Source organism: Podarcis pityusensis (assembly GCF_964106645.2).
Source record: "Podarcis pityusensis genome assembly, chromosome: 12".
Lineage (NCBI taxonomy): Eukaryota > Metazoa > Chordata > Lepidosauria > Squamata > Lacertidae > Podarcis > Podarcis pityusensis.
In genome coordinates this window covers 22,900,172-23,181,826 of record NC_138037.1, presented here as the reverse complement: position 1 = coordinate 23,181,826, position 281,655 = coordinate 22,900,172, and the positions used below count along the sequence as shown (strand labels likewise).

At 41.9% G+C, this 281,655-nt stretch overlaps 3 protein-coding genes and 3 long non-coding RNA genes across 15 annotated transcripts; 2 read left to right on the top strand and 4 right to left on the bottom strand.

Annotated features, from left to right (window-relative positions):
• The first annotated feature begins 9,891 nt into the window (after nucleotides 1-9,891).
• On the top strand, nucleotides 9,892-15,720 carry LOC308459316. The gene is made up of 2 exons (XR_013977995.1): nucleotides 9,892-11,151; nucleotides 11,706-15,720. It is a non-coding gene; the product is annotated as an uncharacterized lncRNA (long non-coding RNA).
• A 167-nt stretch (nucleotides 15,721-15,887) lies between these two features.
• On the bottom strand, nucleotides 15,888-18,787 carry SKIDA1 (SKI/DACH domain containing 1). The gene has a single exon (XM_080974409.1). The coding sequence runs from the start codon at nucleotides 18,783-18,785 to the stop codon at nucleotides 16,089-16,091; it is 2,697 nt and encodes an 898-aa protein (XP_080830535.1). The 5' UTR covers nucleotides 18,786-18,787; the 3' UTR covers nucleotides 15,888-16,088.
• A 4,204-nt stretch (nucleotides 18,788-22,991) lies between these two features.
• On the bottom strand, nucleotides 22,992-28,697 carry LOC308459310. Of its 2 annotated transcripts, none has more exons than XR_013977987.1 (2): nucleotides 28,658-28,697; nucleotides 22,992-24,356 (listed from the first exon to the last, which is right to left on the bottom strand). It is a non-coding gene; the product is annotated as an uncharacterized lncRNA (long non-coding RNA). The 2 variants fall into 2 exon arrangements; XR_013977988.1 differs by having other exon boundaries at nucleotides 28,557-28,661.
• Nucleotides 28,698-41,571: 12,874 nt separating this feature from the next.
• Nucleotides 41,572-151,204, top strand: MLLT10 (MLLT10 histone lysine methyltransferase DOT1L cofactor). 6 transcript variants are annotated; one of them, XM_080974391.1, is made up of 21 exons: nucleotides 42,185-42,322; nucleotides 43,009-43,144; nucleotides 50,000-50,079; nucleotides 51,464-51,518; nucleotides 62,788-62,897; nucleotides 69,722-69,825; nucleotides 70,669-70,762; nucleotides 77,279-77,374; nucleotides 92,840-92,935; nucleotides 101,017-101,272; nucleotides 105,412-105,981; nucleotides 116,448-116,626; nucleotides 131,027-131,144; nucleotides 132,441-132,513; nucleotides 142,346-142,500; nucleotides 144,281-144,469; nucleotides 144,892-144,980; nucleotides 145,096-145,451; nucleotides 146,925-147,027; nucleotides 148,793-148,990; nucleotides 149,670-151,204. In XM_080974391.1, the coding sequence occupies exons 2-21, from the start codon at nucleotides 43,123-43,125 to the stop codon at nucleotides 149,712-149,714; spliced, it is 2,988 nt and encodes a 995-aa protein (XP_080830517.1). In that variant the 5' UTR covers nucleotides 42,185-42,322; nucleotides 43,009-43,122; the 3' UTR covers nucleotides 149,715-151,204. The 6 variants fall into 6 exon arrangements, with proteins under 6 accessions (XP_080830514.1, XP_080830513.1, XP_080830516.1 ...); XM_080974388.1 differs by lacking the exon at nucleotides 43,009-43,144 and having other exon boundaries at nucleotides 41,572-42,322; nucleotides 148,799-148,990; XM_080974387.1 differs by lacking the exon at nucleotides 43,009-43,144 and having other exon boundaries at nucleotides 41,576-42,322.
• Nucleotides 151,205-151,667: 463 nt separating this feature from the next.
• DNAJC1 (DnaJ heat shock protein family (Hsp40) member C1) lies at nucleotides 151,668-225,369 on the bottom strand. Its single transcript, XM_080974457.1, has 12 exons — nucleotides 225,115-225,369; nucleotides 206,187-206,288; nucleotides 205,378-205,424; nucleotides 199,450-199,615; nucleotides 198,491-198,585; nucleotides 197,387-197,480; nucleotides 184,099-184,189; nucleotides 180,356-180,522; nucleotides 160,776-160,895; nucleotides 154,467-154,515; nucleotides 152,985-153,475; nucleotides 151,668-151,883 (listed from the first exon to the last, which is right to left on the bottom strand). The coding sequence occupies exons 1-12, from the start codon at nucleotides 225,283-225,285 to the stop codon at nucleotides 151,815-151,817; spliced, it is 1,662 nt and encodes a 553-aa protein (XP_080830583.1). The 5' UTR covers nucleotides 225,286-225,369; the 3' UTR covers nucleotides 151,668-151,814.
• A 12,392-nt stretch (nucleotides 225,370-237,761) lies between these two features.
• Nucleotides 237,762-276,734, bottom strand: LOC308459305. Of its 4 annotated transcripts, none has more exons than XR_013977971.1 (6): nucleotides 276,533-276,734; nucleotides 273,772-273,824; nucleotides 270,462-270,563; nucleotides 264,218-264,308; nucleotides 259,211-259,302; nucleotides 237,762-238,528 (listed from the first exon to the last, which is right to left on the bottom strand). It is a non-coding gene; the product is annotated as an uncharacterized lncRNA (long non-coding RNA). The 4 variants fall into 4 exon arrangements; XR_013977972.1 differs by lacking the exon at nucleotides 237,762-238,528 and adding an exon at nucleotides 238,661-238,826; XR_013977973.1 differs by lacking the exon at nucleotides 237,762-238,528 and adding an exon at nucleotides 255,345-256,919.
• Nucleotides 276,735-281,655: the final 4,921 nt, after the last annotated feature.

Genomic DNA, 281,655 nt, shown 5'->3' with positions numbered 1-281,655 from the left:
CTTCTTCATCGGTGACCCCTTTGGCTTCTAGGAGGAAGGTGAAACGGGAGGCGTACGCTTCCCAGTCTCCAGATGCTGGGTTGAACGGCGAGAAGCTGCTGTCGATTGCCATTCTGAGTTCCTTGTGTCCCGGAGCTGAAGCCTGAATACACGGTGCGAGGCAGCGGTGTGGCAGCGGTGTGGCAGGTGGCGGTGCTGCGGTGCTGTGTGTGGCAGTCAGCTCAGCGGGATCCCACCTTCGTCGCCAGTGAAATATACTCAGAGTCGCAAAGTGATTTCATGCTCTTTATTCAGCTCATAGTGGTGAGGAGGAATGAATGAATGTCCCCTCAAAGTATCTGCTTTATATACATTATTTACACAATGGGCTGCACATGATTGGTTAATTATGGAATTCTACTGTAAGCCAATCAGGCTGTGGATTCACTTATATCTGGAGCATGATTGGGTGGTTCCTGCCAACCAATCATACTGCTGCATTGTTCTTGGACCAATCAGACTGCTGCATTCTGAATCCTATTGTTCTAGGACCAATCAGACTGCTGCAGCTTGGATCCTATTCAGCTCAGTACATAACACCGTATCTTTGTAAGGAAGAAGGATGGGGAGAAACCAGAAATTGGCTATGCCCTCATGACCTTTCGTTGGCCAAACCCCCATGACCTCTTAGAAGCTCCACCAATTCTAGTGAGTGTCTGCTGCAACTGAAATCGGGCATGGGGAACCTGTGGCCGTCTAGCTGTTTCTGGACTTCAGCTCCAGTCAGCGCAGAGAAAGGTCAGGGATGATGAGAGTTGTAGTCACAACATCTGGAAGACCAAAGCTTTCCCAAACACAACATTGTCCAGCATCCTTTCCTCCCCATCCCTCGGGTCAAGCAGGGCTCTTAGGTTCTGTTCGCCGCCTCCTCTTCCATCATCATCGCCACCTATTGTTATCACCATCATCATTATTAATTTCTACCCCACTTTTCAAATTAAAACACAAAATGCTGTGGACAATTTAAAACACACCATCAATATTAAAATGAACACTCAGTTTAAAACAATCATGACAGCAACTGTTATTATTAAAATTTATTCAATCTCCATAGGCATGGAATACCGATCTGCAGCTGCACTCAACAACTCATTTCAAAGCACTGGGGTTTGGGGGTGGGGGGTGGGGGACACAGGAACAACTTATAGGATGATGCAGACCATTTTTTTGGAGAGGCCAAAGACAACCAATGTAGAGCAGTCATTCTCTGTTCCAGGTCAGAAACTCCAAGTTGGAAGGCGGCTGAGAGAGAGGGAAGTGTGGAAAGTATCCCAGTATAAAACCAGGCTTCAGGTTGTTTCCCAATACACATTCTTTAGTCCTCAGCCAGGAGGACCAGCAGAAGTGCCCTTCAGGTACATGCAGAGTCCCACCCAGATCTCAAGGCAGACCAGTCCTTTTCCTCAGGAATAGGAAGGTGTTAGCATTTCTCTCCAAACTGAATAATTTTTCTAAAACGATGCTGGTGCTAAAGTCTGCGGGGACCTCACACCCTCGGCCCTGGAAGTCCTTTGCAATTCCCACATGTATGGGAGATGAAGAGTGGTGGCAGTGGCTGTTCTGCCTTTATCTCTGGCATCCTTAACGTAATTTATTGGAGTGAGAGAAGGGCTCTCCAGGAGCTCGCTTCAAGCTATCTTAGCCAATAAAACCGCTCCCCATCTCCACTTCCATGGTACACTTTTAAAGGACATCCCCCCCCCCAAAGAAACCTGGGAACTGTAGTTTGCCCTCACACACCTACGGTTCCCAGCACACCTGGGGAAACTTTGGGGGAAATGTATAGTGTGTGTACACTTATTGAGAAATCTGTTTCCCTGAACCCATGTATTTAGGCTGATGCAGTCAACCCAGGGCAGAAAACAAGAAGGGGAAGATTGCGGAGCAGGGGAGCTGGAACCCAGGAAGTTTCTTAGACAGAATCAGACCTCTGTGGTCCATCCAGCTCGGTGTGGTTTGTTTGCACTGCCAGGCAGCCGCTCTGCAGAATTTCAGCTCAGGCTGAAGGTGCCGAGAACCGAACCGGGACCCCCTTGCACGCCAGAGTTTGCGTCACAGCGAAGCTACGGCTCCTCCCCTTGTAAGAGTTTTGCGGAGAGGACTTGGGTTGAGGAGGAAAAGAACGATTAGCTATTCAGGAAGGAAGATGATGTCAGGCTGCTGGGGAGGGAGGGAGGGAAAACCCTGGAAAAGGGAAAGGGGTCATCGATCCCTACCAAGAACTCCCATCATGCCCTTCTTCCTGTCTAAACCCGGGAGGTGGCTTTCCTGAAATCCATCTCTTTGGGCTGGACAATGGGGTCCCCTAATCCCAGACGTGCGCTGCTTGGATAGCTGCCACTCCTTACGGGCGAGGAGGAGGAGGATGGTTTTTCCTGGCTGGCTGCATCCCCGCCGTTCCTCCACGTCAAAATCCCCTCTCCCATTGTACCTTCACAACAACCCTGCCAGGAGGCCGCCTGGGCTGGGCGGTCCCCACCCCAGCGATCGCAGCACTAGGGTGGGAAGCGGAGTCTCTTTATTGCAGCCCCACTCCCACAGCACGCCGGCTCTCTCCCCACATGTGCTGGGGCTTGTTTTCATTATTTTTTATGACTTCGCGCGATCCCAGAGGCTGGGACCTGCCATTCAAACGAGACCCGAGGCTGCGCTTTATATTTCCCCAAAGCAAGGTCGGAAATAGAGGTAGTAAGCAAACGGCTGGAGGAAACGCTGGAGAAGCGGGCAGGACACACACACACACACACACAGGCTTGGCGGCGGCAGCGGTGGCTCTTGAGATTTCCTCCTCGGCGTGGAGGAGGGTCCCAGGCATGTGCGCGCGCCCCCCAGCTCCACGACCCCCTCCTGCCCCGCCAGGGATCCGAGCCACGCGCTCTTGCACCCAGGCGCACCCTGGGGGAGGTGCCCGGCCGGAGACAAAAGCATTTGTTGGGCCCCAGCCGGAACAAAAAAGAGGGAGCCCTGGGGAGGGGGGAAGCTGACCCCCTCCCTCCACCCCTCTCCCTCTCTCCTTCTGGGATTTGGGGAGAAGGCAGCTCCCAGCGCGCTCCTCCTTAATCCGCCTTCCGAAGCACAAAGCCTTCTCGGCTTTTTCACCCCCGAGATGCAGCAGCCTGGAGAGGCCACTCACCTCTGGGTTGCAGCCCAGACTGGGAGCGCGCAGGCTTCAAAGATGGACTAGCGCAGCGCTCTCTCTCGCTCTCCCCCCGTCCTCCACCTTCCCCACCCCCCTTCCAGCCCCACAGCGGAGAATCGCGGGGTTTCCCAGCCCACAAAGCCGCCTTTCCTCCCCACTCCAACGAAAGAGAGAGAAATGGGGATCCCCTCTTTGGCTCAGGATACAGACCTCGATCGTGGCAATATTTAATGCCTTCCAGCCCCAGGGAGGGTTCCCTGCCTTCCTCGCCTCTTTGATTCCCAGCGCGCCTTTCCCGGGTTGAGAAATCGGATCTCCCGATTTAATTTCTGCCCCCACCTCACCTCACCCTCTCCTGCCCCCCCCCCCAAGACCCACTGAACACGAGGTGGTCTGCAGAGGCCGCAGGGGTTAGGGGGCCAAACGCCCTTGCAACCCCGGAAGCGAGTGCTCTCCCGCCCCCGACCGCTGCTTCCAAGTAAAAAGAAGCATAAAGTTTCGGGCGACGGAGTTCCTCAGGACCCCAGCTCAGATCCCGGGCGCCTTCTCCTGGCGAGCAAATCCCCTCGACCTCCAGCGCGCTGAGCGAGTTTCCTCCAAGGCAAGGCCCGTGGAAATCGAGGGGATCGACCCCCGAGTAAATGCCCCTTCACGCTTTGCAAAGGGAAGGGAGTCCAGTTGTGTGCGTATCCCGAATTTCCCTTTTGTGCGCTATCCTGACCTGTCTCATAACCTTGTAATCCACTGGAATATTTTCGGGACGACCTCTTTCTTTTTGGATTGCCCTACCGCCAACATGGGTTTGTTTTTTTAGCCCTAGATACAGCACATTTAGAATTTTTTTTTAAAAAAGAATATTTTATATTATTACTGCAGCACTAAGAGCCACAATGTGGCTGCAACATAGGCAAGGCTCCTTGATCAGGTCAAGAGATGGTCAGAAAGTCCTGGTTTGTTTTCTGCAAATTTGCAGGGAAATGGACGGTTCTATTTTTTCCATAGATCGCGCGCGGGGAAGTTACTGAAAACCCTTCCGTTTGTTTCACGCTGATTCACAACCAAGTGGCCTGTTTTTCACTCACATTTTTAAAGTGTGCAGATCTTCATCGAAAACCCGTCGGTTGTGTCTGGTTTTCCCAGACGAATACCCGCTGTCTGGTTGTCTCTGGTAGTAGTTATATATATATATACGTACACACGTACAACTTGTCTTGCATTTCCCTCTAAATGAATGGAAATTTCTTCCAACAGGCGCCGAGGAGGCCTGCCTTCAACAAGGAAAACCAGGCCAGGTGCCGCGCCTGAGAGGGCTTCCCTCATTCCAGAGCAGCCACGTCGTAGGAAATGAACTAAAGGAAACGGACTGTGAATTTGGGATTTCCATTGGCCTCCCGGACTTTTCTGTTTCCCCGGGTCGTAAAGGCGCCCATGCAGCCTTACTGACTTCAGTGCCTCTTAGCTGAGATTTTCATCCCAGAGGGCATCGCATTTTTCTCCTATTAAGCATTCCAGCTGTAAATATAATAAGCCGCCCGGGATCTGGACTTATCACAGACGTAGTCTGTGAATTAAAAATTACCGTCACCGTTACTGTTACTACTAGTATCACTACTACCACCTAAAAATAACGATGGTGCCAACAATAGTAATGTAGTGGTATTTGGTGGGGGGTGGGAGTGTCAGACTCTGTACCCAAAAGCAAGCCCCAGCCCGAAGATTGCGATCTCCCAAGAAAGAATGCATCTCTGTTCAGACATTTACTTGCAACGATGTCGCTGAATCCTGCTAAATGTGGCAAGGAGCGGGAGGTCGCAGATGATACGGATGGGGGGGGGGAGGTTAAGGCGTTTCAAAAGGAAAAGCAGAGCTAAAGCTCTCCCATCTCTGTGATATTGAGAGAGACAGAGCGAGAGGGATCCCTGGCTGCTGCTGCCCTCCCCGAAATGGATGGATTCGCCCGTGCTGAGCAGGAGCCGACGACCACCTAAGGCCGCTGAGCAGGTCCGGATTCTTTTGCGAGGGGGCGCGCAGTGGAGCCTGCTTTCTTCTCTCCCCCCACCCCCGCCCATGTCCACCTCCCCCGCTCCTTTCTCTGCCGACTAACGCTGGGGATCCTTCAGCGTTTCAATCCCTCACTGACATGTCCGTGCAGAGGCATTAACATTATTGATTGCTAATGGGGGAAATCCAAAGTTTCTTTGTGAGCGCCCAACCCGAGCACATGTTGGGCGCCGCAGCGTGCAGACCCGGGAGCTGAAAGGCAGAGCGGCGCTTGGGCGCATCTCGTCCTCAAAGCGCCAGGATCGCCTCGGCCCAGCGGCGCCCGCTTGCCAGATCAATACCTGTCCCCCGGGCGGAGAGAGACCGCGAGTTTTCTGCAAAACTCACCTACCTCCTTAAAAAAAAGCAAGCCACATAATCGACCCCGCGGTATTGTATCCTCCTGCCCAGGACCTTCCATGGGGGAAGTTGGTGATTCAGTTGCCTTGCATAGCTACTCCTGTGTGTAGGCGAGATGATAGATAAGATATAGAATGGGGGTGGGGAGATAATCAGATGCGGGTACAAATAATTCAGATAATCTGAATGTTATCTAATATTATCTGCTATCTTACACTCCGGCTATACTGCAAGAGAGACCAACAACTTCTGAAAGATATCAAGCGTGGAAAGGAACTCCCAAGCGCTTGGCTTCCATTGAAAGTCGCCTCACTTCCAAGATCCTGGGCTCCTCTTTTTCCCCACCCATGCCAAAGAGTTTATGATCGGGTTGTTGGCTTAGAACACCGCTGGAAGCAACATGCAAAGCGAACTACTAGCTACAGTCCAGCTAGATGAGTCAAAAGGACATTTCAGACAGCTTTAGAACTTGATCAAAACTAAATGCTTGGATTTTCAGGTCTAGTCCTGGACTGGGCTGCAATGCAGTAGTGTGTTTTATTTGTGGGTTGCTGGGAATGGCATTACCTGTATTTACAGGTCAGCAGTTTACACAGTTAATAGCAGGCTTAATGTGAGGTGGAAGAGATCTGAGATTGCTTTGGTAGTTCAATCATATAAGTACAAGGTGGGCGTTTTGGTGTCTAGGAAGAAAAAAAGTCCAAAAGGCCAGTAGTGTTTTAGAGGTGAATTTATTTTTTTGCATGGATCTATTGATGTTTTTATTCTAATTCCTTCATCGGAAAGCTCTGCTCCTAACACATGAAAGCTCATGTCGGTTACTTAGTGAAGAGCCACGTCGTTTTTGTTGTTGTTGCTAAAGTATGGAGGCATCTTCCTTCTGTGAAACTGCAGTATGCAGATCTTCCTGGGTTCAAGGGAACTTCTTTTCAAAACAGGCTCAATCAATCAATGCTTGTTTTAAGGGGAGAATAAAGGCCCTTCTTTATATTGTATACTCACATCTCTTATCTGATGCAAACAGCCTATCAGCCCCAGTGACCTAGGGAGTCAAATATAGTGGGCTGCTTTTCCACTTTGCTCCAAGATTTTTGCGGCACCAACACGTGCTCCGTTCTGGGTACACAAAGCAAGTTTAGAATTTCCCCCTCCCCTCTTAGCAGTCAATAATGTTAATGTCCCACTGTCTCCATTGGAGACAACTTAAAAGCATTTCTCATAAAGAAATGGTCAGTTTCAAGTTGTCCAAGACAAACCTGGTGAGGTTTGTAAAATACTCTGTAACGTTAAACTGCATATTCCCATAATTTGTAATGGTTAAAGCTGTCTAAGAAACAGGGGTGATTTATTTTTGATTTTTGTACATTTACCCGAAAGAGAACTAGACTTGGCCTCATGAATACAGGGCTGGTTTGAGTACCACTGACCACTTAATGAGATCTTAATAACATGAAGCCAATTTGTTCAAATACTATCTATGCTCTATAGATTATCATTTAACAAAGCATCCTACAGAAGAATCTTGTACAATACGAAAGGGTGCTACTCTTCTATAGTAGGGTAGGAAAAAACCTACATGGAAAGTTATGTTGGGTCCTATCTGTCTTTCTGATCCTCTGATCTTACATTTACTTGGAAACAAGGCTCATCAGGGTTGCTTACCTCCAAACAGAGGACAAGCGGATTACAGCACAGAAGGAGAAGTCCTTATGAGATTCCTGAAACTGGGATTTCCCCCTCCCCCCATCTCCCTCTCTCATTGTGATTTAGCCCAGCTAGGTAGTAAGCTTGTTTATAAGACTAAATGAATGAGGATCTGGCTGAGCGATGCTGACCCTGAGTAAATAAACAGCATTCACATTTATGGTGGGTTTTTTTGTTGTTTTTTTTGTTAAGTTGCAAATATTTCTAGCAAAACTGGAATATCATAAGGGGCCCTTACCAGTCTGTGACACAGAAAACCCTTGAGACTCTCTCTTTTACACACGCACACACACACACACACACAATTTACAACGATGCTGAGTGGCCTGGATAGAATTCGCCGCAGAGGTAGCAGCGGTGACGGTGCTGTTCCCCCACCGGTTTTGCTGGGGGGGGGGGAGGGAGAGAGAGAGAGAGAGAGAGAGAGAGAGAGAGAGAGAGAGAGAAGGAAAACGAAAGGGACGGCTGTTTGAAATGCAAAGGGAGGGGGGGGATGTGAACTGACCCGAGCGACAGTTTAAATGGGATGGTTTATCTCTCCAGTATTTCTGAGCAGCGCTTTCCCAACTGGCTTGTGGGGGCAGATCTTTCGCCCTGAGCTGGGGAAGAGCAGTTGCAGTGGAAACGAAATGCAGCTTGATGGAAGTATCCTGTTTAGAGGGAAATGGGCTGCGCTGCCTCACAACTCTCCTTGGGGCGTGTTGATAAAGAAAGAAAAGAAAAAGAGGGGACGGGGGAAGCGGTTTTGTGCGTGTTGCGATCTTTCCACGGCCTGCCTCTCCCATTCTCAGCAGTTGGGAACGGCCGCCGAAGTAAATAACGTGCAGCGCCGGCGTCTTAACTTCTTTCCTGCCGCTTTTATCTCAGATCTTGCGGGGGACGGGGGCAGGCCGAAGATGAGATCTTAACGCTCAGTCTGGGGGGGGGGTGAGGCGAGCAAGTGCCGGTTGCTGCTGCTGCCGGAGTCCGGAAGACAACGATCGAGTTTGGGCGTTTTGAGGCTCAAGAGGAAAAGCCCCATAAAAGTAGAGGGAGGCACGTACATTTCATCGCAGTGTGTATTTTGTAATATACAGACACACGTGCGCCGGGAGAGCGGCTGGAATGGCGCGCGGAGTTGGTGGATCAGCTGCTGCTGCTGCTCCTTCTTTCGAGTCTGCGGGCTTCTCATTTTCCTTTGAAAGCCAGAAATAGTGAAAAGCTCTCACTGGCCGGCAGCTCTTTGGGACAGGAGAGCTTGCTGGAGTTTTCACGGTACAACCCTCCCCGCCCCCCCCCAAAAATAAATCCTACCCATCTGAGTTTCTTTCTCTAAAAACAAAGCCACTTAAATCTTTTTTAAAACAATAACACACGCACACACACAAAGTAGAAAATATAAAAATTAGTTGGCTGAAAGAGCTGAATGCTGGACGGAGATAGCCACGTTTTCCTCAACGTTTGGCAATTTATTTTCCGCCGTCCTTTTTTTTTTTTTTTAAAGTGGCTTGTATTTTGCGATCTCCTAGAGGCGTTCGCCAAGAACCACGCACGTTTACTTGATGGGCGTTTGTTGTTAGCTTTTAACAAAGGAGAGAAATCAAAGACCCTCGTGCATGTTCCCCGCTGTCATTTAAATATTTCTCCGGTTTTCTCTCTCCCTGAAATGTGAGGTCTCTTTCCTTTAGGGACCCCTGCAATCTCTGACTCGGAACTTGGAAAAGACGGCCGAGGCCTCGTGGTTATTATTTGTTCTAGTTTTCTTATATGTGTGACCTAAGAAACATTTTCAGGCCCGAGAGATTCAGAGCTGTTGCTCTTGCAAAACGCAGCCTCCTTTTCCCACCACCGACATTGGTCCCGAATTGCGCTGCGGGTCCGATTTTATACCTCAGTCTTAAACACACTGAAGCGGAAGCGGCCTTCCTTGACTACAAGGCAACTTACTCCAGAGTAAATAGTGTGTGCGCGCGTGCGAGGGCTCACACAGGAAATGTGTGGGACTTACTTCCGAGTAAATGTGGCTTAGCTTGGTGTTAAGTCGCTGCATCAAAATGTCTCCTTCAGCAAAGGACTAAAATAGTTGTAACTGAATCTTTTCCAGGAAGCTGCATCAAAGAGCATCTATGGAGTTGCAGAATTGCAAATCTGCCCTTAAAATGTGTGTGTCTGGTCCTGCATGGAATCAAGTTCCACGTATTGCATTCCGGGCCTTGCTAAACAAACAGCACCTTTGGAGCGGGAGGGGAAAAGAAAACTGGGCCCAACCATTTCCTTCCTTGCTTTCGGCTCGGCCATGGCCGATCCCAGCCTTGGCTCTTTAAAACGAGGCGGCCATTTACTGCCCCCTTATTTCACCACTGACCAGGTTAGCTCATAAAGCTATTCACACGGCACAATGGGGATTTTCTCAACAATTAACAAGAAACAACATAATAAAGCCATTGACAAAGGCCCGGCTATTTACTAGAAATTAGGCACTCTTTAAGAGACCAGTGCGTAATTTCACACACTTTACAACCTCCCAGTGCATTTTCAAACACCAGAGTAAACAACCTTGAGTGCACTTTTCGGCTGAAGCTGTCGCCACAACTGGCCAATTGTCTCAAAACTCCCACCTCACCTCTCTCTCTCTCTCTCTCTCTCTCACACACTCACACACACACACACACACACACACACACCACCCAGCTCTGTTTTCCTTGGAACAGTTTTAAATTGCAGAGTGGATGGACTCGGAGAGCCGATCCGCTCCAAACACTGCAACCTCCACCCTTCCCTCTACCCCATATTCCTTGCGAGCAGCGCTGCATTTCTTCCCCATCCAAAGGTGCTGGCGCTCAAGCGGGCCGGGGAGTCGCCTCTTGTGACCCGGAAGCCCAGCTCCCAACTCTGCAGCGGCGAGCTCCGGCCCGGGCCCGTCCCCGGGGAGGGAGAAGGGAGATGGTGCGTGGAAGGCGGCCTTGCGCCGCCAAGCCACCCCGGGCCTGAGATTCGGAAGCCCTGCCGAATTCCTCGCGGAGCTTTGCAAGGCGGCAAATCCCTGCGCCCTGTGGATGTCCCCTATTTATTTGTGCGGCAAGCAGCGCCCTTTCTGTTGGTGCACGAAGAGCCGGCCCGAGGGTCCCCATTGGGGAGCCCTCTTCTGAATCCCCTTCGCGGGAAGGTGGGCGCGACCGAGGGGACCTTCTGTTTCAGGGCGGGCGACCCGGAAAAGGCCGGTGTGGGAGCGAGGCCTAGTCGGGAAGGGGAGCCGCTTTGGAGCAGCTGGAGAGGCGAGAAGGCGGGAGACGAGAGGAGACAAAAGGGAAAAGGAGAGCGGCCGGTGGAGAGCCCAGGCCCGAGTGGGCGAAGGCCCTCGACTCGGCTTTCCCTCGCCTCCTTCCTGCAAACAGAAAGGCCACCTTGAAGTGGGGCTCCGGGCCTGCCCTTCCGCCTCGCCTAAATGAGTCGGTCCTATGTCGGGGGGAGAGGCAGAGAAAGGCCAGGCGACACCGGAGAGGCCGGCCGGGGCGAAGCACCACAAGGAGTTTGTTTTCGAGCGCGCAAGATGGCGACCAGGAGAGGCCTCCGGCTACCGCTCCTGGCCCACGGAGCTGAGGGGAAACGGCACTCGCCGGCCACCGCCGAGTCCGCCGGTTCAGCTGCAACCTGCGATGCTCCCGCAGGAAAGCAGGAGAGTCGCTTTCCCGAGGAAGGAAGGGTGAAACTGGGAAGCCAGAGACCCCCGGACTTGGCGCATATGCGCTGCGCAGGCACTCTCGTCAAAGAGGAAAAGAAGAGCAGGGAAGCGTCGCCGGCTTCCCACCCAAATTCCCAGCCCTGTTTACAAACACAGCTGTTGTCGTAGATTTGCAAAGCACCCTAAAAGCCACCAGCCGCGAGAGAAGGTGCAGGCAAAGGAAGGGGGGGAGAGAGAGAGCAGGGGGACGGAGAGAGGGAGGGAGGGAGGGAGGGAGGTGGTCTCGGCATCTGGAAAGGACAGAGCGCCTTGTTTTTGAAACTGTCAATTCTCTCAACCCCTATTGTGAGAGCTTCATGCAAAACATCTCGGGCCTTTTAACGCTGGGGCTTGTGAGGCCGCCTCAGATTGAAAAGGAGAGGGAGAGAAGAGAAGGGAGGGGGAAGCCAGGGCAACGCAAATAATTATATTGGAATAGACACACGCACAAACTAACTGCAACATACTGTGTGTGTGTGTGTGTGTGTGTGTGTGTGTCTATGTAGATATCTGTGTGCGTCCATATATATGTATATGCACACACACACACACATATACACATATGACAGATATTTGGGAATTGCCCTTCGTTTAGCAAAAATGCGGAGGGGGGGAGGTAAAATCCTTGCCTTAGTCAGGGCTAAGAAAAGCCCATGATCCCCCCGCCCAGTTCCCCCCCTCAATCGTATTTTTATTAAACACGCTTGTTGTTGGAATCCCTAGGAGGAGATTTTGCCAGTGCCTGATGTTTGCAAGGGCGATTTAACAAGGTAGATTCCCGCTCTTTGTCCTGCTTCTATTGGAAAGGAAAATTGTTCTATAAGCTTCTACTCTTTAGGAAAGTTTCTGCTACCCCAACGGATTTGCAGTTAAATCATGAACTTTTTTTTCTACAACGCAAAGCATCTTAACCGTAAAAAAACCACAGCGAGCAGCACTTCCTGTGTTGTATCTATTTTTTTCCTCCAAAAGGCCACTTTTTAGCACAACTCCTCTAAGCACACTCACACGTGTAAAGTGAAACCAAAACATCGCATTTCTCTTCTTTCTGCAGAAACTTAAATTTATTGGCAACTAAATCTGATAGAGCATCATCCCCTTTTGTAAATTGCCACGGGAATGATTGAACAACAGTCTTCATACAACAGACAGCAGGACTTTCCTTTATTACTGCATAGTGGTGTTTAGAATAAACAACCAGCAGTGAGATTTCCCCCCCCCCCCCATTTTTATTTTGTGTTGCCACTGTAGTTAAGTATGGGTGGACTTATAGAGACAATCCCTTTTCAGAGTAAAGGGTTGTAAACTCTGTGTTACATCATTTAAGGCAATAGACCTGGTTTTGCTGAAAGACATTTACACATGTTCTCTTTTGAATGCTAGATATATAGTCCATCGTTTCCTTTGTCTCCAAGAGCAGGGGGAGAACACTTCTCAACACATTTCTCAATAACATAGGAGCAACTCTGTTATATGCTTCATAGATGAATAATATTTGTCGGGGTTTTGTTTTTTTTATTGCCAGATTTTTGTTGTTGTGGTTTGGTTTAGTTTAGCCCTAAGAACTGGAAAGTCTGTAGAGCCATATCAAATGGGAAATAGAATTTCTCTTTCATTTCAGGTTAAATTGAAAAATTATATATGTCCACTGCTGCTTACCAAGAGGTATTTTACAGAGAGGACAAAAGAGACATTCCTAAACCCAACAATTTGTGCTGAACACCACAAGCCATGTGCTCCAAGGCATTCCAGCTAAAGGCAATGGGATTGCTGTGAAGCAATTTAACTGGGTTGTGTATGTGGAGTTCGACCATCAGTCATACTCTAATAAGAATCCACTGGACCAGTTGGAATTGTTAATTTGTACAAAGGAAAACACCTAGCAGAATTGCAGGCCTCCCCCTTTATCCTTGCATCTCCCTCCCTCCCCTCAAAAAGCAAAAACAGCTTTCACTGCCAACCATGAAGCAATAGGTATTCCTGTCAGTCTTGAAGTGAGATGGACATGTATTATATTTAGGATTTTGGAGTATTATTTGGTGGATTGGTTTCTCTCCTGCCCCCTGCCTCCAATGCAATTCTTTGGACAAAACTAGGCTAAAAAGCTACGCCTTACGAAGCCTTTGGCTCAACACTGTTCATTCTGCAGCCTCTGGAAAGTGCAGCTAGCGAGTAACTCTCTGAAAGCTACAGGGGCTAAGGTGCCAACAAAGCACAATTAAAAATAAAAATAGTGTCTCAAACGTCTGAAAGTACCACAGAGTCAACAATGTGGTGCTTCAGTCCCCATCAGGGTTGAAAAACTTCCCCTGTTCTCTCTCTACCATTTTCTGTGGAAGGGCCAAAGTGGTGATGAGCCTGCAGGCCCCATGGAGTGGAGAAGAGGCCACTTTGGGATGGGCAGAGGCATGTTTGACACAGGGGGTGGGGGTGGAGAGCTCTGGAACTTGGCCTCTAATGGCAGGATGGTTTTGCCATGAATAATAGTGGAGTGGGGGGGGAGCATTGGCAAATCACCCCGCAGCTTGCTAAAGAAGCCAGAGTGGGTGCCTGAGGCTGGGAGACTTACGCAAACTAAGTATGGCCTTTTGGAGTGACATAAGGCTGTAATTTGTGCAGCTCCAGACACAGACTAGCCTATAGCAACATATCTCCCTCCCCCATTTTGAGACCATCAGATTTTAACAGAGCAAGTTAAATAAGTAATATACCACCATGACTGATGATTGCAACTGCCCGACCTGACGTGAAAAACGTATGGGTATATCTGTTACGTGTGTATATACATAACACACACACATATATCCTGCAGGTATTTCTTACAAGGAGTGGAAAACCCTTACTCATTTATTTCTCTCTCCATGTGTTTTAAAAGAAGATCAAATTAGCTAATGTCTGCTTGGAAGATTTAAAGGGGGGGCGTTATCACCAGGGGCAGGAATTTAAAGACCTTAAGGAAGAACAACAAAACAAGCCAAGGATTTCCATCTTAAAAACATTGGCTCTGAGGCCCAGCGCGAAACATTTCAAATGCTGATTTCTTTTGTGATTTAGTAGAAATCATTATGTTGAGATTCTTCTATAGGTGAAATCCTTGAGAATTTGAATTTAGAAAGAGAATCTGTTGGCATATAAATGCTAAATTGGTGAGAAAGAAATTGCCCTGGAGCTGGCAGTCAATCCCAAAGTGCTGATTCCCCAACTCTGTGTCAATACTTTCTCAGCCTTTAAACTTTCCGCTAAAATCTATTTAGCTTCCCTTCCCTGCTGTCTTCCACCAACATGCAACAGCAGTGACAACTGCCTCACACTTGTTTGTTTTTATATCACAGTTTTATAAAGAAACAGCAACCAGCCTCTGGAAGCAGAAGTCCTTCCAATCAAATCCCTACACTTTTCTCTCACACAGACACAGACATTCTCTCTCACAAAAGAGTCAGAAACGAATGAGGAACCCTACAATAAGTATAAAATCATCATCACTTTTTTTTAAAACAGTGTTTTAATTGAAAATAAAGCTAAAGCATGCTTTTTCCAACAGTGCAAATTTCCATCATTTTGATTTACTGCTTCCATCATCACAACATATTACACCAGCATGTCTTACCAAAGGCTCGACTCTAGAAGTCTGCCTGCTTCAACTCTGTCGAGGTTTAAGTGCAAATATAGACAATTGCCTCTGATTGTCACGTGCAGTAGAAAATGATCCTGCTACAAAGATAGGGTGGTTGGGAAAAGTCCTCTTTTTTTCCAGAGATGTAAAGAAAACAGTGACAAGTCCTGGTTTAAAAAGCCTGAGTTTTGGTGCCAAAGTAGCCACCAAGAGTATGGGGTTCTTCATTGATAATATCCCTTCCACTGGGGCCTCTGTTGCACTTAGCATGCTGAATGTGACTGCATTTCCTTCCGATTCCCTCCAATGGGAGTGTGAGAACCTAACATTTTTTCCTGACTTTGCAAATCTGGGAGGACCAGATTTTGAGAACATCCCCCCCACACACACACCTGCAAACCTTCCAATAGAAACAGAGCTCCAACCCAGTCCCACAACAAAACCTAATGATTGGAAGGCCCCCTCCTTGAGAGTAAAATTTACTTGGAGGCAAATCCCATTGAACGTGGGGTAGAGCAGCTTCCGAGCAAATGTACACTGGTTTGGCTGGGTTGAATACTGTAGCCGAGATAGGCAATCGTGGCCAACCTGAAGGGTTCAAGGTGAAACAAGAAGGCAAAGAGTGGCATGTCCTTTTTTAGTCTCTCTTTTTTTCGTCCTAAAAAAATGCCTGACCATCTAATTCCAACTCTCCCACTGGTGACCCGGAGACACACGCACACTCCCAACTGCAGAGTGCAACTGCTTTTGTGGAAAGGACAGGTGGGGAATTAAAACATAACAATGAACCCTCTGCAATAAAGTAGAAGGCATTCCCAGCAGAAGGATAGTGAATTCTCCCTGTGCAACCTCTCGCTGAAAACAAAACGAAACAAAAAAACCTTGTACAGAACTGAACATTTAGACTTCCTGAATTCGAAATCTAGTGCATTTACACGTTAATGGCTCATTCGAATTGTTATCATTCAACTTAAAAAAAACAACCCATAAACCAAACATTTATTTGTAGCAGTTGGAATTGAGGTACCAGGTGCATTACTAGCATTTTGAGACAGTAAAGTGTTCCAGCTTTAGCAGATTCCACTGAGGTGGTTTTTTTGTTTGTTGTGTGGTGTGTGTGTGTTTTAATAAACTTGGAAAACTTTCGCCTGAAGTAGTCTGTGGAATGTTAGACCTCTTTCGTCCTCCTCGTCGTCGTCCCCCCTCCCTTCCCCCCACGATGGGTTTTCATGGCAAAGAAAATAGTAATCCGGTTTTATTTTCGTCGTTCTCCAAAAATAGAATAAACCAGGATTCCCCCACACCATAAAAAAAAAAAATCAAAATCAAATCGGATGTGATGTGATGAGGGGCGGGACCAGCATCCAGCGTAAGATTCTCGAAGGTCAGGAAAAGAAGTAGTTGGGGTCCCCCCCCAAAAAGGAAAAAAGACCAACAACACAACAGCAACAACAACAACGACCATGAAGTAGGGTTCCCATTCAATCTCTCTCTCATGAATGAAATTTCCTGAATTTGTGGCTGGGTGGAAGAGGTATTGCTGAGCCGCCCAGCTGCCATTTCCAGACAGGATGGGCCTTGGGAGGCGGCTGCGCATCCCTGGCGGTGTTTAAGGTGTAGGCTGGCAGCAGATCCCCGTCGAGGCCCACCACCAAGGAGGGCGGGCAGGGAAAGTTGCCCATGAAGCTGAAGGGCCTCTTGACGGCCGAGGCGACGTGGCCGGCCGCCCTTTTGCGCCGGCTGAGAACTGTCAAGTCGTCCAGGGCGCCCTCGGGGGCGTCCAGGAGCTTCCCGGCGGGCAGGCGGGGGCTCCGGACGGATTTCAGATTTGGTTTGAGCGGCGCCGGGCTGGGCAGCAGGGCTCGCTTGCCCAACACCAAAGTCCGGTAGTTCTTCCTCACCCGGGCTCCAAATTTGTACTCCCCATCCTCGGGTTTGGCGGCGGCGGCGGCGGCGGCGGCGCCTAAAGTGCAGGAGGCGAGGGCCTGGCTCGACGGGGCGGGCTGGCCCGGGGGGCTCAGCGGAGGGCTGGGGGGCTCGTCAGTGCAGCAGGCGGGGTCTTCCTTGGCTGGCAGCAGAAGTTCCTGAGGCTGGTGGGTCGGGCTGGGTGGCGGAGACGGCGAGGGCCCGGGTTCGCCGTCCGCCTCCAGCTTGTGCTCGTCATCGCTGCCTTCACATTTGAGCGGGGGCTGGCTCTGTCCCTGAACGGGGAGGGCGCCATACTCGGCGTTGGCACTGCTGTCCTCGACTTTAATCTGGGCAATGGGCACAAGGGGCAGCGGCTCGGGGTATTCAGCAGCAGCAGCAGCAGCAGCAGCAGCAAGCACCTCGGGCTGGCTTTGGGAGGAGGAACAGCCCAGGCAGGGGGTCAATGGGCGATGGGGCTGGGGGGCTTCTGGGGGCACCCCAAGAGCAGCAGTAGGACTCTCTGCAGGAGCTGGAGAAGGAGGAGGAGGAGAGCGGGTGGGCCAGCCTCTCGCCGCGTCTCGAAGGAACCTTGGCTGTGGCAAAGCGTGGGGCGTCTTTGGGCTGAGTGAAGGGCACCCCCTGGCCAGGCAGGGGGCGGCTTTCAAGTCGGGAGCCTTCACGTCGGGCGAGGGAGAGGGACACCCGCCGCCCCTTCGGACCTGGCTCAGCTCCCCAAAGCAGTGGCAATCCACACCGGGCTCGGTTTTGGGGACCCAGCCGGCGGGGGTGATGCCCCAGTCCTCCTCGGGCGCCTCGGCTTTGATGCTCCGCGCGGGTCCAGGGAGGCTCTCGTCCCGTCCAGCCGAGGCGGGCGTTGGAGGCAAAAGACTGGCCGGAACCCCCGCCAGACCGGGCGGCTTGCAGAAGCTGGTGCGCCTGAAGCGGATGCTCTGCACGGATGCTTGGCTGGAGCCGGAGCTGGAGTCCGATTCGGAGCTGCTCTCTTCTTCTTCCTCCTCTTCCTCCTCCTCTTCCTCCTCCTCGTCTTCCTCCTCGTCGGAGCTCAGCTCGCTGGAATCCGAGGCGTAGCTGCCCTCCTCGTCCTCCGAAGACCCCGAATTGCTGCTGCTGGTCAAACTGGAGCAGAAATCGGAGTCGTTGGCCGCGTGGTCCGAATAGGAGCTGGAGTCGGAGTCACTGCTGTAGGAGGGCTCCGGGAAAGGCTGCTGGGGCGGCGCCGGCGCCAGGAAGCCGTTCAAGCCCGGCAGCCTCTCCAACGAGGCGGCTTTGGGGGGCTTGCCGGCGCGGGGCACCAGCAGCGGGAAGCGCCCCTCGGCGGCTTTCTTCCTCTTGGAGCGGCAACCCAGAGCCAGCGGGCCGCTCTCCGACGTGGCGGCGGCTGCGGCGGCAGCTGCTGCTGCGGCTGCGGCTGCTGCGGCGGCGGCGACGAGCTTGGGTTGGCTGGCAATGGCGGCCGAGGAGTGGTAGTAGTAGTGCGGGTGCTTGGAGCAGAGCAGGCTCCGAAAGCAAGGCGCCTCCGACGCCAGCGAGACGTAGCGCGGCGCCAGCGGCGCAGTTTCATAGTTTGGCGACCCTTTGCAAGGGGATCGCGCCAGTCCCGGCGCGCTGGGCGCAGGCGATTTGCTCCAAAAGTGAGGTAGATCGGAAGCCGGTAGGAAAGCGCCCGATGCCGCCGCCGCCGCCGCCGCCGCGCGCCACGCTTTCCGTCGGCGGCCGCTGCTGCCTCCGCCGCCGCCGCTGCTGGCCAGAGGCGCGGCGGCTCCATTCAAACCCAGCCAAAGTTTACCGCCTCCTTTCCAGAAGGCCGCGTAAGGGTCCGGCCCGGGGGCTTCTTGGAGGGCCGCGGCCCCCTTGCGCTTGGTCCTGAGCACCCTCTCGGTTTTGCACGACGTGTAGAGCGCCTCGACGTCCTCGCGGGAGATGAGGGTGCATTTGGCGGCGTGGAAGGCGATGGAGTTGATGGCTTTGAGCTTGCGCAGCTCCTGCAGGTCGCAGTGGTGCTTCTGCACGTTGAGGTGGTCCATGCGCTTGTGCACCGTCGTCCGAGGGATGTTCTTCAGCAGATCCGTGAAGACCTGCGACAGCGCGAACATCTGCTTGCCCCGGATCACCAGGTAACCCAGGCGCACGCCGTCCACCTCCTCGAAGCCCGACTTCAGGTGGTCTCCCATGGCGCGCGCCTCAGAGCAGTCCCGGCATCCGGGCAGCGGGAGGGAGCATAAAAAGGGGGCGCCGGAGGGGCCCCCCCAACCCCCACACATGCACGCCGCACCCCGGAGTTGGAACCAGCAGCCTTCGGCGGCGGGAGGAAAAGGTGTGCAGCCGGCGGGGGCGGATGGAGGGGGTGGGGTGGGTGGCAAGGAAGGAGAGGAGATCCACGCGAGAAAAGGCTATTTTTTATATATATATAAAAAAAATCCTCAGCCAGGTGCTGGAGCGGGGTCTCAAGGCATCCTGCTGGAGGGAAAAGAACAAAGCCTGTTATACCCGATCAAACTTTAGGCGGGGGGCGGGGGGGGAGATGTTGGAATCAGGAGAGAGAGAGAAAGAAAGAGAAAGAAAGAAAGAAAGAGGGACTGAGCGCTATAGGGAGGGGATTTTTAAAAAATCCAGGTCCTGGAAAGCTGCCTTAGGGGATTGGGCGGGAGCGATTGGCTCGCTTGCCCCCGGTGTTTCTCGACGGCACTGAGGCAGGCTGGCTACCTGTGCCCTTTGGCTGGCGGCTTCCCCGCACTGCCCAGCCAGGATAAAGGAATGTGAGCCAAAGGGGGCTGTGCGGAGACGAGCCGAGCCACGCAGCCGCTCTTCCCGCCGCTGCTTTCGCTCCAAATCAAATGACAGAGGGAAGTGAGCTGGTCCGGAGACACCTTCATCAATTAATTCCCCTCAAGCCAGCGCTGATTGGACACTCCTGACAGGTGATGCAATAAAAATTGATATTCCACCCCCTTCGCAGCTCCCCCCCTCCAAATCTCTGGCTAATTAGCATACTCTTAGGCTCCTACCTCCCCTCCCAAAGTAAATAATACTGTTAGTATATAAATCTTTCTATTAAACAATCCGGAGCTCCCAGCCAGCCCACAGCTCGCTCTCGGCGGCGCTGGCGACTGAAGGACCGGGTTTGGAAGCCCTCGGTGACACGGGTTTTGTTTTATTATTTGAAACAAATATAAGAAATAAATGGAATTTGGAAACCTTCTTGGGGTTATTTAGTGGGGATAAAGTGCGGGGGTGGGGAGGACAGAAAGCTGTTTCCCTCACGATACGAATTTTGTGGGTGTAAAGATTGGAAGGGGGAGCTTTTAAGTAACCATTTTAAAGGGGCGCTTATTCTGCAATGCGTGTCAAAAGGAGGGTTCCTCAACTGGTATTCCCCTTCCTTTGGCTTGCAAGCATAGTTAAACAAAACAAAAACAACAAAAAAACCCCTGGGGTTTGTCTGACGTTATTTTGTATATTTCTGTGAACGACTCGGAAAACGAGAATACTCACGTTCGCTAGCTTAAGTCCCTTCTTTTCCTCTTCCTCCTGGTCTTTCTCTCTCTCTCACTCTTTCCGATAGCTTAAGTTGGTGCTACTGGGGGTGGGTGGGAATTATTTAGGGCTGCGTGGTTATCCTGAGCTCCAGCCCCGCAATACTGTAACACTTTTCTCTGAAATTCTGCCTGTAATATTGGGGGTGGGGGAGGGGGAGAGGAGGGGGAGAGGAGGAGGTTGGAAGAGAGAGGGGGAAGAGAGAGAGAGATCGGGACGCGGGCTCACGTCAGACCCATAACAAAGCCGAGATAAGCCAGCAGCAAGGTCTCTACTTTTCCACAGTTCCCCCGTGCTAGCTCCCAAGGTGGAGGGAGTCCCCCCTCCGGTCCGCGCGTCCACGCCAGGATCGCCTGCGTGTTGATTGCTTCCAGCAGGGGGAAAAAGATGGCAACAGAGCCGAGAGGAAAGCTTGGAGGAGGAGGAGGAGGAGGAGGGAGGAGGAGGGGGAAGATTGCAATGGGTCACAGGGATGCTTCTGACTTCCAGGGTGCCGCCCTCGCTAGAACTTCCCTGGAGGCTGAGGGTTCTTCCCCCCTACCTGCGGTCCAGGCGATGAGACTGCCCCCCCTCCCCGCCGCTGGAATAGTAAATTCACTGAAGGTGTCTGGGTGTAAGGGGTTTCCTATTCACACGTTCCGTGTCTGAATGTGGGTGCGGGAAAGAGTCTTGCCCCTCCCCCCCGCACACTTCCATCGTTCTATAGAAAAGGCTCTCCCTCTCCCCCCCACCTAACAATTCCAACTTTCACCTTTCCCAAGTGGCGGCCGAATATTTTCGGCTCCGTGGACAAAAGAGGGATGGGAAATAAGGCCCAGCCCACGAAAAACTTATACTGTCTTATTTGGGGGGGGGGGTGTTTGAGTGTATTATTCCCCCCTCCAAGCCCTTCCGTCTTTCAGATCTATCCCAACCCAACGGCAAAATGACCAGCAGCCCGGCCCTATTCCCCGCATCTAAGCGGCTGAAGCCCCAGTCGAGCCGGAGTCGAATCGGCGTCGATCCAAATCCTGCTAGTCCGCGGGGTTGCGGTGGATCGCAGTCGCTAATCGATTCACGCCGAATTCCGGCCAGAAGCACAAAGTGGCTGTGTCTTTGCAGAGAGGAGCTCGCGGCCAGAGCCAAAATGAAATGCATCCCTGTGCTCCAGGAAAACCACTGGGATTCCTCGGACGAAGAAACAGGGTGTGTGTGTGGGTGTGGGTGTGTTGGGGGGGGGGCGGAAGGTAAGAAGAAGATGGCCTGTCTTCGAAGGCCATGTGCCCCACTGATATAGATTCCCATAGTCCTATGCCCCATAATATCAGCGGCTGCAGAATGATTACGCCGGAACTGGGAAAACAAATAAGCAAGTCTACCAACAGAGCTCAGCAGTCCCGTCCAGTCCCCACAAAAAAAACCTCATCCTGCCTCCCCCCCCAATCTCCTGCTCTTGCTTTTTTTTTGGTTGGTATTCATTTTCACGGTCGTTGTGCATGACTAGGTAAAATTCAGCAGGCGATTTCTCTCTCTTCCAACCGCCCCCCTCCCAGCTCCCAGTGTGAGGACCGAAGGGCCAAGGGGTGCTGGCGAGCGCCCGGAAATTAAGAAAGTCCGTGGCCTCGCCTCTCAACTCAGGCTGGGCTTGACCAAGCCGTGGAGCTCGGCTGCTGCTCGCCAGACAGAAGGCGACACAACATGCACGGAGTGACTTCTTCTCTCCGAGCTTCAAGGCCCGGTTCCCTCTTGAAGCAAGAAACTGTTGAGAGAGAGAGAGAGAGAGAGAGAGAGAGAGAAAGAAAGAAAGAAAGAATTTATACACACACCCTTGTCTCAAGGAATATCATTCCTATATATGTGTGGGTGTGATTATATATAATGTTCTATATTATAGCTCTCCCTTGAGACAAGAGCGAAAAGGAGAGCTTGGTCCAGGGTCTCGTGATAGTACAGCCCTTCCAACGCAATCGAAAGGCGGTGGCGAACAATGAATGGAAGGCTCCTCGCAGCCCAGTTGAGCTCCGCATCTGGCTGCCTTCGCCTGTGCGCGTTCCTCTTCCCCCTCGCGCAGGAGACATCGCCTCTCATTCTGGAGCTGCAAAGCAAAGTTTGGAGGGAAAACAGCTGCCTGGCTGTTTTATTTTGTGTGGGGTGTGGGGGTGTGGCTGTGGGTGTAGAATGAAGCGGCGAAGAGGGAAATAAAGCGGTATCAGCTTTTGCAGGGTTAAGCAATGGGGACCTTTCAGACCCTTCTGTTCTCGGTCTCCTATTCCCCAGGATGGCAGCCGTCGTCTCGTGCCCCCCACTCCCGGCACACACACACAGCCCCACACAACGCTGCTCCTCCCCCTCCTCCCCCTAATTTGATGCTGAAGGTGATGGCATCCCTGACAGGCCGATCCACAAAGTAAATGAAGCCCGAGGTATTGGCTTTAAAGTTCCGGCGGATGCCTCGCTGTTTGTCTATTTCGCAAAGTTGAGTTCTAAAGTCGTGGCTCGGTTACTTTTAGGTTCCAAATCGGCACAGGCTATACAACCAAGTCATCCGCCTTGCAAAGGGTGGCGTACTCCGGAGTAAAGAGGTTGTGGGGATCTCAGCCACACAACAAGCGCATCCAGGCTCAGAGACAGGGCCACATCCATTCTGCCTCGCAAACTCTCTCTCTCTTTCTCTCTCTCTCTCTCTCTCACACACACACACACACGACTACAGTCGTCTGCTTCTTTGGCTTCTTCAGGCTGGGTCCCCAGTTTTTGTTTGCTTTAAACATCGACGTTAAAAGCAACAAAATCGGGTGTGTGTGCGCTTTAAATAGCTGCTTTTCTTTAGCAAATCGACATTTCTACCAAGGTACAACGTTAACTCTCTATTTGAAAAAAAAATCGTGGTAACAACTGTGCGTGTGTGTAGGACTAGATCAGTTAATAAACAAATAAACACACACACCAAGACAGAGATCTTAAGGAAATATTCAATACACATGGGAAAGGCACATTGGAGTCGAGTTGAAACTCCCCCACCAGATTCCCTCCCGCAGCCTTTTGTTCCTTGAAACTTCTCCATCTTGAGTTTGCGGGGGGGGGGGAGGGGAGGAACCTGCCAGTTTTCTTGTGGTCATCAAAACACACCGCTGCATATCGGGGATCTTCCTTACGCACTTCGGGAGTCGATCCTCATTTCCACAACCCCTCGCGGACCGAGGACCCTCTCTGGAAGCAAAAGGAAGGCCGAGGAGGTTTTTCCAGTGGATTCGCAGGCAGGCATACCGAAGCTAGCAACAGTTTTGCAGCTTCAGATTATTAACGTGAGAACGCTCCCTCCAAAACACACAGCCACACACGCTGGGGGAGCGGATAGATATTGGGGTGTTGTCGGCGGTGTTCAAAATTAGGCGAGACTTTACTGATTTCCCTGAGTGAACAACAGACGCCGGCAGCGTTCATAGAGGAAAATCAAAGGCAGTACAATTTCTCGGCCCTGCCACTGAGTCCGCCTCTCCAGTCCAGCTACGGGGGATTCCTTGAATTCAAATGCAATTTTAAGCACGCTTTCGGGGCGGGATGGGGGGGGGGCCCTAATTAAACGGAGTAGAACTTCCTTCCAAGTAAACGTGCTTTGGCTTGGACTAGTAGGCTGCAACCCTAAAACGCTTAGTTGGAAGCAAGTTGCTCTGCAACCCGCGGGACTTATTTTTCCAAATGCCAGGAAGATCTCTGTATGTTTGCAGATCCTGCCGAAGGATTTAGGAATAAATCTCTGCACAGCGAAAAAGAGTGAGGTTCACTGCATTGTGAATCTGTTTTGTTTTGTTTTGTAGGGTGGGGAGGGTGTGTGTTTTACCTGAGGCTGAAATGTGGCCTTCTTTTTCTTTCTGGCGAAACAGATAAGGCTGCCGGTGGATCCATATACCAGTTAGACGAGGAAATACTTGGATTTTAGGTCGTCTTGCAGCCTGGAAAACCTTTAAGTGAAAGTCTTCGAATTTAAGCTGATTTAGTGACACTGATTTCAGGCATCAGTCCCGGTAGTTATGAATGGGACGCGGTGGAATTAATGGAATCAATAATTCGAAAATCAATTAGATTGAATCGGGTTCAGCCTTTGGACAACAATTCAACTGGGTTGTGGATAGCGAGAACGCTCATGAGGCATTTTCCTCTTCTCACCTCCGAGAGAGAGAGAGAGAGAGAGATTATCAATCAAATGTGCTCCTTTTCCCATGGAGTAGCCCCAGTCTGTAATGTATACCCTACCTTAGATAGGATTTCTTTACCTTAGATGATATTTCAGTCTGAAGCACTCTTGGCGAACGACAAACCTAATTAGAAAATAAGGAGGAAAAATAATATTCCTCACCCAATGCTGTAAACCTATTCCCATTGATCTCAGATTGCATAGTTGTTGTTTTTACTCTGTGGTATTAAAAATATATAGAAGCTCCCTTGTATCGCTGCTTTTTTGGGGAAAGGGGGGTTTACTGGGAGATGAGTGTGTCTGCGTTTGAGAGAGGGGGGTATATATTTGAAAACGCCCTCTGAGGTTGTGCTTTGATATATTTTCATTGTATTATCATGACTATGTTTAAACAGCCCTGCAATCCAGGCTGACCTCTTATTTCTGGGGCAAGTCACTCAGAGCACCATTTACAGCCCTTTAAATGTTTACTTGTGAAATGCAACAGCACTTTAAGCTTCTATTTTCACTAGGTCCTCGAATTCTCCGTATCCTGGTGCATTTTCACACTACAACAGCCACCTCCAGACTATCTTATTCTTGGTTATAACCCTTTTCCGATTGGCACAGCTTATTATTCGTGGGTTATTCTGCATATAATTATTATAATCATTATTATTTTATTTCAGAGGTAAAAATATATCATTTCCCAGCCTAAATTAGATTTTCAGAGTTGGTGCATTGCCTGTAGTCCCCCCTATAATATATCCAGGGCGGATTGGGGGAGGGGAAGAAACAGTTGGGGAATATGGCAAAGGGACCAAAACCTGTCAAAAGGGTCATTCAGCTCCCCATATCATTCAGCCAAACGTAAGTGCAGACTTTAAAAAAACCCTCCACATACACTTATTTTAAAAAGGACAAGCATAGACACCTTTTGACACATTACAGCAATACCCAGTATAGTTAAAGGCTTTGCGTGGTGTGGGGGACACTCCAAGACCCATAGCTAAGTTCCTGCAACACATCACACTGTGAGTTATTTCTCTGTAAACAGAGCAACAATTTATAGTGCTGTTGAGGACTGCTTTGTTTTCTCACATGGACATATCTTCTTGCTTTGCAAATATCAAGAAAAGAGGTTTTCTTCTCTTTCATCGTCAAATTTTCCCCTAGAAACTTCGCTCATCCTTGTTGTTTTTAAACCTCACTTTTAAAGAAGAGGTTTTTTGGGACACAAACTGCCTGCCATGTTGCCTACTGACCCATAATCAAAATGCAGTGACCTCCTACCCTTTTTTTGCCCCTTGACCCATCCCGAATTCAATGCAGCCTTTATAAATTTGCAAATCCTTGGACGTAAAGGGGGATTTGGGGAGGCTTTGTTCTGCGAGGATCCTAAAAGTGTGCATTTTTAATTAGACACAAAGGTGCAGTAAACAAAGACTCAGGGACACGCTGGTGTTTCTGACGTACAGGTGGGCAGAACCCCCCCCACACGCCTGGACTCGATTGCAAAAGATATATTGCCCACCCCAAACGCCCCCCTCCAAATTGCCGCCAAAAATAACGCACCAAAAATTGAAGCAAGCAGCAAAAGGCAATTACAAACGCACACGAGATCCAAAGGGTTAGGGATTGCACCAAATTAGCAATGTGGTACAAATCACTTTCAAGACGTAAGGAATGGCCAGGCCAGAGTCTTCCAGCGTTCCTCATCTCTAAGGACTGTGGGGATCCTGATGACCCGGGGAGGGGGAGAGAGCGAGAGGGAGGGAGAGGGACGGAGAGAGATTTGATCTGAAGCTACAGGCACATTCCCTTATCTCCCTAGCTATCAGCCAGTTTAAAGGACACCATAATTACGATTGCGATAAAAGCAAGACAATGCCTGCCTATTTGGGCTGAATAAATAAGGAATGTTTACAACTGTAGAATGTTTCAGTGGCAATTAAAGGCTGGCAAAGAAAACCTCTCCTTCTGCCCTCAACCTTATTTACTCGGTTTTGCTTTTATTGCAATCTTTTCATTCCTTTTCTATGCAGCAGATCACCTTTTTAGAAGGGTGGTAAAGAGGAAATGGGGAGCGTTACATGAGGGACAGAAAAGACACCAGAGACGCCTGCTCCATATTTGTTGTTATTTTTCTTCATTTCTCCAGTTGCACACACAGAGCGAAACTTTCAGGTCTAGCCATAAAAGAGCCGGGACATCCAGCGCGGTGTTACAATATGGCGCTGAGGGGGCTATGCTCATTTCCACCCAGAACCAAAACCCAAAGATGTTTGAGGGGCTCCAGAAGGTGTTGGTGGACAATCAGAGCCTTATTTCCTCTCATGCCCGGAAACCGAGGGAAGCCGAAAATCCATCTCATTTGCTAAGACACAAGGATCTATTCAACTATCCATTGTATCAGCAAACCTCATCATAATCAGATTAAATGCAGGTTTGGACACTAATACCTGCGAGGCTGAGCATTAAACATCGCCTGGAGTATGCAGAAATCAGTGAATGGGCTTCCTTTTGCTCGCTTGATCATCGCGTTACCAAAATAGTAACACCAACAGCATTTCCTCTTAAAAACAAAACAAAAAACTGTTCCTCCTCCTCCTCCGACACATTTTCTCCCAGCTACAACCATAACCTAAACTTTCCAACCTCGTTTTCTACCGCCGGCTCATTTGTTTTTATTTCGAGATTCAAAACTTTTGCCACATGGGGTGAGAACAAGAAGGGTAGTGGGTTTCAAATGCAGGCAGGGATCGGCTTTTAACACATTCGCTCTTAAGGAATTAATAAAGTGCAAACTTTTTCTTTCTTTCACGTTAAACTCTCACCGGGGAAGGTTTCCTTATTTAAAGCTAAGGGAGGGGGGCAAACATGTGCGTATGTGCGTGTAGTGGCGGCGGCGGGGGGCATCCTAGTGTATATTTGCAGCTCTCTGGCTAGTTCCAGGCCCCCTTTCCTTTTGAAAGTTTTAGACCTTCAATACCCTCGGATTCTACTGGCAGACTTAGGATGGCCTTGGAGGGTCCTAAACGTGACCATTCACTGAGGCGGGGGGCTACAGCTTGCAACAACGTGCTCGGCAACTTAATCTTGCCCCAAAATGGGAAGAGCGCGCAAAAGAACGGAATACAAACTCTCTCTACATCTCTAGTCCCTTTCTAAGGTGGATTGTGTATTTTGCAGCCGATGGGAACGTCTGGATTTCGCAGCAAAAAGGAGAGAAGGTAAGTGTTTTATCCTTGTAGCCGCCAGTTCGTGGAGAAACAATGCCAGAACAAAGGGGACCACTTCTCCCTATGAAGCGTTTTGCATTTTCTTCCTCCATTTCTCATCGAGGAGACACTGGGGAGGGGGAAGGGAGAGGCGACTCGCACAACTTTTTCGCTTTTAGGTAAGAAAGGCTGGAGCGAGCGGGGTGTTTGAGAAACTAGCCACCGGCGCGCGGATTTAAATACTACTCAAAAGAGAAAGGGAGAAGGATCCCAGCAGCAGCAGCCGCCACCTCCCTCGCACCGCCTGCAGCAAACGGGTCCGCCGCCAATTCAGCGGCGCTGAAACTGGAGAAACGGCTCGCGCCGTCTCGGCCGCGAAAAGAAAAAAAAACCCAAACACCACCTAAACCCTCCCTTCCGAAGGCGAGCCGGCGCCTCCAGCTCGGCGCGGAAAAAAACGGCTACGAGCCGCGCGAAGAAGAACGGGGCTGCGTTTTAAAACGCAAAATCTCGCCGCCGCCGCCGCCTTCGGAAAAGCGGCCCAGGAAGGAAACGTAGGGAATATATCAGGGTCTCCCCGCCCCCCGATCGCGGGGAGCAAAGGAGAAAAAGGGCCCGGCGAGGTTCGTGCGTGCGCGGGCTGAGGAAGGCCTTCACGAACAGCTCTCCTGTTTGGGGTTTTGTGGGGCAAGGGGGAAGCGGGAACTGGAGGCTGCAAGGTCCTTTGCAGCCGAGAAAGCGCTTCTTGCCTCGGCGGGAGCAGGGAGAACCCGGGGCCTGTTGTGGCCCAAGCTAGGAGGTGGAGGCGGCATTGCCTAAGTTGTCCCCGCGTAGCAGCAGCAGCAGCAGCAGCAGCAGCAGCGGATCCCCCCCCCCCCGTCCAATGTTTATAGCTCTCCCCTTCGGCTGCATTGTCCAGGAGCAGCGAGGGGAGGAGACTGGAGAGAAGGGGCCCAACGTCTCCTTACGCCAATGTAAGGCGTCGCTGCCTCCTTCCCCCCAGAGAAGAAGAGTGGCGGGCAGGCAGGAGGCAGGCAGGCAAGCGCAGTTTAGCATGAGGAACCCGCCGCCGCAGCAGCAGCTTCCCTTTCCCCCTCTCGCCTGGGCTCTTTCCATTCATTTACCCGGGCGCAGGGGGCGGGGCCTGCGGGCCGGTGACCTTTCACCTCCTGCCTTCTCCTCCTCCCCCTCGGCGTTTCCTTTTGCCGCTCGGCCATTTGCTTACCCAGAAGCCAGCGCGCCGGGCGCGCTCGTGCCGAGCTCGAGTCTCTCGTAATCGCCCCTCTCAACCCCGCCCACTCCGCTTCTCTCTCCTCTCCCCTCCCGGGCGCGCGGCTTCCAATCTCAGGCCGGCAGGCAGCTCCTGGCGGAGGCCGCTGCTGCAGCTCCACGTGTGGACGCTAGGGGCAGCCGCTTCCAAGGGAGGGTGCTATTAGCTGCCCGCGGGAGACTTTCTATGGATAATAATAATAATAATAATAATAATAATGGTTCGATAACGCCCTTTATAAAACAGTTCCAAACACTAATTTTACGGTCCCACTGACACTGGTGCAGATTACTTTCAAGTCACGTATTCAACATCCGGTATCACTGTCCACGTTATTATAGGTAATTATTAATTATAATTTCCGACAGCAGTAATTAATTGCATTTATTGAACACAGCTAACGCTTGTCATAAATCAGGATTATTTACAACGATGACGGTAATGCGGCTGAAGAGAAAAAAAGAAGAAGAAAAGTTCCTGAAAGTTTAGGCAGGGCGATTAAAAACTGGGAGAAAAGGAGGGGGAGATGGTAAAAGAATTCCCCTTCCATAAGGCAAAGAGCTAGACTTCAAAGCCCCCACATCCCGCCCCCAATATGGGGGAAATGTAGTTGAAGGGAATATTAGGGAACTATTTCGAGGATGAAGAGTCACTGCAGTTCCTACTCAGCATCTCCTGCCCCAAGTCATCATCTCCCCTCCCCCTTCCCCCAAAAGCAAAAGGGCTGGCTTTGAAGAAAAAGGTTTGTTTCTGCTTTTCTTCCTGACCATGTGAGTGAGGCGGGGTTGGGTCGGTGGGACTGGAAAGCAGCAAAACAGGTCACTGGGTGACTTGCTTCTTCATCCTTCAGCTTTTAGCGTCTCTCTCTCTCTGCCCTAAAAAAATGACACTCCTGGGTTTCCTTAAAAAGAATATTTTAAGAGGGAAAAGAGGGAGGGGGGACTCGAGATCGAGGACTGTTTTAATGGTCTCCGTCTAAAGCATGAGGGGACTACCATCAAATGGCACAGCGTTTCACTCTTAAGAATATCTGAATAGATCAAATCCCGCTCGCCCCTCCTTGGAAGGCTGGAAAGAAACAAGTACTTTTAACGAAGAGCTTTAGAACTTAAGCTAAAGCTGCAGCCGAGAGGGAAGTGTTTTTCTCGGCCTTGCTTGCGGATCTGCAGAGCTTGCAGCGTGGCCCAGAACCGGTAGCGTTCAGATGCACGTGCAGCAGACAGCCCCGGCCATCTGCAATATCTTCAGATCGCTGCCTGCTTTTTTTTGTTGTTGAAGCCTTCCCAACCTGCGAGATCACTGCGAGAACAAAGTGCAGGCTAGGAGCAGGCGTGGGCCGAGCTTCCGGAGGGCTCTGAGACGGAGGAGGGGGAGGGAAGAGGTGCTTCTGGGGACAGCCTCCCAAATCGCAGCTTTCCCCAAAAGCAGCAAGACGTAGAAAGTGGCGACCCAAACGGTGACCTACTGCATACGAGCGGAAGGTTGTAGGGAGGACAGGAATCCATCCGAACAGCGAGGCGGGATTGTACTGCATATTAAAGAAGAGATTTTACGAGGCTGGTTTTCGTTTGAAAGCATGGCCGTGTTAGGCAAATGAGTGTCAAGGCATTGCACACGGCTTTCTTGGGAGATTCTTGCTGGCGACATAATCGATACAAACAAATCATGTAGAAGGGAACAAAAAGATTCTCTCCCCGCGCCACCCTTAAATGGTAATAAGACTGACGCTCCATGAATTGTCAAATCCCGCTAAAGGTTTTGAGAGAGACGCTTGTCCACCGGGCGGAAGGGGGATTTGGAGCTGCTTGTTGCCTGTTGAATATGACGGACAAGTGTTTTCTATCCCAGGCAAAATGTGCCTATTCGCCAAATACTCGATTGGAACAGGTTTTGGCATCGGGCTGTTAAAAGGGTCTTGTCAGGTCTTGAGTAAAATAAATATTTTTAAAAATAAAATTCTGACACTGTTAACATGGTTGTCAAAATGTGGAAAAACAAGATACAATGGTATTTTAATTATTTAAGTGGATTTAAACCTCTTTCCCTCACTCTCTCTTTTACACACAGCATCCCAGTTAGGCACCTGATAATTTCGATCCAGATACCAATTAATGCCAAGTATTTTGATTAAATTGATTAATCCTCTTATGCTACATGCGTTATTTAGAAGTGAGTTCCATGACATGACTTGCATTTCTTAAGTTTACTATTTGAGATGTTAAATTGCCATCCATAATCAATTTATTCTGGATCAATCTCTTTGGATTATTCTGGAATAAACAGACTGTTGAGTGTGCTTCTGGGGTTGCAATCCTGACACTTGTTTAGAAGGCAAGCACAACAGAAGCAGTGACCTATTGCCAGTTAAATGTGTTTTAGAAACCAGTAGCTGATGTTGTGTGATCGGCTGCAATTGTATGCAGGTTTTCTTGAGAGTAAGTCCCACAAACTTAGTCGGCTTTACTTGCAAGTGAACATGAAAGAACCCAATTTTAACTGGGCTGTAAATTGAGTTGCCAGTTAAGTGCCTATAATTTCCCCTAATTAGCATATCTGGATTTCTGTATCCCATGGTTGGGCCATGCTTACAATGAGCAGTGGATTGGTTACAAATAGATTTTAGTTGTCGGAATATAAACCAGCTCATTTAAAAAGAAAATAAGGGAAACGTATTTTATTTGTAACAAAAACACACCAATCAGCAGCAGATTGAAAAGAGACACTTCCTCATAGTGCAATAATTAAAAAATACTCTTTTTTATTAAAAAAAGTGGGAAGTAGTTTTATGTCTATGTGAGACAATATCAAAGCAGGAAAAGGTTTTCTTTACAATAAAATAATTACAAAGCATCCTCCCGCACTCCAAAATATAGCAAATAAACTATAAGAAAGCCAAAATGTAACACAATTCCTCTCATGGTTAAATTATAGGTAAGGAAGTTGAAGGAAAGATGCATTTTGTTTATTTTAAAGGGCCTGTCTAGGTGGCTCTTAGTTGTATTAGTTTGATTTGTTAAAAACAAGAGGAATGCTTTTTGTTTTCTTTAGAGGTTAGCATCTTGTGAATCTGCTGTCTTGTGGTAAAACTATTGAGAATTGTAGAAAGATTCTCAGCGAACAAAGAAGGCAGCGTTAGCAGGGCAATAGGAGCGTGACAGTTTGAGCCAAGGTGGCAAAGAGTTCAAGTCATGAAGACGTTAAACCGAAGCTCTTGGATTGAAGCCAGTTTTGCAAAGAGAATCGGCTTAATTCCCTTTCATTGGGACTTCCTTCCGAGTAAGCGCATATATGAGAGTACAGTAGAGCTCCATTTATTGGTTGTGGATCCAAGCTTTCCTAAGAGTAGTTTTACCAGGGTTGGAAGAAATTGAGAAAGGTCTGTGGTCAGCAGCACTTGTCCTGTTTTGATTGATGATCTATCCCACCCCACCCCCTCTTTTTCTCCTGCAACCAACCGCTGCAAAGGCTGCTTAAAAGAAGAAGTTTGCCTTTTTGGTTAGGGCACAGAAGCCCTCCCCAGAAAAAGCAGCATGTGCTGCTGCATTGGAGGGGAGCGCAGAGCCCCCGCTTTTCCTCTAGGCAGCGCTGCAGCTGCGAAGAAGGACGAGTGAGCAGGACAGGGGCCAGCTGGCAAGGCAGTGGCAGCAAAAGGGTTTTTTGCACGGCGCCTTTGCAAGGTCGTCCTGATTGGAACCCGGGACCCTCGTGTAAGGGAAGAGGGGAGAGGAGCTTGGCGGGCAGCCAAACCCAATAACCCCCACCCTCTCCCCTTCCTCAAAGCCCTTTTTGCGTTGATGAAAGAGGTTGAGGGCGAGCAGGTGAAATAATGAATTTGTGGGTGTCGCTTACAAAACGAGAGTCAATTGAGAGGCCTGCTTGTGCAAGGACTAAGCCTGGCTGGCAGGAGGGCTCAGAGAAGGAGCTGCTCCTCCTGAGGGAAGCAGCAGCCCAGCCAGGCTCGCAGCCGGGCCTACTAACTACAGGCCGGCCGGCCTGCCTGCCTGCCTGTAGCCACAGGAGCAGAAGGGGCTGGGCCCCACGAAAGAAGCCGCGAGGGACGCCGAGAGAGCGCAGGGGGAGCTGGGAGGCCGCCTGACGAGATCTGGGGGGCGGAGGGGGGGGGGAAGGAAAGGGGCTGCCGGCGACGGGAGGGGAAGCTGGGAAAGGCGGTAGCAGCTGCCGCCGGGGAGCTGAGGCCTCATTCAGGCAGGAAGTGCAGTTGGAGGGAAGGTGCTCGGTTGCAGCAGGCGGGCCGGGGCAGCGGCGAGCGGGGTAGGCCGGCCTCCGTGAGGGGAGAGGAAGGGGAGCCGCAGCTCCTTTCCCCCCATTGCTCGTAGGGAAGCTGCCGCCGCCGCCGCCGCCGCTGCCCTTCTTCGCGCGAAGGCTCCCCTTGTTTTCTCGCCGCAGCTGTGAAGGAAAAAGGGACGAGCTTCTGCTTGAGCAGCTTTTTTGGGTTGAGCCTCCCCAAGCACTATTTTATTTTCTTGTTGGGGTGTGTGTGGAAGGAGTGCGGTTCGAGTTTGTAATGCTCTTTCCTCCCGGTTTCCAGCAGCAGTTTTATCTGGTCCATAAGTAGAGAGGACTTTTTTCTCTTATTCTTCCTTGTGCTGCTGTTTTATTCACTGGGCTTTATAGCTCACCGAAGGTAAAAGACCCCACCAGGGAGAAAAAGCTCGCTTGATACAAAGGGAAACATCTGTTCAGCGGTGAATTTTTAGAACAGGACTTTTCGAGAGGGAAGGGGAGGGGGGAAAGGGGCAGGAAACAACTCGAGGAGGAAAAACACTAAATGCTGAAATAATTAGATTTTACGAAGAGGGAGCTAAAGGGAGAGTGGGTTCGGAAAAGAGCGGGTTCTTTTTTAAAAAAAAAATTGTTGCCGAAGTTGGAAAAACCGTGTCTTGTTCCTTTCAGAGGCTGGCAAAAATAAAAGTTCTTAAAACGAAAGGCCTGTTCCTTCTGAAGTGTTTCTCTTTAAAAAGTAAAAACAAAAATAAAATGCATTTGTCCTTAAAAACAATTCAATTAATTTGAGTTGATTTTGGTCATTTTAATTACTTGAAGGAAAATAAACTGCTTAACCTTGTCTTTAAAAAAAAATCCAACAAGTGTCTATAATACATTGTTTTTAAATGTTGCGCCTGGGGTACTGTTTACTCGACCAGTCTTGTTAGATGGGGGGAGGTAAGCGTGTCTACATTCTTTGTATAGACTTGAAACTATTTTTCTGGTAAAATAGCTTCTTAGCAATACAGTAGCATTGTTTCATGCAACTTGAGGGAATTTTAAAAGGCGGATTAGAATAATTTCTAAATATTGTATTTCCATGTTCTCTGGGGGGAAATGGAATTTATTGAAGTTCTGAACTTCAGTAAAGCACTCAACAGGGCTGTATTTCTGGACACCATGGAGCAGAAAACTGTTGGTAGCTTTCCTGGAGACAGGGTTGAAATACGTTTGTGTTTATTCCTTTTCTTTGTAAAACTTGCTGTCTTTGGAGCCTTTAGATAGTAAATGCCAATGCAGAAGAATAAGGCAAATCTCACTTTGAAAATAATTTCAGAGTTTAAAATTCTCATATTTTGAGACATCACCATAGTTAAAAATATATTGGCGGTTGTAATCTTTAATGATCACGGATCCTTAGTAACAAATAATTAGAATAATATTGAAATATATATATATATGTGAGAAGGCCTTCAGATGCACACATAATTTATATAAGGCAATACGTATACAGGGATTTTAAAATCAAATCTGTATTACAGAAGAAAAAATACAGCTGAAGGAACAGGATAAATAGCATGTCTGGTTTTTCCTCAGTGTTCCATACTACTTTTCTTGTTTCCGAAATAGAAACATTTCTCCCATCTTCTTTCTTGCCAAATGGGTAATTTTTAAAAAAAAAAATGAGAGTAGCACGATGTAAAAAAATCACATTCCAACTCTGAAGTGCCACAGTGAGACTGACAAAAAGTGATCCGAGGCTTGTGCCCTTAATTCGCTCGGAATGTTAAGCTTCCCAAGATACTCCCCGCCTATGCGGTCATGTTAGCTTTTCTCTGTGTTTAGTAGGTGGTTTTTAATGGTTTAAAATTAGTACGTGGATCGTCTGTGCCCTTACGTTTGTAATATCAATATTAAAAAAAAAGTGTGTCCTGTAACAGGAAACGTCACACATTGTTAGATTTTTTTTTAATGGTTGCATTTGGCTACTCCATTCATAGACACAATACAATTAATTAGCATATTCTTGGGTGTGTTTTTGAGATTGGGAGGTAGTAGCCCCCATTTGAGGAGAAAACTCTTTAAATAAAAAAAGTAACATGATTCTGCCCAAACCAGACACATAATTGATATTGACTGGAGATCTGCTTCATGTATACCAAGTTGCTTTTATATTTAACAAAACTGCTTTCCTCCCTTTTCTATGGATAATTTCTACCTGGTGATAACAGTCATTCTGAAATAGCTTTATAGTTTAGATGCATGATAGGGAATTAAAGATGTTTTCTAATAGAAGAACAAGCATGAATAAAAAGGGGAAATGCAACCTAGGAGTATTGACAAAAATATGAACCAGTATAAACTTTTGATTTCTATTCAAATATAGGCTCATATTTCATGTTTTTTGTGCTTTTTGGTGTGTGTGTGGATGAGGGGAAAGACTACTTTCAAATATCCCTACTGCCAGAAACAAACAATTTACAGCAAAATTCCAAATCTTTATTGAGATACTGCAAATAAAATCAGTGCATACATTTAAATTACATTAAATTAAAGTTTACTATCTTTCCCCCTGATTAGTACAGCATTATTATATTAAATGTGAATTTTCAAAAAACCTTTAATAATAAATTATATTTGTATATAAGCTGAAAGTAGCACTTAACTATATTCCAATGAATAACTTTATAAATTAGCTCTTAAATGTAAACCTTGGGCCTCTCAAACTGAAGGTATGTTTACCCACCATGCTAAAAAAAATTCCTGTGCTGTAATATTTACTTAGAATATTTAATCTAGGGGTTTTATGTAAAAAACACTCTTTTGCATCATGTTTACAGTACATCTCAGGCTGAAATTAACAATTAAATGCTAGCATTATCATAATAGAAGCAGTACTTGGAAAACAACTATTTCATCCACTGGTGCTCCTAGTTAAGTGGCATTTGCCCAAAGCCTCCTGAGGTGATAGTGCAATTTAAAACAATATAATGGATGCTTTAAAAACAACTTACCAGTTAAATGAGTGGTTTTACTGGCTAGATTCTGAGAAAGATTCAAACAATGCCATCACAGTTTTAACTGTCAAAGTTATACTTACATTAATAGGTAGTTTGGTCAGCACACAACTGACTTAAAACTTGTATGTACAAATTGGAAAATGTGTAAATACATTTAAAAATGCAGATGAAAGGTGAACTGCATATAAGCTGGTATTTATATTGCTGCAAAGTATTCCTGTGGTTATGTGTACATGCACACACACAAAATAAAAATATATATGTTTTTACTGGTGTAGCTTTACTAGAAACTACAAGCACATTTTGTTTAAAGTAAGTTCTGTTTAAACCAATTGGAAAGTAGATTTTAGGACTGAAGTACTGAACACAACAGGATTAACATAGGGAGTAAAAAAACTTGGGACAAAATGTTATGCTCTTCATAACTGAGCAAGGGCAAATAATTTGCTGAATTCAGACCACTATAGCTTATAGTTTTAAATACTGTATAGCAGTAGTGTGTATGGGTCAAATCACAAGTGTCGCACTCCACACTGTGGACTGACCATTTGGCTTTCATTTCCTAGGATTAAACAAATAGCAGCATTAACATTTAAATTAATGCTATATTCAAGTTCAGCAAGCGAAGAAGGTAAAGAAAGAGTGCTTTTAAAAAAATAAACACAAATAAGAAGATACTTAATATCTATTAAGTTTTTTCTCAGAACTTTTAAAAGGCACATTATTTTATGAATATTATAGCTTCTTGTGCTTGGGTAAAGTATAAAATTTAAGTTTGGACAAAGATTCAGTTTTAAAATCTTAACATGTTGTTAATGGCTTTAGGCAAGCATCTATTCCTACCCTCACTCTTCAAAAACAAACAGCCCTGACACAACTCTTCTATTCCTCCTCCATTTATCCCTCCTTCCCTCCTAATTGTTTTCAACATAGGATGAAAAAGACATGTTTGGGTTTGAAGAGATTTTTTTGGTTTTGCTTTTATATATCTATTTTACCTCACATGCTCGTTCTTATTGAGTAATAAGAAAATTACACCTGATTTAATTGTGACAAAGAGGTGATTAAGTAATACAGGCTCTTTTGCTCAACAAGCCCAGGATGTGTTACTGAATCCATGTTTAGAATTATTAGCCACATGCAAAACATAAAGGGCATTTCAGGAAATTGGAATTTTAGGTTGATGCTACTTGTTTTAAAAATATTTTTAAATATTTAGGTGATACAGGACGTTAAAAGTGCTGAAAATGTTTTTGTACATTACTCCCCCCCCTAACATTTAAAAGTCTATTTCCTATTTAAAATAAAAGTAAATAACATGAAACCCTAGAAGTACATCCTATGGAGTTCAATGCCACCTACTCCCAGGTAAGTGTGTATAGGATTGCAGCTTAAAACAAATAAAGTTATAAAATAGTAGAAAATTACATGTACCTTTAAAATATGTGGATTGATTTGTTATCTATATTGTATCTTTTAAAAAACTACCAATTTGAAATACAGAGTAATTCAATCTTTGCCTGTTTTCCTTTTCTAATAGGCATATTTCTATCTCTGGGTCTGAAAAAGCTGTGAATTCAAAAACATTTCCCCCTATCATCAGCCTTTACATCTATTCCTGAAAACACACCCTAACACCCCAACTTAAAAACCGTAACTTGAAAGTAAATCTCATTGATTTCAAACTTGCCTCAAGTAGTGTGCTTAGGAATAGGATGCAAAAGGTTTCCACATTCATATCATATGGATGTTAATGGCTTACTATGTGTGTAGTACATTGTCGAAAAGCCTTTCTCTTCCTATTTTGCATTTCAATGGTTCTTTCCAAATGCATTGTTTTACAAAACCACCAAGAGGCTATCTACATTTTGTCATCAAGTTCCCTGCAATGTTTTAAAATAGGATCATAGTCCCTCTTTCAGTCTATATATTTCAATTCCTTAAATGAAACTAAAGTTAGTACAATCAATTTAAAATAAAGTTTAATGTATTATTATAGTGCAATACAATTTACCCTGGGGTTTTTTGTGCCAAAATCAAAGTTTTATGTTGATCATTCTGTTAAGATACAGCATATATACTTTTAAAAAAGAGAGATTTGTTTAAAATGCATCCAAAGGTTTTGCAAAATACATTTCTAACATATACATTTTAGTTTGGGCAGTTCTTTTAGCATGATTTTCAGTTGACATTGCTTTACATTCTAGGAAGGGCCAAATTTTAAATGATACTGAATGTGAAAAATGAACTGTAGAACTATATGCAGCTTAATAGTGTTCAAAAGAAAAAATACGTCCAAAGCCTTTACAAACTGGAAGGAAACATAGGCTGCAATTTTATTACAATGTACTTTTCCAGAGTACTGTATCCCTTAGGTTTCTTGTCCATTGTATGCTTTGCTAAACAGCAGAACCTTGGTGCTACTTAATTCTGAAAGTTCCAAGTCCTCAGCATCCCTGACATTCACCCTCCCTTTGCTACCTTAAAGTCCAACTCCATCTGTCAGTGCACCTATCTGTATTTATTCAGTCTCCCACAATAGTTCCTAGTAGATGCAGACTGACTTGTTGAATAATGCTGCTTCAGTCACTCTGGGTCTACTTTGTAGTGAAGTGGTTGGTATCTATTTAGTTCTTTTGGTCTCCATTAAAAAAGAATAAATATGAGGAATGATTTATGTTTAAATAAAACATTTTATTTGGTCTCCATTAAAAGGCATATAGTGTGTATGGAAAATTTCCAGTGAAAAGGGCAATGAAGAAACAAGAATTAAATTAGTCTGTGAGGTAGCAACAAACTGTCTACAAACTAGAGTTCAATTTAGGCCACAGTTCTAATGCTGGGGTTAACAATATCACTGGGAATACTTTTTAGAACTTAGATATCATTTTCCTGAAATAAGCAAAAATAGCTTTGAAATACTCTTCACTCAGATCCACAACTCATTTAAAGCTGCAACCCTATCTACACTTTCAAGGAAGACCCATTTAATACAGTGAGGCTTACTCATGAGTAAATATGCATAGGAACAGGCTAATTTTTGAATCATTTAGGTGTATATGGGTCAATAGAGTTGATAGTGCAATCCTATATTTTTTTTCTTACAATAAGTCCCACTGTGTTCAGTAGGGCTTACTTCCAAGTAAGCATGTATGGTTTTAAAGTCTGAATTAGTTAAAACAGTAGTTTGGTTTGATAGGAACACAGTTATTAAAGTGGAATCTAATCCTTTAAATAATTTTATTTAAATAATAATGTAGCTTTCAGAACATAAGGAAATTAATAAATTACACAATATACTTCTAATTTCCATATCTTTGAAGGACTGAAAGATAATACACATGATTGAAAGGCAATACATGTTTTTGTACTTAGGCTCTAGGATTTTAAATATCACTCTCCATTCTACATATTTTTTTCTTTGCTATAGCAGGCACATGGAAATACAGGCACTTTGTGAAGCATTTTTGTATGGTATGTCAAAAGTTATTGCCTCAAAATGCTAAAACTGGACTTTGGGGGGATATTGCCATGCAGCATACAGATGAATATTTGGCAGATCACAAACACTCCAATGACCCTGTTATGTTAATCGAAGTGCTCAGCTATGCCTTCTGTAGGAAATGACACTCACCACTCCCTCTCCCTGTCCTTCCTCCTCTATCTAGAAAATTTCACTTCAGACTTTAAAGGACAGCAAAAACCGACCCAAGATATCCCTCTCATAAACTGCAGGCTCTGATATCCCAAAGGAGAATAGTTCTGCACATCTCCTCTCTCTTTAAACAGCAGCTCTTCACAAGCCCACATTTCTGCAGATGTGTTAAACTGTTCTTTATTTCACAACTTCTAAAACACACACACACTTAGGACAATACAGATGGTTTAATACTGTACACTTGATTTAAATTGTCTTCATGTGAGGCAATAATGCAGTCTTGCAAAATCATACAATTTTACCAGTCTATGCATAAAGTCACTTTAGCATGATAATAGGGAAAAATCAATGGTATTTTACTTGTAAGGCTTTCCCTTCACCTTCTCCTTCACAAAAGTAGCAGCCCTGGGGCTAGTGGAGGAGGAGAATTTTGCAAAGCTGCATTTAATCTCCTTTCAGTCTTAACAGTAGCCACAATTAGTTCCTTCTGCTACAGTTCTACCTGCTTATAGTGGATAATTGAAAAGCTTGGGATTCTGATAACCTGAACCATCTCGTTTTTTACTCTGCTTTTTGAAATATATAAAAGCAAACCCAACAATCATTGATCAAACTCTGGAAAACATGTCCTTTTAAATTAATCTAGATAACAAAAACATCTAAGTTTAGGGGGATGTGCATATTTCTAAAGGGATAAGGCAGCCTGTCTTTTCCCTGGTTGTGTTGTCTGCTCAATTCTAGTTTTAACAACAGCCATGCAGAAAGACCTCTGCATGCCTGGTACTAAAAGATATGGCGAGGCCAGGATGAAGGTAAGGAGAACATGAGCATTTCTGCAGGATTTGTGCAGTGGTCTCTAGGTTAGCCAAACAGAAAAGGGAAATGTATCAGTTCTGCCCTTGCAGCTAAAGTGATGCAAGAGAAACCGAATTCCAAAGGGATATAGCTATATTACCCGTGTTTTATAGCAACTAGGGTAATAGAGTTTGACTAAGTAGTATGTATGTCCACACAGAGAGATTAAGACGCTGTTTCTATAAAAACAAAGAATTCCAGAGAGTACTTGGGAAAGTTTGTCACCATAAAATAGTATTTTTAGATGCCACGGTGCCCATTGTCGTTGATAGACACGATATATATTGGAAATGCAGCACATTCAAACAAGTTAAGAGGGGGAATTTTGGAAGGATTAGCTAGCAATCCGAAATTGAGGCTGGGGACCCTTAAAGCAGGAAGGAAGTGCCCCTGAAAGGAATCCCTGTTCCAGGAGTTTGGGATCACCAGGGTGGGAGAGGAATCCCGCCGCATCAGCCAAGAACAGAGAAACGGAATTCAACATCCCTTGAAATGCAAAAGAAGAAGAGCCTGTTGCAGAAGAAATGCAGGTCGCATGTGTGCGTGCACACACCCCCCCCGCCCGCCATCCCAAACTGATCAAATTTCTAGGGCCAGGCTAGGTGATCGCAATCGTTTTTGTTTCACTCAGGCTTTTGACTCTGCCCAGCTGTTTCAGCTGCCTGGCCTCGTAAACACACGAGAGGATGCGGTGCGTGTGACGGAGCGAGGAGCGGGAAAGTATAAATCCCGCTGCTCCTCAAGGTGTCACAGCGGCCTGAGGGAAATCAAGAGAGACTGACGAAAAACACGCGCGCGGGCGGCGCTGGGATCCCTCGGGAACAGAAGAGTGTGTGATGCCATCGTTGTATGAGAAGTTAACACGTGTAAGAGAGGAGGCGCACGGCTCGGGCCGGGCCTAGTTTGGCACTCGCACCACACACAAGAGCACGAGTCCCTCAAGGCAGGAGGAGCCCGGCAGCGGGAGTGTATATTTGTCACTTGGCCCTCCGCCCCAGGGGACCCCCCCCACCTCGACCGCCCCCGTCACGCGCACGCTCTGACTGGGCACCCGCTCAAAAAAACAACGGTTGAGAGCCAGCAGGGCAGCGCGCGACGCCGAACTTCGCCCAGCGAGCTCGTGTTCTGCTGTCGGCCCATGAGCCACCGCGGGGGAAAAGGAGGAGGAAAAGCGAGAGAGCGAAGGCTGCTGCTGCTGCCGCGTCGCGGGGCCTTCGCCGAGGAGGCGTTGCAGTGCGCCTGCGTGCAGCAGGCCCCTGCTTCTGTTGCCTTTTTCGCGTTGCTGTCTCTCTCTCCCTCGCCTTCTCTCTCTCTCCGCCCCCCCCTCCCCAGTCCGAGCGGCTCGCAGGACTGTTGCCGCTGCCAGCAAGCCCTGAATTCCTTGCTGGAGATCTCCCAAGACGGACTGGGTACCTGCCCGGCCGAGCCGGCGCCCAGCGAGGAACTTGGAAGGAGCCCCTTATCCGCCGCTCGGCTGTTGCTGTTGCTGCTGCTGCCGCCGCCGCCGCTGCCACCAGCGGCCATGGGTCCCACGTCCCTGCTATGGAGGCGGTACTGGCGGCGGCGGTGGCTGAGCGACTGAAGGCGGAGTGCTGCGGGGCAAGAACTGAGGCGGCGGCGGCGGCGGCGGCGGCGGCCGGGGTCTCTCCGGTGCCGGGGGGTGTCGTGCTGACGGTGTTTTTAACCCTTAGATGGTCTCTAGCGAGCCGCTGTTGCTGCCTGTGTCACTGGAGGGTGAGTTCTCCAATAGTATGAAGGAGATGATCGGCGGCTGCTGCGTTTGCTCCGACGAGAGGGGCTGGGCCGAGAATCCGCTGGTTTACTGCGACGGGCATGGCTGCAATGTCGCAGTGCATCAAGGTGAGTGAGACGGGCCTGCTTCGGCCAACCTCTCTTGGGTGGTGGTGGGGTGGGGGGTAAAGACACAGAGAGAGAGAGGGCCGAGGGGCTGCTTTCGGAGGCGTCTCTTTTTCCTCCCCCCGCCCCCCGTATGTCTCTTCTCTGTCTCTCACACACGCGTCACAAGTCACCACTTTATGGAGTGCGCCATCCACGTCTTTCCCCTCCTTGCTTGCAGGAGTGGGTCGCCTTCCCCCCTTCCCCCTGCCTCCTGTTAACTCTGTTGCTGGCTGTGTTCGTGGATGCTTAAAACTCAAGGAGGCGGGCCCGTTTTAGGAATAGGGAGATGGTGGACCCCCCTCCGAAGATGCTGAGGGCGGCCGGGCATGTGCTTTTGGAGGGGGGTGGCCAGCAAAGGTGTGCTATCCTTGTGAACGAGTAAGTTGCGTGTGTCGCCCTAGTCGTTACTTCCTCATCCTGTGTGAGTGCCTGCCCTTCCTTCCTCCGCCCTTAGTAGTGAAAGTAGGCAGGAAGGGAAAGGTAAAGAGAAGTATCAAAACACTTCGACGTGAGCTTAAAAGAGTATGGGCAACGTGCGCTTTTTTGCTTTTAGCAAAATTGCCCCTGCCTGCTAAGTCGGTATCCCTTTGCACTTTTTTGGCACGTCCTCGAAAAGTCTTGCTCCTCCTCCTGTCTCCTAAACTTAGGTAAGAAGCCAGAAAACGTGTTTGTCAAAGGGAGAGAGTTAGCTGTCATGTGACTGCCCCTTTCCTCCCGACTGCCTCTGCCGGAGCGTCCTTTGGCTGGATGGTGTCTGCTGGATGAGGAGACTTCCTGTTTGTGGTAGGAGAGTGTTGGGGGAGGGGAGGAAAGGGGCACTGTGGACTGACTTATCCTTTGATGGTAGATTTGTTTGGATTAGTGGAGGAAGAGCAGTTGGCTGGTGCCCAGCTGAGTGGCTGTGTTGCTGTTTTGCTTGCTATAATGAGCACAGTGTGTCTCTGCTTGTCTCTGATGATCTGTATGAGTTTCCTTTACGTCTGGAATATGTTACTGTTGCGGTCGTAACTTAGAGTATGCAAGTACATACATGATAGTACAAAAGATCCAGCTGATCCAGATTGTTTTTTAATCCTATTTGTGAGAGGTGGCTGCAGGGCTACATAGTTTGTGACTAGTCAGAAGGAGCATTGGAGAATGGAATAAACTGTCATTCCTTCATGTGAACTTGTCTATCATGAAAATCTTCAGGAATTCTCTCCCACCCGAAGGGTGACACCTTGGAACTAATCTTTTTATGTTTCCAGTGTGCATGCATGTACTTTTTCTAGAATTTCACGTCTGGGCTTACTATTATTTGTTACAGCAAATGCCAAATCTTTAGAATTGCAACTATGCACCTATGTGTTTGATTCAGTGCATTGAAAAAGGGGTCAAGGTGTCTAGGTGAATAGATGCATGTGCTAGAGAAAGAGGAGGGATGGGACATTGTCCAAGTCAAGGGGCAATGTGAAACTTCAGCTCCCCTCTCATTTCACAAAAGCTTATGCGTGTTTAGAGGTATGAGATTTCATGTGAGCAACCAGGAAATGGGCCGCAGATGGTGACCTATTACAAAGTGGTGCAGATGTGCCCCATCCCCTTTCAGCATGACTATTGGATTGCAGAAAAACCTTAGTTTACATGCACCCTACAGTATATTGTATGTGGAATCCTCTGTACTCTGTAAACTGAAATTGATATCTATATTTATAGTAAGTCTCAGTTTTTAATGAAAGTGAGAGACTGTGGCATCTGTGCTCTTATTCAGTTTCCCACACATGCAGCTAACCCAGCTTTTTCTTCTGTTGATGTGGTTATGAGTTTGCAAAATCTTTAAGACATAGTTTGAGAATGGGAAATAGGAAGTAAGTAAGAAATTGAAAGTGAATAGGGAGACTTATAGGAGGAGTTACAGTACAAAAGTACTCATGTGAGACTAATATTGATTAGTGTCTTTGTTTTGCTTTTAAATCACAGTTGCACTCTAGGTGTGTAATTTGATTCTGAAAAAGCACCAGAAAGCTTGATCCTGTGCATGTTTTCTCAGAGTAAATCCCATTTAGTTCAGTGGGGTTTACTCCCAAGTAAATGCACATATAATTTACATTAACTGAAAAATAGCTGCAAATGTCTGTTTTGTTATATCATTGTTTGGGTCTGCACTAGGGTCCTCAAAGTTATTTGCAATAAGGCTTGGCTCTCTCTATGGAAATTAAATTAAATACTATGACTATACTGTAGGGAAATCAAAGTACTATTTCCTTTGTATTTCAGGAAAGCTTTACTTGGGAAAACTTCACTCCCAAACTTCTATTATTAATTTCATGTGTACCAATAAACCTGTTGGAGGGAGCTAGGCACCCGTGGAGAAGAAACAGCTTAGGGCCCCCCCTCTTCCTGTAGTAGCTGCTATTTCCCCAGGGGACCTAGAAGCAAGGTGACTGTGCAGCAGGACAGTAGCGAGGAACAGCTGTCATTCCTTTAGTGCTCCAATCTTCAGTGACAGCATGTTAAGTAAAGGAATCTGAAATTGTAGAGCTGTAGAGCTGTAGAAATAATGTGAGATGACACCTTAAAAAGGGAAACCAGAGCAATCTTCACCTGAATAGTTATTCCATTTGAATTGGTTCTCCTTGTGGGGCATGTACTTACACATGCAAAGTATGTGAACAGTACAGAAATAAGTATCCCCTTCCTCTAAAGTAACTAACCCTCTTTGTTTATGTGATGGCAGCCTAGGACACGGAGACTAAGCATGGCATCTGATGGTGTCCTAACACTGAGGAGTAAATGGAGTAGGACACAAACATTTTCTTCTAGATAAGGAAAGGAGAGGAGTGCTAGCATGGAAATTTGCTTTAAGATAGCCAGTTACTTTTGCACAACTTATGTTTTAAGAGAGACCCTGTATTTTCTTTTTTGTTCTGGTTAGAGGCATCATGAGGTTTATTCCATCTTTTTGGACATGCTGACAACACCATTTCCCAAAATTTCTGAAATCACTTTGGCTAATTAGGTGATAGAAATATTTGGCTCTGTTTTGGAAAACATTCCGAATACACCCAAGATTTTTATTAATTCAGATGCAGGAGCCACTGCAGTTGTGGTTGGTTGGGAGCTTCAGCCTACACTGCAAAGTGTATCTTAAGGCCCCATCTCATGCATACATATCTGGAAATAAACCCAGTTTAATCCATGCAATCTAACTTCCAAGTAAATACACATAAGATCATACTGTGTGCTGTATAACTCAAGCTATCCAGAGATATAGTGCTGATCTGATGCACTAATGAATTCTCAAGTAGACTTCTATACGATCCGCTGTTCCAACTTAGTTTTGTTACATGCTCTCTGCTTGCGCACATATTCAGGGTATTTAGCTTTATGATGCAGTTGAATTCTGGACTATATAAAGCCCTGGGCTAGTTGATCTGTTTGCACAGTGGTCTCTGCAATATTAATTCCTAAGCTCAGTCATGCCTGTGACACATGGATTTAGAGAGACTTGCACATATGTAGCATTTCATCATAAATCATGTGAGGGCAAATTGTTGAGGCTTAAGAGCAAGCATAAAAGGTATAAGCAGCATTGGCAAATGTTGATGGAAGGCAGTTTTGAGTACGTATACCTGTTTTGAGATCCATAATTTCTTATTTTAATTGTGTAAAGCTCCATGTGCATTGATGGTGCTATATAAATAAATGTCAATAATAATAATAATAATAATAATAATAATATGTACTTGAGTATAGATTTGACTTCTTAAGTTTCATTAATCAGGATGGGACTGCACAGGTGTGCAGGGTCTTCACATTGCCTGAGTAGATAGACATGATAAGGACTGTAAAATGTTTTAATTTCCTTGTTCTCTGGAGCAGTACATGGGTGTTTTCTATTGTATTTCTCTCACTTGTCCCCTCCTGCTACTTCTGCAGTCTTTCTTGGAATCTGAAATAGCTCATCTGCCTCTTGGGCCATTTAAGACCAGAAGAGACTGTCCCTGGCACACTTCCCAAAATGGGGAAAATTACACTTTTGGCCTAAATGCCCATGGGAATGAGTACAGAGTGCTGCAGTTGGTGAGCACTTTGTTGTAGGGATGGGTGTTTTCATTGGGTTTACACCTGATAAGCTTGTTGCTGCAGAATTAGAGCTCTGGATGGATATGCAGAGTCTACAAACAGCAGGTTTTGAGGAGCCATGGAATGAGAGCCAGACAAGAGAGGGATCAGGAACCGTGAAAAAAGTCTAAGGCACAAAGCATAAAGAGGAACCAGACCTCAGGAGTCAGAAGAGAGACAGTGCAGTCAGTTTATACCATACATGCAAAAGAAGAACCAACATCACAACTGATAGTAGCCAAGGTCACAGCTGGGTAGATTATTCAGAAGGACTGGGAGCAGGAACTGTGGAAAGAGTAAAAGGCATAACAGGAGGCAGGTCACAAAGGATGGCAGGCTGAGAAGCACAAACAGGAGCTTAGGTATGCAAGGTCAAATGGATTATTTAACTTTAGACTTCAGATTTGGGTCTAATTGGGGGAGGCTTTATCTCCAGCAAAGTGTGAAACTAGAGAAGAGCAGGCACATAAGGGTGAACGCCTTCAAGTGCCAGTGATTCAGTGGCCACATTTAACATATAATTGTAAGCTAAAAACCTTGGCTTATACACCATACTGTGTAGGAGGTTTATGCTAGTGCATGGAGGCTGATTGCTGTCAGTTTCTTCTTTTGCATGAGCAAGGAAACAAACTAGGAAGGGTTAACTTAGCATTACTTCCAAATGTGGGATCGTGGGTTGTTTCTCCCTAACAAGCCTGGTCTGTAAACCTTGAACCAAACTTAAGTCAATTTTAAGCCAAGGTTTAACGATCCTGGGTTTGGATATAATGCTAACTATATAGTAATAGTAGTAGTAGTAATAATAATAATAATAATAATAATAATAATAATAATAATAATTAATAATTTATTATTTATACCCCGCCTATCTGGCTGGGTTTCCCCAGCCACTCTGGGCGGCTTCCAACTGAATATTAAAACAATACAGCATTAGACATTAAAAACTTCCCTAAAGAGGGCTGCCTTCAGTTGTCTTTTAAAAGTAAAATAGTTGTTTATTGCCTTGACATCTCCTTTTCTGAGGTTTTGCACTCGCAGGAAGCATGGAGTGAAACAGAAGTAACTGGGCACATACAACATGGGTTGTTTAGCCACAGTTCTTGGCTTATTGTTATGTGTGAGTGCAGCCGTTGTTAAACAAGAATTCATGTTCAAGATGAGACTGCATCTTTGGGCTAATGTGCTTTCTTCTGTGATAATGCTGCACATATCCTCTGTTGTGGTATATTAGATAACAAGAGTACTGATTAGAAATGGACATACTTTTGAGTGTAAAAATGACTCTCCTTAAGTTTTTGGATAGCATTTTTATAGTGACACCTACATGTTGCTGTTAAATTTGGTAGTCTGCTCTGCAAGGCTGTTTTTATACAATGTTTTTATTTGTAACAAAAAATGCAATTTGTGTAATTGGAAACAATGGTAGTTCTGTTTTGCTTTCAATAGGATGTGGATTGCACCCAGAATTGTGCAAGTGTCGGTTATAAACTCATTTGGCTGTAAATGCCTTTTGAAATTAGTAGAATTTTCTTTCTTTACCATACTTGACTGAATCTGGTCTCTTTGGTGTGTGTATGTTGTGTGTGTCTGCATGCACATTTAGACCACAAGATTTGATACTATAGGAAACAGCCAGCCTTGGTTCAAGAAGCTCTGTAGGTTTGTCTTAGTCCACTTGTTTCTCCCCTGCATTTATTATGGGCAAAAAAAGAGAGACACTTAACTTTCCCCCTTTTGACAGAAGTTAACAAATTCTGTAGGCATATTAGGTCCCTGTAGAGGGATAGTAAAGGTAAAAGGACTCCTGACCATTAGGTCCAGTTGTGACCAACTCTGGGGTTGCGGCGCTCATCTCGCTTTATTGGCTGAGGGAGCCGGCGTACAGCTTCTGGGTCATGTGGCCAGCATGACTAAGCCGCTTCTGGCGAACCAGAGCAGCACACGGAAATGCCTTTTACCTTCCCGCTGGAGCGGTACCTATTTATCTACTTGAACTTTGACATGCTTTCGAACTGCTAGGTTGGCAGGAGCAGGGACTGAGCAACAGGAGCTCACCCTGTCGCGGGGATTCGAACCATCGACCTTCTGATCAGCAAGTCCTAGGCTCTGTGGTTTAACCCACAGTGCCACCCGTGTCCCTTCTAGAGTGGATAATGCTTGCTAAATTAGAGGCAAGCATTGTTAGAAGCTAGGATAGAAAAGCTAGGAGCCAAATGGCTTCTGAGACCTGGGTTTTGGGTGCCAAAACAGAATGTCGGGGGTGGGGGTTGGCCACACTTTTTATTTATTATTTTGATAAGCATAAGAGACATAGTGTTAATATCACATTTTTAGCAGGAAATTGTTAATACATGTTTAATTTGGTGTTGAAATACAAATATTGGTACTTCAGTTTTCCAAACACTACTCTTTATTGTTAAACTTCTTAAGGAGTTAAGGATTGTCTATCCTTAACATATACTTCAAGGCTTCAAAGCACATACATTTCAGTAATCCTTGAGTGTCAGCCAGGCGCAAAAAATGGCACCTAGACTTTCTGAGGTGCTCGCAAATGGAGAATCAGTATGTGCAAAATGTGCCTGGTGCCCTGCTAATTTCGAACTCTGCAGGCAAGTAGGTGGGATACACCTTATAAAAACAGATTTTGGCATAGGAATAACTAAAAGGGGTTTGCTTTATGATTACAAGCTAGACCTGTCTTTTGTGAAGAAGCTATCCCATTCTATACTGACGTCTTTCCTAAGCTTGGCGAGCTAAATTTCAGTTTTGTAGTGTACCTGTTGCCCCTTCACCTCATGATTTGACATTTTCCTTGTGTGGTAAGCATAGAAGCATAGCTTCAGTTTTAGTAGACATTTGTCTGCAGCATTTTTAAAAGGTCTGTATCACTGAGTCAATATGAAGTGGTTTAGGGTCCCTGCTTTAACTGGTGCAGACTTGCACAGGCCCTGTCATTACCCAGGTAAGCTTACAATACAGTGGTATGTCTGGTTGCGAACGGGATCCGTCCTGGAGGCCTGTTCGCAACCTGAAAAGAACGCAACCCGCGAGCGGAGAAACCTGGAAGTAACCCTTTCCGGTACTTCTGGGTTGCCATGGGACACATGGGACACAACCTGAAAACGCGCAACCTGAAGCAAACGTAACATGAGGTATGACTGTACTACTGAGGCACCAAATTTTAGCTTGGGTTCTTCTGAATCCAATGCACAACCCTAAAATAACCAGTGATTTTTAGACAGATGGAATAAAATTTATTTACCCATTGACCAAGGGCTCCCACAACATCCTCTCTTCCACCTCTCCCCCTGTTGAGGTTAGACTTGAAAGAAACATTCTATGGTAGCCAGTAGAATACATTATGGTGGGTGCTTGGTTGAAATGTATGTGTGGTGCCCGCAACAGTTTCTCCAGTTTGCAAATGTACTCTCAGAATGACCCTTGCACTTACCTATGTGTGTATTGCAGAACTTATTTTTCTGTATAATATACGTATTTTTAATATGATTATTTGGCTCTTTTCTCCCAAAATAGCATGCTATGGAATTGTACAAGTACCTACTGGACCTTGGTTTTGTAGAAAATGTGAATCTCAGGAAAGAGCAGCTAGAGTGGTAAGTTTGAATTGGTGTGTCATACTTGGGTGCATGTTTTAATCTAGTTCTTATCTTGGTAGCATTGCTCAAAATGTATTATTCTTAGCAGGGGGTGAAGCTTTCTCATTCTCAGGTTAACAGTGGGCATATATCTGCTGGAAGCCATAGAAATTCATTTTTTTTTTCTTCTTTGCCTGGATTTTTTCATGTTCTAGTTTTAATATGGAAGTACTGAGAGAACCAGGCAGGATTTTCAGTGCTGCTTAGAGACTAACAATTGCAGAAATACTGTACTGCATGCTTCATAGTTGTGTTTCCCACCACCATGACCTTTTTCTGGTGAGGGGAAAGGATGGCAGAGGATCTTGTGAGGGAATGCTAACCTTCATTTTCTTCCCCATTGACTCCCTGCAACAAGGGGGGGGGGGGGAGAGAAGGAAGCCAGACACAAACACTGTGCCACCAGAAGTGTGGTACTCTGCTATCTTGATAAATGTTTTACTCTCTGATTTTTGGACACCCACTACCCCACTGTGAGAATACACTGTAAACCAAAGAGAGATAAATCAGGTTGGCTCTGTAGTCTGCCTGCAACTCTCTGGCTTCAACACACGAACTTCTTTGGGGTATTATTAATTCCAGTTTTGGAGGATACTTTTGCAAGTACTGATAAATCTTTCTTATAATTCTGTATTGGCAATGAAGTAAAAAAGAAGTATCTATGGAGAACTGAAGTTCTGGATTTTGATATAACTGGATTTTGATATAAATTACTTAATAAATATAAACGACATAACCCTCCTGCTACTTTCAAATGTATTGAATTTAATATTGGTTGTTTGATCTCAGCTTCATAATGCTAGTGTGGAGGTAACCAACTTTAATTTGAATTCTGGATATGGTTAGTATTGTACTAAACGTCACAGTCTCAACACAAAGTGTTGCAATAATGGTTGGTATTGATTCTTTTAGGCCATAACATTATGTGGCTCATGCAGAACAGATCTGTCTTGTGGGTTTAGATACAACAGTGTTGCTCTTAGCACTATCACTTGGAGCAGTGTGTGTATGCAGAAGCACACATGGTTGTCTTATTTGTGTTGTTGTTCCTGTAAATACAGAACTTAAAGGCTCTGGAGGTTTGGCTTGTCTGTAATTTAGAAATTGAGCTCCAGAAATGGCCATTCTCATAAGTAGCTTCAGATGAATAGAAACCATGGGTGTGAAATGTTGGATACTGAGCTGTGATTTAAGACATAGATATCTGTTAGAGAGAGGTTTTTTAACTGAAGGAAAGCATCTATATTTATGAGAAAGGAGACAAATACGAAATGGGTCAACTACAGAAAATATTTGAACGGTACCTTATTTCTTGTTTTAATAACTGTTTGCCTTCCTGCAGAGATGCGAATTATGCCCTCATAAGGATGGTGCTTTGAAGAGGACTGATAATGGGGGTAAGTCTTTTACCTTTTCAAAAAAAACTCTGTAGTAATTTAAAGATTTTGTTCCTTTTTCTGCGGTTCAGTTGCATAAACTGATAAAATTGGAACATAGCTTGTGTGGTTAAGATTTTTGGAGCTCCACGTATAAATATTCTGTTATTCTAAAGAGCTCTGAAACTTAGGTATTTCAGGGTTTGTATATTTAATAATTTAGGTGCTCATCACTGTAAAATGTATTTATTCTTGCAGCATGTATATGAGAAATCTTATCTTCCTCTTACACATGGAGAATGAGAGCACTGCATCATGCTAGAGGGCTGTATATAAATTGTAGACTTTAATTTTATGCAAAAATAATTCAGTGTAAGTGAACAGTGAAGGTTATTTAATTCCTTCGGTGGCTATGGTTTGCTAACTCAAGTGGCACACTTAATATGACAAGCAACTACTTGATGATACCACCTGACTTTAAAATGGTGTTTCCTTCTCCCCAAGCCAGCATGGCTAACGATCAGGGTTGGCAAAATTTGTAGTCCAGCAACATCCACACAGCACACACTAGCTTGCCCAACCTTCACCCATCCATTATGGAGGGAGCACATGGAGAAGGGCTCCTGAAGAAGGTCTTTAAACTGTGGCTAGGCTCATGTAGAAGAAGAGATGTATCCATGACCCACACCATTTAGGGGGCTGGGCTGAGGAAATATAAGTGCTGGTCATCAGCACTTTGAATTAGACTTTGGAGCCAATGCAGGTTGTTTGTATTAAAACACGTGGAAACTTATCTGTGCTTATATTTTTTCATTTTTATGAATGCTTAATTTGGGTTTCCGTGGTGATTACTTTCCTTTTCCATGGTTCCATGGTAAAGTTTTATTTTATAGACCCATCTCTTTTTGAGACTTGTTGAGGTGGCTTACAAAAAGCAAAAATAGGATAAAAGATAAAAACATGGCACTAATACAAACATATTTAAACTCTCATTTTAACTTACAAGCCAGGTTTCTTGCTATAATGCTTTTTAGAGGGAATCAGTACCACATGATTTTTAAATTTTGGCTAAGAGCCCCCAAATGTGCTTATTAGAAGAAAGCAAAAGTCTGCATTGCTTACTTTAGCTTAGCTTTAATTTGCCTAATGATTCATTAGCATACTTTTCTTGAAATAGGACATGGATTATTATTGATGCAAAGCTATAACTCTTATTCTGTGTAGGAGTCTAGTGTAAGAGATGAAAATATGCATCAAGAAACAAGTTGGTCTTGCCTTCATGCTACTTTGTATGGAAAAGGAGCTCATATACTTCAAGAATTTTCAATTCAGCCTTGTAGTCTCTGCTGTTGTATTACCACTATAAATAAGGTGTTAACTTCCATGAACTTGTGGTTACTGACATGGAATATGTGTATCGATTAGGGTACTGTCTTAGTGGGTAGAGGGTGCTGTTTGGGGGATGCAACTACTCCATTGTCATGGACAGTTGACTTTCTGGGAGTATCTGTCAAGTCTTGCAGAGGTGGCAGTCCAATAAGGATTGTTCTCATCTGAAGGTTGATGAATCTAGTTGGTTTCCAAACTGCATTTTTGGTGCACTTGGCAGACTGTCCTGTCAAAGCTCTAGCTCAAGGGTGGATAACTACTTAGCGCAATAGGCCACATCTTTATCTTCCCCCGACCCCTGGGGCCCAACTTTGATGGGGGGTGGGCCACAACATGTCAGTTATCTTATGTCAGTTGACTGATAGGTGGGGATTCCTGTGGCAGTGCAGGGAGCGGTCTGCTTCCTGTGCTCATTCCCTGCAGGGAATCTGCTGGCAAAGCAAATCCCAGCAAGACTGAGTTTCTTGCTATCCAGTTGGTGAGCAGAGGGTGTAGTCCTGCTGCCTACAGGATTCACAGTACTCAGCAGGATTTTACCCTGTCCCCTATCCATCAGCTGAAGTTACCCAGTGACACTGGCTGGTGGACAGGTGGGTATGTTTGGGGGCAAATAGCTTCATGGGTTAATTTTGCCCCTTGGCAGACCAAGATTGGTTCTCCACCACCCACTGGAACCGACTTGAGTATTGGACATGATGGCTGTAGAACAGGAGTAGCCAGTGCACCTCCAGATGTTGGCAGACTCCAACTCCCATCAGGCCTGGTCAGACTTGCTCTAGATATTCAAGGCAAATTAGAACAATGAAAGAACTGGATGATGAGGTGCAGAAAGGCGTAGGAAAGGTCAAGTTAGGTTCAGCTGAACACAGATTCTTTGGTGAAGTCTGTGAAGAAATCCTATTTTCACCACTGTTTTATCTGCACAGTGCCATCCACTGGAGCTTTTTCAAGTCATAAAAGTCCTGTTACAACACGACTAGCTCAATTTTTACTTTTAGATAGTTGATGAAATCCTCCCTGCTTCAGGCTTTGAGGGGAGGGAGTGAAGTCTTAAAAAAAGGGCACACACACTTAAATGTTTCTGGAACCTGCCAGATAGGTTCCCCACCCCCTTGTATTATGTTTCTGTATTTTAAATTGGTACTGTTCTTATATTTATGATATGGTATTAGCCAGCCCGAGGGATCCAAGGAACCATGTTTGGCAGCACACCAATTTAAAAATAAATATAAATGAGCTGCCGAACATTAAATTGCTATCTATGCAAAAATATCAGCCTCCTACTATCAACAATCTGAAGGATATGCTATAAAAATAATAAAGCCTTTAAAACTATTTTCAAAAGTTGCTTCTGGATAATGCTTGCCTAAAATGAAGATTACTTTCAACTTAATGGTAGGGTTTGCATGGTATTTATTAGGAGTAGGCTTTGCCAGGAAAATCATGTTTTTTCTTGCCCTGGGAAAAGCTATTTTTCTCATATTTTAAGACATTATAAAAATTGTTTCATTATTACAATATTATGTTTCAAGCTGTGTTTATGACATGTAGCTTATTTAGCGTTGAACGAGGAAATTGTCATAGACCATGTTATATTTTTAGTTTTGTATTCTGTTAACAGAATTTATACTACATTAAAAACAGAATAGCATGTAAAAGAACGAAAATAATAATAATTTGGGATCAGATCTTAACTAAAGTTCTGCTGGTGGGGACAACCTGTGGGTGGAGTTCATTTGGTAGGAAGCTCCCACTAGGATTTGGGGGGGGGGAGTGGCATTTTCTTCCATTCCCCCTTCTTCCATTGTGGTTTGCACCATTTGGTGACATTCTGGAGCATCATGAGAAAGGGGTTGCTGGGGAAGGAGAGGGTAGCGGAAAATGTTACCCTGCCCTGCAGCCTGGCAGCATTTTCTGAATTCCTATTCCTGCTGCAAACAGAAAGAGCTATTCCATTCATAATCTCAGAATAACAATAGTAGAAGAACAAAAGTTCAAATTTTGAGGCATTAAGTAAAGATAAAGACAAAAGGTTCAGTGGGCAGAGGGACCTGGAAGAAGCTACACATAAGACTACATCTTGGTGGTCCTGTTGGAACTCCACTTGAAACTGACAATATCACTAACTGTTGCTATACCAAGCTTTCATCATGTCCACTTACCGTAAATTGCCCCGTCACATTGTTGCATTATACAGTTGTTTCTCCTTCTGCATCAGTTTCTTGTCTAATAGCATCTTACTCTTTTTAAGAAGCTGGATACTTTTTGTTTGTGTATTAGATTCACTAATTTAAATTCCAGTTGCTTGCTGTAGCTGGCAACGTATATCTTGCAAGATTTCCACAGAGGTCTTAATCACTGCATAAACAACTGACCTTATGTTTTGCTTGTACTACTACTCCTAAATTGCACATCTTTGATCTCCAGCTAGATGCCCTGGAGTAAGAATGAACACCAGAGACACTTATTTTTTAAAGCTCAGTATCTCTGCAAAAACATTTGGGTGTTGTTGTTTGTGTGTGTGTGTGTGTGTGTGTGTGTGTGCTTTAAATAAATCAATAAGAGACTTAAAAAGCTGTGAGGGAGTTGGTTCTTTTAAACTGATACAAAGCATCCAGTATTTGCAATCTTTCTTGTTTTACGGTTTTCTTTGGAAGCCTGCACTGTACACAACAAAGCTTTGCTTTTTAGTTCAGCATATTTAGAACCAGTTATTGGATTGAAATCTGTTCCAACTGGATGCTGATCAGGAATGTTGTGCATCAGCATTCTTTGTCAGCTTTATAACAGGATTTCTGGAAGGCAGCTGCTTGGTTGAAAGCCAACTAACAATGCTATAGTGTCGTCATTTTTTTAAGGGTTAGAGTGGGGATCTCCTAAGCTTGTAAGGAATGTCACATGCCAGCTTTTGAGTCAGCAGCTTTCTCCCTCTGAATTTCATTAAGGCTCTGCAAGTTAAAAGAAAAAGCACTAATGCAAACTTAAGTTACCAAAGTGCTGTCACCGACTACTGCTAATATATTGTATTAAGTACTTATATCTGCTTGTAGCCGGATTCTGATATAAATTACTTAATAAATATAAACAACATAACCCTTCCGCTACTTTGAAATGTGAGATTTTAATATTGAACTCAGCTTCATAATGCTAATGTTGAGATACCCAACTTTAATTTGATTGTTGAATCATCTGTTTTCAAACTTGGACTGATTTGCGGCTGTTCTTTCTTGATTGAAGCTGAGAGTAGGGCATGTTCGACACCACCTAAGTACTGGTGTGTTGTATAGTAAGCAATAAATAAAAAGAATACTAAAGATGGTCTGATAAAACAAATTAGTAGGTCTTCTAAAAGCAAATAGTTTTTGTTAAATTATTTTCATTCATTGTAGAGAGAAGGGCGTTCAATATTGAGATAAGTTCTGTTTCCAGGAATTCGGAAGGTAGCTTCTTGTGAAGTTGGCACCTTCCATGTATTCCAAGTCATCTATCTGTTTGTATAGGAAGACACTGTGGTGCTCTTCAGGAGCTGCATAAAGGGAAGGATGCAGAGGGCCTTCTCGGTAGTCGTGCCCTGTGGAATGCCTTCCTGTCAGATGTCAAGGAAATAAACAACTATCTGACTTTTAGGAGATGTCTGAAGGTGTAGGGAGTTTTTATGTTTGATGTTTTACTGTGCTTAGTGTTTTAATTTGTTGGAAGCCACCCAGAGTGGCTGGGGGAATCCAGTCAGATGGGTGGCATATTATTAATAACAATAATAAATAAACAATGAGAGAGAGGGAGTGAGAAACCAAAAACCAACATAGCAGAAATGCACTCTGGTCTTGCCTTTCATTTTCCAATATTTGGTGATTGCCTTAAGGGTGCTCCTTTTGTTTTATGGACAAGATACCCTCCTGTTCTAGACATTCCTCTTGTTTCTGTTATCCATCTCAGGCATACCATGAGCAGTGTTCGAAACTCCCATTGCTCTAGGCGCATTTTGTGACAGGGAATTTCATTAGTGCAAGAAGTTTCTGAGCTCTGGGTGCAGTACTGTGCCTAAGATTTCAGATTAAAACTGCAGAGTGGAAGGAAAGGAGGACCTTTTTCTGTCTCCCCACTTCCAGCTACTCTCTGAAGACTGGAGAAGAGATTCTCTGAAGAATATTAGGGGGGTGGGCAGGGGAACGACTAGACCATGTGAAAAATGAACATAATATTTTAGCATTAGTTCATTCATTTTCAGCTTTGTATTCTTGTTATAAAAAAAGTTCACCTAGACATTCCTTTGTTGCACCTATAACCTAGGTTTAAGGTGCCATCTAGCTCCTGGCTTTCATATCTCAGTTTCTAACACTGACCATGAGAGAAGCAACACCAAACTCCAAAAGTTCTCCCAAACCAAAGAGTAACTTTGATCAGCCCCAACCTGGGAATAAACCTTTCCTCTTGACTCAAGGCTCCTTAGTTTCTTAACACTTGCAGATATGTGGTGAAGGGCCATGTTGTAGGTGGGTTCTGCAAACAGTGAGAGAAAGTTATTCCCCCTTCAAGCATACCCAGAGACCATTCTCTTATCTTCCCTTGCTCAGGCAACCCAAGAAAAAAATGCAACACTATTCCAAGGCTATCCAATACTTTCTGGAGAGAAGAGTAATAGACTCCGAGCTAGTGCCAGAGGGATAATTACTTCTTTAAGGTGAATTATGTTTTTGTCAGTATATTGAAGAAATCAGAAAACCTCAGAAAGATTGTCGATCTACACGCTTTGGCATGGAGATGGGTTGCACTATTTCTGCGCGCCTGTATTAAGATTTCATCGCATGAATAAATTTTATAGAGGACTAACTAACTGCCTTGTTGACTTTGCAATTGTTCCTTCTGAACTTCAGTTGTTCTGTCTTCAGCTCCTTCTTCCTGTCCTTGGTCCTAGTTACCAATAAGACTTACCTGAAGATGGTAGAGTACAAGTTTTATTCCTGTTTGTAAGACTACCTGGTTGTGTCTTTAACATGTGCAGACTACTGTACAGAAGCCCTAGAGGCACATGTTTTTGATCACTCTTTCTGGAAGCCAACTGTTTTTCTTTTCGAGGGGGGAAAATACGTTATCTCTGATAAAAGGAGATTTAACTCTTAGCAAGACTGTTGGAGATGATGGGTTTTAATTTCAGCTGACTTTCTTGGGCCTATCTACATGTCTGAGCTCTTCAGACATTCCTTCTAATCTTCAAGATCAAATTGCATCAAGATTGAACCCACATATCTGAATACCCAGGAACTCAAAAGTCAATATCCCAGTGGACTGTGGTAGAAAGGTGTACATATCAAAGACTTACTCATATATTCAGATGTAACCATTGCCAGCCTACCTATGTGAGAAGCTCACTTCAAATAATTCTTCATCTAGGAGCTGTGGTCACACTGTAAGACATCTTGTAGCATCAGCTTCCTAGAGTTCTGAGTGGTCTGTCTGACTCTCAGAACCTTTGCTCTCATGTTGGACAGAACAAATGTCTCTTTCCAAACCAACAAATACATGCAAAAAAGCTTATTGGAACCTGTGTCCTACCTATGGAGAGCCCTTGAATGCCTTCTGTTGAGTGAAGCAGGACTCTTCCAACAGCCAAGTATCTGAGAGGCATCTACAATGCTTGGATGGTAGTTGAGCAGGCAGCAAATAGACCAGTTGGAACGATCTCTAACTCTGGAGGTTCCTTCTGAACAGTTATGTTTGGGTTCCAGTTGTTGACTTACATGTCTGCTGAAGAAGCAAACTAGGGACCAAATGTGGGTGCAGACATGAATTATGAAAAAGCAGACCATGCCTTTCAAATGTATTCTTAGTCCTTTTGTTTTCTGTAATCCCTATGACAATTAGAACGATTAGATGCTACTTTGGTTATTTCTAGGTGGCCAAGATGTTCTTGGTGGCTCTTGATGGAGGTTCTGTGAACACTTCCTGCAGAGGTGCACCGGCTGTGCAAGGAAGGGCTCTTATCAGCCCCAGCTATTATGGTTGCCACCATGAAGATGGAAAGGCAGGCCTTAGGCCTTACTAGCTATCAGGATGTCACCCAGTGTGACTTCCATTCTTATGGCATCATTTAAGCTATAAATTATCCTAGCATATAATACTTGGAAGGCCCTTGTCAACTGAACTGTTCAGAATTGTCTGCTGCTATCTTAGTGAGGGATATAGTTCTGTTTGCAAGATGACTGGATTATGGTCTTCAATCAGATACACTGAGCTTCAGTGTAATACAAATTCTCACCATATTTAGTGAGTTCCTCAAGCAACATATGTATTCTGAGGGTGCAAACTGCCCACTGTAAGTGCATAGTAGTGTTAGAACTTAATGCTGTTGCCTATTCAGTACCCAAGGTTTTCTAACACATAAGAATATTGGATAATTCTTATCTGGTGCAAATGTGCTAAAATTTTGAGAGGGGTGGGAAGTAATATCCTTATCTTGCTCAGTTTAGAGGACATTTCTGTCTCCAAAGAGATCCCAGCTGCTTTCAACATTCCCTGAAAAAGCAAGTGTTATGTCATGGGGTTTGTATCTAAGGGTTTGGAAGAAAGGAAATCTGAAAAATGATTAGCTCATGAAAAAAAGCTGTTTGAATGGAGCAGTGTGCATAAACAATATTAGCCAGGAACGCAGCAGGTCACTTTCTAGGACCCTGAACAGAAGAACACGTTATTTCTAGTGGCAGAAAGCAGATGGGATGCATTAGTTCCAACGTCTGTTATAAAAGGTTATGAGTTCCTGTGGAAAGGGGAACTGAAAAATGAACACCAGTGGCTTTCTGGGACCCCAAAGAAAGCTATAGCCCTAACTTCCACTTTAGTATAATCTGCTCTACATAAATCAGTGTTTCAGTTTGCCATAACCTCATGTGGGCAGCTAGCTACTTGAAATGCAGCAAAATTAATTTCCCAGCAGTTTTTTGGTTGTTAGGAGCACAAAGACATTGTTTCCAGCAGATAGCAACAGAAATAACTAAAGCCAAAGTGGTATTTCAGTGTAACTTCATGTATCAATTCTGGGCTGTTTTTCCCTCCTCCTATTAACAGCACACCAACCAGAATACATTTATCATTTAAGGCTGTATCTCAAGAGTATGGAGACTTTTTCAGCCTGAGGGTCAGGTCACATTATCTTATGGAAAACCCTCTGGATGTTGCATTCCAGTACTGGGTGGGGCAAGAGGGAATACTGGGTGAAGCAGTAGATGCAACTCTTACTAGAGATATAATTTTTTTTGGAAATTCTGAACCCACAGGAGAATATTTTTTCCTGTTTTTTTTAGGGGTGTGGAAATTTGTGGGCAATTTAAAAAAATTCAACAACTTTTTAAAGCCGTTTTTACAGGTCATATGTCAGTTTGTTGCTTTAGGAACATAACATGTATTTTGTATAATATGGTTTGCCATTAGATTATCATGTTTGGTATATTAAAATACAATTTATTTGGTCCATTGCAAATTGAATTTACATTTTTAATTCATTTCATTTTTTGTTACAAGTGGAGCTCCAAGCTGCTGAACTGTAAGGAGTCTAGCATCCCTTTCGTTTTGTCAGTTTATGAGAATGGGGGAAAAAACAATAAAAACAGGAGAAACCATTTTGATTATAGTAAAAATAAGAAAACTATATATTTGACTAAGTCCTACTCAGAGTAGACCCATTAAAATTGAGGGACCTATGTTAGTCATGTCTCTTACTAACTTCCAGCAGGTCTATCTAAGTAGGACTAGCATTGAATACCACTCTGTCTCCTTCTGTTCTCCATAACGTCAAGCAGACATAATGCACTCATTGCCATAAAAAGAGCTGTGAGGGGGTGGGGAAGGGGCAGAGGGAAGGCAGAGCCAAGACTCAATGAATACTTCATGAAATTTAATCAATCTCATTTTCTGAGCTATCTCAATCCATTTATGCTTCTTCATATTTGTCATCATATTTATTATGGACTTCTAAATATCAAAGGTTTGCCTGGATAGAAACAAATTTTATCTACCCTGTCACATCTTTCAATTTTCCCATTTTTGGAGAGGGAAAAAGGCTTCGGGGGGGGGGAACAGCACTAAATGTTGTACACGTGATTGGCACTTGTGTGTTTAGTTTTCCTGTGTTAAATATTACGGAGGGAGGACTGATTGGCACTTTGATGTGGGGATAAGTGTGTGTGTGTGTGTGGGAAATTTAATTCATTGCTCCTGTCATGGTTCCAATACAGGTAGGACTTGCCCAGTGGTTACCATTTTGCTTCAGAGGAAAGCTGTAAAGATTTTGAAAGACAACAAAGTAAACGAGGGCCAGTCACATGCACAGTGGCATGTTTGACCTTGAGAGTATATTATCCTTGTCCCTTGTGCACACATTCTCTCTTGCGGAATTTGGTGTGTGTGTCATAACATTTTTGCATGCCGGAATAGGTTGATTCAGACTTTTGGCAAGGGGTGTTTGTTGCGTATATACCAGTGCATAGTATGTATGCTGTAAACATCACAATTCATTTCTGTTTTGCAGATATTTATAAATAGTTCTGGAGCAGGTTCCAGAGAGCTGCAGACAATCAAATATTTCTCCGTTCATGGCCCCAAATGTTTGCAAACCTGTTTCAGCTTTACGTAATATTTGCTATAAAAAAATTCCTTCCTGTAGCACCTTAAAGACCAACTAAGTTAGTTCTTGGTATAAGCTTTCGTGTGCATGCACACGAAAGCTTATACCAAGAACTAACTTAGTTGGTCTTTAAGGTGCTACAGGAAGGAATTTTTTTATTTCAACTATGGCAGACCAACACGGCTACCCATCTGTAATATTTGCTGTTTGCAGCATTGCCATGTAAAACATGATCTATTACCTCATGCATGGTTTGAAACAACTGAGTATACACGAAATAAGTGGAGCTGAGCCTTATAACATTGTATGAAGATTAGATAAGTTGTATATGTGATATTTCTAACAGGTACTTTGTGTACCCCTGTGATATTTTTTCCTTCTTCATGTTTGGACGTTAACACAGATATAGAGTGTGTGTGAAGATTGGGACCTAATTTCTTGTGGAAGGCTGCAATTACGTTTTGAACATTCCTGCTATTCTGCTGCTTTTCATATTGGGAAATTGGTGTATCAAACTGTCTGGGAATTCTCTGTATAAAGTAATCCAGGACAGAATATGGGCAGCTCTTGAATAGCAAAGTAATTTTCAAGCTGAGCTATTTATGCAATGAAACAGTAGCAGACATGGTTAAATTGTTTTCTTTGGCAAGCACAAATTGGTGACTCTCTTGGGAACCACAGAGAACCTGAAATTAGGCAGGCTCTTATCTGGGTCAAGAATCCTTGGAAATTGAAAAGAAAAAACTGTCAGAAAAAAATACCCTACTGGTCTATGAAATACTATCAAAAGCTACTGAAAGAAAGCTAAAAATATATGCTGCTTTATGTTGAAATACCATTCTAGGATACCACACAGGAAGATATAAAAGTAATAGTGTCAGGTCTTAGATGTAAGCAACAAGAAAAGAAGCAAAAAATTCATTCTTTCTTATGGAAAGGTGTGAAGAGAAACCATTATAGTTTAATTATCTGCATATTTTCTTCCCAATTTCAAGCATGTAGGCCCGTTAATTTCAGTGTGAATTAAGAACTAGGTACAATCTAAAAGTGTTTTGTTTCTACTTTTGCAAAATCATTATTTATATTAGTTGTTTACAGCTCTTTGAAAATATGTAATCTTATCTTTATATGCTGTGATGTGCTAGGGAATGTGTTAGATACTTACATTGTGTTTAAATAATTGAAAATATATGTAACATATGAAATGTTCTTTTTTATAGTTGAAATTATTCTATTTGTATTGTCAGAAGGCATTAAGAATAAAATGTAATTAACTTTTTATAGGTTGGGCTCATGTGGTTTGTGCTCTGTACATTCCCGAGGTGCAATTTGCAAATGTTTCTACAATGGAACCTATCGTGTTGCAGTCTGTTCCTCATGATCGCTATAATAAGGTATAATTCTACTATGACTTATTTTCTTGATATAATTTCGTATTTGAAAAATATGCTATATATTTCACATCTCATTAAAAACAAACAAGCATATTTTGCTTTGAAGGGCTTGTATTTCTTTAAAGAACATTTTGTATGAAAGAAAATGAATAAAATTATTTATGTCTTACTGAAGTTTATAGCATGAGGCAATATCTACTTAGATATCTAATGTTTTTCATCATCAACTGATCAAATAGGTTTATGACATTTCCTGTTTTATTAGTAATCACTATATTTAGCAGCAGATTACTGTTGATCAGTTTCTTGATACGGTTCTTATCAAAAGCTAATTGAGAGTAGAATTGAATTTTTCAACCGTTATTGTTGTTGTTGTTGTTCTCTCCCTTTCTTCTTATAGCGCCATGTTCACAGTTCTTGTTCTCTTGCTTTAGGGAAGCATCTGTAGTTAAACATTGTTTTGCCATTGAGAAAGTGAATGAAATATCAGCAGGAGCTCCCCACCCACTCATGTTCTTTACACATAATAGACCAGTGTAGAAATTCAGTTGGAACGTGTGTTGTGAGATTTAGATTATGCTGACTCACAAGTTAAGTACAGGCGACTCCCCACTTATGCGGAGGTTACATTCTGGTCCCCCGCACACATAATTGAAATTGGCTAAAGAAGGGAGCACCCTCTAAAAAACCCTTTAAATGCCCTTTCTGTAGCTCTCTCTTCAATCCATACCAAAATTACTGTATCCAAAAATATCTACAGCTATAATTGAAGTTCTGGGGCTGGCAGGAGGCTGGAGGACTTTCACGAAAGTAGCAGCTGCTGCTGTGCTACCCTGCACATGCAGCTGTTAGGTGGGGAGGCTGAGCAGTGTAAACAAAGCCCCACTACGCCTCTTCAGGGTCTCCTCCGCCCTCACTGACGTCCTTTTCATGTTCCCGGGAGGTTCTCCTTGCGAGCCATGAGGACACTCCACCTCTCTTGCCATTTCCAGGTGAATTGAATTATTTAATTATTTTCTGGTACTGCGTGTATGTGAGGTTACACAGCAGTCAGTCATATGTAAGTGGGGGACACCTGTATTATTGGAGTTGTACATGCATAGAGCCCAGTAGACAAAACCAGAGTGTACTGATTATGAGATTATGGTCCTGTGGGTAAACCGCTCAGAGGTTTTATTACAGTCAAGCAGTATATAGGTTTTGGTAATCTACATACGGCTTAATAATGGATATATATATGATACCCAGCATGCAATATCATTGAGATTTTGGAGCAGGGGGGAAGGGTGGCAGAATAAGCCAGCATGATCCCTTCCACGTGTTTTCTTGAATGTTGGCTGGGGATTAATACAGTGTTCATGGAAGATGTGCCATAGTCATCTGTATGTACTCTATCTTTAACTCTTTATCCAGCTTCCCATTTTCAATTGGGGGACCAACGTATGGGGTTAGGGACAGATGGATGCAGTAGGGACATTGTTAGATGCACAGCATGGGGAGGACTTCCAGAAATGTGAGTCCTGTTCCCTCTGTTACCATTCACCAGTTAACCCGATCTGCTGTTTTGTCTTAATTTTATTTTTTAACTTAACTTATAGTTCTTTTTAACTTTGTCAGATGTCAAGCACAGTATTACAGAGCTACAATTAAGGCTACAGAAAATGTCATCCCACATAGGCCAGTTTAAAGAACTAGTTTATGATACTAGTTTCATAAACTGGGCATTGGGGATGCAATTCAACTTTATATTTCTTGAATGGCAGAATTACAGGCTGTATGGAAAAATGTTCTTGAAACTGAAAGGGGTTTCAAAATTAGTTTGACATCAAGAGTTTGTTATACAGTGGTGCCTCGCAAGACGAAATTAATTCGTTCCGCGAGTTTTTTCGTCTAGCGAATTTTTCATCTTGCGAAGCACGAAATCCCATAGGAATGCATTGAAATTCAATTAATGCGTTCCTATGGTCAAAAAAAGTCCAAACAAAGCCAAATTTGGTACAACAAGAGTTTATTAAGTGCTCTTTAAAGTCACACATACTGTAAAGAGCATTTCAAAAATTGAAGGAACAATAAATTAAGTTTCTAAACATGACAGAAAAACATTTAAAAATCAACAAAGTGTACAGTACATTTTCTAAGACTCTGGGGGACAACTTGAAGAAGGTTCCTCTTCCACTCTTTGCTTCTTGCTGAAGAACCCCCTCCTCAACTGTTCCCCCAGCCACCCACCACACAGAAATTCAAATCCAGAATTTTTTTTAAAAAAACAGCAGAGTGGCCCAATGGTCACAGAAAATCATAAAAATTCAGAAAAAAACCACACAAGCTTCCAGATTCTTGCAAACCCCTCCTCAACTGTTCCCCCAGCCACCCACCACACAGAAATTCAAATCCAGAATTTTTTTTAAAAAAACAGCAGAGTGGCCCAATGGTCACAGAAAATCATAAAAATGCAGGAAAAAAACACACAAGCTTCCAGATTCTTGCAAACCCCTCCCCAACACCAAGTCCTTGAATTCCAAACACCCCAACCCAAAATCCAAACCCCCCCCAAAAAGTTTTAAAAGTTTAAAAGAAGTTTTGGAAAAGCTTCAAAAATCACCAAAGTCTTCAAAAACCTCAAAAAAGGCTACCACACCGCGTTCTATGAGTTGCTCCTCGAAGTCAAGTCACAACTGTATTAACGGTGTTAAGAAAAAGGAAACAAACTTGCAAGACGTTTTCATTTTTCGTCTTGCGAAGCAGCTCAAAAAACGGAAAACCCTTTCGTCTAGCGAGTTTTTCGTCTTGCGAGGCATTCGTCTTGCGGGGCACCACTGTACATAGAAAAGCCATTTTAGTTGAGTTAGTGCAAGTTAACTTGCATTTTCAGACTTTTACTATCTTTTCTAGACATAGTTTTGTTTCTGTGGTTTCTCAACAATTCACCACCATTTATTTTTTCAGTTTTTGTTATGCTGTCAGTGACTACATTTCATTACATTTTTTTCATTCTCATTCATTAAAAAATATTGTGGTACATTCTGTCTGCACACCATATCTTTGCTGTAAGTGTGTTTTAGTCATGAAATACATTAAAATCATGTTGTTGTTGTTGTTGTTGTTATTTTAAAGTCCTTGCTCATCACAATTTGCTCAACATGTAGCTGGTGTTTTATAACATGTTCATCCTAATCCAGTGACAGAGTTTCTTCAATAGAAGAAGAATTAGTTGCTCTGTGTGTGGTTGTAATGCTCACGTAGTTGGCACTGGAACTTGATGTTGTAAAAGCTGAACATGTGATCAGTACGATCCAGTCAGGCATGTTTAGTCTACTACACATCTCTGGATTGGGTTGATGCAGTTGATCAAGAGATCATAAAGACACATGATTTTATCATATTTGTAGAAAACCATTTTGCAATGTGAACTGATATTTGAAAAACAGTTGTCTATGTGTTTGACTAAGGCCTACTCAGAGTAGACCCATTAATATGTATATTTTAGGGCATTTTATAACACTGATTCATATTGTATGTAAATTTGGAAAGGATATGCTTATATGTGTTTATATGCAACTATGGTGTTCCCCTTAATGTGTGAGAGACTCACTTTTGTCCATATGTATGCTCTGTAGCGAGGGATGCGGGTGGCTCTGTGGGTTAAACCACAGAGCCTAGGACTTGCCAATCAGAAGGTCGGTGGTTTGAATCCCCACGATGGGGTGAGCTCCCGTTGCTCGGTCCCAGTTCCTGCCCATCTAGCAGTTCGAAAGCACGTCAAAGTGCAAGTAGATAAATAGGTACCGCTCAGGCGGGAAGGTAAATGGCATTTCCATGCGCTGCTCTGGTTCTCCAGAAGCAGCTTAGTCCTGCTGGCCACATGACCCGGAAGCTGTACACTGGCTCCCTCGGCCAATAAAGCGAGATGAGCGCCGCAACCCCAGAGTCGGCCATGACTGGGCCTAATGGTCAGGGGTCCCTTTACCTTTACTTAATCATTGCTGAAAACAGTAGGCTGCTCAACACTGGGTCTGTAGAGTAGAAACGTGGTGGGACTTGTGTGCCCTCTTTCACATCTAAAACAAAGATGAATGTCAGATACATATGGGCAAATATCTGCATGAGATTTCTATAGTAAACTTGTCGGGTAGAATACAGACTCTTACATGAAGAAAGTTGTTCGATGGATTTGTGTTTACTAATAAGATAGAGATGAGTATATGAGCATTATGTGATGTAAGGTAGAACAGGAGCCTGTCATTAGAGGAAGCAAATAATAGTTTGATATGGGTTAGAATAAGAGTTCAAAATGTTTTTGAGAGAACTTGATAGACTGTAATAAGCCAGTATCAATGTTCATTATCTTGTGGAAAGTGACTGGTTACATTAAACATTTCATGTCATGAAATTGTAATGAGATGATTAAATGAGATTGTATGTTGCTAAGGGCACCAGTATTTGAACAATGCTTTCAAAGAATCTATTAATACATTTGTAAGCAGCCTTTGAAAGTTCCACCCTACAGTCAATACAGTTGTACCTTGGTAGTCGAACGCCTTAGTTGTCCAACAAATTGGCTCCCGGTCGTCGCAAACCCGGAAGTGAGTGTTCCAGTTTGCATACATTTTTGGGAAGCTGAATGTCCAGTGTGGCTTCCTCAGCTTCCAATTGGCTACAGGAAGCTCCTGCAGCCAATCGGAAGTGGTACCTTGGTTTTTTAACCATTTCGGGAGTTGAACGGACTCTCAGAATGGATTAAATTTGAGAACCAAGGTACAACTGTACAGGAGTACCACAAGTAAGACACCAACTCCTTTCAGCAGACAACCCTTGCTGTCCCCAAACATTAAGCTTGTTGAATTTTCAGCTGAAGAGCTAGAGGCATTGCAAGAGTTAAAATATTTGTTTTGATTAGAATTGTACTGTATTTAATAAGTACTAGGAATGCCCAGCTATGCATCCTGTGAGACTGAGATTATTTTAAGACTATAACAATTTTCTGTGAATATTAGAAATCTTGTTTGAAAATTAGGTTTATTGTGAATCTCCTTCCTGGTGAAGGAATTACTGAATCTGTCTAGAAGAGTGCATTTTTATGAAATCCTCTGGCAGCCATAAAACAGCCCCCATTATAGCTTTGTGATTGCTGATATGCATTTCTGGGTTTCAATTCTGCAGGGTAGCCATTGATACAAAAGAGTTAATGCCAGCAGCCCAAGGAAAATTGAGATAATCTTACTTCACAAGAATGTTGTCTTAGAAGTATTTTGTTAGACCTGCAAAAGCAACAGGTTTTATTGAAAAATATTAAAATGTTAGCTTTGCATATTTTAAACAGAACTCCTTTGTGTTTGTGCATCTGGGTATGTGTGTTGTATGCTGCTGGCCCCACTGGAGGTCTTCCACATTGCTACAGCGAATTTAATTAAAATAATCAGAAAATCTTAATGATACAATGATCTGAAGAAATGTAAATTATAGGGCACTTATCATGTAGCAAAGTTATTCCAGGTTTCTTAGTACAGTACTGTTATTTACTGCATCTGAGGCCTGATGTCAGTCATTGATTGCCATGCAGGAACACTTTCCCATAATGCCTTTCCTTGCCATTAACATGATATGAAGCCTCAGTAAACTCATTCTGAGTCTTCATAACCAAGGAGCTTTATTTGGCAGAACCAACCTCCAGGGTAGTGTATTAATGTGGAGACATACCATATGATAAAGAAGTAGGTTGTATTCACCCAAGGGTGGTCTGTGCATGAGGCGAAGCGAAGTCATTTGCCTTGGGTGGATCTGATTCTCTTCCCTCCCCCTCTTCGCCCCCACCGTTGTACTGCTGCCAGCACTTTCCATGCTGTTCGATCCAGTGCAGTTCCCCTTGCCACTGTGTCCTCGCCATTGCTGTGGTGTTGTGGTGGCAGCACAGCCACAGTTGTGGTGATGGGTTGGGCGGCAGTGACAGTGGAGGGAGGGAGGGGGTAGGGCACCAGATCTGCAGGGGGCAGGCATCAGGGGTGTAGGCAAAATGTCTTGGGCCAGCCCTGTATTTACCAATGCTATACATAATCCAGGGACTAAACTAGGCCAACATGGTGTGGTGGTTAAGAGCGGTGGACTCGTAATCTGGGGAACCGGGTTCACGTCTCCGCTCCTCCACATGCAGCTGCTGGGTGACCTTGGGCTAGTCGCACTTCTCTGAAGTCTCTCAGCCTCACTCACCTCACAGAGTGTTTGTTGTGGGGGAGGAGGGGAAAGGAGATTGTTAGCCGCTTTGAGACTCCTTAGGGTAGTGATAAAGCGGGATATCAAATCCAAACTCTTCTAGGCTTTATTTCACCCTGGTTAGAAAATTAGTTTGGCACCCTCCTATACATAGAGAGACTAGGAGCCTCAATGGCGTCCCTCTGGAGGCTTCACCTGGGGCAAAAAACCTGGGTAGCCCCCCCCCCCGTAGTTACAGCTCTGCATCTTGGTAGCATCGGAAACAGCTAATCACATAAAGCATTCTGCATAACATAACATCTGAAGAAGTGTGCATGCACACGAAAACTCATGCCAATAAAAAACTTAGTTGGTCTCTAAGGTGCTAATGGAAGGAATTTTTTTGACTACGACAGACCAACATGGCTACCTGCCTGTAACTATGCATAACATACAGTCTGTTTTGGAATATTGGAGTGTGACTTCAATTAGGTCTGAGAACTGAAGCACTGTTCAGTCTTGCCTTTGCTTTGTATTTGCTATAGTTGGACAAAGGAGTATTACTCTTACTTTTGCTGCTGAGTTTGAGCCCATTTAAAGATAATAGTGTTCTTACTACTGTCTTATTTCCCCAATAGACATGTTATATATGTGATGAGCAAGGCAGAGAAAGTAAAGCAGCCACTGGCGCTTGCATGACTTGTAACAAGCATGGATGCCGCCAAGCTTTCCATGTAACATGGTAAGTAAGCAATTCCCACTTGTGTGCATTCCTGGTTTCCTCTCTCCAAGTTATATTGTTTTATTGCCCTGGTAGATGTGGCTCCATAGTGGCATGATTCCATTTAAAATAATCACTTGTTCTAGCATGGTTGTAGTAAGTACATTTCACTTAACCATTATTTCTATAACTCATTGTACAATTTGTGCTGCGGTGGTGCAGAGAAAAGGCTTGATGTCCTCCCTTACTCACAAACAGCAGTAACCTTAAGACATTTTTCTGATTAGATTTTTAAGTGCATGTTTACACACTCGGCCAAAAGATTATCTTTTATCTAAATAAGAACCTGTTTTAGGGAGCAGTTCTGTGTGTCCCGGGAGGGAGGCTGAGAGGTTGTAGGATGCTGTGGAGAGGGAGGTCTGTGAGCACAGGCCTCCCTAGTATGGTGGCATAAGTTCTGTTGCTGTCATTCTACTACCAGCAGTGTTCTGAGGATGGTAGAGAAACAGGGTCTTCTGGGACATATTGGGAAAGGCATTGATCCCAGACCCCATTGTTGTCCAGACTTGCCGACAGAAAGGGAGAAAAACTACTTCCCCTTTCATTACTTATTTCTCTTCCCATTAGTGTCAATGGGAGGGGGGAAATTTAGAAGGCTGAAAGGAGGGGAGTGGAACCTGTGCCTCCCAGCTCCTGACTTCCACCTTGACCAGCCCAAGCTGGGAGAGCTTAGGAAGTGGCATTCTCTCTACCATAGATCCCTCCCCCTGACAACTTTGGGATTCCTCCCCTAAATATTTTGTGGAGCACTTACATTTTCCATCTTCAGTATCTGATTTCTTCCTCTCTTTTTCTTCTTCTCAGTGCACAGTTTGCAGGACTTCTTTGTGAAGAAGAAGGAAATGGTGCAGATAACGTACAGTATTGTGGCTACTGTAAATACCATTTCAGTAAGCTGGTAAGAATCTGTTGAATTTAGTGTTTCAAATGTTGCATTTTACTAATAACATGTACACTTAACAATTGGCCACTAACAAGGTGTTGCTTTTACTAAATAGTGACTAAAGTGTAATCTTGTGGTCATTTCTAAATATTTAGTGAATGACAATTTTGACTTTCCAGTTTTATTTCATAGTGAGTTTAATCTTTGTTATGGGGATAGCCTGAGGAACACCCACATTTTAATACTAGATGTGTACCTTGCCTTATAAAGAAAAAGCTTCCTAACTAAATCAGACAGTCATCCAGTCCATAGTTCTTGCAGCAGTGCCGCCCCCCATCCCAGATATCTCTGGGAAGCCCCAAATCAGAACATGATGGTAATAGCCATGCACTGATCTCTGTCCCCTATGGATAGTAAGGTTCCTTTTTAGCTATCATAATAATAGCAACTAAGCTGGCTTCCTGATTCTCTTGCTCTTATTTAAACTAATATTTTTTAAAAATATAAATTCTTTTTTTTTCTGGCTTGTTTTATGTACATTTGGTTTGTCAGAGCACTTCACTATGTTTCAATTCAGGCAAGCCCTGCAATTTTTGAAAGAAAAATTATTGACTTTTATAGCATTCTTTATTATTTGCATTGCTTATGTGCCACCCTAAAACAAAAACTATCTGCACGGCTTTGAACATAAAAATACACATTACAATAAAAGTACAATAAAAACAGCAATAAAATCAGAACAGTCAATTGAAAAAGAGAGCAAATAAATAAATTCACAATTTAAAACATTGGAATAAAAGTTCACTGAATTAAATAATATTCAAAACACAATGTTCAAAGGCCTGGGAAAATTAGAAGGCCTTTCAGGTGGGGAGGAAAAACCTACCAGAGGAGGTGTGAGTCAGACCTCTCTAGAAACTGAATTCAACAAGTGCAAAGGACCTTTTATTGATACTGCTATTTAACTACCCTTGCATCTTTTCAGATTTATTGGTGCCTTTTTTCACCTGTTGTAGCTATTATTAAAGAAGTTTAAAATAATTTCCAAGCTTCTTGAAGTGATTTGGCTCTCCCAACTATGTATGTTTTAGCTTACTTTTACCTAATAATAATCATAATATTAATGTTAATTCCCCATTTTATAGTTTAATATGACTGAGGGAATTTGTGGTCATTTTTTCATATTCACTATATTTAAGCATGATTGTATTGTGTTCATTGTTTGCATCTTCTGTCAGATCCTATTCACCTTTTGGGATTAAATACATAGATTTTCTTTTTGGTGAGTTCCATGATTGACCATCCCATCTGGAGTCATTTATTGTCTCTAGAAAACTTGTGCCTATTGTGATACGATTCACCCACCCCCTGAGAAATTTCATGGAGTCTCCTGTTATAATATTTCCAACCTTAGCTGCATCCCTGACAACCTTTTTGTAATTTAGCCTATTTTACAAGCCTAAATGGGAGTAAGTCTAACTGAATTCAGTGAGACTTGCTTCTGAACTGACATGCATAGGATTTATGCTGTCAGTCACTATTAGAGCAATAGCCGTATGTTATTATTTTTACTTGGATTTTGGGGATAAACTTTATGTTCGAAGTTTTCTAATTTATTCAGTTAACTAATGCCATTTCTTTAAAAAATTTATGTGAGGATAATCACATGCTGTTGACTTTTCAATATTCTCCTAGGTTTCTGATGCTGCAAATATAGCTATATTCTCTTCCAATTCTGAGCTTCCTAATTTATATATTTTGTCCTTCTCCTAAAATTATTTTTCTGTGTAGGATTTCAAGTGACATTTGAGTATTTCTGAACAGCTCCCATTAGTTTCTGTGCTTGTTGTCAGTTTCTCTTCTATCTGTACTCTGAGGGTGTAGATTAAGGCTCCAGATTGTTCCATTGCTGCTACATCTCTCTACCTGCATGACACCTGACATCAGGTGTGGGCAGGTGGGCATGGTTTGGGGGAAAGTGCCTTGTGGGCCAAATTTGGTCCCATGTTGGGGCTGATTTGGCCTGAAGGCCGCTGCTTCCCCACCCTGATATAGAATAACAGCTGCAAGTGATCCTGAAACAGATACTCCTCAGCACCTGCAGGTTGTTCACCAAAAGTTGGGCTTTACAACCTATGATTATGTTGTAAAGGTTACAACCTAAATCATAGGTTACAGGGAACCAGACAGAGGGCCTTCTCGGTAGTGGCGCCCATCCTGTGGAACACCCTCCCTTCAGATGTGAAGGAAATAAGCAGCTATCCTATCTTTAAAAGACATCTGAAGGCAGCCCTGTTCAGGGAAGTTTTTAATATTTAATGCTGTACTGTTTTTAACATTTGATTGGGAGCCGCCCAGAGTGGCTGGGGAAACTCAGCCAGATGGTATAAATAATAAATTATTATTATTATTATTATTATTATTATTATTATTATTATTTAAATGCTAGATTCAGATTCCTTTGGGATTCAAGATAAGCAAGTGTTGTCAATGCAGAATGTGATCCAGAGATGTGGAATTAATCTGATCTAACTTATTCATAAGCTATATATACTTAAGAGCTGACTAGTGAGGATTCTGCTGTGTATGCAGGTTTTCCCCACTCTAGCATATTAAAGTGTTAGACCTGAATTTGGTATTTCTCAGATCTCACAGGCAATGGACCCCCAGTAAGATGCCTGATATTTATCCTTGCTCAGTCCCTCCCCTTCCCAGGACACACTTAAGTTCTGCAAAAGTTTCCTTTCCTTTCCCTTCTGATCTTCACTTGCTGCTACTGTAAACCCTCCTGACTTCCCACTTTCTTTTCCTGGATTTTTCCATGCTTTGCTATGTGGATTTAGTCATCTTGCTTGCATTTCATCATTTTGCACATAGATATCTTCATGTCTTCTGGATTGGAATGGCAGCTCAGAATAGCTTGCCTCCCTGTAGCGCTAGTATCAGCAGGAGGACTGTTTATTCTGCTATCAGTAAATGCTAGAAACAACTATAACTGGAATTGCCTTGGCTACTTGGCTTTACTTGAACACTAGTACTAGGGATTAGGATTTTATTCTGTTCTTTTCTCCTCCCTGACAGCCTTAATATTTTATAAGGATCTCTGATCAAAGTGGAGTTAAGGTTTCAAATTCCACATAAGCAGGAATAACTCCACTTATTCAGTTGTTTGCATTTGACTACTGTACTTGCATTGATAGAAAATAAGTTTATCTATGTAAAATGAGTACTGATGTTAATATCTCACAGTTTACTAATGAATGGCACAGCCAAGACTCTATAAACCTGCATGTCTGAGATCATGCAGTGGAGCTGACAGTATGGCTTCTGATGTAATATGTGCATTTTTAAATGTTTTGTCTATAGTAAGGGGATTGGACCCTTTCTGTCCCCAGCCCACTCAGCAGTCAAATTTTGGATGTTTTGTTTGCATTTTTGTGTACACAGCCACAGCCTAAAATGTGCAACTTGTAAATTTCAGTTTTGTGGTATATAGGGCCGACTTGTGCTAGACTTTATGCACATAGACTCCTATGCAAACATGATATCTGATGAGCAGCTGCCATGCAGATCCAGGGGCATGAAAGTACAACCACCTATTCTCTTTGAGAATATAAGGAAAGCCCTGTTGGATCAAGGCAGAGACCCATCTAGTCCAACCAGATGCGTATGGGCTGCCTGCAAACAGGACCTGAACACAAGAGCGCACTCCTCTGCTGTCATTTCCAGAAACTGGTATTCAGAAGCATGGCTGCCTCTGACTGTGGAGGCAGATCATTGTCATCATGACTACTAGCCACTGATAGCTGTATTGTCCATTAATTTGTCTACTCCTCTTTTAAAGCCATCAAAGTTGGTGGCCATCTCTGCTTACTGTGGAAGTAAGTTCCATAGTTTAACTACGCATTGCACTTTCTTTTAACTGTCCCAAAATTTCCAACATTCATTGGAACGCTACAAGTTTTAGTGTAATGTGTTTATTGTTAGTGTTATGAAAAAGGGAGAAAAACCTTTTTTCCATTTCCTCCATGCCACGCATAATTTTATAAATTTCTATCATGTCACCTCTTTCTCACCTTTCCTATGATTTAAAAAGTCCAAAATGTTGCAACTTCCTCATAGGGGAATTTTTTCCAACCCCTTGATCCTTTTGGTCACAGTTTTCTGGAACTTTTCTAACTCTTGAATACACTTTTTGAAGTGAAGCAACCAGAACTGTACACAGTATTCCAAACGTGGTCATACCATAGATTTGTATAACAGCAGTATGATATTGGCAGTTTTATTTTCCATTCCTTTCCTAATGATCCCTAGTATGGAATTGCAGTTTTCACAGCTGTTGCCCAGCAGGTCAACATTTTAATTGAGCTATTCATTATAATCTCAAGGTCTCTTTCCTGGTCACTTGCTGCCAGCTCAGACCTCAGGATCATGTGTGTGTGTGTGTGTGTAAGATTTCTTTTGTACCAACATGCAAAACTTTATACTTGTTTACATTGAATTACTATTGCCATTTTTCCGCCCATTCACTCAGTTTGTTTTAATATCCCTGAACAATTTTGTATTATCAGCAAAACATGGCCACATCACTGCTCACTCCTAATTCTAAATTGTTTATGAACGAATAAAGAGGCACAGGTCAAAATACTGATCCCAGGGGGCCTCCACTTTCTACCATTTATTCCTGATGCACAAGAAGACCTCTCCTTTTATTCCATGACTGTTAAGCTTGGTCAGGAGCCAGAGTTTTTTGAGAGTCCATGTACACATTATCTGTACGCTTCCTATCTCTCACAAAGACCCACAATAGGTTAGTAAGACAGGACTTGCCGTTGCAGAAGCCATGTTGGCTCTGCTTCAGCAAGGCTTGTTCTTCTATATGTGTCATTATTTTGTCTTTGACAATTCTTTCCACCATTTTTCTTGGGATAAGCGTTAAGCTATTTGGCCTGTAATTTCCAGGATTCTCTCAGTTCCCTTTTTAGAAATTGGTGCACACTGGCTGCTTTCTAGTTCTCAGGGACAAGTTACCGTATTTTTTGCTCTATAAGACTCACTTTTTCCCTCCTAAAAAGTAAGGGGAAATGTGTGTGCATCTTATGGAGTGAATGCAGGCTGCACAGCTATCCCAGAAGCCAGAACAGCAAGAGGGATTGCTGCTTTCACTGTGCAGAGATCCCTCTTGCTGTTCTGGCTTCTGAGATTCAGAATATTTTTTTTCTTGTTTTGCTCCTCCAAAAACTAGGTGCGTCTTGTGGTCTGGTGCGTCTTCTAGAGCGAAAAATACGGTATATATTTTTGTTAGAATATCAACAATTTCACATTTGAGTTCTTTGAGAACTCGCAAGTGGACGCCATCCAGACCAAGTGATCTATTAGGTGTAAAACTTCACCTCTTAGCAGCACTATCTGCCTCAGACATCTTTGCACTTGTAGCTCTCATAACCTCTGTATAGATCAGTAGTCGCCGTAGAATCATTACAATTTTTCAAATTTCTGTGGCTTTCCTTGTTATGGAATGATGCCTGAAAAAGTACAGGATGGGGCTTTTTAAGTGGTTGGGCTTCTAATAATGAAAGACACAGTTTTCCCCAAGAACTCTCAATTCATATATTTAAACACCTGTTGTTCTGCAGTATTTTATAAATCCCCACTTTTCTCCTGTCAGTGACATGATACCTTGAAACAATAAAATTCATGCATGGCAGAAAGTCCACGGAAAAATGTGTTACCCAAGTAAGAAAGAGAGCATTAATTGAATGGTTGCAGAATTCTCCAGTGTACTCAAACTTGCATTTTCTGGTTTTTAATGCATAGAAAAAATTGAATTGTGCATTACTTTCTTCAGCACTATAAAAGTACCAAGTAAGTAATGTGCCAGAATTATATTGAGGATTATTGAGGCTACAGTTGTTGAAGCATTTATTTGTTATTTTTAAGCACTATGCAAATAAATACTGCATAGATAATAAAAAAATACAAGTCTAATATAAATTCTGCTTCTTGGGAAATGTTTTAATACTTGGATTGACTCTTTAAATATTGCTACTTTTTTAAAGGTATGATTACCTCGAAATACTGTTGATTCTGAAATGGGTTGATTCTGAAGCAGCTGCTCTTTAGCTGTTTAACTGTCAGCTTCAATGAGCAAATGAATAGAAGTTGCTAATTCTTTAGGCTAGGAACTACTAATAGGTGCTGTTTATTTAAGGTGCTGTTTATTCATTCCTCACATAAGCTTGTCTTAATATATGCAAATTCAGCAAAATAATGCTTTTAATCTTATGATACTGACTTTATTAAAGGTACCTCTTTACAAATAGTGGCAGTGAAGATAGCAGGCTTTTTATTCTTGTCTTTTCATACTCCTCAGAACAGCTTTGTTTAGATTATGAGTGTTTTGGCTAGCTCTGGAGTTATGAATTTGTGTTTTGATTGATAAGGTGCTTGTCAGACATGGTGTAGATGGCTTTTCGTATATTCATTTCATGAATATATATATATATATGTATATATATTTTCTCTTTTTAGAAAAAGAGCAAACAGGCATCTAATAGGTCATATGATCAAAGTTTAAGTGATTCTTCCTCTCACTCTCAGGATAAGCACCATGAGAAAGAGAAAAAAGTAAGTGGATCTGTTACATAACACATCTGCTTTTATTGTGTTAGCACCTTCGAAATGTTTAATCAGTAATCATTAAATGTATGCGGATGTTTGGTTTCTTCAGTGTGGGAAACAGCTATATTAATACTGTGTGCATGTTGATTCAGCGATAACAAGACCTAGTGGAGGAACTCTCCTTTTTGTTCCTTACATTTCATTCTACCAGTGTCCTTGTTTCAAGTTGCGGGGAAAGGGGATTAGAGTAGGGTTTCTTGCATGCAATTGATTTTATTATAGATTTTGTCATATAATAGTGAAGCTGGTTTTCATTTGACTATACGAGTAGCATACTAGTTCTTAAAAATATCAGTTTCTGCATATCTTCTTATTGCAATCTTTCATGTACCCATTTCACTTCTGTTGAAGAAAGCTAGCTAGAAGTTGTTGGCTGATCTTTTGGTGGTACTTGCAGTCTTTTCTGCATTGTAATTACATACAAGATGCTATTATCATTCATATGGAAATTTGCAATCTCAGTAAATTGTAAAAAATAAATCACTAAAGACTAATTGCATCCCTGTTGACTTGTTCTTCTTATACTTTGATTTTAGATAGTTTAGGGAAGAAGGTTGATTCAGTGTTGGTAAGTGAATACTTGCAAATTTTTGGCTCACAATACCAAATTTATAATTGCTTTAAGTTATTTGTTTTCCATTGCATAGAACTAAAGCAGCAGATATAACTCAAACCTTCATAAGAGGAGAGTAGACTCTGTCTGGATATTCCAAGCCTATGTTCAGTGTTACCTTGTTTTGTGAACTATTTGTTCGGGAAACGTCTCTGCTTTTCCAACTTGGCCATATTTGCTAGGATTCAGAAAGGTATACATTGAACTTGGCTCAGCTTCTTGCCTGTGATGTGGGATGGGGCACAATCCTGAAATTGTATTTCATAAAATGTAATTAGCAAATAAATCTATAAAATTCCAGTCAATCTGAGTAGTTTCAAGTTGTATCAGTCATAAATATGACTTCTGTAGTGCATGAAGAGTGATAAGCTGCCCATAGATTTGTTGTAGGTAGAACGATCCTATAGTGGAAAAGAATGCGGCTAACATACTTTTAAATTAGATTCACTTTAATCCAATCTGCAACTAACAAGTACTATGTTTCTGCAGACAGACATAGTGAAAGTGAGGGTGCCAGTTTTGTTCCAGGCAATAGCTTTGAGAGTACAGGGGTTCTGAATCAAGGCAAAAAATCCGGTTTAGGCCACCAGAGTAAGAAGTCAAGGCAGGGTAAAGTCTCTGGGTTATGGCAATGCAAGGGTTTCAAGATTCTTTGGCACCCTGGATAACTCAATGCAAAACTCAGGCTAGAGACTCCATAACAGTAGAGATTAAATGTTGCCTGAGCATGGCAGGTTTTCAGACTTAATAGAAGCTGCAGCTCTATCTGAGTTACTGGTTTCACCTTAAGTGAGACAAGGTGCCTCATCCAGCCTGCCTTGACAGATTGGGAGAGTCTGTGGTTCTGTTAAGACTTCTGAGTTGGAGTTCTCTGAGTCAGAGGAGGGAAAGTGACTGGCATAATAGACTCCTCTTTCATTAGTACTTCTGGACTGGTCCTCTCAGAGGTCTAGAGAGGCCTGGGCCACTTCCAACTTTTGAGACCTCTACTCAGAATAAAAACTACAAACAATGAGTCAACACACTAAAACAAAATAATACAATCCTTCCTCCTCCCCATTCAACAACCGAAAACTGTTTCCTTCAGACTCAGAGCAAGAAATACAAAGGACCTGTGTGTAGGCCAGCCTGAACTAGACACACCAGTTGGATGGGAGAAATTTGCACAGTGGAAACTCTCTTCTCAAATATTTAGGCTGCAATTCTAATCCCAGTGGGAGTAACCTTCATTGAATTCAATATAATTTATTTCTTATGGTTAGGATTGCCCTTAAAATCAACAGCTTCTCTGTACATGTGTGCAAGTGCCTTAGTACAAGGGCTCTTTGGCTTCCAGCCATAGATAACCCTCATTATCCCAATGATGCAGAAAGAGGCACAGTAGCTGTGTGTTGACGTTTCCATCTTATAAGAGGGTAGAAGGCCAAAAATTAGAGGCTTTCTCAAGATTATTGACCAAGGCTCTTGGTTTTGCCTCCCTCACCATGTCTCTAGGCCATACATAATATGAAGAAGTTTTTATCTTGGGATTCTAGTTACATTCCCCCCACCTTTCTGAGCAGTTTGAATATACTTGTGCATTTGTCACACCAAGTTATTGACTACTAATCAGTTTTTTCCACTTTTGCAGGGAGGGGCGTATTCGTGATACTCAGTTGTATTTTAAATTGATGTATGGATATTTTAATATGTTACTAAAGCTAACAGCATAGAATAATAGAACCTAATAGGGAGTTCATTCCTGGAGTGTAGTTCCTTGTGGCATCATCCATGCATATGGGGGAATCCAAAAGGAGCCAATTGCCAGTAAAGTATGCTCAGTGGTCACAGAAGAGTGCCTTTTTGAGGAGGAGTAATGCAAAACGGGGGGTGGAGAGGAATTGGATATAGAATATCCTGGAAAAGGGCATAGCTGGCTGGCTGGAGCCCTTAACAGAAGCACTGCACACTGCCAAATGTTCTTGCAGGTCCCCTTATATAGAACATTGCTCGAGCCTGCTTGTCTGTTGGGTAGTTTCTAAACCATTTTAAATGATTATAGCCTGAGAGCTCAGTTTTTAAAGTAAACAATTTGTTCTTAACAGTAGCAATTGCAAAGAAATCTGTTTTATTTAATTTCGGTTTACAAAATTTCAAAATCCCTTGATAGATGAATTTAAGTTTTGAAAATGTCATGATTCTTCCATAATTGCAAACATGAGAGACATGTTTTACAGTTAAAAGCCTATGCTGTGTTGCAGTGGAGGAGCAGACATTAATGAACTGTTCATTTTAGTGTGTATCCTTCTTCAAGTCATAATGAAAACGTGGGTGGGGAACTCCTTGCTACACTTGTTCAACAAGCATTTCCAGCTCTTTGGAAGAGCTGCCAAGCTGATCTGCACTGTATGAAGACAACATGCAGTATGTGAACAGAATAAAACTGACTGAAAGAGCAACCAACCAAAATGATACTATAACATTTTTTTCCTTATTTAAAACTGGTTGCTGTGAAATGCCTCTCTTTGTATTGCACTGAAGAAAATATTAATGCTACAGATAGAATGAAGAATTCATTGTCCAGTAGCAAATACCTTGTGTTAGATGTGCCAGAAGGTCTTTAAGGATTTACAGTAGGACTTAAGATCTCCCTGTTACATTCCACTGGCTAGAAAATTGGTGCCTTTAGAAGGGGAAAGAGCCCACCAGTTGATATTATGTTTGGGGTATGTCTTTGTATGCTGAAGTGACATTTTGATGCTGGGGTTTTTTGGGCGGGGGAATGGAGATACCTTTGAAGTCCTCTTGGTCTCCCTTTTGTCTGTGAAACAGCGCACATAGATTTGTTGTGTCAATTTCTTTCATTGATTGATGAACTAGCTGGCTTTATAGGGATGGCTATTTACATTTGGGTCACCGTTTATTCTTTATTATAATTAATGGTAGTATCATAGCTGATTTGCTCTCATCTCATAGCTGTTGTTTTTGGGGTTGTTTTTTTAATGGAGGATTGTTCTTAAGAGTTTTAGGTGAAATTTATGGTGCAATGTGTATAATTCAGCTGTTTACATTTTATTATATGCAGATGATGCTGTTTTAGCCTTGCAAACCCACTTGGGACTTAGATGACTTGCAAATTATTGCAGATTGTTATTGAAACAAATATTAACTATGAGAAGTCAAAAGTTAATGGTCTTTCCAAAAGGGAAGGCCAAGTTAACTTCAGCCATGGGTATGGATAAGTATCTTGGGATCTTGTTTCATGAAACTACCAGTTAGGAAGTGCAGGACAAATTAGCAAAGGTCAAAGCAAAGCATACAATAATAACATTAATTGGATTTTTCTACACAAAAGGAAGTAAATTTGTTCCAGCAACCATATGCATGTAGGCTGCAAAAAGTTGTGACCCAGATTTTGTTTGGAGCCTCAATCTTGTTTCCAGGACTCAACTTTTCTTTGGAAGGAATTCAGTCTTCCTTTCTTAGAACTATACCTAAATGTGTTGCTGGTGCTGCTTTTAATTTGGAAGTCAGTTTTAGCTCATTAAGTAGCTTGGCATGGACATACTCAATTCATTAATGGCTTCAAATTTGCTCCTTTACCTCTTCCAACTCTCTGGTCTGTCAGGTGCTGCTTTGTATCTTTCTGGAAAAGCGAGTTAAGTGGAAAAAACTGCTGTTGGTTTTTCTCCTGTTTTCTGCTATCACTGGAATTAGTAGTTGAATAGAGAATAAATATATAGGCGGGCAAGAGCTACATCTATTAGCTAGGGGAACATCTACTGTACGTCATTGGTCCTGGCTTCATCTGCTTCTAATAATGGTGTGTCAGTACCAATGCCTCAGTACAGAAGAGTATTTTATTGGTCCATTTTAATATTAATTCTTCAAAGAGTTTAGATGGCAGAATTGCTAGAGAGCTTTCATTTAAAGATAGAGGCTGTCCATGTAACCACACAAAGACCGAAACAGTCTTATGTGTTCTTTTACTGTAGTTTTTATCAGGAGCTTAGAGAATGTATTGTATATCCTTTTATATGACAGCTTCCTAGTTGATCTTATTACGGAGCAGGTGGCAAAATATCTGAATGGCATCATATTTCTTGTTCTTAGACTGTCAGGTTTTAAACAGTTTGTTTCAATGAGGCTGCAATTTTGTATTTTGTCTTTTTGACCTGTTGATCATAATAAACATCTGAATATCTAATTTAGGTGTCATGCTATATATATGGTTTTGCTATATGTTCTTGCTATTGGCATTAGCTAGAAGTTTGCCTTTTCAAATCATTGTATTTATTTATTGCAGTAATGATATTTTACTTTATTAAATTTGTATGCCACCCTTCATCCATAGTTCTCAGGGAGGTTCACAGCAATAGGCTGTAATGCTTTCTTGAGGGCGGGGGAAGTCTTATAAAGATGAGCACATTCTTTGATAAGTGGTATATTCATTGTTGAATTGTTTCTTCTTAATATCTGCAATACTTGACTTTTCTGTATGCAGGGCAGTGATGGAATCCATTATAATTTGGTCCAAGGTGCCAACAAGGTAACTGGCGGTGTTGGATCTCCAGTACCAGTGGGAGGAACTCCCCCCAGGTTGTGGGTATGGTGGCTGCTGCAATAAGCAAATGACCGGTTGAGCATGGTGTTAAGAAGGTATAAACTGTACTGTTGGTTCAGTGAGAGGGAATTGATCAGGTCTGAACAGCAACTAATGCGATCGATACAACTCTGGGAAGCTATAGAACTTTATATTCTTTCCATGATTCCTTTCCTCCTCAAACCAACTCTGACTCAAGGAACGAACTGTTTCTGGGATTCTGACATGCCCAAAAGCTTTTCCATAGGTCAAATTGGGGAGTCTTGCTCCATCTATGCCATCACCCCCCTTCCACTAAAGCATAACCTCTGTATACAAAGTCATTCAGAACGGTGGACTTGGTGCCCAAGCCCCATATAATAACTATTTCCATGAATTGTTCCTGGAAACAAATTGGGAGCCAATGAGATTAAACAAAAGGGAATGACATGATCTTTGTAAAATGTACCTGGAAGCAATCTTTCCACACCATTCTGCATCAGCTACACTTTCCAAACCCTTAGAGCACATTTCAGGTGTGACAGGAGGGATGGTACCTCTGGTGGGGGACATGTTGTGCTCCTTCTGGAGTAGTTTGGCCACCTTTGGTCCCCACCCTGCACTCAGCTCTCACCTGTGGCTCCTAGAAGCTGCCAGCATGTGACAGTGGCCATACCCTGGGAAATGGATTTGACTGGCTCACTAAATCAGGTGAGGGTTGCCGATTGGTCTCAACCCTCAGTGAATCAAGGTCTTCCCCTGCATGCGATGACGGGATCTGGTTGAGTAAGTGGATGAAACCAGTAGTTGGTCCAGTGGTCAAGAAGGTGGTTTATGCATGTGCTATAGAGGGAAGTGAGATGCAGATGGGGCTCATTAACCTGGGAAGGTAACCCATCAAGGAGAAGGAAAACTCTGATCCTAAACCTCCACTGCCTTGCCTCCTTCCAGCAACTCCTGCAGCCAAGCTGGTGCCAAACATACTGTTCTGCTTTCCTTTGGAACACACCAGCAAGGCCAAGAGGGGGGTCTTGTTGTCTGGGCAGCCCAGGACCTCTATATACACAGCCCCAGGCTTGCGCCCTGGGGGGAGGTCACTGGTGTAGCACTCCATTGGCCAAGCTGGATATTATCAAGGTATATTTGATAGTGCTTTTTAATTGTGACATGTTGAACTGTGTACATGTTATACAAACATATATCATGGTTAATTCTTATTGTAATTTTAAAGATAAATTTAAAATGTCATGATACGGATAATTAACATTATAATATAGTTTCAAATTTTTATTGAAAGAAACTAAAATCTAGTAACTCCAAAATTCAATTATCAAAAATAAAGGAATGATGTAAAATGAATTTACATTTTTTTAAAAAATGAATTTGTCTTTGTCAGCTAGTCACACTGCAAAGGGAGAAGTCGTAGCCAAACTAAATGATGGTCTACAAAAGAGAGAGCTTAAAAATGCCTTCTCTAGCATCGTGTTTAAAAAATACTTTGTTTTATAGCAATCTGAAGACCACAGAAGTTACTAAATATAATCTTTCCCAGGCAACCAAAATGTGTGCTTGGAATTTCTCCTTATGCTTCCAAATGCCTAAAATAATGTATGACTCCTGGAATCGTTAGAAAAGGTATCTCCCCACAGAACCACAAAGTCCATAAGCTGCCAAAAGAAGCCCAAATCAGCATGTGGCAACTCATTGCCATAGTTTCCTTTTCTATTGGTCTTAAATTAGATTTACCAGGCCTGAAACTGCTGAAATGTTTCCTAGGCCAATATGTTTTCTGGTGTCATTTCTTATTCTAAGATAGCTCTCAAAATACTGTGGCTCCATGTAATTAGGCTTGCATAGTTCTGTGGGTTCTGTGCTTTGAAAGGGATCTTACATAGCATTGGAAAGGAAAACTGAGCCACACAGAATAGATTGTATTTGTGTGGTTACTTGTACTTTATGTTTCCCACCCTTATGCCACCACATACAAGGTTTACTATGCCTGCCAGCTGCGTGCATAGGAGGGAGCTGCATTGTGGTAGGAGGCATAGTTCCTCTACTCAAATTCAAATATGCTGTACACTATAAATGGAAACAAGACAGCAGCTTACTGCTACTGCTGTTTTTCAGAAGCTTGACAAAACCCCATAACATGCTTCTCTGAGCCAGTTAAGTATGGTTATTCTGTAATGAGCTAGTAGTTGGTAGGAAATAAACTAGACTTAATAGTTGTAGTCTGATGGCCTTTTGAGAGTTCATGTGACCCTTTCAGGTTGGTGAAAAACCTGGATGTTCTGTCCTATGAGATATAGGCAGCGTGCAGGATTGCTGAACACTGGGAAGATAGCACAGGGTGAGCTTCATGCTAACCTTTGTGACAAACTGATTGAACTGTAGAACAACAGCCTGTCCTTCGACTATGAGACAGGGCTGCCCCTGAGTGTTCTTCTACTGAGAACAGGTAAGGGCAAGCAGACATTTAAAGCACAGCTGGGACTCACAACATACTGAAGTTGGAGATGAAAGCTCTGCAGTGGTTATGGCATCACTGCTGGAAAAGAAGTCTCTTCCTATGCCTGCTGTATGCCTCTTCCTAGACTGTAGAGGAACAGTCTACAGACTTTTCCTCTGCTGATCTCAGTTGGAAATGGCTCGGTGGGTCAGTTATGTTCTTAGTTCGCACTCAGCTGTCTGTATTTAGGTTAACTTGGTGACCTTTCCTTCGATGATGTGCTGGACTTTCCAAATGACTTAATGCACATCTAATGTACGCTTTACCCTAAGACACTACATTTTTAGAGTAAGAGTGAGTCTTATCTCCTCCACCCCAAATTATTCAGTCATTCAAATTTATGTTGGGAATTATGAACATAGAACCAGGAGCCATTCCAATATTAATTTGTAATAGAAATTGAGATATTAGGTATGTCTGAGTTTTTGGAATGTGTGGCTTGAGTTTTCTTGCTTGGTTTTGTTTGATTTCAGTGTGCTTCAGCTGATATGTATATGCAGGGATGGTATGTAGAGCAGTGGCCTAGGGAAAGAATTCCAGGAGGAGGAGGAGCTGCCAGAGCCCCCTTTTCATACAACTACTTGCCAACATTCCTGTCTTCCACATAGTCCAAGGGAAGTATCTGGGGTAGTGACACTTGAGTATCATGCTCTGCCATTTTGCTAGCACTACAACTAGCTGTAGTTTTTATATTTTATCTTTGGAGCAGAATCGTAATGCACTTGGGTAGGAAAAGCTAGGGAGACCCATAATTCATAAGCCTTGAGATGATTCTGATTAAATTGCCCTTCCATAGGAAGAGATTGTAGGGAACACAGTTCTGCTGCAACAGACTGATCAGAAGTCTATGGGTGGAATTCAGTGTCATGCTATTACAAACAGTCCCCACACTGTTCTGGGTGTTCTCCTGACCTCCCCAGAGCCAATTTTTTGTGCATGTGTGCAGGACAAGGACTTTCACTGACAGGGTGTGTTAGGTGAATCCTGACCTATTACTTCTCACCTTCCTGTTGAAATCCTGCAGTGGCTTCAGTTGTTTCCACAACTTTGAGGTTAAAGGTAAAGATAAAGGGACCCCTGACAGTTAAGTCCAGTCACGAACGACTCTCAGGTTGCGGTGCTCATCTCGCTTTACAGGCTGAGGGAGCCGGTGTTTGTCCGCTTTCGCAGACAGTTTTTCCGGGTCATGTGGCCAACATGACTAAGCCGCTTCTGGTGAAACCAGAGCAGCGCATGGAAACGCCGTTTATCTTCCTGCCGGAGCGGTACCTATTAATATACTTGCACTTCCCATATCTAGGCGTGCTTTCGAACTGCTAGGTTGGCAGGAGCTGGGACTGAGCAACGGGAGCTCATCCCACTGCGGGGATTTGAACCACCGACCTTTTGATAAGCAAGCCCAAGGCTCAGTGGTTTAGACCACATCGCCACTCATGTCCCTTAACTTTGAGGCTACATCACTGCAATATAGTCTGCACATGATGAAGTCTAGTCACAGAAAGCATACAGTACTACAAAAAAGCGTGCTGGCAGAAATTGCTTTTGCTAAAACCGAGTAACATAGCTAGTCCTCTGGAATATATGTCTAGAAAACCATTATTTATTATTTCTACTACTACTGGCTATTATGTAACTGTGTTGTTACATTGGATGTAGCAACACAGTTAAGTGTTTTGGCTCCTCAAATCACAGTTTGCAACATTTGCCTAGACTGTGGCATTCAGATATCCTGCTACTGTATTTACCAAATTGTGCTTCGGCGGTTGGGAATGCTACTCCCTGTTCCCCTTTGGACTCATTTACTTCTTTCCCTGCCTTTCGCTGTTTAGCAATGACTGTGATTCATTGGGGTATCTGAACCAGCATAACCACAGCTACTGCTAACAAAAGTTTGCTCTCAAGCAATAAAATGATGCTAAATTAAACTGGGATATACACCTAGTTTCCATAGTTTAGTTTGAGAACCAGTGGTGGTCAGTAGTAACTATATACCAGTTACAACATCATGATATAAGATGTTGAGTAAAGAAAGCTAGAGAAACTCATAAATTATAGGTCTCCTTTGATTGCTTCTTTAGCCTTGAAATTCTTCTGGTTAAATTGCCACAAAGGGAGGGGAAATATGCATGGGCAGGGAGAAGTGGTAATGAGGAGCACACAAAGCTAGGATGTGTTCTAATCACTGAAACATGGTTTGATAATCAATCAGAATAATGTCTGAACCAAACCTGCAACCAGGGCTTTTTTTCAACTGGAACTCACCAGCATCTCTCAGGTGGGCACTACTGCCATTATAAGAGAACGAGGGAGGGATTTGTGGTGAGTTCTGGCGCCTCTTTTTCTAGAAAAATAGCACTGCCTGCAACAATTCTGTGTATTTGAGAGAAAGAAAATCCTATTTTAATTTCTCCTATGAACTTGTATAACTGTATGCTGGATAATTAGCACATAACTTTTTTTATCATGGAGTAGCTTCAAGATATGGAAAGTGATTACTGTGTGTCTGTGTCTACACTTTTTGAAATCAAGTGTAGCTAGGTTTGCATGGCAGGGTGCCGTAGTGCTTCGAGTGCTGCAGAGCTGGCACGGAGGAGACCCAAGTGTAAACCCACATTCAACTATGAAGTTTACCGTATTTTTCGCCCTATAGGACGCACTTTTTCCCCTCCAAAAATGAAGGGGAAATGTGTGTGCGTCCTATGGGGCGAATGCAGGCTTTCGCTGAAGCCTGGAGAGCGAGAGGCGTCGGTGCGCACCGACCCCTCTCGCTCTCCAGGCTTCAGGAAGCTATCCGCAAGCCTCGCGTGCCCGGCAGGAGGTCCCGCCGGGCGCACAAGGCTTGGGGCGGCAGCCTGCAGCCCAAGCAGGGGGTGAGCTGCGGAGCCTGCCCCCTGCTTCGGGCAGATGTCCGCAAGCCTCGCGCGCCCGGCGGTGCATTCCGCCAGGCGCGCAAGGCTTGGGGCGGCAGCCTGTTCTGGGGGCTGGGGTCGGGGGAAGCTCAGGCTTCCCCCGCGCCAGCCCCCGCGCCTCGGGGGGAAATAATTTTCCCCCCTTTATTCCCCCCCCCCAAAAAAACTCGGTGCGTCCTATGGGGCGAAAAATACGGTATATGGTGACCTTGGAATAGTCACTATATCTCAGCCCTGAACTTCTACAACTGCCATATTTAGAGTTACTGTTCTATATATATTTAAGAATAATACTGGAGACTGAAATCTCCTTTCAATTAGGATTGTGGAAATGTGATTCTCTAGTTACTTTGGGGATGGAATTTATCTTCTGATACTTAAGGTTTGTGTAACAGAGTATATGGAAAGTGTTAACATAATTATTCTTTTTGTCGTATATTATTGCAATTGCAAATGTTTGGCACTCTCACATATAGATTGTGTTTACCTGCACTAATTCTTTTCCAGCTTAAAAACTGGCATTCTTTAATTCTAAAGTGTCAGTAAAGGTAAAGGTACCCCTGCCCGTACGGGCCAGTCTTGACAGACTCTAGGGTTGTGCGCTCATCTCACTCTAGAGGCCGGGAGCCAGTGCTGTCCGCAGACACTTCCGGGTCACGTGGCCAGCGTGACGAAGCTGCTCCGGCGAACCGGCACCAGAGCAGCACACAGAAACGGCGTTTACCTTCCCGCTAGTAAGCGGTCCCTATTTATCTACTTGCACCCAGGGGTGCTTTCGAACTGCTAGGTTGGCAGGCGCTGGGACCGAGCAACGGGAGCGCACCCCGCCGCGGGGATTTGAACCGCCGACCATGCGATCGGCATGTCCTAGGCGCTGAGGTTTTACCCACAGAGCCACCCGTGTCCCCTAAAAGTGTCAGTAGAAGTCTCTAATAGCCTTTTCTCTTTAGTTCTGAAAGAGTGCTCAGCGTCTTCAAATACAGTTTCTATAGGAATTGCTGAAGTTGGTAGAATCTGTTGAGATAGCGGTTTATGCATCAAGCATAATATGGACAATCATAAATTGTTTTGAGCAGATGAATAGATTTCTCTCACTAGTGTTTCTTAAATTAATGCTGATGGAATTTGAATTCTTGAGCACTGAAGCTGATATTGATATCTAATTCTTAGTTTATCATTTATATGTTGACGTGGCAAAACAAATCTGTTAATATTAACGGATTGCCTTCTGTCTGGTTTGGTTCACATGTAACACCAACAGCTGGAAATTATACCCATATGAGTTCTTCCCATGCTTTGGAGCTATGGGAAGAAGCCCTGTGCCCATCCACTTCCCCTCTCTGTCTATCCTCCATTGTGTATTCTACTTCAATTAGGATTGCAGTCCTAGTTTGCCAGTTTGGATATAATGGCAAACTATGGTTTGATCAAACAAAGAAGCAGAGTACCTGAGTACAGAGCTCATTCATGTACTGCCAAGATGTGGTTTGGCATTACACATGAAGCATCTCAATGTGTCTCCCTCTTGTGCCTGTCCTCTAGTTTACTTTTCATTTATTTTGCTTTGAGCTTTTTTGAAAGTATTTACTTTTGATCTGTAATTTTGCAGGAAGCCAATCTAAGGTACTTCCCCACCTCTCTAAATTTGAGGTGAATAAGCTATGGGAATATATCATGCCAGCCAAATGCATACAGCATTGGGAGTATTTACTTCACTTTTAAATAAACTAAATGATTCATATAGACCATGCCAAGTTGTTTCCTGTCTTTACAAATGTTATTGCTGAATTTGTAAATAAATGTGAAAATTCATTCATCCATGTTTAAAACATATTCTTGTGTAATGTTCAGTTTTTAAGATTGGGTAGTTGTAATCTTGGGTTACAGTATTGTGTTTATATTATAACATGCATTATTCCCTTGATGTTGATTTGTTTATTGTTTTTATTGTCCTTATCAGGAAAGCAGGTTTACAGTCCATTATATACTTTGTACCTCAGCATTCAGCTAGACATTTGTGTCATTTTCTAGTGGCACTTTATGTACTATTTCTCAGCAGAAAGAAAGCCAATATGCCAAATATTATTTTGAATATAGATCTTTTATAGAATTACCCTTGCCCACTGCACTACCTACTTTCATAGCTAGTTCTTCTGGTTATATTTAAGTGCATCCAGTTCACGATTTGGTTCAGATACTGAATTCTATCAATAAATGTTTCCACAGTCGGCACACCTCTTCTGCATGTAGTAAAGATATATCACATCTTACTCCTCTGAGCTTGCAGAATGAATACCTTTATTTTTAATTAGTTACTATGACTTTTTAATATCCAAATGGTAGGTGGTAATGTGTTATTTGGAGAGAGAAGGGGAAGTAAAGCTTTCCCTCAGTGTTAAATAAAATAATGATTTCAAACAGTGTAACAGTACAATCCTGTACATGTCTACTCAGTATTAAGTATCATGGAGTTCAACTCCAGAGTAAATGTGTATAGGATAGCACCACTATCCTATTTGTTTAAAAATAACTGATGATAATTTGCAGTGTTTTATTACACTGTAGCACAGCAACAGATGCTTTTAGCCTTTCTGCAGATCATGCTGGCAATCCTTTAAAAATCGTTAAGAAATTGTTTGGCTGCAGCAACAAAATATATACTCTATGAAAACTTGCTCTGGTCTCTTAACTATGCTTAAGAAAGTGCTGCTTGCTGATTCTGTCTGGACTGGTGATTAATATTAGTAGTTTTTAAAGTAGTTTTTAAGATGGCAACCCAGTTTTAAGAAATGTTAATTAAGGCTGCAATGCTGTATGAATTTACCTGAGAGTATGCCTATGGTATGTAAATAATATTATACATGCGAATGTAATAAATATTAAAACAGAAAAGTACATTTTTTTAAAAAGCATATTTCTAAGAAAGACTATGATTTTCAAAAAGTTTTTTTACAGCAACAGAAAAAATAAATACAAAAAAATGAGAGAGCATAGCATAGGCATACATATTTAGATTTCATTCTGCAACTAGTGTTAATTCTGTCAGATACTATGCTCATTTACCTGTTTTTTGGGGGGAAAGGGGGCATTCATATATCAAAACACGATTGCCCAATTGAGATTATGTTCTCTCTGCCTTTCCTCTAAATAAAGCTACCCATCTCTTTCTCCTCCAATACATCCACTATTACACTGTTTCCTGGTGATGGCTATCTGGTAGGGCGACAGAGTGCAGAGTAGCAAGTGAGGGTGTTTTCTGTAGCTAATGGTGCTGGCTTCCCTCTTGTGGCTCACTGAATTGCTTCTGAGAAAGGAAGAACCATTTGCAATGATATAAAGGGACAGAATGGTTTGGTTGCTGCTGGAACAGCAGAGACAGGGTTATCTTCTCATCTCTTCCTTGGGGCTGCTGCTTCGCCTTCTGCTTGGTGCCCCTGATCTCCAGACAAGAAGAGCTGAGGGTGGAAGAGCTGTCATACTCCCTGTGATGCCTTCTTCACCCACTTCTCACTCACTCTTGCCCAGGTGGGAAAACAAGTAATGAGTGACACCCGCCCCCTTCCTTAGCTCTTTTGCACAAGATGTGCTCTGCTAAGGGAGGGAAAGAAAAAGTGGGAAAACTCAGGATTTATATTACTCCTAGGTGGCTGCTGCATGCCATCTGCAGTGGAGATTGGCTCGGAAGTGAGGGAGAGGCACAGAAGTGATTAAAACTCCAAATGAAAATTGTTGGAACAAATATAGTTTATATGTGCATATATATTGTTGGTTTTTTATTTTGGTTGTAATAGCTGCTGAAGTTTTGTGGTCACTCTTATTGGTCGAATGATATTTTGATTATTAAACTTGTACATTTCAAGTTTTTTTTAGAAGGATTTCATTCAGAACCTTAAAAAAAGATTGCATTTCTATGTCCATGTTTTTCAGATACTTTATTGAATGATATAATTTATTGCCTTTCCAGCAAAAATTGCTCAAAAAGTATATAAATGCAAAATTTATATAAGGGCAGATTATGCCAAATTGCTCATTTTGCCAGTGACAAGTACCATCCCTCTGGCAAGTGGATTCTCTGCAAATATGAAGAAGGAGAGGGTGTTTCGTTTTGTTTCCCTCTGTAAAATCATAGTGAAAGAAAACAGACACATCCCACTTCCCCACTTCCTAACTACAAGCATTGGGGAAGAAGTAATATCCATGCTGCTGCTTGCATTCTCTGAAGACCTGCAGGAGGTAGAATAAACTATTGACCCTCTCCCAAGTGCTCTGAACATGCTAGAGAAGTTGGAGCTGGGTGGATGGTGGCAACCACAAATGAAAGATGGCTAGCAAGCCAAGCAAAAGATGTGTGAATATCTGTTTTATGATGTGATGTAAAATCATGTTTTTAGGAGAAATGGACAACATTAAATTTTTTATACCTTCTTTATTAACAATACTACTTTGCATTTATTACACTACAATAAAACATTAATAGTTTCTTATACATCAGAAACACTGAGGGCTGTATCCAACAGAGTTGTCTTGTTGGTGCAAGAACTTTCCCCCCTCTCCTCCCCCAGCCCAGATAACTTCTGGAGTTTCCCCACAACTCTCCAGAGTAATTTTTTGGGTGTGTCTGTGTGTGTGTTCTGGGAACACGGAGGAGAGGGGAGGTCGGTTCCATTGCAGAAGTCTTTATGTGAATGAGATGATTTCTGTTGGATACAAGCCTTTATTAATTTTTAGTAGCAGCTCATATTAACGCAATTTAAATGACAAAAAAATCATTTTGCCTAAACCTGATGTTGCATTTTATTTTGCTTTCATGCTTTGTTAGAAATATAAAGAAAAGGATAAACATAAACAAAAACACAAGAAGCAATCAGAATCCTCACCGTCTCTGGTTCCTTCTCTAACAGTAACTACAGAGAAAGTAAGTGAGCTTTTCCTACATCTTCTTTAGAATGACATTTATATTCTTGGTGTATGTTTTATGGAGTGAGGAATTCTGCTGTTGCTAAATTGCTTATCACAGAGAACCCCTATTGATGACTAGCAGTCCTTCTGATCAAACAGCTGTGCTATTAGGTATTTGTAATATAACAAACTTGATTTTTGAAATGTACATATTTTCTTTAAAATGGGATATCATTGATTCTATATTACTATTCTGCTAAAGTACTCTGCTGCTTACATAAATAAATATAGTAGAATAACCTCAACTATTTTAAAAGTTTCATATTCTCATTTGTAATCTATACTATAGTTTTCCAGTAAGTATCATGGTTTGGATGTTAGAGGAAATTCTGGTTTAACAAACCCTGGAGTACCATATATATAGTACAGTACATGTATAGTACAGCATAGTCTGTTGAAACCTCCACAATTGAATCAGTTAAAATACATGAAACAATATTTCCAAGTAATTTGTTCAGTTAGCTGGTTCAATTATGCAGTATCAGAGAAACAGTAAGTGTTGGGCAGTAAATCTGTCCGAGGGAGGAGGCGGCAGACACCACTGTCTCCACAGGCATTAACCGCCTTGTGAAACCCACCCAGTCAGTCCCTGCTGACTAGATCTCACAGGCCATGTTGGGCAAGGCACAAGATAACATGTTTTTGGCTTGACCCTTGCAACCTTCCTGCCCACATTCTCAGGCTGCAATAACTCAAACTGATATCACACAAAAATAACCAGATGGGTGTTCTAGACACTTCTACAGCAAAAAGAAAGGAAGGAGAGTAGGAACTATGGTCTCAACCCCAAAAGTCATTGGGAGTTTTCCAACTAATTTTTGTTAAGAGTAGACCCACTGTAATCAATGTCAATTGGTCTACTGTACATATGACTAACACTGGATACAACTCACAGATTATTGGACTCAAATCACTGCATTACTGGGCTATATTTTTGATGCTGTAGAGTTCCTGTCCTTAGTCTACTTATGTGAGCTCGTAACACATCTTCTGCTTTGGCAGACATTTTATCCAGTAGGCTAAGTATCATTTTGGTTATTGTACCCACCCCCTCTTTGCTAAAAGAAGTGTATAGTACTGTCTCCATAACCTAGTGGTCTTTAGGCAAAGATGATATCTAAAATAATTTTTTGCTTCCAGATTTTTTAAAAATAAAATCTTTGCAAGAGAATCAGCAGAAATCTTGGCATTTGGGCATTGTTTTGTATGTCTCACCTGAGGATCTTGTTTCTATGCCAGTTATGTGACTTACATATAAAAGGAACATTAAGAGATTTTTTTTCCTTTGGTGCTTTAGGTCATATGGAGCTCCTATCATTTGAAGTTTTCTTATGTAGGTGGTAGGCTTAAATTTATGTTTCTGTTTGCAAAATGTGTTTCTAGATTTCATGGCTGTGGAGTTAGCTTTCTGTTTCCAACACCATGTTGTTTGAACAAATCTGTAATTTAAGCAGAAGTATAACTGGAAATTATACCCGTATGAGTGTTTCCTAATGATACCCAAGGGGAAGATTCAGATACTTTTCTCTCAAGTGGTGTAGAGAAAATAGATTAAAACATTGGGTACTATTTCCCCCACTTTTTCATAAGTGTTCATCAAACTAGTCTGTAATGCTAGTCTGTAATGCAGTCACCTGACTATCTTAATCACCAGTATTTTCTCTCTTCATGGCCTTGTCCTTTTAGAAAGAAAGACCTAGCATTCCTCATGTCAAAGCAGCAAGTTCCAACACTGACCTTCCTTTTGTAACTGAAAATTCCTAAGTTTTAGAATCTCTTGCTGGATGACAGTTCTATAATTTATGTAGATGGGATTCCAGTATTCAAATGTGAATGCACTTACACAGTTGCGTGTTCTTTGCATTTCTCCCTACCAATTGGTTAAAAAATGTTTCTGGAGAGATAATAGCCAATTCAGAGACTCTCAAACACTCCACTGTTTTACAAGCACCTTGGTAATGGTTTAATAAAATGGCACTATTTTCTTTAGTTCTACATACAGCTGATGATTTCTCTTTTAATATACTATAGTATATTAGCAGCAGCAAAAAAAATTTTTTTAATCAGAAGTAGTGTTTAGTATTTGACACCATAGCGAGAAAAATAGAATCAAGCAAAGATATTTGGGCTTATGGGGTAGCTCAGCACTGTGGCAGTTATTGGCATAGTATGAAGGGCAAACTACTGGATCACATTCCGTAATGCAAGAATTAAAATATACTGAACTATAACCACTATGAGCATGTTTGGTAGAGACTTTTAACCAGGGATACAAGTTCTGTTCTTGAATTGCATCTTGAAGCTGGGCAAGTTACGTGTTGTGTGCTTTTCATTGGATGAATCTTGTTCCTTTATTTTAAAGAACTGTTTAGGATGGGAGTAATTGGAATTGGGACCATGGCACATGGGGAGAGGAGTTAATGCTTCCCCATCATGGTCTTGACAAAAATGATGTCCCTGAAGCTGATGCTTGTCCCAATGGGGAGCCTGTTCTTGACACCAATGACAGCCTTAGGTGGAGGAGTTGTTGGGCAAGATGGTCAACCACTCTTTTCGGGCATTCTGAGGTCCCCATCTTTATCCCACCCTCCACCCCAGCCAACTGTTGCATCAAATAAAATAACTATACATGTTAATTGCAATATTTGCTTGTTGGCTTTTTCTCCTGAAAAAGGTGGAATATGGATGAGAAAATGCAATACAGTCATACCTTGGGTTACAGATTCTTCAGGTTGTGTTTTTTCGGGTTACGGACAGCCGAAACCCGGAAGTACTGGAATGGGTTACTTCTGGGTTTCGATGGTCGCACATGCACAGAAGCGCTAAATTGTGCTTTGTGCATGCGCTGAAGTGCTGAATTGCAACCTGCGCATGCACAGACGTGCTGCTGTGGGTTGCGAATGCTGTGGGTTGCGAATGTGCATCCCACATGGATCACATTCGCAACCCGAGCATCCACTGTACCTCATTTGGGAATAGTGAAGGTGCTGGTGTAGAATACTCCAAATAAGAGCCTGTGGTCTTCCTTTGTGGTCTTCTTTCTCAAGGCAGAGCAGGTTGCCCTAAAGAGCCATTTAATTTCTCAAGGCATATGAGGAGAAATAATATCTAATGAAATGGCCAGATTCTTAAAATGTCCTAGGGAAGTGTCTGAGAAATATGAGTTGTAATTAGAAAGGCACTTTCTAGGTTTCAGCTAGGTTTCAGTCAGTAAGCGCCCCCCCCATCCCGCCCCCTGTTTTGGAATGCTAAGCTTTAATTTGTCACTTCTAAGGCTTCATGGAATTTTGCCACAATTTATTAGCTTTTTAAACCTATTATAAAATAGAAGTTGGTTTATATTTAGTCACAACTGAATCTGCTTACCTCACAAGACACCTAGAATAAACAATGGGTTGCCTGTTTGATGTCAGATGGTCCACAACTTTTATTTTAAAAAAGATAGACACTCAGAATAAAAACAAAATGCAATACAAAACTAGAGTAAGACATGCAATAAAAATAATGTCATCAATTTTTTTTTTAAATGATATTTATTAAAGTTTCACAAAAATACAGAAAACAAAGAAAAAAGTATAAATTACAGCAAAGAAGCAAAAAGTAAGAAAAAACATACAAAATAAAACAGTTAAAAACACACTAATGTTCCATAACCTATCTTCCTTACTCTTATTTCCCCAGACCTCCTCATACCTCCCTTCTTTGTATTCCAATTCAGTTTGTTGGTTCAGCAAATCCTTACCATTAATCTTTTACCCAATTGTTAACCTTTTTTTCCCCCCATGTCTCTTAAAGCATTACAGCTAAAAACCTCTTAATTTCTATCCAGCATCCTTCTAAAGTTCCTTAATTTTACAATATTTCTGTAAATAGTCCTTAAATTTTTTCCAAAAAATAATGTCATCAATTAAATGCAGCAGATTAAAAGAGTCTTTAAAAGGTCTGGGAGAACATAAAGACTTTTTCCTGGCTCCAAAGGATAGCAAAATAGCCACAGCTGAGCCTGTCTGAGGAGACATCTTTGCTGTAGAAGGCCTCTGGTTTCACATTAGCCTCACCTCATATGTTAAGGGCATCTAAAAGCATCATTTGCTGACCTATGCATGGGAGGTTTGAAGTAGGAACATGCATTTGTTCAACTACCCTGATTCTAAGCAATGTATAATGTACAACGTCTTCAAATACTTGTTGGCATCCGTCTGTCTTGAGAGACAATGGAGTGCATCTCCAGGAGCAAAGCCAAACTGCTGGAGAAGCACAGCACCGGCTGTGTTGGTAACTCATAACTGCTGCCTCCTGTGTTATGTTTGCTGCGTTAGCATCACAGAAGTGACCCGAGGCGCAAGCTTCCCTTTGGACTACGTTTGGCACTAGCTTGGCTGTAGAAGTTGCTGGAAGGAAGCGTACAAGGTGCCATCGAACCGTCTTAGGGATTCTACTTCGGATTGGTGTAGGGTTTACTCCTGAGCCTTTTCTTCTCCCAAAGATGTTCTGCAAGGCATTGGATGTTTAGGATCAGAATTTTCCTTCTTTTTGATGGGCTACCCTCCCAGGTTGAGAAGCCCCATCTGCCCCTCACTTCCCTCTACAGCTTATGCAGAAACTGCTTTCTTGACTGTTGGACCTCCTATTGGTCTCATCCGCTCAATCTGCCGGAGCCCGTCTTTGCATGCAGGGGAAGTCAGTAACTCAGCAAGGGTTTGAAACCCATGAGCTACCCTCACCTGGTTTAACCGACCAGTCAAAGCTGTTCCTGGGGTGTAGCCGCTATCACATGCTGACAGCTTCTAGGAGTACTGAATATTTGTAGAAAAATGTGCATTAAGTGTAAACAGCACCTGAGAAAACTGGCCAGAGCTAATCTTTTACGTGAAAGTTTATATTGCATTTCCAAAGTACATAACAAAATGTCACCCTTTTGAATTATACTGATTACGCTTTGTTGGTATTTATCACTTCTAAATTTGCTCTTGGATTCAGCTGGGTTTCATTTGGTTTGAAGAAAACATTCCCTTTATTTTATGGGATGAATGCTGATACATATAGAATCAAAATGGCACCCCACCCACCCACATGAGAGGCAGCAGAAGACACAGGGGAACTCAGGTTTGCAGAAGTACAGCATTAGAAATAAAAATAAAAGGGGACCAAGATCAGGAAATGGATTGTGTATACATGTGCACAACCATTTTCTGTCCTGACAGTTGCAGGAGGTGGGGAAGGAGAAGTATGGGCAGTAGTTCCACTGCCATCCGTACTCATTTGGGAGGCCAGACTTGCAATAACAGCTGTCACTGGAACTGTGTACACTATGAATGTCCTTCATTCTTCCTGTAACACATTTCCCTGTCCCAGATGGAAATTCCTAAGGTGGGGCTTCTGGCATCTCCCTTAGAAATGAGACTGACTCTAGGTTGAGAAGGAGAGTGTATCAGCACAGCAGGCTGCTAAAAGAAATAGGAGGCCTCTATCTCTGCCCAGTTAGAGCACAAGATCATGGGTGGAGGCCTGATGATACCCTGTGGGAATTCCTGTGGGTGTTGCACCCATGGAACTGGAGAAACTCATATTTAATGTAAAATGCTGTAACTTTGATGAAGTTTAATCATCAGGTGTTAAATTTAACATGGCTTCTACATGGTTTAATTTTATTAATTTCCCAAAGGGAAATGAGGACCTCAAATAAATTCCAACATGGTACAAGTTTCTGAATAAAGCTTTCTTTCATTTGTCACACATGAACATGCAATACCTTTGACCCTGTGGAAATACTAGAAAAAATAAATTTTCTCTATTATGTCTTTATTATATTGTATATGGCCACTTGCTACCTGATTCACTAGGACTGCACAATATTTTTCTCAGGGGTATATTTTTAAAAACTTCATTAAAGATTCACATTTGGTGTTTTTCCAGATTGTGTGAAGTAAATTAGAAGTAATATATTTGGCCTTTATATTTAAGCAGTATTTTAATTTAATCAATATGTCAAATATGTTTATATTATTTGTGGAATGCTCTCCTCAGGGAAGTTCACCTGGTGCCATCATTACATGTCTTTAGGCGCTAGGCAAAAACGTTTCTCTTCAACCAGGTGTTTGGCTGATTAGCATTCTATGGCTTTTTAAATGTGTTTGTGGGAGTGGGGTTATTGGTTTGTTTTTGTTTTATTATGTATTTTGCACTCTCATTTTGTATTTTAATGTTGTGAACTGCACTGGGATCTTCAGATGGAGGGTGGTATACAAATTTAAACAACAGCAACTTTTAAGTGGACAAAGTCCTTGTTGACACTTAATGAAGTGAAACCATACAGCACTTGTTTCACTGGCCTATGTCTGCCATTTTGAAAAAAATTGTTTGAAGCATTTCCAAAAAATGGCTTTTACAAAAAACAAACCCCATAGTAATTCTGTTGCAGAATTAGGGGTGCAATCTACCCAGATTTAGCACTTTGAACTTCAATTAGAGAGCATTAAGGAGATGTTCAAATCTTTTCCATTAAAATGAATGAAACCTAAGTTTTTAACAGTTGGCTGAATTGTGTTCTGTTTTGGTTTTAAAAAAACAAACCTTTGGCAAGAATTCAAAGGGCTGTGAATGGTGTTTCATGCAAACACACATTTTATTTTCTTTAAAAAAGGCCTGATTTGCACTGCAGCACCTGCTGTCCCTTAAAAAAAAACTGTACTTGAGGGTTGGGGAAGCCTTCTTGAGCAGTAGTTGATATGGTTCAAGGGTGTGCAGCTAGAAGGGAAATATGCAATCCATTTGTGCATATATGGAAGTATTTTAGACATTTTTATAGAGCTCTATAGATCCTGGCCCAAAACTACTAAATTTTTACCGGTAGAAAATCAGCTTGTCTCTGCATTAGTCTTTGATACTTCACCAGCAGTTCTAAACCTTCTTATCTGGAACTAAGTTCTTGAAACTCTTAGGAAACTTCTGAGTAGTCATCCATAGGATTGCACTGTTAGCACTATGATGTTTGAGATAAGCAAAACAATTTTTTATTTTAATTTTTATTGAACAACAAAGACAGACAGTACACATGAAGAGAAAAACAAACATTAACAACAAAATCATATAAGTTAAACGCAAGGAGTTTCCTAATAAAGTCAAAAGAAAAATCAGGAGTGAATGAAATGGATACAGTTATAAGAGGATTGTATAACACAACTTACATTGTACAATGAAGGAAATAGGAAAAAAGAAAAAGGTACTGCCTGTTTATGGACTGCCAAATAAAATTTTTTTTGAAGGGGTTTGAATTTTGAATAATAAGCTTGTGTCATATAAAAATATTTTCTCCAGTTAATTTAAGATTTAATTACTAATTTTTAAATTACAAGCAGCACTGCAGAAAAAATCCATACATGTGTTAATGAATAAGTATAACTATTGGTGTAAGTGTATTTCATTTCATCATATTGTATTTTCTTTTATACGTTGTACAGAAAATTAAAAATTACCTTTCAAATTACAATAGTCTGAACAACCTAAAGGAAAAGAGCTATCTTACAAAAGCTTATATCTGCAAATCTGAGGCAATAAAGATTAACTTACAGAATAGCCTGTTGTTACATGTTGCAAAAGCATACATTTCAGCAGGAACTAGTGTTTGGAAAAATAGCTGACATTTTTTGTATTTAATAAATAGAAGTATCATGATTAAGTGTAAGGGGATGCCAGTATGTGCACTTCTACTAATTGTTGCAATCTGATGCTTGCAAAACTGACAGCTGATATCTTGCTGATATATTAGTAAGTGTATTTTGTTCTTTATACTTCCCTGTCATTTTAAATTTTTTTTTTTAAAACCCACCTTTAAAGTGCTCAGTTATTTTAAGTGGCAGCTTTATAACTTCTTTTAAATACATAGTTAGGTTTAACTTTCTCTATGCTGTTTTAGAATGTTGGGACTCATCTATGTTTCTGAATTGAAATAACATTGTGTGTCTTTTGGAGTACAGTTAATTTATTGTGGTCTAACCGTCTCTCTCAACTTCCTCTTTCCCACTTCAATACTGTTAGACTTACACAAGCACTACCAACAACTCTATGACAGGCTCATTGAAGAGGCTGGAAGATACCGCAGCTCGCTTTACAAATGCAAATTTCCAGGAAGTGTCTGCACATGCTTCAAGTGGTAAAGATGTTTCAGAGGCCAGAGGTTCGGAGAGCAAAGGGAAGAAGTCTGCAGGTCATAATTCAGGTCAGAGGGGAAGAAAGCCTGGTGGTGGAAGGACTCCTGGAGCTCCGGTGTCAGCAGCTTGTACTTTTCAACAAGGTATTATTCAAGAATACTATATAACTTCCATGACTGCCAAGAATTAAATAGGTTAAAAACTTTGCAAATTTAGATGTACTTTTCTATGTATTATATTTGATGAATGCAATAACTGAATTGTATGCTAATTTAGTGGAGAGAAAATGTTTTGGGACAACTAGCAGCAGTAATGCACCTTTTCTTGAAATAGATAAGTACTATTATTGTGAATAGAATATTCCTTTCCAGGAATATTTTTATAGCTATGAAATATAACCATCTGAGGGGATGAACCCTGTTTTTCCAGCTGAGACACAGGCAAATGATTTTGTATTCATACAGTCTTTCAGGTTGTGGATTACATTTAATCAGTCACTACATTTCTTTAGTCTGCACGCAGTAACACTTTTTTTTTAAGCAAACTGCTCATACTACTTACTAAATAATGGACGGTCTATAATCAATGCTTGTTTAAATGGTGATATTTTAATATTTGACACCGTATTTAGCTCACTTCATTCTAGTTATCCTTTCCATATGTTATGATCCACTCTTTTTGCACACAGATACCCTACTGCCACGACAGAAGAATCAGGCAACTATGATTAATACTAACCTCTGAACCATGTTTTTCAAAACCACGATTTCAAATAATTGCTTGAAACCTAGCTGTAACATACAACTAACTATGGTTGTACTATAATGGAGGAGGGAATCTTTTGTGTAGGTGAGAATAAGCAATCCAGACTTGACTTGATTTTCCAACTCATGGTGTGGAGGATCATCTGAACTAAGCCAAAGTCACCCTGGGTCTCTGCTGATGAACCTAAGAGTTCCAGGCCTATCACTCGCCATTCCCTCCTACGAGCAAACAGTTTTTGCAAACTTCCTGTGGTATTTCTTTCTGTTCCTCTTACTTTCACAAAATCGCCCCCTCTTTGGTCTTTGGGAGATGGGGGATAGCTCAGTCAGTAGAGCATGAGACTCAGTCTCAGGCTTGTGGGTTCGAGCCCAACGTTGGGCAAAAGATTATTGCATTGCAGGGAGTTGGACTAGATGATCCTCGTGGTCCCTTCCAACTCTTCATTTCTACAATTCTCCTTCCTCAATTTTCTGTGATGCTATAAAGTAGAAACAGCCCCTTCCATGCCTGTTTTTCCACCCCTGCAGTTATTCAGTATACCTGGGCTTTATTCCAGACAGCTGGTACAGGTGGGAAGCCAAAATACCTTGGCATCTCTTCCAGATTCAAAACAGCCTGTTTGAAAAGTAGTTGTTGCCTGTCCTGGGCTTGTGGGGAAAAGACAATAGATCAAACAGCAGATAACATGCTTGTAGAAGGTCCCAGTTTCCACCCCTGGTATCTCCAGATACACAGGCTTTAGAGCTGGGAAAGACCTTCGCCAGATGCTGCTAGTTAGGGTGGACAATATTGGGTAGACAGTATTAGTCATGATGGACCAAATCGTCTGGCTCTGTATAAGGCAGCTTTTCATAGGTTCAAGTGGGCTAGAAAGGTGAATACCAAGTGTGTGTTAACACATACGAAAATCTAATCCTTCCTAATGGATTTTGCTTATATTATCCACATTATATACAGGACATAAACTGCCTAGTATAAGATATAAATGCAAAACACACGCACATTTCCAGTGCAGTTCTGTGCATGTTTACTCAAAAGTAAGACCCACTATGTTCAAAACAACTTACTCCCAGGTAAGCATGCATAGGATAGTAACCTGAGTGTACTTGAGATAAATATTGATATTTAAGTAGAATAAGAAATACTGTTTGTAATCATGCATAGCTCTCTAAATGAAATGTGAATGTCAGCTTCCTTTGGGGCAGTACAAACAATTTTTCTTCTTTATTCTTCTTACACTTGAGACTATTCCTTTAGATATTGAGCGGGATTACCTTGTGGTGATTTTCTGTTGTAGTTTCTATAATATCTGTCCTCAACTTACATAAACATTACACAGTATGGGAGCATGTTGGAATAAAGACAAAAGGATTAGTGCTCAAACAAGGAAGAAATTAGACATATAAGAAAAGCTCTCTTGGCCATTTTCCTCAGCAAAGTGTCCTAATTTTCTCCTGTTGAATGTCAACCTATATTTTAGAAGTGTATTGGGAACACTTGGCTTCAAATACCCTGATTAGCAGTTACTTACTGGCAGGCTACTTTGCCACTGGGCTAGACAGTTATACCCACTTTCCGGTTTCCCTCCATGCTACCTTAAATATGGGAGCTGGTAGGAAGTGAACAGGGATTAGAGGCTTCCCTCTCTCCTTAATGTACCTGATGTTCTCCTTATGATTCTCCTTTTGTGGGGAGGAGTTAGGAGGAAAATATTGGAGTGCACCTCTGACAAGTGTGTGTCTTAAGTCATTTATGCACCTCTTCTTCTTCTTCTTCTTCTTCTTCTTCTTCTTCTTCTTCTTCTTCTTCTTCTTCTTCTTCTAATTTATACCCCACCTTTCTTTCATCAAGGTGGTAAGGATAGTTTCCCCCTTTCCTTGCAACAACTGTTGAGTTTCTGGGGTGTGGGTGTGCCTCCTAGTGCAGCACTCTACATCACACTAGTTGTCAACCTATCTTATCTTTCCTTTATATGAAGCTGTTTCAAGACACCTAAAAGGGAGGGAATGGTTTGGCAGCTGTGGAATCAGTTTCCATTCTCTTCTGTCATATAACATACAACACATTTCATCATGTTATTCAGAAGCTGTTTATCTTATTGTTTGGCACCTGGAAGCCTTTTTTATTATTTGCATTAAGCTGTTCAGTCACATTATCTTCTGATTTTCTGTAGATTTTGCATTTTACTGTTGTTTTCAGAATCTGGTTTATCTTATTGTTATTTTATTTTTGATTTGTGTATAATTGTATAGTGTAACATGTGCAGTTTTTTATGGTCCTGCCTTTTTACATTTTTCTCTTGGCCTAAGGCCCACCAGCTGCCAACCCCTTTTCGTCCAGCATGGAATTACTGCATGCTGTAATTTTTATTAGTCCAGCATCCTGTTCTCACAGTGGCCAGCCACAGTACCAAAATTAACTGTGCTTAATCTTAGCTGCTTTCTTGCAAGAAACTATGGTTAAGAGTAACCACAGTTTATAGTGGTAAACTCTGGTTAATCTACAATGCAGTCTAAAGTTTCTGAGCTCCTCATAGAGGGGGAAGGGAAAATTATATGAGATTGAGACTTGTTATTGTAATCCTTCAGCTGACTGTAAATTTCTGAGGAGCCAAGTAGGGACTTTGCAAGACCTCTCAGTCACTGATTGAGTCCCAGGATCACAGTTATAATGCTAAACTATGGTTTGTCATGACATCTGAACCACCTCTCTTCACTTTTTACAGTTATGTTCATCAGCCTCTGTACTGAAAGCATTTGACATATATGCAAAGTATTTTAAAAGGCATTCAATACAATGCTCATGTTTATTGTAGGAATATTCTTTTCCTATTGGAAAGCTTTGTGATTAATTTTCAGTTATTTTGAGACTTATTTATTATGGTTTTGCTGAAACTGGTTGAACTAATAATTAGAAGGGGAACATATTGGCCATGTTTGGATTCCATTTTCTGAGAAATGTTTTGTTCATACAGATTTGCCTGCAGTCAGTGCCATCTAGAAAGGGCAAGTCAGAGTGATAGAAACAGGGATAAACTTAGGGCACACTGCCACCCCCCACCCCCCAGTTACCCTGACATCTTTTCTGCCCCTGGGCAGTCGTGGCTGAGAAATTATATTCTAGAGGATTTTCATTGGCACAATATCATAAAACAGTTTCATAAAACAATTTGAACATTGGTGCCAAAGTTGAATTACAGAGTGATAAGAAGCTCTGCTTTGTGATTTGCTTGGGCTTTATCCATTTTATTAGTGCAATCTCAGTCATTACTGTCCAGGCCAGTAAAGAAATGAAGGTTGGCTGGGAATATGAGAACATAACATGTGCTGTAACTTTGCCACTTCCCTGCCCCTTTTAGATGGCACAAAGACCGCAGCAAAACTCTTACAGAACACAAACAGCAAAGCTGCTGTAACTTCTTGTTTGCCAACAAGATACATGTGCTAATTGTATTGCTGTGCTTACACATTTGCCAGTTTATTTTATTTTTAACACTCTTTTTTGTTCTTTTCTCCAGGAAGTTTTTTGGGAACTCCTAGTAGTATAAAGTCATCTTCCGGAAGTTCAGTTCAGTCTCCCCAGGACTTTTTGAGTTTTACAGACTCGGATCTACGTAATGACAGCTATACTCATTCCCAGCAGACATTGTCGACCAAAGATGTACATAAAGGAGAGACTGGAAGCCAGGAAGGGGGTGTGAATTGTTTTACTTCCTTAATTGGTCTTCCTTCAACCTCAACTGTTGCCTCCCAGCCTAATATTTTTGACAGCTCACCTGGAGAGTTGGGTAATTCAAGCCTTACATCAACAGGATACAAGCGTGTTCAGTCCTCTGGGACAGAAGATGAAACTGTAAAGGAAAAGAAGCGGAAAGGAAATAAGCAGTGTAAACATGGGCCTGGTAGGCCAAAAGGAAATAAAAGTCAGGAGAATATTTCCCACCTATCAGTTTGTTCTGCCTCCCCAACATCATCTGTGGCATCTGCTGCAGGAAGTATAACCAGTTCTAATTTGCAAAAATCTCCAACGTTGCTTAGGAATGGAAGTCTACAAAGTCTCAGTGTTGGCTCCTCCCCTGTTGGTTCAGGTAGGCATATGTTTTACTTTAGAAAGCACAAGTTTGAATATATAATATAACATGGAACTTTGGTCTCAATGACCATATACATTCAGTCTAAGTTGATGCCCCCTAAACTGGCTATCTTGAAAATAGAAAAATTAGCACACACCCCCATCACACTATACACATATTTGGAATAATGACTAACAAATATTGAACTTAAAATACTTATAACTAGAAACAAACTGAGGTCTCATCCAATAATGCCTTTTAAGAAAATGTGTGATGACTTCCTTCACTTTGTGTTAATATTCTCAGTGTTTCACAAGGATCCCTGATAGACACATCCAAAGATAATTGTTTTGTTCTGTAATGGCATTTGGCTTTGCTATTAAAGTTTTATTTTTAAAAAAATAAAAGCAAAATTAAAATTTTGCAAATAGTTGAAAAAGTAAAGAAGACATGTGCTTAGTTTTCTTCAGCATCCTTGAATACTGTTTCTGCAGTCACCTTAACAGAGCTAGTAGGTGTCTGTTACAGGTCTCTTTTTCGGTGCTACTAATGTTTAGGCCACTAAAGACCCATTGCAAGAATTCCTAGGATTGACTACCTGAACTTGGCTTTGAATTGAGGGGATTGGAATACCAGGTGCTGTGATATTTTTTTAGGTGTAGAATCCTTAGAAATGTTAGAATTTCAGTGCAAGACTATAAACTAGAAAGCCTTTTTGGAGGCATGACATAATTTCTTAACTGGGTGGGTTTTAGGTATACTTTATAGAGGCATCACAAAAAGACATTTCCTACAGTTTGTGTCCAAATATTTAATCAGTGGTGTTGGATGGAAAAATTTCCACAGTTACATTTTCCCATGGAACACTTTTCAGATTGCATTATTTTCTAAAATTAACTAGCAGTGTAATTAATATGACTATTTGGAGAACTTTTCAGATATTTAAACAGTAAGTAAAATTAATACGACTTTTTAATTTTTATTTAACCGGGTCAGACTTACTTGGTTCAGATACACTTTGATTTAAGATAGATTAATTTTTTATTTTTTATTTTGGATTTCAAGCTTCTTCAGCAAATTCACTCTACTGTTTTTAATAAGAGATTTCCAACAAACCAGGATATATTTTAATGGAAAAAGACTAGGGGAATATAGTAGCAGAAGGTAACAGCTATTTGAATTCCTCTTTCTGGCTTGCAAACAAGCGGATATTTTGTAACTGGGAAACAGCTACCAAAACTGCTGTTATTTTAAGCGTACAGTTTCCTTTACTCTAGAATGAAAGCAGTCAACAGCATTGTGTGGCTTTTTAACAGGCATTATCTTTCCTGGATGTGCTGTTTCTTCCTTAAAATTCCAACCGCTTCCCTGATAATTGCAACTGTAACTTTTAAAGAATGATTTAAATATCCTGTGTATGTGAGTTTGAACTTTCTCTCCAAAACTATTCTTCCTCCAACTCTTTATTTCTTGCCTGTCACACTTTAAAAATGTTTCTACACAGGAAGTCACTGTTGGCTATTCTTGCTTAACAGTTCTTGAAGAACATAGAACTTTAAGGGGGGGGGACCTGAAATTTGTGTGTATTTTAGTTTGGACACATAAAGTAAATTGATGTGGGCAATTTGAAAAGTATGCAGAAAGTACAAGGTCTGTTACACTGCCAGCATCCCCTCCAATTTGTGACAGCCTTGATATTTAAAATTTCTTTATGTATGCGATGTTTAGCACTTTCAGGCAAACCGGCAGGATTGAGCAACAACACAGTGTTGTTACCCCTCTATTATATTTGGAAAAGTTATCATTGGAATATGGTCTTTGGGAGCAGAAAGCCCTTTGTGATATAGCTCGAATCATCAAGTACCTATGCATCAGTTAAGCAGAATCAACACTGCTTTCAAAACAATATACAAGGGGACCTTTAGCTGTCATCTGCACTATATTTTCCATATCTTTTCTAATGAAATATGAAACAGGATGCAATCCACGATATTTGGTCTAATAATTTGATGAATTTGGAAATCAACCATTTGAGGATTTCAGAGATGTTGTATTGTTACATACAGTGGCTATTAGTCATGTTTATATATCTACAGTGGTGCCTCGCAAGACGAAATTAATTCGTTCTGTGAGTTTTTTCGTCCTGCGAGTTTTTTCGTCTTGCGAAGCACGGTTTCCCAAAGTCTTCAAAATCACCAAAGTCTTCAAAAACCTCAAAAAAGGCTACCACACCGCGTGCTATGAGTTGCTCCTCGACGTCACCCTGGGTATTAACGGTTTTAAGAAAAAGGAAACAAACTTGCAAGACGTTTTCGTTTTTTTCGTTTTTCGTCTTGCGAAGCAAGCCCATAGGGAAATTCGTCTTGCGAAGCAACTCAAAAAACGAAAAACTCTTTTGTCTTGCGAGTTTTTCTTCTTGCGAGGCATTCGTCTTGCGAGGTACTACTGTATTTCATCTTGCTTGTCCACTCCTAAATCATGCATACAAGTCTTTGTAGACATGAAACACATGAAACATGAAAGCGGTAAAGGAAATGACATTTGAGAAAATGCAAATAAAAAATGTGGGGATGATCCATAGAGTGCTGAGTGCATCCTAGATGGGAATTACTGTGATGATTGGCACTCCAAAGTTCTATACTGGTCAGAAGGACCTTGTTAGAGATCATAAGAGGTTGGCGTGGAAAGGCCACCTCCAGAAGGCCAACACACAAATGTAGAAGTCCGTGCATGGCTATAAGCACATAAGAGCCTGGTGATTCAAGCCAGTGACCCATCTAGTCCAGCATTCTGTTCTCACAGTAGCCAAACAGATGCTTGTGTGATGTCCTTGAAATAGAAGCAAGTAGGAGAAATACTGCATGCCAACAGCAATTGTATATATAACAACTTGAATTTATGGAGGATAATTTTATCCCTTCTTGTTTTTAGTAGTTTTAAAAATCCTTGTACAGCATCTTGAGTGTGCTAATGTGTTCCATACATGTTTGGTTTTCTGCTACTACAACTTCCACCATCCAAGTTTGTAGGCATGCATGAACTATTTCTAGCGAAACAGCTCTGAATACATTTGTTGGCATAATGATTGAAATTCCTGCATGCCCATTAATGTTTCACAAGAGTAGGCCTTATGTTGTGCACAGACCAGAGTGGAGGCTGGAAATCCAGTTTTGCCTAGCTGTGTTTTCATTGCAGCATCAGTTGTGGGACAGGGTAGGGTGGAGGAGTTTCTGTGGTTTTCAAATATTCCATCTTACTTGCCAGATGTTCCACCCAAAATCCTGCCAGTTGACTAACATGACTAACCTTTGGAACAGGGAATCAGTTCAGGTGATTGCCATTATTTGCTTGCTGGAGCTGATTCTTGAAGAGCTGAGGCTAATGAGGCAGTTAGGATGATAGCGCAAATGCTGTGGTGGAAAACTTGACAAGCAGAGCTTTTCATTGCTGTTAGAGATATCTCATAACCAGGTTAGAAATGTGATCATGGGAGATCCTCAGTAATTCACTGTGGTTATTTGCAAGGCAATTAAGAGATGCTGATATCCTTTCTATCTTTGGCAATACAATGTGTACATCTCTGCTGTTCAACACATCCAGTGCATCCATTGGTAAGCTGATTTGGGTGGGTTGCAGTTTTGTCACCCAAGGATGTGTACAAGATTCTTGGCGTGCTTAGGCCTACCACCTGCTTGCCCTAATAGAGCTCATTTTGGCTGATTAGACTTAGCTTAGGGGTATTACTAAATGGTGCGGTTCAATTAATGTACCCCTAAGGAAATGTGGGAATACTGCCCACATTTTTGTAAGAGAGGATGATAAAACCTTAAATGGATGAGGAAACCTTTTCCTCAATCCCTTAGACCAGAGTTTTCCAAACTTATCATTCTGCGCCCCCTTTCAGTAAAAAAAATACTCAATGCCCCCCTGGAAATCTACCTTTTTAAAATAAACAAACAGAAAGAGGCAGTGACAAATTTGCCTTCTTTTATGTATCTATATTTCTTCCTATGTCCTAGCCCTAGAACATAGTAAAAAAAGATGTTGTAAGTAAGATATCTTGAAGCCTGAAATTATAAATAGGCAGGCAAGCTGCAATCCACTTCCCGGGCCTGGGTGAAGCTGAAAGGGACTCACCCAAGCCCGGGAAAACCCATCACCTCCAGCACATCCACTAGATCCAGGGGAGGCATTGTTGCTATCCCGCAACAGTGTCATTACACAACAGATGTAACGTGACACTGAAGTGTAGTAGAAAATTTTCCGAACTGATGCCTAGAATTGCTGCTAGTCCAGATGGGGTGAATTAATTTACATGTAATCTTCACACTAGGAGATGTTGATGATGGATGGCCCAGTCGTGTAGATGTTTTGCCTGTTCTAAAGGGGAGTCACACTCCCCAACAGGAGCAGTTTTGCAGATTGGATGGCTAGGTGGCATCTGTGTCCAGGTCTACCTTTTCAGCTTCGGCTACTTTGCCACATTTGGGGGAAATAATCTAGCCACTATTATATATGTTCTGGTAACTTCAAACTATTCTAATGTGCTGTGCATGAAGCAGCCACTGCAGCTTTTGAAAAGTTCTGAACTGGCTGAAAACATGGTAGTTGGGGGATAGATACCAGGAATATATTGCATCAGTATTAAAATAATGTCACTTGTTGCCACTTACCTTTTGGGTACTACTTTTTACCTTCAATGCCCTAAACATTTGGGAGCACTTTTCCCATACCATCCGTGCCATAAACTTAGATTGTCTTCTGCTCTAGTGCCCCAGCCATTAGAAGCTAGGTTTATGGGGCTCTCTCAATAGTGGTACCCTCCTTTTGAACTCTCCAAAGAGCAGTCTCTTTTGCTGCTGCCTTGTTGATCTGGGAGACCAAAAGGTGGGATATAAACTTAGTACAAGTCTGTACAGGCAATTGGGTTATGATGTGTCATTTCTTCAGTTTTCTATAAGTACTTCAGTTCCCAGAAATAGTTCTTGCTTAAAGTGTAAATGGCAACTGCCTTTTTGTAAATATTTCTTAAGAAAATAAAAGTTAAGACGCCTTCTTAGGATCAATCATCGTTGAGCATCTGGAATCAATTTACCACAGAACACATTCCTGGTAGCTCATTTGCAAGATAGCAATCAGCCCTTAACTTCAAAAAGCCTGTTTAAAAAGTTGTTGAGGAAGAAAAAACAAAATATGTTGTTTGAGGTTTATAAAGGAAAATTAAGACTCCATATAAAGATGATTTTGGATGCTATATAATATCTCCTGTGATGCTAAACATTGGTATTAAATATTCAAAACTGTGAATGCTCAAGTTTATTCAGACAAGCGTATGTGCAGGGAGAAAAAAATACAAAAGCACCCAAGCTGGTATTTTGAGCAATATTTACATTCACAACAAGCAGAGGAAAATATATTTCAAACAGTGATGTTTGAAGATTCTACTTTGCCTCTTGTTTAAATAATTAATATATTTGAAAACACAACTATTGCCTTCTCCAACCTGGTGCTGTCAATTAATCCCAGCCAGCATTGCCAGCGGGCAGACATAATGGGAGTTTTAGCTCAAAGTATCTGGAGGGCACCAGTTGGGGAAGGCTGTCCAAAACACAATATTGAAGCATGCCACTGTGCAACTTCCATTTAAGATAACTCTGCAAGACTTCAAATAAAATGTATACCTTTTTTTAAGGGGTAATCAACTCTTGGACTAAGACAGGAACTTTTATGTTTTTGTTGCATACACTGCAGCATGATTTGAAAATAAGAGAATATTTTAGTTTGTATTTTCCTTTATCTCATGACCCTCCTTAAAGCAGTCTTCCTTAACCTGATACCCTTGAGACCTTTTGAACTCCATCTCCTGTCATCCCTGACCATTGGCTATGCTGATGAGAGTTGTAGTCCAAAATATGTGGACAGCACCAGGTTGACAAAGGCTGCCTTGAGGTGAAACATCTAGAAGGCGGAGCAATGTAACCAGCTGATCAATTCTCAGTGGGAGGAAAATAATACACCGGGAACCTGAAATATTTCAAAGTTTGGTAATTAAATTCTAGATGTTGTGAACCATATCCTGAAGGTTGGAGGGGCAGGATTTACAGCGTTTAAAACCAACTACTTCCAGAAAAATTTCATTTTATACAACATCATGTTAAATCCAAAAGAATTGCCACCTCACTTAACTGAGCCTAGTTCTTTCTGTTGGATAGTTGGACATTAGTCTTAGGTGCTGTTTCCATAGGTGTCTGGCAGCTTCCTGGTATGTAACTGCATGGTTCCAAAAGTGGTAAGAAATATGGAGGATGCCAAACATCCTGGAACAGAGCTGTCTAAACTGTGTGTCACAACACGTTAGTGTGTTGGCTGCAGTGTATAGGTGTGTCGTGCGAATGCTCTCCATCCTCCTCCTGGGGCTGGAAGGGGGTTAATGTAACCTCTGGTTTGCTAGTAAAACTGAATTACTGTGTCACGAAATAATGCATGTCTAAAAAGAGTGTCACCAACATGAAAAGTTTGGAAAGCTCTGTCCTAAAATAAAGAGGGACTGTGGTAAGTTGCGGAGTGTGTGTGTGTGTGCACGCGCGCAAAAGGGTTGTTTGTGCTTTTCAGGATGTTTCGATTTCTGAAGCCATCCTTGGAAGGAATGCTCTCTCATTCTTTATTAACTCTTTTCACTGAAAGGTAGCTAAAAATGAAGGGTGCTTATTCTCAGGCTTGTAGTACAGCCATCAAAAATGTGTCTATACACACATTCATTGTCTGCATATATAGCCAGTGCTCTTATTCAGCCTCAAGACTAGTGGGGCCTGAGAAAAAGGCATTATCTTAAGGATGCATGGTCAAGGTATTGTATAATTATTGAGATTCACACCAAATTAGGTAGTGTTTGGAAGAAGTAAGTTCCTCCACAGTGACCAGAATTTGTATTCCTGTCCCTTACTTTGGCAGAATCTTCCATTATATACTCATGCTGCCACAAGTTCGGTGTGTCCAGAAATAGCTGTTATGTTGCTCACCTCTGAGTCCACTTTCAGTCCACTTTCCAAGATTGCTATGATGCATTTTTCCTCATTTTTCCACTGCTTCTTCCTCATTTACATCTCCCTGCATGTTCATCAGAAGTAATTTCCCATTAGTAATTTTTAAAGTACTTATTTTCCCCCTCCCAAACATCATTAGTAGTAGTAATGTGATTCTGTAAGTGCTATAAGCCTGGCAAAAGCCTGTAATATTTGAATATATTTGTCTTATTTATTATTAAATTCATATCCCACCTTCCTCCAGTGAGCTCAAGATTATATACAAGGCTCTCTTTTTTCCATTTTATCATCACAACCCCTCTGTGAACTATGTTAGGTTGAGAGGCAGTGAGCTTCTTTTCTGAGTAAGGATTTTAACCCTGGGTTTCTGGGTCCTGGTCTAAGACTTTTAACAAATGCTATGAGAGTAATGTTTTACTTTAATGGTGTTTTGATTTAACAGTGTTAAGTAAGGAATATACAGTAGCTACATTTAATACTGAGAATTTTAATCATGCAAATAGATATGAAGGGGTGTACAAATTTGTTGTGGCAGTTGCTGGTGTCACAAAGTCACTAAGTCAATATGCCCTCAGCCTGCCATGATTTAAAATACACAATGTATGCCTACAGATAAAATAGCTTTTAATAAACATATCAAATATAGAATGATAGGAAGTAAAACCTGGTGCAACATAATAATAAAGGCAAAACCTTCTTTGAAGGTTTATGGATATCAATAAAATATGCATATTGCTGAATGGAAAGTTATTGTAGGAAAACAATCCATGACTTATATAACATTTCTCAGATATGTTTTCTAATACTATCATTTCATTCATAAAATAAGCAATATGATTGAATGCACTCAGGAAGCCTTTAAAAAAATCAATATAATAGCTGTTAGAAAACCCTTTTTACAGGTAAGTGATCAGAGCAATAGCAGCAGAGAGATGTATTCTTCTTCATTGAAACCCACATCTATACATATATTCTTTTGTGTGTGTATTAAAACAATTTTAACATGGAGTTCTTTTTCTCCAAACTCAAAAGCTGTCTTGTAGTTTATGAATACTGTAGAGGATGGTAAGTTATATTAGAATGTTCTCCGCAGGTTCATTTATCACAAAAGGTAGTCTTTTGTGCAAAATTCTGATTGAAGGTCTGTATGTTCTATTGATTGGATGAAATCCAAGGTTATAGTGAGTCAATTGTTCAGTACCTCAGTGAAAACTTTGTAGATGCCTGCAGGAGGCTGATAGGTCAATAGTTCCTCAGGTTCCTTTTATTACAGTTTTTGTGTGTAGCAAAATGAAAATAGTGTTATTCTACTACTAACACTTTTTTCTCTTTAATTATTTTTGTGACTGGCTTTCCTAGATTCCATTCATAGCTGTGCAGTACGGAGGTATACCTCAAGCTGCCTTACACTTTTGACCAGCTATTATTTAAAAAAAATACATGGAAAGATATTTAGTCTTAAACATTATTCCTTAGTTCATTATGCAATCCAAGGTTGCACCCCAATGGCATTCAGAGAGCTAAAAGTCAACTATTTTAATTAGGCGCTAGTTAGTGTGTCCCTGAAATGTTCTGAATATTGGTTCTGGCCTTTTGATTATGTATTTATAGCTAGTAGGGAAGAAGTGGCAATTTAGAATTCTAGGGTAGAAAGGGACCTCAACAATTCATTTCATCTAATGTCGTCCTGCTGATACAGGAAACCCACTACTATAGCATCCCTGATAGGTTGCCATCAGCTTTCTGCTTAAAAACCTTCTAACAAAGAAGAATTCACGATTTTTCAGGCAATCTGTTCTACTGTTTAACAGCTGTATTTTTGTTGATTGAAACAATCATTCTTCCAAATGTTTGTCTAAATTCTTTCTCCTGAAATTTGAATCCATTGCTTAAGATCCCACCATCTCGAGCAACAGAAAACAAAATGGTTGTTTCATCTGCATGATGCTGCTTAATAGTCTTCAGGTTAAACATGCACATCCTTCAACCTTGCCTCATAAAATCTCCAGCCTCTCTCCATCTTTCTCATCCTTCTTTGAACACATTCCAGTTTGTCAGTGTTCTTTTAAACTGCAGTATCGAGAACTGGACACAGGAGAAGTATAAGCAAAGCAGAATAGAGTAGTACCTTTTTTGCAATCTGGACACTATACTTCTCTAGTTGCAACCTAGAATTCCATTTGCTATTTGTGCTATCACATCATACTGCTGACTTATATGTAGCATGTGGTATACTAAAATCACTAGATCACTTCCACATGTAAGGTTATCAAACCCAGTGTCATCCAGGGAATCAACATCAGTAAGAGAAAATCTTACTGAAATAAGGTTTCCTAAAGTCTTGGGTGCACATCTGACTAGGTTAAGCTTTCTCTTTCCTCAGTATCATGAATACCAAGATGTTGTGGTCACTTACACTTTCTGCTGTTTCACCTCAGCAGCCCAACAAGTTCTTATGGTTGATGAATATCAGGTGCATGGTAGCTGGTCCCCGTATTTCTTCTTTTACTTTGTGGAAGATAAACTTTTCAACAAGATAGGTCAGGAATTTGTTAGACCTTTAAATCTAAGCAATGTTCACCTTCCAACAGATATCTACAGAGTTGGAATCTTCCATTACAGTGGTACCTCGGGTTACATACGCTTCAGGTTACAGACTCCGCTAACCCAGAAATATTACCTTGGGTTAAGAACTTTGCTTCAGGATGAGGACAGAAATCGTGCTCTGGCAGCGCGGCGGCAGCAGGAGGCCCCATTAGCTAAAGTGATGCTTCAGGTTAAGAACGGACCTCTGGAACGAATTAAGTACGTAATCAGAGGTACCACTGTACTACCATCTCTCCCCTCTTTGAGAATGTGGTAGGTAATCTGATCTAGGAAGGTGTCATCCTTGTTTTCTACCTAAGTTTTTGTACCAATCTTCCACAATGATATTGGGTTGTATTGAATGTAGTGCTAAGAACAACAGTTCAACACTGCAAAGATTTCTCATTGTGCAATGGAACATTCTCCTCCTCTCCTTGCTGTCCAAGCAGCTTGACCAATTGCCGGTACATTTTAGAATCTAAAAGCTAGACTTTTAAGTTTCTGACCAACCCGTTATAGGAAGAGTTAAGGCTAACCTATGTGGGTGATAATTATTACACAATGTAGCAATTTATGACTGTTTAAATAATTGTCCTTTTAACCTTAAAATATTTTCCAGGTTATAGTTATAATCCTCAAGCCAAACAAACCAAAAAACCCTACCCTACCTGCAAACAGGTGTAAATTTATTTGAGCCACTTCACAATAGGTTTGTTCTTGTTTCATATGTCTTTTAATGAACTCCTTGTTTTTATATAAAATGCAATAGAGGGCCTTCTTTAGATCCAACTAATGTAGTACTAATTTGGTTCATGAATCCAGAAAGACGTTTGTACGTGTGCTTTCTTTCAGGCATTTATAGCAGCAATGATGTAGCAGTGTCCTTTCCAAACACAGTGTCTGGCTCAGGATCTAGCACTCCTGTTTCCAGTTCACATTTACCTCAGCAGTCTTCTGGTCACGTACAACAAGTGGGAACTTTGTCTCCATCTTCTACACCTTCTGTAACTACAACTGTTGCTACAACTCAGGTAGGTTGGCTTTTTTATTGGTGAGATATTCTGCCACGACAAATGAGCTATATTGGCTGTTTGTATTTCGGTTAACTAAATACAAATATTTGAACAATATAATATGTTAAGTCTTAAAATCCTTGGATATTTTATGTATAAAGGCAGGATAAAAATACTTTAATAACTAACCTTCTCATATTTGTGACTTTCCGTTAGCTTCTCTTCACTTGTTTCATAAAACTTCTGCAAATAGTATTCAGAGCGTCTGCACACTGTAGTTTCAATATTAGCATTACGACAGATTTCCACCCCCCCCCCCGTTGTGCCAGTGTTTGCCTTCCAAAGCTAATCCTTTCAATAAGTGCCTTATAAGATCTCCGTTGAAGGTAGACATTATAATTGGGTTATAACTAAGGCTGCAATCCAAACCCCCTTTATTCCTGGCTGGGGGTGGTAGTGGTTTGGATTGGGCAGAAGTGTTCCTCCATCTAGTCATGCTGGCTTTTGCCTGCGTGGTAAAGTCAGCATCACTTTGCCAGACTGGAACTGCTTGTTTTGTTTGCCAGGTGGGCAGAAATGTTGGCGGTGGGATCCCCACTAGCAGCAGCCAGTGGAAAGGCCCAGAATGTACCTGGGGAGCAGCTGAACTAGCCTGGGATCTGCTGGATATGCCTAAGCCAGCGCCACTGCCATCATGTGACAGCATCAGACTCAGTTTAGGCCTGATCTCCCACACCTTCTGCCCTGGCCAGCAGGGTTGTCAATGTGGGTTGCTGCTTCTCTGCCAGAGTTTAGATTGCCCCCAGAGTCAGCATACACAATGATGAAGATGTATGCTGTGCCTAAAACATAAAAGGCAGTCTTTTAAAAAGCTTGGGTCATTTAAAAAACAACAACCATCCATTGTGAGGGAATATAAAAAGTTTTAAATTCAGCACCAAAGGGGTTAATTAAAGAGAGTTCCCTTTAACAAAACACTTCTTCTAGGCTCCACAGGTGAAATAAATACAGGAACAAAAACCCTTCTACTAAAATGTCTTTAGGACTGTAAATTGAGGGCTTAAAAGAAAAGTACTCTGCTTTGACTAAGAATAATCATATTGGGAGGAGGTAATATAAATATAAGAACAAATTTAAAAATAGATCAATATCACAAGTGACACAAAAAACCCCAAACCAATTTAATGTAAAAGCAACAAGTTATCAGTGCAATTTGCATTGTTTGGTTGTGGTTTTTCACCCCCTAGGCTCACACACAAGCTTCTTCCCCTCTCTGATTTGAGCCCTTTTCTGCTCTTAAGGCTCCTTGTGTGGGAATGAATAGTTGAGAAATGGGGGCATGTTTCCAAGCTCTGCCCCTTGAACATGTCAGCTCAATACGGGAGGTTGAGGGTGATTGGCTGAAGCAAGAGTTCTAAACCACCCAGGAAGACTCCACAAGTATGGAGGTGCAATATTGGGGGCAGGGCTCCACAGCACAGTCCTACTATATATTCATTGACACATGAAGAGTTTGAACACCAAAGTCGGGTATCTTTCTCCTTCACTTATTGGTTTCAGAATTGGAAGCTCACTTCAAATAATGGAACCTGATCTTTCTTACTTCCTCCTGGTTCCTGGCATAGTTCTTCCTTGAACCCTTCTTCCTCATTGGGATCTGCCTCGGGTGCCAAAATGTCTTGGGCTGCCCCTGTATTCAGTTGTGTTTAGAACATACCGTATTTTTCGTTCTATAGGGCGCACTGGCCCATAGGACGCACCTCGTTTTTTTGGGGGGGGAAATGAATAAAAAAAATTATTCCCCCCCCCACCGCCGCGGCTGCCGCCTCAAGCCTCGCGTGCTTCGGGCTGCAGGCTACCGCCCCAAGCCTCGCGCGCTCGGCGGGACCTCCCACCGGGCGCGCTCGGCTTGCAGACACTCGCCTAAAGCACGGGGAGCCCTCCGGAGGGCTCCCCGTGCTTCGGGCGACAGGCTGCCGCCCCAAGCCTCGCGCGCTCGGCGGGACCTCCTGCCGGGCACGCGAGGCTTGCAGACACTCACCCGAAGCACGGGGAGCCCTCTGGAGGGCTCCCCGTGCTTCGGGCGACAGGCTGCCGCCCCAAGCCTCGCGCGCTCGGCGGGACCTCCTGCCGGGCGCGCGAGGCTTGCAGACACTCGCCCGAAGCACGGGGAGCCCTCCGGAGGGCTCCCCGTGCTTCGGGCGACAGGCTGCCGCCCGAAGCCTCGCGCGCTCGGCGGGACCTCCTGCCGGGCACGCAAGGCTTGCGGACACTCGCCGGGGCTGCAGGCTGCTGCCTGCAAGCCTTGTGAGCCCGCGGGAACTCCCACCGGGCTTGCGAGGCTTGCGGATAGCTTCCTGAAGCCTGGAGAGCGAGAGGGGTCGGTGCGCACCGATGCCTCTTGCTCTCCAGGCTTCAGCGAAAGCCTGCATTCGCTCCATAGGATGCACACACATTTCCCCTTCATTTTTGGAGGGGAAAAAGTGCGTCCTATGGAGCGGAAAATACGGTACTTTTTAGGAGAAGGAGCTAGCCTTGATTATTTATGATTCATTTTGGAGTTCAACCTCCAAATAATAACATAATTCCTTGTGAAGGCACAAATTTTATAACAAAGTTTCTCTTGCTAACTCCAGCTGAAAGGAGAACCTCAGCTAGTAGCACCAAAGCCTGCTTATCATCTCATTGTAAATTTTGCCAGAAGAATAAGAAAATGGGCAACATTCTGGTATTTCTGCTAGGTGAAAGACAACATGAGAAAAGGGGATGGAGCTTCACCTGCTTACCCTTTAGTACCTTACCCTTTTGGTACTGGATTGGATGAAATGCTTACTGTGTTCTATCATAATTGCCGTCCTGGCAGTGCTTTTTGTGCCTAAAACATAAAAACGCAGTCTTTTAAAAAGCTTGGGGCATTTAAAAAAAACCCACCATCCATTGTGAGGGAATATAAAAAGTTTTAAATTCAGCACCAAAGGGGTTAATTAAAGAGAGTTTCCTTTAACAAAACACTTCTTCCAGGCCCCCACAGGTGAAATAAATACAGGTACAAAAACCCTTCTACTAAAATAGCTATTCTGGTAATTGCTGCAGTTGCTGTTAATACAGAGATCTGCAAGATTCCTTAAGCAGTTATGTGTAAGTAAAAAGTTGTTTCTTTTCCTCATTCAGTTTGAAGTTTCATTTTTATCCTTCTCTGCAATTGAGTTTTTTTCTTATAGCTGTTGCAGTATACAGATGCTTCCAATGATATGATTTCTGCCTTTGCAAGCATGTGTGTCATGGTTTCATAGGGCTGTTCTTTCTGGTAGTCATATATATAATGAAAAACTTTGTTTGTTATTTATGTGCTAACAGGCATAATCTTTGGAAAGGTATTCATAAATTTTTAATCTCATTATGCCATATAAAAGAAGATGCAGCTGAGAGAGTAGATGCTAAATAGTTTGTAGGCTTGCTTAACAAATAGGTTATATAACACCAAGCCCTATATTATTTGGTATTGTGCTTATACTTATTGCTTCAGTTTGGCATTTGTGCTGTACTTTACTGGTTATTGCTGTATCACTTTGCCACACAATTCCAAATGTGGATATTGCCAGTCATAATTACTTTTATGGGGGTCCCACCTGTCCTTCCTGATCTATTACTATGATATCTGATGTGGTGTCCATACATTCAGTAGCTATTTGATAAGGTATTTATGTGAGTGTAAAAAATGGTTGGGATACATTATTCTTTTTATTTAAAAATTCTGACTATTTTTGATTAGCACAATGATACCATTTAAAGCAATGTTTCTCAAACATTTATCGTCTGGGCTACACTTTCAGAATAAAAATTTGATTGCGCCACACCAAAAATTTTAAAGTGTAAAACAATGCAGCTACATAAGAACATTAATCCTTCCCAAAACATAATTATAAACAATACTCCTACCTTAACTTGATGAGAGGTTTGAACTTGCTTTCGTTGGCTAATCTCATTTATATTAGCTTTAATTTGAGACAAACTCTCATCTCATCAGCACAAATGAAATGTTTAAATGTTTCTTTGATTGTCCTTGAATCTTCCCGCCACACTTGCCATTCTCTCCTGCCACATTAGTATGGTGCACCACACCTTTTGAGAACCATCAATTTAGAGAACTCTAAATCTTGTTTTGCAGCTACTTTTTTATTGGTAGCTGCAAAAAGTTAACAGCAAGGTGTTGCAAAAATGGGGGTGTATGTGTGACACAAGAATAGTTTAACTTTGTCTGGTTTAATGCACTAGCAGAGAAATTGAAGTTTTCAGATGGCCAGACTGCGAAGACAATTTTGTGGGCAAGTGGTATGGTTTTACTGAATGGTTGAAAGGACCAAATACCCATAACACCTTTCTCCAAACATGGTATGCTATGGGATGGTATATTGGAATGAAGTGAAAGCCTGAAAGGGTATATTATCTGTAGCCATCTATCAAATCTGAATGTATAACATATCACATGCTGTACTACTGCTTTAAAAAAAGCACAACCCCATAAAAAACCACATGATACAATAAGTACAGAGAATTGGTAGCAGTTTTCTTGCCAATCTAATCCACATTGCTCCAGAAGGCTGGAAAAAGAAAGTGCCTGTCCTACCCTAGCTAGCTTTGAACAGATGCAGGTGACTTGAAGGAACCCACCACACTTGTGCAAAATTATTGGAGGCTGGTCAGAATTCAAGCGCTTGAATGGAAAGCTGAGCCCTATTCACCCATGTCTTCACTTTTCCTAGTCATTCCAACCAAAAAGTCCTCCTCATTTGTAGATACTTTAAAGCAGACTTCCCTAATGTGGTATCCCACAAATGTTTTGAACCACAGCAGCCCTGCTGACTAGGCCTGATAAGGTCTAGACCAAAACATGGAAGATGGCACCAGGCTGGGGAAGGCTGACCTGAAGAATACCGACCCTCAGTACAGACCCTTGTGGAGCCACACAGTTTATCTCCATCTGACAACTCTCAATTTACTCTTTGGTTTTCCTGTCATTTTAACAGTTCCCAATATAAATTTTTTATATAACAGAATCTAATTTAATCCATAGCTGCTAAGCTTTATGTGTCTGGCAAAGAACGTGGTCAGAAACAGAATATATACCATACATACCTCTGTCTGCCAAAACCTAAACTTTTAAGGAACATGTTCTGGTTAAAGGTATGTTGATGTTCTTTCAGCATGGCTGCTTTTCCACATCCTTAATTCTCTTTATAAAAATCTTTCTTACCGTTTCAAGACAGATGATTGGTCAATTTGTTCATATTAAGTAATTCTGGAAATCTTCTAACTACATAGTACAAAAGCTGACTCTAAATATGCTGGTTTTCTGAATAGTTGAAAACTTACAACTACATTAGAGAATGCAATTGAGGCTTGGATGACTACTGTGATATATTACTCAAGAAAAATGAATTGGGTTTGATATTTTTTAATATTTTGTAATAAAGATGCAACAAATTTATTGTTTTGCTATAATTTCTTCCCTTACAACTTTGCCAGTTACCAGTTTTACTGTTTTTCTGGCCAGCTTCTGATGTACCGTATTTTTTGCCCTATAGGACGCACTTTTCCCCCTCCAAAAATGAAGGGGAAATCTGTGTGCGTCCTATGGGGCGAATACAGGCTTTCGCTGAAGCTTGGAGAGCGAGAGGGGTCTGTGCGCACCGACCCCTCTCGCTCTCCAGGCTTCAGGAAGCTATCAGCAAGCATGGGGAGCCTGCGGGAGTTCCCGCAGGGCTCCCCGCGCTGCGGATAGCAGCCTGCCGCCCGGCGCGCGAGGCGCCCTGAAGCAGAGCGCCCCTCACGCCGGGCAGATATCCGCAGCGTGGGGAGCCCTGCCGGAGTTCCTGTAGGGCTCCCCGCGCTGCGGATAGCAGCCTGCTGCACGGAGCGCGGGGTGCGTTGAAGCAGAGCGCCCCGCGCTTCGGGCAGACATCGGCCAGCCCCCCAAGCTCGGGGGACAGCGGGGAGGCGCAGCGCTGTTCCCCGACCTGGTTTTGGGGGGGAAATAAAGTAAAAAAAATTTTCCTTTATTTCCCCCCAAAAAAACTAGGTGCGTCCTATGGGACGGAGCGTCCTATGGGACGAAAAATACGGTACTTAAATAATATTCATTGTGTAAATAAATAGTATATAAAGAGCAACATAGCATTCAGTACCTTATGCTGAAATAGTCAGATAGTTAGAAGGAGACAGCATGTGTAGTTATAGTAAGTCATAGACTTACATGTAACAAATGTGTGCTCCCCTTTGGGCTTGTTTCCATAACCTAGTAAAATAAAATGTGTCTGCAAGGTGGCATTCCTGTACCTACTTACCTGTCAGTAATCTCCATTAAACTAAATGAGTACTCCTGAGTAGACAGGTACAGAATGTACTCCTGAGTAGGCTTCTCATTGGCTTGGTTGAAAACATTCAGAATACTTGCATTGCCTATTATGTTCTCAAAACTTTTAACGTTATTGTTGAAGACAAGTAAAACATATCTGGGAGACAAGTAAAGCATGCCTGCAATATTTTTCCTGAAAGGAGTGATAGAGCAGCAGTGTCATTTAGCTTATTTAAGTTGTTAATGGTTTATGGCTGTGTGCAGCAGCTTCATGCACAAGTGTATAGGAGAATCGTATGTCAGGCCCTGAACTTTGTCCTGAGTTCCTGTGTGCTTCTGAAAAGTGTTATTTGTATCATTCTGCAGTGACCCCCTCTGGCTGGCAGGCATAAAAGCAGCCATATCTAATTCACTTTCTCTCCCCCCTCCCCTTAATGTAAGGATCCTAAAACAGAAACATCATATTTTTGACTTCCTTCAGAAATAATATTTTCACTTAGTGGTGTTTATATTTGAGTAAAAGTTTCAGAATGTAGAAAGATTTCCATTACAGTGTTGTCTTGTTTTTCTTTAAAATGGCATTTGAATAGTTTTTATCAAATACTAGACAAAACTAAGCAAAATCCTATTTCGTTGTCATTATGACTGGGGACTTTGGGGTGGAAGAGAAGAATTTACTGCCAGAGGGAAAATTCCACACAACATGTGACTCTACTAGAAGAACAAAGGAATCATAGTTGCTCATAGTGGTAGTATTTTGCCCAATTAAAATCTTTACTTTTTAATAAACTGATTTCAGTAATGCAGGCCTCCTGTATAAATACGGTTTAGCAAGGTTGACAGACAGTTGCATGATTTTGTGCACACTGCTGCATGCTGAGACAACTGCTTCAATGTTTCAGTCCAGCAGTAAATGCTTTCTGCCTTGGAGCTGAAGCTTATTTAGTTGGGCTTATCTGGTGCTGCTGTAGCAACCATCAGTCTCCAGGCAACTGAGGCACATTGACCTCTTCGATGAACTGAGTGTAGCACTACTTCAGTTTAGCTTCCTGAGACAATAGTAATGGCAGTGAATGTGAAAAATGGTTTTTTGTGTGCGTGTTTTGGTAAGAGCCTACTTTGCGATGAAAAGATGTCAAAATACTTCCGTGAATTTTGATATAACTTTGGAAAGATTGTGTGCAAAACCTTTCACAGGAGTGGCCAAAGTTCACTGATAGTGCAAACCCCTTATATAAATATACTGTGAATTTTGAGCATTTTTGTACAGAACAGTGTTTGAAATTGACTAGTGTGCATTATGGGGCAATTGACTATGTTGTGTTAGGCTTTTTTAGTAATATGCCATGCCATTGCCTGACTATAATCTTGCTTGATTGCTTGCTTAAAAAATGTACACCAGTGATTATCTGACTTCGCCAAAGTTCTTGCTGGAGAGTGAGCGGTATTGTAATAGCAGTGTCTTCACAGTATATGCGTTTGGCTGGAGGACAGAAAGCTTTGAAGCCGCATTCAACATAAAGTTGTATCTCCACTTGATCCTAGACATACTCTCCTGTTCTGTTTGGGTTTTCAATAATCAGAGGGCTAGTATCTGGCAGGTATCTTTTGTCTTTTAACAGTAAATATTAAAAATGTTGGAAAAAAGGTATCAGATAATTTAGAAGACAAGTTAAGCTATTTTGTAGCTAATGATTAGATAGTACTGATTAGAGCACTTTACATCTAGTGACTTATGGCTAGATGTGGCTTATATTATAAGTAACTACAGTGGTACCTCGGTTTATGAACTTAGTCCGTTTCAGAAGTCCGTTCTTAAACCAGAGGCTTTCCCTAATGAGGCCTCCCGCCACCGGTGCCCTTCCACCGTTTGGATTCCGTTCTTAGACTGAGGTAAAGTTTTCAAACCAAGACACTATTTCCGGTTTTGCAGAGTTTGTAAACCAAATCGTTCTTAAACCAGACTGTTCTTAAACCGAAGTATCACTGTATATGGCTACATGTTGTTTTCTGTGGGAAATACAGAGTGTTCTTAAAATGGACATCAGCTTTCCCTCTTTTTTGATAGTTATTTAACATTACTGAAAATTTAAATAAGATTGATTTGTCTGTATAAAGCAGAGGAGATTGTAGCCCTCCAGGTGTTGCTGGACTACAACTTGCATCATCCCACCTATTGACCACACTGCCTGGGGCTGATGGGAGTCCCAACATCTGGAGGACCACAGATTGTTCATCCCTGCTATAGCTATGATTTAACAGCAAATTGCCCCTTGTAAACCCTGTGTAAAATGAACAGCACTTGTCAAAAAAATCATAAATACCAACAGGATATCAGACATTTTTTGAGTGTTTTTGTTGAAACAACTTCCACTAGAAGAGGGAACAAAAATTGCACTTGTCATCTTAGAGAGGCGAAGGATCTCCAATTAAAATTACAGTGGTTAAGTTTTTTAAAGTGCATCTATATGGAGAATATATTTCCATTTTAGCTTCGGCAAAAATATATTTGATAATCTTTGTATCCCCTTTTCCAAATTCCGTTAAAAAAGAATTAAAAAAGAAAAGAAAATATTTCCGGTTTGAAGCAAATAGTGATGCTGTTCTTCATTTAATTTTAAGGTATGGAAATAATTGTGACCCTCAACAATTATTAACAAAAAAATTAATTTGCAAGAGGGGTATTTATTAGATATAAACTGATTTTACAAAGCAGCTTTGGAATTGGTGGCTCAGGCCTTTCTTGTTGTCCTATCATGAATGAAGGAGAGTTCAGTAATGGTTTAAGTACAATTAAATCCCTCCCCCTTCTTTATGGAAACTCAACTGTGGGCATTTCAGCATTAGCCTAAACAATGGTTTTGAATATGTTAAGCCCCTAACAATTAGAGTGAAGTTTGGGGCATTGAATAATGTCGGAATGATGCAATTGAACCTGACAGCTTCAACAGTCAGCCTACTCATGGGACCTGAAAGTTGTTCACACTTGGTTTCATCTCTCATCACACGCTGAGTATTAAAACCTTAGTCGTGGGGAGCTTAGACAGGAATGGGGGCTGTATCAGAAAATACTAAATATCCTAAAAGTTGAGGTGACTGGGTGCTTGTGCTTGATTTTTAAGACTATAGGGGTTCTGTCATATTTACAAAAAAGTGTTCTGCCAGGTTTTATTCTAACATATTGATTTTCTTAAAATTTAAGGACACATCATGTGGTATTTGCTAGTTATAGAAATAACTACTAATAAAATCTTAGGGCACGGCCCACTGTCCTGTTGGTACAGTTCCTATGTGCATAGGGTGTCTGTTCACAATGGAGACCCATTCATCTTGCCCCTACTCTTAACCTGCATGTGCAACACAATAGGCTTTTTGAGCATGAGTAACCTGCCCTGACCAGAGAGGAAGGGCAGGATGGGAGTATGGAAGGCAAACACAGACCTACCATCTCCTTGACTGGCTGCCTGTGCATGCATGTAGTCAGGGGAGGGGGGGAAATAAGGCTCTCTTGAGCCTATGGAAATTGTTTGTGCATGGGCACAGCGTATGAGGTGCTCTGGATTATCCCTCATGTCATTAAGCAAATAATTCTAAATAGGTAACTTGCTTATTTAAAACATTGACTTTTGCTTTTCTGTTTCATGCAACACAGAGACTGGGTATATGTCTCTGTATTGCCTTTAATCAGAACATTAAATTGATATTTTTATAAGGTATACCTTCCACGATCTGCTTCTGTTTTTAGTACATTGCATTACCTATAGATAAAAGGCATTTTGTAAGTGTCCAGAATCTGTGTGCTGAAACATCTTTAAAGTTAAGTTTCACATGGATAGAAAGTGCATTTCAGTCTTGAGTTGATGTTTCTGATTAAACTGAGTTAGCTGAAGTAAAGTGAAATGCAGTTTCAGAACTGCATATTGGTACATGTTTGAACCCATTATCTTAAACGTATTGATAGGATGAGTCTGCCTTTTAAAGAAACACTTCTTCAGTGTTTTTCAACTTCAAGTGAAACATGATTCTTTTACTTCACCTTTAAACAATGCAGCAATGGAATACTTTACTTTCCTGTCCAAATTAAGTTCCTATATAAATAGTAATCCTGCCTCTAATTTCTTTTTCCCCCTGACAGTGTTTTGGTTCATGATATACTTCCCAATTAATGACCAATTTGATTAAAACAGCTTTTATTGCAATTTAGGAATAATATTTGAAATATAATGTGTACATCTCTGGGAACTATAAAATATTGCAAAATGTTGAATTTGAATGGGTCTAAATTTGTGTGTGTGTGTGTGTGTGTGTGTAGTAAAAAAAAAAGGTTTCGCTTTTCAAATGTTCAAAAATATTATTTTCTTTTGTCCTGTTTTAGTGGGTGGGTTGGATAGCTACCATGGTTGGAAAGGTACCAGCAATTTTTGCATGTTTGGCAAGATGAGATTAAAAACCTACTACTTGCAGCTAAATCTCTGTGAAATCAATGGATAGGATCCAAAGAACACTCCTAATTATGTGTTCAAGGAGCTTGTGTTTCTTGAGCAGTTCCTTGTTCAGTATAGCAAACTACTTCTGAAAGGGCTGGGTCTCAAAAGCAGTTTGTGTTATAGCATGGGGTCTTGCTGTTCCGTGTGTGGGGAGTTAAAAACCTTACTGGACTTGTCAGAAATTATCTCTGTGGATTTTTGCCAGTGGATCTGTTGTCCAAGGGCTATGTCTAGAATCAGCACAGGAAAATGCTTGCAGCAAAAAAGTTGGATTTGGATGGGGAAACAACTAAGCACTCATTATTCTCTGCTTTTCACCAGTGCGTTTTATTGTATTGGAAATGGGCATAGTACTTTTATTGTGCTAGGAGGAATAATGAGTTAAGTGCAAAGACCTGCATTTTTTTGTATAAATTCTGCAAATTCTCGGGGACTTGCCTTCTTATTGCATTTTAATCCTTAGGACCTTTTGGGAGGGTAATTAAGAGGACAGTAAATGAATTAGGACTTGGGCAAAACCTACAAAGTATTTTTATTTCGTGTAATTCCAGCTTTCTTAAGAATATTGTTTGCATGTATATGATTATACAAATGAATTCAAAACTGCTCTTCTGATCCATAATTCAACTCCATGAATATTCACTTAGTACTGCATCGAGTGGCAACTTGTGTGTGTGAATGAGCCATCACTGAACAGCTACCACAGTGAGAACTTTCTCATTCATACTTAATTTGGGCTGCCATTTAGTGCGTAATCTTCACAAGGTAGCTTGCATAATATAATTAAATTAAAAACAGCAGTATTAAAAACGATCTAAGAAAATTAAAGAAACAAGTAGCGTAAAACCAAACACCTTTAATCAGGAGTTCCCAAACTGTTTTCTGTGGATCACCAGTGATCCATGAGCTTCACTCGGGTGGTCCATGGATGCCCGTATTAAATATCCATATTGATTTTAATTATATATTTTTATTGCTTATTTTATTTCTTATACCATACTTTAATGTATTACAATTTCAGTTATATGGAATGCAAATTAAAATACAATACAAGAATTAAAAGAAGCAATAAAAATACAATTAAAAAATCATACAGCATCTAGCAAAGTGCATCACAATTGCTACAACAGGCAGAAAAATCATTAAGTCCACCAAGACCCTCAACAATTTTCAAGTGGCCTGTAGAGGAAAGAAACTGGGAAGTGCTGCCTTAAACCATTTTACAGCAGCACACCAAAAGATCTATGTTGCCCCGGTTCTTTTCAATAGAGCCATTTCACACATTCAGCTGCAAATAATCTAGTTGGCAGTCTTAAGTATTCTTGCCAGGAAGTCTGTCACTGATTGAACTTTAAGGATTGAACTGTAAGCACAGAGCCATCAAGTGATGCAAATGATTGTATGAATTGGACTAAGTAATTCATTCCTTTTTGCTTATCTCTAACATGTTAAAACGTTCAAAGGATTCAGCCCTTTTGATTCTCTTACAGAATAATAGGAATTACCTGCGCTCTGGATTTAGCCAGTGTTACGCCACAAATTAGTAATGAAAATTCAGTATTTCATAAGTATCTTCTCTCATATCCCAGGTTTCCTTGGTATTTTGTGCAAAATACTTTTTTTGTCTTTGTTTTGGGGTTTTGACTTACTTACTGATGCTTCCATGTAAAAATATTCTGTTCTGGTAGCAGATAAAGCACTGGATAATATGCAGCTGAGTCATCGCTTGAATTAGACCCATTGAAATAAATGGACTAAAGTCTACCCTAATAATGAACATCATCCAATGCATTAAATCACCAAATTTTCAAGTGTGTGTGTGTGTGATTTCTTGTCAGTGCTTTGCTTGCACATGAAAATAGAAAAAATTGAAGACTGGCTTTGGGGCACAATTTTCCCTTGCTTTATAAGCAAGGGCTATTGACTTTCTTTTGAAATAGTTGATAAATGTATACATTTGTAGAAGCTTAACATGTTGGCTGGAGGCCAAAGCCTAATAGCAGAGTAAGATTCTTTTAAAGATGCAGCTTATACTTTGTAATATTTTGCTTATGGTATTTATGTTGTGTGCAGCTAGTCAACCTTCTTTTAAATGGGGGACAAGCTGTCCAATTTCAGCATTTTAAAAATCTGTTGATCTTAATGTTAAACACAAGTTTAACTATTCCATTGAATTCAATGGGTTGTGTTGTACAATCTCAAGTATGCTTATGAGAAAGTAATTTTCCAGTGGGGCTTACTCCCTAGTAAGTGTGCTTATGATCAGACACTTAACTTTGGCTGGATTACACCTTAAAATTTAATTTCTTCTTCAAAAACAAATTTTCATGTTTTTTTGAGTTTAAATTAAAACTATAATTTTTAAGTGTTTAACTTTCTCTGCGTCAATACCATGAGGCTGAAATCTATAATATATTCTTCTTAAAAGCAATTCTCTGAAGAACTGGTAGCAGTTCACCAAGCTTCCAAATTGAGTATTAAATGAGTTATGTTAGTAGAAAGTAACAGAGTTAAGGGAAGAAGGTATTTTTATTACGCCGGATTAGACAAAAGTTCTGCCAGCCTCCTCAGTTTTATCTCTTCAAGGGTTCATTTTGCTTGTTTGGCACAAGTCCCAGCGGAGAACTTCAGAATTGTGGTTAGCAACATGAATGAATACAATTTTGGATGAGCTCTTCAGTAAGTTGAACTGGCCAGCTGCCAAAACTGAACTTCCTTATAAGGGGGTTGGGGCAGAGCTGTGATTCACGGAGCCCAACGTTGTATAGAAACGTACTTGTAATGGCTGTGTTTTCTGTAAAATAAAACAAAAACAAAAACTTGGTTTCCTCGTGTAAATGAAATAGGAAGTAACCAAATAGTGTTCAGGTTTTACTAATGATAGAGCACAACAAAGGAAATATGACTCTATGCGGTTAAACTATAAAGCTGGAAGTTGGATCTTTTGACCTTCATTGCCTTCTTGTGATGTAAGGAACCCAAGCATTTGTGAGACATCTGTTGTCTACCTGCCCCTTTTCTGTAAATGGTTTAATAAGATTAAATAATTAGGAAAACCACATGGTCGCCATGCAGCCAAGCCCTGGTATTGCCTGCGTCCTTTGGAAATGTGAGCAATTCTGTGTTACCCAACATTTTGTAGCAGTTACTTTGAAATGGTAGCTCATGCCATTTCTGGTGCGGATTAGTTTGGATGTTGCAATGCTCTACAGCGGTGTTTTCCAAAGTGTGATACATGTATCCCCAGGAATGTGTGTGCAAGGCTTACGGCATAATTCGTTTATTTGACTTTCTTGTTGTTTTTTAGCTTTCAAAAATATGCATTGTTAAAACTACCCCCAAATCATCTGTCCCGCTATTATTTTAAGTTTGGGAAACACTCTTCTACGGTATCATAAAGTTGGAAATGTTTGTTTAGTTTTCAAATATATCTATTTGGTTCTAAGCCTGATTTGAAGACTGTACGTGTGTGATATTCTTGACTGCCTGTGTTGAGTTTGTGACACTTTCAGGTGATGCCTTGTTAGGTTTTTCTCTGCAAAAGTATAAACATATTTTAATTTTATTTTTGTATAGGCAAATACCCTACCTGGATCTTCCCTCAGCCTGCCTCCATCTCATACGTATGGCAATAGGCTGAACCCCACCTCAACAATGGGAGCACTTACATCTCAGTCTGAAAACAGTCAAACAGGCAAGATAAAGATTTTCAAAATGTCTCTTTTGCACCATATCTTTTAAAAGGATATTTTTTAGCTAATTCCTTCTTGCTTTTGGTTCAGCTGCATGTTTAACAGCTTGCTGCATTTTGGAAATGAATGCTGCTTTACTGCAGAAGTCATTGCTGTGTATCTTCCACTGTCTGAAATGTAAATGTTTAAGCAGAGCCATGAGCAGGCAGGAATGCAACAATGTCTCCTGTGACTTTTGTGATTGATGCGTTCAGTTCTCTTAGTTCTCTGCAATGAGGGGAGAGCAGCGCTGGGGTTTGTTGTGAATAGTTTAAACCTTTATTTGCATAATTCATGAAATTGCACGATATACAAGTTTGTGTGACCGAGATCCTGTTACGCAAACTTTCGCAGTGTTTTTAAAAATGATGCTTTTTTTAAAAATAGTATTGGCTTAAAAAGGAAAAAAAAATAATCTAATGAGCTGCTGGATTTGCTTTGTTTCATTCCATCCTTAAGGATTTGTTGACATGTCGTAATAGTCATGCCTGTTTGGGGGAAGGGAATGAGTTTAGCAGTTTACCAAGAATGGATCAGTCATGTCTTGCCCTCTAAGAGGCCAGAGGTCATTTGCTGCAGAATAGGGGGAGGGCAACCTTGAAGGGGGCAGATAGGGTTATTTTATTGAGAGGCCATAGGGAAAAATAACCCTTTTGAGTCCTACCAAGCAAGACGCTTCCATGTATTTAATGATACATTTTAAACACGTCTCATATTCTCCATCTTTCTTTTTCTTCACTTTTAAAGTAATAGGCATTAACTTTTTTTAGAAAAATAATGTATGCTTTAACATTTGTTAGTGGAACTTCTGGGGGGGAAAAGTTACTGATAAGAAGTAAATATACAGGGCGGTTTATGGGTTTTCCTGGGATGCAAAGTGTTAACAAAAATACAAAGCCTGGGGATTTGCTGTGATAAGCATACAGATTAGCTGTCCACAGCTGTGATTCATTACTTTCGCTGCAGAAATTAAAAGTGGCTGAGGGGAGGGTACTGGAAATGCAAGCCATGCTTCTGTGCTATAAAACTGAAAGCAATGAAAGGACTGAGGCTAATCCTTGGCCTGCTATGCTCAGAGAAATGTGTGCGGACAATGCCTTCCCCACTGCAGTTAGCAGTTTTAAACTGGTAACCTTCTCTAGTGTTACTAGCAACTCCCAGATACTGGATTACATTTTGAAAGGATCTCCCTATCTGCAGCATCTTAAAATATTATCTCGGAAAGAGTCACTCTTGGCTTTGAAATATTTACTCTGCAGATCAAGATCTTGGAGACAATAGCCGGAGCCTTGTGGGCAGGGGAGGTTCACCCAGAGGAAGCCTTTCACCACGGTAAGCAGTATTTACACTCCTGAGTTAAGGCAAAGGAAATATTCTTTAAGGCATGGAAACTTTTATCTCTTATCAGCCATGCTTTCATTTAGGCTGAACAGAATTGTACAGATTTGTGTCTAGAGGGGTAAAGAAAAATGTTCCCAATATCAACTTAACAGGATTAACTAATAAAATAATATATTTTACCTCTGGTATGAAAATGGCTTTGGGGAATTCCACATCCCTCCAATTGTTACATAATCTTGGCTCACCTATATGGCTAGTTGATTATTTGTATGTAAAATCCTGTGTATCAGCAGCTACCAAATGTCCATATATATATATATTAAAAAAGAATGTTAAATGTAAACATTTTATATGTTAAATGTGTTTTTTAATTGTGTTAAAGAAAGAAAAAGATAGGTAGTTCAGGAAATGGGAAAGTTCTTCCAAAGGCAATGAAATCTAAAATGTAGACATGACCAGAACTGAAACACTGGTCACCAGAATTTAATCACTTTATGCTGGTGTCTTTGTTTAAAGAAATAGTATTTGTTGCTAAGTGTCATGTAAAGATGGTATTGCACTGCTTGTATATTGACTTCAGTGGAAAAAAACATTTCATAATTATTGGTTGGCATTCTTAAACTTTTTGCTTAATGATAGAATAGCACTATGTGCTGCTGCTGCAGTATCAGCAGTCATTTAATAAGTTGGTAATAAATAAAAAACATTGTTAGTGGAGGCATGTCAATGTCCCATATCTAATCAGAAGTGCTGTGTCATGTACAAGAGTAAATGAACTGTAAAGTGAATGTTAGTGATCTGTGGCCTGATTTTCAAGAGCTTGCAAATCCCAAAGACTGACTGAAAATATATTCACTTCTGAAGAATCAGGCCAGTATTGTCTTAGGGACAAATCCTCAAAAGTCTTATGAAGATGGACTGTGACACATTGCAAATTAAGCCTTTTACGTATATAGATCTATTTCCTTAAACATCTTTATCTCTGTTGGAGCTGTTTGTAGGGTTCCATTGTGCATTAGTTAGTTAAAATTAAATAAAACGGATAATGTAATGTATTTTCTTATTATTAGTGTTGCAGCATACTAAGCCTTTTGATCAATTTTTTTTTTGGTCTGGTAAACATGTGGATTGTTGGAAAACTTTTTATTTCAGTATTTTTATTAGGGTCTTGCCCCTTTTCAGAACTCTTTCATAAATAGAGGAATAACGACACAGAATACACAGAAATTCTCCTTGTTTAAGTACCATTGATTTCACTGGAATTTAGGTTTGCTTCAGGTCTTTATGGATTATGGCCTAGCACTCAACTCTTCTTCAGATATATTTGTTATTTATGGATTATATGTAATTATATCAAAGTGAAACATTATTAACATACGCTTGCAAATAAAATGCCATCTATGCTTATATGAAACAACTTGGCATATGCGCACTCCTGTAGGTATAAAACACATGTTAAACATGTGTTAAGATTGTAAGTATTTTGATTTTATGAAACCCTTCAGTTTTATCCCATTCTGTTTTATAATACACTAAAAAGGGTGCAAAATTGTGTGTAAGACAACACATCTATCTCTGACACTGTACATGAAACAATGGAAAGGGACAATGTATCTTTTAATCACACTCCACTATTTTATATATAAAAACTGCCAGTTTACATCTAGCCAGTGACCTTTGGTAAACCTAGTGCCCTGTCTAATTGTTTGAGAAATATGCAGGTATGGGATGATCTGCTCTTTGCACCTCCCCCCCCCCCCCAATTCCTGACATTCAAAGGGTTTAGATTTAGTGCAGTCTACTAAGCATATATGCCTGTATAATGCACAATCATTAACATAGAGCTTATGCAGATCTCCCACAATGCATCCAAATAAGTGAATGGAGGTTTGTGCAGCAGTCGACTCTGCACCCTTTGAGACTATGTGCAGAAGTGCTCTGGTCACATTGGCTAATAACCACAGATTAATATGTTTAATACTGTATTTTAATCAATGTAGTATATTGCCCCACTTCTGTGGTACAATTGTAGATTTAGTATACTTTGTAAGGAAGAACAATGGATTTGGTGTCATGTAATTCTTGCATTGTACTGAAGAGTGTATATAGCAGTTTTCTATCTACTTTACCCTGTTTATGATATTATACATTTCCATACTATGAGCTCTGAATTTTCCTTCAAATGGTGTAATTCTTGACTGGATTTAATCTTGTATGGAAGATGTTCTCTATTCCAGTAGCATTCTATAGATATTATTTCTTCTTAGAAAAAAAATCAGATTTGGTATAATATGTGTACTTTCATAATGTGGATTTATACAGAATTACATAATTATTTGTGTCTTTTTTTGCCCTTAATTCTTTATAGCATCCCATTTAACTTGACTCCTGCTCTATAGTTAGTTATCATCAAGATTTGCTTACTTAGAGGGGACCACTTACAGAATTTTAGGTTATTTATTTTCTGGCTAGGATTTTCCCCAGCATACCCACTTGTGAAAATGAGATTTCCGTCTGCTATTTTAACTTGTTTTGTTCTTTAAGAACAGCTTTTAACTGTTTACAAGGGTGTAAAAATGAAGTGGAATAAAACATTATAAGATACTTTAAAATCTGATCTTTGTCACTTGCCACTTGCTTTCCTTATTGAGTAATTTCACTGATAGTATCCTGCAGAAGATCTAGAGTCCAACTGAATGTTAGCTGTTTATGAAATAGTTCACACTTTGTCTTCATTTCCTTTTTGCCTGTTTCTTCTGATTACAAGCTTTGATTTTAAACAAAATATTTCCCAATGCAGGATGTTGCTGGTGATCTTTTCAGTACAAAAAACACTGTATATCCTATATACCAGGCCAGAAAACAAGACTTTTGTGGTCTTGCTTTATGTTACTGTGTTAGTTCTCCTGCATGTTTCTCAGCAATTCTCTTAAGTTCTATGTGCTTTAAACTGGATTAAGTAAATATGAGATGAAACTATTTTTGTTACTTGGAAATAGGGGCATACATTCATTAATTACATGTGGTAATAGGCTGAATATTGAGTTCCTGATCAAACCAACAGAGATGATGCAATATGGCAATAGGAAGAGTTGGATCCAAAGCCCGTTAAATTCAAAGCAGCACTGATACTGATATAAATGGTGCCGCATTAAGACAGAAGTTACATGTATTTTAAATAGTAGGTAGCTTTTTACGTGCCCTCTACTCCAGCTAAGGCAGAGTGCTGGGGGAAATGCTTTGTGCTGTCATGTTCAAGAATCTATACTTGAAAACTGCGAATGTCAGAAGGAAATTGCAATATTCTTGTAATTAAGTGGACAGGAAGTATTTGAATTCACCAGCATCTTAGGTCTATGTGATGGGACGATGAGCTGCTTGTGTGTAAAATCCTAGTCCCTCAGAGTTTGGTCAAGTTTGCAAACCTCTGTCTGTAACGGAGCCCCTTAAACATGGCTCCGTCAGTCGCTGGCAGATTCCGACAGTGGTTGCTTTCGGAATCGCTTCCAACATAAAAGCTCCTTAACGGAAACACGTCTTCTGGACTCTCTGCGTGACAGTTTCCGGCGAGGAGTGGGTGTCCCTACAGGAGGTCCTGAAACCTCCCCACTGTTTTCGCTGGAAGTGTCTCTGAGCCATCCCTCCAGCTCCCTTTCCCTCAGCCCAGCTCCTCTCCCCCTACTGGTTCCCTCTTCAGCTGCTGAGTCTCTCCCAACCTGTGTGAGCCCTTTCACTTCCCTTCCTTCCGATGGCAGTTCCCTGACATCCACCTCCCCTCCAGGGCCCCCTTCATCCCCTCTCGCCCCCTCCTCTACGGGCGGTGAGGAGGCAAAACCCCGGAATGAACTTCCTTCATCTTCCGATGTCCCGAACACTTCTCTCCACCTGTTGCGGTTCCTGGTCTCGAAGTACTCCTCCTCCTCAGAGTCCATCTCCCCTTCCCCTTCCGATTCCGAGAATCCTTCCAACTCCTCCTCCTCATCGGTGGTCCCAAAGTATTCCCTCCGGAACCTCTCCACAGGCTGAGGTTTCCTTGGGAACCTTTGATGGAACGTTTCTATCAATACCTCGTCATTGATATCTTCTGCCATTACCCAAGTGTTTTCTGACTCCGGTTCTCCTTCCCACGCTACCAAATACTCCACCTGATCCCCCTTCCATCTGGCGTCGAGGATTTCTGCCACATGGCTGCTGCATTCCCTTTCTTCTATGACCGGTCCCCGAGTGGCCATCCCTTCTCGTCCCCCCTCATACGGTGACAGTAACGACCTGTGAAATACTGGGTGCAGTTTCATGTGGTTGGGTAACCGGAGCCTGAAAGCCACTGGGTTGACCTGTTGAATGACCTCAAAGGGACCCAATCTCCTGGGTCTTAATTTCTTACAACCTCCTTTGAACGGCAACCCTTGGGTTGACAGCCACACCCTATCTCCCACCCTTATGGTTTCACCTTCCCTTCGGTTCTTGTCTGCCTGCCTCTTGTATTCTTCCTTCGCCCTTTCTAAGTTGAGTTGGAGCTGACGATGGATTGCTTCCATTTCTTCTACAAAATGCTCGGCTGCCGGGACACCCCATCTCTCCCCTTCTCCCCCTGGGAAAGCCCTGGGATGACACCCATAATTAGCCAAGAAGGGGCTCATCCCTGTGGACACATTCTCGGCATTGTTGTAGGCAAATTCCGCCAGCGCCAACTTTTCTACCCAGTCATTCTCTCTGTCATCGACATAACACCTCAGGTATTGCTGGAGGACCCCGTTTGCTCTTTCCGCCTGCCCGTTGGTTTCAGGGTGCCGGGCAGTCGAAAAGTTGACCTCCACCTGCAGTAAGCTCATGAGCTTCCTCCAGAACCTGGAAGTAAATTGTTTTCCTCGGTCTGAGACCACCCTCAATGGCACCCCGTGCAACCTAAAAATGTGTTCTACAAATAACTTCGCTGTCTCTTCCGCCGTGACTGCATGCGAGCAGGCTACAAAGTGGCACATCTTTGTTAGTAGGTCTACCACCACCATGATGGCTGTTTTCCCCTTGGACTTCGGCAGATCAGTCATAAAATCTATCGACACTGCCTCCCAAGGTCGTTCTGGGGTTGGTAAGGGTTCTAATAGCCCCGCCGGTGCCCGCCTCTCCCCTTTGGCTCGCTGGCATTGCTCACACCCTCTTACATACTCCCGTACATCTTCCCTCACCTTAGGCCACCAAAATTCCCTGGTGACCAACCACATGGTTTTGTGTTGTCCAAAATGCCCCGCCGTGGGGCTGTCGTGCAACTGCTTGAGTACCCTCCCCCTTAAGTCTCCTTCAGGGATATACAGTGCCCCTTTGTAATACAAAGCTCCATTTCTTTCCTCGAAACCCCCTGGTTCCTCTCCCTCACCCCTAAGACCTCTGAGCTTATTCTGGGCGTATTCATCATTCTCTGTTTCCTCTACCAGTTCTCTTTGTCCCACCAATGCCGCCCCACACACCCAGCGGTCCTCTGGAATGACATGTCTCTCTTCGGGTGCTCCCTCCTCCTCCAAATATTCAGGTTTGCGTGAGAGAGCGTCCGCCCTAATGTTCTCTGGGCCTGGCACGTAACAAATCTCAAAGTTAAATTTGGAGAACTCCTGGGCCCATCTCACTTGCCGTTGGTTGAGCACTCGTGCCGTCCTCCAATACTCTAGGTTCTTGTGGTCAGTGCACACTTGCACCTTATGTTGTGCGCCAATTAGCAGGTGCCTCCATCTCCGGAACGCCTCATGAATGGCTAGTAGTTCTCGGTCATACACCGTGTAGTTCCTCTCGGATTTGTTCAGCTTTCGCGAAAAAAAGGCACACGGTCTCCACTCTGACTCCTCCTTCCCTGGCTGCAGAAGCACCGCCCCAATCGCTCTGTCTGATGCGTCAGTTTCCACTCTCATCGGTTTTTGTAAATCCACATGCAGGAGTTGTTGTTCCGAGGCGAAGGCCCTTTTTAGTTCCTCAAATGCTCGCTCCGCCTCCTCAGTCCAAACGAACTTCTTCTTACTGCTGAGACAGTCCGTAATGGGCGCCGTCAGGTGGGCAAAGTTTCGGATGAACTTACGATAGAAGTTCCCAAATCCTAGGAACCTCTGCACATCCTTCCTTGTTTTGGGTGTTTTCCATTCCAGCACCGCCTGGACCTTGCCGGGATCCATGGCCAATCCCTTGTCTGACAGGCGATACCCCAGGAATTCCACCTCCTTGGTATGAAACTGACACTTCTCCAGTTTCACCCACAGCTGGTTGGCTTGCAGCCTGCTCAACACTTCTCTGACGTCTCTCACATGCTGCTCCTCATTCTCAGAATACACCAACACGTCGTCTAAGAAGGCCACACAATTCTTGTAAAGCAAAGGCCCCAGGACGTGGTTCATAAACGATTGAAAGCACGCGGAGCCTCCTTGTAGGCCGAAGGGCATAACTAAATATTCAAATGCCCCCAAAGGGGTGAACATGGTGGTTTTCCATTCATCCCCCTTCCTTATTCGTATCAGGTTGTACGCCCCCCTTAGGTCCAGTTTAGTAAAAATCTTTCCCTTCCTGACCCTTGTCAAAATGTCGTCAATCCTGGGCATAGGGAAAGCCACTGGTTCTGACACTGCATTTAAGGCCCTGAAGTCACACACAAGCCTCGGCTTGTTCGTGTTTTTTTTATCCACAAAAAACACTGGGCTGCCCCCCACCGCCCTGGACTCTCTGATGAACCCTCTCTTCAGGTTCTTGTCAATGAACTCTCTTAGCTCCTGCATCTCTCTGTCTGACATGGCGTACAGCTTGCCTACAGGGAGCTGTGCCCCAGGGAGTAAATTGATTTGACAGTCAAAGGGTCTATGCGGGGGTAATTGGTCAGCTTCCCTTTCGCTGAAGACGTCGCGGAGATCTGCGTATTGTCGTGGTACCTTCACGTTCTCCGTTACTTCAGTCCCTGCTAGGGTGGCTTGGGCCCCTGCCAAACCCTTTCCCTCTTTGCAGTGTTCTAAGCAATGTGCTGAACCAAAAGAAACCACTCTCTGATGCCAGCCCACCAGCGGATCATGTAACGCTAGCCAGCTCATCCCCAATATAATGGGAGCTCCTCCCAAGGTGGCCACATTAAACGCTATCAGTTCGGTGTGCCTTGCCACCTTCATTATCATTGGGACAGTCTGCAAGCTGACTTCTCCTCCCAACAGCTCCCTGCCATCGATCGTGGTCACCTGCAGGGGGTTGCTTAAAGGGATCGTCTGTATCTGGTGTTCAGCTGCAAACTCTTTGCTCATAAAATTGCAGGAGCTGCCTGAGTCCAACAGCGCCTTTATCTTTAGAGGGTGTCCGTTTGGCAGCTCTAGCGCCACTTCTATCACTAGGGCGGGTTTAGGAGGTTCTGGCGTGGGCACTTTCACTGCTCTTTGGCCTGACTGCTGTGCCCCGACGGTGGCAGCCAGGCGTTGGCTTTTACTTGCTTCGGTATTTCTTCCTCTCTTCCCTCCACAGCTCCTACCATCCCTTGCCATTCCTTCCTCTGGGGGCAGACTCTGGCAAAGTGACCTGGCTGTTGGCAGAGATAGCATTTCCGGGCGCCTTTTCCCTCCTTCTTTCCCCCCTCACTGGGCTTTGAAACTGCGCGCGCGCGCGCTGTTCCGATTTCCATCGGCTCTGCCGGCGGGAAAGTTGGCTCTGGAATGTCTGGAATGCGGAACTCCTTCCAACGTTCCCCCTTCCCTTCCCGCCTCTCCAATGCTCTCGCCTCCTGGCGCGCTCCTATGGTCAGCGCTGATTTGGTCAGCTGGTCCATAGACTCCGCCCTGGGCGCCCGGGAAAGTTCGTCTTTCACAGCCGAAGAAAGCCCTTCTTCAAAAAGCATTTGAATGGGTTCCGCCGATAGATCCCACCCCAATTTATGGATCAACATGGTGAATTCAGTCCAGTACTCACGGACAGATCGGCTCCCCTGTTTGCAAGCCATTAACTGTCTGCGGACCACTCCCTGTTCAATATCGCTGGAAAACATCAGATCCATGGCGCGAAAGAACTTCATCGTGTCCTTTAGGACGTCACTATTCGCTGCCATCAGGGGTCTAACCCAGTCTCTCGCCCCCTTTTCAAGATGCCCAATCACGAAAGCCACTCTTGATTCCTCGTCAGGGAATTCATCAAACTGCAGATTGAGGGCATATTGCATCTCTGTCCGAAAGCCATGATAGTCTTTGGGCTCCCCCCCAAACTTCTGCACCAATCCTGGTACCTTTCTGACGAGCTGGGTGTCTTTCCCCTTTTTGTCTGCATCCTGAGCCCTCCTCTCCTCAAGCCTCGCCGTCTGCAGCGCTAGCTGGACCTCCAACACCCGGTACCTTTCTTCCAGGCTTGGACCCGCTCCAGCTCCTGCTTCTCCGGTTCCGGCTGGGTTGCTCATGATGCCTTCTCCTGCACAAGCTGCTCACGAAGACTGTCGGAATGCTGTGATGGGACGATGAGCTGCTTGTGTGTAAAATCCTAGTCCCTCAGAGTTTGGTCAAGTTTGCAAACCTCTGTCTGTAACGGAGCCCCTTAAACATGGCTCCGTCAGTCGCTGGCAGATTCCGACAGTGGTTGCTTTCGGAATCGCTTCCAACATAAAAGCTCCTTAACGGAAACACGTCTTCTGGACTCTCTGCGTGACAGTTTCCGGCGAGGAGTGGGTGTCCCTACAGGAGGTCCTGAAACCTCCCCACTGTTTTCGCTGGAAGTGTCTCTGAGCCATCCCTCCAGCTCCCTTTCCCTCAGCCCAGCTCCTCTCCCCCTACTGGTTCCCTCTTCAGCTGCTGAGTCTCTCCCAACCTGTGTGAGCCCTTTCACTTCCCTTCCTTCCGATGGCAGTTCCCTGACAGTCTATATTCATTTTAAATTTTTAAGATGAATCTAAAAATGTCTGAAGTATAATTTTGATAGGAAGCTGCTGTAATGTTATCTCTCGACTCTGACACAGGAAATGCTTGGCACTCAAAAGACTCAATGAGGTCACAGTCTTCAAAGAAATTGTAATGTGCTCTCGGTTTGTGTGTGTTAATTTTTTTTTTTTAAGAAACAAAAGTTTCCAAATTGTAAAAGTGTCTGTCACATTACATGCTGATCAGGATTTCCTGTTGTGACCTAAATTAGCTATACTGTCTACATGTGCCTTTAATTTCTTGCATGTCATATTGACTGCTGTTACACTTAAGGTTTTTCTTTAGTATAGTGTCTTAATCGCTTGGTTCAGTTATACAGAGATCCTATACTACATCATACAGAAGCCTTGCCTTTTAAATAGAGATTAATAGCATGGTACATTCCTTTTTTCTTTAGCTATTCATTGGGCTAGATTCCAAAGATATTTGATGATCAAAACATAAGCCATAAGTATTTGAATGGCACAGTCATTTTCTTCCTAAAATCTCACGCAAGAGTATTTGTGCAAAATTTCATAAACTATGGAGGACCTCAGGAATTTGACAAGTATTTTATTGACTGGCATTGTATAAAGGTGTTGCTTGTTTATATACATATATATCTTCTGTAGAGCTCTTGTAGTTGATTATATCAGAAAACATTCCATCAGCTGATGAAGTTTGCATTCATCTGGGCACTGTTAAATTAGATTATCCAAATAAGAGTAGCTTTGTATTTTGAACAGAAATTTTCTAAGAACTGATGTGATGCTGGGATTTTATTTTAAACCATTGTTGATGGGAGCCAGTAAGGGATCTTAAGGAATGTTGATTTGCAAGGGGTTAAGGAGCAGCTAAAGAAAGTTGATGGATCTTTTATGTGGGGTTCTCCTCCCTCCCCTTCCTTTTAAATATAATTTATAATCTTCCTACAGGTCGCCTGTAAGTAATTTACAGATTCGTTATGATCAGCCAGGGAATAGCAATGTGGAGCATTTGCCCCCGGTACCAGTTACTATAGAGCAACTTCTGGAGAGGCAATGGAGTGAAGGGCAACAGTTCTTGCTAGAACAGGGCACCCCTAGTGACAGTAAGTACTTCATACTGTCTTGCCTGTTTCAAACACTGAACATTGTTAACCATGTATGGCCCCATTTATGTAATATCCAACAGAGAAATGTTTTCTGGTGAGTATGGGTTAATTACGTTTGAACAGTGATAAACATTGCTAAAGCATAATAATGTGTTTAAACATAGTTCTGGCAGCTTCTCCCCATCTTGGAATGAAAAAATGCTTGCCTAAAATGTTGGCCAATGACATTTTGCTCCAGAACCTTGACAACGGGGGAGATCTGGTTAGTGGGTTACAGCAGATGTGGGAACATAATAATAATAATAATAATAATAATAAGAAGAAGAAGAAGAAGAAGAAGAAGTTATATATGTGGTCTAAATGATTGCCTGAGCCCCTTTTGAGAAGTGGTTTTCTATTTGTAATCCAAGCATTTAAATTTTTGGAATGGTAAAATTAATATTTTTAAACAATTAACAAAAAAACATTGATTGTGCTTCCCTGGTTGTTGATAGTGAGAGAAGTGCCATCTAGTTGGTATTTTTTTTTATGAATGGTACCCTGACAAAAATGCTAATTGTGAGGAAATTCATGCAGGGATAATCCTTTAAACATGATAGCTGGAGGACAGGTTTAGCTAAGTCTTATTGCATCTCATTTGGGCACACTGAGAGTTCCTTTGTATGTTCTTGAAGAGGAGGGATAAAAAAGCTAAATCCTTGGGAAATGACCAGATGTGCCTGTACCGGTAGACTGGCGTCTGTATTAGGCCCAGAGGTCACGTTGAACAAGTACAATTTACAATTTAAAAAGTAGCTTTTACTGTGTTTTAATCGCTAAACTATCTTGCATGCGGGCTGATGCGAAAGTCCCAAAATTCACCCAAAATCCAAATTTGAGGGTAGAGAAGATGGTATTTGGCTGAGGATGTGCTTTATCTGCAGGGAGAGGGCAGAGACTGCAGGGTTCCTCATGCTCCCTGCTGGGTGCTCTTTAGAGGGACATTGAAAGCAGCTGGAGTCTGTTGATTTAAAAGCAATAAAAACAGAGTAAAAGTTTTCATTGATTACATAAATTTGCAGGTTTTTTGGCCAATGAGTCAACAAATCAGCCCCCTCCCCCCCAAAAAAAAATGAAAAAGAAAACCCTACAAAAGTGTTCTGTGAGAGCATAATAGCATTTAAAACTTTTGTACAACCCAAACTGAGTATCTTTTTCTTGAACAATTACTTGGCAGTGGAGGCTCCTGAAGGAATCTTTCCTTTAGAAAAGTGATGGTCAACTGAAAGTGTGTGTGCTGCCATTTGTTTATGGCCATTGGTAGGGACAAATGAGAGTGGGTTACAAAATTCTTTGTGCATTAAGCCGGGTACAGGAGTCAGACTTTGTCCTCTGAAATATGTGTGTCATATTAAGAAGCTTATGCACTTGGGGCTTCCAGAATATGTGACTGCACAGGCATGCACTTGGGTTACCTGGAGGATATACACTAAGCAGAGATGGGGATAAACAGATGTGTATGAATTGACCCCTGTAGTTCTCACCATGCCTAACTTCAAAGGGAATTTAGAGCATTTTTCACCTCTTTGCCTGTCTTTCTGATAAGGACATATCTTAAAAAGAAGTTACTAGAGAAGTAAAAAGGTTCTCTCTAATAACTGATTTGCTAGTGGTGTCTTAGATTTTTTTTAAAAAATTATTCCAAGCCGGAACAATGTATGCAGTTATTATGTTAAGAAATAGCACCTTTAATTAGAATTTTTCAGGGACTTGGATTGATTGGTCGTATTTTGGTCAGTTTTAGGCATGCTGAAGTCATTGCACCAGCTTCAAGTTGAGAACCGACGCTTAGAAGAACAGATTAAAAACCTGACTGCTAAAAAGGAACGCCTCCAGCTACTAAATGCCCAGCTTTCAGTTCCTTTCCCAACAATAACCTGCAATCCGAGTCCTTCACATCAAATACATGCATTTTCAGCTCAGGCTGGTAAGGCAACAGAAGTCGTTTTTGTTTTTAATGCAGAGCTCTGTCACAACTTCCAGAAAGCTTTTGGCCTCTTACCATTGCCTGTTATCTGTATGAGAAGGAAGTAAATTGAATGTTTCTACTGTTTTTATTCTGTATTTTGACCTGTAAAATCAGTAATTTCTGAGAACACTTTTAAAGGGACTATATGTTGGCCAGGTGAAACTTAGAGATGAAATTAATTTAAGTACTTCTGCTGGCTGTGGATTCATATTGAACAGCAAAAAAAGCAGAAGTAGATCACTGTTAGTCCATATATTTAATATAACATTAATTCACTTTTATTTAAGTGTTCCACATTGAATTAGGTTTTATGCCTTTTGGGTGCAGAAACAGAGATTCTCTCACACTCTCGTTTGTTTGTTTTTAACTCCTGCTTTTAGCTGCTAGCACTGATTCTTTGAACAGCAGCAAGAGCCCTCATCTGGGAAGCACCTTTCTACCTGACAATTCCCTTCCCGTATTAAATCAGGTACTGTTTGTTTTCTTTTCCATGCATTCTAAGACTTCTGCTAGGTTAATAGTGCATCTCGATTATTTGCTTTTGTGTGAAGTTTGATGCAGCTGAGCCTTTGTGTTTTCACTAGGAGATCAACTCCAGTGGACAAAGCACCAGTAGCTCCTCTGCTCTTTCCACTCCCCCACCTGCTGGGCAAAGTCCAGCTCAGCAAGGCACCGGAGTCGCAGGAGTTCAACAGGTCAATGGCGTGACAGTGGGGGCACTTGCCGGCGGAATGCAAACTGTAACATCCACCATTCCTGCCGCCGTTGGTGGAATAATTGGAGCTCTGCCAGGTAACCAGCTGGCAATCAATGGAATTGTTGGGGCTTTAAATGGGGTAATTCAGACTCCTGCCACAATATCGCAGAACCCTTCTCCTCTCGCTCATGCAACTGTGCCACCAAACACAGCACATCCTCTGCCAACGACACTGAGTAGCAGGTAAGCCTTTGCTCTTGTTTGTCTTTTTGGCTCATATTTGCTATCCCCCCCCCCTTTTCAAGTCTGTCTAAAATAACTGCTTTTTCTTGAAGGTACTGAGGGAAGAGCTTAAAAATAGTGAAATGCTTACTGTGTTCGAATTTCCTTTTGCATGTGAATAGGAAACTTAAGCAGTCATTCTCTCTTGCTGCTGACTCCTAAAACATAGGATTAATTTCTATGATTTTGTTTTGAACATGGAGTATGTGTTCATCTGTGCATGTTCTTGTTTGTTTTGTTTTTTGAACAGTCACTTCCCAGTTCAGATGCTTTCTCCCAAGTTCTCCTCTTAACTGTCTGCACTGCCACAATATGCTCCCTCCAGCTTAGCTTGGGGGCTTATACCGCATGAGTTGACTGTACAACGGGATATATGATGCAGCTGTTCTATTTCCATGACATGCTCTAAAGTTGCCATGTTCCTTAATTCATCAGGCTGTTGAAATGGCTAGCCATAAGGGACAAAATTCTGCTGATTGTGCTTCTGGTCCTCTGTTCAGTCACCTGGGTTTTACACCTGGACAGACTTTGTTTTGTAAAAATCTAGAACTAGGCTTGCATTTTGGCAGACTGATTTCCCCTACTGTCTGTACATGCTCTAAGTATATGTTCCCACTCAGTTCCTTTTTGACTGCTACAACAGTAACACCATATGAAACACTCTGTTTGGTTAGCATCTATCTCAGTGTATTGGATAACTTCATTTATCCTGTGTTTTGCATTGGCATATTTATTTTTCTTCACTGTACTTTCTGTGCCCTGTCTTTTTCTTTAGCATATTGCTTTAAAGGCAGCCCCTTTCCATAAGTATCTGTCTTGCATTGGCGAGGGAAGGAACACTTTTGACTAAGCAGCCACTCTTTTGGCCTTCTCAGTCCAGAAGGCCATGTTGTTGAGACCTGGGAGCAGTTGCCCATTGTAAACAGCATTCAGTGTGTTTTTTTCTAGAAAGTGCAGGATGAGTGCAGGTACTTTTTCAAACTTGCAAGTAAGCACTAGGAAGTCATCCTTCTCTCCCACCGCTGGGTTTTTGTGCATGCAAAATGTGGGTGAGAAGAAGTCCTGCATTTGGTTTTGCACGTATGCAAAAGAAAAAAAGGGGAAAAAGAACTACTGCTAATTTATCTTCAGAATTCAGGGGGGATTAAGTACTTCCCTTGTTTGGCTGCATTTATACTTGGATCTGTAAAAGTAATCTGAAATGACAAGAACGCCAGTTTTGTTTTTCCTAAGTTAAGATATATCAAAGTTTTAAAATAATTTTAGTGGGATGTATAATCAAATGCATCTAGGCACATGCATGTTAATCTGCATATATTTAATGTTTTAGTTTTTTTTTTTTAACTTTTGCTGAAAGAGTGCCATAAAAATGATCAAGGAGCTAATTCACCAGATAAATGCATTTGCAGTTAAGAGTTTGTTGGTAATTTGCAGTGCTTCTGGACTTGGGTTTCTTCCGGAGCAACAGAGACAACTCCTGCTACATCAACAGCACCAGCAATTTCAGCAGTTACTGAATACTCAACAATTCACACCAGTGAGTCTTTTTTTATCGTCCCTTTTATTTCCAGAGTTCGGGGGCAAGTGTTGATGTTTATGTAGCTAGTTTGGGTCTTGTTCTAAATCTTGTCACAAGCTTCAAAAAGGTGCTCACAGAGAGAGACCCAGGAAAAATTATAGAACTGTTTTTAATAAGAGAAGCACGAAAGGCTGCTTGAGCTTTAAGCAGTTCAGAATCTTGGATGAGAAGAAGTAGATGGCCAGATGCATTTTGGTGCCTGAGGTATCATCAAAAGGACTTTCGTAAAAAACAACAAGACCTAAATCGAAGTGAAGTCAAACTGCTGCGTTAGCAGCACTGAAGTGACCTCCCCCGGGTGCAGGCCTGGGCAGTGTGTGTGTTTGAGCGGAGGTCCTCAGATGACAAGACCCCCCTCAGCCTCTCTGATGTGGTCCAAAGGAAAGCAGAGCAAGACATTTAGCACCAGCTTGGCTGCAGGAGTTGCTGGAAGGAGGCATGCAAGGCACTATCCAACCATATCCAAAATTGCCACCTCTTTGCCAAGGGCCAGCCATACCTTCAGTTGTACAGATGTGGATGTTGGAACAAATGTAATTCCAACAACTCACCACCTAAGCCATGCATGCCTCCCATAACTCTAGAAGAGCAAAGACAGTGCCCCCGTGGCTTTGCCTGTCCCATTCCTTCCAACCCGTCACTAACTATCTCCCATTTATTGGAGAAAAGAGGGATGGCTCACTTTGCTCCACAGGAAATGGAGTGGGGGTCAGACTGGAAGAGGAGATGGTCTCCTCAACCTCTTTTGCTACTGCAGAACTGTTATGACATGCATCAACCTGGAAGGATTTCTCTTCAGCTTGAAAGATGCTTATGGCATTGGTACAAAATAAGAGGAAACAATATTCTTGAGAGATTTGTAGACATACAAACTTGCAGGCACATAGTGTTCTCTTTCACATGCATACATTTTTGAACGGGGTACCAGGATGTGGGGGTAGACTATAAGCACCCTGAAGCTAATCAATCATTTACATTCACAATCCAGTATCAACTGAAGACAGATACACAAGTAATGTTTTATTGTATAGCTCTTTAGAAAGGTGCTTACTAGATCCTGCCACCTGTTAGTTCTCCAAAAGAAGTTTTTTCATTTAGCTTCTGACACAAATGCTTTTGCTTTGTACATCCAAAGTCTACTCTGTTGAAAAGGAGAAAGAAAATGTATACTGGATTCTTGGATTGGCTTAGTCAGGAAGAAGACAGGGGCTTTCAGATATCTCTGTTGCACTACCCTTTAAAGTTTACTCTCCCCTAGATTTGTAGTCCACAGCATGACTTTCTGCTTTTCCTGGTTCACGTCTTTGTTTCTGCATCCCACTTGTCTGCTCAAAGTTGTGTTTTGGTTCTTGCAATAAATTTATTCAATGCCTGCCAGTATGCTTCATACTTAAGCAGGGATGTGAACTGGACTTCCCTGTATCAAAGCTCTGCTCTTAATTGTGGCAAAACATTAGTTCTGAGCAGGCAAGGGACCTCTCTACCAACAGCAGCTTTAAGATGCTAGTTCTGGCTGTTCTTCTGCCTTGAAGCTGTGGAAAAGTCAACTAGTCAATCTTAAATCTAAACTACAGAAAAGTTTGTGTAAATCCTGGATAAGGGAGGAGTTAATTCACTCACATGTTTAGTTTTCACCAGTTTTGACTACTCATTTTTCTGAATGCAAGAAGAAACGTGTTCACCCATAAAATGACTAAAACTGTCCTTCTCCGTTGTACTTGAGGAACAGCACCAGGCTCTTCTGTATCAACTAGTTCAGCAGCAACACCACCAGCCTGAAGTACAACAATTGCAGATTTCTGGAGCAACACAGATTCCCATCAATAACTTGCTGGCAGGCAATCAGGCATCCCCACTTCATACAGCTACGAGTAACCCATTCCTTACCATTCATGGGGATAATACAGCTCAAAAAGTAACTGTAAGTATATACGTGTACTGCTCATATAAGCAAATTCAAGTGCAGGAGGAGGTCTTAACTAGGTAAAGGTTAAAAATACCAACACCAAGGGAAATGTTTATATTAAAGATTAAACGGAGAGAGGATATCCTGTTCAGCCACAAGTGTATGACTGAAATGAGTGGCTTGAACTGTCACATCTACTTTGGCATCCAGTCCTTAGACTGAGAACCCCTCTTTATTTCCTCACATACCAAACCCAAACTATCTGTAAAGGTGCTGCTTCTCAGTTGAAACAGTAGAAGTGAATGAACAGTGAATACATCTGCATTCATAATGAAATGTGTGCTTTGTTTCCTAAAAATCCTGTAGATATTAATTCAAATTTTGTGTACTGTGGAGAATACATAAACTGGCTGAATCCAGAAGCAGCTTATGAGAGCTTTTAGGTGGTGGTTTGCTCTCCCCCCCCCCCCAAGTGAGGGGAGTGCAGGCTGGAGACCAAATGTCATCCTTTTATGTCAAAAGTTTTCATTTTATGTTGCTTCTCAACCTTAGGAAGTTTTGCCATACGTAAAAACAACAAAACATCTCTCTCTTTTGATGCATTACCATTTTGTTTTAGATTTTTTTTTTATAAAAAAACCCTGATAATGTGACACAATTGTAAGCTGGCATGACGTGTTGATTTCGTCTCCAGAGACTCAATGATAAAAGTGGACCAGTTGCACCGGAAAAGAATTGACATTTGGAGAAATAAAAACATGAGAATTATGTGTCCTGCTGTGAGAGCACTTCATCAGTTTGCAAGTTGCAGACTCTCTGCAGGTATGACTCAATGCAACAAGGAGCTAACTGCACACTGGAAAAGCGAATCTACCTGAAGACATTTATTGTAAGGCTTTGACCTTGTTGCTTTTTGTTGCACTGAACCTTAACTGTTTTCTTCCAATTTCATGGAACTTTTAAAGTATTTTTGCATATTAGAGTTGTCAGTTTGGGCCATTTGTTTGACTTCTGCTGCTGAACTAGTAGCCTTTTAACATACCAGAGTGCTAATGAACAGACTGTCTGTCCCTGCCTGTTCCAGATCCATTACTTGTTTGAAGAAAGCAAGCCAAATTGCAGTATCTGCCAATGGCAAGTTGTTACTGTTTAGCTAAACACCAGTGAGTTTTTTTTTAAAGAGGTACCAGTTTTTCCCCCCAATAAAGAACCAGGTTTTAAACTTTTTACTCCCACCCCCAGTTAACTTTAATGGATGTTTTGCTAAAGCAAGAAGTCTCAAGTAATGACAAATGGTGGCTAATGCTCATTTGGATTTTTTTTAAGGTTGCTGGAAAAAAACAGATCAGTTCAAAGATGATAAATCTTACCAGAGGAGAGGGCAACTCATGTTCTGGTAATACCCAAGTGCCTGTTGCTTACCTCTATTGGGTTGGAATTGCTTTGTATAGCTGGGCATGCACTAAACAAGTCTTTGTGAAAGCCGTCAGTGTGCTCAACCTTGCACCAGCAGCCGTCCCCATTGATCTGCCTTTATGAGAAGTGTTTGTCACTGTAGATAGCTCAGGCAAATTGTTACCTGGGTTGCTTTCCACTAATAAATTACCAAAAAAAGAAAGGGGGGGGGAAGGAATTTCACATTTCTGAGGAAATGGTGTAAACGGGTGGAATTTTTTTTTAAAAAAATATTCTCACTTTGAATAGATGATTTTCATGGTATGACTATGCAGTATAGCAGAACATAGATTGAGGTTGGGATTTAATGGCCACTAATCTGAATTTGTGTGAATTATTAGTGGAAAATACTCAAGTATACTTTAGACCTACACTGTGTACTTAATTGGATGAACCTATTGTTTCTGCAATATCGTTTGGTTAAACATTGCACAGTTCTTACCTCATTTCTGTAAATAAGGTTTTGTGACAGTTTTTTGTATTGTGGAAAATTCATAAGGTGGATATTTTGATTTGTAATATTTCTAATTGGTAGATTTAATTGAAAATGAAAGAATAATTTATTTTTATATGTTCATGGGAATTTTTTTAAAAAGTCACAAATCACTTTTGTAGATAATTTACTAAAGTAAATCAGGGTGGTTTAATTTGCTTAAACCACTCGTTAATATTCTGTAACAATTTGTACAAATTGTTGCTGTTTTGCTAGATGTAAAATTGCAAGTTTATATAAAGATATGTACAAAGCTTTGGTTAATAAATTTTAATATTGTTTATGGTTGTAAACATAACCCAACTTATTTCTTCCAACTGCAGTTTTGTTTTTTGATGATGTGCTTATCATTCGATTGTATTACACACATCGTTATGTGTGTGAATGAGAAGTCATGTTTTAAAGTCAGCATCTGAAGTTCCAGCTACGCCTGATTTGCTGTATCTGGTAGGAGCCCATGCAGCACACTCTAAAAATAGCAATATTCACTAAATGTTCTATTAACCCCCCAACCTGCCACCCTCTAGATATTGCTGAACCACAGCTCTCACCAAACTTGACTATTATTACTTTAAGTCCCACAACAGCTTGAGGGTGCCATGTTGATCATCCCGCCCTGTAGAGATTTTGGACTACAGATTTTAGGGTGTTTTTAGGCCATGTTTTACTAATAGGTTTAAGTAATCGGTTCTTACATACTTACTTTTTTTGGCAAAAAAAATCCATTGATCTTATAAGCACAAGTTTTAAAGGAAGGCATAAAATGTATTGATTTATTTTTTACTAAGGCACATGACATACTGAAATACTGAGGTACAAAAATACAAGTTACTGCATATGTTGTTTAAAATATCTCCATTTTCAGTAAGCAAAGTTCTTGAGAATGTTCATTCAGCTCTTTGCCATTTTTTTCTTTTGTATGAGTTCAACCAGCAACTTGTATCGTGTCACACATTCTTCCTGCAGGCAGAGAAGCAGAATTGAGATTAAAGGATATTTCACTTTTGTTAAATGAAAATGTATGCTAGCAATTTAAAGTGGCATTTTATGGAAAACTGTCAATGGGGGAAATATCCTAAATAGTTCATAGTGAGACAATTCCATGGGAAAATGCATGAACAAGTTGCCATACAGAGTGATCCCAGGTCCTTGCAGGGATTTCAAGCCCACTTTTCACAGCTACTGACTCACTGCTTGTACCAACCAACACATTCACACCAATTGTTTTTGCTGCCTTTCTGTGGGCTGTCAATCTAAAAGAAACAACCTTGCTCACATTCATGTAGCCCTAATAAAATAAAATTCACGTTAGTGGATTTTGAAATGTTTCTAATGGACCAACAGGACTTCGTAAAAGCAGCAACTGTTTGGAAAAACAATAAAAGTAACGAATTCCTAATAAAAAGCAAAATGCCAGAAACTAATATTGGGCCTCACTATGTTAACTTCAGGGATGTGGGTGGCACTGTGGGTTAAACCACAGAGCCTCGGGCTTGCTGGTCAGAAGGTTGGCGTTTCGTATCCCCGCGATGGGGTGAGCTCCCATTGCTCGGTCCCTGCTCCTGCCAACCCAGCAGTTCAAAAGCACGTCAAAGTGCAAGTAGATAAATAGGTACTGCTCCGTCGGGAAGGTAAACGGCATTTCCGTGCGCTGCTCTGGTTCACCAGAAGCGGCTTAGTCATGCTGGTCACATGACCCGGAAGCTGTCTGCGGACAAACGCCGGCTCCCTCGGCCGACAGAGCAACATGAGTGCCACAACCCCAGAGTCATCTGCGAATGGACCTAATGTCATTGTTTTAGCAGTTTAGAAGCAATGCTATACAGAACCAGCCCAAACCTCCAAAAGCCCTGCCTTGAAAGGAGCTGCATGTTAGCAGCTACAGCATTTAGCCATATGCCACACCTCATTCTCAGCAACATTTGCTGAAAACTGAAGTGCATTCCCTCCCTCAGGTTGAACATTTGGCAGAATCAAGGAGGCGGCTTCAGCTTTTAGCTAGTGTACCACACCACACCCAACGGCAGAGTGCTTTAACCCTACACGAGAGCATGACCTCACCTTAGTTTTCCCCGGAACACATTTGGCAATCTTATCCCAGCGTTCTGCCGTTCCCTTTGGATACTGCTGTAAGGCCAGCTCCAAAAGCTTCTGTTGATTCTGAGTCCACAAGTCTTCAGAACTGCGGCATCTCTCTCTTTTTCTGGCCTCCTCGTCGCTATATTCCTCTTGATCTGCAGTGTCAAAGTCCTTCTGGCGCTTCCCCCTACATTTGTCCTCTGCTGCCTCTTTCATCACTGGGAGTGTCACTTCAGGGCCCTTTGGTATTGTTTTCCTCCTGCGGTGTCTGGCTTCAGTCATCGCAGTCTCTTGTTGATCTGCTGTTGCCATATCTATTGGCTCTGGGTCACAACTGTACTTTGACACGTCCTCCTCCAGGTCTTCCTCCTCTTTTTCCCGCTGAGTGATTATATGATCTGACAAGTTAACACTGGCCTTGTTGGATTTGGAGTTTTGGGCCAACATTTTCAGCTCTGACAGCCTAACAATACCTGTTGGAAACAGCATCATTTTCAGCATGATTTAAGCCAGGGAAGGGGAAACTGATCCTATAGTATTCTTATTCTGCAACTGTTACCCCCCAGTAAGTAATTGTTGAGTCAACCCTTGAAAAAAATCTGATACATCTACTAAAAAATCAAGAGTTCATAAAAATAATGAATTTGGGCTTCTGTTTTTACTTCCTCCTTTGTTTCCATGGTAGGCACACCTGAATTAAGCAATCCAGAAATAGCATCAATTAGGTATGATGCTAAAACATCTGGCACTGTTTTCTGGTTCCTTTGTTAACATGCACACCTGCTACTGCACAATTTCCATTGGTTTGAAATGAATGAACTGCATTGCCCCTACTGCTAACGGTACCCTTAGTTATTCTGTGTCCTTTGCACTGCTAACCACTGAAGGGTAGAGCCTCATATTATCCACTTAATAAGGGCATATATACAAGTCCCTTTCTGCCTGGATCATTTTATAGAAGAGGCAGCCAGTACAGTTAAGTTTCTTGTGAGTTTCTCAAAGCTGTGGAGGAAGGATTGCGAGGTTTCATTCTGCAGATACATGACTCGAACATTATGGCTTGAGTTGAACACTCAACTCCCAGGTCATTGCAGGGATAAAGGATGGGAAGAGAATGCATTGCCATTTCCCAATACCCTGAGTCTGGTGAGGCAAGCCAAGACCCTGCATGGCGGCAATGTTATAGCTGGAGCAGGAGTTCCTATTCTCTAAAAAAAGTTTGGCCGGCGAGATCTGACCCAGGAACTGGCCAAAATAGGGGTGGGCAGAATGCGGGCAGTGAGGAAAGGCAAATTTGTGGAAGTTCACCTAGTTGCTGCTACTTGCTGGAAAGAATACTGAACTACTATCTGATTCAGCAAGGCACTAATGTTTTTAAGCTTAAATGTTCTCCAGTCTCACTTAACACAGATTAATTATGCTCTAAGCATCAAGAAACAAATAACAGAAGCATTAGAAACTTACCAGGAGCGCACGTAACTGAATCTTTAATCTGTTTGGTTTTCATGGTGACCTGTTTGGGAAGTAAGAGAATGCATTTAATTTATAGATATGTTTTGTAAGATGGCTTAAAAGAAGACATCAAAGAAAACTGATCAAGACAAAGAGTCCAGTGAATACCAATAACCAGAACTATTGACAGAGACCAGCTGCACATTTCCATCCCTATTCAGCTATTCTAAAAGCCCAATGTGCATGATATATAATTACAATAAATATTTTATTAAATAAACATGGACTCTGGTGTATGTCTTGCAAGCAAAACTGTGAACAATCCTCCCAGATGAGAAGCAGGGTGGGGCAGGATTGTGGACATTGCCCTGAGCTGCTTAAAAGGAAGGATGGGGTAGAAGTGTAACAAGTCAGTCAACAAACAACCACAGCACACTGGCTCTCTCTATAGGCCAAAGGGCACCAACTCCACTAAGAAAGGGAAAAGAGGAAGATTTATTATTTCACCCAGATGACGCTCTTAACCTTGCTCTTAAAAAGGGGGGCAGCATCATGATTTGCATGAAATTGTATACTGTTTTTCAAAACAGTTAAGAGTTTATCTTTAAGAACACTGATTATTTAAATAGAAAACAACAAAAAACCTAAGACCAGCAATCAGTTTCTCTTCATGGATCACTTCCCTAGACAATCTCTCCCTCAAATAATACTAATCTAACTATGTTTAACACAGATCTGGAGCCCTTTACACCTCATGGTAACAGAAGTTAAAAGGTAGTGTGTTTCTACTCATGAGCTCAAATTTAGACAGCCCAGTGGCAGTTAATCATCTCCCTATCTTCTCTTTGACATATGGGATGTTTTTATAACTGCACCCCCTTTACCTCACGCTGCCAAGCACCACACTAATTAGAAAAGTGTGCTCCTATCTACCCACCTGCCTATTGTTGTTTTGCTGCCTACCTGGGCCTTTTCCATGCAGGCAGCAAATCCCCCATCAATCTGCTATTGCAACCTGAATATAAGAGATTAGTGACTGCAGAGGCAAAGCAGCATCAGTTTACATCCTCTTAGCCAAGCAAATGATATTATTTCATGTGAATGGAACCGGAGAGCTCTTTGCTGCCAGTTGAAAAACTTACAGTGAAATAACCACATGAAAATAAACAACTAGGAGTCTGCTTTGCACACACACCAGATTGTTTTCACAATTTTTAGTGTCCTTTTAAAAACTTTAAAAAATAATGACCGTGATCCCAAGGCACCTTTCACAAGTGCCTTAGAAGTTTTTGGTGGTAGCTGCTGCCTGTTATGACACCAGGAAAAGATCCCTGAGAGACCCTGGTTCCATACAAATGCCAGGCGTTTTCTGCTCCTGTATTAGATTTGAGCACAATTTTCAGACTCTGGGAAGTCGCGTTGAGAGGGCTCTCAGTGGGATAACAGTAGCCCAATAAATACATACAGTGGTGCCTCGCAAGATGAAATTAATTAGTTCTGCGAGTTTTTTCGTCTTGCGAATTTTTCGTCTTGCGAAGCACGGTTTCCCAAAGTCTTCAAAATCACCAAAGTCTTCAAAAACCTCAAAAAAGGCTACCACACCGCGTGCTATGAGTTGCTCCTCGAAGTCACCCTGGGTATTGACGGTTTTAAGAAAAAGGAAACAAACTTGCAAGACGTTTTTGTTTTTTTCATTTTTTGTCTTGCAAAGCAAGCCCATAGGGAAATTTGTCTTGCGAAGCAACTCAAAAACCAAAAAACTCTTTCGTCTTGCGAGTTTTTCGTCTTGCGAGGTACCACTGTATTCAGATGCATGTTTCCAATTCAGGAGTGCTTATTTCTGACTGCATAGGTTCAACCTGTAACAATGCATAAGCTTTAACAGAAGCTCCACGTTCCGTATCCACTACACCACACTGCCTTTGGTCATCCAGATGTGGATGGACTCCAACTCCCATCAGCCCCAGTCAGTATAGCCAGTTGTCGAGGAGCTTGTCTTGCTGGGGAAGCCTGAAACAAGTGAGCCATTCGTTAACCAAACCAGGGAGAGCTCAGCCATTGAAGGGGGGGAGTGTGTTTAGGAGGAGTGGGGGAAGAATGTTCAATTATTTCTTCAAGTAGTAAGAGGGCAAGAATGAGAGCCAAAAATCCAACAAGGGGGAAACGGGTCAAAGAACAGATGTGTGGAGGCAGACGTGGGGTGCTGGTACAGGTAACCGGGTCAGCTGGCAGGAACTCTGATTAAAGAGAACTGGAAGGCTTCCCTTTCATAATCGAAACGCTTGACAAAAACAAATCTAATTAATACCACAAGCCCAAACCAGGAAAGTAATTTAATAAATGCTGCATTATCTTTCCACTTACAAATAAAAATGTGATCCCATTATACTGATTGGTTTGAGAGGATTTTTGTTTTTGGTCTGGACTTTGTTTTGAAAGGAGAGGTGAAGCGGCTTAGACGTTACACAGTTGCTTCAAATGTTTAGATTCTGGAGACTATTTCTCACAATCAAGCTGACATGGTAAGTTGTGAGTTGAGGAGATCTAAGCTGACGGGGGGGGGGGTCTAATAAAGTGGTTACCTGACTTATTTCACACCAAGGCACTGTAAAACTACTAAAACTAATCATCTTATTAAGATTGGGCAGGATACTTTTTTAAAAAATACATACAAATTGAGAGAAGGTTCGGGAAAACAAAAAGGGAAAGAAAACACCTCACATGACCGAACAAGGAGAACAGGCTCCAGTGCCACTGATGAAAAATTGTTTTGGAGTAAAATACTACTTCAGAAGCTAGAGAAGCTAATTACTTACTTCTTAAAATCCGAATACACCTCATTTTAAAAATCTAACCAGCTTGGAAAAAGTAGTAGTGCAAATAAATTTGCTCCCCATGCTGAACTTGTACAATGAATCAGGAAAGGTTCAGGAAAGAAGGAAGGGGTACACAATGCATAGTTCATTTACGTATTTCACTACAGAAGTGGTATCGGGGGGGGGGGGAGCACTGTAGCCAACATATTCCCTAATATTCTATTTTTCTATATGTACTACTAGTAGTAACCATTTTATTTGTTTATCTATAAGCTATAAACAAACAACAAATCTGGCTCTCAATTTCCTGGCAGCTAACACAAATAGAGAACACAAGCCAACATAATTTTCCTCATCCCAACAGTAAGGTAAAGGTAAAGGGACCCCTGACCATTAGGTCCAGTCGTGACCGACTCTGGGGTTGCGGCGCTCATCTCGCTTTATTGGCTGAGGGAGCCGGCATACAGCTTCCGGGTCATGTGGCCAGCATGACTAAGCCGCTTCTGGCAAACCAGAGCAGCGCACGGAAACGCCGTTTACCTTCCCGTCGGAGCGGTACCTATTTATCTACTTGCACTTTGATGTGCTTTCAAACTGCTAGGTGGGCAGGAGCAGGGACCGAGCAACGGGAGCTCACCCCGTCGCGGGGATTTGAACCGCCGACCTTCTGATCAGCAAGTCCTAGGCTCTGTGGCTTAACCCACAGCGCCACCTGGGTCCCTATCCCAACAGTAAAAAGCACACGAACTCACTTCCATGTTAACGACCTTTTTTCCTGCAGCCAAACTCAAGACTGACATTGTTCATAAAGACCTTTATATAAATAACACTATATAGTGAACATCCTCTTTAACCAGGGCTTTTTTTCCCCAGGGGGAACTCACTGGAACTCAGTTCTGGCACCTCTCAGGTGGGCACCATTGCCATTATAAGAGAATAAGGGAGGTGTTCATGGAGAATTCGGGCACCTCTTTTTCCTAGAAAAACAGCACTGTCCATAACCATTTTGCAGTACAGTGTGTGCAGTAAGATTTTTTCCAATGGTGGACTGTTTAGCCACAAGACTCATCTACCCCCCCCCAAAAAAACTCCACCCATAGTCCAGAAAAGTTTTATTGTGTGATCTGCTGTCTGTAAATACAGCCTAAGATGGTGGACAGTGAGAAAAGGCCGTAGCTCAACGACACAGCATCTGCAGGTAGGCTGGGAGAGACCCCCGCCTGAAACCCTGGTGAGGTGCTTCTGGTCAGTGTATTTAATACAAAGCTAGATGGATCAGTGGTCTGGCTCAGTGTGTGTGTGTGTGTGTGTGTGTACATGCACACATACATACATGTGTATATATATGTGTATACATGTGTATTTATATGTATATGTGTATGTATATGTATATGTGTATGTATACACACACACAATTTTAAAAAAAAAATGTTAAAACCATTAGAACATAGGCTTTTGTTGTCATGGCCAAATGGACAAAGGATAGCCATGACAGCTGAATGAGCTTCTTTACTTCCTTAGAGATCCTTACTTGGAGCTGTTGCCTGGCAACTGCCAACTTCCAGCAGTAGAAAACTGCTTCTATCATGGGCTGAGCAACTTTCGGTGGCTGACCTCCATTTCAGTTCCTTACAAATTTTTGGTGGTTATGACATCAGAAAAGGCTACCAGAGAGACCCTGGTTCCATGCAGGCACCTGCATTTTCTGTTCCTGTACTAGATCTGGGCGCAATTTTCAGACTCTTTGCTAAGCCACGTTGAGAGGGCTCTCGGGGCTATAAAGTGCGATAACAGTAGCCCAATAAATATATATTCAAGTGCACAATATCACCAATTACCAGCCACTGGAGAGGGATCCTTACCACCATTGTGTGCTGCCTGGGAGCTTCCTAAAGTCATCTGGCTGGGCACTGTTTGGGGAGATGTCTAAATTCAATGGACTTTGGTTGTGCTCCAGTAAGGCAATTCTTAGATTATTATAGCTGACTTAACATAAGACAGGTGAAAAAAAGGAGGGTTGTTTTTTTAAACTGGGGGAAGGGCTAAAGCCCAGTGACAGAGCAAGGCATCTCCAGGGAGGCCTGAGACACCCTGCCCGAAATCCTGGACAGCTGCTGCTTATCAGTGTCATAGATTTCATAGAAATCATAAAGTTGGAAGGGTCATTTAGTCCAACCCCCTGCAATGCAGGAATCCTCCCCACAGCCAACACCGGGTCAGCTCAAACCACCCACATTTTGGTTAGCAGACGCACTGACGCAGTGCGCCACAAGGCTTCAATACTGAACAAAAACAATAATATAAAAATAAGAATTAATAGTAATAACAACACTGAACTAGATGGACCAGTGGACTCGTTATAAGGCAGCTTCCTATGTTCCTTCAAAATACCCTCGGTCTTTATCATCCCTGGAAAGACAAAGTGAACTCTGACTACACAGTCACAAGTCTGCCACAAGGCTAGCAACTACAGTGGTCTGGACACATTTGACAGCTGCTCCTTGAAAATCTGGGTTGTATCTTGGGTTGTCTGCAACCTTCATGTTAGGCAGGCAGTTCACCCTGCCTATTGTATACCCAACTACCCATGTTTTTAATATTCAAACCACCAACTCTCAGGATCAGTACTAGTTTTTTCATCCTCAACCTCTGAGGAGACACACTTCCTTAAAGAACTTGTTGCCTAGTGAGACACTGTCCCTAGTGGGACAGTGATCAATGCTACACAAAGTGGTTACAGAGGTCAGCTTCTTCTCCCAGCAATGGGATAATGTTCTTAATGCCCAGATGTGACAACAGCCAAGTACCATTGATGAGGTTCAACTAATTTTCATGCTCTTTCCCCGATGCCTCTGAACTGAAGAGAATTCAATTTCTTCTCTCCCAAAACAGTACTCAAGAACTACAACTCCTTAAGTCCATTTTAAAAAGAAACAACAGTGGATGTTTTGCCCCACAAAGTGCTAAATTTGTCATTTTACACATCACCGTATTCTGTGTTAGGATGTAGGTCCATCATTGTGTGTGTGTGTGTGTGAGAGAGAGAGAGAGAGAGAGAGAGAGAGAGAGATCCCAAGCTTAATTAATGGATACCACCTGTCTAAACACTATTAGCTGATCTGCATTTAGGGTTTTTTGAAAGGGGGGGGGGTTGGCCCAACCAGAAATATTATCTTTACTTAAGTCTCACAAATGTCCTCTTCCAGCAAAGAGGGTTTACTAGAAAGCCTAAAACTGGCATTGTTTTTCTGTTATCGGGTTACAGTAGCTTGAGTCTCTTAAGCGCCAGAATCCCCATATAGCTGATCAGTTACAGCTGTTAATTGTGGAGCAGGGGGACCAGCTGACATCTGCTTCTTGCTTAGTTAGTTAATGGTTCACTTCCAGGTCCTAAAAGGATTGCAGCCTCTCTCAAAAGACAATGTTGGACCCCATCTATGTCTGGCTTCTACACTGCCTGTCTTGTTCTGGTTTGTCCATACAATGCAAATTCGAGTGAACTCACATCTGCCACTGATCGACCCAATTCGTGAGCAATCTTTTCCCATCGACCAGGCGTCCCCCCTGGGAACTTAACCATACTTCTTGTCAGTTGGCTAAGGTCCTCTTCCGTCCATTCCGGTGCCTGTAAAACATTTGAAGAACATTCATTACACAAGGAGGGTTTGTCTGTGGCAGGAGGGGGTAGAGACACTGAGCACAAGACTAAAGCAAAGTAATCATGCAAAGGGTGTTCATTGCAAATACAATTATTTTATAGCTTGCTTAATACTTCCTACTCTTGCTTGTTGAATAGAGGAACACATATACCTAGCAGGTCTAGTTTATTTATAATGATTTGGACACAAATGCGTGCGGGTGCACACTAATTCTACAAATGCAACATAGTGTCAGATGCTTTAAGGTATTAACATGACAAAATTGTGCATAAAATCCATATCCCCAGGGAAGTGAATTTAGGAAAGACCCTGGATTTGTGGTTGTGTGTATCACACAATCCAATACACTACCACACTGTTGCATTTTTAATGGTGTAACAAATCTGCCTAGATTTTTCTCCGACAAGGAAAGGATTTGTGGAGGTGGTCACAGTATCACAGAATTGTAGAGTTGGAAGGGACCCCAAGGGTCATCTAGTCCAACCCTTCACAATGCAGAAATCTCAGCTAAAGCATGCATGACAGATGGCCATCCAACGTCTGCTTAAACCTCTGGTGGTTAATCTATTGGAAGCACCTGGAATGAATAGCTCCTGAACACAGCACATTTAGGGGCAGGGGAGCTGTTTCCAGAGAGACCAATACACATGCTCCCTCAATTGCAAACCCAAACTCCAATTTCTTCTTTTTTTAAAATGACAAATCAAGCCCCCAAACCTTGAAGCAGGAGCGCAGGGGCTTCATACAGAGAAGCCTTAACATTCATTCACATGCAAGCAGCTGTTTCCACCTTCCCCTTTTTTTCTCATCAGAAAGGCCATCTGCACCAGGCTTCCTCTGCACTGGCACGAGCAGCAAGCAACAGCTTCCCATTTCTATTTATTTCTAAAAAGAGCCCTTTATGACAAATACCTCCCCCTAATCACCATTTCCGATAATGAACAGGCAGGCACCAAGCAGTTTGCATTACAGAGCCATCAGCACAGAACAACATTCAGAGGTGAATGACCCCAGAGACCATCTCCACAGCTACGGCAAAGCTTCTCCCTGACACTAATCCTGCCTGTCATTCTCCCACTGTGCTCTAACCACGCTGACGTCCGCCTGCTCCACCACAAGCTTAAACGGGGCCCTTCCCTGACTTTTCACTGTCTCCCCCAATCAATGGCTCAAGCGTGCTCTTTTCACCATGTCCAAATGGCAGCTTCACTCCTAATCAGAGTGCCTTGCCCCTGTTTAACAGGCTTCCCAAAGGCTCTGCCATTTGCATTCATTTGCAAAGCAAACTACTTTTATTCACTTTGTCCTGCTATCAAGAATGCTCCCTGAAGCAGATAAATTGGCATAAATATATAGCCTGCCGCTTAAGAAGCAGTAAATAATAGCCAATAGTGGGAAGGATTTTATCAATCATCCCCTGTTTTGTGTCCGTGCATGCCTTTGTTCACCAAATGCTGAAAATCATATCTGTGCGACTTTTTGTACAACCATAATAATTCAGGACTGGCTGTGTGGGTGGATGGAGACACAGACACACAGACGTATATATCAGTAAGGATGTACTTTTTTCTGGGGAGGAGGAAAGAAAGAAATATGTGTACGTATACACACACACACACACACACAGTGCAGTGGGAAACTGCCATTGCTTTGGATCAGGTAAAGGCAGCTAATTTCCAGTGCAAGTAACAGATCTTTCTGTTGCATCATGCTCCCCCCACCCCCCCCGGAAAGAGGCACTTATAGATATTTAATGTAAAATTCACTACCCAAGTATCATGTGCTGTTGGCCAGGATCCAAAAAGCCCTCTCAGATGTGTACAATGGCTTATTACGTACTTGGTGGGATTTCGAACATCCCACTGCTCCTGTAGCAATTTGCACTATATCGGGTTTGTGAAGCTGCTATAAGATTTGGCTGGGGGCAAGGAGGGGGGAAGGGGTTGGTGCTGTCAGAAAGGGAGACACTGAAATTCTACAGGGTCCCTTGAGCTAGGAATGTGGCTCTTGGATCTTGACCTATACCATTACCTGGGGAGTTGGCAGAAAGTATGTCAAGTGTGCTTGTTGCTATTCAGCATTTCTTCAAGCGGAGATAAGTGTTCTGAGAAGTCAGTGTAAAAACAAAAGAACAGGGAGAAACTGTTTTTTCTTTTTCTTGCTATCAAAAGCTTTCAATACCACATAGCCAAACATAAATCTAATAGTGTGAAAGTCTGCAAAGCTTTTGAACAATCTGAAACAGTGGGGAGATAGTAGGAAATGGAACAATTTCACAAATTGTCTTTCACACAGACAACATTTAAGAACACAAGAGACAGTTGCTTTGCAGCCTAGTTTCCTAACACTAATAATTAAGTGCCCATCATTACTTAAAACTTAGTGTATTCAAAAGAACACGCTGAATGAAAAATTCCCCACTTTGAATTCTTGGCACAAATATTGATCGGACAAGACTTTTTTTTGTTAGATTTGCCTTTCCAAGTAAAAAGTTAAGTGACAAACAGATCCACACTGTTAAAAATAAAGTTAGGTGGTACTATCAAAGGCAAGCATTTGAAGAACACATGAAGTCAGGGATAGGAATCCCATGGCTCCCCAGACATTGTTGGACTTCCAACTCCTCAGCCAAGGTCACCAGTGGTCAACAACTCTTAGAGGGACACAGCTTCCCGTCTCCACCTAAAGTGCTTCTCAACATGCTTTGGAATTACACCACTTTCTCCTTGCAGCTGCTACTTATCACAGCGTGCAGGATGCCACTTCAGAGGGTCTCTGATTTACAGGGTTTGTACCCAACTGAATTATACGCAGAGCAGACCCACTGAAATCAATGGATCTGCATTAGCCACATTCCTTAGTTCCCGTTCGTCTACTTGGAACAGGACTTATTATGGGATACAACTCCTAGAGTGGCTTTTGCGGTATGTGAGAGGACCCTGGGAGGAGAGCCCCACCACAAAAGCCCTAAGCATAAAAGCAGTCCCATGTGCTGAGCTCATAATATTTTAGAGAAAAGCCGTTCTCAGACAAAGTTCAGTCAGTGGCCTTGGGCAGTTCACTCTTCCGCCCACCCCAGCTTCTCTCACAAGATTGTGGATGAGGAGATAAAATGAGAGACAGAGAGATTGCAACTTTCCCTTGAACCCTTTAGATGCAGAGGCGGAGATGCACACATACCCAAAACATTAAACTTCCCGACTTCCTTCCTTACAAGCACAAATTCCTTCACTATCTGGAAGATATAATGCCAGGCCTAACTTATATATTACTTCTGAGCCCCAGGGGCTACAATCAACATACCAATAGTTAAGCAAAGCCCTCAATTTAAACTATGAGTTTCCATATTCTGAAAAGAAGGGGGAAAGTTTCTTCCAAATCTTCAACATTTCCCCCAAAAGTTAAATCATTTCATTTAAGCCAACACTGCTAAATGGACTAGTCTGGCTATTTAGTGGGCTATGAATTGCTTAGGCTAAAAGATCACATTTGAATCAGGGGGCAGGAGATATTTTAAAAGTCTATGGACAAAAGAAACATGTTTATTAGAATGTTGCTGAAAGTATTAAGTAGAACCTTGACAGCTAGGATTTAGCTATGACTGAACTGGCATAATAAACATCTACAGCACTGACAAGAGGAATATAGGGAAGGGCTGTAGAGAATCTGCTTTGCAAGTCTGGGGTTCAACCTTGGGCTTTTCTAGGTAGGGAACCCTCTCTCTTTAATTATGGCGAATAACTGCAAATCAGTGTAGATGGAACAATGATGCTGACTCGTTATAAAGCAGCAGCTTCTATGTTCCTAGAAACACCTTTAAAAGAAGAATTCGTTCTCAAGTGAGCCGCTGAAATTTGTATATTTGAATTTACATTCAAGTAAACTTGTTCATATGTTGCTTTGATCATTTCTTACCAAAATAAATTCAGAAATAAAGAAAGCTTGTCTTTTAATCGCTAAAAGAACAGGCCTCCATAACCCTGGAAGCATAGACATCCACCTTCTATATACATAAACATGTACACACTCATGCGGGTGCAGGTACACACACACACACACACACACACACACGGGCTTTTATTTTGTTCTTCTTAAGGGTCGGTGAATTTACAGCTCTTCCACAACAGTAAACAGTGTCTTTAAGATAGCCCCCTGTGACTCCACTGCTATAAGCAGCTAGGAGGGTGGCAACCCTGTGAATTTATTCTCCCTGTACTGCTCTGGAGCCAGAGTCAGATGAATGTGTAAGCATAAGCCTTTGCCACTTAAAACCATGTTTGTCCAATATTACTGAAACACTGGGCCAAAACTCATCTCTACAGTAGAGTGATGGAAGATGCCACATGGTGAGGGGACAGCTGTTGTGTCTACACAAGCATTCAGATTTTACATCAGAAAGACAGTGCTTTGGGATTAGCTCTCCACACTGAACACAACACACTCAAAAGAAGGGGGAGGCAAACAGAGACACGAGGAATCATTTTTAACACAAAAATTAAAAACAGATTACTTTCACAGCTATAAATATTCATATCGGCTGGTCAAATAACATTTTAAAGAAATTTACTGAACGAGATTTTTTCATACTGAATATAAGCTTTTAGCAGTTAACTGGGGGGGGGGGGGGGGGTTGGTGCTGTGCTCCCTGCTCTTATGGTTGCTCTAAATACCTTTTAAATACCATACACACACATTTCAAATATTCCAAGAGAACAGCAAATATGTTTTAAAATTTCACACACTGCCCTCTTATAACCTGTCATTTACTAACAGGTTTGCAACTGTGGGCAGCTGTAGTACAGCTGCATTTTAATAGAGAGGAAAGCGCTCTTGTTCCTGCGGTAACAATTCACAATTAAAAAAAATTAATTACAACACTATTTATCCACACAGAAATTTACATTCCACCTTTCTACTGTATACCTGCTAGTATATTTTTGCTCCCTCCAGTACAGTCTTCCCCAACCTGGTGCTCTTCAGATGTTTTGAACTCCTGTGTTGCTTGGAGCTGATGGGAGTTGTAGTTCAAAGCAGCTACAGCCATGTGAAATAATATTCCTGACCATTCTAACTGTTCAAGCAGAGGCCATGGCAGGAGCCAAGAGCTTGGTGAGCCCTGCTCTACGCCTTGTGCTAAACTCCCCCCCCCCAAAAAAAATCTGCTCCTTAATCCTAGTGCCCACATATCTTTCAGCTTTCTACAACTCTGATTTTGCCTTCTTCATCCCTTTGTGGGCACATTGCCTCCTGTCTGTGGCCTTGGTATGAGCTCTGCCTTCAACCAGATATGCTGCTTCTGCTGATAGGAAACATTCCTTGCGTGGCCACTGCTTTCAATTGTTTAAAAAAGTCTCTAGCCCCACTAGAAAGAAAGTTATGAAGCAAAATGTGTGGGCACCGGTCCTAGTCACTTCTGTGAAATGAGTCAAGCCTGACAGCTGAAATCACTGACAGGTTCACAAAGGAGTGAAGTCAGAGTTGTGACTTGGTAAGTGATTGATTGGAGACCAGTCAAGAGGAATTCCTGGAGCTCTAAAGAACTATTTCCCACTACCCTGTAAGGCAGCCCCCCCCCCCAAATTCTGTCTTTCCCCCTTCTAGTCCTTAGAATCTCTGTAGTTTGTCCTTCCTTTTTCCCTAGTAACCAGGACACATCTTTCCAGTACAGTGGTACCTCGGTTTATGAACTTAATTCGTTCTGAAAATCCATTCTCAAACCAAAGCAGTCTTAAACCAAGGTGCGCTTTCCCTACTGAGGCCTCCCACCGCTGGTGCCCTTCCACTGTTCGTCTTCCATTCATCTTCCAAGGCAAAGTTCACTAACTGGAATACCGAATTCCAGTTTTGTGGAGTTCGTTCACCCAATAGTTCGTTAACAGGGCTGTTTGTAGACCGAGGTACCACTGTAGTCGGCTTGTTTGAGATCAGGTAGTCCCTAGAAGTTATTCTATGCGAGTACTACTATACAATGATTGTGGGTGGATGTGAAAAAATCTCTCCTTCCCCCAAAAGGCAAATATGAAAACTTTGCAAAGAGTCTTAGGGACATCTGCTGGTGTGCAGGAACTAAAGAACACTCATAAGAATTCACTGTATAGTTAATTTACATTTCAATGGACTACATGGAAGTCTCTGTGTTTAAAGGGATAGCCTATGTTTTGGTTTAGGCTTAGCACTGGGGTGGGGTGGGGAGACAAGGTTCTTGTGACTTTAACAACTGTATGGGAGGCAGAAATTCATCAGGTTAAGACTTTTTTTTAGTATGGAAATACAATTATGGGGAAAGCTTCACAATGACTGTACAAGCTCCATTGGGATTCCAGAAATGAACTATTTTAATAAAATAAAATGTTTATTATGAAAACCCCACCACCAGGATTATCCCAGACTAAGAAACGTAAGAGGTCCAAAGTTGATACAAAATTCAAAAAATAAAAAGTTTGACTGATTTTTAAAATAAAATCTCCAATCAAAGTAAGCTGCCAAACTTCACTTTGCTACTGTTTAAAAACCATCCACTCTGCTGACAGATGGTGCAGTGCATGGTTTTATTTACACTGCAGGCAGACGAATAAAATCCAGGAGACCAAAGGAGGAAGGAGGCACAGGGCTATAATTGAGATTTCATAAGGAATCGTTTAGATGTTTTTAATACACTGGAAATATGCATTAAGAGAGTGTACTATTGTATATACACTTCTAACACGAGACAATAGTATCAAAGGGTGCAGAATGATACCGGGATTAGCAGTGTTGCCAAAACAGGAAAGACACCTGGAATCCGTCTTGGTGTTTAACCTTGTTAAGAGACAGGCGTCCATGGTGCCTGGGCCTTCTTCCCATTTAAGCAGCGAGAATAAAGCCCACTTCACAATGGCATTATGAGGAGGCTTGCTTGACTTGACAGGATGACCACCAGCAACAATCCAAGGGAGGCCTTGCGAGCAGGGGGTGGGACCAGGCCAGGCATAGCTTATGTCTGCTGCTAAGCATGCCCTCAGGGGCAATTAGCCAGAAGCTGTGTGTTCAGATGAAAACAGCAGCCTCCGTACAAGTTGCTTTGGGGCAGACTTCCTCCTACACTTTGAAAAAAGGAAAGGGAAAAGCCAGCAGCTCTGCCTTGGACCCAATTCTCCAGAGCCAAATGAGGATTCCCCTGAATGCAGGCGAAACCAAATCACCAGGCTGGGGAAGTTCCTGTGCTGCAAAGCAAAAGCAAGCAGCCAGCAACTTCAGCAGATGTCTCTGAAGACATTTCCAAAGCCATTGATATATGTTTAAACTTCTGCAGGAGATTTTAAAGAAAATGGTATTGTACTCTCCCCCCCCCCCCCAATGTTCAAGTTCAGTGTTTTGGTTTTTATTCTATTTTGAGATTTGGAGGTGCCTTTTGCTTTGGGGGGGGGGACCTTAAAAGCACACGCAGCAAGTACAGAATTAAAAATAGTAGTTCTAAATCCCACTCGATGTAGCATTCAGGATATTCAGTAGCTGAACAAAGTCATTCTAGCATATAGCTACTGCACAGAAGTGAAACCAACAACTGCCACCTAATGCTTCCAATAGTTCATCTGAATACACTAGCAGAGGTGTGCACAGGCATAGGAATATTTTGAGAAGACAGAGCCAAATTCCAGGTGCACAGGTGTGTGTGTGTGTGTGTGTGTGTGTGTGTGTGAACTCATCTAAACATTGATGGGTTGTGTGAGAACTGATGTCGCCAACTCTACTGCCTCCCAGAAACTGCCTTGTGGGCAACCTGAGTTTTCCCAATAAAAACCTGAGATAGGAGACACTTTTATTGAAAATATTAATGTATGCACAGATTTAGTGCTGTTTGGTGCAATCGCGCTCTGTAACAGCACTGGAGAGTGTGTGAGAGGCAGGGAGACAGACAACCACAAAAAGAACACAGAAACAGACAGATGCTATACTAATAACATACATTCACAGACACACGGAGACCTACAATTAATGCAAGCTCAGTCAAATGCTACTAAGGCCAGAATGAGAGATGGGCATAATGCTCTAGGCAGGCACAGACAACAGTAAGAGTAATGCAAGGATTGGAACAAGGGAAGATTGCACAAGCAAAACACAACCACCAACTTCTCCAAACTCTTTCAAATGCTGCTGTTCTTAAGAGTGTTAACAAGCAAAGGGCAGCGAAAAAACAGAATGCTTTCCCAATATGTTACTCTTCAGTATCCCTCCCCCAAAGCATGGTGATTGGAGAGTTCTGGTGAAGTCATTCCCTGATTTGAAGTCAGAGCCGTCACTCACTAAACTACACCCCGCTTTTTCTCCCTCCCTTCTCCGCTATTTTCCTTTTATGGAATGATTGCAGGAAGTTTTAGAAAAATGCATTGAGTGGGGCTTACAGCAGCAAACCACCCACTAAAGCAGGTCCAAGGATTTGGCAGCAGTCTGCTTTGGTTTCGACCACTTGCAGATCAGTTGCTGAGGTTCAGACATGATCCAAATACCTAAGAAGCAGCTTGCTTTGCCGTGGAACTCATGTTTTATCCAAAGCAGATGCACAGGGCTATCAGGAAGAAGCTACAAGCAACAGCAGATCTGAGTCTTCAAATCTAAGTTGCTACCAAATGCCTGTTAGCCTGGGGGGGGGGCAGGTCCAAAGCGGGAAAGTAGGTAGTTAATATAGCCCTCCTCTACATAGCAGACAAGTGATTCGAATGAAGCTGAAAGTGCTGCAGGAAAGGAGAGGAGGAAAGGGTCCAGGAACCTCTTCCTTCTACTGCATTTCCACGTAAAAATCACCCCACCGATCCTTTTTACCAGATTTCTTGTGAGGTTTTTTGGCAGTAAGTGCCTGCTCTGTTTGTATGAGATTCTGCCCCCTGGACTTGAACACTCAATCCAGCAGCCTAGTGTCACTTCATATATTCTTTGGTGTTGTGAAGTACATACTTCACAGGGAGCGTGTACATGGCGTTGTGCAAATGGACACAGACAAGATCAAGCCCATGCCTTCTTCATACAGGTACGCTTGCCAAAGAGGCAGGTAATCATTGCTACTTGGCAGGTATACCTGCATGGGTTTGATGTTTTCAGTGCACGTCTTGAAGGTGTGTACTAAAGCAGCTTAGATCTCTACCTAACCCTCCCATGCCCCTCCCAGTTCGCCACTGGTCCAGCAATCCTTTATTAGGCTGCGTGGATCAAAGACTGCGCTCAGCAATCCCTGCCGGTCCTGGCTACGTACAGCATCTTTCACTGACACAGATGTTATACCTGCCCTCCCCTGAAAGGTACAATTCAGCAAGCATTTTTTAATATACAAATTTGCAAGTACTAGAACAAAACTGGCTAATAACGTAACAGGATCTGTATGAAAAACCCACCCTGTTCTTTCCTTTTAAAAGAAGCAGTGGGGAAAGAGGAAGAGAGAATATGAATATGAATCCCAAACAAGTAATAAGCAATGGATTACGACAGCATAAAGAACTCATCCAGCTCTAGTGAGATGGAGAATTATTGCTTTCTCTGTCACTCAAGCTACTTTCCAGCTATCCACAACCTTATCCCAATCTAACCAGGCAGCCTAAACTGCCTGTGACATTGCGGCATAAAAATCTCCCATTTAGTCATGTTTGATCTAGATTGGTACAACAAACATGATTGATGTGAATACAGTTTCTATGAAGAAAATCCTGCTTCTTTTTAATCTATTAAAGCAGGCATTGCAGTCACATTTTTTTTACTTTGAGGCTATTATTAATTAGGCCAATTAAGTACATATCAATTCTGACATTCCTATCTCCTGAGTATCCCCACCAGGTCTCAAGACAGAGCGTAATTAAGACGCTTATTTCTGAGCCATGCTGTTTCTGAATACTTTACAATGTTGGCCAGATTAATTTATAGTAGTTGTTTTCAATTATGTAGAATAAGCCTATTACAGCATTTTCGTCGATGGCAACTGTTTATAATGTTGATAATCATTGCCCTTGTAATATTATCCAGATCTATAGTGTGTCCACAATTATATTTGCACTGGTCCAATTTTATACGCATGCTTTATTTAGTCCTGGCTCATTCTCAGTATTTGCTGTAGTCCTGAGACAAAACTAATTTCCCAAAAAACCCCCCACAAAAAACCTAAGGCCAGATTCCCTTGGCAACTCATTCATCTTGCTCTTAAACCTCATCCAAGTCAGCTACAATTGATATGCATGTGGCAGATGACAAAAAGGCTATCAGTAGGAAGAACCAGAACATATATAGATTTATTAGGATCACAAAGAAAGCCCAGTTGTGCAAATTATTAACCTGGCAAGTCTTTGCTATGCTAAATCAGTCACCCCTGTTTACCATTTTCATATTCTCAGAATTGCAGAGGACATTACACACTAGCTAGCAAGCAACAAAATTATATCTTGGTATTTATTTCACAAACCCTCATTTTTCATCTACGGTAAAGATGCTTATTATAGCAAGAATGAAAAAAAATGGTTAAATTCAGATACGGTTCTAGAAGAATAAAGTATTATTTTCAGATTAATTTAAAACATAACTCACTGATTTCTGATCTAGTAACTATTTTAAATAATTCTGTCATAATTTATTCTAAATGGAAACGAATAAAAAAGAGAGAGTAAAAGGTAGCAATATAAAGATCTATGCAGAGCCACAGCACACATACCAAAGTACAGATACAAAAATCTACATGTCCTATTGGAAACATTTATGAACTCGCAGTGTTACTTTTTTAAAAAAAGATGCAACAATCTTCAAAATTGTTTCACAAGTTTAACATGTTGGTGCTTGGATGCAGTTCAAAAGCCCAAACCAGCCAATGTTAATGTATTACGGTCACCACTTAAAAAAAGAAGCAAATGCTATCTGTTTGTTTTCACCAAAAGGCTCTGAAACGATTCATGCTAACAAGCTACTGTTTGAAAGTCCTAGGACTCCAGACACGGATGACATGGTTTCACACAGTGAGGATTTTATAACAGGACTTGGTGTCATGGAGTCATCTGCCTGCACCTGCCATTTAAGGAAGAAGGCAGGGGCGGGGGGAGAGACTGGACAAATCAAGGAACAAAAGGGGTCAGAAAAACCCATTTTTCCTTTGTTTGGCTTCTGCTGATTGGCTGCAGCAGTTTTCAGCAGAAAGCATGGAGGAAAGGAGAGAGAGAACAGACAAATCACGGATTAGAAATGTCCCCATAGGAAGTAACGGAAAGCACCAGCTCATTATACGAATGCTCACCTAGTGAACAATTTCCTGTGAACACACTGAGTTCAGAGAGTGGGACCTGTGTGTATAGTACCACCATCTAAGCTCATAAACCTCTAAGCCACTGAGGTGCCTTCAAGCTTTTATCCTGGGACTTGGGAAGCCACCAGCAGATTGCTGCTGGATGCAAGAGCCGGCCTCTGTCCTTGCCTTATTCCCAGCTGCACAAACCTTGGAACATGTTGCTGGAATTCCTAGCTTGGGAAAAGTCAACCCTAGTGATCAAAAGCATCCAGACAACTTCCAGTATAAGGCAGGGAGTAAGAGACATAGTGAATAGCAAGATGGAAACAAAACACAAACTTAGTTTCCAGGTAGCCTAACACACTGAGCATGCCGTAAGGTTCAGCTTACATTAGCCTGGCATTATCGATGGATCTTCAATATATTCTGATCTCGACCAAAAACAGTAAAAAAAAAAAAAAAAAGACCTCACCTATATATTGTGCTTCACATGGCCTGTCAGTTGTTCAGCACAAAACAATTATATTCATTGCTGTCTGCCTCTCCTCCAATAGACCATACCAGGCACACCTCTCCCCATCACCATTTTAGCCTGGCTATGTCCATCAAAGAAATAGTAGTTCAGCTTGGACTTAACTATTCTTTAACTCCTTTTGCATTAAAATGCTAAATGTAAGCAGCTCCCTTCCCCCTGTGCCGGGAAAATGCTTTACATATGTAGAAGGAGGATTGGAATATTGTATGGGTGTTAGGGCTGGGTTCTAGTATGAGCACAGAGCCATAAAAGTGGTTTCAGTGCTTCAAGTCACAAGAAATCCTTTGGGATCCTATTTTACTGTGGAAAAATTCAAAATATAAGCAGCTTTTGAAGTGGCTATTATTTAGTGCTAACAGTACGTTTTTCATACAAGAGTGGATAGACAATGTTATTTTCTTCACTTTCAAAACATTAAAGGAATAAATTGAAAATATCTATTTGTATATACATTGGAGTGTATGCTGTATTTTGCAAACAACAACCATGTAGAGAGATGTCTCCTATTGTTCTGCAAATCATAAATTCCTGATGCTGCACCAAGTGCTCAAGAGGAAAGAAAGCATCACAATTAGAAATAGTTCATAAATACTCAAGTCCATTTTAAGGAAAAGAAATTAAAAGGCAATTTTTAATTGAAAGGCCAATATAATTGGTAGCACTTAGCAGAAAGCATTAACTCATTTATTTCTGATTAGCTTCCAGGCAATTGTTTTAATTCAGAAAAGATGTGAAATACTCTTTAGTAAATTTGATTACAGGACACTCAGGCATGTAGATCAAATAATCTATGGGTTGCATTGTGTTTGGCCTGCCATAAGGCAGGTGCCGGTAGGCTATAGCAAGAGCAATATTTTCAAAATGCACAAGTTTTGGTAAGTCGTGCTCACTCTCCCATAAGAAAAAGTCAACATCACCCACATCAGTTCAACACCACCTAAATGAAACATTCACACCCCACAAAATAAATTTATTTCCCATAGGATGTGGTGATGGCTACTTGTCTGAATGGCTTTAAAATAAAAAAGAAGAACTAAACAAGGTCACAGAAGACAGTACCTGCCAACTATATAAACCACATGTGTGCTGCCTTGGGCTCCATGATGGAAGATAGGAAATGTATTTTATTTATTTACTTAAATATTTATAAACTTTATAATATATACATAAAATGTATAGCAGGGCTCTGTGTAGCATTGTAACATAAAACTACAATAAGGTCAATAAAAACACCTGTAAAGAACAGTTGGTTAAAAAAAAAACATTTTCCAAAGGCCTGTCTGAACAGCACAGCTCTTGAAAGGAAGAAGAGATTACTTCTGCCAAACCGGCAAGGAGTGCTATGGGGCAGGATCTGTCACACTAAAGGCTCAGTCCCTGGTAGAGTTCAAACCTCATTGAAAGATCTCAGTAGCTGAGGTGGAGCATAAGGAACCCAACAGACCTTAAAGGCATAAATATAAGAAGGCGGAATCTTCATTGGCTGGATTATAAAAACAAGGACCTTTTCAGCAGCAACGCTGTGTCATTTGTAACATCTACCCTTAGATCATCATCAATTTGGTTTGGTAGAGCTAAGAAGTGAAACACACAACTTGCAGCCGAAAATAAACTAGCTGCTTGTTATCTGTTCACTTGAAAGAAAAAAGTCAGCATAAGAATGGTTTAGTGTTTCAGATGTTTTATATTTATGTTAGTGAATTATTTAGTTAACAAATAATTAAAAAAAAAAAACTGGCAAGAAAGCACTAACTGACCTTGGCAGACCTACATCTACATATTATGGGATGCTATAAACTGCTCTTTAAAAAATCCTACTCTTAAATCCAAGTCAAAACAGAATATACAAAATCTAGCATGGCAATGATGTTCTAATAATCACTAAATACACACAGAGATTCCATATTGAGCTCAGTTTGGAAGACAGCCAGACTTTTTTCAGCCCAAAACAGGGGAAAACCAACCCACTGAAGACTCTCTGAAATATGCGGTAGTTTTAAACTAGGGATTACTATTTGAGATCAATCCAAAAGCTTTCTGCAATGGAAACTTCACTTAATTCTTCATGAACCTACTGAAGGCATCTCTGAATCTTGCAAAGGCACCCAAAGCACTTAATAAACATGGAGCATTACTGTTTATCCTGAAACTGCTTGACAGTGAGGTGAGATGTTTGCGGGGACTCTGCAGAATATGAAGTACTAGGATGGGCAAATGGTGGGGGGGAAATCAGGCAGAACTTATTGACTGGCTGCTCAAATGCAGGAAATAGGCACAATCGGGAGGGTTCACATCCTTACTCAAACCCTCTGAAATCACATTTCTTCCTATCATCACATTAGAAGGAGACTAGGAGTTCCTGGTCCAAGCTTTCAGATTTACATTATGCTTAGCGACAAGTTGCCTGAGGCAATGCACAAACTTGCAATAAATAAAACACAAAATCAAAATTTAACAGCAACAAAACAAAAGCAACATGCACATATATGGCAGCAGCAAGCCGAGAGGGAAATCAGCGATTTAATTAACTAAAAGCCCGAGTGTTTGTTTTCTTTTAAAGGTTTTAACAGCAAAAGCCAAGAAGTGAGAAGGCCTGATAAGTTTCCCACAAAGTGTCTAATTTCTTCCCATATCCTCTTCCTCATCCCTCACACCCACCCACACCCACACACACCTGCAAAACCATCTCCACGTTCATGACTCAGGCTATACTTTAAAAAAGAATAGGGCATAAACTCCTTCCTGTCTTGGTCCAGTATTGCACATACATTTGCACAAATGCTTTTGTACCCTTCAAAAGCAATGATAAACAGGTCTGACTTTCAAGGAGGAAAAGTACTAACATAAAATAAAAAGACTGCAAATAACGAAGATTATCACATGCCATAAAATGAATTCTGGACAAAAGTAGGGGGAAGGAAGAAAATAATTTCAGGTGAGTGCAAATATTTTAAAGTCACAAGTCAGGCCCCGTCCTACGGGATTGACCAGAAAGATCACAATACACAAACACAGCTGGAATAGTTTAGAAGGCCCAGAGGAAAGAGTTCTGAGCCTTAGCAACACCTACCATTAGTTTCAAATATATCTACTATAAATGAAGCCACAATGTTTTTGTAAAAAATATTTTAATAAAATGTTTATTAGGATTTTACAATAAACATAGGTTTAACAAACTAAAAAAAAACATAGACAGAAAAAGAAAAAAGATAACAAGAAAAATACAAAAAATTACCAAAAAAAAAAGAAAAAAAAATCCTAGCAGAGAGAGAGAAAAAAAAGGAAATACAAAATACAAAAAACAGATGGCTTTAAAAAAAAATTAAAGAAAAATCCATTTTTTAATATCTTTAGGCTCATTTACTTATTTCCTTGACCTCCTCACACCTCCCCTTTTTGTATTCCCGTTTACAAAATCCTTTCAGCAAATCCTTACCCTCTTTCATTTATCTTTACTCTGTGACTTAACCTATTATAACTATATATTTTTGTCCATATGACTATCTGTATTTGCATATTCTTTTTAACCTTATTACCAAAACCACTTATTTTCAATCCAACATCATTTTAACATTCATTAATTTTACAGTATTTCTGCAAATAGTCTTTAAATTTCTTCCAATCTTCTTCCACCAACTCTTCTCCCTGGTCTCGGATTCTGCCAGTCATTTCCGCCAATTCCATATAGTCCATCACCTTCATCTGCCACTCTTCCAGGGTGGGTGAATCTTGTGTCTTCCAATACTTTGCAATAAGTATTCTTGCTGCTGTTGTTGCATACATAAAGAAAGTTCTATCCTTCTTTGGCACCAATTGGCCGACTATGCCCAGGAGAAAGGCCATGAGCATAATTTTTAAAAGCAGCATACATGTTTCAGACATCATCTGAGAAGAGGAATTTGCCTCTCATCCGTGAGGAAATGCAGGTAGTTGAGACACTACCTGCTGTGATACATGTAAATACCATCGAAAAACAAGGGAAGTGTGTTTCCTCCTATGTCAGAAGTATTTTTTATTCATATGCAAATATATGTGATTTAATCAACTGATTGGCCAACTAAAACTCATATAAGATTTATCAACTAAGATCTCTAAACTGAGTAGCTGAACAGACACAGAAATTGGGAAAGTCAAGGACCTTGAGTGGTTTATTCCTCCTTTGGAAACTCTCTTCCGAATGCTGGCACCAGCCTTCCCCTGCCCTGCCCCATCACCACTAGAATAGCCTTCTTCAACCTGATTCCTCCCCACAGTTGTTTCAGACTACAAGTCAGATCAGGGATATGAGAGTGGAATCCAGCAGCATTTGGAGGGCACATGTTGAAGAAGGCTGGACAAGAGACTCAAGAGAGATTTCTCCCTTCAGATTTTAACTCAGTTTCACCTAGCTATGTTGTAGCATGGCATTTCTTCATCAACAAGACAGGTGGCAACATCACTTCCAAATAATTTAATTTATTTTGTGGTTTCATTTTAACATACAGGACCGACCAAGGCAAATTGATTCCATGCTAGGGTGGTGTAGTGACCAGAATACTGGACTACATCTAAAAAGGATCCCCACACAGTCAAAAAGCTCATTGGGTGACCCTGGGCCAGTTGCCCTCTCTCAGCCTGACCTATCTCATAGGCTTGTTGAAGAGTGGGGGGAAGGCACTTGGGTTGGGTGAGGCCTCTTAGGCCACCACAAGCTCCTTGTAGAAAAAGCAAAATTTTAAAATGTAATAAAATAATTTTAAGAACTCAGGATTCATTATTTTCAGGTAGTTTAAGTGTAAATACAATAAAAGAATTGTAGAGTTGCAAGGGACCCCAACGGCCATCTAGTCTGCAATGCAGGAATATGCAGATGACTCAATATTGTTTATCCAAAAGGAGCACTACCTATATAATGGGTTTTCTAAGTTTGAAACTTGGTTCAACCTTTAGACTATACAAAGACTTTTGGCTAAAAATAACCCACAAACAGTTATTCAGGGTGGAATTTTAGTTCACTCTGTCCTACAAAAGTTGAGGGCTAGATATTCATTAACTAACAATTCCTTTGAGTTATCAATTTCTGGCCATGCCTGAGCGCTGAATATCCTATCCTACGTACTGAGCATGTCTATTCATGTTTGACAGGTTTCACTGAACATTTTCATAGAATCATAGAATTGTAGAGTTGGAAGGGACCATGATGCCCATCTAGTCCAACCACCTGCAATTAAGGAATCTTTTGCCCAACACAGGGCTTGAATTCATGACCCTGAGAATAAGAGTCTTGTGCTCTACCAACCGAGCTATGCTAGTTAATGCAAGTATTGCAGAAAGGAAGGAGAAGTGTTACATGTATATTGGGGAAAGGATGCCTTCTCTCTAAGCATTTCACTTTTTCATAATCTGTAAAAAAAAAAAGTTATTTGGACTTGGCTTAATTTTAGAAGTTCCTGAAAAACCCGCCCTTTTCAAAAACAAGCAACTTCCCTCGCAAGCGACAATGACACCCTTTTGAGAGGGTAAGTGAGACAAGAGCTGTAACAAACTGAACACATTGATGGTGAACTAGAAATGATTTCGTTTTGCAAGATGCTTCTTCTAGGGTAATGTATTGTTTTTGGGAAGCTCTCTAAAGGGTGGTGGTGTCTGATCACGTACAATTTTGTTTCCTCTGCTGCGTGCGCACTAGACAATTACTTTGGGATTTTCTTTAGCTCTAGTTCAGAGAAGGCAGGGACAGGCAGCTCACCTTGTTTGGAGTGAGCTTCTACTTAGTATTTATCTGCGGCCAGGTTTCTCTTTGAATGGTATTGTAGAAAGGCTGTTGCTAGGGTTTAAGGGATACTTAGAGATATAAATGTCATTGTCTTGCCTGCTTCATCAAATGGGTTTGTTGCTCTGTCTATACTATTAAGACACCTATCATATTACTCTGTTGCCATTTAATTGTATACCTTCCCGCTGTCCATCTAAGGAGCCACCATATTATTAACTGGAGTCAGAGAAGAGAGGGAGCATGTTTTGGCAAACCTGATCTGGGATTCAAGCTGAACACATTCTCACTGTTTTGATTGCTATTTCTGTGACGATGCCAGCAACTCGAACGTATTTAAACGAACGAGAAAATATGATGCGGAGGAACAAGCAAGCCCTGCCAAGAGATTCTTGCGTGTTTCACATAAAAGCAAAGAGCTGTCCCCTTAGACCACCAACCGCAGGTGTTTGACCATGGGCTGCATCCAGTCGTAGTCATACTCATGAGTAGACACAGTGAAATTAAAAGCCATGACTAACTCAGGTCCATTAATTTCAGTGGGCCTTCTCAGAGTAGAATTTGGTGGGATAGGCACACACATTTAAATGAATTTGAATTTCAATAGGTTTCCATTTTGCAGATGAGCAACACTGGTCGCTGGAAAGCAGCAGATGCCACAATCTTATAAAGCCCTCAACAAAAATCACATGGTTCATTAGAAGGTTTCTAAAATGTGTAAAATTTTGGGCTTCCTTCATGCATTGGTAACTGGCAATACGCTCTGCAAATCCAAGATAATGGTCACTTTTGCTTCCCTGCCGTGCCCAAGACTCACTTCCTCAATGTGCGGTAAATGAATTGCTGCCAATCACAATTGCCTTATTAGGCTCATGTAGAGCCACACACCTACGAATCCATCTGTCTTTCATGTCTTAGTAATGCCCACTTTGAAGAGTTTTTTGTTCTAATGTCAAACAAACCACTCACTCTTGCACTTCCTCCCTGCCAAGGACCCTTCTCCGACCCACAAAACTTTACAAGAGGAAATCTAATGTAAGCACTGCAGAATACAGACAACTGAAAAATTTAAACTTTGAACATTTAGCACACAGCTGCCATAAGGACCAATGGAACAAGCTCTTATTGGAGCAAACCAGTCCCATTTCCTGATGTGTATATCAGGTTATTTTTTTAAAAAAGAGAGAGAGAGAGAGAGAGAGAGAGAGAGAGAGGGAGAGAGAAGGGGGGAAATTACATTTGCACAGCCAATCTCACAAGAACATGCATGGATTTTCATACACAAGGAGAGAATTTGCATGCATTAAAGTGCAACACTCTTAACAGTGGGCGAATGAACATGTAGATATAGTATGCAACAACGAATACAATCGCAAGTCCAGATAACAAAACAAAACAATGCATAGGACTGGGGTTTAAGTGCCTTTTCCCCAATGATTAAAACGAACTCAGTTCAATGGCAATTAGTTCCATCAGCGCATTCACCGCCCCCGCCCACCCCCGGAAAGAAGAAACCATTTCTTTTTGTCCCTCCCTTGCCTGGAAAGCATGATCTCAGTAATCAGGAGTATGATTGCAAAACTTAAAGCAACTGCTCTCACAATTTATTACTCCTAGGGGGAAAAAAAGATTGGTGCAGACACTTCCTTACACTAGCAACGATGGGATGGCCACATAGGGGCCAACTCCTAGGGGCCAAGGTCCCTTTGGCCCCACCCTTAATAAAATATTTGAGGGGGCTGTTCTTGTTTTTCAATTGCTAATTTTAAGACTATTTTACTGAAGATGTTGTTGTTATTTTATTGGTATTTATTGATTTGTCCAGAAAGGCAAGACAGTGTTGAGCAATCCATTTCTTGCCTGGACTTGAAACACTTTATTTAATTTTTAGAAAAATAGATATGCTTGCCTTCCTTTTTAGCGATTTGTTCCTTTCCTCCAACCAATCATCCAACTGTTCTTCAACCTCTTCAATTGAAGCGCCATGATCATACGATGGTATAAATGCATTTGTCTCTGCCACAGTGTATACAGGAAATTCAGATTTTGGTTTCTTGACTTTAGGCTTCTTTTCCTCTGCAAAACAAAATTAGACCTACAATCACAAACTCTGCCCAGAAGCATGATTCAAACACCTATTGAACCCACATTTTATAAAGCTGTTGTCACGCTTATAGATCACAGCTGCAAAAAAAGAGGTTACAACTTGGATTTTAGACATGCAGGGAGCAATCCTACACACAAGAAGCTGGCGTAAAGCAAGCTGGGGTAACTTAAGCCGGTGTAACCAGAACCAAACCCTGTTCAGCAGTGGGAATGCTGCTGCTTCTCTGCCTAAGCCTGGCAGATAGAAAACAAGCCTTTAAAATAGTGTTTTATGCCAGGACGCTAGTTCACAAGTCTGAGCTGAACGGCCTTAGGAATGGGCTCTCTTTGGTGCTGCCATGCCATGCTCCCAGAATGCTCTCTTTCTAGGACTTATACAGTCGCACCTTGGAAGTCAAACGGAATTCGTTCCGGAAGTCCGTTCAACTTCCAAAACTCAAGCGCGGCTTCTGATAGGCTGCAGAAAGCTCCTGCAGCCAACTGGAAGCCGCAAAAACCCCATAGGACATTCGGCTTCCAAAAGAACGTTCGAAAACCGGAACAGTCACTTCCAGGTTTTGATCATTCGGGAGCCAAAACGTTCAAGAACTAAGCTGTTCGACTTCCAAGGTACAACTGTACTGGCTTCAGCTTTGTCAGTTTTGGCTCATCCAACTCAGCAAGTTATGGCAGCATATCCTCAGCCAAGCCAGGGTTGGAGAATGAATGCGAGCTGAGCCCAGAATCAGCCAGCTGAGCCAGAGACCCGTTGCCTCCTAAGCTGTTCCTTTCAGTGGATCTTGCCTTAGGATTGCTCCCTTAATGATCAGAGGGCTTATTTCACTAGAATAGTCAAAGTCCTCGTACCTTGATTTTCAATGTGCTTTTTGGGAGTTAATGTTTCACAGCAAATTTTCTTGGAACCATGGCAGCATACTTTTGTATCACAACAGCTTTTCACACGATGAACAACTGGGAGGCAGCTTATTGTTAAATTGCTTATTTTTACTTTCTCTTTTACAGCTTGATACCTGCAATTACCACTCATTTGATAATAAAATAAGCCCAAATCATGAACGTTTGCAAATTTTCCATTTAGCTGAGAATCAAGGCAAGAGCTAACTATCTAGTTGTCTTACACACATCTACCAACTGCAGTATGGAGTTAATTTAGATGTATCTTTACTGGATTACTGTAAGGATTGATAAGAAGGTAATGTCTGGGAAGAGCGTGAAGCACTCAAAACCACCTTAAAAATGTTAAGTATTCTTATACCTAGCCTTTCAAACATGGTCCTCAGGCAAGTTTGAAGCAATCATCAGAACAGAATAATAAAAAACTCCCCCCCCCATGTGTAATTAATGGAAATATATATATATGAATGAGATGCACACAGAGCTTTTAATATATGACACAACAATGGATGTCTTTGGACATAACAATAAACCATAGTTTTGTGTTATGTGCATGAGACTCAGACCTGGGTGCTCCCTTTCCACTTCCCAAAATATTGAAAACCTTTGCTTCCATTTTCAACTAACCACAATTTGTGGGGTATGTTTGAACCCGGAAGTGTGGTTAGTCCCACTGTTTGGAGGACCAAGAAATGAAGTTAGTTTGAAGTTGGCTTGTTTCCCTAAGCCATAGTTAAGACTAACCAGAATTTGCCAGGGTAAGCATACCACGCATCACAATGCAGTTAACTGAAATCAGAAGCTCCTCCTCACAACCTGCCAGAGGAAAAGACTTCACAAGCCCAAGGTTCACATAACAGGAATCTCTAGTTCAGTGTTATGTCCAAACACAGCCATTCTATAATGCTCTGGTCTAGTATACCCAAGCAATACAACACAGGATGGGTTTTCAGGTTCAGAGCAGGATTCACTCTAAATAGGCTTCACAGTAAGAGATATACAATAGCACCTTGGCTTACATTACCCTTGGGTAACGTAAACTTTGGGTTACGGAAGCGGCAAACCCGGAAGTGTTTTGCCATGCGTGCATGCGCAGAAGCGCTCTACTGCATGCACAGAAGCGGTCCCACCGGTTGTGGAAACCTCAGGATCCGACCGGAGCTCCGGAATGGATCCTGTCCGCAACTGGATGTACCACTGTAAATGGATTCTATAGCTCAATATGAAGCATGATATACACTTTACAGCTGAAGACAGGGATAAATGGAATGGGCATTTAGGGATTTTCAGTTTATAAAAGTTTTAAACCCATAATATGAAAATGTGTAAATTAAACGGCTAAGATTTTTTAAGTAATTCTAAATAAAAGCTTTAAAGATTCCACATTCTTCCAGTGTTCTTTTCAAACAGTTGGCAGTGACCGCCAATGTGGCTTAGTGGCTCGATTGTCAGACTAAGACCATGGAGACCCAAAGCCCAAAGCCCCACTCAGGCATGAAGCTGACACAGAATGACCTTTCAGGACTCATCCCTCCATCTAACCAACCTCACAGGGTTCTTGTGAGGATAAAATGGGTTTGTGGGAGTCATATGTAAGCCATTCGGAGCTCCTTGGAGGAAAATTGGGTGGGATTGTGTAATTACATAAATAAGATATGCCATGCAATTTGTTTTATCATTATCAGCTGAGATAATAAGCATCATTAACCCAATTAAAGCTATCTCAGACTCCAGTGCAAATCCCTCTAAATAAATCAACCTCATGTCCTACTTTATACTATATACAGGACAAAAACATTAACATTCACTTTTTGTGGGGGAAAGCCACACAGGACGGTGCTAACCAGACAGCTACAATTTGAAGTTACTTTGCATAATGTTTGTCCTATAACAGAAAAGGATGAAAACAGGTATTTTCCAGGGTCAAAATACGGACATAAAATGAAGCAAATTGGAAAGTGTACAATAGCACAAAAAGGTAATAATATACACAGAAATATTGAAAACTCAAAATTTGTAAAATGTGTGGGTTGTAACGAAAAAAGTAAATTAGGCACAGCTTTTCCTAATGGGATGGTAAGTTATATATTGCAGTTAATCATGCTTATTAAGCAGTCAAGAGAGTTGTCTCTCCAAGTTCTAATTCAAAATATCAAAGGGGTCACAGCTTTGCCTCATAAGTTTTGCATCTACAATTTCTGCAGGTGCATATAATTTTGAGTGCATTTTAGAATACTTAGAAGTCAAACCAATTTGGAACTGCTATAAAATGCACCACCAATTATTTGAATTATTTCCAGGCAGCCACAAAACCAAGGCAGGCTCTCGGTGTCTGCTATTTCACTGCAGACTTCTTAGGTATTTTCTCTTGCAAATTATTAGTATTTCTATCGCATTTCTGCCCAACGTTATTTGTTACTCAACCAATTCGTTTGCGTGCATTAAAATTTCTACAGAGAATTCAGAAATAAAAATGTTATTATGCAGCAACTTCGTACTACAGTGAAGTTGGTTCAGAGCAATCCTGTTTTCTGCAGTTGCTGCAACACAGAGAACACATTTGTGAGAGAAAAACTGTGATCTTACCCCACCCCGCCATCAGTCATATATGGGTATATGTAATCAAGACTGTGAATAAAAATAAAAACTTACTCTGAAGTGTTTCCAGTTCAGCTCTAGCCAGGGCCTCTTCTTTCTCCTTCATTTTTGCTTCTTTATATTCTACATACAGTTGTCTGGCATCCTTTAAAAGAAATGTAGTGATATTAGCATCTGAAAACAGCTGGCTGCAATGACACCATTTTATATGATTAGATTCAAGCCCTATCAATTAATCACTTTGGGTGAGGGGGTATTCCTGTGCTGACTCAATCAAATATTTAAAATAGTGACACTCATTACACATGAGAGAAAACAGCATGAATGACAATTGTGCACCATGACATAGTCAAAACAGCGGAACTATGAAGAAGTTGCACTGGAGCAGGATGTTAACGCTCATGAAAATGTAATTGAGATCATTAAAAATGTTGTGTTTGCAGATTTTGAAATGTTACGTTCCTTGCTGGCTTCCTACAGTGTGCAATTGCATGCTATCAATGGCTGCCACAAGACACCATTCCAACTCAGTTGCTTATTTGCACAGATCAATGTGAGGTATTTTACAGAAGTACATAATTTGATTGCATGCTGACAGCTTCTAGGAGCCACTGGTGAGAGCCAAGTGCAGGGTGGGGGCCAAAGGTGGACAAACTACCCCTGAAAGAGCATGATGTTGTCTCCCACCAGAGGTACTACCCCTCCCCTAACACACCCTGGGAAACAGCTTCAACTGGCCAGTTAAACTAAGTGAGGGTAGCCTATGGGTCTCAAGCCCTTGGTGAATTAGGGACTTCCCCAGCATGTGACTACAGGCTCTGGCATATTGAGTGGATGAGACTAATAGTTGGTCCAATGGCCAAGAGGGCAGTTTCTGTATGTGCTGTAGAGCATAACTGTCAACGGTTCCTTTTTTAAAGGGAAATTCCCTTATTCCAAATAGGAGTCCTTGCAAGAAAAGGAAAAAGTTGACAGCTATGGCTGTAGAGAGAAGTGAGGGGCAAATGGGGCTTGTCAACTTGGGAAGGTAGCCCATCTAGGAGAAAGAAAACTCCGCTCTGAAAACTCAGGAACGATACTCCATGATCTGATAATGCTGATAGTCTTTACTTTGACTTATGTGCAACTACTCATTCAATGTTCCTATTGTATAGTTTTGTTTTTCAACTTTTAATTTTCATCCGTTATAATTGTTCTGTTTTAGATACATTACAGAATTAAATAATTTTAAAAACTTTACAAATAAATTGTATTAAGACTTGCTTGTGGGCATTTTTGTAAACTGCTTTTTAAAAAATGATCTATATATACACATATGTTTTAAAAATAACTAAATAAAATAAAAGCTTTGCCGGCCCACCCAACTGAACATAGCAGGACTTGTTTCCAAGCAAACATGCACAGAGTTGCACAGAAGGTGAGCATTTGTCAAGGCCAGCCAAAAGCATTGTGGACTCCTTTGCCATGACTGTGAAGTGCATTAGCATAATAGATGCCGGTTTATACTGCTCAAGCATGATGTGTCGTCAGGCTAACCTGACAATCTTGCAGCAGAGAGCAGGGGGAAAGGTGGAGTAAGAAACAGGGAAGTGTTTCTGCCATTGAGGATTAGAGGTTTTGCTGCTATGGGCTATAAACTGGGATATTCTATCTAGTTCGTTCCCACTGCAGAATATCTTATCTGTGAACACAATAAATTCATCTCATGAAGACACTGCATACGCTCGAGGCTTCAGAGATCAAGTGATCATGTGCACATATAAGCAATAGCCCAGGAAACTTTAAAAAATACACTGTATTTTACATAGTTAAAAAACAAAACTAAATGCATCTTGACCTTTTCAGATTCAAGTACATAAACATGTACAAATGTAGAGATACTATCTCATACAATAAATTCTGGCTTTTCCAATCAAAGTTATTTCACACTCATGTGCAAGGACACCTGATTGTGTTGCATTTTATTCACTTAGCAGTAATTTACCAAAATGTGATCATTTATAAATCTTCCACATGGTGTTTCGGAGATTACATCAAATGCACAATACCAAGATCCCATGGATGCTTTTTGCTTGTGGCTTCAGCTTAGACACAGTCAATCAGCATTTAACTTTAACCCCTTTGACACTGAAAGCCAATATTTGATGCTAAAATCTGGAACAGAATCTATTATTGCTTATGCGACCTCCAGACATCAGACTCTAAGGGGTATCTGTCAATCTTGCTGGCGTGTCAATCATGAAACAATTGGAACTGAGACTCAGACGAGAATGACAGAAAGGAGGAGAAAACCAAACAGAATCTTCAGTAGTCAAAGCAGGCAAACACAAATAAATAATTGTGATACACTTATAGTTTGACTGGTCACCACCGCATGTTAAGTGACCAAATGCAGAATGTGGGTTTTTTGTTTTATGAAGCTGGATCTTTTCACTTTCTTCTGATCAAGCAGAAGACAGTTAAAATATGGAGTATCTTCTCTACTGAGAGTCTGAACTCACAAACTAATACTGGATCATCATATCATGATATCCATATTAATTATTGCAATGAACCTAAGCAGCTATAACCCTAAATTTGCAATCAAAATGGAAAAAGAACGTATGTTCTCTCTGTTCCAGATAAGTATCAGAATTTATATATTATATAAAAATATACACGGGCCAGACCATTGGCCAGCATAGCTCAGTATTCTCTGCACTGCATGGCTGCAGCTATCCAGGGTTTCAGGCCTTTTGCATGCAAGCTTGGTGCACTACTACTGAGCTGTGGTTTAGGTATATGCACATTTTTACATGTAAACTCAAAACAATCACTGTGATTCCCCCACAACCACTGCTGCTTTCATGGCAACTACATCATTACATTCTGCCATGCATTTCACTAGATCAAGGATGGGCAACTTCTGTATTGTTGGGGTTTGCTTTCATTATTCACCAGACAATTCCAAGGAGATGCAAAATACTCTTCCCTAGACAGTGCTGAGAACCGGCGTACAAAATACTGGGTTAGAGGTGGATAAGAGATAGAGAGCCAGGGTAATGTAGGGGTTAAAGGGTTGGAATAGGACCTGGGAGATCAGGGTTCAAATCCCCACTCAGCCATGAAGCTCAATGGGGGACCTTGGGCCAGTCACTGCCTCTCTGACTAATCAACCTCACAGGGATTAAAGGAGAAAGGAAGAGAACCATGTACACCCAGCGTTCGAAACCCCCATTGTTCTAGGCACGTTTTGCGACAGGGAATTTCATTAACGCGAGCAGTTTCTGAGCTCTGGACGCAGTGCTGCGGCTATGATTTCAGATTAAAACTGCCACTACTGGAATGAAAGGAGGAGCTTTTTCTGCCTCCCCACTTCCAGCTGCTCTCTGAAGACTGGAGAAGAGACCCTCTTAAGAATATTAGGGCGGGCGGGCAGGGGAAGGACTAGACCATGTGAAAAATGAACACAATATTTTAGCTGCAGTTCATTCATTTTCAGCTTTGTATTCTTGCTATTAAAAAACCGTGCCTAGACCCTCCGCTGCGGTGCCCATAACCTAGGTTTAAGCTGCCATTTAGCTCCTAGCTTTCATATCTCAGTTTCTAACACTGTGTATACACCACACTGAGCTCCTTGGAGAAAAAGGTGGGGTATATATGCAATAAATAAACCATTAAATAAACTTTGTTGCACTGCTTGGCTCTTTCATGGATGATCAACCTCTATAATTTTTATTTATTGTTATTTTTTCACTTCATTTATATAACACTTTTCTTCCAAGGAGCTCAAAGTGGGGGTTCTTCCTTTCCTATTTTATCCTCACAACAACCCTGTGAGGTAGGTTGGGGTTAGAGACAGTGACTGGCTCAAGGTCAGCCAGTGACCTCTGAACTCTTGTCTCCCAGGTTCTACTTCTAACCACTACATCCAATGCCAAAGGAAAGATATTAAATGCAAAAGAAAACCTGATACGTAATATTTTGATCTTTTAAAACAATTTTGTGTTATTTAGCGATAGACAAAAAAGTATGACCTCCAAGTCTTGATTAAAATTTGGATTTAGCCTCTGAAGCAATTCTGGTCTACAGGCTGCCAGTGACAACTTTGACAATATTCCTTGTTGACCACCCAAACTTCAAGCAAAACTATTATCTGCCCTTCATAAAATCACCCAGCTTCTTAGTTCTGCACCGAGCAAGACAGAAGGTAGAAAGGTTTGTCTCACGCAGTGCAGAACTCAAGTTACTGGCCTGCAAAAATAAATAAATAACAAAGCTCAAATACAATTCACTCCCTGCAAAATAGCCTTGTTTACTTGAGTATACAGTAATGATTGAGGGGCCCCTCCTTCGATGTGTTTCTTAGATATAATCCTTCCATCTGCCTCACATCACAATAGGAAGAGAGGCGTAAATTAAAATGAAACACACAAATAGATGGCTAAGGATGCAAAATGCAGGCATTTTAAACAGCTTTTTAAGATTCTTTTTTTAAAACAAAACAAAACAAAACAAAACAAAACAAAACCAACAATCTGACTGCTGGCTAACTGGACTGTTCCTTTTTTAAAAAAGAAAAACGCAACAACAAGAACAGCAAACTGTTCCAGAACAGTGGTGAGTATCTCCAGAATTAATGTTTTTCCCAAGTAATTACAATGTTGTCATGAAATTAGAACACCTACAGGTCATTGACTTGAACAGCATCCAGCTAGTAAATGCGTAAGAATAATTAATGTATTCAGGTTTACATGGAATCAACTGAGGGTGTTTAACCCAGTCCTCCCTGTTAGCGAATACAAGCCTGAGTTTTTTGGGCGTGTGCATTGTGTTCTATTCTTTTTTAAAAAACAAAACAAAAACCAACCTCTCCCACCTCCATCCTTTAATTTATAAGAGAATGGATACCCTGCCTTTCTGTAAGGCAGCTAAGAATTGTGTGAAACAATAAATTAAAACAATTAGAAACAGCTTTGGGAAGCACACCGTGCTATATTTATATATTCTATACAGCTCTTTATAAAGTGGAAGCAACTGCATTCTACCAACACAAATCCACCAGGAAATTACTCTGCCCTGGCTCCAGGAATTACACAGTCATGCTCTTTCATTGCTCCCATTCATTTTACTGGGAATTTTGAAGAAATTCCTGGTGTATATTCCCCCCCCCAAGTCTTCACTAGACCTCACTGCTGAAGATCTTCAGGTAATGCAAGAGCTTCATTTTCTTTTAAAGGCCTATCATTTTTGTAGAAACCAGGTAGCAATTTTCCTGCTTCATTACTGTAGTAACCCAAATAAAAGATGCATAGTAGAGCTTTGCTGGCATCCAGAAATTTGATGCAAAGTGAATGCAAGCTTGCATTTTGCAAATGAAGACTTCTTCCAAAGAAAAAGGGAAAACAATTGTACTTCAGAAATCCAAGTTTTTAAAGTCACTCCCTCTGACCCATGCTTGGAAGACACAGTTTTAACATTTGTTTTAGTGAAGCAACGAGCATCTCTTAGTGAAGCAACTACACTCACGGATAGTTAATTACAGATTTCATTCTAACTAACAGCTGTGTTCTGTTTTAGATTCTCAGTTTGCACTGGTTTCCTTTAGACAAGTCCACTTCTGGTTCACCAGGCTCTTTAATGGACTTTCAACCCAATTTTAACTGGGCTTATTTGGAAACAAGCCCCAATGAAGTCAATGGCCCTTGCTTTGAAGTGCTAAGGACTACAGCCTTTGTGAGCAATAACACTAACTCTGCATTATGGGATTCAAGTTAATGTTTAATGGTTTCATATAAAATCTGCAGGAAGTAGAAGTCAATTCTATCACCCATATATTGCTTTCAAAATGAACTGTTCTGATTTTTTTTTTAAAAAATTACTTTCTACCCCAATTAAAAGGGGGAGATCAAGAACCTGTTATCAATTTGCATTTTTAATACAGATTTATTATTTTTAAAAGCACACAAAAGGATAAAACCCATCTCAACACTATGCACATTTTTCAGTTGTTCACAAACAATTTTCACTTCTCAACATGTGGCAGTATTACTCTTGTCTCACACAGCAACAGAACAGCTTGTCTCTTTCCTATAACTTATTTTACAGTACCAGGTTTTTAGCAGGACTTGATATTTCACTGGTGCTTCAAAGGAGGGACACTAAGGTCAGAAAATGGTTCCTCCCCTCCCAACAAAACAGAGGTTGAGATTCAACAGATAAGTCCCATCTGCAAAAGCCCTGAGTAAGACTTCCAGTTGGACAACAGGGCTTCCCCCTCTCCTTCTCCTCTGTGTGCCCCAAAATTGGTTGGGAGGCATGAGAACTCCTGGAACCACACTGGGGGGGCGGAGAGGGGGGTCATTCTGTGCGGCAAGCTGGAATGCTTGCACCGACAGAAGATTCAGAAGTGTGTGGTGCTGAATTCTTCCCACTTCCTCAGACACTGTGGCAATGCAGGAGGGAGAAGGAAAGCTCAGGTTGGGAAAGTGTCATGGAAATTCTCTTTTGGAAAGCACAGCATAAGAATTCTCTGCAAGTCCCCTCATGTGTTGCAGTGTGCTTACCAGTTTCTCAATGCACAGTAAAGCTAGTGGTGCTTTATGAATAGACTATACCTAAGCACCAAATCTGAGGGTGGGGGGGGCGGGGCGGGGCGGGGAATTTTACAACTTCAGCCTTGCAAATATCCTTTTGCTCCCTTTGCCCTGCTTGGCTTCATTGGGTCAGCTATCTAGGCAGTTTTTGTAATTAACTAAAATTGAGAGCATACACTTTTGGAATGCTAGGCCAACCTCCTCTCCCCACCCCCCACCCCGATGTAGCTTTAGCCTATAGAAGGCCATCCAAATTATCTGAGGGGATTCTACACAGGACATGGCAGGACAGCTGATCAACACATCACAGAGCGGGGAAACGTCATTTCCCTGCACCAAGTTCCTGCACCTTTGGCTCTTCAGAGATTGCTGGGACTCCAACTCACATCAGCTCCCGCCACCATGGCTAAAGGCTAAGCATGATGGGAGCTGGAGTTCAGCACCACCGGGAGGGCCAAAGGTTGGCCACTCCTGTTCTAGAGGCCAGAGATTCATAGCAGAGCTTTGCCAGGAAATGCTTCCAGGTCAGGGGTCAGCAACCTTTTTCAGCCCTGGGCCGGTCCACCGTCCCTCAGAGCATGTGGTGGGCCGGATTATATTTTGGAAAAAAAATAATGAACAAATTCCTATGCCCCATAAATAACCCAGATATGCAATTTAAATAAAAGGACACATTGTACTCATGTAAAAACACACTGATTCCCGGACCATCTGCGGGCCGGATTTAGAAGGCCCACGGACCTTAGGTTGCCTACCCCTGTTCCAGGTTCAAACCTCAGCATCTAAATTAAACAAAAGAAAGGTTGCAGAGAAAGACCTCCAGTGCCACTATTTGCAAATCTCATGCACAGAGAGATCAGTGCACCTGAGATGCCCTCCCGAGATCCCAGTGCAAGGAAGACTTGCAGACGCCTTCACTTGAGAGGCAAAGATTTGGAAGCATGCCTAAATGGCACTTCAGCTGCCCCCCCCCACTTGTTAAACGTACACATCAGTTCCCTGCGCATCAGAAATCCATCTTAATCTACCTCCTCCCCATCCTCCACAAAATAATTAAAAATAAAGCTCTCAAAAAATTATGCTTTGAAACCTGCACACCATTTTTCTTCCAACTCTAGAGAACAGAGAACAGCTGGCATAGCAGAGAACAGTAAAAATGACAATGGCTAACCTGTGGACATGCATACAAAGCAGTTTTCTCAAGTAAAGAACTACCTTAATTATTTTAAGTGCCTTCGTGTATTCCTCCTTCCTCCCCCCACCCCCCCACAACCCCCAGTTAGGGGGAAAAGAAAAGGGGCAGGAGCAATGAAAAACGTGTGGTTGGATAAATGACAATCAGATGCGGGTAGCAGCTTTGCAACGTGATTCATGTAAATGGATATCCTGCCACTCACATTTCTTTTATGTTATATTAAACAACATAGAGGATTGGATCCAAAGACCTCCCCCCCAAAAAAACCAACAATCCTGAGTTAAATGGAAAGCGCTTCTGCTCAAACACAAGGGGTAGGTGTGGGTGACTGTTACCACTGTTACCAATGCCCAATTCTGCTTCAGCCCTGTATGTTGGTCCTCCCCACACAGCCCCCCATGCATGCAAAAGCCATTCCAGAGAAGCCTTTCAGAATGGCATGAAGTGGCATGATGGGTCTTGAAGGAGAAAACATCACCCATGAACAAGCAGAGGCAACTTCCACTCTCGCAGGAGACCTCTAGAACCAAATCACAGTCACAACACAGTTTTAATTGGGCAGGGGGAGGCAGGGGAGGGAGGAAACCCATTGCTTGGTTTCAAGAACAAAGAATCATCTCTGTCCTTTAACAGTCAGAAGAAAACCAATTCAGCTGCTTAGAACTTTGAAGGAAGGAAGTAACCTTGCTCTCCTCAACCCCCACAAATGTGCTTTAATGAGGGGTGAGCTTAGGCATGGTAAATAACGCTTGTTATTTTGTGCTTTGCCCCAGTGCATGACTGATTTCTTGGGAGCACACGGCTTTGGCTGCTAGGAGCCCCCTTTATCTACAACATTGGCTACAACAGCCTGCTCCTCATGTTGAAGACTGGAATCTTGCTGCTATCATCGCTGCCTTTGTAACCTTGAGGATAAACTACAAATACTCTCTGCGTGGGCTTTAGCCTTTGAAAGCTTTCTCTGCTGCAGAATGTAGTTTCCCTCCTTATTCTGCTTCCATCAGGCATAGGGAGTAACAAACATCCTCCCAATCAATGGAAAAAAATATGCTCCAACCTTTCTCACCATTGCGAATTTTACTGTCCTTAAACAAACAGTGAAGTGCTTCTTTTGCCGCGCTGGAAGAAGCTTAATACGGGTAAAAACAAAACACTGTACAGTGGTACCTCGTGTTACGTACTTAATCCGTTCTGGAGGTCCGTTTGTAACAGGAAACCGCTCATAACATGAGATGCGCTTTCGCTAATGGTGGCTTCTGCTGCCGCCGCGCCACCGGAGCGCGACTTCCGCTCGCATCCCAGGGCAAAGGTCGCAAAAAGGGGCATCTACTTCCAGGTTAGCGGAGTGCGTAACCTGCAGCATTCATAAGGGGGGCGGTACGTAACACGAGGTACCACTGTAATAATTTTTTAAAATTTTCTTCAATAACAAATCCACTCTCTCCTTGACAAAAGTCAAATCAAGAAGATTTGCCAAAATAAAGAGGTCTTACAAAAAAATCAAAATAGTGATCAAAAAATCAAAATGTAGAGATGGAGGAGAGAAAATCCTTTAACTTCAACAAAAAGGTATTCTATAACCTTGGGGCCACTACTATCAAGGTCCTGCTCCTAGCAGTAGATGTCCTAATCTCATGTTATAAGAATATATGGAGCAAGACCCGGCTTGCCAAATGCAAGTGGTTCAGGGGCTGGTATAGAGAGAGTCAGCTCTTAAGGTGGGAATGTCTCAGATCATAAAGGGCTTCAAAAGGCTTTAACTCACACCTTGCATCGGGCCTAGTGATGGATGCGGATATCCCAATAGCAAGAAGCAGCCACAGAATTTTGCACAAGTTAAAGCTTCTGAATCATCTTCAAGGGCAGTGCCATCTGGAATACGCTGCAGGCTATTGTAACTTGCCAGGGTGGCAAAATCAGCTCTTTTCCAAGAAGGGACAGAGCTTATATAGAAAACACAGTTGCAACATACCCCTATGGCGACTTGCTGAGATTGGGATATTTCACGCTCACCTGTCACAGGCATAGTGCCCCACTACATGGTCTGAGGATTCCTCACCAGAATCACTTCCATCTTCATTAATTCTTCCTCCTCTACCCAACTATCACCTCCTACACTGGCTAAGGGCAGAACTGAGTTGCAGGAAAGTAAGAGCATACTGATGACACCAAATCCTAAGGCTGCAAATGACTACCATTTATTCACATCAACAGTGAACAGTATTTACAACATCATCATGTGCCTGTTCCCACAAAGCTGAGCTCACATTTCCAGCTTTCCACCTTATCCTTTAAGCAGGAGGAAACGTCTTTCAACGAGACACTTATGTTTCTAACCAGATAACCACTGTCTGGTCAGACTGGTCTTCCCCATGAGTCCAAACAGCATGCAACAGCCTCCACAACTCTCAGCAGCATCAACATAGCTGAGGGAACCCAAATCAAATGCAAACAAGCTACTAGAGAAGAGGCTGTTTTCAACATTTCTGATATAGATTCTGACTGAACAGCAGTATCTTACTGTGGTAATTGGGAAATACATGAGCAAGTCTGCCAGGAAAGAATCATGCAAAACTGTCATGGAAAACTCAAGTTGCATCACCATCCATCAGAGCTGAAGAGCCTATACATCAACTAGGAAAACTTAGCAAGATATATTCACCTAATGCAGCAGATTGCAAAGTACCATGTATCCCAGCTCTTCAGTAAATTATAGAGCTGAGATCTGGGATGGGGGAGGAAAAGAGAAAGAGAAGGGCCTGGGGGGCGGGGAGCTTTATGCTGATCACACCAGTGCACAGTTATGCCATATAATGACCAAGATGTGGACTGGCCTCTCTCCAGAATTTCTCATTACTTCCTCTGCTGCATTCTGATTCTGTAAACCTGAAGAATCCGTAGCATTTCAAAGGTAGACCATCCTTACTATCCCAGTCAACAGATTCTTGTCCAGCTCAGAACAGCAAATCCAGGACATGATGTTCTACATGTGCAAGGCCCAATACAAACTGGAACAGCTACACAACTGCCACAAAGTGTCATGAACTGCACCAGACAAGGAGGCCTGAACATGTATACTGGAGTGACCCAGTACAATTCCTCAGGGCATCTCAAATACAGTGGTGCCTCGCAAGACGAAATTAATCCGTTCCGCGAGAGTCTTCGTCTAGCGGTTTTTTCGTCTTGCGAAGCAACCCTATTAGCGGCTTAACGGATTAGCGCTATTAGCGGTTTAGCGGCTATTAAAGGCTTAAAGGCTTAGGGGATTAGCTGCTAAAAGGCTATTAAAGGCTATTAAAGGCTTAGCAGATTAGATAAAGGGGGGGGAAAGCGAAAAAAAAATCTCTAGACTCGCAAGACATTTTCGTCTTGCGAAGCAAGCCCATAGGGAAATTCGTCCTGCGAAGCAACTCCAAAACAGAAAACCCTTTCGTCTAGCGGGTTTTCCGTCTTGCGAGGCATTCGTCTTGCGGGGCACCACTGTAGCAGTCTCAAGATGATCGCACCAGCTGAAAGAGTGCTACGTAGCCGGAAATAATCCAAATTAGTCCCTGGTATCCAACACCGGGGCAACCAATCAAGACCAGTCTACAGTGGTGCCTCGCAAGACGAAATTAATTCGTTCTGCGAGTTTTTTCGTGTTGCGAATTTTTCGTCTTGCGAAGCAATGCACCCTGGGTATTAACGGTTTTAAGAAAAAGGAAACAAACTTGCAAGACGTTTTCGTCTTGCGAAGCAAGCCCATAGGGAAATTTGTCTTGCGAAGCAACTCAAAAAACTAAAAACTCTTTCGTCTTGCGAGTTTTTCGTCTTGTGAGGCATTCGTCTTGCGAGGTACCACTGTACCTGCATAAGGTAAAATAGCCACAATGCATTGTGACCATCCCTACCTCATATATCTCTGGCCAAAGTTGATGGTGGACACAAGTTAGGCTAGTATAGGTCTACTCATCTCATCCAACTAGGTTGGAGGCAAAATTATTTATTATTCACTGGTCTTGCATTTACCAGCACTAAGGACAAGGAGGAATTTAAGAGATCCAGAATTCCAAACTCCCCAGGTTGGACCAAGAGCCAGTACAAAAATGGTTTTCACACGCACGTCATACTGCATCCATGCAGGCCCTAAAGCTTGCCATACTCCTCTAGCCAAACTTCCTTATCCACTAAGCAGTCTCTGCAACACTGGAAGGCAACACTAGAAGGCCAACACTGCAGTGGTGCTTATCAACACTTCTTTCTCAACTGCAGACAAGTCAAAATAGAATCCCCAGATAGAAGATATGCATCATGGACCAATCAAAGAGCCTGTTCTCACTTGCTCACAGAGTCAGGAGCAGGAGACAAGAGGGGCTTTCCAACTAGACATAGCTGTTTCAAGTCCTACCAGGAACCAGCAGTTTCTTCATGAGCTTGTTTATCTAGCAAAGGGTCAAATGGACTTGATCCACCAAGTCCTCCATCTCTCTGGAGGCTTTGCAGTCACACACAAGCTCAAAACTATCCATTGCACACATGGGAGATTTAGAGGCTAAAAACTTTCTCCTCTACTGCTTTGCTTCGTCCTCTTAGTTTTTAATTTACATCTGCCAGCACTAGCACAGCCTGTAAGAGCTCTGTTATCCATGTAGATACCGGCACAGTATCAAGGTCTGGGTTAATAGGTTGCTAATGATGGGCAGATTTGACGCTTAACCTGTCTTGCTCTGCATGGTCTATACCAAATACAGAGAAGTGTGTGTAAAATTAAAATGCCTTAACAAGCTATTAAAGGAGATCTTGTACAATGATACCTTAGGCAACAGAAGTGTTGCTTTCTCACCTCAATCAAATTTAATAAATTTCTTAATAAACTGACCACAAATGCACCAATCTTGTAATACTGTACAGTACTGTTTTATAACACTGGCCAAGAACCAATTATAAGTCTTAGGAACACACACAGACACACTTCAGCAGACTATGCTAAATTAGGTTCTGAACATCTCCCTAACTCAGGGATAATGTACAGTTTGAGGCATTAAGACATTCAAATAATTTATTAAATTTGTACTCTGCTAAAGAGGAAGAAGAAGAAAAACCAGAGTAATGACAATAAATGCGCTCTTTTTAAATAATACTTTGCTTTCCCACCTTTTTGAAACCTGAATTATTACTGCTCACATTTATGTATTTTTATTACTGATATACCAATGCTATAAAATATGAGCAATTACTCATATTTTAATGCTTTAGGGTCCAATATACATGGCAAGTCTTTCAACACACTGCTGCTGATTCAGAAGTCTCATTTTAGGAGTGACGCTTTCCCCTCCTTTTCCATTTATTTAGCCGAGCTCTCAATGATTCAGTGTTTATCATTCCTATATGGGAACCATTGGGGCTCCACTGTTTTTACAACTATGAAACATTCTCTAGGCTCAAAATAGTTACTTGGCCAAAGGCAGAAGACTCCTAAAAATAAAACCAAATGCTGTTCTGTGGGAGAATTAAACGAAAAGTGGAATCGTTTCCAAAACTACAAAAGGAAACAAAAGGAAACAAAAGGAAACACACAACTCTGCATTTTTACCTGAAATAGCTGAGGCAGTGCTTTTACTGTCAAACAGAACCATATTCCCAGCTTGCATGGAAGAAGGTCCTGCCACTGTGGCTTCTCTAGCAACCTATAGAAATAATAATAATAATTCAGTAATTTATGTGTATATGTCTTGTTGCATACACTGTGATGAAAGCCTCCAACTAGGAACATGAGGGCTAAAGAAAGTAGCATCCCACTATGGGAACCATGTAAATATTTCCATGTAGAACATAATCAATAAAACAAATATATTCATTCCTAAACATTGGGCTTGCCTGCACCTCACAGAATAAACCCCAGACTTTTTGACGGCTTCAGTACGGGGGCGGGGGGAGAGAAACTACCACCAAACCAGTCACAAGCGCTGACAACCAGATATGAAGTCTGTAGCATAAACAAACCAATACATAAAAATTAATGTCATTTGCAGTTCACTGAAGCATTACTCACTGATGTCATCAGAACTGAAGACAGGCAAAATGGTCTGTGCTCTCCATCCTGCATTGATCCAGTTCATGCCCCTGCTGTGTGAACTATTTAAACCCTTTATTTCTTTCTATGAATCAATAGAAGGAATGGTGGTATCTTTCGGAGTATTCTGAATGTCACTATTTCCCCCCATGTTGTTTCTTGGCTTTAAAAAGGGGGGGGGGGGCACTGTATCACAGGATTGAGAACATTTTCCTAACATCTTTTTTGCTTCTAAGGCCAAACAGTGCCAGCTTATAATCTATGCTACCCTTAACAGCAGATAAGTCTGGAAAATTAAGATCCCGTTGAATATCCTGCATGCAATAAACTCCTTGCAGTTAATTCCTCCCCTCAAAGTGAAAAACTACCAAATTTAAATTGGCAGAAGTTTCCACACTTTCTGCTGGTTTCCCCCCGCCCCCCCAATAATGTATTAATTTCATACAATCAACCCACAGCTATGTCTCAAAAATTATTAGAACTAATGGAAATTGCTTGTTATTTTTTGTGGTTGTTTTTTTAAACAAACACTACAAAGCTTCTTTTCCAAGTGTCAAAACATTCAGAAGTTGCTACTTTTATGTGCCTGCCTGGCAAGAACTATTTCAGCGCTTCCTTCCCCACCTTTCATTCTTGTCTACACCAAGTTTCGCTTCTTCCATATTCTTCCCTCCTGCCCTCTTCTTCTTCTCTTTTTTTTTCCTGCTAAGCAGCTCATCCTAATACAGAGAGGAGGGGGGGAACTGTTAGAGGTTATCAGAAACATGTGCTCTGCAATTGTTAGGAAGATTCTCCAATTAAGAGCAGAACAGAACAGCATTTATGCAAATGCGAGGGGGGGGGAGCTACATGATTAAGTAAAATCATCTAACAATAACTGTTACCATGGCATCTCCACTCCTTAAGCACACATGAAGTCCAGCTCTGCCAGTCATGCAAATATCTACAGCAATCAAAGTTTCTCTTATTTTTTTAAAAAATTAACTTCTTTCCTCATATGACAACTTTAATACGTTAGCTCTGAAAACACAAAATCAAACAAACAGATGCTAAAGTTCAAATTTTGCATGTAAATAATCATTGCTCTTTTGCTTTCTGGCAGACAAGAAGGAAGCAACATTTAAAACATTTCTTTTGCTTCTGTCATTTTACCATTCTAACCCTGGAACATTTATCACATTTGAAAGACACTTCAATTTGGGCGTTGGGAGGGGACCCTCCATTAAGACATTAAAAGCCCAGGCGAGTATGAATTTCAAACATCAAGAATGGAAGCTGGGGGGGGGGGGAGGAAGAACCCCCAAAACCTGCATTTGTGCAATTTGCCAGGAGGGTTAGGTAAAAAGATCCCTGAAAGTCACCAATACAGAAAGCAAAATGGTTTGCATTTTATTGTTAAATGTTGCAGATCATTTAAAAGGCTTTTCTTTTTTTCTTTTTTTGCCGAGGGGTTCATACTCAGTTATTGGATTCAAGTGAGGAATGTTTGTCAGTCTGTAATTACTAGGAAACTAATTTAGAGGGTGTGGGTGTGATGAACACTTTTGCAGCGATTTTAAATAAAACTTATTTCCGATGCTTACCAGTTGTTTTTCCAGGTAGATTGACCAAACCACAGCATAATGGCCCACTGTGAGGATAATGAACAACAGCAATGCCAACTCTGCATTGCTCATTTTCCTCACTCGTCTGTAGTAAAATACAGGCTGTCGCCAATCTGGTAGCCCATTGATCAGAATATCATCATACCTACAGTGGCAAAAACAAACAAGCTTTCATGAGGCATTTAAAATGAACCTATTTGCTTTTTTAAGAGAGAGAGAGAAAGAGAGAGAAAAGTATGGAAATTTTGTTTTACTCATCCACTTTTCAAAAATATTAAATTTCCGCAGCAGCAACAACATTTTAATCTGGGCTCCTGGTAAACAGAATCTTCTTCAGCGACTGGATAAAAAGGGTAGCTCTACTGTTCTAACAGCACCCCCAATTGATTCACTTGAGAAATGTTTTTACTCTACAATGAACCATATGTTCAACCTACCTGTCAATCATTGGTCATGTTCCCAGAATAAAAGAATTACAAAGGGATGGTTTTAAGTGGGAAGCAACAACCACCAAATCCATTTGCTAGCTTTGACTCCTTAATTTAGAAAAATATGGGGAAAAACAACCTCGTTCCTGTTGAACAGAGGTGTAACGTTATTAAACTTTTTTCCTTCGACATGAAAACTAATTTAGAAATGACTTGCAATGTACAAGTGATTGGCATTTTCTTTAAAGGAATGAAATTTGAAACATTATAGGCTGCTAAGTTTGCATTTTATTCTAGCGACTTTTCTGCCTTCTTTTCTCTCTCTGTGTGTGTTTCATATAAAAAGCCATTTGTTAGAAATAAATTCTTTCTACATTTATTATTCTTGAAATCAGTTCTACTAGTGATCATTTACGCACACACAACTCTTAACTGCATAAACCACTGAAGTAGATAACTTTTAGTATAGAAACCTGACAAGCCTATTATTAGGAAGATTTAGAATTGAGGCATTTAAAATACTGTATGTTAAAATTAATCCTAAATGGAGCACGACTCATTGAATATTCTAATCACGCTATTTCCAGAATTAAATCGGCACTGAAAAGCCTAATTTGGTGCAACACACTGACCAAAATATTTTAATTAAAAATATTCTGAGTTAGTCGCAGGCCTAATTACAGGAATAGAAATAGGGCCTATATTGTCATGCAGGTCAGTAGGACTCAGTAGTAGGTTTTTCTCAAGTAAATTGACCGATCGGAATAATAGCGCAGCTGCTAAACTGCCAGCCTTGACGTGTAAATCAATTTAAATGCAACAACTGCAGTAGCTACTTTGATAGTTATTAAATTGATACCTTGGAGATAGATTAATGAATAATTTCTTTTTTAAAAAATTGTCTTCTTTTTTTTTAAAAAAAGCCCTACATCTTTGTATAAAGTAGATTTCATTGAAAAAAATTAAGATGCCCTATGATTCATTTGTTCTAAACAAACGGTTAATTATTTGTTGGTCAGAGCAAAACAGTCTGCTAATTTGCATTGCTGAATATTAGCAGGATAAATATTACATAACTTTGCCACCTCTGTCGGTTGTTATGTGCAATATAAAAACAGAAACAATATGTATTTATTAGGGTCTAGTTTAAGCCATCACTATAAAAGATTAAAAGTGTTTAAGCCATGCCTATAATGATAGGAGTATGTCTGTTTTTCCTCTCCAAAAAGGGAAAAGGGGGGGTCTCAAATGTCCTAGAAAAATTGTTTTAGTGTGAGCAACAAAAAGAAGAAGAAAACTAGCTATTTCAATACCATGGGGTTTTTCAGAATGTATCAGTAATTTGAAATGTGAACATAAGAAAGAAGTAAAAATGGTGAACAAAGAATAAAATTTTAAAATACTTAATATATATTGTGCTTGCATGAAACAGAGTGTGCTTGCATGAAATAGATTTTTCCCCCTTTAAAACTATTGAAACTAAAACCGAAAACATCTCCAAACAGTGAGTGAATGGGGGGGGGGGGAGAGAGACATTAAAGGTTATGGACTAATAAGGGGGTGAAATGTTAAATATTTATCTTCTGGAACTATCGTAGACCTTGATAATCCACACTTAAATTTACAATATATTAAAAATCTGTTCTATATGCGTCCAGATCTGACACATGAAAATTTCATGCACTAAACACACTCTGTATTTACCAGGCTACGTCTGCTATTCTGAACAAAAGTCTCCAAGGATTTAGTTCCAGAATCAATGCTCTATTGATTTTACTATCAATGAACATTATGGCTCACACGACTGGCCATTTTAAGGGAAGATAGCTTCTATTATAACCCACTTTTTAGAATATATACTGTCAAAAAATAAATCACTCCTTTCTATGGTAATTGAGCACTGTATTTAAAAATTAAGACGTCTGTTTAATTTTTAGGACCGTATATGAACAATGATCCTTAAGTTACTCAGAATCCTCTGATAATTTTAAATCTTGTTTTTCACATTTAGCAAATTAGTTAATTAGGAAGCATACAGATGATTCATTAAAGTACTTATTTGCAGAAATCAATTTATCACCTACGATGGACTTTCAGAGGCATGCATAAGAATTAAGCAAATAAGGAAATCACAAAGCAGTCTGCCTTTATGTCCTCTTTGCATCTTATTCATGCTCTGATTTAGCACACTTCCAAAATATGGGCAACATAGAGCTAGGTCTATAATGCACACACGTCAATCAGATAACTATTATTGTGAAATGTATATTAAGTAAAACCTGAGATCACTGTGTTTGTTATTATTGTTAAAGCTAGCCAAAAATAAGTTCTCATATTCAAAACAGAAATTTGGTATTAAAACCACAGACCAAAACTAGTTGCTTATTCCACAGCACAACTGTAGCTTCTAGTAAACTGTAAAGATGAAATTGTAAGAGGACAAAGAAATATATTTCGCCCACCCATATTCAGCTTTATGCAGCATGCTGCAATGCCACTATAGTCTAGCTAGCTTAACACAATGCTTCAGAATTCCCAACTTTTATGGGCTTGTTTCAAACATATATCTTTAGAGTCTTCAATTATTTAAAATCTCAAAATTCTGAATCTATGCACATTTAAATGGAACTTTCTGCAAAATCAATGGAACTCACTCCCATTTAATATCTGCAGAGAAATTAGGTTTTAAAATCTAAGCTCAAAGGGGAGAAAACACTCCCTTTCATCCTGCTGTTGTTGCCAAAAATAATAATAATGTAAATGTACTCGCTTCATATACTTTCCATATGGTACATGTAGAAACCTCTTCATTATGAAAAAGGTGCTATAGGATTCAACCTTGGTGTTAGAACACTTATTTTGATGCCCAACTACTGGTTCCAGTAATCTATCCACAAGCATTTAAAAACGCTTTTCTAAATTAGAAAAGCTGTATGATTTTAAAACTGATAAGTTGTTGATCTGTCATTAGGGTTGCTTTTTTAAAAACAAAAACACCACCAGCCTGTTCAGATTATATTTTATATCATCTAATGGAAGAAAAGAATCTGTTGGAAATGAAACCATTTTCAACTACATATTAAAGACAAGCAACAACATATTTACTCTGTAATATTACAGTAAATGCAGCTGGATTAAGAGTAGCTCCCAATATCAAACTACATATATTGTTTCATCTCCTGCTCATTTGCCTACTCAGCATAGCAAAGCGTAGATATTAAATCTTAAGAAGAGCCCAGTGGGTCCTGCTACAAACAGCATCCTCAAACTGCTGTTTAGCCTCCCCCAAGTTCAAAAAGCAGGTTGAAGGTTTGACACAAGAGGAGCTGAAAAGAAAACTCAAACAAAAATTCGGCCCTCACTCCAGCCTCTTTATACTTCTTTCACATCACATACTCAAATCGCTTCTGAGCTGGGGGGAGGCTGGACAGCTGTTTGGAGGTACTGTGTGGGCAGCTTCAGAACAACAAACCCTTCCCAAAAGAAAATTCTGGTGTATGCACAAAACATGCCGATTTTAATCACCGCCTTGACGTTCAGTATGAGACTTTTAAAAAAGAAGAGCAAATTTGAAACGTTTTTTACTGCTGTGTAGATGGAGTTAGATTGAGCTGCTACATACTGAGAAAATTGCTTTGACAACCTGCTAAGGAAGGCTGAGAAACTTGAGTGCTTGGAGGAGATGATGGTCCATTGAGCATCTGCCCACAGTTAAACAAAGTCAGGGACCACCAAACCTGGAGCACATGAATCTGAAGGAAGAACCAAGGGAAACTAATTTATTATTTGGTAATTAGTTGGTAAGCACATGGTTTAAGGAAGGGGGGAAAGCCCACCTAAAATAACTGTTAATCAAGAGGCAACAAGAATTTTAATGCAAGAGAAATAGCCTTTATATTTGTTATTAGTGCAGTTTTTGCAGCTGAATCTGTAATCCAAGCGGCCAAGAATTCCCAAAGGCAGAGTCCTAGAAAGAGATGTCTCAAAGCAGAGTTTGTTGGGCTTAAAAAAAATTTTTTTTAAGGGAATACTTGCTGTCAGGGAACATTCAGGGATCATCACGAGCCATTTTTAGGCATTTAGCTGAATAACCATAAAAAATCATTGTTTACAGCAACTCGTTTTACACAAGGCGATGAAGGCTTGCACCAATTCAATTAAACACGTTTCTGAGATAATTTCATTACATGATTTCCAATATACACATTATGTGAAATCCCTAAATAATTTAATTTCATGGCAGTGGTCAGTGTGGTTGTGGAAGTACATAGATGTACTGGGGAGATGTAAAAATAAACCCATACAAAAACACAGGTTATTTAGTATTAAAGCCATGAACATGCAAAATAAACACTATCAAAAAAATTAAGTGTGTGTGAGTGTAGAGGGGTGCATTTAAACTAGTTCATACCTTTTGCAACCATTTGACACCAGACATTGACCCCCTATTGTTAAACTTCCTAAACTTCCTTGATCTATGACTCCAAGCTGAAAGACTGCAGTGGGAGGCAGGGTAAAAACCATACACAGAATCTCCAAAACTCCTCTGAACACTGTTCCATGGCTCTTTCAACACAGAGGATTATCTGAAAGTAGATAATCTCTACTATGAGACCTGGACTCATGCCAAGGTTTCCACAAAGCCAAGAACCTCCTGGAGAACTTTCAGCATCACTACTCAGAGAATTGAAAACCTAGAGATATTTTAAACAGAACTCATTTGCTGGCAGCAAGCCCTTCTTTTCTTTGGCCAAAATATCTGGGTCACTAACAGTAAAGTGAGCATCCTAATAAACCACAAGTCCAAAGTAAAATACAACAGTCCTCTGGAAAGCAACCCAAGCACAAGCAATTGCCTGGTAAAATTATGTTCTCACAGGTACATGAATACTTATGTTTTGTACTTAAGAAAAAAAGCGTCTGAATAATATGCAATAACTAAAAGCCTTTTCAAATATTCCTATTTTTGTCGTATCGTTTAGGTTTTTTAAAGGGGTGTGTGTGTGTGTGTGTGATATATATATATATAGAGAGAGAGAGAGAGAGAGGGGGGGGGGGGAGTGTATTAAAGTCAGCACATGCTACAGTAGCCATGGAGAAAATAACCCAAGTCCACAACTTTTGGTGAGATCCTGAAAAATGGAAGATGGCTTTTCAGACTGAAAGGATTTGAGCAAAGCAGCAATACCCACAATCAGATTGCACTGGCCACAGTGAAAATCCACAGGTCTTACTCTATAGTTGGAGAATCTGAGTATCAGTTTAACAATTAAGAGGGAATGAACTACTGCACTAAGCATGTGTTAGCAGTCTAAAAACTCATATTTATATTACAAATTATAAAGTTATCACCTGGTTCTTTTACCAACATAGGCTAGAACCTAGCACATATGAGAGAGCCTATAAAATTCTGGCTAACCTGGCTCAGTTTAGATGGAAAAAAAACCCCTGCTTTGAAATATATACAAAATAAACTCACCTATGCCTTCTCTCTTCATCCTTTAAAACCTCATATATGGCCACCAACTAGAATGAAAGCATACTTTTATTTTTCTAAAAACAGCAACACACCAGCAACCGTGCACAGAACAGCCAGAATATTTTGCCACAATACTGCACATATACTGGGCTTTTTTGTACTCTTAAAAGTAAGAATGAAGAACAGTTCCTAGAATCAAAGAATCAGTTCAGGTCATTCTGTGTAAACTAAATATTTTTCCCTTTTTTCAGTAATTTTCTGTTCAAGATAGTAGCAATTTAATTATTCTGTGATACAAACAAATCATCACCATCATCCAACTTTCAAAGCATGCTCTACTGTTCCAGTAGTATTCATTATAAATTCCAAGTGAACAACTGTTGAAAAACCATGTATTAGGCCTTCTTTGAAAAAGACACCCACAGAGTAAAGCTTAATTTTATACACATTAAACATTAACATGTTTGATGAAATATTTTTCCATTGCAATGCAAAACATGCAGATTGTGGCACTATAGTAAAACAACAACAACAGAGTCAAGGAGTCCACAAAGTCCTGTTCCCAACCCTAAGCATTCCCATTATCTAAGTATGTTTAACTTATGACAGCACATGGTGGGGGTTTTTTACCCATTTTAAATTTCTGTAGGAGTTGAAAGCATTAGACCATAGTAAAGTGGCAACAAAAGCTTCCAAACTTCCCCAGGTTAATCATTTCAAAAAAATAATACCCCACGATCACCATTATATTTATTCAAGGTTTTAATGATCACATGATACATTTTAATGCTTGTATGTGCATCACTTACTTGTCTAAACTGGGTTTCCGCATTTTCATCTTTATTCTTATCTGGATGCAATATTAGCGAAAGCTTGCGATACGCTTTCCTAATGTCTGCCGATGAAGCATCCTGAAAAACACAAAGCAAACTTTGTCAGAAATGAATTCCCAGAACCTTGTTAAGATCTGAGAAGACAGCCAACCAAGTGCAGGGACCTGAGGCAATGTAATTTGAGCAATCATTCTTCAGCCGGGATATGCAGCGAGCCAGGCCCACATGACTGAACAATCAGTCAATCTAATTTTGCTCTCCTCTTAACTTCTTTCACTGCCATGTGCTCATTACAAGAAGATAGTATTTGCCAGAAACTTTCAAACACTTGCTTCCTTAAAATTAGTCAATAAATCTTCAGCGGTAATTAACAGATCAAAAGGACAAATTAAAATTAATACATCTGCGTATCTTCTAAAATATTCCCTTTTTCTTCAGCTATTATGCTCATTTTTACAAGTTGCAAGGCCTCAGCTAATGTGGTGCCCTTAATATTAAAATTGCATCTCTATTAATTTCTTGCAGAATTCAAGCAACCTTTGTTTCTGCTTGTCTGCGTAAGAGGGCTTTCACTCACAGCAGCGTCGGCTTGCATTTCATGAGAAGGAAACTGCAGAAGTGCAACGAAACAATAGCACTGCCCTGATCTCAGTTCACTTTCATTATTATTATTTTAAAAATGAAGCTTGGGTGTTTTGTATTAATTGCACAGATGCGTAAGTAAATTCGGTTTCTAAGAAAACCCAGCAGAAAAAAGATGTTACAGTTAATCCCTACCTCTTCTCTAGAGGAACAAAGCTGTGTCTAAATTACAAAGTATCATTACATATACCCTGAAAACAACTAGTTTAATGGCCAACATGTCAAAGGCAACGTATGCTGAGCGTTTACATAAGCACCACAATAGTCTAGCCTCAAACAAACGTATCCTAACGACCCCTAAGAAACTGCTTGGTATAAAGTGAAAGTCTTGTCAAGTGAACTAAGCATGAGGATTTGGTTTCAGAGAGATATTTCATCTCGGATTAAAGTAATAAAGCGGGATATATACTGGTATTGCATCCTCTCCCATACATCATTCTCTAGAACTACATCTGCACAAACTATTGTAGTGGGTCAAATCTGGAAGAGGTTCTAAAACTATAAGAAGTCAAAAATAAGACAATTAAAGCAGCACTGTAATTAGCCTGTCAAACCTTCAGCACAAAGCACTGTTTTCATTACAGATTTACAGCACAAGCCTAATTCAGCACAAAACATTTCAGGCCAGAAGGGGATAATCGGGTGGAGCGTGCTGCATGTGTGAGGAATCATCTCTGTGTTGCTACATGCATGCTACATGTACTGTGAGAACACAGAGGCTTTGAAACAGAGGCATGGAACTCACCCATGACTGTCTCCATGCAGGCCTCATGCTTTTTCCTACACCAAAGGGCTTTTTGTGTAGAAAAAGCATGATATTTCAAGTGGTCTTTTCACTGCTTTGAGTAATGGGGAGGGGATGCAGGCAGGAAAAGACTATTAACTATACAAGATTCAGGATATCATCATCAAGGCAAAATCTTTGCATTTTCACAGGCAAGATATGAGCACCTGCTGAAATCACCAATCTATTTTGCAGCTGTAAACCACAACACACTTACTGAGGAGTAGACTTTTTTAAACACAGTGGAATTTCACCCTGATAAAACATGCATCAGATTTCATCAAGAAACTGATAAAAAAAACAACAACAACAGAATTTAGGAAAATAGGTTATATTTAGGATAATTAATATCAACATCCTTTCTGATTAGTCTAATACACCCTGTTTGTGCAAAAGAGTGTGGCCTTTTTTCTTATTGTGGTATTGAAATTGTATCACCTAAAGAAAATTAAAGTTAAGACGTTGTGCATCTTTTCACTCAAGAGTCTACTCCTCAGATCCACCAAAGGAGAAAACGATGCAAAATTAGTTCACTCTGGAGACACAATTATGAATGCAAGTATGAAGGGGAAAGTGGCTTTATTTATACACAGAAACTCAACATGCTATATATGTAAATTAAGTAATTTGGGGGCTAGAAATCTGCACCTCCACCTCCAGCTTCAGCAAGATGTCTCACTAACACAATTTCATTATGTTTGGACATGGCTGTGAGGAGTTGAGTTAGCCAATGCAATATTGACCATGACTTTGCAGTCAATTAGACTAGGACAAATTGTGTTCAGCATCTGTCACTTAATTGTGATTAAACCCTAAGGGGTGGGGGAGGATGTAGAAGGAGGGAGAAGGCAGCGAGGGTGAAGATTCATGTTTAGCATGGTGCCTTGTTTAGGCAACAGTTATTTGTCTACACCAGCCTCAAAGTTAGGTCAATGCTGTAACAGCTAATTGGTTTCTACAGTAAGAATATTGTTGTGTTGCTACCTATTATTTGTTAATAAATAATTATCATATTTATTAAATTATATTATTGCACTCTAGACAAATATAAACTGCTTCCATATAACCCCAGACCTTGGAGAGGTTTCCACTAATCTAGCTTTTTATTCCCCCCCCCCAATAATTTTTATTAGGTTTCCATTTGCCAAATTAAACATATCATACCAATTAGTCCAAATTATATCAATATAGCTTTTTAGAGTATGTACAATGCCAAATTGAAACTTAGAGTCATTCCAGTAACCACAAAAGATGGATTTTGGCTCTAGATTTTGATTATTATTGGGGGGGGGGGATTTAAACACCACCACCACCACACTAAATTTCATTTATGGCTTTCAGTAAATAATGGTAAAAACAAAAAAACCTAGAATCTCTCTTCCAGAGGAACTTTCTTTCCAGTATGCATGGACATGACTGTATGCTAAATGCTCAAAGAAAACTGTTCTTATTCAATCTACAGGCATCCTGGAGCTAATCCAGAACTGATAGCAAGAAATGCCTTTCCTCTAAGAAGCTGCTTCTCCCTGTGGACTGTAGGCACAGAAGTTCAGCAGTCCCCTGGGCATAATGTACAAGGCAAGCTTGATGGTGACTGCTTGATCCAAAGCGTACAGAAGGGCAGCATTCTAATCAACTCTGATATGGTTTGGTGTTACGTCTAAGGACTATTTCTCACTAAGGGTAAATCTGTCTGGGCCCTACCACTTCAGACTGCAGGTGAGGACTCCTGTGATTGAATGCTCCATAAAAAAGCAATATGTCATCTTTGCGGAATAGGCAAGTAGATGTGAATGAGAGGGCTGAGAGTGAGCATTCTCTCTCCCCCCCCCCCACCCCTGCCCCCAATATCAAGTTTTCTATCTGGGAGGGGGCAGGGTATGTAGGTTCATTCAATCAAGTGAGCCCCTAACCTGCAGCTTCAAGTGGCATAGCCCAAGCACAGATTTACCACATCAGTGAGAACTAGGCTGATATCTTCAGCATCACCATCACTTCCATAAAGCAGCCTATTGCCAAGGCACAGAGGGGACTGCTACACATTTCAGCCTAAGCTGGCAATGGGATTTTCACAAGTACCTTTGTTATTTACTTTCAGGTTTGTAATCAACATACTTACTGCTGATTCTCCATCCTTCCTCTCCTCCCCACCCTTGTAAACGGCATCCCTTCCAAGTGGCCAAGCATTCATCACGTTGCTGATTAAAGTGCATGCTGCTACACAAAGCCAGACTTTGTTGTAAAATAGGTTTCTGTTAACTGTGAGCATCGATCATGCCTGCATTTCATGTTATCGATCTGTTTTAATCATAGCAGACTAATTTCATTTACTAGTTTTACATAAAAAATAAATATTTTTTTTTGGGGGGGAGGGAATATTCCATGTTCCATTTGTAATGCTGTCATTCATTTTCCTGCTTTAAAAACAAAACAAAACAAAACAAACAACCCAAACACTTTCTCACCACTACGACTAATTTAAAATCACTTCTACACATTGCAGTGGTTAACATCCAAATGTTTTTGGTAATAAATTGGACTTCGGCTGCAACAAAATGTTAAGTGGGATTGGGGGGGGGGATTAATGCAGGGGAGTATGCTCAACTCTTCCCCACCTATACTCTCCGGCCAATGCCTCCCTGAGCCAATTTTAATCTGTCCTCCTTCCTGGCCAAAAACTGGGGTGGGGTGGGGTCAAGGTGGGATGGTTGCCTACAGATAGAGCAGCCTTGCTATTTACCATCCATCTGCTTCCTGGAAAGCCAATTGCTACTTGCCACAGAGGAGTTCCATAACTGAACTGCTGTACGGGAATATCTGCCATTCCACTTCTCTGAGTCTCCTTCCACTCAGGTTTCGGAAGGGACATCTTTTCTCACAGCAGCTACACTATATGTCAACATCATGTGACTAACTGTTGCTCTTCAGAAATGTTATGGACATTCTTCCACATCACAGCAGGCTATACAATGAGTTACTCATCCTTCACCCCAGGATTCCAGGACAGGTTGCAATAATTATAACACAATATAAGAAACCATTTAAAATAATCATATAGCTATATATTTGGTACACACACAGCTACAAGGCTTTCACTGTTAACCTCCAATTACAGTGAGCTGAAGATGGGTTTGGCAAAAGCAAAGGACCACAAGAAACGACCCCCCCACCTTGACCTTATGTACAGTCTTGTAGATTTCTCTGTGCTTGACCTTCTTGCCAGTAAGGTCATGAGGAACCAGAAAGTTCACAGACTGACTCACCAAGGACCTAGGTTGCAATAATAGTAATAAGATAAAATGCCTGGTAAACAAAAGGTCATCAGATGCAGGTTTTGCATCTAAAAGCAGCTGCATCCACAGCTCCAGGAGATACAAGCTTCCTCCATCAACACTACACACCAGACAGAACAACAGTGTCTGCAGTATGACTCCCAGGAAGCCACTCAATGTTCTTGATAGCTAAATCCATTCAAGAGCACCAGCCAGATGAGTCCTCCTTGTTCGTTTACATGGCCCAATCCACCCCTTACCGGAACATTCCCTATTACATTACAGGGGTCTTTTCTCTCTTGAAGCTGCTCCCCTATGCCCAAGTACACCTATTTGAATTTTGCCTAATCCCCTTTCATTCCCTCACTTTAACAACCTCATAATGCTGCCTTGTTTTTGGATCCCCTACAAGCCAGATTTTAGTCATTGTCATGTCTACTCTCTTAGCAATCTCTCTGCGTACCCCAGGAAGCAAACCACTGAACTCATACCTAAGTCTTACCTATACCTGTGATCTTGTTTTACTTCAGGCACAGATGTCCTCTGAGCTCAACATCTGGGTCCCAGGTCTTCTACAGCCTAAACACACATTGTTTTCAGGAGTCCTTTAGCCAGCACCAAGTTGTACGTTTCACAACTCAGCGTTATTTCTCCCCTTTTAGTTCAGAACTCTTATTTCTCTGAATTGGGTGTGTTAGAATGTGGCATGTGTCTATCAGTCCTCATTTTAACACAATACACACAATAATTGAACATGGCTTGCATTTTGGAAACACATATTTAAAGAAAAATGAGCAAGACATTCATTGTAAGAATACTAAGTAATTAATTTCTGGAAACTTTATTACATCAAACCCACAGCACAAATCTATTGACTGAATGTGTTTCTAGGTTTCGTCCAAGCAGATAATACATTCACCAGATACGAAGCATGGGGTCCTCTGTACCCAAGAACACTTGTACATCTCTCCATGCTCCTGGGCTCACAAAGCCTCCAAGTCTGATGAAAGAAAACACAGAAGCCCGTTCTCTCTTTTTTAAAAAAAAAAAGTATCTAGGAGGCTTCTCCACTCAAGCAGAATTTCCCAAATAACTGAGAGATGAAGATAAATGGCTTCCCAAGAGGCATGTACGAAAAAAGAACTACTCTCTCCCAACTAGCCATTTTAACTCAAACCTGTTTCTTTGACAACATCCAAGGATAGCCAACGAGAATGTGGGCACAGCAACTATGCAATGCAAATACTAGAACCACTGCCCCAGTTCAGAACTGCACTGGAGAAGAGCAGTAAAATATCATGGTGGAGGAGCATCACGCACACATAACTTCCTTAATAATGGCAATATTCTATATAGAGATTTTTCAAGTGTTCGCAATGCTTCACCTGTAAGGATTATAACCAGATGATGCAAAACCCTGTGAGGAATGTCAGTGTTTTCATCATATCACAGATGGGTGACTGAGAATGGACTGAAGCCTGAGGGGAAGTTTGGCTTACCTAAGAAGATATGGCAAGTTAATGGCAGAGATGAGATTCAAACCAAAGACTTCCTGACTTGTAGCTCAGTCCCCTAGCCTCTAGTAGCATTCACACAAACACCCAAGCTCCTTTCATTAAACTTAAAAAACAAAAAAATACCCCAGTGAACATAGTAGCTATAGTTCAGCAGAGTTCATCTATAAGATAGAGAAAAGAAAGTGGCTATGCAAGCCAGGAGAATGACTGTTTTGTTCCCTTTCATAAAAACACCCACCCACCTAGGTCCTTCATCACAAATCATACCAGTAGCTCCCTTTATTTCCACACAGATTTCCCAAATTACGGAGTTAGGTGGTTCAAAGTAGTGTCAGATTTCTAAAAAAAGAAGAAGTTACCAACACTTCTGTACACTCCATGCTTTCATCTGATGGGTGATTTATTTGGTACCTTAGCAGGCTGATTCTCTCCCACACTGCAGAGGTAACATGTAAATTTCCACCCACATTTTGGCCATATTATACTGGCTGTAGTTATGCCAGCAAATACCAACACCAGTGTAGCCATATAGTACAGCAACATTTTTATTAGGCCAACTGTGGGTATAGTCACTTATTTCTTGTCAGGTCTAAGTGCCGTTTCCTAAGTCAGTGACAGATAGGAAAATCTATTTTTTCCAGGAAAGCTTTTCCAGCCAATTATTGGCAAGGCTGTTAAAGTCTGGCTCTGATAATTGCTGCTTGATCTTTTGCTGCTCCACTTGTTTTCCTGCTGTTGATTTTATTTTTATGTACTCTTTTAATCAGTTTTCCAATCCGTACATGACTTTGAATTATTTTTTAACAAAACAGAAAACCAGTCTATATGTTTCAGCTTTCTATACTTGCACAACCAGTTCTGTTACACATTACACACACACACACCCCGAAGTTAGTGCTACCTATTCCACCACTAAATTTAGCACCACCAAGTATTTCATGGTCATAAATCTCTGAACAGTTTTGATTTAGGGTGACAATTTATACAGCATCAGCTAAGCAAGTAGTATTGTGATCTTCTTTCACAGAGTTGTTACACATGGGCTGAAATAGCCTGCAGGGCAACCCAGGAAACAGCCAAAAGCCCACTATAAATTAAAATTAGTTACATGCTCTTCTTAAAGAATGCAACTTTTCCAGAAAGAGCATTGGAATAAAATTGACTAGTGCAAGACAGGTGCAGAAAGCAAGAGAAGAGGCACTCCACTTCATGACTGGAATTCATATTCTGATACAGCATTTTACTTACAATTCTGAGTTTAAATTGCACTGATTGCTTCAGTGTTTTGCACCAGTCTAAAACATTATGTCATTCTTGGAGTAATAGCTACCATAGTCTCATCTTTGGGTTTTGTTGTTATGTTATGCATTTTGTGTTTCCATTTTGCATTTTTATGTTGTAAACTGCCCTGTGATCTTTCATAAAAGTAATAAATAAATAAAATCTTCTGGACGATGCAATTCCCTTGTTGGCACGGACCAACATCCATGGAGACTCGCAAAGCCAATGGAACTCAATAATTCTCTGAGTATTATTTCTTGTTGCCAAAAACTGTAACAATCATTCTTGCCTTACTATCAGGATGCAAAGTTGACTACTGCTGCAATAGAGCAGCCTTCCCCAACCTAGTGCCTGTCAGTTGTTTGAGACTACAATTCCCATAATCTCTGACCACCAGCCATCCTGCCTTGGTCTGGTAGGAGCTATGGCACAAAACATCCTGAGGGAACCGCGGTGGGGAAGACTGCAGAAAGGCTCTCAAATATCACACAAGGCCAATGCTTGGGGGCTTCTGTATGCTAACACACTCTTCCACATTACCTAATATCACTGACCTAACAAGTGTTCCCAAATATTTTGCTGTTTGAGGGGTGTAGCTCAGGAGGGTGTTTGGCTTGGGGAGTGTCATGAGGCCAGATAAACCCTCCTTGATTGTTTTCCTCTGTGCCATTGAACTCCAATAACACTTCTTGTTTGCTTGATGTGAGGAAATTCATCTACTGTAGAAAGGTAAAACCCACATTTAAAAAATGCAAAAGGAGTTAACATTTTCCTAAAGCATTAAGCAAATTTTCCCTTGCAGTCACCAACTTTTATTCACCCAATGCCTTTTAGTACAGTACTCAAGGATGTAGAGCTGAAAGTTTTCCAGTGCTTTACAAAAACTTTCAATATCATATGTTCGTTAGTAACAATGAATGGATGTCAAATGGAATTAGGCATGCTTTGCAGTTTCAAAGCTTTTAGTACAACAAACATGTTAAACTAGATTGTTCTCTAGGGTATCAGATAAAAGTTCCCATTAATACTCCTAATATTTCCCTAAAATTACCCTAATTCATATAGGAAACATTTCCCCAAAACCCATGTCACTGACAGTTCCTAAACTGACGAATCCTTTCATTGCCTTCCCTCACAAAATAATTCAGGGAGGAAAAACCATCAATTAAAGAGATAGCTATCTAATGACACACTCTGATGATTTTTTAGCTGTGAAGAATGGCTCTAAAACAGATTTTGTGCATTGGAGACTACACATAGTTTTGAGTTTAGAACAGTCATATATTGAGGGAATACCTTCCCCCATATGTATCTTTCCACGCCAGGATCTAGCACAGATCACCTTTTGATGGAACAGGAGTGGGAAACCTCAGGTCCTCCAATCTGGCTCCCAAGGCCAAGTCTCTAGTCACAAGCCTTCATGAGTCCTGCCCCTCCCTTTGCTAGGTTGAAATGCATCACTGAACTGGGATGACACCTTTCTTTCTTTCTTTCTCTTTCTTTCTTTCTTCCATGGCTAGATGTAGGATGGAGAGAGGGGGAGGGGAACAGAAACCTCTGATGTTTGAGAGGTTGGAATATAACCTACTGTACAAAAGGCCAGAGTCTATTCTCACCCTGTGATAATAGGTGGAAACTGCCAGGTTGACAGCCACCAAAGAAAGGGCTCTTTTGGTGGTGGCCCCCAAGTTACAGAAGAAGAAAAGAAAAGCAGTGAGCCTCAAAGTAATACAGGGGGAGGGAGCAGAACTTTTACAAAGTAGTAAAGTGCCCCTGGATTTTCCATGGAAATGATCGTCAGAGCCACAATAATTCAATTTACTGAGTATTTCCAGAAATGCAACATCTCTCCTTATAATTTGGACATTTAACCACTTGAATCTACCTACCTTGCTCTTAACTGTCTCCCTCATCACCCCCCCCCCCCCAAAAATCCCATGACCTGGTGAGGCTTTAGAGACCGGCTTATTTAGACAAGCTTTTTATTGGTCAACATATCTACTTGGTTTTATTAGCTGTTGCATGTACCCTTCCTGCTTATTATATCCTTCAGTTAGTTTTATCTTTGCTCTGCGCCTTAGGAGTTTATATTGAAAGGCAGACTAACTACGCAGCTTCTAGGTGAACGAACAGCTTTTATCATTACAACACGCATCCAAATACACGAAGAAGAGAAATAAAGTTTGATACAAGTTTTAAAAGCAGACTAGGTAGCATTCCCCTGAAGGAGGCTTGGTAAGCTCTCTTCCCCCCTTTAGGAAGTGCTGAAGCTCCATCTAGAGGCTTTTGCTCCACTACCGTCACTTGCAAAATCGCCTGGAAATGGGAATAATATCAAAGTGTCAGAAACTTCCTTTGTACCTCCCATTTTGTTATTCATAATAGCATCCTGCCCTGAACCTTTCCTGGCAACATTAGCTCCTTCACTGCCATCAAGTGGTAAGAAGCCAAAACTGAAGGGTTTTTTTCTTTTGTTTTTTAAAATGACATCTCCTTTAAAGTGTCAGGGCAGGTTGGTCAGGCTAATACAGATGTATAAGGACACTGTTTAGAGATGAATTAGAACTACTTGTTTCCAGTTCTTAAATAACGTATTAAAACATATGAGCTGTGTCCCATCAGGAAACACACACAGGCCACAAACAGAAGCGTTATCCATGAAATGACACATTATGTTAAGAAATATAACGACACAAGTTATATCTCTCAGCTACAAGTAACATTATTGCTAAACAAAATATACATTATAATATATATATATATATATATATATATATATATATATATAATTCAATATATTTTTTTTAAAAATCTTAAGGTAGCTAGAAATGTGTGGTCCTGTGAACTACACAAACACGTTTATCCTTCTTCGAAGGACGGTCCTGTGTCATTTTAGTTAACTATGCTCCCCCACCTGACATATCCTTTTCACAGACATTTGGGATTATGCTCCTGCTTCGTTTCCTTTCCCCACCTACCCTTTAGAGTCAGTATGATTTCAGCTCAAAGGCACTTCTTTCCTGCCAAACCAGAGAAGCAAAATTGAGACTGGCAGGTAGGAAGTTTAAATGCAAACCCTCCAAGTAAACTCTTGTTTTAAATCCCAGCTGTTCCACTTGCATGGCCAGCTAGACAGGTAAAGCTGCATGGATTAAATGGCGGTGTTTGCTGGAAGGGTTTGGATTTGTCAGGCACTAGGGAACAACATATTGGGATAAGCTGGCCCTGTACTGGAATGGGCTTCACTGGAAACCAAAGATGGAAACAGACAGATGGTGCTTATAATATTAAGAATATTGCAGAGCGTATTTTAAACTGACTTCTGGGGAATGGGGAGAGCCGAAAACAGCAATGAAGCATCCTATTGGGGATAGAGATGTCTAGGTGAATAAGTTTCCAATCATCCAAATGGGGTCCATGTATAAACAAGGAGCAAGTCTACAGTAAGACAGATCACTACTTTAATGCAGATGTTTCTTCTTTGGCTACCTATCCCAAGATAGCCAACATGGTGCCCTCCATATGCTGTTGGACTACTATTCCCATCAACCAGTCCATGATCAGGTATGATGGGAGCTGTAGTCCAATAACAGGAGGGCATCATGTTGGCTACCCCAATCTACACATATCCCTTTTCAAATGTTCTGTAAAGGTAAAGGGACCCCTGACCATTAGGTCCAGTCGTGACCGACTCTGGGGTTGCAGCGCTCATCTCGCTTTATTGGCCGAGGGAGCCGGCGTACAGCTTCCAGGTCATGTGGCCAGCATGGCTAAGCCACTTCTGGCGAACCAGAGCAGTGCACGGAAACGCCGTTTATCTTCCCGCCGGAGCGGTACCTATTTATCTATTTGCACTTTCGTGTGCTTTTGAACTGCTAGGTTGGCAGGAGCAGGGACCGAGCAACGGGAGCTCACCCCATCGCGGGGATTCGAACCGCCGACCTTCTGATTGGCAAGTCCTAGGCTCTGTGGTTTAACCCACAGTGCCACCCGCGTCAAATGTTCTAAACTGTATTTTAAATATTGGCAATTCTTGGGGGCCAAATTTAATCCAAAAGTCTACAAAGGCAAAAGTACACTGCAGCTTAGTAATGTGAACCCCCCCCCCAAAAAAAACCAAATTAGGGATCCATTGTGTCAACAGCCAGAAAGAAAAATCTCATCAATGCTACTCAGGTAAGTGGAATACTGAATTGGAAATCATCCAGTCTGCTGGAAATAGTAGTTTTGATAACACAACAGCTAGAGAAAGAAAGTTGCCTGTGCCACTTAAGATCAGGGCTTCAACAGTTAAATGGATAGGAACAAAATGCCAAGTTTACCCTGGTGGAAATTTTGGAATAGCAGAATTCACTAAGGACATATCCAGTAGCTGACTTAGGTGTGCATGCCCAGAACCCTCTTAGAAATGCAGCAATTGGGTTCATCAGCTGTTCTGAAGAAATGAAGTAAATCCACTCCCTCCCTCTCCCAACTGGGGCAGATATTAGTCCATTTCTCACCTTGTTTCTTAGCAATAGTCTTCTGGAGCAACAGAATTACAAGTTTGAAATTACCCTTCAAATTGACAAATATAGTATCCATTCATGATAGACATTATTTTTTATTAAAAATGCATTTTGATAAATGGAAAAAGTTTCCATGGGGAGAATATATAAAGGAAAAAGGAATTAATTTACCCCATATCACTGATCTCCACTTTATATCCTAATGGCCAGTTAAAACAAAGATAATCCAAGACGCCATAAAAAGGTGGAAAAATACAGGAAATATAAACTTCTCCCTATGCTAATAATTAGTACAGCGCAACTTTTAGACTAAAGGTGACCCAGGAAAAATTGCCAACAAAAGCAAGCCTCATTCCCGAGTTGCCACCCTGGCTGTGACTTCGCAGTTTAGAGCCTGCTTCATGCCCACAGGATAGGGGAGGCATAATCACACAAGGGTGGAATTAATCATGCAGGCAGTTACTAGGCAACCACTCACATGTGCACTATTGCTTTCCATCATAACCCCAAAGCAGTAGTTCTTTCACACAGCTAATTGGAGGAATTCACAGGCATTGGATGCTACAAATCCCACCAAAGACTATTAAGCATATATAGAATATATAACCAGCAATGTTGTGGTTAGCAAAAGCAGGTGTGTGTTTGGTTTTGCAACCAATGGACAGACATGCAGTGCAAGAATAATGATGCGCACAAGTCTACATATTTCTCTATCAAGCTAGAAAGCCAATAAAGCTTTGCATTACAGAGAACAAAGCAAAGCTTGCATCAGTTGCAGTAGCAGCTAGCAGAACAAGGCACTGGAATAGCCATGGGTAAAGAGGGCACACTAGGTCAGAAGATTACACCTAGGCTGCGACCCTGACATGTAGGGCATAATTCAGAAAGATGCAGGGAGGATTTGGAAAGAATGGAAGTCATGCTTACCTTGAACTGACAGCAAGCCAGCATTAGTGCTTTAAGAAAGATATGACAAATCTCCCTGGATTTGTCATATCTTTCTCAGAGAGAGAACACACGTTGAGTCGTCAGGAGCAGACAAGGCAACTGATTCTGTGTATGCTGTCATTGGACAAGGACAAGTTGAATGTGCAGCTGTTAACCTACTCAGGTCTACAAAGCTGCCTGATAAAACTGAGATCAAGCAAAACTATCCACCACCACCCCCTTCCCATCTAGAGCGAAATCTGCACTACAAGGCCAAACACTGGCAAGATCACTAGCAGATCTAAGGGAAACAAAAGATCTTGGCAGACAAAATGTTAGAATCAAATGAAATCAGTAGCATGCTTACAGGAGTACTTCACAATGTCTACTAGACTGACATTCTCAAAAAGCAGCAATTGATTACACACCAAATATTAGGCAACTTCACATTTGGACATGGGTGTAGAAGAGTGAGCTTAATCTAACCCTTCCCTTGTTCACGCTATCTGGCCTCTACCACTTATCCAAGTCAACCAAGTCAAATGACCAGGGACAGTATACCCAGAACAAGAAATGTACAGCTAAATACAAAAGGTGATAGCTCTGCACAAAATAGCCTATGACGAAAGGTTTTTAAAGAAAGAAAATTAAATCTTCCTTCAACAGGAATCACCCTTCCCACCATTGTGTTATATAACAGAACACTTTTTCAATTACAGATAAAATGCTGCATTGTTTTTACTCTTTCAGTTCAAATTGTGCACTTCACAAAGGACTCTCCTCCACATTAAGAATTATCAGACATTCACAAAAACATCCTAAAGCAGAGCTCCAAGGCAATTTAAAACTTCTTCTATGGAAGTGGTCAACATGTCTAAGAACTAGGACTGGCACAGACCAGGGAGCTAGCCAGAACATTTTCACAAATGTGGAATGTGGAAAACAAAACTTAAGATCTTCCTCCATGCCTCAAGGAGGAGAGCTAAGACTTCATACAATGTAAACATCAGCTGGAGACCAAGGAAGTTATGACTAATTGGTACTTATGTCTAGGTTTGCTTAAAGGTTATTCAGTATCCTCAAGAACCGCTTGAACTTCTGTTGATTGAGTTCCAATAAGAACTCGGTGTTTTTCCATTGCAAAAAAGAAAAGAATATATATTAACTGTTTAAGAAATTACTTTACATATGCTGGTAAGAAGAACTATCATCTTTAAGCCTCCAGTTATGAAGCGGATTTTTAAAAAACTACTGTCCCATATACAGATTTTTCTTTAATCTATTGCAGATCTGTTTAGGGGCTTCTTGTCATAAGGTTATTAAGTGCTCTGAATGAGCTATTAAAATGTCAGTTCTATGTGAAAATTAGAAAAGAAGCCATTGAGGAGTTGCTATAGCTACAGACCAAGCAGATGTCATCATCAAGTTCTGAAAAAGTTATTCAGGTCTAAACAATACAACATCTGCATTGTCCTTGAAAACAGACTGATTTTATTGTTTTGTATTCTTCATATAGAAAATGTGCTTGGTCAAGTTTTAGAAGTTGCATTTCAGCTCACACGTAGTTTAAATGTACATCCAGGTAACAGAACTACTTCACAGGTTAATTTTCTAAAGGTGCAGCAATTATCCTCCATTTATTCATATTCTAGCAGAAGGGCTAACAATAAATTAGTTTGTTTAAAATAAAGCATTTTTTAAAGAGAGTGAGTGAGTATAGGATTTAGATCAATCTGTTTGTTTCTACTGAAATGCTTGTCATTATAATGAGCAATGGAATGCATGGGAAAGAGGCCTGTATATTGAAGAACCCACAGGTGCAGCATATTTCTGTGCAGAAAGACACATCAAGCCACAGGGTCATAAACTAGGTAAGATTTGTCCTCAAGCACAGCACTTTATTTTTCTCCCCTATGAATGAAGAGCAGTCATTCATTTATATAAGAGAAAGTAAATGGGTTTACTCAGATGCTGCTGCTCAGGTGATGGATGACCTTGTGTCTGGAGTGAAAGATGCCTCTATTCCACCCTCAACCATGTCCCAGTCTGAATGGGAGCCACTGAGAACTGAGCCAGCCCTTATTCGCATAGCTTAGAAGGGGAAATATCCAGTTCTTAGAACGGCCAGGCCAAGCAGCTACTTCCTGAATAAAAAAGAAGAAGAAGAAGAGTTTGGATTTGATATCCTGCCTTTCACTCCCCTTCTGGAGTCTCAAAGCGGCTAACATTCTCCTTTTCCTTCCTCCCCCACAACAAACACTCTGTGAGGTGAGTGGGGCTGAGAGACTTCAAAGAAGTGTGACTGGCCCAAGGTCGCCCAGCAGCTGCATGTGGAAGAGCGGAGACGCGAACCCAGTTCCCCAGATTACAAGACTACTGCTCTTAACCACTACACCACACTGGCAAACAATATGCCTCAAGTCTCTCTTGGGGCAAGTAGTACCTCATCCCTAATCTCATACTTTGTTCTGTTAACCACTGATGATCTGTGAGCTCGATTCAGGTAGTCCATGGAAAGACTGTGGAACAGACAATAATACTTGTACTATTTTTCTGATGACAGAGTTCAAGGCTCTTTCGACCAGAGCCAAATTATCAAACAGGCAAAATGGCACAGCCATCATATGGTGATGGATTTCACAATGATGCCACCAGTGATGGAGAAAGGCTATTTTTCTTCATATTTAATCCAGAAATGAACTGTGATGACCCCCCCACTTCCCCACAAATTAGAATCACCATACTACACTAATTGGTTGCATTTTGCCCTGTGTATGCATTGGAATCTTTAAAACAGCCTTCCCCAACCTATTTCAGCTTGCATCAGCTTTGGCTGGTGGAACAGCTGCACTCATATCTGGACAGGGACAAGCCAGCTACCATAGTCTATGCTCTGGTGATCTCTAGGTTAGATTAAATCTCTAGGTTAGATTACTGCAACAGTGTTATACATAGGGATGCCTCATAAAATGGTTCAGAAACTTCAGCTGGTGCAGAATTTGGTGGCCACGTTGTTCACTGGGGCAAGATTGTTTGAGCATATTACACCAATCCTGGCCTGACTGCACGGGCTGACAATTAGTTTCCAGGCCCAATTCAAAGTGCTGGTTTTGACCTATAAAGCCTTAAATGGCTCAGGACTGCAATACCTAAAGGACAACCTCTTTCCATATGAACCCACTCAGACACTTGAGAGGGCCTTCTTCGTGTGCCTCCTCCATGAAAGGTCCGGCGGGTGGCAACACAGAAACAGGCCTTTTTTGCACTGACTCCCCATTTGTGGAAAGCTCTCCTCAGGGAGATTCAACTGGTGGCTTCATTGCATGCCTTTAGGTGCCAGCCAAAAACATTCCTCTTCAACCAGGCCTTTGGTTGATTAACAACTAAATCCCTCTTAAATGTATTGTGGGAGAGGGAAATTAGTTTTCCATTATCTTTTTATTACGTATTTATTTTATGGTTGGTTTTCATGTTGTAATTTTATGTTGTGAACCATCCTGAGATCTACAGATGAAGGGGGTATACAAATTTACTAAATGTAAATAGTAATGATAATACGAATAAGAATAGTGCCACTCAACAAGTTCCACAGCTCCCCAAATAGGTGACCATTGATAATATTGGCTAAAGCTGACAGAAGTTATAGTACAAACCATCTAGATGGCACCTTGTTGGGCAAGACAGCTCTAAAGTCTTATTTTTTAAATGACAGGCTAACTGTGATTGATTATCAGTTAAACATCCGGCTAGTTCATATGACAACATTGAGGTAGGTCAAGGACTTTGAGAACTTAAAGAAGAACAGTCACCTGATCCAGGGACAGTCCACAAATATACTGGCATATTCCTACTTCTTTTTCTTAATGGTGACACAGACCATTCATAACGTAAAAATATTCTCCATAACTGTGAGCAGGATGGTGGAGTGGGGTAGGCAGAGACAATAAGTAACTGTTCACTGCTGCTGCTCAGGCTGCACAGAAAAAGCATTTTGGTTCCTGAAATTCATTCTGATTGTGCAATGATAAAATATAACTGATAGAATTCTACAGGATGTGGCATTTGTGTGTGAAAACAGTCAAGATCCAATGATCCTCAAGCATGCACTTTGGCAATTATGTGGGCTTCTACAAGTTCCCCTTCCAACTGCAAGTTCTCAGGCTTCAACAAATGCTGTTCAGGGGAGATCCCTTTTAAGATCAGTTGGAGTGACAGATGAAGAAACATGGTTCTTTGGATCCGCCACCATGTTTTAAATATATAAAAAGTTCTCTAGTTAGGTATTCATCATTATATTCACTCTCATTGGACTTACTCCGCAAGAAGGGTTGGTTATAAATCTGCAAAGCATAAGTTCATAGTAACTGAACCAGTTATTTCATCATTTTACATTAATGTCTGAATCAGAACTGAACATGATGATTAGATTCGGTTCAGAGTTAGGTTTAGGTCTCAATTATGCCAGTTTCAAATTGAAATTATACCACAAACTTCAAGGAAAATTTGATCCTCAAGCAAAGTAGCTACTCCTTGTCCAAACATCAGGAGCAGAAATAAGCTGAGCCACCTGCTGACTAGGTTCTGCCAGATCTGCTACATCAGTCTTTATTTAAAAAACAAAACGTAAAATCCATTCAAATCTGTTTCAGAATAGTTAACCTGATCTTTTACAATACTGTTTAGCTGGACACTATTTCCTAATACAAACTTAAGAGAACCTTTTAAGTTTCCCTAGTAGCTGCTCAATAGCAGCCGCACATCCAATGCATTTCTTTATTTATTTAAGGCATTTATATCTTGCTTTTAAATCCAATGGCTTCACAAGTTAGTACACAATCAAGATAAACAACTATAAGTAAACCAAAACGTCAGCAAAACTACCAAATAAAATAAGTATCAATAAAATCAGTGCCACAAACACAGCAGCAACATCTTGTTGTTGATTAAAAACTAAAGGTAAAGAAAATCACTTTTAACACACAGCTAAGATGTTAAAAGGAAGGGTGCCAGACAGGCCTTTCTGAGAAGGCAACTCTAAAGATGGGATACCATTCCTATGTCCAGTTGCCACCAGACAAAACACACAGTGACAGGCCTCTGAAGGCAATGTTAATGAACAGACAATTAGAATATTGGGAGCAGCCCATTCTTCAGAATGTTAGATGGAAATAGCAAGAAAATAAGCATGCATCACATGGCTTCCTCCACAAACGTAAGGGAAACGTGTAAGTTTTCACTCATAAATCTGGACAGGTTTAGGGTGCAAAAAAAGTCTCCAAAAAAAGGGAAATAGGGCCACTACCATAAAAGCAGTGGGGCGGGGGGAGAATAGAAGATGTTTCCAGGTTTGGTGGCCTAGATTTGAAAGAAAAGGGGAAGTCTCCTACAGGGGTTTAGGATGAAAAGAAGTGAGATAAGAAGGGGCAACCACATTTTAACATAAAGGTGGAAGGAAGGAGGAAAGAGCACAATGGAGCCTGCAGGATCCAAACACAGAACACTGCACCTTTAGAAGAGGTATCGATGGGAAATATCCAAACATCAAAAAGGATAATAAATGGGAGAGAGAGAAGAAGAGGTCAAGGGAAAGCTGGGTTTCCTCGCCACAGGGAGAAACGGTGGTGAGTGGGCAACAAATAAGCTGCAAAAGGTAGAAGAGGCAGCACTGCATACTTTTAAAACACACGAACACAACTTTATAACTCACACTATAGACCTGCTTCACAAACCTCCCCCCAAGAAACGCAGAGCCAGGCAGCAGCAGCAGCAGCAGCCGCCCGAGAGGTTTATCTGCATATGCTCAGGAACCCTCTGGTTCCGGTTCTCGGCCGCCCCAAACGCTCCGGGCCCGAGCCCCGGGTTTCAGGGGAGGTCGCAGCCGGGCCCAGCCGGAAGGGAAGCAGGAGCAGCGGGCCGCGCCGGACCCCGCGCCCGCCCGGGGGGGGGTCTCCTCCTGGCGCTGCCTCCCCTCACCTGCTCAACTCCCAGGAAGACGTAGAAGTTTTGCGGGACCTCCTCCACCAGGTCGAAGAGCTCCAAGTCTCCGCTCTCCCAAGCCGAGGCGGGCTGCGCGAGCAGGAGGAGCGCGAGCAGCAGCAGGGGCCGCCGGCGCAGCCCCGCCGAGGGTCGCGTGGAGCAGCCCATGGGGCCGAGCAGCTGGCCTCCTCAGCCAGGCTCTCCTCCGCACAGCCGCTTGCGGCAGGACCCGGCAGACGTGGCCGGGCAGGACGCTCGCCTCCCACTGCGCATGCTCCAGCGTCCGCGCCGGTTCCGCCCCTCCCCCTGCGAATCCCACGGAGGGGGAGAGCAGGGACTCCGCCAATCGCCGCCCGCCGCACCTCTGTCGTCACGACGCCTAGCAACCGGCCGATGCCGGGAGGCTTGTGTTTTGGGAAGGCCTGGAAGAAAAGAAACCTCCAGCCAGGCCGAGGGAGGCTGCGAGGGGAGGGCAGCTGCCAGCCGCCCCCACATCCAAGGGGAAACGAGGCCTCTCTCGCGCTATAAACAAAACAGGATCCTTCGCAACGGCACACAGCCACCCATAAGCGCCCACAAAAAAGCCTCCCGCGCGCTTGTTGTGAAACTTTTTCAGACAGCGTGACAGGAGAGCCTGCAAAAGAGCCGTGTCAAGAAGGCGTGGATTCACACATTAGCTCAAGACACGGAACTCGCTGGGTGGATCTTAGGTTCGGTCCGCTAGTCCTACACTCCCTAGGTTGCTGCGGGGATACGAATGGGATAATCGTTCGAATATAGCAGCAGTTTACTGTATTATTCAGCAAAGGCCTCAGAGAGAGAGAGAGAGAAGGAAATTATATTACAAATGATGATTCAAGCTTTGTCGCTTTCACGGATTTGTCATAGATGAAGCTTAACAAGTGCCTCTATTCACCAACTGATTTTGGGAAAGCGTGAAGATTTTTGGGAAAGCATATGACGTTACACAAAGGAGACCTATTTCTGCCCACACAATCGTTTTGCATAATGGAACTGTCACTAGGATGATCATTGCTGATTTGTTTTCAGTCCCTTTCCTTATCATTGTTAATACAGTACTGATTTTGCCATTTTTGCAGCTGCAGCGCCTGTAGTTGATGCCGTCAGTGAACTATCCGCTATGACCCCAAGATCTTTTGCGTCACAGTCACAGTACCAATCTGTCGGTGTAGATGTGCATAATATTAGACATGTTAAGTCAGTAATGCTCTGCCCACCTTCACTTTTTTGCAAACGGTTACTAAGCTTGTGGTTGTTAATTTGTTTTAAACTGTTTTTAATGCTGTATTTTAAATTGTTGTGACTTACCCTGAAAATGTGCTCACTTTTAATTCCTTTGTGTAGAGTGGGACAAAAACATTTTCACCTTGCACCTAAATGAGGACATCAATGTCATTTGTGTTGGAGTTCCATAACCTCAAATATAAATATTTAGCCACACTTTTATCTTCTCAAAGGAATTTAAAATGAGTATAAAGCTCCAAACACTACTGTAAATCTACCTCAACAAAAATTAGTAAATCAATTCTTATCAGCTAAAACTCATTCTCAGGTGGTGCTTAATCACTGTCAGGCTTCACTACATGAATGCTAAATACGTATTTTAAAAGGCTGCCAGATATCCAGACAAAACCAAGAATGGATTGTGTGGTGCAGTGTTCATAGCCATAAAGCACCTAATTGTGATTGCTCTTCTTGTTGTTATTACCAACAATTACTAGTGCATGGTACAATAAAAGCAGGTTCTGCCCACAATCTAAAAATTAATAGACCAAACTGTGCCTTATGGCTTTTCAATCACCACTCACTTCCCTTATTTTATCAGGAGTTATTGATCCATAAAGTTGTGGAGTGGGATGGGCCATCATTTCATACATACTTTAGAAGTAGGATCTAACCAAAGATACATCTGTAGAAACTGGTTTTTGTTTTGTTTGATGTATTAAATATCTAATTGGGCTGGTACAGTCTAAATCCAGTGTTTTAAATATAACCAGTATGATGTTCTGCAGTAAAAGCCCATTAGAATTAATACTGCGGTCTCCCCTGCATTTCTTAAAGTGTATTTTATGAAAAGCAGTCACATCAGCTTTGAAGTCTGCCACGGGAGTGTTGGTGTATGTGTGATCTTAAATCTTTGCCCTCTGCGATTTTCCCCACACTCCAAATTGTCTTTCCTATGCTACTTTTCCACTCACAGGAAGAAAAGATTCTGATCCAATTCACATCCTCCCGTGATAGCTTTTCATTACATCCATTTGCTATGTAACGATGAGTAATCATAAGACTATCTGAATCTGACAAAGCTCAGTTAAAGGGAGACAATATATCTTTTGAATCTGTATTATAATGTTATCAACACAATATTTGCAACAGAAATAGCTTTGAATTTCAATTATTAAGCCATTATATTACCATCGCATTCTAAACTTTTGTGGTAAAGATAAATATCCATCAATGAATACTTGCTTTTAAAAATATTGTCGGTTAAATCACACTTAATAGTAATAATAATATCCCATAACAACCTCTTATGTTGGAAACTATGTTGGGCCATGCTGCTGGCTATTGAGAGACAATGGGCAAACTTCATTATGAATTCCGCTGGCAACCTATGTGAAATAAATCCTAAAAGTGCAATCTACATGGCGCTTAGTTTTCTTTTTGATGGCACCTTTTGCGTCCAAATAGTTTGAGCAATTCTGGAGAGCCTAGCAGACAGGCAACTCCTGTTTACAGTTATTGTATAATCAGATCTCTTAAGGATGAGTAATCAAAAACTTGGTCACCTCTGAGCATTCTTAAACAAGTTCTATGGCGTGCACTGTTCATGCTGATTACCAAGAGGCAGGACAGTTGGGTCTCATCATTGCCCCATGAAAATATTTCATAGAACACAACTATAGTAGTAGAAGTCTCAGGAGGTGCCTGGGTCACCCATCCAAACTAGCTATTGCCCTCTTCCTGGACTGGAAGGGCTATAAAAGGCTTCCTGTTGAGGCTGAGACCTTGCTTGAGTAGCAAGCTCTTCCTAACTCTAATGTGGTTCTGTGCATATCTCTGCATGTGACTCTCTGCTCCCCTCCGAGAACTGCAGATAGTTCAGACTTGACAGGAAGATTGGTAATGAGGGTAAGCTGTCTTTCAGGGAAGCTTGTCCACAATGTACCAATGCTGACTTCTAACGAAGGAATTGCTGGCAGAAGTTCAAGGTCACCCAACACATTTTGAAGACAACTGTTCTAGACTACAATCTACATACTACAGAACAGATTGTTTGAAGTCTGGGACTTAAATAATAGCACACAAATAAGGTGTTCGTTTACCCAAACAGGTAGGTAAGAGCTAGTCATTCTATTAATTTAAAATAATTGCCTGCGAAGAGCCTAGACTTAAATCCCACCCAAATGGCCAACATAATCCCATAATAATGCGATAATACCTCAGCCAAAAGACTGTTGCTTCTACCTGTCTAAGGAGCTGATACCAAGCCTAGTTAGAGCAGGCCTGGTATCAGCTCCTGACATCCTTGGACAACTGCCAAGGCCCCAGTGTCACAGAAGGAACCATCACTGCTGCCTGTCCTGGGCCTCCTTTAAACAAACACATTGGCCTGGTGTTCCAAACAGCAGCAAACATCTGTGCCTAGCTGACACTTTCATTTTCCACAATGCCTCAGACATGGTATCACTTTGGAGCATTGTGGGAAATTATAACAGCAGCCTCCAGTTACCTGATGTTCCTGTTGCCTTCCACCACGACAAGCTCAACCCACCAATGCCCACCAACAGAAAATGGCCCCCACAAGACTGATCTTTGCTTAAAGCAGGAGCTGGTTCTGAACTAGAGTACTCATTTCACCCACCTACATTTCCAGCTTTTAAAGTAATCAAACCTTAAATTTCACAACTGTTTTCATGTAAGATTCATGGATATTTGCAGTATTTTTTTTTTTTAAAAAACCATTTGACCACAAGGGGGCAAGGAGAAATTTCTCTCAGCCATTCTCAGTTCACAACATAATTATTCTCTTAAAGGTTTTTTTCCCTTGCCATTAAGATGAAATATGGAGCAAGTTAAAATCATGAGGAGAACCTTTATGCCAACAACTTATCTCCTACCACTGTGCCTTCAATTCTAATGTGCAGTTGATATTGTCTTATTTTGTTGTCAGCTGCCTTGGAAGTTTTGACAAATTGAAGGGCAACCTACAAATGTCTTAAATAAATCCTAGGAGTAAACCCCATTGAACATACTGGGGTTTCCTTCAGAGCTAATATACAATTGGATTGTCTTGAAAATTATGTTAAGGATTAGAAACTGTGGTCCTCAAGGCATTTTGCACTTATCCCAGTGAGGCATGTCATTTCAGAAATGTTCTAGGCTAGAAAAGCCAACTAGAGAAATATAAAATACAACAGGGATCAATAAAAAGAAGATACTGCATCAGGAAGTCACATTTTTCCTGATTCTTGGTTGATTACAAGAAGCATGATCAGTGATAATGCTTCAAAGAAAGAAAATCTGATGTGGAACATATGGTTCTGAACGAAAGCATCTAAAATTCTACTAGCAGCGTTTGTTAACTTCCAATATCCTTTTGCTCCTACCATTATTCATTTCAAGTGCCTTGCTCTCATTTTCTCCAATATGTTACCATAAAATATTGACCTGCATTGGATGTAGCACCATAGTGACTAAACCATAGTTTAGTGTTACATACACAAGCCTGCTCTCCTCCCTCAACTGGCTGCAGATTAGAAGCATCTGTTTCCATTTTAATCTAGTCACAGTCAATCGTTTCATCCAAACTAGGAAATGTAGTTAATTTTAAATATGGTATATATTCAAACAAGTTAAGATCAGAAACCACGGTTTGAACTTGGCTTGTTTAGATAAACCATCATTTAAACTTACTATAGTTTGTTCCATTTTGGATGAAATAACAAATTGCAATTAATTTAAACTAGAAGCAAATGTTTCCAGTAATCTCCTCACAGCTGTTTCAGATAAGTTAAAGATCACATAAGCCTGTACAGTGGTACCTCGGGTTAAGTACTTAATTCGTTCCAGAGGCCTGTTCTTAACCTGAAACTGTTCTTAACCTGAAGCACCACTTTAGCTAATGGGGCCTCCTGCTGCCACCGCACCGCCAGAGCACGATTTCTGTTCTCATCCTGAAGCAAAGTTCTTAACCTGAACCACTATTTCTGGGTTAGCAGAGTCTGTAACCTGAAGCATATGTTACCTGAAGCATATGTAACCTGAGGTACCAGTGTATCTCATTCATGTAACACTATGGTTTAGTGTTACATCAAAATACATCAATTTGTTTTCCTCCTCCTACAAACCCACTTTCTGTTTCTTTGTGCAGGGTAGATGACTTCTAAGGTCCTTCCATCTCTATGATTTTATCACTTGCCCGACAGTTCAGTGTGATAGAGAGAATATCTGTCATTATCAAAAAACATACAGCAATAGGGAAATGAAGGAGAAGCTGTCCTACAGACTGGAGTGACTTGCTGAGTATATATAGCATAAGGAATCAGGCCATCTCTCAAGTACACTGATCCTGGGCTGTATAGGGTCTCATATGTTAGTAGTAACACTTCAAACTTGACCCAGTAGCAGATTGCCAGTGCAAATCCCACAAGCAAAGTGTTATATACTGTCAGTAGCTTGTCCCCACAGGGAACCTGCTGACTGTGTTCTGCACCACCTACAACCTGCAAACCAACCTCAAACATAACCCCACATGGAGGGCATTGCAGTCGTCCAGTGTGAAATTACCAATGCATGGACAATTGTGGTCAAGCAATCCCACCGAAACAACTTATAATAACATTCATAACGTAGGATTGTCCTATCTCCCCAAACTTGTGCCAATGGTTTTTTTGTGCTGGTTTTGTGCAACAAACCTTAGCTTCATGCCACTACAAAGGAAATTCTGTTAACAGGAGAGTTTTGCTTTGCTTTTTAAGCAGTAAACAAAGATTGTAACTGCAGCACTAATTGTACATTTTGCTCTAATTACAGTCAAGGAACAGTTATGGAAGCAGTTATGGAAAACTCTTGCACTGGCAATCATTCCTGGCAGCTTTGCACTGCAAAAGCCCTTTCTCTCCCCATGAGCCAAAGCCAGGCAACAGCCATGCCATGCATGATATCACCACATATTGTTAATGTTGTACTTGTCACAAAGCACGTTTTGTCGCTAACGCAAGTTGTACCATGAGTAGCATATGGCACAACAGAAGGATCAATAGCAAAGTGTCAGGCATTGGATAAAATAATTCAGCCAGGATATCACTACGATGGGCCTTTTTGATACAAATTAGGTTACCCATTTGTGAGGTAATGAAAACATCCAAATCTGAGTGAATTACTAAAAAAATTATTTGTCTTTCGGGTCTCCCTGTTCAAAACATTATTATAAAACATCACATAACGTAGGCCTCATAATAAATTGTTAGAACCTAACATTTCAAAATAATTACCTGGACAGTAATGCTGTAGAAAGCTATGGAGATAGTTACACTGTCAATATTCTGCTACACTGTGCTATACAGAGATTCTTACTGTTTCGGCATTTAAGATTCCAATCTGATCAAAATAACTAATGGCACTGATTATTTAGTTCTCTTATTTTGTTGGTTTTCTCTAAAAAGCAAAGCAGGGGATTTATTTTAAGGGTTCTGTCTTTCCTGTTTATGAGGATCTAGTTATTAATCAACACCTTGTAAACACTGTTCAGATAAAACATCAACTGGTGGGCAAATACATATACAGTATATGAAAAGGGATCTGTAATCAGGAAAATGGAGGGGATAGGGGAGACACCATTGTATCCACATCTCATAACTTGATATCCCTAGGGGATGGATAAAAACATGTAGACCTCCAGATGCTCTCTCCAGGGCTCTCTCCAGGAAGGCTCACCTGGTGCCATCATGACATGCCTTTATGCACCAGGCAAAAACATTTCTTTTTCACCAGGCCTCTGAGCTACGTGCTTACAATAATACAGAATTTAGTCCTACAATTGTCTTACAACACCTTCTTGTTCACATGCCATCAGGACTGCAAGGATACATACAGCAATATTTTTGGTAGCTGTGCCTCTCAACTATGGCGTTCCTACAAAACTAACAAAAGCCCAATCTTTTGGCCAAACTACACATTACATACAAGTGTGTGTCTCTGTTGTATTTGTTTTTAAATTAAAATCAGCCTCAGAGGACTGGAGCAAAGGAATGAGGGCGCTGGCATCCTAAAACTCTTTGCTCTCCTAGTGCGCATTTAGTATTTAGAATGCCAACACCAACTATGCAAGGGTAAATTTACAGGGATGAAAACACACCTGTAAATTTGCTGGGGGAGGGAGCATCCTGAGGAAACAAAAAGAGACAAAAAAAACCCTTAAAACGGCAGCTTCCTGATGTGACTTTTTATTTCATTTTTTAAAAACTATTTTGATTTCATTACACACGTTTGCATTAAACAGTGTTTATTTTGCAGTTTTATATCATGCCTTCCTTGTTTTGTTTTATTTAGAGCTGTACTCCCAATATGTTTTCACCTAAAAGTGTAAGGTGTGAATGTGACAAAGATTAATGTTTTCACACACTTGCATCAAATAAGCAAACCCATTGGGGGACCAGAATTAGCCACAGTTCCCCGCTGAGTGTACACTAGGAGGTAAATCCAGGTTTATCCTGCATAATGTATGAAATAGCCCTCAAATCTTATCTACCACCTTATCTCCTAATCTATAGCATTGATTGCACTGAAACCATGATCATATGTGAAAGCTGAAGCAATTCTGAATTAAGGGCAGCACTGCACAATGGAATATGTTTGAAACAAATAATAAAATTCCAAACATATAAATCAGATTGGTCAGGTGTAGGGATGGTGGAGAAATTAAATTCAAGTTCACATTTAAAGGCAAACCACCCTAATTTAACACTTTCCGAAGCGCTATGCAACAGAAAGACAGATAACATTCAAAATTAACATTTATCTTAATTTTGCAATGCAGTCACTTCAGCCAAGTAAGGTGTACAAATATGCATATATTAAAGTATTCCTATATTAGTGAAAATTATACAAACATACAAACATATATGCATATATAAAATATGTTGTATATATTGTAACTCACTCTATGATCTTTGGATGAAAGGAGGTATATAAATATAACACACACACACACACTCTAAAATTATTAGAGTAACTTGCTTTTAAAATGTATATATTTTCAAAACAACATGCAAAAATGTGTCAGCTAGGAGAAATTCACAGCAAAATGCTGGTGAATTTCCATGAGGATCTTTTTTTTATTATCTCTAATTGCTGCAGAATGGAGAACTGAATTTAAGACCGGGGGTGGGGGGGTGGAGGGGTGGAATCAGGAACTGGGAGAACCAAACCCGACAGATTCGTCCATCCCTAGTCAGCTGTAAATTCTCCCGCACTCTCCCAGCTGCCTTATGCCATCCTTCACTCTCATTCTCTCTCTGTCTTGTCACTCACTTTTTCAATCCTGAGCTATTAATCATCCTGAAATGCTCCATAGCATGTTTCAAGCCTGCTTATTTTTGCACTTTTAACAATGTTTCGTTTGGAATTATTACACTATGCACAAGGTATGCTAAAATAATATTTTCAGAGGGAAAGAGCTTCTCGCATAACTATTTTTATATTTCCTGTTCAGTGTTTCTTTAAGTGGTTAGTAAAAACTTCTGTTATTCGGAGAGGCAAAAAAAGCAAATCAGCTCTACTTTGGAGTTTGCCGCATCACCTTTTGATGGCATTTTTTTCTGGCTTTCACAGTGAAACATAGTGATGGGCAGTCCTAGTAGTTACAGCTGCTGCTGTTGTTCTTTTAGAAAGAGAGTAGTATTTCAAAACAGCCCTCTAATTACTTGTTTTAATTCCAAGAAGATAGCTGTTTTCAGTTAAGACAAACAGTCTCCATTTTGGAACTTGAAAGCAGAATGTTTGGTGCATTGTTTTGAAAGAAAGTTGTTATTCACTAACCTGCTACCCTCCAGATGTTTCTGGACTGCAGCTGCCATTAGCTCCACTGAGCAGAGCATGCTGGGAGTTGGAGTCCAAAGCATTTGTAAGGGACCCTGGATGCTGAAGGCTGCAAGGGAGCACCTGACTGCTGGATGGCTTGTATTTATGGGTGGGCTATGGATCATTTTAGAATAATTGTTTATTTGAAAAGATCAAAAGGGCAGGGCTGAGGAACTTTCTGTAGTAATGGAAGTTGTAGTTCAGCAACATCTGAGAGGCTGGAGCCTCTCCATCCTGGTCATGGGCAGTGATCCAATCAACCAAATTTGATTTCATCAATCCCACCTGTAACCTAAGATTGCTGCTCCAGGCTTAGCAACCTAGTCCTCCAACCAATGCAGTTGCCGACCAACAGATCTGAAGAATGAAACAACTGTGGTTTGACCATATTCCAAATGCAAAAAGGCTGGAAAGAAGATTCGTGGAAATTACCACATTGAGAGAACTTGGTCTCTGAGGAACTTTTCGTCACTCAGAATGGTAATGGTATCTGTAATGTGCTCAGCACTTTTCACTTAATCCCTCCCCCCTTTTTTGGTGCTATTTTACTTTTCATGGGACTCGAGCTACATGTTGTTTCCTGATAATGCTCATCAAATGCATTAGCACAGAGACACTCATCCTCCCTTCCTCCCTTAAGGGGTTTCTTCAGTCTGTTTCCCTCCCTTACTTTGTCCTGTGCTGTTTTATACAAAAGCTTTGAAATTACCCTTCACGACAAAGCGATCTTAGACAGATTAATTTTTTTCTTCCATAAAATGAAATCACCACCACTCTTTGGGCCTGATTGGAATCTGAGTATTGCACAAACATCAGCCATGTTTTGTGGGCAGCAGTACTCGCAGATTTCCCTTCCTTCCTTTCACAAAATAAATATCAGTTTCAGCTGATATTTTTTGCCAAGGGCAAGATCTTCAACTGTGCAAAGTTTCTTCTCACAGTTGGTTATATAACTCGTTCTGGGGACATGACCCAAGTGTCAAAATTGTCCATCGCTTCATCTAAAAACTACCCAAGTAAATTGACCAAGTATGTTGATGACTGCAGTCCCATGGGGATCCCTGTACCTTAGAAGGCAGAGGCAAACATTTGTGAGCCATGCACTGCCCTCAGCATGACTTTGACACAGCGATTCAGTTGAGATAAATGAAAGTACTTCTTCACACAGCGCATAGTAAACTATGGAACTTGCTCTCACACGAGGCAGCGTTGGCCATCAGCTTGAATGGCTTTAAAAGAGGATTAGACAAATTCATGGAGGATGAGGCTAACAAAGGCTACTAGCTTCATGGTCAGAGGCAGCAATGTAGTTGCTGGAAACCACAGGTAGAGTGAGTGCTGTCATGCTCAAGTCCTGCTTGCAGGTTTCCCACAGGCATCTGGGTGACTACTGTGGTCAAGATAGGCCATTGGCCTGATCTAGCAAGGTCTTCTTCTGTGAATATGGTTCTTCTGTGAACATGCTTGGCACACCCATGAGGCAATGCAAGCTTGCCCCAGGGGGGCAGCAATTCCAGCCGCCACAGAATGCATCGCCTTCTGCCATCTCCATGACCACAGTAGCAATGATGGCCACAGCACGTCCCTCAGAGGCCAGACCTGCTGCCTCCTTGGCAGCTCCCCCATGCCGCTTCTACAGTGGCCTCTTGGTATATAGAAAGTGCTGCTGGTTTCCTCCTACTCCTAAGGAGGACATGGTAATCTCTGGGGTCTCTTGGACTCTGCACCCACCTAGTGTCATTCCCAGCACACCCACCCACACCCTGCAACAGCCTTTGATTCCCACTTCAACTGTTGGGTAAGGTTTGATTTGATTCCCCTCCCCCTTTTCCCCAATGTAGGTATTTATTCCTTTGTTCCCAATGTAGATCTTCATTCACCCCTTCTTCCCTGGCAGGGGAAGCTCCATCTTGTGGTTTGCCTGAGGTGCCAAAATGTCTTGGGCCAGCCCTGGGTGCAACTGTGGCCTCAGTCTGCTGCCCAAGTCCTAACTGTTGATAGGCAACTTCAGAGCTGCTCCTCCTCCTGCTTAGGGAACTTTTATCTTTCAATTGGACTTGGACCAGGCAGACTTGCAAACAGAGGAGTGTCCTCTTCAAAACTGAACCACTTCTGGGAGGGGTGCCTTTTACATCTGAAGCACTGTGGCTCAGCGCTTCTAAAATACTGTCCAAGTATCAGAATTTTTTCCCCTTACTCTCCTTCAGGCCAAACTAAAATTGAGGCCCGTTTGGCTGTGACATAAACAGTGGCCTGGAGCCAATGAAAAGCAGCATGCACTCAGGCTGCAATATGAGCTGGGTTCCTGGGAGACTGGAAAAGACTTGAGTAACAGCTGTCTCGTTTTAATTGCTTACTATTTCCAGAGTTCTTATAACAACCTCAGTTTCAGTTTCTATCAAAGACCCCAATAAACAATATAAATCTCTCCCTCTCTCTTTGTCAAAACGCTGTACAAATGGTTTTAAGTACTAGTTTTGTAATCACGGAGAACCGTCTGCAAAGTGAAAGCATCTTTTCGATCGCCCTGCTTCCTTTTCGTCTTCCTGATTCCCCTTGCCTTCACCCTCCCCCAATCCAGCTTCCTTGCCAAAACACAAAAGGCTGTACACAGCGTAATGCTAGGCTTGCTGCACTCCAAATAAAGTTAAGGAGTTGTGGGTGGCCCCTTTGTCCATGTCAGCCAGCTGGGCACCCTCCAGTGTTTAATCTGTAAACTCAGATGTGCCAAGATTAAAACACAGGTGGAAGCTGTACCTTTGCCCCAGGAGGCTCTGGCCCCATCAAACCATAGGAAGAAGGGATATTCAACTTGAATATATTTTTCTTTGCTCTAGGCAAGTGCCGGGAAAATAATCCCAGTTAACCCATCACATAAGGAGATGCCACCACTGGCTTGGTAAATATATTCCCAGGGATACTGCAGCAGAGGGACCGGATTCACAATCAATGTTTGGGCTGTATAACATCTTTCTTACTCATACTACACAGGATTTACATAAGAGACAGATTCAAATAACGAACAGTGGGTGTCCGGTGTGTACTTTCTACACCAGCCTCTCCTTCTCCAACCCCAGTCACACCCACACCCAGGATCTTCTTCCACCTCCCCGTTGTACTGCCAGTTAATGACATCAAGGATATTTTGTTTGTTTGCAAACAAAGTGCTATTTTTCTAGGGCTAAAAGATGCTGGAACTCACCATGTTCTCTTATAATGACAATGGTAACCAACTGAGTTCCAATGAGTTCCAGCTGGGGAAAAAGCCCTGCAAATACCTATACAGTATATTCAAAGTAATTTCAAAACTTACAAAAGAAGGTGCTGTCCAATAAACAAGCACCTTTTAGATAGGTCTAAAGGGTCACAATGGTTTACTCCAACCCAATAATGATGGCTAAGCGGCTTAGTCATGCTGGCCACATGACCCGGAAGCTGTACGCCGGCTCCCTCGGCCAATAAAGCGAGATGAGCGCCGCAACCCCAGAGTCGTCCGCGACTGGACCTAACGATCAGGGGTCCCTTTACGTTTACTATGCATGTCTACTCAGCCACAAACCCCCTTGAGTTCAAATGAACTTATTTCCAAAGAGTGTTGTGCATAGCATATGTAGGATTGCTGTCTAAATGTTTCAGCCTCAATTATCATTTGCATTGTTTAAATAGGCTATGGCCAGTTGCCATGCATAGTCATCCTACAAGACAGCAGTCCCACTAATGGCAACCACTGAGATACTGAAGCTGGAATTGATAATTCTAGAAGAAAATGTTGTATGTACGCAGCCTTAGCATCCATACCAATGCTGGCAGGCAGCTTCATGGGGAAAGCACCGGTCACGATGGCAGAACATCCTTCCTATACTGCGAGCCACAATTTCCCCCGTATATATAATAGGTAGTGTCTGAACCTCTTTGATTATGTCCTTGGAAAGGACTGCCCTTGAAGGTGATACAAGATACCACAGTGGTTTCCTTGAAACCCAGTTGGGATGAGAAATGGCAGTTCCAGTCCCACGGAGCTCAGTGTTGGAAACTCAAAGTGTTCTGCTTATGGGTGCTCTGCAATTAAATTAATGTGCAAACTGTCTCTGAGATGGTGAAAGGCAGGGAAGGGGAGAAAGAAGAATATACGTGCTTGGTTCCCTTCCCACCAGCCACTTTAAAACTAGTGGTGTAGTTAGACTAAAAAGAGCTTCCTACCTCTGCTCCACAGGCTTCTATTATCCCAGCAGTCTTGGGAAGAAAACTATTCAGAGGCTGGAACAAACAAGACTCCTGCTCACTTAGACCTCCGGTGATCTGGAAGCTCCATGATAAGGAGAAGCACACAGTGAGATTCACATAATAAATGGGTTCCTCTCAGAGAACGGCTGGTATTAACTGTGTGTCTTTGTTAAAATGGTATATTCAGAATCATCTTCTGCATTATTTTGCCACGTGATTCAGGGATATATTTTTTTCTTATCCATCCTCTTCAAGAACCCTGTTTTCATTCATACATTACTCCTCTTTACCTTCAGGGCTTATTTTGGGTCTCTTAAGGACTGCTGCCTTTTTCTTCAAATTCCCAGGTATCAGACATCTATGGACCCCTTCTCTGAAAGCTAGGGAGAGCATGAGGGAAGAAAGAGGGGAGGTAGAGCAGTAGGGAGAGAAGGAACTGCCCTTTGCTGCCCACACAGCTATGATCAGTTCCATAGGTACAAACAGAAAATAGCAAATGCACAAAAAAAACTGCTGACCATTGAAATTCCAATTGTAGCTTATATCAGAAAAGCAGTGATTTAGTACTAGGAGAATTCATTCTGGAATCACCCACAGATTATCCTTTAGCATTCCATTGCCATTTTATTCCAACTTTTCCATATTCATTTTGTGCCCCTACCCTCCTGACAATTGAGCATCACAAGCCATACAGTGGACGAAGCGGACTCTGATCTACAAAAGCTTTTGCCACACTAAGATTTGCTAGTTTTCAAGGTGCCACAAGACTTTTTGAGGGCTTCCAGACCTGTTCATTAAGCATTCATCTTGGCTTGCTTGCACTAAATTTGTAAGGAGGTTATGTGACATCGAGTGTTTATTTAGCATCCGTTCTGGGTTATTTGTGGGAAGATTATACAATGTCAAGCAACTGTTACCCCACACTTTCCAGTGCATTTCCCCATCACTTTCCTTACTGCTGAAGTCTGGACTTTTTAATGAATCAAGTTTGTTACCAAAGAGTGCCAAATCCACTTTAATTGTGCAACCTGAATTTGCTGGCGAGCTGTTTAATCTCAAACCCCCCTCCCCATAGCAGCAGACTGGAAGCGTTGCATTTGTACTAGGAAGAATATAGCCCACAGTATATACTGAAGGCTACCAGTGAAACTCTAATGCAGACAAGTAAGAGATGTTGCACTCCACTTTTCCAGCCCTTTAATCTCTCCTTTTATTTACTCTTTAAGATAATTAGCAGAGGCCATCCAACCAGTTACCCTCAGCCAAGCAAATGCATCTAACTCTGAGGGAGGAGGCAAGTTCAGTGTGATGAATGAAGCTCAGTGTAGCAGCAAATTCCATTCCAAAATAATTTTCAATTCAAAGGCTCCATTTAAGGGATAATGATGGGGGCTCAGGATTAATCAGTGGCTGGGGGAGATGATAGCCCAAGGCAAACCCACAGGCCATTAACCCTTGCGGGTCACATTATACCCACAGGAAATGCACCAGGTCAAGTTCATTGTTCCTATTATAAATTCTCATAGGAAAAGAAAAAGGTGAAACTGAAATGTTTATATATGTTTTCCGTCTTCAGCTCCAAGTGATGTTGGATGGCTTTTGGCAAGCCCTGTGTATTTCACCTCAGACAGAGAGAGATTTTGTTAGACTTGACACCAAAGGCAGCATAAGTGGAATATATATATATATATATATATATATATATATATATATATTAAAAAACCTAGGAAGCATTTGAAGTTCTCAACAGTGGAGCGAACAATGCAACAGAGAACAAAGGAAATGGTTGTGCAGGAGATCAGAGAGGGCCATTCCACACTTGGGTAAACCAGCTCACCTCTAGCCAAACCTACATTGTTTTATTCACACACACATCACCAACATGGATCAAGGTGTTTGTTGCTGTTGAGATGCCATTTGAACAGTAGTGGGATTGGCACAAAGCAAGATTTGATCAGACCCGGGCATAATCACCATGTATTTGTTTATTTATAAAAGTATTTCTATACCGCCATATCATAAAGTATCAGGGCGGAATACAATGTTAAAAAGACAAAACACCTGTTTGTTGTTTTTTTTGGGGGGGGGGAGTTTACAAATCATTGTGGTGACTAGCTAAGCAAAAATTTAAATTAAACAGCGTCAAAGGCCTTGGAGAAAACAACTGTCTGCTCCATCTCTGCTGGAAGAGTGTTGAACAGCATTGGACCAGTGGTACAAAATGCCCAGCTTCTGGTGAAAGCCAGCTGGGCCTCTGTAACAGCGGATGACGGACAACTAAATATATGTTGTCCTCCCACAGCCATAGCAATTTGAAAATACAGAGTTTTTTTAAAAAAATTAGATAAAGTGCTTTATTTTATTCCATGAGAGCTGGTCATTGCTCAGTAAGATTGCAGTGCTGTGTATGCTTTCTTGGGATTCAGCTGAACTAATCACTGCACATGATTTTTTTTTAGATTCAGGTAGGTAGCTATGTTGGTCTGACGCAGTGGAAATAAAAATTGAAAAAATTAAAAAATTGTCCAGTAGCACCTTATGGACCATGTGCATGCACATGAAAGCTTATACCCAGAACAAACTTAGTTGGTCTATAAGGTGCTACTGGACAATTTTTTAAATGATTTTTTTTTTTGTCATCAGCTTCCTCTATGAGTTTAAGAGAAACGGCATTCATGATCCAAGGGCTTGCAAGCCGCAAGTTGCATCCAAGTCCATATATGCATGTGAGCGTGTTTATGATTATGCTTTCCTTTTCTGCTGTGATAGCCTTCAGCTGCAAAGCTGAGCTCTCTATCCATGCACCCTCACAAACGCCCACCTCCAAAGTTAGGATCAAGAGTTGAGGGTCATCTTTTTATGGAACAGAGGAGGCAGCTGTGAAGTTTAGATTAGAAGCTGGCCTTGGTGGCCCTTGCAACCTGTTGGATCCCTGATTAGAAATATAAAGCGGATTCTCAGCTTTCATGTTAACAAAAACGTGTTTAACTTCCTTTTGAGGAAAGCCTTGGAGATGCAAAGCAGGCGCCAGGGATAAAAAGAACTAACAGCTGGGCCTGTCTTTCCAGATATGGTGGGAAGGGAGGGGGGGATGCTCTGCAGAGGGTGATCATCTCATTCCTTAAGCACCGTCCTGGGATTCAGAGGCCCCAAGTTCCATTTCCAACTCTGCCACAGAAATTCTGTATCATAGTAACCAGAGAAATAAATGTGTTTTGTCATCGCCTCAGTTCCACTTCCAATGAAATGGGATGCTGAAGTCTACTAAGGGCTATCTCAAAGAAACTACAGTGGTACCTTGGGTTAAGTACTTAATTCATTCCGGTGGTCCGTTCTTAACCTGAAACTGTTCTTAACCTGAAGCACCACTTTAGCTAATGGGGGCCTCCTGCTGCCGCCGCGCTGCTGGAGCCTGATTTCTGTTCTCATCCTGAAGCAAAGTTCTTAACCTGAAGCACTATTTCTGGGTTAGCGGAGTCTATAACCTGAAGCATATGTAACCTGAAACGTATGTAACCCGAGGTACCACTGTATACCTAAACCTTTGATAGGGGCATCTTCATTGTTCCAATGAATAGTTTGTTTTTTTGGAAAGTCCCCCAATGACAGCCACAAAATGAAATTTGGAGGGTTGAGAGTCTTCCTCGGTTCTGAATAATACTATTTTCATGTAAAAGGAATGACAGAAGAGTCAGAAGAACAAATGTCTGTACCTTACAGATGCATAGCCCAGTAGATTTGTGTGCCGGGCCAATCTCCAGATTCTAAGGTTGTCGCCAGATTAACGAAATCTTAGCTGAGTATCACTCTTTCATTTTATGAGGGCCTTAAAAACCTATTTGTTTTCCCTGGCTTTTCCTGGAGTGGTTTGTTAGGGTTGTTTTATGACACTGCTGGTGGTTCTGAACTGTATATTCTGTTAGATTTGTGTAGTTTGGGCTGGAGGGGGTGTTTTTAAAATCATTGCTTGTTTTTATTATGTACTAGGTATTTTGAAATGGTGATCATATTTTAACTCTTAAGTGGCCTTGCAAGGATTTGTCCTTAAAGGTGGCCTGAATTTATTTATTTTAAATACATATATGTGTTTTAGTTATGCAGTCCTATACATATTTATTCATGCATGTGTCACACAACAAGGATCATCTCAATCATTGCCTCCTCTCTCACATACAAGGAGCAATTCTTTTTTAGTCTATCAAGACATTTTAAATCATTGAACAAATCAATGGATGACATGTTGTGGTTGTCAAAGTTTTCCAGTGGGGGGAAATTTTAAAAGGAGTAAAATAGCCCATTGAACACTGTTTCATCTATTACTTGCAGGGTTGTTTTGGGCCTTTCCCCCCAAAAAAACCAGAGTCCTTTTTGTTGGGGATAATTCAGACTGAAATTCCCAGGCGTCAAAAAAGGTTGTTTATGTATGCCACTACTGTGGCCCGTGTTTTGTTAGCCCCAAATTGGAAAACGAGCGAGGTCCCATCCAAAGAAGAACGGCAACTTAAGTTGACAGACTATGCACAGCTTTACAGACTTAACTTGGAGAATAAGAGAACAAGAAGAACATTTGGAGAAGATTGGAAAATGGTTATTGAATATATGGGAAATAACTGTGTACAGCTGGAAACGCTGGCAGCATTAAGATAAATTCAACAGTGTGAATATGTTTTGATGGACGTAATAATGGAATACTGAATGGTAGAGTTTTTGTAAAATATGCAGGGATTTATGATATGTAAAATGAACCATGGAAAGAGAAGAATGGAAGTCATTGATATCTTAAGGACGTAAAAAGGAGTATTTCAAATTGTAAAACAGAAAATTTAATAAAAATTTTATATACACACACACACACCCCTGGCATCAATCTTAAGTGGCCTCAGAGAAAAAGTATGGAACCCAGTAAACATCCATGGAAAAACCTGTGTTTTTTGCTGTCAGGGCACAGGGGCTGTTGCATTCAAGGCCAGTATCAGCAGTTAGCTTTGCTGGCACCTGCTACTGAGCAGGACTCCCCACCGCCTGATCATGAAAGCCTTGCTGCTGCTCCACTTGCCATTACTGCTTGCTTAGCAGCTCTCTCCCTCTGTCCTTAAGGGATAGCACAATGAATTATGGGAACCAGGCAAAGGTTGCCTTTCCCCCTTTCCCCCTAGATAGCAGTGGGAATTGGGCCCAGAAAGAGGGAGAGAGATAAGATGATGGCGGACAGAGAGTGGAGGGAGGCTCCCATTGAAGGTATCTGACACAAGGGGCCCCCAAAAATCTGGAGCTGGCAGCCGCTGGGATCACTAAGAAACATACATGCCATATAAAGACACACAGAATGCATTTCCATTACTAAGAGGAATTAATTACCGCTGCTAATTAGCTGCTTAGATTAGCACAGTTATTTCCATCAATGGAAGAGGGAAATAATTCTGTCCGTGCATGTATAAACACATCTATAGAAAGCTTTCCAGTGGTGGTCACGACAAAAATCCATTACATTCATCCATTACAGCAAACACAAAAAACAGTTTTGTTATGTCTTGAGGACTAACAAGATCTATTGTGGCGTAAGGTTTCATGGAATAGCTCACTCTATTGGATACATGAAGTTTTGTCCTCAGTTGGAAAGGGTGGGTGGGTGTGGGTGTACACGCACACACACAGGGGTGCAGATAAAACAACAATAACAACTGGGCCAAAAATTGTCTCGTGAACAACATGAACCATATCCAACCAGCAATTATTCTGCTATTGACTTTTAATCATTTCTGTATTTTTCTTGTTATACTGGGATTAGTGCAGAGATGAAAATGTAGGAGCTATTCAAAACCTTTCCCAGCAAAATGCCTTAGAAATACGTAAGAAAGACAATAAGCAAATATATATATATATATATATATATATATATATATAGTAAGTGAATATATATGTAAGTGAAGAAAATTGGGTCTTGCTCATGGTACCCATTTAGTTACATATGTATATTCATTTGCACACAAACACAAACATACATATTTTAAACACACTGTACTAATGTACAAAATAAACATAATTACAGTAGCTCTTGCACGTAATGGAATGCTTTTTGTTCTACTGTTAATTGACTAAAAGGATTTGCAAATGCTGAATGGAAAACCTTTGGCATCAATATTTAATAAAGAACTGTAATAAGATGCTAATCATTTTATAAGATTAAGTAGCTAGATGGTGATAAGATGATTTAGGGCACAACTGCTGGTGCCTGGTGTGCTCTAATTAAATCCTGAACCAACGTTAAACCAAAATTATGGACCAGGTTTAACCCAAAGGGGAAAACAGCATATAACTCGGTTTTTTCTTTATTCACGGTACCACGAGGACAGAAAGGGGGAAGGTTGAAGGACAATCCTGGATTAACCAATTATGCTAAACAGTTTGTATGTGGCATTACATCCCGGCACAGAAGAGAATGTTGCTGTGTACACACTTCAGCCTTTGAAGCGCTGTGGTTTGGGGTTTTCAAAAAGCACTTCTTGTAGACATTGCTTTGCAAGTGTCCATACATGAACACTCTGCAGACAGCACGAGCAGGTGTTAAATCATTGCCACCTGTACACATAAAGGACATGTCCTCTGTGACCAGCATGCATTAGTTTCTTTGCTCCTTCCCCTTTCAATACCCACCACACTCCTTCTTTGTCCCCATCCGTTTACTGACATACCGCAAGTCCAGTAGCACAGGCTGCTAAGGCTCACTTAGTAGGGCAGACCAACTTTTCATACCAAGTATTGTCTTATGATAGCAGCACATTCTAAGTTTATCTGCATGTACAGTTGTAATGGAGAGTATATTACAGTGCACCTGGGCCTACTTTCATGCAGTTGGCAAGTAGGGGAGAAATTGGGGGGGCGGGTGAGAGGGTAAAAGAGAGAGAGAAGACAGGTGGTAGAGAAAGACCAAGACCAAGAGAGAGAGAAGTGGGAGCCAACTTGCAGCTCTGGCTTTGGCTTCATTCAACTCTGGCCACACCCACTGCAAGCAGGCAGCACTCATTAGCCGCCTGATAAAATACAACACTTGACAGAAAAAAGGTCCATTTTCTCTGCCTTATAAGCTAGAGTAAGAGAGAGAAAATGCATTTTCCCAGAAGAGGGCAGATCCATATCCTACATCCCAAAAAAGCATGACTTTCTCCAAAAAATCCTGGGAACTGTAGCTTATTAAGGTTGCTGGGAATTCTAGTTCTGTGAGGGTAAACTATAGTTCCCAGTATTCAGGGGGGTGGGGAGTTATGTGCTTTAAATGTACATGTACGTGCAACTAGAGCCTTTGCAGTTCTGAGTGCTGCCTGACATGTGTCTGTGCAACTCTCAGGCCACTATACTGGACAGCAGGTCTGACCTCACTGATGATGCGGCACCCTTCCCTTCCCTTCCCTTCCCTTCCCTTCCCTTCCCTTCCCTTCCTCCTGCCTGCCGCAGCATTCAGCTTGCACAATGAGGACTCACGCAGAGGAGCTAATTAAGCTCCAGGAAAAGGGTGAGGAAACCACTTGTCAGTTTTTCTCTTTCTCAGCAAGAGGGAGAAAGCTGCAGCCCCAGATCTTTTGTGAAAGCCCTCCATGTTCTCTCTTTAAAATAATAATAATAATATTAATAATTTCTGCTTGCATCTGGGCACATTGCTAAGCATGGTGTTTGGGAGGCTCCACCCACCCACCACCTCCGTGTGCCCAGAGGCATTTGTAAATTAGCATATGCAAATTTGTGTCGTGGTTCTGTGCCCAAGCATACAGCAGTGCCCCAAAGGGAGAGGGAGAGGGTGGCAGGAGAGACAGGAGGGGGCCAGAAGGATGGGATTCAAGTCAGCTTTTCCACCAAGACTTCAGCAGGAATTGCTCCCAGTTTTAAATTGACAAGACTTTGCAGTTGGACTCAACATCACTTTGAGCCCCGTGCAAACTGCCCTCTTTGCAGACTGGGTTGTTGCATGCACCACAGCACAAATAACCCAACCTTAAAAGATTAAAGGAAGTGGGGCCGACAGCACCGCAGCTCTTAGGACCAGCCCTACCATGATGCAGAGCCTCAGGCGGTAGATGCCCTGGGGGAGCGGCATCAAGGTGTTAGAGCACGTGGCCCTCCAGATGTTGTTGGGCCCTGACTCCCATCAGCCCCAGTCAGCACAGCCAATGGTCAGGAGGGATGTTGCAGTTCAGCAACATCTGGAGGGTGAGAGCTTGCCCACCCCTATGTTAGAGGACAGGTGTCTCTCTCTCTCTCTCTCTCTCTGTGTGTGTGTGTGTGTGTGTGTGTGTGTGTGTGTGTTAACTGGCCTGCTCTGTGCTGCCCTGAGCTAGCCTGCTGCTCTTGGTTGTGGTGAAGGACACTGCCCCATTGCCAGAGGTGAAATGAGATCCACCCGCCTGTCTCTAGTTGGCTTCTTCACATGGACTGAAGTGGGGTGCCCTCTTGTGCTTGTCTGGTTGGTCCTAGCTTTCTTCTCCACTCAGGAACCCCACAGCAAGACTACATGGCTTCTGATCATGGCTGGCCTCTGAATATTGCCTTTCAACCAGGACTGGGACCATCACCCAGACTAGAAATGCAGTAGAGCTGCACTTTGCATGGATCTCTGGAGAAGTCAATACATCTTTGAATAAGTGTTGCTAGAAATCGCAGGGAGGCAGAGTACTCACCCCCAGTTTTCAGCCTTCCCACTTGCATCTTGTCCGCCACGAGGATCCTGGTTCTTTTGGGTCTCGAAGTGTGCCTTCCATCAACAATGGACTGCCTGCGCCTGCACTTTCTGACACTGATTATCCCTGGCGCAGAGGGGATCAACTTCTCCCTCCAATTGCACAGGTGAAGGAGCTGCTACAGTTTTATATCTGTATCCGCTTTTTGCTTGTAAACCACTTAGAAGCCATTTTGGCAAGGAAGCGGTATGTGCATCATCATCATCATCCAGATGAGCCAGGGTCCCTGCCGGTCCTCTGCTGCAGATGGGCCTTTTGTTGCTTCACCAGAGATGCTGGAGGTTTCCAAAGTAGCACTGGAGACACAGGACCCCCTTAAGATCTTCAGACTTTGTGTCAGTGGGGTCTTCATTAGAGGTTGAGATACCCAGGGTGAAGGGCAGGTAGTAAATTAAAAATAAATAAAGAAGGAGATCAACCCACATCCTCTTTGAGTAGCCAGCACACTGTAGAACCCATAATATCAAGTCTGCCACATAGACAACCAGGAGCCAGCATAGACCACCAGAAGTATCCTGCTGTCACTGGAAGCTGCAAGAGTGTTTCTGCAGTTTATACCACCTAGATGTCATCAGGAATATTCTGCTGCCTAATCCTGAGAGAATTTTGACTTGGAGATGAGTAATAAGAAATGCCCAGGACAGCTCCATGGCCCCTTTACTGTCATCTCCAGTGGTCTGAGTGTATGCATGAATCAAAGTTAAGATTATGGAGCAATGGAGGATCTAACCTGGTGCCGTCTAGATGTTTTGAACTGCAGCTGATATTAGTCCAAGCTACCATAGCCAATGGCCAGGAATGATGGGAGATGTAGTCCAACATCATATAGAAGACCACAGGTGGTGGAAGACTGGTCTAAGGAATTCAAGCATTCAGTGGAACTAAATAGACTTAAATCAAATAGCCTGACTCTCATGTAGTTTATAGATTACTGACAGTAACCTCAGACCTAGCCACATTGCCTGTAAGTAAGTCACATTGATTTCAATGGGATTTTCAATTAGTGTGTTTAAGATCTAAGTGCCCATGTTTTAAAAGCATTCGTTAATGTCCAGTGTGACCTGAGTATACATTTTACCTACAAGAACAGCATAAAATCATTATGGAAAATTTAGCAACGTGTGATAGTATCGGGGCATTAATTTTAAATAGCTATTTGTAATACTGTGCTTGCAACATGCCTTGCTTGAGGCAATATGCTCCTATGCACTGCAAAATTATTAATTCTCATTAAACTGTAATGTTCCTCCTTGAAGTAGAGCTAATGATCTCTTCTCCTCCTAAATTAACGTTTAGCTGCTCACAATAAGTCCAGTTAATGCTCCTATATTGTTGAGACAAATAAAATTAAACTTTCTATATATATCAGTAGAATTTATTCTACTTAACTAGTGCATAAACACTTAAGAATGTCTGAAAGGTTTAAAGATCCAAGATTAAAGATCCATGCATGTGTTACTAAACACTGCAATCCCAACCACATTCTGTTGAAACAAGAGCCTGAGCAAATGACCCTGTTTGCATGTGGTCACTGTGCTTTTAGGTGTGTCATGTTTGTGCTGCCATGTGTGGAGCCAGTTGTATGAATGCTGATGCCATATTCAGAAGCAAGCCAGAACTAGAAATTTTGGGAGAAGGATGAAGCATGTATAGAGCCATACGGCAGCCTCAACACAATTCACTTCAAATATACTTATTCTCCTCCAGGGTTAAGCCTTGGGGTAGCAGGGAGAAGGAAACATCAATTTCACAGCAGAAGCATGGCACTGATTGGCCAGCACCAGTGATGTCGCTAAGACACCTTCTCCAAAACCTTGAAAAAGTTTTGTACTTAAAAAAACCAAACCCCACTTTGTTAATAAAGTAGAAAAGCTATCATTGATTTATTACGCAGCTTAGGTCCAAGCTATCTGAAAGACTGTATTCCCTCATCCGAACCTTGGAGGAGGCCCTTCTCTCAGTCCCACCAGCCTCACAGGCACATAATGTGGGGACATGGGTGAGGACCTTCTCAGTGGCTGCTCCTAGACTTTGGAACTCCCTCCCTAAAAAGCTAGACTGGCTCTCTCTTTACTGTCTTTCTTGTTCTATAGGCCTTTGGGAATTGAATAGGATGGTGCCATGATGTTCCTATTGTAATTATTGGTATGGTTTAAATAGATTTTATACATGTATATATTTTTAATTCTGTCAATGTCTAATTATATTTTAATGCCTGATTTTTCTCTGTAAGTTGCCTTGAATCCTGTCAAGGGAAACATCAGGGTATAAATAAATATAGAATAATAATAATTAATTGCCTTGTAAACCACCATCACCATATAAATTTACATTTACATATAAGTTAATTTAAAACAGTTAAAAGCAACAAATACGTTTAAAACAAAACAAAAACTCTAACAAGTGGAGACTTGTGGTAAAGACACATTTATCCAGCTGGGAAAGCCTGTTGGAACAAAAATGTATTGGTTATTTCTGAAAAGTACAGAGAGTGGATGCCTGCTGCATTAAAAATATATATATATTATTTATATATTTCAAAAGAATTTACGGTACAACATTTTCCAGTTTACAATCACTTGGCTTTAGACTACCCCCACCTCCATGGTTTCCCTAATTTACCAAATAATGCTGCACATTATGGTTATTATCTTCTCCACATTATTTTCAAATTTAAATTTTACTGCTGTTTTTACTCTAAGGCTACTTGCAATTTTTTTTAAATAATCTACAAACATTTTCCAATTCTCCTTAAATTTTGCCTCAACTTGATTTCTAATTTTACTTGTTAAACTTGCCAATTTGGCATATTCCATTGATTTCAACTGCCAATCCTCTGGATGCCTGTTGTACCTTGACAGGAATGTGATTCCACAGAACAGAGGCAGTCACAGGCTTCTGAGATTTTTGGAACTTGCCAGAGAAACTCTCCCACAAACCAGAGTGAACTGGTCCTGGGCTGTATAGGGATTTATAGGCTAGTACTGACTTGACCTGGTTGCAGATTTGCAGCCAGTGCAAATCCTGCAAGCAGAGGGTTCAACGCTGGTGGTAGTTTGCCCCCACAAGCAGACTAGCCTCCGCTCTCTGCACTAGCAATTCCCAGCAACTCTTAACAGTACCCAGAATTCTTAGAGGGAAAGAACGTGCTTTGAGTGTGCTCTAAAGGTATATAGTGTGTACACAGTTTAGATGATTCCAGTAGCAAACACAACACTTCATCTTGTTTGCGGTGATAGTTGCATGTGTTTAGCCAGCCACAAAGCAAATGTGCACAGGAAACTCCTTGCCAAACAGTTCAGTGAGGCACAGGGTAGAAAAAGAGGAAAGGGCAGAGGGGGAAAAGTCACGATCAGCTGCATTGTCCACTACATAGCTGTGCTCTAAGGCAGGGGAAATGTGACAAGTTTATTCTCTTCAAAGCAGATGTAAAAGCAAGAGGAGTTAGGCATAACACCAGCCTCTAGAAACAAGGCCATTTGGGGGTCATAAAGAAGGTTACCATGTTGTAGGGGTTACAACTGAGCTTCAAAAGTGCTCACCAAATCTATTTAGGTATTAAATGCAAAGATCACACCACAGGATGCTGTTATTCTGCTTTCTAGCCGTGAAAGCTATTTACTAAAGATTCTCAAAATAAAACTACACTCAAATCTAGCACAGGAACAGAAATTACAGGATCCATATATGCCCTTGTCCTTTCCTAGTGTCATATCAGTCAGCAGCTCCACCTGAGGTCCTCCAAGGATGGAGCTGGACAGCTGGATTTCTCTCATCCCATGATGGAGACCAGTCTTCCTTTGCTCGCTGTTGCCACCAAGCTCCCACCAAGGTGCTCAGAGGCAAGGGAGTGGGGCTGAACAGCTGGATCTCACTCAGCCCATAGTTGCCTGGTGCCATAAATGTGTGTATGGTTCAACTAGGAGAATGAAGACTTGCTAATCCCTGAAGCAGCCTATTGGCTCCCTTTTACAATGAACGAGTAGCTTTAGGACACTGGTAGGCTACATCCTATAAAGGCTTGCTCCTTCAGCCTGTGAATTACAGTGGTACCTCAGGTTAAGTACTTAATTCGTTCCGGAGGTCCGTACTTAACCTGAAATTGTTCTTAACCTGAAGCACCACTTTAGCTAATGGGGCCTCCTGCTGCCGCCGCACCGCCAGAGCATGATTTCTGTTCTCATCCTGAAGCAAAGTTTTTAACCTGAAGCACTATTTCTGGGTTAGCAGAGTCTGTAACCTGAAGCATATGTAACCTGAAGCGTATGTAACCTGAGGTACCACTGTACAGCCAACTACTTGCTGTCCTGGGACGTGGGTGGCGCTGTGGGTTAAACCACAGAGCCTAGGACTTGCCAATCAGAAGGTCGGCGCTTTGAATCCCCGTGACGGGGTGAGCTCCCGTTGCTCGGTCCCAGCTTCTGCCCACCTAGCAGTTCGAAAGCACGTCAAAGTGCAAGTAGATAAATAGGTACCGCTCCGGCGGGAAGGTAGATGGCGTTTCTGTGCGCTGCTCTGGTTCGCCAGAAGCGGCTTAGTCATGCTGGCCACATGACCCGGAAGCTGTACGCCAGCTCCCTCGGCCAGTAAAGCGAGATGAGCACCGCAACCCCAGAGTCGGCCACAACTGGACCTAATGGTCAGGGGTCCCTTTACCTTTACCTTTTACAGGGACTTCCAGGTTGGCGCCATCGCCGAATGGCGGACTCCCTCCGAGCTCCGGAGGGAGCCTGCTCGGCAGGGGCTGGGTCCTACCGCACCGGCGATGCGGGGACCCTTAAAAACCACGGCCACGGAGGCCGTGGACATGGAGACTCGGCTGGCACCGCTAGCGCCCTCCCGACTCGTGAAGGAGCCTTTTTAAAGGCTACGGATCGGGTGCCGGGGAGAAGCGTGGTGCTTTGAGTCCTCTGCTATCCCTGCCGAGCGCAGCCGCATGCCATCCGGCGGAGAGCGCTGACTTCTTCCATGGAAAATTCGGACTTCTTAACAACAACCCGTGAGTAATTTGGAAACCGGGTTCAAAAGGAGAAAAAAAAGAATTTTTTTTTCCGGATTGGACACGAGCGGGGGGGGATCCAAAAAGGAAGTCAGTCCCCCTCCCTACTGTAAACCTTCCAAAACAAGGACGGGGAAACCAAGGTCCAAAAAGATTTGTATTGTTGATAAAAACTAAGAATTCCACGATGGGGAACTACAAGAACTGTGCTGGAGGAAGAATCGAGGGAGAAGGGAAACGCAACCCCCCCCCCCTGGGAACCGGGGTGATTGAAGAGAGAGCCTGGTGAAAAGAGTCGGAGATTTTGACAGCTGTCAAAGTAGCTGTCAAAGTCGGAAAGCAGAGAGGATTTTATTATGAGAACTTTGCTGGTTAAATTTGTTACAATTTGTTATAATTCGTTAAAACTTGGATACAAAATGGCGAAAACATGGATAACAATCGGACTTTTGGACTAGAGAAAACAAAGTTACAACAATCCCCCTAGAGGAGTTTCGGGACATTACAAAGATGGTCGTAAGTGGAAAAATACCATTGGAATTTTACAGGACTGGTTATCTTCTGGGAAAGCTGCAAAACGGAAATAATATTTTGTCTACAGGGTGTTCAGCTAAAGGAGACAATAGAATTTTCTATTGAAGAAAGGAAGGGACTGAACGCAAGTTTTTGTTCCTGAATAACAATAATCCCTGCAGAGTTACTAAACTTCTGAATTAGAACGTTTCAGCAGCGGAACAAGAGGAAATTGGACTACAACTTGGAAAGAACAATGGGGGGAGTTTTATTAAAGATCTGAAGTTAAATGTTTTAAAAAATAACTATAAAAAGAAAAAGCCAGCAAGGAGTTGGGGGAAATAGGTGATTTATGGACTTTAAGAATTCCAGGCGGATAACATGGTTTGGTGGTCAGGGGGAAATTAAACCGGGGACAGGGGGGGGAGAACTAAAATCCAAAGGCTTGTCAACTTTTTTTTTCTGAATTGGCTCTTTTTCATTTATTATATTTTTTATTTCTTATTTCTTATATTTCTATTGTGTGGGGTGTCTTTATCATTAAAAAAAAGGGAAATTGTGGAATGAAAATGGGGTGGGCCCTGGGGAGAGAACTTTTGTCTTTTATTAAGGGTATTGATGAGGAGTGTATAAATCTTAAATTCGAATAATGGTCTAAACAAATTAAGTTTCAACTAGAATTGAGAGCTTGTGGAGCCAACAAAATGAAAGGGGAATATGGTAGGGGTGGGGGAAGGGGGGAGTCCCGGAAAGTGGATGTATGAAAATAAGGCTTTGAATGTACTTTAATCTTTACTTTCTGTATTTTTGAAAATCTTAATAAATATCATTTAAAAAAAAAAAAAAATACCTTTACCTTTTACTTGCTGTCCTCGTGGTCCATACGTTTTAGGAGGAAGAGGGAGAGCTATAGGAAAGGCTTAAACTGCTCCACAGATCATAAAGTTTGATTAGTTCAAATGCAATGTCAAGCTATGATTTTGCCCAAAGTATGGTTCGCAAACAAGATTTCAACCTCGTCTTAAATCCTGGCCTGATGGCAAATCATTATTTGTTGGAGGATGAGGTTGGTTCAGATGTTACAATGCATCATGGGTTCGAACTGCATTACATCTGAAGACGCATCCCCCTCTAGTCCAGCTCTGGCAGAGTCTGCATGAGGTTCTCAAATTTCCTCTGATGAGGACATGGCTTCAGTGGCCTTTAGACGTCATTCGTTTCATCCCCAGGGGGGGATGAAACACAAGCATAAAACACGACAAGTCTCCCTTCTCTGTGACTAACAACGCAGCCTTTTCAAAACAAGCAAGGTAGGTTTAAGGATTCAGCAAGAATGGGTAACTTTGTGATGGGGCATGATTCCTGTGATTCCTTCAGCAGCCAAACTTGGTAGCTGCTTGGAAATTACTAAGGCTATAAGTATTCCATTTCCTGACAAGCTCTAGAAACAGGTAAAATTGCTTCGGCAGCTCTCAGCACCAAGGGGTTTTCAAACAAGCAAGACCAGCTGTGACATCAATTTGTCTCCAGTGGAAATAAACAAGTCTGCGGAGATAAACACACTGATTTAAATACCGAGTGAAAGTTGACAGCTAATTCTCACTCTCAGAAGATCAGGAGACAATGAAAGGAATACAAAAGAATTTATTTGGAGGCATAAAAGTTTAAATTCTCTCTCTTTCCCCCACAAACACACACATACACAGACGCACACTGCAAAATGTACTTGCGCTTCTTACGTTTCCATGCAATCATGAAACCGGAGAGTGCCAATTGACAAGCCTGTCCAATAAAAATGGGCAGTTCAATTCGCGGCCCAATTAAGCCAAAGAACTTGGATTTCGGCCAATGTAGCCCCATTGACTTGGATCAGACTGTAAATCAGACAACATACATCTGAAATATTTATGGCCTGAAAGTCCAATAAATTTAAAGACAACAGGAAAAAAATGAATAAATCTGTGGAAACTGTGGTGTAATGACAAATACTGCACAGGCAGAGAAACAGGCTATTGACATAAATGATTTCCAGATTATTCACTCGGCTCCATTATCAATGAGATCAAGCGGGACAGGGGTTTGGCAAGCCGAACTGCTGCTCCACCTCCATTCAAGAGCATTCATATATAAACAGTGCCCAATAAACATTCAGTAGAATTTGCAAGAGTGAAGGCCTCTTCATAAGCAATTCTGCATGGGCAGGAGAAAGCAAGCAGAATAAATGTGAATGGCTTTATATATTTTGCCAGCAGTTTTCCAGAACGTTCGTCATTACACATGCTGATGCTTGTCATATTCTTTTAGTACATTTTATAACCCACTTTTCCCTACACATGGAACCTCTGTGGTATCTAGAGACGGAGAAAGAAATCCAATTCCATTTACATTTAAAGGCAAACCTACCTATTTGGCACTTTCCAATACGATACAAAATACAAAACTGAAATGCGGCCATCCTTTGTGATTTGCACCTCTCCTAATTTTATAGTACAGTTCTCCAGCCAAACAATGTGTACAAAAATTACATATACGAGGGCTAAGTATGTCTAAAAATACATATGTTGGTGAAAATTACAAGAATGCACCATAATAGATTAAATTACTTTGGAAAAAAATGTGTGTATTAGGAGAAATTCACACTAAAATGCTGATGAATTTTCATGAAGACTTTTTAAAAAAAACAATGCAAACTGTTGTGGGAAACTGTGGAACTGAATTTAAGGATGGAAAAATGAGAATCTGAGAGAAATGGAAATGGACAGGTTTGCCTATCCCTACGGGTCTGCAACTTGTACTACATATGATTTTAAGCAATGGTGCTTTTATTTATATAATCGTGGAGTACAGTGGTACCACTGGATATGAACGGGATCTGTTCCGGAGCCCCGTTCGCATCCAGAAGCAAACGTAACTAGCGATGGCACGTCTGCTCACGCGCATGCTGCTTTTCGACGCTTCTGCGCGTGACATCATTTTGAGCGTCTGCGCATGCACAAGCAGCAAAACCTGGAAGTAACGCACTCCGTTACTTCCGGGTTGGCGTGGAGCGCAACTCAAACGGGCTCAACCCGAAGCGCATCCAACCCGAGGTATGACTATAAATGTAAATAGCACCAGGAATTAATGCACACAGAATCCAATCCTATGAATGATCATTCATAAGTAGGTTCCAGACTCTCCCAATATGTCAGCCATAGTTTTGGTTCCAATCCCGTGCACACTTACCTGGGAGTAAATCCCATTGGACTCAGCGGAACTTGCTTGTGAGCAAATACATATGAATGCCAGTTATATAAAACCTAATGGTGTGTCTGTATTACACACTGTCACAGAATAATGTATAGTTTCGACACTGTGTATGAATGTTTCCAAATTTGCTCTAGAAGAAAATGGATGAAACCGAAAGCGTAAGATACTGTTATAGGTTTGGAGGGGGCAGATTCCCCTAAATTCCTGGGTGCCAGACACCCCATAATTATTAGAATCAATAAAAGTTAGAATTAATCAAGGTTTGATTCAGCTGTGCCAAACATGGAAATTCCTGGGTTCAGCTTATGCTAAGAAGAGAGAGGCCTGTCTGAGTGTAAGTCATGAAGGAACAAAGCAAAGTAATGGCCCAGGATTGCCAAGCAAGGGGGAGTGGGGTGCTAGTGGGAAGAAGCAAAGGCCACGTTTAGGGTTTCAACTTTGAATGATGTAGGGCGGGGGGGGGGGAGGTCCTTGGAGTCGTTTGGGGAAGAACTCCATGACAGGTGAAACTAAGAGTCGCAGAGGATAGTTTTTTGCTTCCCTTAAGGGCGAAGCCAGATCCTCATAGGATGTGTGAATGTTCTGCAATCCCTCCATCTAGGTGCAGGTTGTATATGTGTGTAAATAAAGCCATATATTATAAAGACACCACAGTCTCTGATTTGCCTAATTTCTGAAGGAAACACAAACCCTGGGTAAACACCTGGAACCCCAAGAATTTCACACTGCTTGGCTGTGGTTCTATATACACTTTCATGGGAGAAACTAACCCCACTGACCTCACTGGGCCTTACTTCTGAGTAGTTACATATAGGTTGCAGTCCCATACATACTTAAGTAAGACATACTGGGAGTAAGCTTTATTGAACATGGTGGGAGTTACTTCTGAAGAATCATAGGACTACAGTATAAAAACTCAGCTTTCAAAACCTCCCATCTCTCGGTTTTTGTAGTGACTAATGAGTATTGAGCCTTCGGCAGCTCTGAAAAAAGCAAACAAATATTCAGCATTTGCAATAGAAGACACACAAGTCTGTTATTAAGAGAATAATTTCTGGACCAGTATTACTCAGTGGATAAGAAATTATTCTCCAGGGAATGATTCCATTGGTGTGTAAAAAAAGCAGCACAGAAGAGTTAAAGCACATTGCTACATAGAAATCACACTAGACTTTTGTGTGAAACCAGACAGGCAGCAGACACACTTCTCTCACTCAGAGCCACTTCCTGGAGACAGCCATCTTGCCTGTAATGTAACTGGCATTATCCACAAAAGCAACAGTATGGCTTCTGTCAGTCATTCATTCCCCAGAGGATCGTGCCATGTTCTACAATGTTCCAAAGAAAGATAATTTCATGCAGAATAAATTTTAAAAGTAAAACACACACACATACACACCCAAATTCTCAACAAAAACCCTTCTGAAGCTGTTTTAGAGGTAATTAAAGACAGATTTCTGTTATGCAAATACTCTTTTGATGCAAAACAATGACCATAATCTGTTAGAGAGAAGGAAAAAGGTTGTCACAGCAACATCCAGTGTCTTTTTGTGGGGGTGAGGGGAGAGCCCAGTTCTGTGACAGAATGTCATTCACAAGACTTTGGTTTTTTTGGCCTCTGCTTGTAAATTTGAATAGGAGGATATGCATTTATGTGTTTCTTTCCAAACACTACACAGAAAAAGACCTTCAAAATATTTCTTTTGCTGGGGGGACAGAACCTCAGTTTGCTTGTATTTTTTTTAAAAAAATTATTGGGGGGCAGCTGCCTGTCCCTGCCCCCCCTTGGCCACGCCCATGCCAGACGAGGGGCTGGGGATCTGGAAAAGATTTTCCTACCACCACTGGGCGGTGTGGCAGGGTTTCTCTCCCTGGCAGAGGAGAGACTCCATACGGGCTTCTGGGGGGGGGGGAGTCCTTATGTAGTCTCCCCACTCATTGTGGGGGTGGCAGAGGGATATTTCACTTCAGGTAGCGAAAAGCCTCGGGTCGCCCCTGCTAACATCAATTTGTACGTTCCCCGCACCAGGATTGATATCTGAAGTTGTAAGGGTTGCAGAACATCATAATTCCTTTGGTTATTTTCTGTGTCCTAAATAATATTTACTTCCTCTCTTTCAGTAGAACAAACCTCAGATCCACCCTCACATTACAAGAGCAGGGCTTTTCTTAGAGCACATAGCTTATACAGTGGTACCTCGGGTTACATACACTTCAGGTTACATACGCTTCAGGTTACACACACTTCAGGTTACAGACTCCGCTAACCCAGAAATAGTACCTTGGGTTAAGAACTTTGCTTCAGGATGAGAACAGAAATTGTGCTCCGGCGGCGTGGCGGCAGCAGGAGGCCCCATTAGCTAAAGTGGTGCTACAGGTTAAGAACAGTTTCAGGTTAAGAACGGACCTCCGGAACGAATTAAGTACTTAACCCAAGGTACCACTATATGCAAGAAGTCCCAGGTTCAACCCTCAGCATCTCTACATTGGTTCAGAAGAGACACTTGTCTAAAATCTGGCAGGACAGCCACTGCCAGTCAGCATACTGTATACAATACTGAGCTAGGCAGGACCAATGGTCTGACTTGCCATAAGGCAGCATCTTATATTCCATAACACAACATCAAATTGCAGACATCTCTGCCATAAAGGAGCCCTGGAAGTATCCATTTGTACTACGGAAGGGAAAGTAACATACTCTCTGCATGTCTCAAATGGACTGCAGAAGCTGCAGCTGTCCCAATAAATCTCACATTATGATCTGCCTATTTCATAAACGATGGCCATGTCCTCATCTCATCTAAATGAAGAGGTCAGAAACCCCTTTTTATTCAACTGTAAAATATTAACCTAAAGGGGAATGCATTTCACGGGCATAAGAGTTAATTATCCTGCACAGTCTGGAGAGCAAGCTGCAGTTCATATTAGTGTAACGGATCCATGTAAATCAACACACAGTTCACGTAAGAAACACCCCAAAATACATTAAATAATCATTCACATTGCCATAGCCTTCTGCCTGAACTGCTTGGCATGGGATCAGGCCAAAGAGATTGGAGGAACAGACAGATGAACAACACAGAGCGGAACAGATGCACTACATTGATAAAAAAATGATGCCCAAGTAACAGACACCACCTCTGAGAGTCTCAGCTCTCCGCACCTCACACAGAGAGGAATTCTGCATGGGAGACTCCAGCTTAGGGTTTCCCTTCATATGATGCCTCTCCAAAATCTAAGCCAGAGCATCTTTTAGAAGCACAGTAAAACTTACCTGTATGGGTTGCCTTTGGGGAAACAGGTTAAGCTGGCAGAGAAGTAGGGATTTCAATGCATTTGAAGTGTTATCTGGGATGAGCCAGAAACCTGTTAATTGGAAAATTTATTTATTTATTGCTTCAATATGATTGACTTTAAAAAAAAAGCAAAAAAAAAAACCTGCAGTGCAGTGCATAGTAAGAGCAAGCCCCATGCAACTCAGTTGAATATATTTGACTAAACAGGTATAAGGCAGTGCTGGAGACTGTCCACAGGGAAGCCGCAGAAAGAATGTAGCTGGTCAAGGGAGCAGTGGAATCATAGAATTGTGGGGTTGGGAGGGAACCTGAGGATCATCTAGTCAAAGCCCCCGCAATGCAGGAAAATGCAGCTGTCCCAGATGGGGATTGAACCCACAACCTTACCTGTTGCCTTTGGGGAAACAGGTTAACGCACTACGCTCTAACCAACTATGCTCCAACCAACTGAGCTGACTCAAAAAGACTGAAAACCTCCAGTATAGTCCGCTCTTCATGGGTGAATCCTTTGCAGCCAAAATAGCAATGCCCACCCACATGAGGGACATACCAGCAGGCTTTGGGGGATCCTCAAGGTTTGCAGGTGTACCAAAATATTTTGGGGGTGACTCTAAGGCAGGAATGTCCAAAGTCCATCTCGGGGGCCTAATCTGGCCAGTTGGTTTAATCCGGCCGCTGTGGCAATTTATTTCCTGGGGTAAAATCCTAAAAAAAACCTCAACAACTGTAGCCCTAAAATAAAGTTCAACAACTTTAATCCCTCCCAAAAAAAGCTCAACAAGTTCGGGGTAAAATCATAAAAAAGCTTAACAACTTCAGTCCTTCAAAGGTCAACAACTTTGGTTGGCCCTCCAGTTGGCCCTCACGGCCCTTCACTTCATCAAATCTGGCCTTCTTTAAAAAAAAGTTTGGACACCACTGCTCTAAGGCAATGGTGTGGGGGGACCCCAAGGCAGAACAATGAAGGTCAAGCATACTCTGTAACCACAAAATGCTGACTGAGTGGGGTGGAGCAGTAAGCCGGAGGGGAAGGGTAATGGAATGGAGTCATCCAGGAAAGGGCTGACTAATATGATGAGCAGGAGGAGGCCACACTGCAACATATAGTTGCAGGCTCCACTTGTATGTATCAGTGGAATATATAAAACAAAACCCCAAAAAGAGCAGGTCGGTAAGAACAAAGAGAAGGATGGTATAGGATAAGATTCACTTTTTCCATAGGGGAGCCCTAGGGGTTGGGCAAGGTCAACTCAACCAATACCAGCCTGGGAGGCTGGCAAACCAGAGGTATATTTTAACACTTGAGCAGCAGATTCTCAGGACTGTTCTGCCACCTGTGCAAGTTCCTTATACCTTGGAGGGATTTTAATCAAATACAAGAGGGCAATGTTAGTTTGGAAGAAGAGAAATGCTGGGGCTGAAGCCTGTATGGAAACAGTATATTCTGAACTAAGCCCTGTGGCTTTTAACTTCTGGTGTGTGGGACAAAGCTGCATTATTCCTATTTATAAAGTGAATTCAACCCATGAGGGAACAATCCCTGCCCCAAGGAGTTTGCAATCTCCCAGCAGTAAACAAAAAGCACCTTACACATGTTCAGAGGCACTTCCCAGCCAGTTTGCAGGTACTGAGAAGAAATGTCCTGGTATATCCCAATGCCCAACATGGAATTTTAGGCTTGATAGAAAAATACACCAAGGAGTCACAGTTTTTCAGAACTAAGCTAAGGTTGCTACTCTCCACCTCAGGATGTTTACTGTCCTTTTATCAGTCTGATGCCAGGCAAACATTCAGCAGGTGCAGTTTCCCGTTGCCAAAACTTCAAGCTCCTATTGAATTGCTGCTTTCACATAGCTGTTAGTGAGCAATGTTGGCAAGGGAGACATTCCGAAATGAAAGCCACATCTGCATTCTCTAGAGACCTAGACTTAACCAGGGACTCAACTTCCCAGAAAGATCCAGGTGATCTATGGCGCTGGATCAAGGTCAGAGTCTGCTGCCTGAAGACTAATATAGAACAAGCGGAAGGGATCATAGAAAGCCAGAATAAATAATCCGGGATATGCAATGGCGTCCTTATGACCAGGAATAATTTACTTAACAAGGACTGGCTAATTGTTCTGAGCAGACCAGGATAACGCATAGTGCAAAAAGTGTGCATGCACCACTGATTCCCTGTATTGTATTGTATTCTGTTCCTTTCTTAATTATCTCTAACATTCTGTTTGTCTTCCTGGCAAGCTCCCTTGACTGCTGGCCAGGTTAGCTAGAGGGCAAGACCCTTGCTCTGACAGCATGCCACCCAGGGAGAGCCTGTGCCCTCAACAAACAGGCAGTGCAACAACATCCCAAGACAAGCAGCATCTCAGGTCCCTTTAGATTATCAGCCTAGGCAGACAGACAAGCACTGTCTCTACTATAGTTTATCTCCTAGTAATAATAATAATAATAATAATAATAGCTTATACTGTATCTGTGTACTGCTGGGCAGGGGGCGTAAATGGGTTTACATTTGGAGTTCTACTGCAGATTTTAGCTAGATTCATGTTTTCATTCATTCTATCGTTATTTCATTATATTATTATCTGCATTTTATAATGCATGCTGCTCTGGGTACTTTGAGCAGAGACTCAATTAATAAAATGAAAATGAAAATCAGAATAATAATTTAGGCCAAATATATTAGAGAGGGAAGTTATTGCATTTTTCTCAAAATTTTCAGGATGCAGATATGCTATATTACACATGTTGTGCTCAGCAGGGGACGAGCCACAGAAAGGGGCTGCTGGAATCAAGCAGCAGTCTGACAGGGAGGGAGCAAAGAAGCAAGAGAGGGGGCTGGAAGGTGAGAAGGGGCTTGTCTCAGGATGGTATGCTCTCCCTGTTGAATGCAGCTAGGGTGGTCAACTGTGCTGATTAACTCTGCAGAGTTAGCAGACTGGCTTGGAAGAGGGCTGTAATCTGAATATTTGCTGTATGAGCACTCTCTAGTCCTAAAGCAATCACAATGATGACCAAAGCGTGTTATAGGAAATATATGCTTGGATAGTAAAGAGTTCCTAATTCCTGCTCTAAGTTGGAGGTGCACAGGAGCCATGCTTGCTCTCTGATCTCCACAGGAGAGAGAAACAACACACACACCTTTTTTGTTTCAGCTGAGCACCTTTTCTACCCACCTGCATTTTCCCAGCACTTGCTAGACTTTTTGTTTTGCCAATAAGATTTTACACCAGCCTTGCATTATGGAGAAATGCCAGCCGCTCTGCTTGTAACATGTCAAAGGCTTGTTTTAAAATAGAGAGGAAGAGAAAAAGACACCACCCTTTTTCATATGAAGCAATTCATTAAGACTTCTTTTGAATGTAAAGACGCAAGAAAGGTTCTGTATGACCTTTTCCTGAGCCTGTGCACCACCTGATTTAGAAATGAGTGGTCGCCTTGCCTCAACAGCCCCATTCATGCCTTATTGCTGAAGAGATTCGCAAAACATGTAGAGGAGGTGATGCTGCGTGTGCTAGCCTTGCCCTAAACATTCCTGCACATCAGGGGTTTAGGAAGGGGGGTGCAGTCCACCCCGGGTGCCACCCTGATGGGGGGGGTGACAAAATGGCAGGAGGCACTTGCTGCGGGGCCTGCAGCGTGCAAGAGCCACGTGTTTCGGCGCCCGCAGGCTCCACGCTGTCTACCTGCTGCCTCCTCCCAGCTGTAGGGGGGCTAAGGCCCCGTGGCGCGCTCCGTCCCTATGGGCGCCGCACACCACAGCCCATGACTTCCCTATGGGTGCCATGCAGCCTATGTGGCAGGGCGCGTGGTGCCCATAGGGACGGGGCGCGTGGCACCCATAGGGAAGGCACAGGGTATGCTGCCCTATGGGCGGTTCGCCCCGCCGCTGGGCATGCCACCCCAGGTGCCCGAGAGGCTTCCTCTGCCACTGCTGCACATACCCAGTGGACAGATGTGACAACTTGGCTTATGGGACACAAGGAGCTCTTCCTGAGGCACAGTATCACGCTGCAGTTTGAGAATTATTGTCTGTTTGTGGGGCTGACCACAGCTCAGTGGTAAGGAATGTGCTTTACATGCAGAAGTTCCTGGGTTCGATTCTTGGCATCTCCATTTAAATAGCAAATGCAGAGGAGGGCAAGCAAGACGATCAAGGAGTCTGGAAACCAAGGCCTCATGAGGAATGCTAGAGAGGGAGTTGGGTATGTTTAGTCTGGACAAGAGAAGACTGAGAGGAGATGTGACAGTCAACTTCAAATATCTCAAGGGCTGTCACATCAATGGAAGATGGAGCAAGCTTGTTTTCTCCTGCTCCAGAGGGTAGTACTCAAACCAATGGATTCAAGTTACAAGGAAGGAGATTCCGACCAATCAGGAAGAACTTTCTGAAAGTAAGAACTGTTCAACAGTGGAACGGACTTCCTCGGGAGGTTGTGGTTTCATTGGAGGTTTTAAAGCAGAGGTTGGATGGCCATCTCTTGTGGATGCTTTAATTGAGATTCCTGCATTACCGGAAATTGGTATAGATGACCCTCAGGGTCTCTTCAAACTCTACAATTTTATGATTCTATGATTCTAAGCTATGAAGAAAACCTCCTGCTGGAGAGCTGCTGCCAATCGGAGATGGAAACACTAGGCTAGATGGATCTGATCCATGGGTAGGCAAACTAAGGCCCGGGGGCCAGATCTGGCCTAATCGCCTTCTAAATCCAGTCCACGGATGGTCCGGGAATCAGCGTGTTTTTACATGAGTAGAATGTGTCCTTTTATTTAAAATGCATCTCTGGGTTAATTGTGGGGCATAGGAATTCGTTCATTTCCCTCCCCAAAAAAGAAATATAGTCCGGCCCCCCCACAAGGTCTGAGGGACAGTGGACGGGTCCCTTGCTGAAAAAGTTTGCTGACCCCTGATCTGAATGAGGCTTCCTACACAAAGTGTTATGGGACACAGGGCATGGCTTGAAAATAAAGGAGGCTGTCACCTTACTGAGCCTAAGCAGGTCTAGGTCTGGTCTACGCCAGCATTGATTGGAGGGGACTTCTCTGGGGCCACATGTATGCTGTCTTGGGGTCCTATGATGGAAGAAAAGTGGGGTACAAATGTAAGAAAATAAAAGAAGCAACAACACTGATAATTTTGCTATGTATAGCCTTCTAGGTTTGGTTTTAATTTTAAGATGAAATGTCTGTTTCTCCTGATTCCTTTTTAAACAATCCACACACACAAAGGCAAAGCTATGCACTGTTGTCTAGTGGAGTCTGTAAACAGAGAGAGTGAAACAATAGCTGTCCAAAGTGAGAACTTCCCCTATTCATGTTAATAGACTGTTAATTATGACCACTTAAATGCCCACAATGTTAACTATTTCACTGCTGACTCTCCTGCCAGAAACTGCCTGCATATTAGGACAATGTGGCTCATTAAACATTCCCATTATCTATAGATTATTTTAGCAGTACTGGTGTTTATTAATGTCCTTAATTAAAGATCAGTATAAAATCACCAAGTGCTGAATGTCATGTGGTTTGTGGTATGTGACAGGGCAGTGAAAGATTTTGTGGATTTACTAATAGATTCCCCCCCCCCCCAGCAGTGGTGGAGGCAATAAACTTTAATTGCCTAATAAATATTATGTTTCTTACAGTGATATCTGGTATTAAATGGTAAGAGCCAACCTGGGATGAATAAAACAAACACAGAAAAGGGGGGAAATGCAGAATCTGCCCAGAGTTAAACTATAAAATACTTTTCCACATTTTCGGTCAGAAGGGATGCGTGATGGGCATGAATCCTAAAATGATGGCGTACTTCCCGCATGTGCTTTGGTTGGGTGGTGCTCAATGCTAGTCCTTACTCAGAGTAGACCTACTGAAGTTAATGGGCATTACTAAGAGGCTCATTAAGTTCAGTGGATAGACTCTGAATACAACCCTTTGAGCCGGGTTAAGAGGTAAGTGATATTTGAAATCCACCTCTGTCAAATTCACGGTGTGTCCACTTCACTTTAGTCATTGGTTATGGAAATTAATGCTCCAAATGAAATCTAACTGTCATATACACAAGGTCTCCACCTTCCTCTTTATAACAATTAATCTGGGGGGAAATGGCAGTCCTGTGGTTTCATACACAGGATTGCTAAAGCAGATTATTATCCTCTCTGCACCCTCATGCATGTACTGTAAGGATTGCGGGGGACATATTAACCACCCTGGTTGTGTCAGGATGACAGGCTGTTCAAGGATTAATTAACCTGTACAACATGATCTTAAGAATGCAAAAAAACTATTATTTTTCAAAGCCATGTTTTCAGTCTCTTCACCCACAGAGTTGTCTCTTGGAAACAGCCCATTGGCACAACATGGCTTACTAGGAAGGTACAGGCAATGTTTAGCAGGTTATGCATCTATTTATTTACTTATTGTAAGGAAACTGATCACTTATAAGCAGCAGCCAGGAAGATTAAAGCAGCAGTGAGAGCAGCTTCAAGTGCCGAGGTAGAACTGATTCACAGGTATTTTAAAAACTATAACTCAAACCACATTTCTGATGAAAAGGCATCCAAACCTCTTAAAGACTTAATCCCCCCACAAGCAATTTAGACTCTGAGCAATTTAGACTCGCTGTTGCTGCTGCTTGTTGCCGAAATATAAACACATGTTGTCCTTTGAATGCAGCCACTCTCTCTAGGATGATAATAAATGTCCATAGACGGATGGTACCTATTCGATATAATGTTTTTTTTTTAAAAAAGCTCTGTCCAGTGGAACACAATTCTGAAGGCAACATATCTTCTATCTGGGGGAAAAGATTTGCACATCACCACCCCTCCCCTAAACCTTGTGGGGGTTTTTCTACCATTAGTGTTCCTTAAAGGTATTGACACAAAGAGTGAAAAACAGAACAGCTGGTTTTTTTAAAGAGTGGCCAGGTGATCCGTATGGATGCTCTGCAATGTGAGGAGGAACAAAAATATCTGGGCCTAAGTGCTGGGTCTACACCGCCACTCTTGAGACACTCCCCGCCCCACACCACCACCACCCCTGAACAGTTACCATAGAGATTGTAGGAGCCACAAAGAGCTTTGGTCACATTACTGGCTGGGAGGGGGTCAATTTGTATGCATGAGCCCTGCTGGGAATGAAAGAATACAAAGGAGGGCAGGAGAGATAATAGAAAGGGGGGGGGGAGAGAGAGAGAGAGAAATGAAGAGAGATTATAAGGAGAAAAGAGGGAGAGGACTAAAGCAATTAAAAACAAAGGAGAGGTAGAGAGAGGCTGGTCGAGAAAGGAAGAGAAGAAAGGAGAGAGGGACTGAGAAAGAGAGAATGAATTCATCTTGTCAGATACAGCACCTCTTGTCACTCACTGACAGGAAATGCTGCCTCCACAAGAGCTAATTCACAGGCAGTGGAAATGGGCAGAAACAGCAGGGGATGCCTCCATCACCTGACCTCACCAGAAAAACTGCATTGGGGAAGGGAAATGGCATGAAAGGGAGAGGCAGGGAAACTAATAAGAGAACCGGAAATGAAAGGGTGTCAATTGGTTTGCTATTAAGATGGTTTGGAGAGAATCAGGAAAATAATAGCATCCAGGGCCCTGTCAGGCTGGTTAACTAACACACACACACACACACACACACACACACACACACACACACTCTTTCAGCATTGGTTATAGGGAATATGCGAGCTCAGAGCATGTATTAACCACTGTGTCATCTCTGGGCCTCTACAGCTAAGGACTGGGGTTAGTGTCCTACGGCGCTTGAAGATGGACCCAAATCCCAGAGGGATTTGAAACCGATCTATTCCTCATTATCATATTCATCAGCCCCCATTACTCATTTGCAGAGTATAAATTGAATAAATCATCCTTTCGTTTCCAAGAAGTCATTACTATTTCATGGGAATAAATGCTATTAGCCCTTAGCATTTATATAGCACCTTTTAAATGTTCAAAGCGCTTTGCGTACATTATCACAGCAGCTTAATAAACTCCTGCAATTTGACATTATTTAAACTGCCTATTAAGCCAGCCAACACCATGGTTTGGGAGGTAGTTTGACTGCAGATAGGTTAGGTATAACCATTTTGCTTTGGCAATTAACATAATTACACATCAAAAACCAATTTAAAAATAGAGATGGGTGCAGCAGATAAAAACTGGCTGAACACGAGAGAAGAAACCACTAATATTTAATAACCAATTTTTTGACATATATTCTATATCAAATTAGATGAAGTTCTCCAGTGAGCTGAACTATTCCAACCTCACACAAGCAAATCAAGACTTCCCAGAAACAAGCTAGTTGGATTTTCTTTTAAATTTTGTCTTTGTGATCTAATTCTAACCACTTTTGCCAACCACCATTGGAAACTTGTTAGGAGCCTGGAATGATAATAAAAAATCAGTATAAGAGGTTAAGAACATAAGCCATTAGCCAGTAAGTCTTGGGTTCAAATTTGAGCTCTGCATGTGTTTACCGCATGTCCTTAAGCATGCTGTATCTCCCAAGCTCATAATCCTTCATTCATTCAGTAGTTTGTCTAAGTGATGCAGAGAGCTGCACTGTAATGAATATAGCGCAAAACAAAATTATTACTGGTTCCTTACAAAGCTATGAATCTTAATGTAGTTGAAAAGAAGATCAAATAAAGACCCACTGCTCACATAACTTGGTTTATTATTTACAAGTGGTACTAATCAGCACAAGTAGTTGCATTATTCTGATAATTGTGCCCAATCTGCAAATATGAATAATACCAGATATGGCTATTATATGTGGCTAACCATGCCAGTTACCTCCCTATCAATTAACAAAAGACCTTACAAACTCAGGTGTTGCACTGAGTCATGATAACCAAATGTGCATAGTCATTCTGAAAGAGCAGTGCCTAATACAGTGCTATCTTGGTTCTCAAACTTAATCCGTTCCGAAAGTCCATTCCAAAACCAAAGCGTTCCAGAACCAAGGCGCGCTTTCCCATAGAAAGTAATGCAAAATGGATTCATCCGTTCCAGACTTTTAAAAACAACCTCTAAAACAGCAATTTGACATGAATTTTACTATCTAACAAGACCATTGATCCATAAAATGAAAGCAATAAACAATGTACTGCAGTCACACAATCAATCAATCAGTAGCTGAATTGGGTTCCACAAAGTCACAAAAACAAAAAAAGAGCCACAAAAACGCAAAATAAATAGCAAAAGCAGACAGACCTTAGTGTAACACTCAAAGCAGAAGTGTGGCACTCAAATCAGAAGCGTAACACTCAAAACGGAGCATATTCGGCTTCCGAGAAAAGCTCACAGGCCGGAACACTTACTTCTAGGTTTGCAGTGTTTGGGTTCCAAGTTGTTTGAGTACCAAGGTGTTTGAGAACCAAGGTATCACTGTATAGGCACTCTTGGTACCAATTTTGCAACCACTAAGCCACTATTCTTGCATGGATTTTTCGTATCTTATACAATAAATATATATATACAAGATGTATCCCCTGGGGAGAGGGGAATAGGGGGATATGTTTGTGCTCTACACTATAGGAATCCTTCCCAAGGGGTTATGCAGGTGCTGTGTTCTACAGACTCCCTTTCCATAGTGTGTTATCCTACCAAACTATGGCAGCCTGACAGGCTTCGAATGTCAATCCGTAGGGACTGGTGGCAGCAGTAAGTGACAGGATCACTGGGGCAGCTGGGGCGCGGTCCCATGATGTCATCTTGTGCTGTGTGTATGTGTGGTGATGAAGGGGTGTGTTCCCGTCATCATCATGTCATTGTCTTCCTATATGTGTGGAGCATGTGGCCATCATCACTGGCCCAGTGCCCAACTGGTGGGCTTTGGTGATGTTTCTAGGGATGCCGTGGGCATGTATGCTATGTTTACAACATTTTTGTTTCTTTTATTTGTTCATTTCCCCCTTCTGAGTTGACTATGTGTAAGGTACAGTAGCTATTCCACTGGTATAGAAACGGTGTACTTGGTGTATAAGGCTACCAATAACATTTCTGCCTGGTGGGCCAAATCTTTGTCTGTCCTCCCTGTCCCTGCAGAACAACTTTGACAAGTGTTCAGCTTGAGCTTTCTCACTAAAGTTAGTACATAGCTAGTACCTTGCTCTGCAAGAGCTCTCCTTTATAATATCCAGGTATAACATTCACTGTGTTACAGGGCTGCCACGGAGTGGGTATATATAAACATATGTGGTGGGACTGCTCAAAGGCGGCTGAATTTTGGAATAAGGTGTTCACTGAGATCCCTTTGCTCGAGAAACAAACTCTTACTCCACGTTTCCACCAGACACATTTGAACCAGTACAGTGGTACTTCGGGTTACATACGCTTCAGGTTATATACGCTTCAGGTTACAGACTCCGCTAACCCAGAAATAGTGCTTCAGGTTAAGAACTTTGCTTCAGGATGAGAACAGAAATCGTGCTTTGGCAGCGCGGCGGCGGCAGGAGGCCCCATTAGCTAAAGTGGTGCTTCAGATTAAGAACAGTTTCAGGTTACGAACGGACCTCCGGAACAAATTAAGTCCTTAACCCGAGGTACCACTGTATATAGAAACAGAATGGGATGTGAAAAACAAAGAACTTATATCTCATCTCTTAGCAGCAGCCCAGGGCTCCGTTGCCAAATCCTGGAAAACCTTCCACCTTAATAATTTGGATTACTTAGTCTCCAGGGCTCAGTGAATTGCCCTCCTTGAAAAGATAGCTCATAAACTAAAAGTATGTAAAGGTTAGAGCTTAAATGACCTTTTTTAATGTATGGCATGGTTTTATTTCTCATATGAATATTGAGGCATGTGGTTGCTTAGTGGCACCAGGTTACACAAACCTTTGGCTCAGCTAAGACTTTGTAGAATCTTTGCTCTCAGTGATGATGGAACTCACAGATAGATAATACTTCTGTTTTTACATATCTGTATTATTTGTAAAAGGAATATTTGTATGAGTTAATACTTCTATTGCCCCTTTGGAGCTGTGCTGTATCTTTGTACTTTTGTCCTTATAGGCTTTGACGCTTTATGGTTTATATTTTTTATTCTTTGTTTTCTTTCTTTCTTTCTGCTATGTTTGCACTTCTTTTTCTATATAAAAAAAATATCAATAAAACTTTAAATATAAAATATAAAAAACCAGCCATCTACCTATCAATCATCTGGCATCATGATGACATCAGGTCATCCTTCCCATCAAGGCAGTTCCACCCACCTGTCAGAGCTGAATCCTGGGTGTTTCACCAGCACATTCCCCACCGGTGTGATTCCTGCAGATTCTGGAGATTTGTTTGTTTGTTTATGTGTTGTTCCAGGCCTGTGGGCAGCAGGAGAGAACAGATAATCAATGGAAAACAAAGCAGGATAATTAAGAGAGCAGAAGACCTTTCGGTACCCGAGGTTGGTAAAGCTGAAGAAAAGGAATAGCCCACTGAATTATCCCTAGATGGGCATAACAGTGCTGCTTGCTTATGTAAAGCTAGATACTGCCTTGAACTCAGGCCTGAGTCCTCGTCCTACTATAGTAATTTACAAAACATGTATTGATTTTAAGAGCACTGGATTGTCCTCTCAGCTATAAAGGGAAAGAAACCTCTGTTTTAAAAAAATGTTCAGACTGGGCTCAGCTGTTCAGGCAAAGCCTCTTCCAACATCAACCTCTTAAAATGGCTGACATCCTCCTCAGAGCCCCTGACTGCTTCTGGACAAATAACGTAACAATTTGTGTGTGTGTGTGTGTGGGTGTGTGTGGGTGTGTGTGTGCCCAGCTCCATACAATGTGCAGAATGATTTGAGATCATCAGTGATGTGATGTTTAGAGAATACAATGGGATAGATCTAGTCTGAGTTAGCTGCACTAGCTGTGAGTCCACATTATACATTTAAAGCATACTCAGCACACATTTACCGTAATTTCCTCTGCACAGATGTACCATTTCCAGCAACCTTAAAAAACTACAGTTCCCATGATTCTTTGGGGGAAGTCATGTGCTCGTTAAATCTGTTTTTAATGTTTTTATTCAAAGTCAGCAGTCCTAACTCCATTTACCCAGGGTTGAACTCAACAGAATTTTATTCTGAGACAGCTTGGTTAGGATTACACATTTTCACTGACGACGGGGCAGGGCAGGGAATTAATTCTGACTAACTTGTCCCATAAAGCTCAGTTCCCTTAGTCTGGAGCTAACCTCCTATTCAAAAGGCTTTTTTAACAATAATAATAATAATAAGACACCAGAGTTTCAGAATATTTCCCTTCCCTGAAAAGGATGGGAAATGTTCTTAGCCAGGTATGTTTTCTTAGCTGCTTTTAAAGAATTCAGTGCTCTGGCAATCCTAGCTAGAGCCTAAGGAGGGCTTAATGGATTTCCTGAAATTCATTTCATAGGCAGCAAATTTAAAATAATGACTTTTAGCTAGTTGGTTGGGTTTTTTTAAAGCCTGTGTATCTTTGAGCAACTAGGGTTGTTGGGTATTTTTTTAAAGGTATTTAAAAATCATCTCATAATAAACATAATCAAAAAGGAAAACTCCTTCCTTCCCACCTCTCAAGCGCAGTCCCAGTATCATTCAAATACCGTACACACAAATGTTTCTCATTCAAATAAAAGTACGGTATATTTACATATGTCCCCTTGAGTTGTTGGTCGGCTACAACCATATATTTTTTTTGCTGCTGTGTCGGAAATAAAGCTCAACCAAGTTTTATAAAAATTTGTCTGATTTTGTGTGTTTCTTTGGTCTCAGACTTTGTTAGGGTCAGTTTTCCCATTAATATCAAGTCACACCCCTATAGAAACGACATTTCAAACAAAGCATTTAGTAATTTTAAGACTCACTGCCATCGTAAGGCAAGTTATAAGATTAGATGGAAAGTAGTTGGTGTTGTTTTGCTAGACTAGAATGCCTCCTACAGAACTCTTTATAGAAGGACTGATGTGATAGAGGGTCAATAATGTGTGTTTCTTCATACTTACTCACAGAGACAACTTATACACACAATACATTTAAAATGCATTCAAGGCACATGACTTCCCCCAAAGAATCCTGGGAACTATAGTTTGCCCCTCACAGAGCTACAATTCCCAGCACCCTTAACAAATTGCAGTTCTCAATATTCTTTGGGGAGAACTAATGTGCTTTAAATGTAAAGCCACAAACTGTATTTCAACTCCTACAGCTGTCTGAAAGGCCTAAGACACTTCATGCAAAAGATACAGGGATTGCCATCTGGCTGTGCTTGCTTGCCCTCTTCCATCTAAGGTTGTTGAAAAAAATTACAGAGGCTATGAACCTATACTAGCCGGCTGCAGTTCCACATTTCTGACAAATTCTTCTAAAAATTTCCAAAGGCAGCCCAGCTGGCCTCACTGGGTTTCTATCCAGCTGTTATGTAACGTTCGCAGCTCCCTTAGCTCTTGAAAACTGACCTACTTGTTATCTATTAATAAAATTTTACTGCAGCAAACCTTATCTTCTTTCCAATTTAAATTCCTAATTACTACGTTTTCAGCAGGCCTCAGTCAAATGTAAGATAATATTACCTTAACTATTTTGCTTCTTTTCATTTCTGGAACCAGAATGAGAAAAACATTCTGTCCCAAATTCCTAGCCTATGACGGACAAAAATAAGAAACTATGATTAGGGACTAAAATAATAAAATTCTGGTTAGACATGAGAGTGGAATAGTATAAAAACATTCATGGTTTGGCTCCGCAAGCCACAGATACATTACTCTGCAGCATGAGCCTCAGTAGAGAGCCTTCAGGTGCAACCTTTCTCATGGAGGACTTTCAAAAAGCACAAGAAAATATATACCGTATTGGCCCGAATATAAGCCACACCCGAATATAAGCCGCACCTTTAAAATTCAGGGGGGGGGGGGAGAGAAAAAAGACAATACCCAAATATAAGCTGCTCCCTTTGCTAGAACCACAGGTTTTCTTTGATCTTATGAGTTTCAATCAAATCGGAATCCAAAAGTGCACATAAAGTGTGGTATAGTAAATAAGGAACAATACATAATTTACATTAAAACCTTGGTTATTTTTACACTTAACTGTTTGCTGAGCATTGTATACTGGTGCATTCTGTTATAAGCAAATTTGCAATCAATTTCCATGGTAGCAGAGTTCATCTGCTGCTGCTACTACTACAAGCAACAATCCATCTACCTTAGCGCAAATAACATTATAAATACTGTTTCCCAGGATTATCTAGGTGGGCTAAATTATTTCTATTTAAGTACTTAGGTTTATGGTTCTGTGATTGCACTGGAAGAGTGCAATTCTTCCTATGCATGTCTACTAAAAAATAAAGCAAAAAAAGTAAGTCCCAGTGAGCTCAATGGAACTTCTCACGAGGTACGTATGCAAGTGTTTAGAGGACTACAACCTAAAATACTCTCAGTTGGTGGTTCATGAAAAAGAGGTCTGCCAACAGCTATCAATCACAATAGCTAAAGCAGAACCTCTCTGTTCAGAGGCACTCTACCTCTTGACTGAGATGTTCAAGGAATACTTACCTATTTCAGTGATGCCCTGTTTTGTGTGCTTCCCAGGAGTATATGGATGGCCACTGTTGAAAGAAAGGTACTAGGTTAGATAGGTTGATATATCTGTGAAAAAGAAAATGACACAGGAAAATAATCTAAATAGGTGATAGCCAACTAAATCATGCTCAGGGTAGACCCAATGAAATTAATAGGCCTACTCTAACATTATCACCCAATATACGGATTGCATGTTTTCATGTATTTATTGGGAAATTTGGCCTGACCCACATGTACATAATCTACCCACATGTACGTAAATTAAATGGAAAGGATCTGGTCCACTGGACTGGCAAACATTTCGTTAGCCTTTCCAAAATGAAAATAAACGTTTATGAAGATGTAAAGGAAAGTACAGTATGCCTTTAGGCCTGTCTGCATGCCTTTGACCTGAAACATTTTGAACTTTAATTCCAAATTAGTAACTGATATAAATAAGATGCTACATTGGACTCAACACTCAGTGCCGTACTTTGTCTCCACATCTACCACAAAGAGTTTCTTGGAGCTACAATAACAAAGTCTGCCTCAATTTCACTGCCAGAACTTTAAGGCTGCAGTCCTCAAACCATTTACACAGATTAATGTCAATGGAGCTGCTTTTTGAATGGAATATGGCAAGGAGAATACAATTTCCCCCTAAAGGCTGTGAATCTGCAGCTATTCAGCCCTTACACACGGAGGGGGAACAATAATTCATCTGCACATATATAAAAGTGGGGCTAGTCTGGAATCTGGATCATAGTTTATGTGCTTTCACATTTATTCCAAACCAGTTGAACATTCCCTGAATTAAAATAGGATTTTTAAAAAATCATATTTTCCTTTACTGCTTGCCCATTGTGCTTCTCAGTCCTTTCCTGATTACTATATCATGAAAAGAATCTTTCACTAATCTTCCCACCCTGTAATGTTTGCTTCCTAAATACCTTGGACTCTCAGTTACAAACTATTAACTTGGCAACATTTAAAAATCCACGACCTTTGAGTTTCAAGGCCTTCCCCACTGAACCTTAAAGCATTCCTATAGCTCAGCCAAGTCCTCTCCCATCAACCTCATGTTCTCCAAATTACATCATAGGTTTGTTCTCAATCTACAAAGCACTGCTTGTATCCTTAGAATGAAATGTCAGATATCCATGTAAGAGCAAGGAATCAATGTTTTCTTTGGCAAATGATGTATTATAACCTCCCAATTACTTTGTAGTTCCTGCTCACCCAATCTCATGGACCATTTACCTAGAATCAAGTTCCACAACTGGTTTCTGAAAAAGCAACTTGGTGACAGGATACAAAAACTTCCAGGTAGCACAGAATTCTTCATCAGAAAAAAACTGAATGGAAAAACAGCTGCCCTGCATAACTGGGAGGCTTGCATATACATTCACCAACAGACACTGGTCCTGTTTAAGTTTTTAAAGTTTGCAACAGCAGTATCAGTAACTGAAAGAATTACTGCAGTACTGGTGCACCATATCTAAGGCAGCCTCTAGTTATCCAGTACTGTCTCTTGAGGCTCTCATTTGGATTTTTCTTCAAGTCATTCTGCCAAGTTTATTCAAAGAGGGCACTAATCCAAGGAAAGTAAAACAGTAACTAGCAAAAAGTGGAAAGAATTTGCACTGAGCAAAGCCCTTCTGAGTAATGTAACCTGTGAGCTTGTTGTCTCGGCCCCCACGGAATACTCCGTTGTGGCTCCTATTTACAGTAAATAACCTTCCCCCCTACATAAAAGGCCTGTTCTCACATTCTAGATCAAGAGTCTTCAGAAACTATGAAACTCAACTAACCTTCACTTACTTCCTCATTTAATTAAATTCATCCAAAGTGCTATTTTTCAGTACAGTGTTAACAGGGAAATAGAAACATTAAGTTTAATTCCAGCCAGGATTTATGTTTAACTGCCCTGGAAAGGGATGGATTAAAATATTCAAGATGGCTATTATCTGCACCCTTTTATTATAGCTGTTTCCCATGTTCTGAAACTTGCAGGCATATGAACCCACTCATATATCCTTATATTAACCTTATATAGCTGCATTATGAGAATGAAAACAGCCAGTGGAGGAACAGTGTGGCTTGCTGGTGTTGGAAGCAGGGCAGGTGGACCACCTTATAACTTTGCTTGTTAATACCACCGAATAACAGCAACACAAGCAATAAAAAAGCCATTTTAAAATGGCTGTTTACTGTAATAATTATTGTGATTATATTATTACTACTGATTATCGTAAAAGCTGAATTTTCTCTGCCCCACAACTTCTTAGCATGGAACAACGCAAACTTAAAAAGTTCCTGGAAAGTTCTCTCTCCTTTCCCCACCCCCAGCTTAACATGTCAAAATGATGGAGATGTTGTTGTTTCTTAATCAATTTACACTGCTATCCACCCTCAGCATATTATTCTGCATCCTTAATAGCACCTTTTAAAGGGTCCAAACAACTTCCAGGCCGATGTGTCAGGAGAAAAGGAAACTCTACTTTCTCTTTTCCTTTCTATTTTTTGGGGTTAAAAATTAGGGCGCCTTCCTGCAAAACCAAAACTATTTCGACCACTGCTTTTTTTTAAAAAAAAATGTTTAAGGGGGTACTTCATTTTGACTCAAGAAATGACACCATTTTACTGTATAGTTCAAATTGCAAAAAATAAATACACTAAATGGACAAAGTACAAAACGTTTAGGAGTGTGCGCACCCCCCGCGTGCCCCCATAAAAAGCACTGATTTCGCCTAACCCGGATTTAAGACGAGGCCGGCGTGACCTCTTCCCTTTGATCCTTGCTTCCCGCCCTTTTCGAATGGGCCTCGATTAAGGGAAGGAAAGAGACACCATCTTCGAACGGGATTCTATAGCTCCCTTTCCAGAAGGGCGGGAAGAAGCACTTGCCCCTGCCATTGGCCCTTCCCCGGGCCACGCGGCGTATCCGAGCCCTTCCCGGGCTGGTAGCAGCGAATCAACGCGCAGTCACGGGGTTTGCGGCACATAGAACTGCCGGCATGGCAGAGGCGCTGCTTGGGCCCTGCGCTGCGCTCTTGTTTTTGCTGTCCGAGGGGTGCCATCTGGTCAAGAGGACTTGTGGGGAGGCAGAAGACCAGCGCCCCACGCAGTCGGAACGAGCCAGAGAGGGCCCCACAGCGCAGGGACACATGAAGGTTTAATAAAGCTACCCAGAGAAAAAATAAAAATAAAAATGGGATTTTCTAGGGAGCTGATGACAACACTGGGTCCCATTCCCATTCCAGTGCTCCCGTGCGCCTTTTTGGGTGGACCCATCAAGGAAGCGATGTGAGCAATGAGGGAAAGAGGGGCTGTCCCCACCCCCAGGAAGCCTGGCTCGCTCCTTGCTGTGTTGGATCCCTGCACGCATCCCCAGCATATATATATATATCACAGTCCTGATCGCATATGATCTCTTGCTCTCAATGAACAACACAACCTTCTGGAGTCTCTTGACCCGAGGCTGAGATGTGGGGCTTGGGGGAGAGGGCTTCTTCCTCGGGATGTTGCCCAATGTGCATGGGTTCAGTGGAGCCGATGGGAATCATGACACCTCTGGAGGGCACCAGGTTGGGAGCCGCGAAGGGCGAAAGCTTCCTTCAGCCAATCCTCTCCCTACGAGTTTTCTTCGCGAGCGACTGCCATGCTGGCCCCTGGAAGCAGTTTGGGTTGCTGCTTGGCGATCCAGGACTTGCAAACGCCTTCTGCGTTTGCGGTGACAACAGAAGATGATTTGCAGCAGGAGAATTCACAGATAACTGGAAGCTGCCGCGTGGGGATAGGATTCCTAGGCAGGTGAAAGAAGAAGGGAGGCGAGAGGCTGGGTGGGTGGAGGAAAACCACCTGGAAGGGGGGTAGCAGTGGAAATGAATGGGGACCCTCGCATCCACAAACTGGTCAAATGTCAGGTGGAAAGATGGGCTTTTCTTTTGTGTTTTACCTGAAACTTGCTTTTTAAATCACTTATATAGATATAGATATATCTCAGCACCTTTTTCCCAAACGCAATTTTGACATCTAGGTGGGGGAAAATGGCGATTTCATTTGCCAAGTCACACTGCGGTGAGGGAGGTCATATCCCTTTAAAATCCAACAGGGGGGAACCGAGAAAGTGGAGATCCATAGCATTTTGCCTTGTAAATGCAATTTTAAAAAGGTTTTAATTAGCATTGAACATATCCGTGTTGCAGACATTGCAATGGCACATACATCTTCCATCAACTTGAGATAAACTATGGGCAGGTACTAAACGGAGGCCCACAGCGGTTCAGCGGCAAAATGCTTGTTTTCTGTACAGAAGGTTCCAGGTTCAATCCCTGCTGTCTCCAGGTAGATTTGGAGAAAAGATTCTTCTAAAACCCTACAGAGCCACTGCCGGTCAGTGTAGATAATACAGAATCTAGATGGACCCTGATTTGTATCTGCCTCGGTACAAATCAGTTTCCTGGGTCCCTATGATTCTGAGAAGCATGTTAAAGTCCGGCTGAAATCAACTGGATTTAAAACCGCTTATCCCATTATTTTTTATAATGCAGACAATGGGTGGAGAATTTTCCACTTCACAATACCAGCATTACACAGATATTTAAAATGTACTCTTGTTACTGAAGCAGTAAAAGAAAACCTCAAAAGTTTAGAATGTTCATTTTACATTCTTCATTGAGAGTAAAACCCCTTCCATCAAAATCGATGTTTTTATTAAAAAAAACACACATTTGATTTGAGAGGGGTGGGGGTTGGGAGATGGAGAATATCCATATGGAAAATAAATTGCTCCTCCGATGCAAGCTCCCAACTACTTTTCTATTCGTCACGAAGAGATTTAGAAGCTAGTTCTAGCTTTCTGTGTTGAGTAATGCACCATAATAACTAAACACGTTATATAATAAAGATACCTTTATTATGGTACTGCACAACTACAAAGGCAAGATCCTGCCAAAGTTCAGCACTTCACAACACAATCCTATACATGTTTACTCGGAAGTAAACCCCGTGTTCAGTGAGACTTATTCCTATGTAACTTAATTACCCTTAATTACCCTTAAATCCAGCGGATTTCAATGGGAGAAGCAACCTATGCTAACATGGGAGTAAATCTCATTGAACACAGTGGTGCTTCGTTTGGGCTGGGTTAAGTCTCATGCGACCTTTATGCGGTGACAAACACTTGCCCCATTGCTGAAATTAACACGTAAGCGTGATAGGACGATCGAACTATTCAAAATCCAGAGCTACACTGTTGCGCCACCAAAAGCCACGAAGAGTCTTGTGGGATCTGAAAGCCTAACCTATTTGTTATAGCATAAACTTCCTTGGACTATATACATTGCAGCTGTATGTTGGTTAAGAAGACAGTCGTCCATGAAAGCTTGTGTCAAAACTATTCGGTGTCTCTCTTGAAATATAAAATGTCTCTGACTGGATGCATGGGTTAATTATTATCCTTCCATTTACTTGGAATTTTATGAAAACAGACACTTTTAAAATCATTTTGTGCGCTGACAGTATAGCTCTTCTCCAAGGTGAAAAAGGCGTATAAAAAGGGAAGGAAGGAATAGAAACAAAACTAACCTCTGCTTTAAAAGGGGAGTTTCCCCTACAAAGACTGTTTTTAGAGAACAAATTTAATATAAAAAATAGGAAGTTGAAACTATGAGAGGTCGAGACTTTTTAAGACTTGTAACTGTTGTCCTTTCGACTTCCTTTTCAGTGTTATTATTTTAAATAAAACAGGAAGAAAAGTAAAAGGAGGCTCGTAAAGGGAGAAAGTGGATTTGTATTGGGAATTCCGATAATTTTCTTAAATTATGCATTTTTTTCTGAGCAAAATGAGCCTTACTTTGCACGGGTTGAAGTTTGAAGAATAAAAACCCCTGGGCGTAAACGAGATCTTATGCGAATGTGGAACTCAGTTCCGTCTTCATCCCCAGCCAAAAACAACAACCTGGAGTGCAATGGAGAGGACCAGAAAAGACAATACTTTCCGCACACACCCCTTTTTTTGCGAAATGAAAGAATATTTGGGGGGGGGGAATAAAAGCTTGTAAAATGTAGACGTAGCTCCCTCAATCTTTGCAGGGACACCTACAATTCTGGCAACATTTACCGTCCAACTGAACTTAAGGGGCTTACATCAGAGTGGACACGCATAGAATTGTGCTATTACCAACTTTTTGCTAAAGAAGGAAAGAAAAGTGGGGGGAGGGGTGGCCGACTGGCCTGAAAAACAACTGCAGCTTCGTTGTGCAAAGTGCAGTCGGGATCCCAACCTCTCCTGGAGGAGGCAGTCAATAGCAGCAGCAGCAAACCAGAATTGAGGGAGAGGGAGAGAACGAAAATGAACGCGAATTTGGCTCGGTTTTCCAATCGATCCTGTTATATAAGTGTTCTTCCTCTTGGCACCCGCTTCTTGCTCCGCCTCCCTCCCTCCCTCCCTCCCTCCCTCTCCACACACACACGCACACGTATCCTGTGACACGCGACGTGCCCCACCGAGCGCTGTAGCTGATTATTTGCACGATCGCTGTAATGAGAATCAATTGCCTGCGTGACGGGGCTGCAGCCGAGCTCGGGCGCAGCGGAGCGACCCTCGCCTAAACGCAGCTCTCTCCACTTCGATCAATATGCCAATAATTATTAACGTCGCCATGCATTCAAAGGGGGGTGGGGAGGAGGATTGGGCTGAGGGAGGGCCGGCCGGGGGTTTCCTTTCGTCCTCTAGCCAACACCGAGGAAGGTGGTAAATAAATGCTGGGCGACCAAGACCGCCGCAGCAACCCGGAGGGACCGTTTGCTGCAAAGGGGTGCCTAAGAAGGTCTGCCTAAGAAACAGCAACAGCAGCAGCATCTGCCGGGTAGAGGGTCCCTTTCTCCTCCTGCCTGCGATCGCGGAAGACGAGTGGAAGAAAACGTCCCAGATTCCGTGGGGCAGAAAAAGCAGGCACGGGAGGGAGCGAGGGAGGAGCGGTGGCTCCTGCGACCAGGAGCCCTGGGGAGAGCAGAGCCCGGGAGCGGGAGCCCCCCTTGCGGGGCCCTTCCCCGGGGAGCTGCAAAGGCAAGCGAGCGCCAGCTTCCAGCGCCCAAGGTTTGCTCTGGAGGAAGCCGGCAGTGCAACCGCAGCTTCTCCTCTAGCTCCCTGGGCAGTCGGGGCTCCCTATGTACGCATCCATTTTGCACACGGGTGTTGCAACGAAGAGGCACGGGGTGGGGTGGGGGGAAGCCCCCGGACCTCTGTGGCCCTTAGACCTGCTGCTACAGAGCAGGCCTGCTGCGGTCCAGCTGCCTCTCTCCTCGGATGCATCTCCTCGCCCAGCCCGCCGCATACCGGGAATGCACGTGACGCAGCTGTTGCCCCGTCGCCGCAGACCCCTCCCCTGCTCCTGCTCCTCCTTCCCCCTCCCTCTCCGACTCCTTGTACCCAGATAAAACGAAGTATTATAATTGTGACGGCTAGCAGAGTAAAACAGAAACCGTCCCTGGGTGGGCTCGAACCACCAACCTTTCGGTTAACAGCCGAACGCGCTAACCGATTGCGCCACAGAGACACCTGCGAAAGGCTGCTTTGCAAAGTGAGTTGATCTAGCTGTACCTAAACATAGCACCGCAATGTGTTAAGGTCGTTTCCGACAGCGAAGTATTATTTTTACATTCAGACCGGAGGATTAGTACACAGCGATGAGGCACAGTCCTTTTTTCATCTTTTCATAAATTGCCTTTCTTTTCTTAAAGAAATTGTTATGCCGCAGCCTGCAGAAAGACTATTAAAAAGCCAAGACCACGTGCGTAGGAACAAGCTATAAGACTGCAATAGACATTTGCTGGGAAAGTGAAAACTGCAAAGCGCACCCCATTTAACTCCAG

Coding starts and splice junctions, on each gene's coding strand:
- SKIDA1 (XM_080974409.1), bottom strand. CDS start 18,785: ATGTGTGGGGGTTGGGGGGGCCCCTCCGGCGCCCCCTTTTTATGCTCC.
- MLLT10 (XM_080974387.1), top strand. CDS start 42,154: ATGGTCTCTAGCGAGCCGCTGTTGCTGCCTGTGTCACTGGAGGGTGAG. Junction 69,826..70,668: donor CAAGCTTTCCATGTAACATG/GTAAGTAAGCAA, acceptor TCTTCTTCTCAG/TGCACAGTTTGCAGGACTTC. Junction 131,145..132,440: donor GTCTGAAAACAGTCAAACAG/GCAAGATAAAGA, acceptor TTTACTCTGCAG/ATCAAGATCTTGGAGACAAT.
- DNAJC1 (XM_080974457.1), bottom strand. CDS start 225,285: ATGGGCTGCTCCACGCGACCCTCGGCGGGGCTGCGCCGGCGGCCCCTG. Junction 197,481..198,490: donor GGTGTAGACAAGAATGAAAG/GTGGGGAAGGAA, acceptor TTATTTCTATAG/GTTGCTAGAGAAGCCACAGT. Junction 184,190..197,386: donor CACTGCCTCAGCTATTTCAG/GTAAAAATGCAG, acceptor TTTCTTTTAAAG/GATGCCAGACAACTGTATGT.